Source organism: Theropithecus gelada, chromosome 12, assembly GCF_003255815.1.
Source record: "Theropithecus gelada isolate Dixy chromosome 12, Tgel_1.0, whole genome shotgun sequence".
NCBI lineage: Eukaryota > Metazoa > Chordata > Mammalia > Primates > Cercopithecidae > Theropithecus > Theropithecus gelada.
In genome coordinates, this window is record NC_037680.1 from 117,103,238 (window position 1) to 117,386,808 (window position 283,571).

Here is a 283,571-nt window from a genome sequence, read left to right on the forward strand (position 1 = left end):
CAGCCCTGCCCCGCGGTGAGGTGGTTGAGGTCTGGGGAGAATTTGAGTGCAGTGCGGGCAGGCTGGTAGTGTTGGGGGACCTGGCACACACTCCGCAACTGCTGGCCCAGGTGCTAAGCTCCTTAATTCCCTGGGACCGGCAGAGCTCTCCAGCTACGAGTGCGAGTCCAGGGGGCCTGCGCCCACCTGGAACTCGTGCTGGCTTGCAAGCACCATGCTCAGCCCCAGTTCCTGGGCACAGCCCCGGTTTCTGCCAGCCCCTCTACCTCCACACCTCCCGGCAAGTAGAGGGAGCCGGCTCCGACCTCAGCCAGCCCAGAGAGGGGCTCCCACAGTGCCATGACGGGCTGAAGGGCTCCTCAAGTGCCACCAGAGTGGATGCTGAGGCCGAGGAGGCGCCGAGAGCGAGGACTGCTAGCATGTTGTCACCTTTCAGTGGTAGTTAGGTGGGGGCTTTTGGTCACACAGCTCAACGTCCTGAGGGCTGGAGACTAAGGTCAACTATATGAGCATCAGTCAGTCAACCAGCCAATCAATCAATCATGCCTACATAGTGGAGCCCCAGTAAAAGCTCTGCACAGAGATCATCAAGTGAGCGTCCCCAGCTGACCGTGCTGCAAGTGTGTCACCACATATGCATGCCAGTAGAGGAAAACTGTCCTGACCGCACAGGGAGAGGAAAACAGAAGCCTCTTGTTCTTCTGGATTCTGCCCTGTGGGCAGCTTCCTTGGCTGACTTTAAACTGTGTCCTTCTTCTGTGATAAACTGTAACCACAAGTATAACAGCTTTCAGTGAGTTTTGTGAGTCTTTCTATCAAATTATAGAACCTGAGGGTGATGTGGGGTTCCTGGAGTTTGTAACTGGTGTCAAAAGTGGGAGTGCTCTTGAGGACTGTTTTTTTTGTCTTCATATTTGGCTAAAGCTCTTGGAATTTTGGAATTGGAAGTGAAATTCGCTAGAATGACCCCGACTCACTGAAATGTGTGGTTTGGGAAAAGGATCAATGAGAGGGCAGGGGATGAAGGACCTCTGGTTTCTGGATGGCCATGGGTCATGTGTGGTATGGAACTGCAGCCGTGCTGTGGTCAGTTACAGGAGGTAAAAGTTTCCAACAGAATTTGGAAATGATGGATCCAAATCCCCAGGAACTGGCTGGCCAGATGCATGAGGAAATACAAAGTAACAAAAATCAAGCTAGATATGCAATCTCTTGGTTATTGTGTTCTCTAAAAGCTAAAACAAAAGAAAGAGTGAAAGTAAAAGAGAGATCCTTTATCCCCTGCCCTCTCGTTGCTCCTTTTTCCAAACCACATTTTTCAGTCAGTCGGGGTCATTCTAGTGAACTCCACTTTCAGCTCCAAGGGTTTTATCAAACTGTAAAGGCAGAGAAAACAGTCCGCAAGACCACTCTCACTTCTGACAATTACAATGATAGGCTATTACCACTGAGGCACTTACAACAGTAGGCTATTGACTACTAACAGCCCACGGTTGACCAGAAGCCTTACTGACAACATCAACAGTTAACACTTATTTTGTGTGTTATAGGTATTATAAACTGTATTCTTCCAATAAAGTACACTAGAAAAAAGAAACTACTAATGAGAAAATCATAAAGAAGGGAAAATACATTTACAGTACTGTACTGTATCAATATCATTAAGTTTTCTGTCATCTGTTTACAAGATGAATCGTCTGTCTGAAATGGTGCAACCGCACCTGCAGACCTCAGTATATATCCAGAAATTCAACTTTTTTCTTGTAATGTCATGACTTTTCTCTACTTCTTGGGAGCACTTCCAGCATCACCAGTGGCACTTCATATGGGTCCACTGTAAGTTATTGTTTCTGTAAAAGCTGAAATGAAAGCAAGAGAGAGGTTCTGAGGCTGAGCCAATGGGTAATGAGGCTGAGGTGGTTGCATTGGGGCCACAACCAATGGGAAAGTTAGAGGGGAAGGGAAGGTATGGAAGATGTTGGGGTGAATCCTGACATTGCACCTATCCAGGGTTCTGGGAGGTCCGAGATATAGTCGCTGGCTGCAGGGTCAAAGGAAAAAGTTATGTTGAAACAGCAGATTGTGGGGAAATTTAGACTGCTTTGCAAAAGAATGAGGAAAGTCAGCTGGGAGAGTGAGGGAGCCCATCCTAGCAGGTGAACATCCTTCAACAGTTATTAAGAAATGGAAAGAACATGACTAAGTGTGGTAGCTCACACCTGTAATCCCAGCACTTTGGAAGGCTGAGGTGGGAGGGTTGCTTGAGGCCAGGAGTTTGAGACCAGCCTGGCTACACAGCAAGACCTCATCTCTAATTAAAAAATAATAATAATAAGGCTGGGTGCAGGGGCTCATGCCTGTGATCCCAGGTCAGGAGTTTGTGACCAGCCTGACCAATATGGTGAAACTCTGTCTCTACTACAAATACAAAAATTATCCGAGTGTGGTGGTGGGAGCCTGTAATCCCAGCTACTCAGGAGGCTGAGGCACAAGAATCACTTGAATCTGGGAGGCAGAGGTTGCAGTGAGCTGAGATCGCACCATTGCACTCCAGCCTGGGTGACAAGAGCAAAATTCCAAAAAAAAAAAAAAAAAAAAAAAAAAAAGAAGGAAAGAAAGAAGAAAGAGAAAAGAAAGAAAAGAAAGAAAGAAGGGCAGAGCACAGCAGACATTAATGGGGTTAAAACAAAGCTCTTACGACAGCACTATCAGAAATTGGAACTGCTGGGAGCTCCTGCTTGCCCCAACACTGAAGGCCTAAACCTATTTTCATCCAGTTTGGAGGAATAGAAAACATTAGAAGGCAAAGGTGACCACGAGCAAGTTGGCCTCCAGTCGCCTAGAGTGATGCTCCTGCAATCCAATCAAGATAAGAGCTTGATTGATGAGAGGGTCTGCATCCCTTGGCCTGACCCCTGGCTGGAGACCCAATGCCATACACCCGTGAGTGGGTAAAATGCTCAGGGGATGGAGAATAAATGTTTTTGGGACTCCTTCACACGAGAGCCCCATACACTGAGATTGCTCCGTGGTGAGCATGTCAGTGCAAACCTACCCCCAAAGGCCCAGGGAGAAGAGACGCTGAATAAAGAGGCTGACAAATACAGCTTCTCAGAAAGAAATGTAGAATAGGGACTTATGAACAGAAGCCACATCTCGGGTGGCTGTGAGCCACTTGCCCTCCAGAAAGCATTCTCTCTCTCTTTTTTTTATTTAGAGATGGAGTCTCCCTCTGTCACCCAGGCTGGAGTGCAGTGGTGCAATCTCAGCTCACTGTAACCTCTGTCTTATGGGTTCAAGTGATTCTTGTGCCTCAGCCTCCTGAGTAGCTGGGATTACAGGCAAGTGCCACCACACCTGACTAATTTTTGTATTTTTGGTAGACATGGGGTTTCACCATGTTGGCCAGGCTGGTCTCAAACTCCTGACCTCAAGTGATCCGCCTGCCTCGGCCTCTGAAAATTCTGGGATTACAGGTATGAGCCATCCATGTCCATCCAGAAAGTATCCTTTATCCAGCAAGCTTGTGGGTTAGAACATGTGCAGCTGGTCACATCTTCGGACATTCTTGCCAAGAGGTGTGACTGCTGGGCAGGTTAGATAAACGTCTTTATGAAGGGTTCTGTCTGCTGCAGGCAATGTCTAAAGACCTTACTGCAGAACACCTTGGTATGTGGGGGTCAAACACTGGTCACCATGGCGTTTTGCTTCGATATAAATACACAGCAATAGGCTGTTCTCCTACTGTGATTCCAAATCTGTCGGTGAAGTGTCCATAGAAGCTACGGCTGGGGTGGGAGGGTGCAGGAAGCAAAGGCTAATGGGATAAAGGTGAAAGTTCAGATGAAAATTGGAATGTTTCAGCAGATTTTATGTGACATGATTGCACCTGCTGTACCTGAATGTGTTATGAGGTTAGATACTACATCTGGCTTGGAGATGCTTCCCTTAGGTCACATGTAAAACAGAAGACAGGTGTATTAGTCCGTTCTCACACTACTGATGAGGACATACCTGAGATGGCAATTTACAAAAGAAAGAGAGGTTTAATGGACTTGCATTTCCACATGGCTGGGGAAGCCTCACAATCATGGCAGAAGGCAAGGAGGAGCAAGTCACGTTTTACATGAATGGTAGCAGGCGACGACAGAGCTTGTGCAGGGAAACTCCCATTTAAAAACCATCAGATCTTGTGAGACTCTTTCACTATCATGGAAAGACCTGCCCTCATAATTCAATCACCTCCCACCAGGTTCCTCCCATGACACGTGGGAATTGTGGGAGTTACAATTCAAGATGAGATTTGGGTGGGGACATGACATGTGGGAATTGTGGGAGTTACAATTCAAGATGAGATTTGGGTGGGGACACAGCCACACCATATCAACAGGTAAATCTACCTGCAGCCAGTATTGGCTGGGCATGCTAAATGGAGCCAATAACCTTGTCCAAGCCCACAGAGGTCATCAATTTGAAGCTATTAAACACCTGGTGGGCAGAAATATCTTGCAACTTGAATGAACGCCCTGTTAGAAGCAGGAGTGTGGGCATACGTTCTCTGTATGGTCCAGCCCTGTGTGGGGCACACCAGGACTCACAGCAAAGCCAGTGAGCACCATCCAGCAGCGAGAACTATGATTTTGGACTGGAAAATTTCTGTTTGAGAGACAATTTGCAGGTTACTGGGCTTTGATTAAGACTGTCCCTATGACTGAAGGACATAAAAGAACCCCAGAACCTGAAATACCCAGAATGTCTTAAGCAATGCCAGAGAAACACTCCCATGGAGAGGTCAGTGCCCAAAAGAATTCCAGAATAAATGGAAATTTTATTTAATTTATGTATATGGGTACAGGTACATGCTCCTGGGGGAAGGTAGAAGGAGCTCATCACCCCATGAGCAGAGCCTCTTTTCCCCAAGGACTGAACGTTGGAATCCTCTGAGGAGCTGCCAGACGCTGTCACCATGAAAACAGTACCCAACTGATTGGTGAACAGCTCTCAACTGATCAGCAAGAAGCTGCTTGGTTTATGGACAGCAGGTCCAGGCAGAATGGAGAGCATTATATTTGGAAGGCTGTCCCTCTGTTTTGTGTTGTTTTTTTCATTCGTTTGTGTTTTGAGACAGGGTCCTGCTCTGTCACCCAGGCTGGAGTGCAGTGGTGTGATCACTGCTCATTGCAGCCTCAGAATCCCAGGACTGAGCAATCCTCCTGCCTCAGCCTCCCTAGTAGCTGGGACTACAGGCACATGCCACCATACCCGGCCAATTTTTAAAATATTTTTTGTAGAGATGGGGTCTGGCTATGTTGCCCAGGTTGGTCTCAAACTCGTGAGCTCAAGTGATTCTTCCTCCTCTGCCTCCCAAAGTGCTGAGATTACAGACGTGATTGTCTGATTGAAGAAGGAGAAATCAAACCAGCTCAGTGGGCTGACTTGCATGTGATTTTCCCGTTTGGGTTTTTACTGACTCGTGAGGGGTGGCCGGCGACCTGGTCATGTTATTGCAGACAGCCGATGGAAAACTAGTCTATTAAAGAGAGGGCTCCGTGAAAATCATGGTGGGCATTTCAGGGGTGCATTAAAGTAGGACACGACAATATTCATCAGAAGAACCCCCTTCCAGGATCAGAAGGTGATCAGAACCGGCAAATGGGAGTCCTGGTGCATTCACTTGGGGTGGCCACCGGGGCCCACAGAAATCGTGGGTGTGGGGGCTGCAGCGGTGCAGGGAAGGGCTGTATCTAAACATGTTCTCCCCCTCCACACACCCTCTGAGGCATGAGATGCAACTGTCTGCTGACATAGAGACAGAGACTGCAGATGGCTACGGGCAGATTTCCCTGGAAGCAGAAGGGGCCAAGGGGGAGGCCCTGCACATAGCTGGAAAGTAGAATTGATTCTGTAGCCCCAGAAGCCTACAAGTAGGTCCTGAAAGGAACAGACATTGACTCTGGGCTGGGCTTTGCTTACCCAGTGGTAGATGCAAATGTGCAGAGTGCTATAAAAGAGTTGGAACAGAAGTTTTCATGCCAGTGTGCACTGCTGAGTTACATTTCTTCACATCAAAAAAAACACTTCAGAGCAATGGCTTGATAAAGAACTGAAACAGGCAATTGAAACATTGGTTTTCCAAAAAGGAAGAAGCTATAGGCGTGAAGGGCTGGTGTGTGCTCACACTGAACATGAGGGGCCAAGGGAGGGTGCCTGCTAGGGAGATTCCTCTGCTTTTCTGGGGAGCTGGAGAGGAGGGGGTTGGCAAGAACTCATACAATTATACAAGTCTTTCCATGAGGACAGGATAATGATACAGTTCTTCTGTTTGCTACATGCACATGAGTAATTGTCCCTGATAATTTCTTTGTGCTGAAGATTCTATCTGTATCAATAGAGCCAGGTATACTTGATTTTGTTCATGTCCTCATGGTCTATCTTTCTCCATCCTTTTACCTTCAGCCTACTTATATTACAGTTGAAATGAGTTTCTGAAACACAGCGTGTATTGGGATCATGTTTATGTATCCATTCTGCCAATATCTTTTAATTGGTATATTGGTCCACTTACATTTTATATAAGTACTAATATAATAGGGCTTAATCCTGCCATTTTATTTTTTGTTTACTGTTTGTTCCCTCTGATTTTTAACATAAACTTAATTTTTAATAGATTTTATTGTTTAGAGCCATTTTAGGTTCACAGAAAAACTGAGCAGAAGATACAGCGATTTCCCTTGTACCCCCTGCCCCCACACATGCTTAGCCTCCCCATTGTCCACATCTATCACCAGTGTGACATGTTTGTTACAATTAATGAACCTACATTGACACATCATTATCACCCAAAGCCCATGTCTCACATTAAGGGTCACTCTGTGTTGTACATTCTATGGGTTTTGGCAAATCTACAATGACATGTATTTACTATTACAGTATCATATAGAGCATCCTACCTAAAAATCCTCTATTCTCCACCTATTCATCCCTCTCCCACCTTCCCCATCCCTTAGCAACCACTGATGTCTTTACTGTTTCCATAGTTTTGCCTTTTCCAGAATGTCATATATTTGAATCACATAATACATAATAGCCTTTTCAGATTGACTTCTTTCACTTAGTAATATGCATTTAATGTTTATCCGTGTCTTTTCATGCCTTGACAGCTCATTTCTTTTTAATGCCAATAGTATTTTTTAATTTTTTTATTTCCACAGGTTATTGGGGAACAGGTGGTGTTTGGTTACATGAGTAAGTTCTTTAGTGGTGATTTGTGAGATTTCAGTGCACCCATCACCTGGGCAGTATACACTGAACCCAGTTTGTAGTCTTTTATCTCTCACCCGCTTCCTACCCTTTCCCTCTGAGTCCCCAAAGTCCTTTGAATTATTCTTATGCCTTTGCATCGTCATAGCTTAGCTCCAACTTATGAGTGAGAACCCAGAATGTTTGGTTTTCCATTCCTGAGTTACTTCACTTAGAATAATAGTCTCCAATCTTATCCAGGTCACTGCGAATGCCATTAATTCATTCCTTTTTGTGGCTAAGTAGTATTCCATTATTCCATATATTCCATATTATTTATATATAGATATATAATCTCACAGTTCCTTTAACCACTCAATTGATGGCCATTTGGATTGGTTCCACGTTTTTGCAATTGCGAATTGTGCTGCTAGAAACATGCATGTGCAAGTATCTTTTTTGCATAGTGACTTCTTTTCTTCAATGTGATACCATCTTACTCCTGCAAGAATGGCCATAACAAAAAATCCAAAAGTAATAGATGTTGGTGTGGATGTGGTGAACAGGGAACACTTCCACACCGCTGGTGGGAATGTAAACTAGGTCAACCACTATGGAAAACAGTGTGGAGATTCTTTAAAGAACTAAAAGTAGAACTACCATTTGATCCAGCAGATATCTACCCAGGTTTGTTCTTTTTGCTTAGTCTTGCTTATTAAGGTCAATAGTATTTTCATTGTCTGAATCTATCCATTCACTTGATAAGGACATGAAGGACATCTTGATTGCTTCCAAGTTTTGACATTTATGAATAAAGCTGTTATAAACATCTGTGTAGAGGTTTTTATGTGGACATGAGATTTCAAGTCCTTTGGATAAATACCAAGGTACATGACTGCTGGATCATATGGTAAGAATATATTTAGTTTCGTAAGAAAGTGCCAAGCTGTCTTCCAAAGTGGCTGTGTCGTTGTGTATTCCTACCAGCAGTGAATGAGCATTCCTGTTGCTCCGCATCCTAACCAGCGTTTGATGTTGTCAGTGTTCTGGATTCTGACCATTCTAATAGGTGTGTAGTGGCATGTTGTTGTTTTAATTTTCATTTCCCTGATGACATGACGTGGAGCATCTTTTCATATGCTTATTTACTGTCTGTTTGTCTTCTGTGCTGAGGTGTCTGTTAAGGTCTTTGGCCCATTTTTTAATTGGGTCGTGTGTTTTCTTATTTTCGAGTTTTAAAAGTTCTTTTTGCATTTTGGATGACAGTCCTTTATCAGATATATCATTTGCAAAGACATGTCATTCCCAGTCTGTGGCTTGCATTTCCATTATCTTGACAGTGTCTCTTATAGAGCAGAAATATTTAATTTCAACAAAGCCTAATTTACCTTTTCTTTCTTTCATGGCTAGTGTCTTTGGTGTTGTGTCTAAAAAGTCATCACCAAACCCAAGATCCTCTAGACTTTTTCCTATGTTAGTTTCTAAGGGTTTATAGTTTTGTGTTTTACATTTAAGGATGTCATCCATTTTGAGTTTATTTTTGTGAAGGGTGTAAAGTCTGTGTCTAGATTCTTTTTTTCACACATGGATATTTTTTACACATAGTATTACAGTTGTTCCAGTACCATTTGTTGAAGAGATTATCTTTTTGTTATTGTATTTCCTTTGCTCCTTTGTCAGAGATCCATTGACTATATTTACGTGAGTCTATTACAGGCCTCTCTTCTGTTCCATTGATCTTTTGTCTATTTGTTCACCAGGACCACACTACCTTGATTACTATAGCTTCATAGTGAGTCTTGAAGTTGAGTCAGTGCCTCAGCTTTGTTCTTTTCCTTCAATATTGTATTAATACTCTGAGTCCTTTGCCTCTCCACACAAACTTTATTTATTTATTTGTTTATTTATTTATTTTTGAGATGGAGTCTCACTCTGTCACCCAGGCTGGAGTGCACTGGTGCAATCTCAGCTCACTGCTACCTCCACCTCCCAGGTTCAAGCAATTCTCCTGCCTCAGCCTCCTGAGTATCTGGAATTATAGGTGTGCACCACCACACCTGGCTAATTTTTTTGTATTTTAGTAGAGATGCAGTTTCACCATGTTGGCCGGGCTGGTCTCAAATTCCTAACCTCAAGTGATCTGCCTACCTTGGCCTCTCAATTGCTGGGATTACAGGTGTGAGCCACCATGCCTGGCCTCCACATAAACTTTATAATTTATTTGTTAATATCCACAAAATTACTTGCTGGGATTTCAGTTGGGATTGTATGGAATCTGTACATCAAGTTGGGAAGAACTGACATCTTAATAATATTGAGTCTTCCTGTCCATGAACAAGAAATATCTCTCAATATTTTGTTTTTAAAAAATTATTTCATGAGAGTTTTGTAGTTTTCATCATATAGGTCATATACATATTTTGTTAGCTTTATACCTAAGTATTTCATTTTTGAGGGATGCTAAAGTAAATGTTAACATGTCTTTAATTTCAGATTCCATTTGTCTATTGCTGGTATATAGAAGAGCAATTGACTTTTGTATGTTAATGTTGTATCCTGCAACCTTGCAGTAATCACCTGTATTAGTCAATTCTCACACGGCTATAAAGAAATACTTGAGACTGGGTAATTTATAAAGAAGAGGTTTAATTAGCTCGCAGTTCTGCAGGCTGTATAGAAAGCATGGTGGCATCTGCTTCTGGGGAGGCCTCAGGGAACTTTTGCTCATGGCAGAAGGCAAAGTGGGAGGAGGCATCTCACACGGCAGGTGCAGGACCAAGAGGGGAGTGTGCTACACACTTTTAAACAACCAGATCTTGTGAGAAGTCACTCACTATACAGTACCAAGGCAGGGGGGATGGTGCTAAACCATTCATGAAGGATCTACCCCATGATCCAATCACCTCCCATCAGGCCCCACTGTTGTAATTCCCAACACTGGGAATTACAGTTCAACAAGAAGTTTTGTGGGGACACTACATCACCTGTTAGTTTTAGGAGGGTTTTTTTTTTGGTCTTTTTTTTTTTTTTTTAACATAAATGATCATGTCACCTGCAAATAAAGAATTTTATTTATTCCTTCCCAATCTATATACTTTTTATTTCTTTTTCTTGTCATATCACAGTAGCTAAGACTTCTAGTACAATGTAGAAAAGCAGTGTTGACAGGGAACGTTCTTGCTCCTGATCTGAGCAGGAAATCTAGTTTCTCACCATTATATATAATGTTAGTTGTTGGTTGGTTTTTGTCTTTTTGTAGATATTCTTTATTAAGTTGAGGAAGTCTCTCCTCTATTCTTAGATTACTCAGGATTTTAAATTATGAATGGGTTTTGGATTTTGTCAAATGCTTTTTCTGCACCTATTGATATGATGTCACTTTTCTTCTTTAGCCTGTTGATGTGATGGATTATATTAACTGGCTTTCTAATTTTAAACCAGTATTGCTTACTTGGAATAAATTGCACTTGGTCATAGTGTATTTCCTTCTGTTTTGTTTGTTTGTTTTATATATAATTTATTTTTTAAAAAATAGTTTTAGATTTATAGAAAAATTGAGAAGATAGTAAAAATAGTTCCCAGACTGATGTTCAGGGAGACATAAACTGGACACGGATTGAACAACAGCCACAAATCTGCCAATATAAACTGTTTGTTTATATCTTCTGCACCCAGTTTTCCCTATCATTAACATTTTACATTGATGTGGTACATTTATTACAATTGATGAACAAATATTTATTATTATCTAATGTCATAGTTTATTCAGATAGTTTAGTTTTTATCTATTTTTTTTTAGTTTATATTTATGTCTCAATTAACACACTTTTTCGGTTCCAGCAGGTCATCCAGGCTTTCACATTACATTTAGCTGTTATGACTCCTTATGCTTCTCTTGGCTGTGACAGTTTCTCAAACTTTCCTTGTTTTTGATGGCCTTGACAGTTTTGAGGAGTACTAGTGTAATGAGAATGCCACAGCAATGGTTGCTACCTAGGCATTAGAAGTAGAACATTCAAAAGATTGAAGCCAGTGGCTAGAGAGAAGAACTTAGAAGTTTGGTATGCAACAAGATCATCAAAACCAAAAACAAACAAACAAAAGTGAACTTAGAGGCATCTCCCACACCCAGCAGACTGGGCTCCCTGCTTTCCTGTGGCTTCTTTTAAATGAACCTTTCATTTGCCCATGAACTTCAAGTGGCTGGGGGATGAAGGACTTCCCTCCTAACTGTGCTCTCCCTGTCCAAGATCTATTTGTAATAAAGCTTTGAACATATTACATATCGTGGTGGTGTATTGAATTTTCACCTTCCACCAGAAGAACCAGGGGATACCCCAGATCAGGTTTCCCCTGCGATGCTGGCAAAACACAAGGTTAGGCTCCCAGCATCAGAGTGATAATCAGGCAGACACAAGTGAAGATCAGGCAGACATAAGCTGGACACGAGTCAGACAAGAACCACTAAGCTATCTGCCAGTATAAGAAGTTTTCAGTGCAAGGAACCTCCCTGGCTACGGGTCAGACACTAGGTATTAGGTTGTCTTCCAGGTGATAGAAATATCCCATGAAAGGATACCATAGGCCAGTCATGGTGGCTCACACCTGCAATCCCAACACTTTGGGAGGCTGAGGTGAGTGGATCACCTGAGGTCGGGAGTTCAAGACCAGCCTGACCAACATGGAGAAACCCTGTCTCTACTAAAAATACAAAATTAGCGAGGTGTGGCGGTGCATGCCTGTAATCCCATCTACTCAGGAAGCTGAGGCAGGAAAATTGCTTGAACCTGGGAACCTGGGAGGTGGAGGTTGCAGTGAGCCGAGATCATACCACGGCACTCCAGTCTGGGCAAGGCAAAAAGAGCAAAACTTCATCTCAAAAAAAAAAAAAAGAAAAGAAAAGAAAGGATACCATAAACACCCACGTCCAGCCCCTCTTCATTTTCTGTTAGGGCAGGGTTGCTAGCTGCTATGATACTGAAACCCCAGTTTAGCTGGGGGCTCTCAGAGCAATGGCTGAGGTATGTTGTAGAATATAATTTTATTAGAATTTATGTGACTTTTTTTCATTATAAGACTGATATGATGGATTTTGGGGAGAAGACCACAGAAGTAAAGTACCATTTTTGTCACCTTATATCAAGGGTACATACTATCGACATCGTATCAACATCATTTATCCCTGTTGATGTTGACCTTGAGGTAGTGTAGTGAGTTTTCTCCACTGTAAAGTGACTCTTTCCCCTCCCTCCTTTCCATACTGTATTCTTTAGAAGGAAGTCTTCATGTGCGCCCCACAGTTAAGGAGTGGGAAGTTATGCTTCCTTTCCTTGAGGGAAGAGTAGCATCATAAAATATTTAGAATTTTTCTACGCAGGACTTTTGTTTCTTCTACCCCATTAACTTGTTTATTCAATAATTAATTTATATCAGCATGGATTCATGGATACCTATTTTATACTTTGGGCTATGATTAAATATTATTTTATTTATTTTCTTACTCTATTCCAATCTTGGCCACTGGGGAGCTGTTTCAGTTGGCTCCTGTGTCTCTCTGACATGTTGCCACCAATGTGGATTTTTATGTCAGGCACTTCCTAACTTTCTGGAACTACAAGATGCTCTAGGCTCATCTTTTATATTTCTAGCCCCAGTCCTAGAGTCAGCCATTTCTCCAAGAAATCTTGGCTCCTTTTATTGGAGAATTTTCTTAGAAATCAAGATCTGGGCCAGGCACAATGACTCACGCCTGTAATTCCAGCACTTTGGGAGGTCGATGTGGATAGATGACCTGAGGTCGAGTGTTCAAGACCAGCCTGACCAACATGGTGAAACCCCATCTCTACTAAAAATACAAGAATTAGCCAGGTGTGGTGGCATACATCTGTAATCCCAGCTACTTAGAAGGCTGAGGCACAAGAATCACTTGATCCTGGGAGGTGGAGGCTGCGCTGAGCCGAGATCATGCCACTGCACTCCAGCCTGGGAAACAGAGCAAGACTCCATTAAAAAAAAAGAAAGAAATCAAGATCTGGGTGCCAGGTGTGTTTGTTGCTATTGAGGTGTTGATTTGTTTAGGCTCTCTCTGCTGACACAGTGAGGAAATATATGTGTGTATACTAGCCCATGTATATACATATATTTATAAATATTTAATTAAGTAATCATGACTTCATTTGATGTTTCCAAATCTATTACTATGTAGATTATTCTAGCTTCCTTCCCTTGCTTATCCCACCCAGTGAGAAACCTGGCACCCACCATCTACCATCCATTAGCCTAACTGTCCAACTTTAGCATACATGTATAGTGGCATAAGAATTGTTCACCCTCATGCCTGTGGGAAACTACATTATCAAGTAGAGTACAGTTCTTATGTGCAGCGTCCTTTCCTTCAGTCTTCCAGGCAACACTGATTTCCAAGGTTACTTAGGTTAGCACCTTTTCTTTCCACTCCCTTCAGTTAGGTTGTTTTATACACTTGTAATACAGTTAGATGTTTTTGTCATAGTCTGCATTCTTTCCTGAGAGCCTCCAACCTCCTAAATGACTTTTTAAAATTTTGCATACATTAACATTTATCTTTTATTCTATAAAGTACTTTGGGTTTTGAGAATTGCATAATGTCAAGTATCCATGATTATAGCATCATACAGAATATAGTACTTAAAAAATAGATTTATTGTCCTAAAAATTCCTTTGCTTCACCTTTTTAACTTTCTTCCTTCCCCTCAAACCCTTGACAACAACTGACATTTTCCATGTTATATAATAATTATTGATATATGCTATATAACAACTGTATAGTACACCACCTTTCAGACTAGCTTCTTTCATTTATCAATATGCACTTAAGGTGTCTCCATGTCTTTCTGTGGCTTGACAGCTAATTTATTTTTATTACTGAATAATATTCCATTGTATGGATGTACCAAAGTTTGTTTATTCATTCACCTGTTGCAGGTTATCTTTGTTGCTTCTAATTTTTGGTGATTATGAATAAAGCTGCTATGAAAATTCACATGTAGGTTTTTGTGTAGACATAAAGTTTTCAAATCAGTGGTGAAAATCATTAGGAGTGTGATAGCCTGATCATATGGTAAGACTACGTTCAGCTTTGTAAGAAACTGCCAAACTATATTCCAAAGTGGTGGTACTATGTTGCATTCCCACCATCAGTGGGTGAGAGTTCCTACTGCTCTGCATGCTCATCAGCATTTGGTATTGTCAGGTTGTTGGATTTTAGCCATTCGAATAGGTGTGTTATTGTTTTAATTTTTAATTCTCTAATGATGAATTATGCAATCATGTGTATCAAATATGCATATGGAAATGTACATTTGACAAATATGCACTTCCATATGCATATTTGATATCTGTATATCTTTTCTGATGAGTTGTCTGTTCTGGCCTTTTGTTCATTTTTAATTTGGCTTGTTTTCTTATTAAATTTTAACAACTTTTTGTATAGCTTGAATATAAGTCCTTTATCAGATACCATTTTGCAAAGATTTTTCTCCCATTCCGCGGACTGTCTTTATATTCTGTTAACAATATCTTTTGCTGGCAGAAAATTTTATCTAAATAATGTCCAAAGTTAATTTTTCTTTCATGAATCATGCTTTTGGAGTGATATCTAAGAACATCATCAAACACAGGGTTGCACAGAATTCCTCCTATGTTTTCTTCTAGACATTTTATAGTTTTGCATTTTACACTTACATCTATGATCCATTTTGGATTAATATGGGGAGAAAGTTCTAGGCTCGTGTTTAGGTTTACTTTCTTTCACATACACTTTTGTTTGTTTCAGCATTGTTAGTAAAAAAAATAACTACTCTCCTTTATTTCTTCATTTTTATTTCTTTCTGTCCAATATATATACCTTTCATTTCTTCTTCTTGTATTGTTGCGTATGCTAGGAATTCCAGTGCAATGTTGGGTGGCTGTGGTGAACAGGGACATCCTTACCTTGTTTGTGATCTTAGTGGGAAAGTGACCAGCTTCTCACCATTAAGTGATGTTTCCTTGTAGTTAAAAGTTTGCTTGTAGATGAACTTTATCAAGTTGAGAAACAGCATCTCTATTCCTAGTTTGCTAAGAATTTTTTCATGAATGGCTGTAGGATTTGGTAAATGCTTTTACTGAATCATTTGATATAATCATCTAGTTTTTTTTTCTTTAGCCTGTTGATATGGTGATTAGAGTAATTTTCAAGTATTGAAACAGCCTTGGATATCTGGGTAGCGGTTTTTAATTTATTTTTTATACAGATGGATCTGACTTGATATTTTGTTGAGGAGTTTTGTGTGTGTGTTCATAAGAGATACTGGTTTGTAGTTTTCCTTGTCTCCTTTGGTGTTAGAGTAATGCTAGCAGTGTAGAATAAGATAAAAAAGTGTTTTCTCTACTTCTCTTTATTGGAAGAGATTATGGAGAATTAATATTAATTTTTCCTTCCTTAAATGTTTGGTAGAACTCACCAGTGAAACTATCTGAAAGTAGTGGGCTTTTTTGTTGCTGTTGAAGTCATTAATTATTCATTCAACTTCTTTATTACATACATGTAGACATGGCAATTCAGATAATCTTTTTCTTTTTCTGTGATTTTTGATAGTTTCTATATTTCAAGGAATTGGTTCATTTTCTCTAGTCATCAAATTTGCAGACAGAGTAGTCATGGTATTCCCTTATTATTCTTTTAATGTCCAAAGAATCAGTAGTGATGATTCCTTCTTCATTTCTGATATTAGTAATTTGTGTCTTCTCTTTTTTTTTTTTTTTTGGTGCAGTTTGGTTTGAAGTTTGTGCCAATTTTATTGATCTCTTTTAAAAAGCTTTTGGTTTCAGTGATTTTCTCTACTTTTTTCCATTGTATATTTCATTAATTCAGATCTAGTTTTTATTATTTTTGTTATTCTGCTTGTTTTAGCCTTAAATTGTTCTCTTTTTGGTTTCCTGAAATGGAATCTTAGGTTGTTGAAATTAGATACGTCTTTCTTTATAATATGTACATTTTAATGCTATTAATAGTCCTCTAAGCTTTGCATTTCCTGCATCTCACACATTTTGATAAGTGGTATTTTCATTTAGTTCAAAATATTAATTTTCATTTATCTTGATAATTCTTCTTTGATCCATGTGCTGTTTAAAAGTACGCTGTTTAATTTTCAGATATTTGGGGAAAGCTATTTTACTGTTGTTGACTTCTAATTTTATTCCACTGTGGTCTGAAAGATCCTGTGTGTTTTTATTTTTTACGTTTGTTAATGTGTGTTTTATGGCCTAGAATGTGGTCTAATTTGATGACTGTTGCATGAGAGTTTGAGAATAATGCGTATCCTACACGTTAGATGGGTTATTCCAGTTAGATCAAGTTGACTGGTAGAGCTATTCAGGCCATCTTTGTCCTTACTGATACAGATTGGGAACACTGATATAGATATGAACTGAAAATGCTCTGTTTAAGGTACATATGCTTCACATGAAGCAATATAGTGTTATTCAAAGTTCAACTTATATTAGTTAAAATTGTATATTGTGAGCTCTAGGACAACCTAAAATTTTAAAAAATATAAACATATTGTTTTGATACCCTAGTGATAGCCTAATGGAGGAGCTAAATTGGAATTGTGTAAAATACTTCATTAAAACCAGAGAAGACAGTAAAAAGAGGTATCTGTGGTGACGAGAAGAAACAAAGAAAAGCGGAATTAATGAATGGAAACAGATACAAATGTGATATATATGAATCCAACTATATGAATGATCATGTTGAATGTGAATGGTCTAAATATGCCAATTAGAAGAAAGATGGCCAGTGAGGATAAAAAAACAAGATCCAATTATATGTTATCTGTAAGTAACTCATTTAAAAAACAAAGATTTCGATAGGTTGAAAGTCAAGTAATAGAGAATGATATACTATGCCAACACTAATCAAAAGAAAGTGAGAGTAGCTAACTTAATTATAATAGCAGCAGGATACATTACATATTCTTCTTGAGCTCTCATGGAACACTCACAAAATTAGAACACACACTGGGCCATAAACCATACATTAACAAATGTAAAAAACAAGAATACAAAGCATCTTTCAGACTGCAATGAAATAAAATTAGAAACTAACAGCAATAAGACAGCTGGAAAATCCCCAAGTATCTGGAAATTAAACAGCACACCTTAAAATGGCACACAGGTCAAAGAATTCTCAAGATAAATAAAAATTAATATTCTGAAGTAAATGAAAATGAAAATACAACTCATGAAATTTGTGGGATGCAACAAAAGCAGTGCCTGGATATGGCGATTGATAGATGACGTATGCATATGTTATACAGGAAGAAATATCTAAATTCAGTAACCTGAGTTTCCATCCCTGGAAACTGTAGAAAGATAACAATTTAAGCCTAAAGCAAGCAGAATAACAGATATAATAAAAATTAAATCAGAAATCAATAAAATTGGACACAGAAAAAAAGAGAGAAAATTATGGGATCATAACCTGGTTTTTCATAACCTTTTTCAAAAAAGCCAATAAAACTGATAAATGTCTAGCCAGGCTAACCAAGTAAAAAAGAGAGAAAACACAAATTACTAATATTGGAAATGAAAAAGAAGTCACCACTACTGACCCCATAAATATTGAAAGAATCATAAAAAATGCTATGAAAACTATGTCCACAAAATATGTGTCCACAAATTATATAACTTTAATGAAATGGATCAATTCTTTTTTTTTTTTTTTTTTTTTTTTGAGACAGAGTCTCGCTCTGTTGCCCAGGCTGGAGTGCAATGGTGCGATCTCGGCTCACTGCAAGCTCCACCTCTGGGGTTCACGCCATTCTCCTGCCTCAACCTCCCAAGTAGCTGGGACTACAGGGGCCCACCACCACGCCAGGCTATTTTTTTTGTATTTTTAGTAGAGACAGGGTTTCACTGTGTTAGCTAGGATGATCTCGATCTCCTGACCTCATGATCTGCCCGCCTCTGCCTCCCAAAGAGTTGGGATTACAGGCGTGAGCCACCGCGCCTGGCCACAAGGAGGAAAATTTTAATAGGCCTGTATTTATTATAGATGAAGGCCTATTAAATAAATGAAAAATTCATAAGTTCCCCAAACAGAAACCACCAAGCCCAAGCCCAGATGGCTTCACTGCTTAATTCCACCAAATATTTAAGGGAGGAATCATAGGAATTTTCCATAATCTCTTCCAGAATTTTCCACAATCTCTTCCAGAAAACAGGAGCAGAGGGCTCACCTCCTAACACATTCTCTGTGGCTACCGTCAACCTAATACCAAAACCAGATGAAGACATTATCAAAAAGGAAAACTACAGACCAGTGTCTCTCATGAGCACAGATATAAAAATTCTCAACAAACGATTAGAAAATGGAATCCAACAATGTTTAAACAATATTATACACTACAAAGGCTAGGCTGAATTATGTTCTCCCAAAAAGATACTTGAAAGTCCTAAACCCTGGTCCCTGTGAAGGTGAATTTATTTGAAAACAGCCATTTTAGATATAATCAAGTTAAGATGAGGTCATTAGGGTGGGCCCTAATCCAACATGTCTGGTGTCCTTATATGAACAGGAGAAGAGACTCAGAAACAGAAACACGGGGGGAAGATGGTCATGTGAAGATGGAGGCAGAGTCTCAAGTGATGTTTGTACAGGACCAGGAACACCAAGGATGGCCAGCAACACTAAAAGCCAGGAGAGAGCGCCCTGGAACAGGCTCTAGTATAGCATCATGTGACAAATAGCAGGCCCTGAAAGAAATCAACCCATTTTGCCCCAAAATATATTTCTTTGATGTATTTTTTTTTTTTTTTTTTTTGAGACGGAATCTCGCTCTGTCGCCCAGGCTGGAGTGCAGTGGCGCGATCTCAGCTCACTACAAGCTCCGCCTCCCGGGTTTACGCCATTCTCCTGCCTCAGCCTCCTGAGTAGCTGGGACTACAGGCGCCCGCCACCTCGCCCGGCTAGTTTTTTGTATTTCTTAATAGAGACGGGGTTTCACCGTGTTAGCCAGGATGGTCTCGATCTCCTGACCTCGTGATCCGCCCGTCTCGGCCTCCCAAAGTGCTGGGATTACAGGCTTGAGCCACCGTGCCCGGCCCTCTTTGATGTATTTTTAAGTGGCCCTGCAAAGCTGTCTCTTGTGGGGGAAATTTACTTTCTGTAGAGAATCTCCTTCTCTTACTAAATCTTTTCAGGTCTAGCACCTTTTAAGTACTGATAAGAAGACATTTACCATCTATGGTCTCTGAGGCCTGCTACCTGGATGCTTCATCTGCATAACAAGAACCTTGGCTTCCACAACCCCCCACTTACATTAACCCAAAGCATTTCTTTCTGTTGATTTCAACTCTTTAGGCAAAACTTAACTCTTTCAACCAATTGCCAGTCAGCAAATCTTTGAATCTACCTATGACCTGGAAGCCGTCTCACCCCACCCCTCCAGAGGTCCCACCTTTCCAGACCAAAACAGTGTAAACCTCGCTTGTATTGACCGATGTCTGCCTGTAACTTCTGCCCTCCTAAAATTTACAAAATCAAGCTGTGACGCAACCGCCTGGGCATATGTTCTCAGGACTTCCAGAGGCTGTGTCCCAGACCATGATCTTGACCCTTGGCAAAATAACTTTCCAAATTGATTGAGACTTGTCTTAGATACTTTTTGGTTTACGCTCTATGGCCCCCCACAGCTACTGTGTTACCTGTTAATCAAAATTAGTGACGGACACAGGAGTCTCAGTCGATCAAGTTTTATTAAGCCAGAGCTTGAGGGTGTTTTGGGGAAAAACACAAGTCACAGACATATCTGTGTCCAATGTTATCCAAATAGGTTTTCAGGAGGTCTTGTTCTGTACCCAGGAAGATAAGCATCCTCAGCATGGAACCTGGCAGACTAGTTTTAGGAGCTAGACATAGAGTGCAGACCTAAAGTTACAATGGACACGTCCTTGTTTTATAAGCAGATAGGCATCCTTGAAAGGTTGCAAGGTTTCAAGATGTCGGGAGTCTTTTGCTTTCTGTGGCGGTCTGGCTAATGGATAATGCTTTGGCACAAGACTGTAAAGTGATTATTTATTTGGGTAAAAGATGGCAGCGTTGTGTGATTGTCTCCATGTTTAACCTTCCCTCTGGCGTAACAAGTTTGGAGGTCCTGACATGTTTTATTTTCATCACATACTCTGTCTTGGAATTAGAATGACCGCTGGAGTGTGTCTTGCTCCCGGGGCGAGTAGCCGTGGCTCCCTTTCATACCTGAGGTTCGACTGCCACCAAACAACCCTTCCTGGTGGCCCAGCATCCCAAGCTGAGCTGTGAACAGCTGTTACACCCTTTCCCATGGGGCAAACAGTGGTGGAGTGGCTCTACCTCTCCCTCCCCCTCCCCAACACCCCCAGGGCTGAGCTGAAACTGCACACTCCCTCCTGGGGAAAGAGCGCTTAGGCAAAACCACTTGTCTGCCTCTCTCAGCTGTGGCTGGACCCTTCCCGGAGGGGTCCCTCGGCTGGAGCTGAAGCCACACACTCCCACCTGGGGCAATGACACTTTGACAGTGGCTCCATATACCTCTCTTGGTTGTGGTCGCACCCTGCCCCATAGAACTGGAACAGAAGCTGCACACTGCTTTCCAAGGATACAGGGCTCCCAGTCACTGCTGAGCCCTGCCCCTCAATACAACACCAGGCACCCCAGGGAAACAGTGCCCTGGCTACCCAGAGCAGTCACAACTCCCTAGTGCCTATGCTGAAGTAGTGCCCTGACTCCTAGGAAATGATGGTGTTGCCACCTGAGGTGGTCACACACCCTAGTACCTAAGCTGCAGTAGTGCCCTGCTTCCCAGGGAAATGGTGTCTGGGTTGCACAGAGACCTTCAGGACTCAGTTAAAATGGTACATTTCTCCCTGGGGAATCAGTGCCCTGGCCAAGAGGAACAGCTGCACATCCCTGGGGGAGCTGATGTAGTACTCCACATCCCAGGGAAACAGCAATGACTGAACTGACACACCCGCTCTACGGGCCAAACAACTCTACTACCCTGGTCCTAAAATTCATATGGAGCCACAAGCGATGCCAAATAGCCAAAGCAATCCTGAGCAAAAGGAGCAAAGTTGGAGGCATCACACTATCCAACTTCAAAATATACTACAAAGCAGTAGTAACCAAATAGCACGGTATTGGCATCAAAACACATAAACCAATGGAACAAAATACAGAACCTAGAAATAAATTCATGTATTTACAGCCAACTGATTTTATACAAAGGCTCCAAGAACACTCACTGGGGAAGAAGTCTCTTCAACAAATGACGCTGGGAAAACTGGACATCCCTCTACAGAAAAACAAAACTAGACCTCTCTAACCATATATAACAATCAAGTCAAAATGAATTAAACTCTTAAACGCAAGACTTGAAACAATGAAATAACTAGGAGAAAACAGGGAAATGTTACAGGACATTAGTCTGAGCAAGGATTTTCTGGAAAAGATCTCAAAAGCACAGGCAACAAACACAAAAGTAGACAAATTGGATTATATCAAACTAAAGAACTTCTGCACAGCAAAGGAAACAATCAACAGAGTGAAGAGACAGACTACTGAATGGAAGAAAAGATTTCCAAACTAATTATCCGCAAGGGATTAATATCTAGAATACACAAGGAACTCAAACAACTCAACAGCAAAAGACAAAAATAAAAACAATCCAATTTAAAAACGGACAAATGAGCTGAATAGAGATTGCTCAAAAGAAGACATGCAAACAGCCAACAGGAATATGAAAAAAATGCTCATCATCACCAATCATCAGAGAAATGCAAATCAAAACCACATTAAGGTATCACCCCAGTTAGAATGGCCATTATCAAAAAGGCAGAAATAACAAAGGCTGGCACAGATGCAGAGAAAGAGGAACTCATACACTGCACATGGATGCAGAGAAAGAGGAACTCATACACTAGTACAGCCATTATGGAAAAGCACCATGGAGGTTCCTCTAGAAGTACTATATCATCCAGCAATCCCACTGCTGGGTGTATACCTAATCAATGAAAATCAGTATGTCAAAGAGATGTCTACAGTCCCATGCTTATTGCAGCCTTATTTACAATATCCAAAATGTTGAATCAACCTAAGTGTTCAACAACAGATAAATGGATAAGGAAACTGTGGTACACATATACAATGGAATATTATTCAGCCATTAAATAAATGAAATTATTTCATTCATGGCAGCATGGATGAGTGTGGAGGATATTATGTTAAGTGAAATAAGCCAGGCACAGAAAGACAAATACCACATGTTCTCACTCATATGTGGAAGCTAAAAGATCTCATAGAAATAGGGTAGGAAGTGGTTACTAGAGGCTGGGAAAGGTAGGGAGGAAGATGAAATGGCCAGAAGTTGGTTAACGAAGGCAAAAGTATGGCTAGATAGGAGGAGTAAGTCCTAGTGCTCTATACCACTATAGGGTGACTAGAACTAACAGGAATTTATTGTATATTTTCAAATAGCTTAGAAGAGAGGATTATGAATGATCCCAAGACAAAGAAATGATAAATGTTTGAGGTGATAGATATGCTCATTACCCTAATTTGATAATTACACATTATATACACGTATGGAACCATCACACTGTACTGCATACATATGTAGAAGTATGATGTGGCCATTAAAAATAATAATGCAAGAAAAAAGAAAAAGACAAGAAAAGGAAATAAAAGGTATACAGATTAAGAAGAAAAAAATAAAATTGTCTGTGTTCACGAATTATGATTGCCTATGTAGAAAATCCCAAAGAATTAACCAAAACCAAAACAAAACAAAAAGCCCTGGAACTTATAAGTGAAATGACAAGGTCACAGACTACTGAGTTACTACAGAAAGGTCAATTGATTTTCTAAATATCTGCAATAATCAATTAAATTTTGATTCCAGACACAGCAGCTTCGAGAGGCTGTATGTGTTCTGGGCAGCCACCGGGGCCCCCGCCACCCACACTGGGGTTCCTGGGCCAGGCTGTGCTCCCTCAGGCAGCTCCAGGCACTCCGAGGCCTTCTACCAGCACTTTGGTGGATGAGTTGGAGTCACCGTTTGAGGCCTGCTTTGCTTGTCTGGTGAGTCAGGATTGTCGATGGCACTGATCAGGAAGAAATGCCAACTGGTGTTGATGAGGGTATCCAGAAGTTTCTGGCCGTTGTAAGACAGAACGTTTTTTCCTAGAAAAAAAGACTGTTAAATTATCTGATTAAAAAAAAAAAAAAAAAAAAGAGCAAGTTGTCAAAGAGTTCATCACGTTGACTCATTTCCTGATGTGAATACTTGAATAACAATGCAAGATGTCTCGGAATTAAGGAATGAGTTACAGCGGAAAGGCGCGCTGGCCCAGAAGCACTTGACAAAGCTGAGGCATTGGCAGCAGGAGCTGGAGGACAGCAGCGTCCAGCAGAAAAAAACCAGCCAGCACCCCTCAGGGCTCCTCAACTTACCTTCAGCAGCCATCTGCCAATACTATGGAGTCCTAATTAGGGAAAAGGAGTGGGGGAAAAGCAAAAAGAGAAGGCAGATAAGCTGTAAATCTGCCTTTCTTCATGACACAGGACACACAGCCTTCCTGCACAGATAACTCATCATCTTCCTGCACTCAACTTATCACCAGACCCTCAGCTGATAGAAAAATGCAAGTTAGCTCACCACAACGTTGGCATTACCAGCACTGCACAAAGGCCTCTCTGGCACACAGCACAAGCACCATCCTATAAAATCCCAGCAAGCCTTTGTCTCCTTGTAGTCAGCCCCTCTCTTGCTGATCTGCCCATTGCTTTCTTACAACATAGTTTCATACTTTCTCTAATAAATCTGCCTTTCTTTACCTACAACTGTTTTGGTAAATTCCTTTACCATCAGTGCCACTGGCCCCAGATACTCACTACCCATGGCCAATATCCCTGCACCTTTGAAGCTGACCTGAGTGAAAGAGCAGAGGCTGTCGGCCTGAGAATTGGCTGGTGTGTGAGGTAGCTCCACACTGGGCTGTTTTTGTCTTCCTGAGCCTTGAAGGCCCCACCCGACACATGCTGACATCCACTCCAGTTCCTGGTCTGACCTGGATGCTGCCTGGTCCCGGAAGCCTTGCCGCGCACTTTCTGCTGCATCCCTGGGCACAGGGCTTCTCTCTTCTGCTGCTCTTGCTGGCTCTCCCTTGTGGGTTGGTGCTGTGTGTCTGTCTCTGTGCCCCTCACTAATTGCACACCTATGACAGGTAGACATCATTCCTCTTAAATATACAGGGACCTTATCTTCTTTATCGCTGATACACAATGCTTATTACTCTGTGTGTGTGTGTGTGTGTGTCCGTGCGTGTGCAGTATCTGGCACATGGACCTGTGATTAACAGCCTGAGGCCAACACATCCCCTCGGTGAGAATACACAGGTTAAACAAGCTCTTAAAAAGCTCATATGAGATGACCTCAAGGTTGTTAACCTGATCATCACATGGTAATTAGAAACTCTAGCAGCTTTAGATTTTTTGATTAAAAACTTAAATAAACAGATTAAGTTTTAGGCATTCTTTCAAATGGGTTCTCAGTGAAAAGATTATTGGGAACTGTTCTACTTGGTGCTTAGTGAAAATATTTTGAATTAATGTGTGTACCAACCAGTTATTGCCATTCTTTATTAAATTCAAAGGTTTTATGTCAAATAGAAATTTTTCAAGAAAATTTCAAACTTCAAATACAAATTACCATTTGTAATGGCACCAAAAAGTGAAATATTTAGGTATTAATCAAACAAAATATGTATGGATTCTGTTGTAGAAAACTTCAGAATTCTGATTTGAAAGTCAAAGAAGTTCTGATGAGAGGAGAATCTGTCAATCCATGTTTGTGGACTGGAAGACTCTGTCGTCAAGACATGAACTCTTCCCAACTTGATCTATGGATTTAATGCAATTCCAGTCAAAATCCCAGCAAACTTCTTTGAAGATCTGAACAAACAGATTTTAAGTTTATATAGAAAGTCAAAAGACTCAGAATATCCAAGGAAATATTGAAGAAGAACAAAATAGAATCTAACACTACCTGACTTCAAGACTCAAAGTTACAGTAATCACAGCAGTGGGTCCTGTTGGAAGAACAGACATACAGATCAGTGGAAAGGAACGGAGAGCAGAGAAATAGATCTTCCCAGATATTGTCAAATGATCTTCCACAAAGGAAAAAGACAATCCAATAGACAATAGATAGTCTTTCCAACAAATGGTGCTGGCACGATGAAAAGTCCACAGGCAAAAAAAAAAAAGGAAGGAGGAAGGAAGGAAAGAAGATGAATCTAGTTACTGATCTTAAACCCTTCACAAATCATAAGTCAAAATGGAACACAGAGGGAAATGTAAAAATGCCAAACTATAAAACTCCTAGAAGAAAACAGAAAACATAGTTGAAAATCTGGGTAACTTTGCATTTGGAGATGAGTTTTGTGATCTAACACCAGAAGGACAGTCTGTGAAAGAAAATCATCATAACTGGACTTTATTAAAATTGATAATTGCTCCACAAACGACATCTAAAAGAATGTAAAAACAAGACACAGATTGGGAGAAAATCTTTGCAAAGCACGTGAGTGACAAGAACTAGCATCCAAACTATACAAAGAAGGTTGGGTGCAGTGGCTCACACCAGTAATCCCAGCACTTTGGGAGGTTGAGGTGGGAGGAACGCTTGAGCCCAGGAATTCGAGACCAGCCTGCACAACATAGTGAGACCATCTCTACAAAAAATGAAAAATTAGCTGGCTGTGATGGCTGTGCCTGCAGTCCCAGGTACTCAGGAGGCTAAGAAGCTTAGGCTTAAGCTCAGGAGGTTGAGGCTGCAGTGAGCCATAATGGCACCACTGCACTCCAGCCTGGGTGACAGAGTGAGACCCTGTCTCAAAAACAAACAAAACAGCCGGGCGTGGTGGCTCACGCCTGTAATCCCAGCACTTTGGGAGGCCGAGGCGGGCGGATCACGAGGTCAGGAGATCGAGACTATCCTGGCTAACACAGTGAAACCCCGTCTCTACTAAAAATACAAAAAATTTGCCGGGCGAGGTGGCGGGCGCCTGTAGTCCCAGCTACTCGGGAGGCTGAGGCAGAAGAATGGTGTGAACCCAGGAGGCAGAGCTTGCAGTGAGCCGAGATGGCGCCAGCGCACTCCAGCCTGGGCGACAGAGCGAGAATCCGTCTCAAAAACAAACAAACAAACAAACAAACAAACAAACAAAAACCCAACAAAACAAACAAAATACATGAAGAACACTCAGAACTCAGTAATGAACTCTTAAAACTCAGAAAACAAACAGCCCAATTAAAAAATGGGTAAAAAAAAATCTGAATACACACCTGAACAAAATGGATACACAGATGGCAAAAATACAGGAAAGATGCTCGGTACCGCGTGTTAAGAGGGAGCTGCAGACTGAAGCCGCGGTGAGAAGCCTCTGCACACCCACGGGAATGTGGGGCACCCACGTGACTGACGACATGGAGGCCTGTGTCCGGCAGGAGCGCCCGATGGCAGAGCCGCCTGGGGCAGCTCGGTGTTTCTCACAGAAGTCGCCACAGCCCCACACAGACCCCAGCGTCACAGTCCTTGGCGGACCCAGCTGATGGGAAAACTCCCCAGAAACAGGGTCTACGTGGAGAGGATCTAAAGAGGACAAGGGCCAGGTCCTGAGCCCTCACCCCCCTGGGGTGGCACCCCCGGCTCCAGGCCAGCCCAGCACCCTGGTGTTCTCCCAGGCAGGCAGCTGCAAGCCCTGGACCCACCTGTTCTTCCTGAAGGTCCACAAGAGCATCAGCAGCACCATCGTGAACATTCTGTTCCGCTTCAGGTGGAAGCACCGCCTCACCTTTGCTCTGCCTTCCCAGCAAGCCGCCCATTTCTTCTACCCGGTCTGCTTCTAGGCCAGCGTGGTGGAGGGCTTCTCCAGGAGCAGGAACCCTCATTTCGATATCAGGTGCCGGCACCTGAGGTTCCAGCCCATGCAGGTGAGTCTTGGGCCCTGAGACTGGGGTGTGGGAGGAGAAGGTGGTGGCTCACACCCTAGGTGGATGCCACCTGCACACATGCACTGCTGCACACAGGACCCCAGGAGACCCCACAGGTGTGGAAAAGCATTCCGTCTTCCAAGAATGAGAGCCCTGCGCTTCTCTCCTGCAGAACCTGGTGCCCTGAGCAGGGAGGGGAGGTGGCTGCAGGCAGAGCGCTGGGGTGGCCATTCCTGTCCTGGAGGTTCTGGGAAGTGGTCCGTGGGGGACCCCGAGTGCAGACAGAAGGGTGGGGCTCGCCTCCTCCGGGGCCTCTGGATGGACAGGCCAGAGCTCCAGAGGCCCGGGGCGATGGAACCTCTGCCTGGGTGGGGCTCAAGGCGACACCTGCGCTTGGAGCCATTGGACCGTCCCCAGAGCCAGCCGCCCTCTTGGGCACACAGGCCCTTCCCCGCCCACACGCGACACATCCTGACCTGCGACACCTTCTCCTTCACCATCCTGCGGGACCCAGCCCGGGGCCTGGAGTCCGCCTTCTACAAGACGGCCTCGCCCTTTGTCCAGGCCCGGAGCCTGCGACACTTCCTGGCCCACACCCGCGCCTTCTACGACCCCCGGCGGCCCGACCGCCACTGTGGCCGCAACCTCATGGCCTCGGACCCGGGCTTCGACCACAACGCGCCGCCGCCTTGTGGGGGTGCAAGCGGTGGCCCCGCGCTTCCCCCTGGTGCCATCGCCCAGCACCCGGACGAGTCCCCGGGGCCGCTGCGCCGCGCGGTGCTGGGGTCTGGATGACCTGGTGGCCTTCCCCGCCCACAGGCGCGGCCTTCGCCCGGAGCCGCTGGAGCCGCGCGTGGAGCGCAGGGAGCGCGCCTAGAACGCGCTGGACCTGGCGCTCTGTGCGACCTTGAACCTCACTCTGTGGGCGCGGCTGGGCGCGCTGGGGGCCGCGGGGCTGCGGCCGGAGGTGGCGGCGCTGCGGGCGCGGTGGGCGCGCACCTGCCTCCCGCATGGCGAGGCCGCGGGGCCGGGCGCCGAGTTTGACCCGCAGCTGGCGCCGCTGCAGCACGACCTGGCGCCCATCCTGGGCTACCAGCTGCGGCCAGACCTGGACCCGGCCACCCGCCGCCACGGCCGGGACCTGGCCACCCCCGAGCTGCAGTTCGCCAGGCGCCTGTACCTGACCAGTTCCCGGAGCGGGTGTGGGATCCCGGGCGCCCTGGGGGAGCAGAGCCCCGGCCAGGCGGGGTCGCGCGGCAGGCCCAGGCCCAGGGGGAAATGCGGGCCGTGTTCAGAGCAGGACGGGGGTCCTTAGGGCCCTGGAACAGAAGGCCGCGCCCTCAGCCCCTGCTACGTGGGACCCCACAGGGCGGGAGACAGTGGCCAGGAGCCGCAGCTGAACCTGCGCTGCCCCGGCTCCCTTGTCTGCGCATCCTTCCGCAGGGCGGCGAAACCTGTTTTTAGCGACTTGCTTTTCTTTCAGTCTACTTGAAAGCCATGTAGGTCGCTCATGGCAGATGCACGATTCCAAGTCATTTTGGCAGGTTTTTTTGTTTTTGTTTTTGTTTTTCCGGGAGTTTTGTTCTTGTTGCTCAGGCTCGAGTGCAGTGGCATGATCTCGGCTCACTGCAACCTCTGCCTGTCTCAGCCTCCCGAGTAGCTGGGACTACAGGCACGCGCCACCAAGCCCAGCTAATTTTTGTATGTATGTATTTATTTATTTATTTTTATTTTTATTTTTTTAGTAGAGACAGGGTTTCACCATGTTGGCCAGGATGGTCCCGATCTCTTGACCTCATGATTCGCCCACCTCGCCCTCCCAAAGTGCGGGGATTACAGGCCTGAGCCACCGCCCCCGGCATTTTGGCAGTTTTTAATGTGGAGAAGGCTCTTTCTGCTGAGCGACCGTTCCAGAGCTGTTGGGGGTGTCTCATAGGCTGTGGTGAGCTGGGAAGCTGCTCTGCTGAGCCACCTGGAGTCGCAGATTTTAGCACATCTAGAGCAGATGAGCGGCTATTCCCACAAATGTTCACGCTTCAGACAGATCACTTTTTGGATCATAAGTCTGAGTGTGGTTTTAGAGGCAAATCTATCCTGATTATGTTTCCCCTGATGTTTCCTGTACTTGTGGAGCTCATAGGAGAGACTGAAGGTGAATTCACGATTATACACAACTTAACGTCTGTTTGTGAATTCTAACAGTGTATCTTCAACTGTAAGAAAAATGAATTTCGAAACTTCTTCTGCGTTATTACCTGGATACTCCAACATCTTATATGAAAACTGTGCTCATTTCTGTCAAATGCAGTGGCGCTTGCTTCAAGGCTTGTGGATTTTGTTGAGAATTTCGAGATGTTCAGAAATTTTAAGCTGCAGTAGCTCTAACAGCCTCCTGGTTACTTCACGGAGAGGTGGCTGTGTCTGCTCCTCCCAGGCTCAGGTACTGACAGTTCCTGCCTGAGCACCGGGACCTCCCTCCTGGAGGGATCTGTGCAGGGGCTGCAGGCACTCCTGGGGGAACAGACACACCTCCGGCACCCAGGGGCTGGGTGCTGCCAGCCGAGGAGAAGCCCCTCTCCTTCCTGGGGCCGCACCCCCTGCTGCTGCTTCTGCAGCTGACATGTGACACCAGGGCACGGCCAGGCCCTCAAGCAGAACGCCTGTGAGGGGAGCTGGTTGGCCCCACCCCAGCAGCTCCCCTGTGTGCTCAGCAGTCCTTTGCCTGGCAGCATCTGGCAGCCCCATCGGGGCCTCTGGAAGACACACAGGACTGGCTCTCAGGCGTGTGCCACAGGGTTCCTGTCCCCACTCCACAGCAGGGAAGAGGAGCCCGGGGCTCCAGAAAGAGTCAGCTCTTTGCCTGGGTGGGAGGGGCTTTATGGCGGGGAGGAGGGTGTGTGTGTGAAGGGGCAGCCTCGGGGTGGGGGAGATCCTTCTTTCTCTCCCTCCACCAGACGCTCGTCCAGGAAAATGTGGCCTCACCAGCATCCCCAGGGAGAAGCCCACGCACCATGAGACGGGAATAATACAGGGTGGTTGGAGGGGAGTGGACATTCCAGGCAGCCCCTTCTCATCTCTAGGAAGAGGAAACCCTGCAGGACCCAGGGGCTGACAGGACCCCACACACCAGGGTGTGGCCGCGCTGGCTGAGACCGCCTGGACCCCACAGGGCTCTGGCTGTGCCCCGGTGTCTCCTGCGGCCTCACCATGCGCTCATTATCATACGCATCACACCCCCAGCGCGCACGACGGCTCCAGAGCACCCAGATCTGTGGGAAAATGGGCGGCCCTGCAGCTCGGAGACATCTCCACCTTTTCCAGGAATCCTGTGGGTTCTCCTCCGGCCCCAGCGCCCCTGCGTGGGACGGACTCTAGAGGGCGCCACACCCCCTTTCTCCAGTGGGAGCTTCGGCCTTCGCAGGAAATCTCTGCCTTTCACTATTTGCCGACTCGCCCCTGATTCCTTCTCGCGGTGGTGTCCAGAGCCTGGACGCTGGCCGGGTGGAGGTCTCACTGGGGCTTGGGGTGTCCCCTAGCCCACCGAATCGGGGACATCTCCCTGCTTTCTCCTCTCCTCCTTCCCCTATAGCACAGCAGCTGGGCCCAGGGGCTGCGGCCCACCAGAGGACGGGGTGCGGCCTGCGGCAGGACCACCACCACCTCACTCACTCCCTCTGGGTGGGGCAGCAGGACCCGCAGCAGAGGGGCCCTTGTCTCTTTTGGGTGGAAGTTTCCAGGCCGGCTCTGTTCTTTGGGAAGGAAATGGCTGGAGGCGCCATGTCTCCAGGTCCCAGTTCTGCCACAAGGTCCCAGTGAGTGACGTGGCTTTGGGTGACGACCAGGCCATGGTCCTGAGGGACGTGAACTCAGGGGTGGTGGGACTGGGTGCCCTGTGCCTGGTTCACAAGCCTGCATCCTCAGGCTCCAGCACCATCTTCAGCATCCCGGCGGGTCTCAGGCTTCCCTGGCTGTGGGCTCCCTCCCAGGCACGTCCAGGGCTGCAGCACCATCTTTGCAGACTCGGGACCTGGCAAACTCCCTGGGCTCTTCTCTGTCATCCTGCACTTTCCTCTCCTGCTTCTTCTGTAACAAGAGGCAGGAAGGAGCCCGTGGGAGATGGGGAGACTCAGACCAGCCTCACCGTGTTTCCACACACCCCTGCCTGCCCGTCCAGAAGCCTCTCTCAGGCCCAGGGGACACACAGGTCTTAGGAATGGTTTATTGACAAATGGCTTCTGGGGGAGTGGCTGGGTTCCCTCTTAGCAGGGTCCTCACACGGGGCTCACACAGAGCAAGGCTGCTCAGCTGGAATGTGGCCCATCAACACTGCGGCATCCAGGCTCCCGGCCACTGAACCCCTTCGCAGGGGTCTGGGTGTCCCCTGAGGCCAGGGCCGGCTTCCCTCGGGGTGCTCGGTACTTGTTCTTCTGGCTGTAGAACAGGTTCCTCTGGAAAAGGCGGGGAAGGCGGCCCTGGTGCAGCAGCACAGCCAGGACCATCCCTGCAAGAGAAGGCAGATCCTAGGTGGGCCGCAGGGCTCCTGGGCCCAAACACAGACAGGACACCCACTTCCAGGCCTGTGTCAGGACAGGGGAGCCAGGCAGCCTGGCCAGGGGCCCCAAGAACCCTGAGGCCCAGCCCCTGCCTGGTCCTGGTCTTCCCTCCCTGGTCGTGCCCCTCCCTCTAGGTAGGCCAGCCGTGGGGATGGGGGCAAGCCCGTGGGGTTCCTTGTACTTCTGAACCACCCTCTGGGATGAGTGACTGGAATTCCCCTGCCCCCACATTGTCCTGAGCCACCTGCAGAGCTTCTGTGGCCATTTTCTTCTGGGACATGATGTGGCGTCCCAGGGTGGCTGTTTGCAGGGCTGTGGCCTGGCGTAGAGGTGGGATGTAAGTGGACAAGAAAGATGTGGGTGCCCCTTGGTGGGAGGCTGGGCCCACGTTCTTCCAGAACTCCAGGAGCAGAGACTCCTAAATCCCCACCTGCCTTCCAGGTCATTGGGAAGGGCTGGTGTCCTGGGCAGAAGGGGAGAGTGGATCCTCTTCAAGTTTGATCTCAGTCCTCTAAGGATTTAACCCGCAGCGTGTTGGCTCCACTAGGGCTAGCCTGAGTGGGACCTGCCTATCACCACCTGCAGCTGCTGTGGCTCCGGACAGTGGCCCCTGTGCCTATAGCTTGCTGAGACTGGCCTTTCCCCTCACTCAGCCCTCCAAGGCCCACTCTGGTCCTATCTCTGCTCCCAGGAGGGCAGGCCCAAGGAGGCCGGATGACCTGCTCAGGGGCGCAGCCAGCAGGTGCGGGTGGCCGCTCACACCCAGGGAGCCAGCCCCATGTCCACACCTGGCTACAGGGCTCCTGCCTGCAGCCTCAGAGCTCCCCAGGGCTCATGCTGACACTGCACATGTGGATAAAGGAGGTTAATGGAGGGACACAGCCTGTTTTTCGGGTTCCTGAAGCTGCTCTAAGATGACAGGAAAGGGATGCTGTCAGAAGTGTCAAGCATCCAGATGGATGAGACGGGAAGAGACGCAGGAGCACGGCGTGGGACTGACAAGACACCGATGACATAGAGGGGCCGGATCCCCCCGCACAGGGACGAAAGCCGGGAAACAACCCACTTCTTCCGCAGATGCCCCGTGCTTTCAGAAGCTGGTGCCCGTGTCTCTGTGGGATGGGGTAGCCCTGGGACTCACCTAGGAGGAGGGACAGAAATTCCACATGGGAAGCTCCAGAGCCCCAAACCCCAAAATACAGACACAGCCAGTGCCTCCCTCCCTGGCCCTGGCAGGAGACAGGGTCCTCTCTAGAGGGGGCATGTGGACTTGAGCATCAGACCCGCCCGAGCCTGGAGTCCCGCCTGAAACAGGGATCCCAGCCTCTTCCCACTTGGCGCCTAGAAGCCGCAGATGCCCTTTGGGCTTCTCCATAGAGGTGGTTCTACAGTGAGAGGTTGTAGCGGGGTGAAGAGTATTTCCCCAGCGACATGTCCTTCCCAGAACACAGGACGTGCCCTTGTTAGAAATAGGGCCTGGGACATAACATCAGTTAAATTACAGTGATATCATACTTGAGTAGAGTGAACCTTAAATTCAATGACTGGTGTCCCTATACAAAGAGAGAGACAATGACACAGAGGAGGCAGCCAGGGGAATCGGCAGACATGGGAGCGGTGCGTCTCCAAGCCCGGGGACAACGGGGGTGCCACAGGCCCCCAGAGCAGGGAAGAGGCAGGAGGCTCCTTCCCAGCAGCCTCCAAGGAGAGCTGACCCTGTCAATGCCACGATCACAGGCTCCAGCCCCCAGAGCTGGCTGAGCATACAACCCTGTCACGTGAAGCCTCTTCGTTTGCATCCTTTGCCTTGCAGCCCATGAAGCCACCACAGGCCATGGCGTGCAGCCTGAGAAACTCAGGAGGAAACTGATCTCCCACCCGGAACTCTGCCCAGGCCTCGCCGACACTCAAGTGCAGGTCAGAACCAGGATACTGTATTTCAGACAAAGGAGGTCTGAAGCGTACCTGCCAGGTCCCCGTTCTCAGGAAGCTACTGTGAGACAGGCACCAGCAAAAAGAAGGAATAAACCAAAACAGGAGGCCATGAGGAAAGCAAGAAACAGATGCAACCAGGAGAGAGGTGAAGGGCAGCCCCAGACTGGAGATGGACACCTGTGGGTAACCCGGAGCTGTGGATCCTTGGGGGAGACGGTGCCCACGCAGAGCACTGGTGTTGAATTAACCAAAGCACCCAGAAACCTGGGCAGGAGAGAGTCCAGGACCCTTCACCTCAGGAAGCAAGGCCTGTGTAGGAAGAGAGGCGTCCTGGGCCACCACAGCTCACCCGGGTCGTGTTTCCACGCCAGGGAACTAGCGAGGGCTCTGGAGCTCATCAGGAGGAGGAGGCCGACCCACCCTGGGTGAAGGATCCGCAGAGGAGTGCGGGGGCCGCAAGGGAGGAAAGCCGGCCCCCCACATTGCAGGAGATAGCCCAGGGTTGACGCCTGAACTGAAGAGTCTCAGAGAAGCCCTGCAGGCCAGTGTGTGGGGACAGAGAGGCCAACACTCAGCTGCTTCTTAGCAGAGGGCGGTGCTGCCTCAGGGACGAGGGGCAGGAGTGGGGTCCTGATGCACTTCATGCCCTTTCTAGGGCCTTGCACATGCCTGAGATAGTGTGACCACATCAGAACCATGGCGACAGATCACAATGATGTCAGTGTCACCATTGCAGGGCCAGGGTGCCTGAGAGACCCCCAGCTCCTGTCTTCCCCCCAGGGGAGGCTGAGGCATTGACCCTGAGACCTCCCCAGTGTAGAGCCGGCAGAAGTTGAAAAAAGCTTCCAGAATTCCACAGGAACCCAAGGACCCTTCTGGTACCTCAGCGAGGTGGAGCCGAGTGTCTGAGAGCAGGTGCAGGAGAAGGTGTGGGCTCCACCTGGGCCTCTGACACCAGGAACCAGAATCCCCAGATCTAGGGCCAAGGGGGGCTGCATGACCTCCCCCTGCTGCTCCTCTGCTTGGGTCCAGGATGCAGGGAAGGAGGGGCAAGCACTGTGGGGGAGCTGAGGGGTCCCCTGTGTGCATCAGCGAGTCCCAGACCCGCCCCACCAGGAGGCAAAGGGACCGGCTGCTCCACCCCATGCTCACAGCCCTGTAAGTGCACGATGGCACCCTATATCATCTAAGTGGGGCTCCCTGTATCCTGAGGATTCAGGGACTCCAGAATGAGCCCCTCTCGGGGGAGCCTAGCTCCGGGTGTGTGGAGATGCCACCTGGGATGGGAACCCCAGGTTCATGGAGCCCCACTGCAGATACCATTCCCCATGTGCCCAGCACCCCTTGCAAGGTTGGCCTCTCCCCAGCCTGCCCCCTTCTTACCTGGCTACAGCTTGCTTGGCACCAGGACGGTGTCCACAGTGAGACATGCCGTCACAGCCTCTTCCCCACACACCGTGCCCACTGCAGAGACCTCCCTAGGAGCACTGACCCAGCACCCTCACCTCCACTCTGTAGGACCCCATGTGCCAGGACACTCTCTGGGCCCCAGCAGCCCTAGGGACCCCACCTTGCCCCTGCCCTTACCTGTCAGAGGGCCCAGCCAGTACACCTGGGCGTACTCCAGTAAGGTGTGTCCTGAGCAGCCAAAGGTCACAGAGGTGGCCAGGGCAGGGTTGAAGAAGGCGGACGTGAAAGGCCCGGCTGTGGGCAGAGCACAGTCAACCCTGGTCCCCAGCCCTGCCTGACGCCCCTCTCCAGGCCAGGACTTGACACCCACCACCGAACCCACACCGAGAACCCCACTGTGTGCAGGCCTGGGGGTTGCTCTTGGCTCCTGGAGCCCCACCTGGCCCCCCGTACTGATAGACACATAACACAGCCAGGCTGCTTCAGTCAAGCTCTGGGTCCGGGTCAGCAGCTTGGGGGCCCCAGGGCCGTCGAACACCCTCCCGACGTCTCACCCGGACTCCCGTGACCCACCCATGCTACCCTCCAACACCCCACCAACACCAGGGACCTGCCTCTGGGCAGGGAAGAGCAGGGAGTGGGCCCAGCAGAGGGCAAGGGCCACAGGGATATGGAGCCTGCGTCCGCCCACGTGGAAACCAGGACCCTGAGGATGGGCAGCTCTGTGCCTGAAACCAGGCTCCTTCGGCTTCATGGAGGCAGGACCTTTGACAGGAGCTCTCCAGTGCCACCCAGGACAGAGGCCCGGGCAATCTGCCACAGACGTGTGTCCCTGCAGAGCTCCCTGCTCACCCGTGCCTCAGTTTCCCAATCTGTACAGGGCTCTAGTGGCACCTTCCCATGGCCTTTGTGGTCCAGGTTCCGTGGTGTCTGCCCAGTGCTGGGTCGGGGGCAGTGCCATGGACCCAAGTGCTGGTCCTGTCCTGATTAGGACCTCGGACCCTGGGAAGGAGACCTGGCACCATGCTCCCTGTAGCCCTTCCTGTGGTGTCCCCAGTGCCTGGAGCACGAGGCGGCCGCCCCTGGCTCTCCCCGCAGCCCCAGCACGTGGACACCTGTCCCGGGAGCTTGCCGAACAAAGGCTTTCGTGGTGGGGGAGCCTAGCGCTCGGAGGGGAAAGCAGACATGGGGGGCTGGATCAGACAGAGGGTCTGATTGGAGGGAGCTCACAAGGGGGTGAGGGGACTATGAGAGGTGGGTCCCACGGTCAGCCTAGGTGCAGGCAGGGATCGCAGGATGCGGGTGTCATTAGGAGGCCAGGGAGACCGAGTGGGGCAGGTGGGACAGGACCTGTCACTCTGGAAGGGGTGATAGAGGGTGCAGGGACTCCCACACCAGACCAGGGCTGGGCCAGGAAGCGCCTGCCTCGGCAGTCCCAAATACCCCAGATGCAGAACTTCTGGGAGGAAGGGGAGCAGCTGGGACTGGGGAGAGGTGCAGTGGCCATGATGGCCCTGGCAGGGGACAGGCTCCTCCACAGCACCCCATGTCCAGCACAGGCCCTCGTCCACCTGCCTGGTCGCAGGAAGTCACCGCCCCTTCTTGTGGGTTTGTTGCTGCCCAGGCCAGCAGCCCGCTCTCCTGGGTGTGAACGGGCCTGAGTATGCATGGAGGCCACACAGGTGGAGGGGTCTTGAGGGGCTCAGGGGAAGGGGAATTAGTGCTCACCTGTGTAGGCCGTGACGGTGACCAGCAGAGCCACGGCGGGCACCCTGTAGGCGGGAGGACTGTGCCGCAGGTGCAGGAGGATCAGATGGAAACAAAAGGCGCAGGCGGCCTCCACAAGCGCCCCGTGGGGCACAGATGTGCGCAGGGCCGAGCTGCAGCTCTGGGCCATGAGGCTCTGTAGCAGGTGCAGGTCGCTGAGCTCCCAGGCCCAGCAGAGGTGCGTCAGGGTGCAGGCGGCCTGCATGCCCAGCCCCTGGGCCGCCAGCTTCAGCAGAGTGCCAGGCAGAGACGCCTCGGCCATGAGGAACTCCTGCAGGGACACGGTGGGGTTGGCCAAGGCCCCGTCCAAGGTGGCCCCATGCGCCAGGAAGAGCAGGAAGAGCAGGGTGAGCAGCAGGTCAGGCCCGAAGCCCCCAGCCCAGGGCCCGAGCTCAACCAGCATCCTCATCTCCAAGCAGCAGGCCCCGAGCTGCACCGCGCCCACCACCTCCCGGGCGAAGCCTTCATAGGCGCCCACTGGGAGCAGGGCCTTGGAGGCCCGCCTGGCCCCCTCACAGAGGGCGAAGGTGGCAAAGAAGAAGGAGAGGGACACGTTAAGACCTGCCATCGGCCTAGGCCCCGCCGAGGAGCTGTGCCTGCAGGACACCGGAGGGGACAGGGCAGAAGCTGGCCGGTTCCCACAACCCAGAGGGCCCAGGAGTGTGGGAGAGGGCACCTGGGCCTCTGGGAACACCACACCTGCAGCCCCAGCTCCCGCCCCACCAGCTGCCACCCAGGTGCACTGCCAGGATGGCCACAGGGGCCCTGCCCCACAGCCTGGCATCCTCCTGGCACGCGACACACCCGGACGCACTGGCCACGCTCGGCCAGCCCTGGACTCTGGAGACTGGCCCAGCTCTTCTGAGCCTCTAGCTGAGCTCCACTACTCCTACCTGCGCTCTTGGCTCCAGGACCCCAATACCTGCTCCCTGCACCTGGCCCCTCTTGAGGCAGGGTCCCCCAGATCCCTGTACCTCCTCCAGGTCCCTGCCTGAACAAGGGCCCCCATTTCTGCCTCCCTGCATGAATGCAGTGAGGGCCCCATGCTTATTGCACCTGCACTGTGTCCCCACTGGGGTGAGACCCCCCACTGAACCTGCACTGTGTCTCCACCTGGGAGGGCCCCTCATGGCCCCTGCTCCTGTTCCCTGACCCTGCCTAGGTGAAGCTCACTCCTGCCTGCACCTGTAGGTGTCTTCCCTTGAGTTAGCACCCCCTGCTCCCTGCACCTGGCTGTGTCCCCACCGAGGCCAGGCCCCCTGCACGTGGGCTGTATCCTTGCCTATGGAAAGGTCCCCTCATTCCTGGTTGCCTGCACCTCCACTGTGTCCCCACCTCATCAGGGACCCCCAAGCTTCTTGACCTGCCTAGGGTCCGGTCTGGGTGAGACCCTCCTCCACCTGCTGTGTGTCCCCTCTGGTCAAGAGTCGGCAGCAGCCCCTGCCCCAGCCCCACATTCCCTGCCCTGTGCTGCCCTCACCTGCCCCTCAGGAGAACTCAAGACCACCCCTCACATCAACCTCCCTCCCACCTTCCTGCCCAGAAAGCGCTTCCCAGAGATGAAAACCGAAAGTGCCATCGTCATTTGCTTGAAATTCCTGCAGAGGGGCCAGTTGCCCACAGCTGCATGGAGATGGTGCTGATCCTGGGTATCTGCAGGGGGAGAGAGCCGGGGCTGGGACCATCCAGAGCTCCGGACCCCGAGGGATGGGGCATGAACCCTGCGGGCCCCACGATGGGCAGTCTGTCACCCTGCAGCATGGTTCCTGTCCACTGGGTCTGCACCCAAGCACTGGGACACCAGCCACGGCCATACGGGGTACAGCATGTGGGACCTGCCCAGTGTCCCCCCCGCAGCCCTGTCCTTCTCCCCCAGGACCGACTCCAGCCCCCGAGGGCCTTCCCCCAACCTGGCCCACAGCTCCCCTTTCTCTGAGACTTAGATTTCCTTTTATTTTTGGAAACCCAGTTGGGTCCCACCTGGCGTCCCCCTGGCACAGCTGGGGAGACTGAGACCAGGAGGGAAGGGACCTACCCGAGGGCACTGCCTGTTTTCAGGGAGAGCCCTGTCCCTGAGAGTTCATGTCCCTTGAACATGTTTGAGAGTTTTGTTCCTTTTCATTACTGACTTGAACCCATGTCATGAAGAGTCACAGTCTGGCCGTTTTTCTGATGATGAACATGTGGGTGGATTTCAGTTCTTACTACTATGAATAAAGCTGGTATTAGCATTTTGGTCTATTCCTTTTGTAGATAACAGACTTTTATGTCTTTTGGGTAAATTCCTAAAATGCCCCGGGTGAGCTCTGTCCACTGAATAAATCCCAGATCTATAAAATTGGAAAGAAGACTTTATTTCCTAGAAAGGGGTAGGCCCTTCAGGGTGGCCGGCAGAGCCCGGGCCGGGCACCTGGAAGGAGGGGGTTGGGGCAGGAGCTTCTTGCTGAACAGGTCGGCTAAGCACACGCGCTCCCTGGGTTGCTGGAGGAGCCGTGAACATTCAGGAAGGGGTCGTCACTCATGCATACTGAACAAACACGCATGTGACATGCGTCTCAAGTTCCCTTGGGGGTGGACACGTGACATCTAAATGTGTTCCTATGAGACCCGTGCCTGGAAAGGTGAAGCAGCAACACAAAGGCGCTCAGTGCACAGCCTCTGGAAACCAACCAGAACCAGTCCCTGCTGGGTGGTCCCTGGTCAGAATTACAGAAATCAGCCTCTTGGCCAATCAAACTCAGGGCTTGTGGCACAGAGGAATGGAGCTGTGTGTCAGCGTCTGCAGTGGGTGAGCTGCACCTGAGTGAGTATGGCTCTCCTGGAGGCCAGTGCTGGTTTAGCTGCGAGAGCAAAAGAGAACCCTCCTGGCCGGCAGCCCCTGGTTTCTGCTTTTAAGTGTCTGTCCGGTGCGTGACTCCACCCCTGCCAGGCAGGGCTTCAGGTCTTGTTGACTGTTTGCTATCTTATCGCCACAAGGAACCTGTTTTGTCCGTCTCCTCTCCGCCTTCACCTTCATGCGGGTGAGTGTGGTGTCCCAACCACAGATGGAGGGGCTGTGACGCGGCGGGTCCCACCTCCCGCTCTGTCATGGCGGAATTTTTGGCATGTTTTTCAGATTTCTCTGGAATCCCCTTGGCCGAGAGGGGTCTGTTCAGCTTGTTGGTGCGGGGGCTCGGGATTTCATTTCTGCTTCTCTTATGGCAGGCGAGTGAAAACGTTTTAAGGGACTGTCCAAACCTTTCCCGAAGTGGTTGCGGTGTTTTAACTCTCGCCATTCATGTGTGACAGTTTTGGTGTCTTTAAAAGTCGGTGGTGTCGAGATTTAAAAACTGTCTCTCTTCCGCTGATTGTGCGGTTCTGACTCTTCCTGGCTTAAAGTTGCATTTCCCTCATGACAAAAACCTGTTAAACAATTAGTCCTGCACAGTCTGTCCATTCCAGTCTCCTCTGTTCATTTTTAAAGTGGGGTTGTGTGTCTTTTTATTGATTTGTGATCATTCTTTCTATATTCTGGATTCGAGATTTTTGTGTGAGATTTGTTTGGCAGTATCTCCGCAGACTTCCTGGTCATTTTCTGCGTAGTGTCTTTTGATAACTAGAGTATTTTCCTTTGAATAAAGCCAAATTGATTATTTTTAAATGCACTCGTCACTGCTTTCTCCTCCCTGCCCAGGAAATGTCTGTGCACTCTCAGGTCACAGCAATGTTCCCTGATGTTTTCTGCCAGACGTTTCATGATTTCCCTGTGAAGTGAGGTCAATGACACCTATTCAGATAGTCGGCGCTTCCGGCCGGGCGCGGTGGCTCACGCCTGTAATCCCAGCACTTTGGGAGGCCGAGACGGGTGGATCACGAGGTCAGGAGATCGAGACCATCCTGGCTAACACAGTGAAACCCCGTCTCTACTAAAAAAATAGCCGGGCGTGGTGGCGGGCGCCTATAGTCCCAGCTACTCGGGAGGCTGAGGCAGGAGAATGGCGTGAACCTGGGAGGCGGAGCTTGCAGTGAGCTGAGATCCAGCCACTGCACTCCAGCCTCGGCGACAGAGCGAGACTCCGTCTCAAAAAAAAAAAAAAAAAAAAACAAAGATAGTCGGCGCTTCTTGCACAACATAAGGGTGCGGTTTTGTGTGTTTCCACGTGGACGTCCAGTTGCTCTGGACGCCACACCCAGCCCTGGCTCCACTTTGTGGGTACAAGGCTCTGCCTCTCCTTAGTGATGGGCAGTCAGAGTGGAAACCCCCACTCCCGCTTTGGGAAAGTCCCCAGATGTCTCTCCTGGACAGTGTTTCCCTCTGAGAAATGCAACATACCCTGTGGAGGCGAGGCTGGCTGTGACGCTGCCTCTGCTGCCCAGACCATGGGCCAGGACCGGGCGGGCCGCACAGGCCTGGAGTGTGGCCGCTGGAGCCAGCTGGATGGAGGCCCGACTGTGGGAGGCAACTGGCCATCCCTGGCACTGGGAGGGCAACAGACAGGGGTGAAGGGGGGGTTGGGGTGCACAGGCCATGCTTTGGGGACCACAGCCTGGTTTCCAGCCCCTGGGATGCTGCCCCCACTCCCTGAGCTGCCCTCCTGGCCCTGGGCATGGGACCAGGACTGGAGGCAGAAAGCAAGGGGTGGGCTCTGTGTGGGGCAGTGCAGGCCACTCTCAGCCATCACCACCTGCCCAGAACCCCCTCAGCCTGGGCCGAGAGCCCACCTGGCCTATACCACACCCTGGAGGCCCCACACAGAGCCACCGAGCACAGAGCCCCCCAGCCCACAGCTCCGGGAGGGAGTAGCCAGAGCCACCCCCATCTCCCAGAATCCTTGCCCGGAGCCCCCATAGCCCCCTCCCATGGGCTCTGCTTAAGGACTGACCTTCCTGGACCTCTGGTGTCTGCCTGAGCAGAAGGTCAGAGAGCCCATGTCCTGAAGGGTATTAGAGTCCAGTGCCGGCCGGCCTGAGGCCCAGTTACCATCCAACAGGGTGCTGTTGGGGCTCCCTCTGTGGTTCTGAGTCAGGGCCCAGCCTCCCCCCATGACCAGGTCCTGTGCAAGCCCCCAGAGCTTGCCCTGCAGAGGACCCTGGCCAGCCCTGAGCCAGCCTCTGAAGGCCTCATGGGAGCCACTCCTGTCATCTGACCCGTGACCTGTCTAGGACACCTGCCCTCGGCCATGCAGGGCCTCACTCCTGCTCCTGAGCCAGTTCCGCCCGCCTCCCCGCATCCCCTCCAAGAAGCTGGGAGGGGCCCCTGGCAGGGGCTGCATCACTGCAGGGAGCAGGCAGCGGATGCCCAGACTCCACCCAAGGCCAGAAGAGGTCTTCCTGGAAACGGGCAGCCCCTGAGAAATGAAACTGAAGCCGCAGTCACGTGGAGGTGGCGGTGCGTCAGGGTGGGGTGCAGGAAGCTGTGGGAAGGAAGTAGATCCGTATCTTATTTCTATGGCAGGACATAGTTCAAGCCACAGGGAGGGGAGGGGACCGTTGGAGGAACAGTGGAAGTAGGGGAGGGTCCACCCTGCACTTCCTCTCCCCGGAAACAGGTGCGAGGGGTGCCTGAGGCCTCTGCCCAGGCCACCTCCTCAGTGCCTGGCGGTCAGAGGGTCCACCCCAGTGTGCATGGGAACAGGCCTCCCTTCCACATGAAGGTCACCTGGGGCCACCTCGTGGGCCTTCCCTGTCCTTCCCGATCACTGGGGATGGGGGAAACTGGCCTTGGAAGGCCTGGGGACCCCTCTTGGTCAGCCTTGCCTCTGGCTCAGAGCTTTGGGCCAGGGCCCAACCTGATCCAGGACTGGCTGAGTGTCCCCCACACGGCCACTCTGCTCCCACACCTGGAGGTGGGACTTAGTCAACATGCCCTCCCAGAAGCAGCCAGATGGGGAGGGGGCTATGGGCTCCTCTGGTGTCACCCTGTGCCCGCAGCCTAGGAAGAAGGCCCCCACCTCGGGGCCAGGGGATGTCCTGGCATAGATGGAGCTGTTTGGTGTCACCTGGACCAGAGGCCTGTGGGACCCGGAGCCTCGGTGCCGTGCCTGGGAGACCCAGGCCTGGAGATGGCTCTGCAGACTTTACTGTCACAGGGCATGACGGCCCCATACTCGCAAGACCTCCCAGGAAACACCGAACTGGAAGGTTGTGGGTCCATTTGGAGGTGGCTGTGAGGGGCTGCTGGTGAGCAGGCTTGGGGGTCTGCTCATGGCCTGGGAGGTCAGGCTACCTTCAAGTCCCCACGGTGCCCCTCACCGTGCTGGAATGGGGTCTTCCTCCACCCCTGCCAGCCACGGCCTGCTGAGCCGCCTGCTGAAAGCCGCAGTGACACAGCCTGGGCTGGAGAAGACAGCGGCTCCAAAGACCCGCGGCAGCCACAGGCCCCTGTGGAAAGGAGGGCTGCGGCTGTCAGGAGCGCTTCTGCCTGATTTTGTAGGGTTGTGTGTGTGTAGGTTTTGTATGGACATGTCCAAAGAAAACATGTTAACTCGCTTCCCTCTGCTGTCCCATCACCACGTAGCATGAGAGGCACCGACTTATGTCACACTATTAAAGCCTCGTGAATTTTACAACAGAATGTTTATGTTATGGGATATCAGGGAATAAATAACCACCTTCAAGGACTTCATCTCCCCTGTTGGGGATGGGACGAGCATGTTTTCCACTGTACCCAGGACACTTGTATCAGGTTTGGAGGAAGCGTGGCCTCAGTATGGTGTTTTTAGCCACACACTATGGTGTTTTTAGAAATTTAGTATGGCTTAAGGAGACAGGTACGGGTGCCAAGCTGACAAGGGGTGGACTCGTGATGCTTAACTTTTTGTGTCAAGTTGACTGGGCTCAGGGATGCCCAGAGAGCTGGCAAATCATGGCTTCTGGTGCGTCTGTAAGGGTGTTTCAGGAAGAGGTGAGGATTCGTCAGTCGGCTGAGGAAGGCAGATCTGCCCTCAGCTATGAGGGTGGGTAGCACCCAGCCCAGTGCAGACCCAGGCACAGGGGGCTCCTCTGTCTTCTTGGGCTGGGGCGTCTGTCTCCTCCTGCCCACAGACCAGGCATTTTTGGTTCCCAGGCCCTTGCGCTCTGGGAGTGACACCAGCGCTTCCTCGATTCTCAGGCCTTCGGGCTCGGACGGAATGATGCCACCGGCTGTTCCAGTTCACCGGCTTAGGGAACAGCAGTTTGTGGGACTTCTCAGCCTCCATGATCAAGGAGCCGATTCCCATAAAAATCTCCTACATATATGTCCCCGGACTCTTTCTCTGGAGAACCCTGACTCCTATACTGGGGCCTAGAGGTTTGGTTGTAGCAGGCTCTGGGCCCTGATCCAGCACCCGGCGGTACCCCTAGCTCACGGGCCCTAGGTGGGGAGGGACAGTCGGCCTGAGGGAGGTGCCTCCTGGGCCCCACCGTGGGCTCCTGTGCAGACAGGCAGGGTGGGGAGCAAGGACAAGGCTGTCCCCTCCTCTGGCCTCCGCCTACAGGTGTGACTTCTTTCCAGCCTTTTCTGCGGGTGGGGGGTACACAGGGGCAGGCCAGCCCCAGGCATCCTCAGGACTGCACCCTAGGCCTGCCCTGGGGGAGTGGGGATGGGGCTGGGGCCTCACCTTGCTCAGGACCCAATCCTGGGGCAGCTGCGCTCCTGGCTTTTCGCCTGCAGGACAGAGGGGCCTGGAGTGTCCTGGCCCTGCCGTGGGCAGCATGGTGTGGGCATGCAGGTGAGGCCTGCCTGAGGTGCCCAACCCCCTTTCTGCCAGCTGGGACCTCCTAGTTCAGTGATGTGTCTTCCTGTCTGGCATGTGAAGGGCTCTGCAGCTGTGGGGGCTGGACTGTGAGGACACAGGAAGCCTGGGAAAAGGGTTGGTGAAGGGTCCCTGTGGCTACAAGCCATGTGAAGAGGGGCAGGGCCAGGCTCCTATTTAAGCTATTGTGGGCCCAGGGGTCTCCTTGTCCAGGATGGAAAGCCTTGGAGCATGAGGCACAGGCCCCTCCCCCTCAGCCAGCCAAAGCCTCGAGGGCCGGTCACAGCCCGGACAAGCTCAGTCCCCTCCAAAGGTGCTGCCCGACACCGGGCCTCGCACGCCGCATCCCCCCCCAGTTCTACCCTGGGATCCTCACACACCCACACAGGCAAGGGGAGAAGCCAGGGCACCCCTAGGCTTGGCAGAGCAGGGGATCCCCACTATGTCATCTTAGTTCGGTCCCTCCTGGGGGAACCAGGGGCCTGTGGGTGAAGGAAGTTAACCCTGGAAGGGCCTGGGGACATCTCTGGACCAGCCTCACCCTGGCTTTGATCTTTGTTCCAGGGCCCAGACAGACCACTCTGTTCCCACACCTGGCTCAAGGTGGGACGGAGACCTTCCCAGCCTTCCCAGAGCTAACCCAGAGGAGTGCACAGGGTGGGTAGGCAGAGGGTTCAGGGGCCGCTTCCAATGGGGTGAGGCTGAGGAAAGGGTGCTGTGAGCTGAGCAAGGACTCCGATCCATTTCTGCTCATCTGCCCCCAGAGCCGCAGGGAATGCCGGACCCACCTGAGCTGGGGGCATATGGGGCTCAGCACTGCACTGTGGCGCCCAATGGGAAGCCCCTGCTCTCTTCCGCCTCTCCCTGACCTTGAGGATTGGAACCTTGGAGAGCCTTGAGTGAGGTCCCCTCCCAGGAAATACTGAGCTGAGACACTGCGGACCCATTTTGAGGTGGCTGTGAGGGGGTGCAGGTGAGTGTACTTGGGGTTCCTTCAAGGCCAGTCCCAGCAGGTCACCTGCGGAAGGCCCTGGGCAGGTGCTCCTCCCTGTTCTGGAACACCATTCTTCCCCATCGCCCGGAGGACCAGGCTCAGGCAAGGCTGGGGATCACGACTGTTTATTGCCCCATCCCTGTCAGTACCCAGCTGAGCCAACCCAGGACCAATGGGGCTCCACAACCAGGTGTCCCCCCGACACAGGGCCCCCGCATCCCTGGTGGCCTGGGCCCCCACCAGGAAGCTGCACCACAATGATGACGGTGGACTTGTTCCTGATCTGATAGTCCTGGAGCTTTTTCTCCGGGTCCAGGCGGTAGTTGGCAAACATCAAAAGGAAATCCATGGTGTCTGGGGCAGACAGCAGGCGCGTCAGCCTGGGCCTGGCCTCCGAATCCCCGCAGGGCCCTGGCTGGGGGAGGGATCCCAGCATATTCCCCAAGAGAGGTGAGGGGACAGTGTTTTGGGGGTCTGCACTCTCAGTTCCTTTCTTGGGGCATTTCACCTGCTGGGGTGAGCTCCGTACCCTGTCAGTTTGCTGGGCTTATACCCACATCCTGTCTGAATTTAGGGGGCAAAGGGAGCACAGAGGAGGGGCTCAGAGAAGGCAGAAATCAGGGGCAGGCCCTCCCCGGGATGGAGGAGCCCTGAGTGCAAGCGTGGGGCCTCTCCTTGTCCAGCAAGGACGCCAAGGAGGTTGGCCGCTGCTGAACCCCCAAACCTCCACATCCAGAGACGGAAATGGAGACTCCACCAGGAGTTACGGAGTGCCACCCTGCCGGGCACAGACCCCAGAGTGAGGAACCGCAGGACCCGCAGCAAAGCCCCCAGGCCTCATGTCCACCCCAAGCCCTGGATGGGGACCCAGCCATCCCCTCCCCATTCGTAGCCCTAGGGGAGACCCAGAGCCCTGCCCAGGACTCCTCACCTGGAGTCGAGCCCACCCCCCTGCTCACCTGCCTTCAGCACAGCCTTGGACACCAACTTCATCAGCCACTTCACAGTCATGGTATTGAATTCCTCCTCAGAACTGGCCACATCCAGCACCGTGTTCTTGCCCATGACACCGTGTACCACCAGCTGGTACATCATCTTCCTCCCGGAGCTGACAACGGGCAGACAGGACGGCCTGCAGCTGCAGCTGCTGCTGCTCTGGGGGCCCCTCCTGCCCCTCCCCTCCTTCCTCCCGAGGCGCCTCCTCTCTTTCCTCCTCAGGGCCCTCCCCTCCTCCCTCCCCTCCCATCCTCCTTCCCCTCCCCTGGTCCTTCCCTGCCCCTCCTCCTTCCCCGCCCCTCCTCCTCTTTTCCTTCCTCCCTAAGCCCTCCTCCCTCCCTGATCCCCTGCCCTTGGGGATTTCTACTTTTCCTGCCTTCCCCAGGCAGCTTTGGCTCCCTAAGAGTTTGGCTGAGAAAGGGCTGCGCCTGCTCAAGCTGCTAGGGCTCTCGGAGGGCGCGTGTGTCCCTGTGCACCTTTGTGTGTGTGACACGTATTGGAGGGCGTGTGTGTCCCTGTGCACCTTTGTGTGTGTGACACGTATTGGAGGGCATGTGTGTCCCTGTGCACCTTGGCGTGTGTGACACACGTCAGAGGGTCTGTGTGTCCCTGTGCACCTTTGTGTGTCCCTGTGCACCTTTGTGTGTGTGACACACGTGTTGGAGGGTGTGCATGTCCCTGTGCACCTTTGCATGTGTGACACGTGAGTGTGCATGTCCCCGTGTGGTGAGGATCTGCAGATTCTGTGTGTGTGCATTCCTGTGTGTCCTGGTGTCTTGTGTCCCTCCATGCATGTGTGGTGTGAGCGCGTGTCCCTGTGTCTCTGTCTGCATGTGTCCCTCTGCATGTGTGTGGTGTGAGCATGTGTGTCCCTGTGTCCCCGTTAATCCATGTGTTCCTCCACGTGTGTGGCATGAGTGCATGTCCATGTCTCCGTCTATCTGCCTATGTCCCTCCACATGTGTGTGGTGTGAGTGTGCGGGTCCCCATGTCTCCGTCTCTCTGTGTGTGTCCCTCCACGTCTCTGTCCTTGTGTCTCCGTCTCTCTGCATGTGTCCCTCCACGTGTGTGTGGCATGAGCGTGCGTGTCCCCATGTCTCTGTCCATATGTGTCCCTCCATGTGTGTGTGGTGTGAGCGTGTGTGTCCCCGTGTCTCCATCTGTGTGTATCCCTCGTGTGTGTGTGGCATGAGCGTGTGTGTGGCATGTGCATGCGTGTCCCCATGTCTCCATCTGTGTGTGTTCCTCCACGTGTGTGTAGCATGAGCGTGCATGTCCCTGTGTCTCCGTCTGTGTGTCCCTCCGTGTGTGTGGAGTGTGCGTGTCCCTGTGTCTCCATCTGTGTGTGTCCCTCTGCATGTGTGTGGCATGAGCATGCGGGTCCCCATGTCTCCATCTGTGTGTGTCCCTCCGTGTGTGTGGAGTGAGCGTGCGGGTCCCTGTGTCTCTGTGTGTGTCCCTCCGTGTGTGTGTGGTGTGAGCGTGCGGGTCCCTGTGTCTCTGTGTGTGTCCCTCCGTGTGTGTGTGGTGTGAGCGTGCGGGTCCCTGTGTGGTGGGGTCTGAACGCATCTGGATGTGAGCTCTCCTGTCCTAGCTGCCCCCAGTGCAGGTGACCAAGGAGGATGGTGCCGTCTACCTCCTCCACCCTCAGGAGCAGGTCATGTGAGGAAGGTTGGGGGGCTGGGGACCCCTTCCTTCCTTCCTCCTTCTCTGTAGATTCTCAGCTGTGCTGCAGAAAGCCTGTCTGGGCAGGATCCTCACCGGGGACAAAGCCCCTCCTCCCATTGCGGACTCCTCAGCCCTGCACCGCCTCTCGGTCCATCTCGGATTCTGGTTAAGCCACGGTGGACAGCTCTGTGTGGGCTTAGACACCGCACGGGAGCCTGCTCGTCCACTGACAATAGTTCCTAGGGGGAGGGTGTCGCAGCCCTGGGTCCTCAGCCCTGGAAGCTGAGTCTGCAGGACCTGCTCCGTGTTCTGGGCTCCCATGTCTGCAGATGCTCCCAGAAGCTGACCCTCCTAAAGCTCCTTCTCAAAGCCTTTGCCCCTCCCTGGTGGCACCTCAATCTTCACTCCTCCCCTTCAGCCAATGGCAGACAAAGTCAGGCCACAGAACACAGATCTGTGATGTGCAGATCTTAACACTGGTCCAAAATCTGCTTTTTCAGAAACTTTCTGCGTATAAAGTCCATAGCTGGACTGGGGCTGTGCAGCTGGATCCTTTGCTGCAGGATGCACCATGGAATCTTTTCACCAGACACCCGTGGGGTGGGCGCTCACCAGAAACAAAACCACCCCTCGTGCCTGCTGGGCCATGAGGCCAGGGGTCTGCGTCGGCGGCCAGCAGCCTCTTCTGTAAAGGGCCGGTCGGTGAACGTCCTCAGCCTCCTCCGTGAGGTGCCCACGCTGTCGGCGGAGGGTGGAGGCAGCCGCAGACACTGGAGGATGACGCGGACGAAGGCCAGGCTGAGCTCCCGTGACTCCGTTTATGGAAATAGGCAGTGCCCATCTGGCTGTGGTTTGAGACCCCGGCTCTGCACATCCCAACCCAGGAAGGGCTGCCTTGGACACTCTTCCTGGCTGCCCTGCATGGGCTGTAGTGTTTATGGAAGCGCGGCAAGAATCTCTGGCCAAAGCCCCGGCTCCCACTTGGCTAGAGGAAGAGGCAGCTGGAGTCCTGTGCGTGTCCCTGACAGCTCGGGCCCGGGAGTGGAGGAGGGAGAATGGCTGGGCTTCCAGGGCAGAAGCAGCACCCCCTGAAGAGGTGGCCCATGAGGAGCACAGGGGCCTTTGGGGTGCGTCGTTCCTCTTGGAGCCAGCGGCCCCTGGTCCCGAGCCAGCGTCCTCTGAGCAGAGGCTCTGGCTCCTGCTGTGGGCGCACTCAGTGCCCCGCCCGCTCCTATCCTGAGCAGAGCTGCTGCCCGTGGTGGCGCGGGGCCTCCTGTCACACCCTCTCTTCAAGAACCGAGTTTTATTGACAGAGCTGGAAGCTTCGCCGTAGCGGACTTTGTTCTTGCAGGACCAAGGCCAGCTTTTCTAAGCAGAGCAGAGCATGGCCATGATTCTGCTTCATGAGCTAAGGCTTCTTTCCACTGAGTGATTTTCCCCACATCAGAGTTCTTGAGCGGCCAGAATTCCGGATGGCAGCTGTGAAACTGCCATCCCAGAGGACACCCAGGAGGCCATACCGTGGGAGCACCAGCAGCACGGCCTGAAAGAGGTGCCAATTCAGATGGAGAAGACCCCGCGAGAACAGCCGGGGCGGTCAGGATGAGGCTGTGCAATCTCTTGAGATTCCTGGTAAAGCCAGGGACACCTCTGCCGAGGCAGCTTGTGACTGAGTTTCCCAGTGAAGCCACTCAAAAACAGCCACAGCCCAGTCAGCAGGGGGCCAGGAGCCTCTCCCATCCTGGGCAGAGGGAAGGCGGGGCAGTTCACAGGGACCCAAAGCCAAGACTAAGCCCTTGTAAGGATTTGGGGTGGCGGCTAGGCTGGTGGGGGCCCCTTCTGAGCTCCTCCCTATGGGACCTGCAGCCTTTTCTTCCTGGGGACACAGCTCCCAGGCACAGCATTTGTGCTGGACTAGAGATCCTGAACCTGTCCCACAACCTGGCCATGGCCCCATTTTTAGGAAAACAAAATGAACCCGTAGTGAAGGGCATCGTGAGATCTGCACAGCGCAGCCCTGGCCTTTCTGGGAGTCTCCCGGTAAGAGGGATGTGAGGTCTGGAGAAAGTGCACATGGTCGTGGCCTCCAGGGGTCTGGGCCAGGCAGGGGTCAGAGGAAGCTGTAAGTTCTTCCTTCGAGTGAAAATGTGGAAGCTCTCAATAAGGAGAGGAAAATAATCCTATGCTGAGATAAAGATTAAAGAATGAAACTTCTATCTGGGAAGCTGTGAACACTGTATTATTATTATAATGGTTCTGTTTTATTACTGTTGTCAATCTCCTACTGTATCCAATTTATAAATTAAAATTGATCATAGGTGTGTATGTATAGGAAAAAACATAGTGTCTACAGGGTTGGGTACTATCCGCAGTTTCAGGCACCCACTGTGGGTCTCGGAACGTGTCCCCTGCAGGTAAGTGGGGGCTCCTTAGTGTCTACAGGGTTCGGTACTGTCTGCAGGTTCAGGCACCCACCATGGGTCTCGGAGCGTGTCCCCTGCGGGGGCTTCTTAGTGTCTATAGGGTTTGGTACTGTCTGTAGTTTCAGGCACCCACTGTGTGTCTCCGAGCGTCTCCCCTGCAGGTAAGCGAGGGCTCCTGTATTGACATGTTGTGCCACAGTCAACCTTCCATTTCCCTGGGTTCCCTGTCCTTAGATTCAACCAGCCTCCGAGACAAAATATTCAGGAAAAAAAGCTAACAATACAATGATAAATAATAGAAGTAAAAAACAACACAGTGTAACGACCACGTATGGAGCATTTACATTGTATCGGGCATGATAAGTAATCTGGGGGATTTAAAGCAGAGGGCGTGCTTAGGTCATATGCAAACGCAACACCATTTCATAGGAAGAACCTGAGCACCTGTGGGTTTTGGTGTCCTCAGGGGGTCCTGGAACAAGTGTCCTGTGGATCCGAGGGATGACTGTATACAAAGAGTGTGTAGCACACAAGTTACAGAAAATAACAATACGTGCAACGCCCTTATGCGAAATTCCATGTGGCCATCGACCCTCTTAGGATGCTTCAGTTGGTTTTTGCCAAACTCTTGTGCCCTCGGCCAACCTGTGGTTTCGAGTGACCCAGGTCCTGACAAAATCAGACGGCCACTGGGAACCTCAGTCATGAGCTGCCCCAGCAGAGGCGTTGCTGGCTTCACTGGGAACCTCAGGCACGAGCTGCCTCCCTTCCTGAAGTCACAATCCACACAGAGACAATCCACAGAGCAGAAGGTCATGCCCTGGTCTGCAGCACCTGTGGGTTTCCAGCTGCCCAGGGGCCTCACCTGTGCCACCGGGGCGGGGAGAGGGGGGCAGTGCCTGCCTGCAGCATTTCTACCATACAGCGACAACAGATGTAAGCGACCCCCAAAAATAGTTGTAAAAAACAATTAGGAAGTCTTGAGTTTAGGTAATTATTACCTTAATAGGTATTTAAGTACCTATTTTATTAAGTACCTATTTTATTAAGATTTATTTAAGTACAAATTTCTGTGATTTGTTCACAGTGGCTGTGTTTAATGACTGGCCTTCCACATCTTTGAACGTTTAGCACCATGGCCTCTGCTCCTCCTTCTCTGGTGGCCACAGCCTCCACTCCTCCCTCTCTGGAGGCCATGGCATCCCCTTCATTTTCTCTGGCAGTCATGGCCTCCACTCCTCTGTCCTTGAGTGGGTGAGACAGGGAAGACCCTCTGCTTCCCAGAGAGGGCGAGGAGCAGATTTGCTGTGTCTTTTGTTCACTCTTGCACAGGTGTTTGCTCCCGGGGCACCTATAGGTGAGGAGTTGTAGAGTGCAGATGCCCCATGCTAGGCCACCTGTTTCCATCCCACGTGCAGGCCCAGGTCAGTTAGATGTTCCAGCCCCCAAGGGGAAGCTCTTGGGCTCACTTTGGGGTCACAGCTCTGAGGGGGAGAAGCTGCCCCGGAGGCCAGAGTAGGGTAGAAGCAGCCACCAGCATGGCACCCATGAGGGGTGATGCTCAGGACAGTGACCTGAGACCCTGGGGTCTGCCTTCAGCACGTGGAAAGTCCCTCCACTGTCAACCCGGGTGGAGTCATGCAGGAAATGGGGCTCCGCGCCTTCCTGAGTGCCCACCTGAACCTGGAGTGGGTTGGATGGTAGCGCCAGTGCTCCTCTGTCCGGGTGCGGGGTTCTGCCCCGTCCCAGTGTGTCTCTGGGCAGGGTTATCAGGGCCACCCTGTGCCCTGGAGTTCAGAGCCTTCTGAGGCTGACCTGTCCCTCCTCATGGTCCAGCCCTCGTCCTGACTATTCTCCTGGTCTGCAGAGATCTTCCTGTCCTCATGTCCACTGTCTGTCTGCAGTTGCTTGGAGAAGGTAGGTTCCATCCTCATGTGAACAGCGGACAGTGCGTGAGAGGAGAGCCCTGGGGACCCCACCCTGCTCTGCCCAGCCTCCCCACCAAGCACCCCTTGTTCCGCCTCTAGTTCTGCTGGGCTGGAGCTCCCTGGGTGGGAGTCTGGCCTGGGACTGGCCCTAGACAGCTTCAGGATAGGAAGCCTTCCGCCCTGGGGGCTGCAAGGGTCCCTGAAGGCAACGTCCAGGCTGGCAGGGTAGTGGGTGCTGAAGACAGACCTGGGGAAGTGGCTAGGGCTGGGGGTGAGCCAGTGGTGGGGGCCAGGAAACGAGGTCAGGCTCGGGCTGGAGACGTAGGTGGCAGCTGCTTCACCAAAGCAGGACGCTGTGGGGAAAGAGGGGGACCATTATTCCTAAAGAAACAACAGCTAGATTTAGAAAATCTCCACCAGGAGGGAAGCCCTAAGCTCTGTACTTTGTATAAATAAACGGTGTCTGTGAAATCCAAGATATTCTAAAACATCTTCTAAGCAGGAATAATTCCTGCATTTCATGGTGAGGGGTTCAGTGACTTTTGAGAGGTCACACAGCGGTCACCAGCAGCGCGACCTGGACTGAGGGGACCTGGACCCCCTCAGCGCCTGGCCCAGACTCCCCTATCTGAGTGTGGGCTGCTCAGCGCCCTGGGCTGAGCCTCAGTTGCTGGCCCGGGAAGCCCCACCTTGCCCCCAGCCTATGGTGGGCCGGCTCCAGGCAGGCCCGGGGGGATTCTGTGGAGACCCCCTCCCTGTCCATCTCTATCAACCACCCCCTGCTCCTCCCGGAGCTTCCCCCTCGGAATCCAGCTGGAATCCAAGCCCCAAACACCCTCCATTTTCAGGGTCGTGCTCTCCAGCTGGAAGGGCCAGGGGAGGGCTCTGGGACGGGACACACTGGGGACTCCCGAGGCAGGGGCATGAATGCCATCCTGGCACTCTAGACTGGGGACTGCCAAGGCAGGGGCGTGAATGCCATCCTGGCACTCTAGACTGGGGACTGCCAAGGCAGGGGCGTGAATGCCATCCTGGCACTCTAGACTGGGGGCTCCTGAGGCAGGGCATGAATGCCATCTGGTCACTCTTCATCTCTTTCCAGGGACCAAGGTCCCCATGGACGCTGGCTGGGCACTGAGCCTGGTGTGGTGTGGCACTGCCAGGGCTGTCTCTCCCCTGGGGCTTTCCCACCGCTGGTCTTGCTCCGAGGGAGGCAGAGGCCAGGTGGACGTCCCGCCTGAGGACGGTGGCCAGCAACCCTTCTGCTGTTGCCTTGCCTGTGGCCACATCAGGCTCTCCCCGTCTCTCAAGCCTCCAGGCCTCTGCTCTGGGGTGCACAGAAGTGGGCAGAGGCTGTCACAGCGTGCACAGGGCAAGATGGTGCAGGGGCTGTGGGTGGCAGTGAGGGCATGATTCTGGCCACCCCATGTGGAGGAGGCTGGATGTGTGGAGGTCCCAGGTCTGAGTTGACTCAGGACCCCAGAGAGGGCATCCAACTGGGCTGCTTGGGGTGTCTCTTCCTGGGGGCCTGTCATGGAGCAGGAGCTGGGGCGGCTTTCACTCCATCCACTCTTGAGCCAAGACCCACAAGCGTCTGGCTGGGGCAGGGCCAGACCTGCAGATGTGGTGGCCTTGGCCACAGGCAGTGCCCTGACTCACCTTGAAGCCTGGCACCTCCCCTCCTCCATCTCTGAGGGGCAGCCTTCTCTGGTGGCCATGGCCTCCACTCCTCCTTCTCTGGTGGCCACAGCTTCCCCTCTTCCTTCTCTGGTGGCCACGGCCTCTGCTCCTCCTTCTCTGATGGCCATGGCCTCCACTCCTCTTCTCTGGCAGCCATGGCCTCTGTGGCTGGTGGCCACAGCCTCCACTCCTCCCTCTCTGGAGGCCATGGCATCCCCTTCATTTTCTCTGGCAGTCATGGCCTCCACTCCTCTGTCTCTGAGGAGCCAGCCCCATTCTCTGGTGGCCACGGCCTCTCCTCCTCTTTCTCTGGTGGCCATGGCCTCTGCTCCTTCTCCTCTGGTGGCCACGGCCTCTCCTCCTCTTTCTCTGGTGGCCATGGCCTCTGCTCCTCCTTCTCTGGTGGCCACGGCCTTCGCTCCTCCTTCTCTGGCTGCCACGGCCTCTCCTCCTCTTTCTCTGGTGGCCACGGCCTCTGCTCCTCTTTCTCTGGCTACTATGGTCTCTGCTCCTCCTTCTCTGGCTGCCACGGCCTCCGCTCCTCCTTCTCTGGCTGACATGGTCTCTGCTGCTCCTTCTCTGGTGGCCATGTCCTCAGCTCCTCCTTCTCTGGCTGCCACAGCCTCCTCTCTTCCTTCTTTGGTGGCCATGACCTCTCCTCCTCTTTCTCTCATGGCCACAGCCTCTGCCCCTCCTTCGCTGGCTGCCATAGTCTCTCCTCCTCCTTCTCTGGCTGCCATGGCCTCACCTCTTCCTTCTCTGGTGGCCATGGCCTCTCCTCCTCTTTCTCTGGTGGCCACAGCCTTTGCTCCTCCTTCTCTGGCTGCCATGGTCTTTCCTCCTCCTTCTCTGGTGGCCATGGCCTCCGCTCCTCCTTCTCTGGCTGCCATGGTCTCTGCTGCTCCTTCTCTGGTGGCCATGACCTCTCCTCTTTCTCTGGTGGCCATGGCCTTCGCTCCTCCTTCTCTGGCTGCCATGGTCTCTACTCCTCCTTCTCTGGCTGCCATGGCCTCCCCTCTTCCTTCTCTGGCTGCCACGGCCTCTGCTCCTCCTTCTCTGGCTGCCACGGCCTCCCCTCTTCCTTCTCTGGTGGCCATGGCCTCCGCTCCTCCTTCTCTGGCTGCCACGGCCTCCACTCCTCCTTCTCTGGCTGCCATGGCCTCCACTCCTCCTTCTCTGGCTGCCACAGCCTCCACTTCTCCTTCTCTGGCTGCCATGGTCTCTCCTCCTCCTTCTCTGGCTGCCACAGCCTCCACTTCTCCTTCTCTGGCTGCCATGGCCTCCACTTCTCCTTCTCTGGCTGCCATGGCCTCCACTTCTCCTTCTCTGGCTGCCATGGTCTCTCCTCCTTCTTTGGTGGCCACAGCCTCCCCTTTTCTTTCTCTGTCAGTCCCAGCCTCCACTCCTCTGTCTCTGAAGAGCCAGCCCCCTTCTCTGGCAGCCACGGCCTCCCCTCCTCCTTCTCTGGAGGCCACTGCCTCCAATCCTTCATCTCTGAGGAGCTGGCCCCCTTCTTTGGCAACCTCCACTCCTCTTTCTCTGGTGGCCATGACTTCTGCTTCTCTGTCTCCGAGGAGCCGGACTCCTTCTCTGGCAGCCTCTGCTCCTCTATCTTTGCTCCTGAGGCCTGCAGAGCAAGGGGTGGACACCCAGGCTGAGCTGGTTGGACAGAGCCCTCGCTCATGTCCTATGGGCCCTGTGGACCCTGTGGGCAGCCCTCACCTCGCTGGCACCCCCACCTCAATCCTATACCACCTGTACACAGGGCCCCGGACACCAGGCAACACGAAAGGGCTGGGGGCCACAGAGGTCCCAGCCCTGGGTCCCTCAGACCCAACTCCCAGCCCTCAGGTCCAGCCATCCACCCCACCCTTCCAAGTCCCATCTTGGGATCAGCCCCAGCACCCCCAGTGAGCCAGGCAGAGACTGGGGCCATCTTGAGGCTGCCCCAGACCCTCACCTCAGGCCTAGCCCTGGGAAGTTTCCTCCCGAACTCAAGGGGTGGAATCGCGCCCACTTTTCTCCAGCCCCACCAGGCCCTGGGCAGGTCCCTGCCGGCTCCCAGGTGCACAGTCCCTGCTGCCCCTGGGCCCAGCCGGGGCCTCCTCTGGCCTCTCCATGAGCCCCTCCCAGCCTTGCTCCTGCTCATCTGAGGGTCTCAGCCCCTTCAGTCTTGGCTGTCACCACCATTCCTCCACCCCAACCCTCCTCCTGCTGTCGGCCTCAGGCCCAACGCCCACCTCGGGAGCCCCTTTGACCACCTGGCTCGCTGGTGTCTGAGCCTTGCATTTCCTCCAGGACAGCAGGCTGGCCTGTTGGCCGTGTGAGACATCGTGGGATCGGGTGCCACGGACCCTTAAGGTCAGCTCCATGGGGCAGGGACGGGGCCTCTCCCTCAGGGTGAGGACCCCTGTGCTGGAAGGAGTAGGGCATGGCGGTGGCTGGGACGCATCGGTGTGAGGTGGTGAGTGACCTGGAGTTGGGGCTGACCGTTCAGTCCCTGCAGAGTCAGCAGCCATCAGGGAGGGAAATGGCCCCAGTCTCAGGGCATGGGTCAGGCGTCACTTACGTGTCTTTCCAGGCTGTGCCGGGCCCTGCACAGGGTGGGACAGGGCTTGGTCTTCAGCCACCGAGCTCCTCATTCCCATGGCAGGGAGTTCCTCTTCGGGGCTACACTGGGGGCCGCAGGGCAGGCCTCGGGCCTCCCCCTGCTCCCCTGGTGGAGGTGCTTTAGGGCCCTCCTCATCCACGTGCTCTGAGGCTCTGCCCCTGTCCCCAAGGCCAGGCTCCATGTCCCTCCTGAAACACAAGCCAGGAGGTAAATGGAACAAAGTGGACTCTCGCCTGAGCAGAGGGAAGCCCCTGAGGCCCTGCTGGGGTGGGGACCCCAGAACCTCAGCTCACCAGACCGTTGGGGTGCAGGAGGGCAGAGCCCCTGGGTCTCTGCAGTGATGGGGGCAGGTGCGGGCTGCCCAGCTCAGCCCCTCCATTCCCAAGCACAGCAAGCCCCAGACGGGGGAGGCAGGGCCTGTCCCAGGTTCCTCGGAGGTTTGCAGCTCCATTGACAGGGATTCAGCAATATGTGTGCTTAAATATAATCTAACGAGCTCTGTTTTTCAACCAGCAAACTGGGTGGATTTCTGAGTGGGTGGCGGCTGACACAGTCACACTCCTCTCTTCCACCCTATCCAGTGCTGTGTCCTGGCCTTCCCTCTTGTCCCGACCTCGGCAGCTACAGCGCTTTCTGCTTCCCTCATGCCCCACTCTGTTGCTGGACGTCCAGGAGTTTATTTTTCAGCAGGTCGGCTACAAGGTGGCCTGCGGTGCTCTGTGAGGGGCCCCAGCATCACCGCAAGCTCCGGGGCAGCTGTCCTCTGCAGGTGGGGCCAGGGCAGCTGGGGGACAAGCCTGGCTCCCTAGCATCCTCCCGGAGGAAGCGTCCAGGAGAGAAAGGGCCTAATGGTGGTCACAGCCCGAATTCCCACATTGAACAGGGAGTGGGGGATGGGGGCATGGAAGGAACCCAACCCTCAGAGACAGAACCCCCCGGGCATCGGCTCAGGGACAGGGTGCTCCCGGGGGCAACCAATGTTCTGCCTAACACACATCAGAAAATGTGATCAAGGATGTAGGAGAGGCCACAGAGGTCAGTGCCCTGAGGACAGTCACAACCCCTTGCTCAGATTCAAGTCAAATCGCAGACCCAGAACCTAGAGATTGAAGGAGAGGGAGAGCACAAGTCCACTGGAGAGGGAGAATATGTATCCCACGGAGAGAGAGAACACGCGTCCTATGGAGAGAGAGAACACACATCCCATGGAGAGGGACAGCACATGTCCCACCGAGAGAGAGAACATGCATCCCATGGAGAGAGAACATGCGGCCCACGGAGAGAGAGAATACACAGCCGACGGAGAGAGAGAACATGCATCCCATGGAGACAGAGAACATGCGGCTCCCATGTGCTTCCCTCCCCCGCCATAAGCAGGGTTTGTGGGGCAGGGAACCCCTGCAGTGCCCTGAGGCAGCGTCCTGGCCCGTGTTCTCTGGGTGCCTGGACCGATACTGGACTTTCCTTCAGTTCTGGAAAGCAGCCGTGGCATGACTTCCTGAGTAGCTAGCCGGACTCTAGCTGAGGTTCCCAGGGCTGCGGGATAAGAGCTATCGTAGGAAAGGCCAAGTGGGCGCCCCTGGCCCGGTGGATCTCCTGCTAAGTCAGTGATTCGACAACAGCATCACATCTCAGGGGAACACCAGGGATTAGCTCCCCCTTCAAAGCCTTGAGGGATGCAGGCACGGAGACCCTAACCAATCCCCATTCAACGTCCTAAGCTCGCCCCTGTCTGGACTGGATCCAGCCACTGCCAATTTAACCAAGCGGGAGCCCAGTGCTAGCTGTCCTGCTAAGTGGGATGCCTTCACTGGGTCAGATGAACACGGTCTCGCATTCGTGGCTTGAAGCCACTGCCTCAGCAAACACATCCTTTTCTCTAACATCAGGGAAGGTTGTCAGAGGCAGCATACTGCACAAGGGACAGATCTCAGTGCACAGACACAGGCCTTCCCCAGGCTGAGTTGGTTCTGTTCTGTCATGAGGGAGTCTAGAACATGTGGAGTATTTGCACGTTCTGCAGAGTATCACATTGGCCCACGATCTTGATAACTCTGTGTTCATCAGACTTGCTAGTAAGAAGCAGGAAGTACTCTGGATGCATTGGAAAAGGCCCCCTAGAAGGTGAGGTGATAAACCCCACAGAGAGCCAGGGGTGGCCACGTCAGTGCAGTTGCACCCCAGGGCTCCAGTGCTTGTTGGGATATTCCCTCTGGAGTAACCAATGCCGTGACTGTGCTGTCTGCTCCCCTTCCCCTGAGAAAGGAACACAATGCTTGGTGAATCGATTTGGGCTTTGAAGGCAGCACAGGTCACACTTGGGCAGGCTTCTAGGACCTACTTGTCAAACGCTGCCAGAGGCTAGTAGCTTTAAGTGGGCCCAGTGCTAGAAAGGAGTCTGCAGCAGCTCTAGGCTGCAGTAAAAGTAACCTTGCAATTTGGGCCCTATGACCTAGAAGATCTCACGGTGGACAGTGAAGCCACCAGGAGCCTCAGGCAAGTCCCACCTGGAGAGTCACAGAGCAGCTCCCTGAGGCTCTTGAGGAAGGCTGTGTGTGGCCAGTAGCCTAGCTACATGGCCAGGGTTTGGAAGAGCAGGATTGAAAGATCTGGAAAAGAAAGCCTGGAGAAAAGAATGGACCTATGGGAGAGGGTGCAATGTGTGCCAACAGAGGTACAATCTACCAAGTTAACATGATGGCTCAGCCAACGGGGGTCTGTCCTTGGCCACTCCAGTTCCTGAGCAATGGGCTTGCAAACAGAATATCCATGACAGAAAATGAGGGCTTTGCCCGGGGGAGAAGCAGGGGTTCCCTCTCACCAAAGTGGCTCCAGCTCCTTCTGCTGCCTGTCTGCCCTGCCTGTGGGACTGGCACTGAGCCCCTGGCACAGTGCTAAGCCTGGGAAACACAGAGAAGACCAACCACCCATTGGATGGAAGTTGATGGCATCAGATCTCTTCCACCGGGAGAAGGTAAAACACATTTCATCCTGTCAGGGATTGACATAAAGTCCAGGTATGAGTTTTTCTTTCTCACCCTCAGGGCCTCTGCCAGCACCACTGAGGCCTCACAGAGTGGCAGACCAGCTGGCCAACATGGGAGCCTGTGTGTCATCATCGAGGCTTCTGGGGAGACCTCTGGGAGTGCTTATTCATGGTGGAAGGCAAAGCAGGAGCAGGTGTATCACATGGTGAGAGCAAACAAAAGGGCGGGAAGTGCCAGGCCCTTTTAAACAACCAGCCCTCCATGAGCTACCAGCACGAGAACCCACTTGTTACTGTAGGAGGCCACCAAGCCATTCATGAAGGATCTGGCCCCAAGACCCAAACACCTCCTACGAGGCCCACCTCCAATGCTGGAGATCATATTTCAACCTGAGATTTGGAGGGGACAAATATCCCAACCATATCAGGGGGCACTCATGTAAGTGGCAGAGGAAAGAGAAGAATTCTGGGTCCATCCCCAGGGATAACTGCAACAAGGTGGGTACAGTCAGAGGTTTTTATTAACGATCCTCGTATAAGTTTTTCCAGGAGGATATGAAACCATGGAATGCTGATGAAGGTGTGGCTGCATTGCTGTAGGGAGCACCTGAGCGGCCTGGGGGATGGACTGGAATGGGTGCCGTGGTGTCCTACCAGATACCTTTCTCCACGCTGGTGCCTGTGTCCTACACCTGCTGGGAGTGTTGCTGCTAAGTGCTCAGAATCAGAGCTGCTGACTTCTCCAGACCCATGCCTTTAGCCAGTAGGGGCTTCCACATCCCCAAAGCCATGCCCCATGTACTCCCATGTCTGATGGGAGTACAAATTGCTGATGCCTTTTCATCCAGGCAAGTTCACCTCTGTGGCCCAATTTGTGCTCCAGACATTTTCCATGGGGGCAGCCTCTCAAGAACTTCCCCAATCAACCACTTACATCTCCAACTCTACTTTTAAGAAATATGAGCTAAGATACCCTGACAATTTTGACATCCTTATTTTTTCAACTAAGTTGACAGTTAACCAATATCTCTACTCTCCCCACAAAGCAAAAGGATGGCTTAGAGGACTTTCACTCCAATCTCCTACTTGCTATTTAGATTTTTGAGATGTGTCATATTTTCAGTTTTGTTCTAATATTCTCCAGATTAGCCATTATCATTAGGTTTTTTATACAATCAATGTTTAATTATTGTGTTACATTTTTGCTAGTTTATTTGAAAATCACTGTTTTTGCACTTCAGCTCTTCCTCCTAGACTTGATGTACATATTTCTGGAAATCAGCCTTAAGTTGTTTTATACAAGTGCTACTAGTGGTCAACTCTCTAACCCTTTGCTTGCCTGAAACAACCTGACTATGAGAGAGTTTATCTGGGTATAGAATTAGAGTCTGCCAGTTAAGAAGACATTACATTGTCTTCTACCTTACCCTTAGGATGTCTACTTTAACATAATTGTTCCTTTCAGTGGAATATTCTTTCCTCTCTAGTTGCTTTTAGACTTTTCTCAGGTAAGTCTAGGTATAGATTTAGTGTTGTGGGAAGTCAGGGACCCTGAACAGAGGGACTGGCTGGAGCCGCAGCAGAGGAACATAAATTGTGAAGATTTCATTTTAATATGGACATTTATCAGTTCCCAAATAATACTTTTATAATTTCTTATGCCTGTCTTTACTTTAATCTCTTAATCCTGTTATCTTCATAAACTGAGGATGTATGTCAGCTCAGGACCACTGTGATAATTGTGTTAACTGTACAAATTGATTGTAAAATGTGTGTTTGAACAATATGAAATCAGTGCACCTTGAAAAAGAACAGAATAACAGCGATTTTTATGGAAGGAGGGAAGACAAACATAAGGTCTGACTGCCTGCGGGGTTGGGCAAAATGAGCCACATTTTTCTTCTTGCAGAGAGCCTATCACCAGACGTGCAAGTAGAAGAGATATTGCTAAATTCTTTTCCTAGCAAGGAATATTAATATTAAGACCCTGGGGAAGGAATGCATTCCTGGGGGAAGGTCTATAAATAAATGGCCACTCTGGGAATGTCTGTCTTACGTAGTTGAGATAAGCACTAAGATATGCCCTGGTCTCCTGCAGTACCCTCAGGCTTACTAGGGTGGGGAAAAAACTCTGCCTTGGTAAATTTGTGGTCAGACTGGTTCTCTGCTCTCAAACCCTGCTTTCTGTTGTTTAAGATGTTTATCAAGACAATACGTGCACCGCTGAACATAGACTCTTATCAGTAGTCCTGCTTTTGCCCTTTGCCCTGTGATCTTTGTTAGACCCTTGTCAGTGGTTCTGCTTTTGCCCTTTGCCTTGCGATCTTTGTTAGAACCTTATTAGTAGTTCTGCTTTTTGCCCTTTGAAGCATGTGATCTTTGTACCTACTCCCTGTTCTTACCCCCCTTCCCCTTTTGAAACCCTTAATAAAAACTTGCTGGTCTGAGACTCAGGCGGGCATCACAGTCCTACTGATACGTGATGTCACCCCTGGCGGCCCAGCTGTAAAATTCCTCTCTTTGCACTGTCTCTCTTTATTTCTCAGCCAGCCAACACTTAAGGAAAATAGAAAGAACCTACGTTGAAATATTGGGGGTGGGTTCCCCCAGTAATTTAGGTTTGGTTATCTGGCTTAAACCTTGCTGGGGGCTCATGCCTTTCATTGGTTTTGGAAAATTCTCACTTATTATCTCCTTGAGTTTTGTTTTCCCCTCGTGATCTCTGTTCTCCCTTTTTGCCAGTCCTGTTGGAAATTTCTAACTTCTTCTGGAAGGTCACTCAGACCTTTTGATTCTATTCTCCATGCCCTCTTTGAAAACCATTCTTTCACATCTTTTTATCTTCTGGTAAAATACGTGCAAAAGCTTTCCCAAGATCCATCTTCTAATCCGAGAAATATCTATTCTCTTATTTCTAAATGCTGTGTAACACAGTGAATGCAATTAAAATATCAATGACTATGTTTTTGTTTCCACAGATTCCTTTTTTTTTTTTTTTTGTGAGACAGAGTATTGCTGTGTCACCCAGACTGGAGTACAGTGGTGTGATCTCAGCTCACTGTAACCTCCACCTCCCAGGTTCAAGTGATTCTCGTGCCACAAAGGCATGCGCCACCATGCCTGGCTAATTTTTGTATTTTCAATAGAGATGGGGTTTCACCATGTTGGCCAGGCTGATCTTGAACTCCTGGCCTCAAGTGATCCACCTGCCTTGGCCTCCAAAAGTGCTGGGATTACAGGCGAGATACAGATTATTTTTCTCCTCAAATTTACCCTAAGTATGTCTCATTCTTTTTCTGTTCTCAGTCCTATATTTCATGTCTTTAAATTTTGCAACTGATTTTTATAGATTCTCTGAAACTCACAGGGGCTGACCTTCTCTTTACTTTGTCTGAGGGCCCCCCATGCATGACGAATTGTTTCCTCATTTTCAAAATGACTTTGCGGGTGGGGAGCCAGGTGACCCTCTGTTACGTGAGGACGTAACAGTCTTGAGAGGCTTCATGTTTTCCTCTACCCTGTGCCTCCCGCTGCCACGGGGGAGCTTGTTCTGTTCACATCAGTTACATGGTTCGGAGGATCCCGGGCCCTGCACATTCTCTAAATTCAAACCTGCACGACGGCAGAGTCATTCGCACAGCTTCTTAGGGGAGCATCGTTTTTCTCCCAAAGATGCATCAGATCGAGTCTCTCCAAGGCCCATGGCCAGTGACGCCCTGCACCTGAGAGCTCACGGTGGCACTGCATGCAGAAGTCTCGGGGCCGTCCCTGCTTGTTGGGCCCTGGCTCCCTCTCCTTTCCAAACGCCATCTTTAAATCATACATTCTTTACTATTAAGACTGGCTTTTTCCTTCCTGCAGACCAGGATAGCTCTGGTGTGACCTCAGTACTGGCTTAGAGGTACCCTAGGGGACACTCCTTACATTCCCACCAGCTCAGTGATGCCTCCGAGGGACACTGCCCGTGCATCCTTCCGACTCCATGGGCAAGGTGGCATGCAGCCCCTCAGGTTATACCCCTGCCTTGTGACCAGAAGAGGCCACCCCTACACTTGCCCTCAAGCGTTAGTGCATTCTTGCTGGAAATCCACACGTGTACCTCTCAGTCACATTCTGTCCAGCCATGCAGGCCCCAAGCTCCCAAAAGACCCAGACCTGCTTCTTTGGTCCCCTTTGGGTCTCTGGCCCTTGGTGGGTGCACGCACATATATTCAGTGAGACAGGGTCTGAGCCAACCCACAGGGGCTGCTGAACGTGCCCACCTCAGGGCCAAGGGCCACCTGGCTCTCTCCAGAGGACAGAGTCAGGTGGTCACATACCTGTACTTCTTGGCAGGACTCTGTCTGTGGCAGATGGGCTTGTCGTCCTGGAGAGGAGAGAGGCTCTGGCTGTGTCCTCCCCAGCAGACTGTGGCAGAGTCTGTGTTGAGGGTCTCTCCCTCCACTCCTGGACAAGGCACCTTCTCCTTTGGAACAGCTACATCTGTCATGGTTCTCATATCCCCATTGTCAGGCCCGGGTGCCTCTGGCTCCTGCCTGCAGTAAAAGAGAGCTGAAACTCTGGCTGAGAGGGGCCCACCATCCCGCCCCTCACAGGCCCCAGGGGCCTGGTATGCATCAGTCACACAGGCATGCTTGGAAGTCCCTGAAGCCTTGGCAAGGCCACAAGCAGCCCCCAGCCACAGACACCCCCTCGCCTGAGCATCTGTCTCTGGGGAAATGGGGGGTCCCTGAAGCCTTGGCAAGGCCACAAGCAGCCCCCAGCCACAGACACCCCCTCGCCTGAGCATCTGTCTCTGGGGAAATGGGGGGTCCCTGAAGCCTTGGCAAGGCCACAAGCAGCCTCCAGCCACAGACACCCCCTTGCCTGAGCATCTGTCTCTGGGGAAATGGGGGGTCTTTGTCAGAAAGCGGAAGGAGAAGGGACCAGTGGGCGGCCTGGAGGCCTGGGGCCTGGCCTAAGGTCTCAGCTCCCTCATGGACTTATGTGATCTGCCCTCCCCGGGCACCTCTGCAGTGTCCCTGAGCAGGTCTGCAGGGACAACCCAGGAGGAGGATATCACCTCCCCACAACCCCCCAGCGCCATCTCCCCCAGGGCCCTCTCCCCTCCAGGCGGTCAGCACTGACCACTGCCTGTTTTGTGGAGGGGAGTTAGACGTGGGTGCTGCAGAGAGAACAGGCTGTTTGACTAAGATCCCATCCCTCTCTCCCTGGACACGTGTTCTCAGAGACCACGGCCCCAGGGAGTGCGTGGCCACAGGGACCAGGTGCCAGGCCTCAGACCATGGCCCCAGGGAGTACGTGGCCACAGGGACCAGGTGCCAGGTCTCAGAACACGGCCCCAGGGAGTGTGTGGCCACAGGCACCAGGTGCCAGGCCGAACCACATGGGTCCCAGGGGAGGCCTCAGCCCATCGCCCTGACCTGCAAATCCAGGCCTGACCCCAGCCTTGCCCTGTGGGGAGGAGGCCCAGGGCAGAGCCCATCGCCACAGATGTGGCCCTCGGGACCCACAGCATCCATCCCCTTCTTGGCAAAATCGCCCACCCAATTAAAGCTGGCTGGGGTGGCTGTGCCTCCTCCAGGCTCCCCGAACACTCACCACCCACGAGACCAGACAGGGACGCACCTGTCTTCAGTGTCCTGACAGCGATACAGCAGTAGGTACGGGGTCTCAGACCTGTGAGAGGAGCAGGGACAGGACCCATCGTGCCTGAGTGGAGTCCTGCCCACCAGGCACGCGGCCGCGTCTGTCCCACACAGCAGCAAACCCAGGCTCAGCAGCCTTGGCTTCCCGGGTCTCTGGCCAGACTCACTGTTTCCTGGGTGGTCCTCCTATTCCTGAGCCCCGCTGTGCGGGCATCACACCTCCCCTCCCTGGACGGTGGCAGACGACACACAGGGGATGATCCCCACTCTCGCCCCTGCCCGTGGGGCCCTTGCCACACAGATAAGAGGGAGCAGAAGGCACAGACCTTCCTCCCACAGGGGTGTGGTGTGAGCTCGGGGTGGGGGTACAGCCCTGTGAGGGGTCTGGGTCCAGGTCATGGGTCAAACCTGACCCCACGACAGTAACCCTCTCAGGGAAGGGTGCCCCGCCTGTCCCACTCCCTCCCCGGGTGAAAGGTCAGCTGCCCTCAGCGGGCGCCGCCTCCACAACAGGGCCCTGGGGTCATCATGCAGGACAGGGTCCCACCCCGCCCCAGGAGGGCCCAGCAGCCTACCTGAACGTGTGGTGCAGAGGGAATTCCGGCCCCACCTAGAGTGGGAAGGTGGGGCCTTGAGGATGCTGCCCTGCCACCCATCCCCACGCCCTCCCACCTCAGCCTGGCCCTCAGCGGGGTCACCCTGAGAGTCACTGCCCTCCACTCGGACATGCCCTTCACTGGCCCGACCACCTGTACCTGCCCACTGCAATGCTCGCTAGCGTCCCTGGTGGCCACGCTGCCCTCCTGCCACAGTGGCCTGCAGCAGCCCTCCCAGCCTGCCCTCCCCAGGGCCACCACCCTCTCCGGCTTCCTTCCCCCCTCCCACCCTCCTCCTGTCTCAGCCTCCTCCCGCCTCACCCACCCCTGCACCCGCATCTCCTCTCCCCATTCTGCTCCCATTCAGCTTCACTGTGTCCAACAGCCCTCACCCATGTTCTTGTCTCTGCAATAGCTTTTTGTGTGCTGTTAAAATTCTCCTTTCTTATTATACTTTCTTTTTAAACAAAGGCACACATTACTTTCAGAAATTAAGAAACCATAACATTTTGCTACAGAAGTTAAACCTGAGGGGAGAAAAAGGTTCCCAGAACTTCCGATAACAATAGTGAAGCGACATTAAGCACCAGCTCAGGGGTCCCTTTGTTTCCTTATCACAGACAGCACACCGGAGGCCCCAGAGAACCGCTGGCTCCCTAAACATGCCGACCCCGGGGCGCAGGACGGGCGGGACTCACACAGTGCACCTGCTGGTCATTGAAGCGGAACCACGCCGCCCTGCCGGGGGGCTGGGCCAGGGCTGTGTAGTGGCCCCCGCTGCAGTCTCCCGAGTGGCAGCACATGGCGTAGAGGTGGTAGACCCTCTGCTCCTGCAGGGCAATTGGGGCTTCAGAGGGTGGGGGTGTGCGTGGGCAGGCGTGTGTGGGACTGAGTTCCAGGGCAATGGGGGAGGCCCTGCTAGCTGTGACTGTGCTCTGGGGGCGGGAGTGTGGACCCCACCCTGCCACCCCTCAGTGTCACAGCTGCAGGCCAGCCTCGGGGCCCAGAGCTCAGCTTCCAAGAGCAACGGGGCTGTACAGGACCAGAGTCTGCCTCCCAGCTGTGGTGGGCTGGGGCACAGCTCCCTCCACCACTCCCTAGCTCTGAAAACCTAAAGCTCCGGGTTTTCCCTGGAAAGTGCCATCCCACACCTGGCTTCCCATCCCCTCAGGAGGCCATGGGAATCCCCGGCCCCCATCTGAGAATGAAGCACTTCCTGGCTTGCTCACACAGCCACTCTGGGGAAAGCCCAAACATTGCGCCTCAGCCTGCACTGGCTCCGGGTCAGCTTGGAAGGAACTGAGCATCTCAAGGGGCTCATGGAGAGGAGATCCTCCATGAAGGCCTGTCCTGAAAGCCCAGCACGCAGGCCGCCCCGCCAACGGGCAGCTGCCCCGCACACCTCCTGCCCCCAGCTGCCGGGGCCCCCTCCCAAGCCCTTTGGACCCCATCACTGCCCCGCCTTCCATCACGCGATGTGGGCAGCTCTTCTTAATCACACCGGCAGACAGGTTTCCCATAGCCAGGATGGCCTCCGCCCCCCGGCGCCAGCCCACCCTGCCTGTCCTGCGGTTGTTCGTGTCATGAAGGGACAGGCAGGCAGGACACGCTGGCCGGAAATGTGACTGTCCCTGCAGGCTGCAAGCATGATGCCCCACACTGCGGCTCCCCCTCTCCAAGGCTGGGCACTCACCGGGTTGGGGGTGAGTGTGCCACTGTGGGAAGCTTTACACTTAGGCAACGTCAGTTCTCTGGGGCTGGTGTGCAGTTTCAGCACCTGGGCAATGTTGATAGGCTTCTGAATTTTGTGAAACCTCCCGTTTTCAAATGTCAGCTCCCTGACTTGCAGAATCAGTACCTTCGGGAGCCGCAGGAAGCGTGTCTCCTAAGGAAGGAGAGAGGTGGGGGCAGGGAGTTGCACACCCCACTGGCTCTGGAAGAGCCTTCCAGCCACCTGCCCCAGCTGCCTCCCACATTTCCTCAGTCAAGGTTCGTCTGCACTGCTTCTGGTTTAAAAAGCACAGAGAATATCACAAAACATGACCATCAACCTTCCAGTTCTGTGGTGCCTGCTCTAAGTGGGCAGTCTTGAAGCCCAGGGCCCTGGGAAGGCGGACGACTGTAGCCCGTGCCTGTGTGTCCAGGGACAGCCTTGTCTGCAGCACAACCCTGCCTTGAGCCTTTAGTGGGAAGGTCAAGCTGATAAGACTAGGAGTGAGCAAGGACCAGGGGGCAGCTTCCTGGTCATTGTCAAGCTCCATGGATATGAGTGGGCACTTGGCACCTGCTGAAGACTCCTGTCTGTGCTCTAAGGGAGAAGAATGTCTTTTGGGAAAGTTTGACAATTGGAACCAACCCACCTCCAGACGACCAGGACAGAAGCCGGACACCATACCCACCTCCAGACGACCAGGACAGAAGCCGGACACCACAGACCCCCCCCCCATTTACTGGAAGGATCAAGACTTAGCACCTGTGTGGAAAACAGTCTGCACCAAAGGAGGTTCTACAGGGTGAAAAGAATCCAAACAAAGATTGCAGGAAGAAAGAACAACCAAAATGGCAAATGAGCAAATAAAGATAAATGCTAGCTGTAGAAAGCAATAGAAATGCCTTGCGCATGTAAAATAAATAATTAGAGCCCACAATAAGGACATGCAATGCCATGGAAATGGAGAGAGGTGAATACAAAGTTCCTGCACCGTTGGAGAAGCGGCAAAAGAACCAGCCAACACCAGCCCACGGAGCTGAAACAGCAGGACACAAACATGCAGGTTGACACCACACAAACACGCAGGTCAACACCACACAAACACGCAGGTCGACACCGCACAAACACGCAGGTCGACACAACATAAACATGCAGATCGACACAGAGGGGTATGGTGTCCAGCTTTTGTCCTGGTCTTCTGGATAATGAAATAATCCAAACCATTCTTTGACATGGAGGATGCCAGGAAAGGAGAGAAGCTCACAAGGCAGGCAGGGCACACAGAAGGTGCTTCGTGAGACGGCAGATTTAACACAGGCATAAGGAAGGTAGAAGTCACATCGCTAACTCAGTGACACACATGGTCAGAGGTCATTTTGAAAGTCAAGGGCATGCAGTTTAGAGGAAGCGTACACTAGAATCCAATCCACTAGAATCCAGAAAGGTCAAAAGTGACAGGGTAGAAAAAGACAGACCAGGGAAACCACAACCGAAAGAAGGCCGCGGCAGGTCTGCTAAGATCAGACTAAGAAGATTTTAAGGCAAAAGCTTAGCCAAAAGTAGACATTCCAAAATATTAAATAGGTCAATTTCCTGGGAAGACAACAATTCTAAATGTCTATCCACCCAATAACATAGCTTCAAAAATGTGTACAGCAAAAATGGACAGAGCCACAAGGACCTCTGTGCTGATCCACAGTTCTCCTGGGAGGACTTCGTATAACTTTCTGCATAACTGAAGGAACAACAGAGCAAAATAAATCCATAAGGTGATGGCCACACACTGAGCAAGCTTGCCCCAAAGGATGCAGAGGACGGTACACCCCAAGACGGCAGGAGGTTTTCCTTTGCACGTGAAATGATTATGAAAGCTGACTGTAGCCGTGTGCGTGTCTCTCACGGGTCTCGACAAGTTTTTAAAAAATGGCCATCGGTCAGTTTTTTTCTGAGTACGATTTTTTCACATTTGTGCCCAAAGAGTCCAGAATTATTTTTTTCTGGCACACTGTCAGAAACCTACACCAAAAAGATAATTAGAAGATTCCCACATGTTTGGAAAGAAGCAAATATATTTCTAAATAACCCACAAGTCAAAGATAACATGTAATAGAAATATTTTGAAGTGAACAGTTATGAAAATCTTATAAATCAAACCTTGAGGGAAGCAGCTAAAGCCATGACGAGAAGAAATAAGAGGCTTGAATAGTAGTAGGACATATATATATATATATATATATATATATATATAGGCATCCTTCCATACACACACAGGTACATAGTTATTTATCAGAAAGCTGGATCTGGCACTAACTGTCAGCAAAACCTTCCCACGAAGACAACAGACAACCCCGAGACCCAGGAGGCCTCCTTTGCAAAGTTTAGCAATAACTAAAGGAAGAAATGACTCTAATTTTATACATATTATTTCAAAAAATAGAAAAGAGATATTTCTCAAGTCATTTTCTCAGGCTGGGATATGCACTTGGAAAAGCTGTTCTTGTTTTATCCTTCATCCCACAGACACATGGGTCCTTTAGGTTTTCTGCTCTCTGAGTCTGTCCCCTAACCCGGGTCCTGATGCTCTCCCTTTTTCTCCTTCTCTCCCGCCTCTCCTGCCTTCCTTCCCCACTCTCTGTCCTTTTCCCCTCACTTCCCTTTTTCCTCCTTCTCTGTTTCTGTCCCTCCGTCCCTTCCTTCTTCCTCTTTCCCTCCACTTTCCTCCCTTCTTGTCTCTTTCCCTCCTGCCTCTTTTTCTCCCTTCGTCCTTCCATCCTTCCCTCCCTCTCTCTTACCTCCTTCCCTCCCCTCTTTTCCTCTCCATTCCACAAATACTTAAGAAGCCTCGTTACCCTGTCTTAAGTTCTGTGCACCTGCTGACCCCTGCCCCTGGGAAGCTCTTTTGAGCCAGAGGGACAACAGTGTCTGCACTGTCCCCAGAGGTTCCCGTCCCTCTGATGCCCCGCTCCCACACCACAGTGAGGGAAGCAGCGCAGACTGGGCCCCTACCTCAGAGGCGGGGGTCTTGGCATTACAGGGCTCACAGAAGAACCGATTGTCTTCGTCATCAAATTTCTGGATTAGAGAGAAACTCAGCACCTCTGTGTCCTATAGAAGAAGAAATGACAGGTGCACGCCCAGGTCCCCAGACCCTTTCCTCCCTCTTCTTTTCCACTGCCTATGTCTTGCTCTAGGGTGGATTTCAGGCTACAGCCGAGGCAGGGACTTGGCAGGACCTGCCTTCCTCCCAGGCTGGTGGATGCTGGGAGGGCAGGGACACTGGGCTTGGCTCAGTGGGGGCCTCCCCAGTCCTCTCTGGAGCCCCCTCCCCAGCGATGGGTGGATCCCGGGACCCTGCCCTGCCCGTCAAATGCCTGCAACTGCATGCAGGCCTGTGCAGATCCAGAATCCAAAGTGTGGGGCTGGAACAAGGATGCCTCTGCTGTGCTGGAGGTGAGACCTGCGGCTGTGTCTGAGGTTCAGTCACCCACACCCTGAGCCACCTCCCACTGGCATTTGGTCAGAGTTTCAAAGACTGTTCCAGGGTTCTGGGACTGAGAAGAACCGTTTGAGCGTTCTGGGACTGAGAAGAAACCTGCTTAGCAGGGGGAAGGGAGGGCCTCAGCCCAGGCAGGGCCTGGGAGGTGGGGTCACCAGACCCCTGTGGGCGGCAAGCCACCCAGGTGCCGAGGCAAGAGATCGAGGGCACGAGCTGTTCCAGTGTAATAAAATATATAAAATAAGAATAGTAATACTAGATATAGATAATAGATATGATTATATGTGAATATCATTAATCATAAGTTTGCAGCAATTACTCTTTACTCCAATATTATAATAATCTTTGCTCACAATTATAACCTAGGAAAAACCAGGCCATACAGAGATAGGAGCTGAGGAACATAGTGAGAAATAACCAGAAGACAGGAGTGCGAGCCTTCTGTTATGACTGGGCAGGGCCACCAGAGCGCTCCTTGGTCTAGCGGTAACGCCAGCGTCTCGGAAGACATCCGTTGCCAAGTGGACCGTGGTCTATGGTAGCATCAGTGTCAAGGGAAAACACCCGCTGCTAAGTAAAACGGGAAAGGGAGTCTCCCTTTCCCCGGAGGAGTTCAGAGAAGACTCTACTCCTCCACCTCTTGTGGAGGGTCTGACATCAGTCAGGCCCACCTGCAGTTATCCGGAGGCCTAACCATCTCCCTGTGATGCTGTGCTTCAGTGGTCACGCTCCTAGACCGCCTTCGTGTTCCATCCTGTACGCCCAGCTCTGCCGTTGAGATAACAGTAGCAAATTAGTGAAAGCACTAAGAGTCTCTGATATGCAGAAATAATGGTGTAAGCTGTCTCTCTCTTTCTCCTCTCTTTCTCTCTGCCTCGGCTGCCAGGCAGGGAAGGGCCCCTTGTCCAGTGGACACATGACCCACGTGACCTTACCTATCCTTGGAGATGGCTCACACTCCTTACTCTGCCCCTTTGTCTTGTATCCAGTAAATATCAGAGCAGCCTCGCATTCAGGGCCACTATCGGTCTCTGCGTCTTGGTGATAGTGGTCCCCTGGGCCCAGCTGTCTTTTTTGTCTTGCGTCTTTATTCCTACAATCTCTTGTCTCCACACACGGGGAGAAAATCCCTCCAACCCTGTGGGGCTGGACCCTACAGACCCCTATCCCACTGCCCACGCCAGCCCTTCTCAGGGCAGGGAGTACAACGTGATCTTACTTTTACATTGTCAAATATATCAATTGATGCTATTGCTTTTGTTAATGCTCTTTTCCCATTCTGGGAAAAAGTATATTTTCATTGCTTCTCTCCTGTTAACTTTCTTTGTGATTTCTTCCCTTCTTTGCATATCTATCTCATACTTTAATCCAGCTGGATTTCCTTTTGATACATGGTGTGAAGTGAGCGTCTAACTTAGTTTTTCTCCAAGTAATAAATGACTGTCCCAATGTTGTTTATTGAATATGCTACCTTTTGCTAATGATTACACTTCCTCCTTTATGACAGAATGGGGAAAATGGTAACAAAGAGTTATTTTCCATGTTATAAAGAAGTATCTGATAAATCCATAAGAAAAATGGGTAACTTGATGAAATATGGGACAGGAACAATGTAGTTGTGAAATAAGAAATAAAAGCAGCTAATGAACATTGCTTGACCTGACGATGCCCTGGGAGAAATTCTAGCTCCAACACGAGTCCACACTGAGAGCTTCCGGGAGAATGGGAGAGCGGAAAGCACCCAGAGGCCAACTGCCCTCCCAGACACCTCACTGCAGAATCTGCCCTGGGTGACTGTTTGGAACTCTGGAGTCTATCAAAGGCTCGCAACTTCCAGGGGAAGGCTCAGATGGAAATTATGGTTAATTTCGAACAACTCCAGCTCTTAGCCAGTAGCACCTACCCATCCCTCATCCTCAGCCCTGGGGCAGCAAGTGTGCCTGTGCTTGCCGGACACAGGGTGGGCAGTAAGGGCCCTGTCCTCCAAACTTGAAGGATCGTCCATTGCTGTTCATTCTGATCAAGGAGGTGCAAACAGAAAAGTATGTGGCCACTGTGGTTGCACCTCTCCCCCTTCTTGCAAGCCCCTCCTCTACTGGCTGAAGTGACTTCTGGGGGATTTAAAGGGCCAGCTCTTCCCCCTTTCATTTTTCTCTTTTTCCCCTTTTGGGAGCCAGATATTAAAGATCAGGGCATTGAAAAACAACTGCATGTAAGAGGAAAACTAGAAAGTGAGTGTGCATGGGAAAGGCACAGGCTCTGGACAGACCTGAAGTTTACACCTCAGGCTGTTCCTCAGCACAGAGACAGACTGCAAAAATAAAATTAAAAAAATAAACAAAAACAATAAGAAAAACAGCAAGCCTGGTTGAAGGAGGAGAATCTAACTTCCAGAATTACTACATTATTAGATTCAAATGTCCAGTTTTCAACAACAACAAAATCACAACACATACAAATAAACAGAAAACTATGGCCTATTCAAAGCGAAAAAAATCAACAGAAGCTGTCCCTGCCAAAGACCTGATCTATCAGATAAATACTTTAAAACTCTATCTTAAAGACGCTGAAAGAACTAAAGGAAGAGTGGACACGTGACCCATGTGACCTTACCTATCATTGGAGATGGCTCACACTCCTTACCCTGCCCCCTTGTCTTGTGTCCAATAAATAACAGTGCAGCCTGGCATTCGGGGCCACTACCACATCTTGGTGGTAGTGGTCCCCTGGCCCAGCTGTCTTTTTTTCTATCCCTTTGTCTTGTATCCCTTTGTCTTATTTCTATGATCTCTCGTCTCTGCACACAGAGAGAAAAACCCACAGACCCTGTAGAGCAGGGCCCTAAAAAAGTGAACAAAGCATAAGGGATTAGTGAGACACCATCAAGTGGACAAACATGCATTGTGGGAGTTCCAGAAGGAAGGGGAAGGGAGAATATTTGAAGCACTAATGGCTGAAAACTTTCCAAATTTAATGCAAGATATGAATCTACAAATCCAAGAAGCTCAATGAACTCCAAGTAAGACAAACTCAAAGAGATCGCCCCAAGACACATTATAATTAACTTTCGAAAGACAAGGAGAGAATTTTCAATGCAGCGAGGTAATGTGACAGAATCACTTTGCCCCGTTACCGGTGACACTGTTTGATCAAATGATGCATGTGGTGTCCACCAGATATGGAATTTTCAATGCAGCAAGGTAATGTGACAGAATCACTTTGCCCCGTTACCGGTGACACTGTTTGATCGAATGATGCATGTGGTGTCCACCAGATATGTCCACCTGTAAAGGAACCTTTCCTCCTTTATAATCTTTAGGAAATCTGGAGTGACACATTGTGATCACACAAACGTCGTGTTCTGCTAAGCCTTTTACCTGGTGGTTCAGGTATCTTGTGAACACCATGGTGGGCTAACATTACATCAGGGTTTTTCCTTTTCCACTTACCACTTTATTTCTTATAGAGATGATACTTCATTCTCCTTATTTAGTAGTACTTTGGATTCACAGATAGTCTAAATTCAATGTTAAAATCCAATATTCCTTATTCTTTTTGATGCTCACTTTGTCCCAAATTTGGTTCATTTCAAGTTGCTGCCAGTGTCCTCTGATATGTCCCATCCCTCACTCTCCAGGCTCACCTTGTCTCTGGGCAGAGGAAGATGCTCAAGGCTCACCTCATCTCAGGGCTTGTCTCTGGAGTCAGCCTGTTATCTAAGGATCCCTGGTTCCCTTAAGGGACCAAGTGATAGTTCTAAACTGCAAATCTGATGTGAGGATTTCTGCAACCTTAGAAGGTTCCTGCCAGTGCATGGGGTACATTTCAAACTCTGGGTCCGATGGCCTTGCCCATTCTCTCCCCTCCACCTTTCACTCTCTGCAGACCTTTATCCACCCTCCCACCTCCAACACAAACTCACTCCCAAGGCTCCTACTCAGCACCACTGAGTAAGCCTTTACTTGGGCTGTTGTGCTCCTAGGGAAAGGCCCTTGCCCCTCCCACCTGACCCCATCTGTACCCTCAACCTCCCTGTCTGGAGAGCACCACCCATGTTCAAGACTCCAAGACTCTCTGGAGTCCCTTCCTGGGATACTTGAGGCCCCACCCCCACCCCACACCCCACATAGAGGCCATTTTCCTCTGTGACTCTTGGCTCCCCAGCACTTGCCAGCTCCCTTACCTGGCCATTGTTACCAGAGGGCAGGGGCCAGTGGCCCTCAACATCTAGATGAGCCCCATGAACGCACTCACCAGCCTAGGTATCAGTCACAACCAGACAACCAGGGCTGGCATTGCGATGTGAGAGGCCAAGATCTGGGCATCTCTACATCAATGTGCCTGGAACAGAGCCTGGCACAGACAGGGGCTCCAGACAGGTGGGTGGGCCAAAAGAATGAATGAATGATGGGCCCTTAGCCCTGGCATTTCAGGAACACTACCTTGCAGGGCGACCTTGGGACCACAGTACCTGGGAAACTCCACTAGACGGATTGGCTGGCTTGCCAGGTTTCTGCCCAGCCCCCTCCAAGCCACAGAGCTGGGTGTGGGAAGCCAGGGGCAGGATCAGCATCTTGCCTCCCGATGGGATGTGCTCCTCATGGCCGCACACCAAGCACTGGATGATTTTCTCCACCTCACTCTGGAACACCTGTGTGAGAGGATGGGGCAAGTTGGGCGGGACCACAGGTCTGGACAGGCCCTGCCAGCCAGGAGTGCTGTCCTGGAAACGCCCTCAGGCACCTGGCCCCGTTTCCAGGGTAGCAGGCCCCACAAAACCTTCCCTATCCTCAGGCCCCCTTGACACTGCCCATCTGTGCTGTCACAAGCTTTGGTCCTTCTGTCTTATGAACACACTGCTTGGTCCAATCACAAGGAGCCATGAGTTAAATGGGAACATACCACAGGAGTCCCAAGGAAGGGGTCAAAGCCTGGGCACTGCCCGTGTGCCAAGGCACAGGACTTCTGTCCCATCAGGGAGCCTAGAGGTCACATTGTCCCCAGCCCAGAGCAGGGGCTTGGGAAATGCAGCCTGGAGGCAAGGACTGGGCAAGGAGTGGGCAGGGAGAGCCCTGCCTGGGTTTGCCCCCATGGGGATGGACTAAGGTGGCTGCCTCAGGACGGGCTTCAGGGGCACGGCCCTGGGCTTGGCCATGGTTGGCGAGGAGGGCTGCTGATCCAGCTATGGTTGGTGCATGGGCTTCTGATCAGGGAGGCGATGCTACCTCCAGGGAATACACCCTCTTTGTCCCTATGGGGCCTGCTCTCTGCAGCTGCCACCTGTGTGCCTGGTCCTCAGTGTGGTGGCCTGGGGCAAGTTTTGTCCTCCCTGTGGCCACTAGAAAAAAATGGTGATGGTGGCACCTGCCTGCAGTGCTAGGATCCAGTGAGCCCAGGGCCCAGGGCCTGAGCAGCACCAGCCCCACTGAGTAAGCCTTGCGATGGGAGAGGCCCTGCTCCTGCTGATTTAATACCAGCATGCTCATGGCCTCAGCAGGGAGGGCGAGGGGCCTGAGTGAATGCTCCTGAGAGCGTCTCAGGTCTCTCCTGCCTGTCACTCTGCACTCCAAGGCAGACACCTGTGGCCCTGGTGCCCTCTTGGCTGTGATCTGGCCAGTGGCCCTCCGAATCTCTCCCTACCCTGCCCACTGCATCCCCTGGCAGGTGTCCAGCTGCCGCCCTCCCTCCCCACTGCCTACCTCCTGCAATTCATCCCGGCCCAGGCGCTGGAGCAGAAGCAGAAACACCTCAGCCACGTCCTGCTGGATGGAGCCTGCAGAGCAGAGACAGAGCCAGGTCAGCGCAGCTGCTTCCCACCACCCCAGAGCCTTCTGTGGCCCAGCCCCTCCCCTCACAGCCACCTCCTCTGCTGGCTGTACCCTGGAACCCACCCCGGACCCCATGTCCTCTCCTTTTTTGGTCCTGGTTCTATCACACGCATCTTTGCAAGCATCTGCCAGGCTGCCTGGCCAGGGGCCTATTAAGAGCAAGTGCCTCTGCTGGGATTCACCAAGCTGTCTCCTGGTCCTCCCCTCCTTCTCTGGCCCTCCCCTCCTGCTCTGACCCTCCCCTCCTTCTCTGGCCCTCCCCTCCTGCTCTGACCCTCCCCTCCTTCTCTGGCCCTCCCCTCCTGCTCTGACCCTCCCCTCCTGCTCTGGCCCTTCCCTCCTGCTCTGACCCTTCCCTCCTGACCAGGGGACCCCAGGTCAAGCTCCAGCATTTGTTCACTCCTTTGTCCATTCACTGATTCACTCATTCCTTCAGCAAATAGGCCCTGAGCCAACTTCAGGAGTGGCACTGGGCACTCAGAGAGCAACAGGGACAGCCTGGCTGGGCAGTGGAGCACCCTCAGGCCCAGCCTCTAAGTCAGCCCTGGAATGACAGGCTGACTGCCCAGCTGTCCATGGGGCCTGGGGTGGGGCCCAGCTATAGCCTGGCCACTGGCCCTTCCCTCTGACCCACCCTCTAGAGTGTGGACATTTCTTCTTGGCAGAGTCTCTAAACCCAGCCTGGCACAAGGTGGACGTCCCTCCTGCTGATGGAGCGAGTGTCCCTTAGCCCTACCCCCAGTCTCCTGACAACACCCCCCACACTTGGCGATTGCTGCCACCATCAGCTCATGGACCGCAGTGTCCCAGCCCCGGGGGACTGAGAGGGCTCCTATTCTCTGGACACTCCCAGCAGCATCTTCCTTGGGCCAGCACATGCTTGGATCACATTGGTGACTCCCCGAGGTCCCGCTTCCTCCCCTCCCAACGGTGCGAAGCCCCAGGATGCTTCTTGGGCAGGTGAGTCACAGACTCTATGCTGAGGTGTCCAGGAAAGGGGCCTGCCCCACCCATGGGTCAGCCTCTCTGCTCCTGACTCTCCCCTGGAACCCGCCCCACGCAGGCCTCTGGCCATCTTGCAACCACCTTCTCCCAACTTTCGCTGAACGCTGCTCCCCAGTGGCACCGGGTCAGGGGTGGTGCAGACCCCTCAGGGGGACACACAGCCCTTCGTGGGATCTCAGGGTCTGGGCTCCACCTCTGCCTGGTACCCTGTCCCTGTGCCTCCCAACGTCCACTCACTGTGCAGACCCAGGCAGGTGGTGAGGGCACTCGTTGGCACAGGTCCACACCGCCTCTGCAGCCCCCTGAAGATCTGGCCAAGAGCCTGCTCGGGCTCGGAGGTCCAAGGCTTCTCCTGGATCCTGTGGCCACAGAGGAAGCCTGGGTCCTTACCTCGTCCGCACAGACCTGCCGGGACTTGGCCCAGAGGCCCTCAGGCCACCCAGCCTCTCACCTGTGTCGGAATTCAGGCGTCAGAAAGAGACACTGCAGGAGGGCGTTGAGGTAGCAGGTGAGGCCTTGATTGATGAGACCCGCAAAGCAGGCTCCACCTAGGATGACCGTGGCCAAAGCCTTCTGAACTCACAGCCTCTCCCCCAAGAACTGGAGGCGCCCCCAGTCTCAGAGAGGGGGCCTCTGACTTCCTACCTTTTCACACTGGGCTGGACACAAGCCTGGGAGCTCCCCACTCACCAGGCAGAGGAGTCCAAGGGGCCTAAGGCCTTTGCCCTCTGTCCTTTCCTTTTCCACTGCCCACAGTGGCAGCAGCCTCCTTCAACACACTTCAGGGCCAGCACCATCCCAGAGGGCTCTCCCTGGGGCCCCTGCCCAGAGACCCAGGAGTCCTACCTGGAGCCTCCTGGCTGCACTCGGTCTCCGCATCTGTCCAGCCTGTGGTGACAAAATGCTTCAGTGCCCACAGGGGCCCCGAGCAGTACAGCGCAACTGCTTTCGCCTTTTGCAGAACCTGCCGCAGCGGCTCCATTCCAGGTATGCTTGCCCAGAGGGTGCTGCTGCCGCAGGCCATTGAGGGAAGTCCTGTCTGGGTGGCAGGTGCTGGGAGAGAAGCTCTGGGTTCCCTGGAGCTCAGCATCCACCCCGGGCCCATGCTGGAGGTGTGGACTTACCACGACCGTCTCTGTGGGTCACGGCATCACGGCCCCGGCGGCCACGGCGAGGCTTCCTGCCCGAGGCAGCACCTGCAGCGCGCCGGTCAGCAAATACGTTTGCCTCACGGTTTCCACACCAGCATGTCCCTGCGGCGGCCGGGGAGACAGGACTCAGGGCTCTGTGCTGACTCCAGGCTGGTGTGTCCAATGGACGGGTGTGACTGCTCTGAGCCCAGCACATGTGAAAGGCACCCCAGGAAACTGAGGAGGAACTGGGGCCAGGAGCAGCAGTGACGCTCACACCACCAGGCCACCACACAAGAGCCCCAGGCAGCTGCAGCGTCCCGGAGGCGCTGGAGCACGGGCAGCCCGGCCCTCCCCAAGGGACAGTTAATGTTCTTTTGGTTTAAGGAGAAAGTGTCAGTGGAGACCTTGCTCTCCACACAAGACCCCTCCAGGCACAGGCGGTGCCCCCTCTCCCGCCACACGCACAGTGCAGCCTCCTGTCTGCAGCCTCCCGGCCGGGCTGCACACCCCGGCCTCCCGGAGCCACTCTCTGTGCCGGCTGGGACACAGGCGCCAGAGCAGCAGAGAGGCCGGGCCGCGGGAAAGGAAGGCAGCACGCTGCAGGCCAGCGCAGCTCCCACGCTGCGAACCAAAGACACCGTAAGGGGAAAAGGGCAGGGATTCTACCCGGCGAACGAAAGCGATTCATGGCACGGAGTCCAGAGGCCCTCACCCATCTGGAGGCATGTCCCCTGTGCGGCAGGACAAAGTCTCGCCCTGGCTGCCTTCTCTGGGCCACTGGGGTGGGGGCCAAGGAAGGATGGGCGTGGGGCTCCGTGTTTGTGCTGGGGCAAGTTTCAGTTTCCTTCTCCTCTGCAGAACATTTCTGAGAACTCCCCGCCCTCTCCTTCCTGTGTGGGTGCTGGAGGGGGAAGGGGGACTGGGAAATCCTGGGGGGTGAGGAAGGGGCCCCAAAGGGGAAGCCCACTGCCCTTTCCCCTGTCCCGATCTGGGCACTGCCCCTGCCCTGCATGGCCCTGAGGGGTGGGCTCCAGCCACTGCACCCTCCTGCCCTCATGGCTGGCCTTGGGGCTGCAGGTGGGGAGACAGTCCCCCATGCAGTGCAGAGCACATGGAGACAAGCAAACAACGCCACTCCCCCAAACCGAAAATTCCTCATCTGGAGACAGGCAGGAGGAGCCTGGGAACGCCTGGCCCTGACCTTGGCTTCTGCCTGAGGGTGGGACTCCCCATGCGCTGGCCTGGAGGCGGCACTGCCTGGGGGACCCTCCCCTCCCTGGTGCCTGCAGCTCACCAAGCGTCCGCTTTGGACATCAGGGTCGATGTCCACCCCAACTTTGCCCCATTTCCCTAGCTGGAAGGCCACTGGGAGCATTGCCCTGCATCAGAGATGGGGTGCACCCCTGGGGGCCCCCTTCCTGGCAGCCCTTGGGGTGGGGTGGCCCAGGCAGCTCCCCCAGTGGGCGGGACAGGGGTGGGTAGGGGTGGGGCTGGAGCCTGAGCTGCTGGCTGCTCCTGCCAGCTGTGGAGAGTGCAAGGCCAGACCGTAGCCCCAGGGCCCCCAAGCCAGCTCCCCATGAGCCACAGCGCCCCTGAGCCCCCGCTCAAGTTCGTGCAGGGCAAAGATGAGATAACTGGTGAGTCCGGGCAGACACGGTGGTGGGGTGGGATGGGGTCGGGGAGTACTAGATTTAATTAGAGGCTTGCATTTGGACTGGAAAGGTGATGTAAAAGGAGTTCCTCCCCATCACCCCCCAAGTTCCTAAACTTGAAAACAAGCTGCTGGGGTCTGAGAGAACCTGGCTTACAGCCAGCTTCCTGGCGGCTTCCACACTGGGCAGACACAGGACTGAGGAAGGAGCCTGGGATCCCCAGAACCTGGGTTTCCCAGAACCCCAGACACCCGGGACCACAGTGACTGGAGTTGGGGGACCAGGAGAGGGTGGTGAGAGGTGAGGTCAGTGGCGGGCGGTGGCTGCAGGGGGTGGAGGGAGGGGAGGGCTGCAGGGAGTGGGGGGAGGGGAGGGCTGCAGGGAGTGGAGGGGAGGGGAGGGCTGCAGGGGGTGGAGGGGAGGGCTGCAGGGGGTGGAGGGGAGGGCTGAGAGCTCCTGCTGGGAGGGTGTGGATGTTGATCCTAGGAACTGGGTCATTCTTGTCATACTCGGCCAGAGAGCTGAGAAGCCAGCGGGGAGACAGCACTCAGAACACAAAACATCACTCCAAACACCCTTCTGGGCGAGCCTGGCAGCTGAGAACGCCACCGGCTGTAACCTGAAGTCTGTTTTATCTCCTGACCCGGGAGTCTGGCTACAATACTCAGACGAGTTTTCCACACCACGGGCAGCACTCCCTGGTCAGCGCTTGCCAGCTCCTCGGAACCTTACCAGTGCCAGCGAAATGAGCGATGCAGAAGGCACTCCTTCTCATCACACCTCTCCTTTCCATAGCGCCTCTGACCTCCCCTGCTCTTTCAGGCACAGGAGGCTGAGCCTCCAGGGTTCACAAACTGTTCACTGGAATAAAGTCCCTTTCCTCCAGATTCCTTTTCAGAGAACTTTGGTTCACAAGGGTCTTCCCTGGGCAAGGCCAGAGCAGGTGGGGACCTTGGGGGGACCTTGGGGAGGTGGGGAGGAGCCCCCAGGGTATGATACCCCTCCCCGCAGGGTCTGGGAAAAGTGGGGGGAAATAAATCCAGCGTGACTCCAGAGCTCCAGGCTGGAGCAAAGGGGCCGAGGAAGGGCCCCACTTCCAAGATGGGAGGACCCAAAGCCAGAAGCCTGGGCTGTCTTAGCCACATGTGGCTCGGTGCTGGACACAGGGCCAGGAAGAGCAGCGGGCCCCCTAGGACCACCAGGGATCCCCACAAGCCAGGCCCTCCAGGGTCCCAGCTGCCAGGCATGGGCTCAGCTTCCCCACCCTGTCTCTGCAACCAAACAGGCTCGGGGAGAAAGCAAGCCTTCCCAGGCCCAGCAGAGCCAGGGATGAACCCACAGCCTCCAGGTGCCCCTCCTCCCTCTGCGCTGGGCTCATCTCGAGTGGAAGTCCCCAGAGGCTCTGCATAGGAGCCTGGGGAGGGGTCACCCTCCATTGTGCACACATGCTGGACTTCTCCTCGTGCTCCCCGGAGCCTGGTCCTGTACACAGGACTCTGTCCTTGGCTGCTTCTAGACCACTTTCTCAGGGACCCCCATTAAATCTGGGGCACTAATGACAACAGGGGCAGGTGCTGCTCAAACCCGAAGGTCAGACTCAGTAAGTGGGAAGCTGAGCCCTCCCTACCTCCTCCACTGGCTCCTGTGCTGAAGATCTCTGTGATGGAGGTGGCACCATCCTTCCCTCTCCATCCCACGCTGTGGAGCGGCTCTCCCTGGGCTCACGGCCCCACTGTGTCCTTGACAGCCAACACCTGAGACTGCCCCTTGAGCTTCTGAAGGGCTGCTGAGGTCCCCATCCCTACCCTGTCCTGCTGCCACACCCAGTCCTGGCCTTGCTGCCCTCCCTGCAATCCGGTGACCAGCCAGGGAGGCCAGGAGAAGGGGGTGGCCATGGCAGATGAGGCCTGAGGGGTGGGGCAGGGTGGTTGGGGGCTGAAAAGGCACAGGCACCTGCTCTAGTTCCAGGAGCAGCCCAGAGAGGAACCCCACAGAGATGGCCTACCCTGCAAAGGGCCCTGGCTTCTCTGTGTGCACCAGGGACAAGGCTGTGTGCTCAGGCCAAGAGGAGAGTGGTGGAGGGAGAGGAAGGACCCTGGATGAGGAGGCTGAGGGACTGTGCTGTCCCCCGACAGCCCTGGCAGAGAATAGTGTGGACTGGGGGTGCCAAAGTCCTGCCCCACTGTGCCCTTGACGAAGACCCTTGGCCCATACAGGGGATGAGTATGACGGTGTGGACAGGGTGGAGATGAGCTGTGGGCACGCAGTGGACCCAGAGAACCTGAAGCTCTGGTGCCTCCAGCTGATAAAACAGGTAGGGGCTCGGCCACAGCCATGCCATGTGGAGTCCTCCCTGCCATATGAGGGGGCCGGAGAGCCCCTAGATTTGACCTATCTGGAGGGAGGCAGGCTCCCAGCTCCTTTGGGAGAATCCAGTTAACAGCTTCCTTGGGCTGGGAAGCAGCACCCCGGGTCCTCATCAGGAGGCTGCAGCCCCACGTGTGGGATGCGGTGTGCACGTTGGGCTCCACGAGAGGCCTGGTTTGGGGCGCAGAGCACACTCAGGACCCCTCAGGGGGGCAGGTGGATGTGGGGGCCTGAGGGGCGGTGTCCCAGGGGAGTCTGCACAGGGCCTGGCGGGCTGGCGGTGGGGACTGCAGCCACACCGGGGCCTTTGGTGTGAGGTGCACTCTGGGCCCTCCCCACTCTGTCTTTTCAGGGCAAGTACACACTCCACTGCCCCGCGGAAGTCAAGGGGAAGAAGTGTGGGGCCCAGTGGCTCTACCCGGAGGTACGCCGCTGCACCCAGCTGAGCGACTCTGAGCAGCAAGAGTTCGAGCAAGGACTTGCCCAGGCTGCAATGAGACGCTACTGCAACCTGAAAGTGGTGAGAGTCCTCAGGTCCTGTGGCCCTGCCCTACAGTGCGGGAGGTCTGAGCCCTGCCATGCTGGTCCCCAGAAAGGCACCTCAGTACCCCGCAGTCCTTCACTGCTCTGCGGTCCTTCCCTCCCACAGCCGGGCCCTCACTGTGTGCCCGTGGGGAGGTGGCGGGGGAGGCTGGGCTCCTTCCACCTGCTCTGAGAGGCCCCTCCCCACAGTGCCCAGGCTGCAGGAGCCTCGTGGAGCGGAAGGATCCAGCCGAGCTTCGGGTGCATTGCACAGTCTGTTGCACCATACGGGGTGTGCCCTACGACTTCTGCTGGCAGTGCATGCAGGCCTGGAAAGGGCCTATGTTGTCTTCGAACCGTTGTGGCAATGAGGACTGCAGGGACCCGATCCTGCACATCCTCGCCACCTGTGCCACCAAGGACCTCCCAGACAGCTCGATCCAAGGCTGCCCTTCCATCCGGGCCTGCCCCGAGTGCGGGCTGCTCATCGAGCACAAGGAGCGCTGCAAGTACGTGACGTGCTCCCGGTGCGACACGAAGTTCTGCTTCGCCTGCCTGGAGACGGCTCAGGCCTGCGAGGCTGCCAAGCCAGCCAGCTGGTTTAAGCGGTGCGCCAAGCCCCTGGCCCCACGGCAAAGCCATGTTCCTGTGTGGAGCCCGTACCAACAGAGATTGCTGTTGCAAGGCCAGCCTCTTGAGTTGGAAGCCTTTCGACCGAGAGCTGTTTTTGCCCAGCAGCCGGCGGCGAACGAGGGGAGATGTTTGATTTTATGAATAGCATAAAGCAGGCTCTACTCGGTGCTCCCACCTCCGCCTTTCCTGCCTCAGCCTGAAACGTCCTTCCCCTGCCTTGTGTCACCAGCCCTTTCAGAAACAGAGCCGCTGTGAGGAGTTCCTTGATCTGTGATTGACACCCAACCACATGACCATGGAGACACCATTCTTGAGTCAGGGGTCCGGGGCCCGCAGAGAAGGTGGTACATTCAAGGGTATCTGAGGGAACAAGGGAGGAGCCAAGTCATTGGCTGAGAGAGATGGGAAATGAAAGAACACCAGATTCACAGCCGCAAATCACTGACTGGATAGATGGATGCATGGACGGAGGAGTGAACGGGTGTGTGGATGGGTACTGTGGTGGAGAGATGGGTGGTTGGGTGGAAAGATGAATGAATTGACAGATGAATGGATGCATGGAGGGACAGGTAGATAGATATATTGATAGATGAGTGAATAGGTGGGTGGGTGGATGGATGGATGGATGGATGGGGGATAGATGTATAGATGGGAAAAGGGATACATAGACATATGCAGAAATAAAAGATAGAAAGCTAAACAGGAAAAAAGATGGAAAGGAAGAAAGGACTGCCTCCACAGACCCAGGTCTAGGTAAACACACCTACTGAAGCACAGAGCCGCCTGTTCTGCTGAGACAGGCATGAACCCACTGGGGACAGTCACCCACATGAGGCTGGGGGTCCCTGCTCACTATTATTTTGGGCTCTTTGCTCCCTGGGGCTTCTTCAGTGAGATCCAGGCTGCCCTGGGGGTGCAGTGCTGGGCCTGGGGACAAAGGGAATGTCAACTTGGATGCAGACCAGGAGCAGAGCCCTAAGAGGAGAACTTTGGGACCAGGCCCCACTGTGCTCATGAGGGCAGGGTGGAGTCTAGGTCCCTGCGCAGGCACCAGGGGCGTGGGCTTTGCCACCTCCAGCCTCCCTCAAGCTGTGTCCTGTACCCCTGCTTTGGAAGCTCCTCCTGGGTGCCTCCCAGCCCCGGCTGACCTCCGATCAAAAGTAATGACCTGTGCTTATGGGACTCTGGGCCAGGTCAAAGGTCACCATGGAACATGGGTCACCTTGGGCCCTTCTGGCCCCAGCACAGGGCCTCACAGTTCTGATGCCCCCTGAGGGGGCGGAGAGGCCTGTGGGGCCAAGCTGGACCCAGAGGAAACCGGAACCTGTCCATCGGCCTTAGCTTTAAAGAAAGGCCTCTGGTTCTCCTGGAGGGACCCAGCAAAGACAACATAGTGGGGTCCGCCGCTCTACCAATCCTAGGGGTACCCTGGCTTCTCCCCTTGCCTGTGTGTGGGTGTGAACCAGGCACAGGGCACCCAGTCCCACCACCCCTGAGTTCGCATCCCTCAGGACCATGGCCTGGTCGTCACCCAAAGCCACGTCACTCACTGGGACCTTGTGGCAGAACTGGGACCTGGAGACATGGCGCCTCCAGCCATTTCCTTCCCAAAGAACAGAGCCGGTCCGGAAACTTCCACCCAAAAGAGACAAGGGCCCCTCTGCTGCGGGTCCTGCTGCCCCACCCAGAGGGAGTGAGTGAGGTGGTGGTGGTCCTGCCGCAGGCCGCACCCCGTCCTCTGGTGGGCCGCAGCCCCTGGGCCCAGCTGCTGTGCTATGGGGGAAGGAGGAGAGGAGAAAGCAGGGAGATGTCCCCGATTCGGTGGGCTAGGGGACACCCCAAGCCCCAGTGAGACCTCCACCCGGCCAGCGTCCAGGCTCTGGACACCACCGCGAGAAGGAATCAGGGGCGAGTCGGCAAATAGTGAAAGGCAGAGATTTCCTGCGAAGGCCGAAGCTCCCACTGGAGAAAGGGGGTGTGGCGCCCTCTAGAGTCCGTCCCACGCAGGGGCGCTGGGGCCGGAGGAGAACCCACAGGATTCCTGGAAAAGGTGGAGATGTCTCCGAGCTGCAGGGCCGCCCATTTTCCCACAGATCTGGGTGCTCTGGAGCCGTCGTTCGCGCTGGGGGTGTGATGCGTATGATAATGAGCGCATGGTGAGGCCGCAGGAGACACCGGGGCACAGCCAGAGCCCTGTGGGGTCCAGGCGGTCTCAGCCAGCGCGGCCACACCCTGGTGTGTGGGGTCCTGTCAGCCCCTGGGTCCTGCAGGGTTTCCTCTTCCTAGAGATGAGAAGGGGCTGCCTGGAATGTCCACTCCCCTCCAACCACCCTGTATTATTCCCGTCTCATGGTGCGTGGGCTTCTCCCTGGGGATGCCGGTGAGGCCACATTTTCCTGGACGAGCGTCTGGTGGAGGGAGAGAAAGAAGGATCTCCCCCACCCCGAGGCTGCCCCTTCACACACACACCCTCCTCCCCGCCATAAAGCCCCTCCCACCCAGGCAAAGAGCTGACTCTTTCTGGAGCCCCGGGCTCCTCTTCCCTGCTGTGGAGTGGGGACAGGAACCCTGTGGCACACGCCTGAGAGCCAGTCCTGTGTGTCTTCCAGAGGCCCCGATGGGGCTGCCAGATGCTGCCAGGCAAAGGACTGCTGAGCACACAGGGGAGCTGCTGGGGTGGGGCCAACCAGCTCCCCTCACAGGCGTTCTGCTTGAGGGCCTGGCCGTGCCCTGGTGTCACATGTCAGCTGCAGAAGCAGCAGCAGGGGGTGCGGCCCCAGGAAGGAGAGGGGCTTCTCCTCGGCTGGCAGCACCCAGCCCCTGGGTGCCGGAGGTGTGTCTGTTCCCCCAGGAGTGCCTGCAGCCCCTGCACAGATCCCTCCAGGAGGGAGGTCCCGGTGCTCAGGCAGGAACTGTCAGTACCTGAGCCTGGGAGGAGCAGACACAGCCACCTCTCCGTGAAGTAACCAGGAGGCTGTTAGAGCTACTCCAGCTTAAAATTTCTGAACATCTCGAAATTCTCAACAAAATCCACAAGCCTTGAAGCAAGCGCCACTGCATTTGACAGAAATGAGCACAGTTTTCATATAAGATGTTGGAGTATCCAGGTAATAATGCAGAAGTTTCGAAATACATTTTCTTACAGTTGAAGATACACTGTTAGAATTCACAAACAGACGTTAAGTTGTGTATAATCGTGAATTCACCTTCAGTCTCTCCTATGAGCTCCACAAGTACAGGAAACGTCAGGGGAAACATAATCAGGATAGATTTGCCTCTAAAACCACACTCAGACTTATGATCCAAAAAGTGATCTGTCTGAAGCGTGAACATTTGTGGGAATAGCCGCTCATCTGCTCTAGATGTGCTAAAATCTGCAACTCCAGGTGGCTCAGCAGAGCAGCTTCCCAGCTCGCCACAGCCTATGAGACACTCCCAACATCTCCAGAATGTTCCCTCAGCAGAAAGAGCCTTCTCCACATTAAAAGCTGCCAAAATGCCGGGGGCGGTGGCTCAGGCCTGTAATCCCCGCACTTTGGGAGGGCGAGGTGGGCGAATCATGAGGTCAAGAGATCGGGACCATCCTGGCCAACATGGTGAAACCCTGTCTCTACTAAAAAAATAAAAATAAAAATAAATAAATAAATACATACATACAAAAATTAGCTGGGCTTGGTGGCGCGTGCCTGTAGTCCCAGCTACTCGGGAGGCTGAGACAGGCAGAGGTTGCAGTGAGCCGAGATCATGCCACTGCACTCGAGCCTGAGCAACAAGAACAAAACTCCCGGAAAAACAAAAACAAAAACAAAAAAACCTGCCAAAATGACTTGGAATCGTGCATCTGCCATGAGCGACCTACATGGCTTTCAAGTAGACTGAAAGAAAAGCAAGTCGCTAAAAACAGGTTTCGCCGCCCTGCGGAAGGATGCGCAGACAAGGGAGCCGGGGCAGCGCAGGTTCAGCTGCGGCTCCTGGCCACTGTCTCCCGCCCTGTGGGGTCCCACGTAGCAGGGGCTGAGGGCGCGGCCTTCTGTTCCAGGGCCCTAAGGACCCCCGTCCTGCTCTGAACACGGCCCGCATTTCCCCCTGGGCCTGGGCCTGCCGCGCGACCCCGCCTGGCCGGGGCTCTGCTCCCCCAGGGCGCCCGGGATCCCACACCCGCTCCGGGAACTGGTCAGGTACAGGCGCCTGGCGAACTGCAGCTCGGGGGTGGCCAGGTCCCGGCCGTGGCGGCGGGTGGCCGGGTCCAGGTCTGGCCGCAGCTGGTAGCCCAGGATGGGCGCCAGGTCGTGCTGCAGCGGCGCCAGCTGCGGGTCAAACTTGGCGCCCGGCCCCGCGGCCTCGCCATGCGGGAGGCAGGTGCGCGCCCACCGCGCCCGCAGCGCCGCCACCTCCGGCCGCAGCCCCGCGGCCCCCAGCGCGCCCAGCCGCGCCCACAGAGTGAGGTTCAAGGTCGCACAGAGCGCCAGGTCCAGCGCGTTCTAGGCGCGCTCCCTGCGCTCCACGCGCGGCTCCAGCGGCTCCGGGCGAAGGCCGCGCCTGTGGGCGGGGAAGGCCACCAGGTCATCCAGACCCCAGCACCGCGCGGCGCAGCGGCCCCGGGGACTCGTCCGGGTGCTGGGCGATGGCACCAGGGGGAAGCGCGGGGCCACCGCTTGCACCCCCACAAGGCGGCGGCGCGTTGTGGTCGAAGCCCGGGTCTGAGGCCATGAGGTTGCGGCCACAGTGGCGGTCGGGCCGCCGGGGGTCGTAGAAGGCGCGGGTGTGGGCCAGGAAGTGTCGCAGGCTCCGGGCCTGGACAAAGGGCGAGGCCGTCTTGTAGAAGGCGGACTCCAGGCCCCGGGCTGGGTCCCGCAGGATGGTGAAGGAGAAGGTGTCGCAGGTCAGGATGTGTTGCGTGTGGGCGGGGAAGGGCCTGTGTGCCCAAGAGGGCGGCTGGCTCTGGGGACGGTCCAATGGCTCCAAGGGCAGGAGTCGCCTTGAGCCCCACCCAGGCAGAGGTTCCATCGCCCCGGGCCTCTGGAGCTCTGGCCTGTCCATCCAGAGGCCCCGGAGGAGGCGAGCCCCACCCTTCTGTCTGCACTCGGGGTCCCCCACGGACCACTTCCCAGAACCTCCAGGACAGGAATGGCCACCCCAGTGCTCTGCCTGCAGCCACCTCCCCTCCCTGCTCAGGGCACCAGGTTCTGCAGGAGAGAAGCGCAGGGCTCTCATTCTTGGAAGACGGAATGCTTTTCTACACCTGTGGGGTCTCCTGGGGTCCTGTGTGCAGGTGGCATCCACCTAGGGTGTGAGCCACCACCTTCTCCTCCCACACCCCAGTCTCAGGGCCCAAGACTCACCTGTATGGGCTGGAACCTCAGGTGCCTGCACATGATATCGAAATGAGGGTTCCTGCCCCTGGAGAAGCCCTCCACCACGCTGGCCTAGAAGCAGACCGGGTAGAAGAAATGGGCGGCTTGTTGGGAAGGCAGAGCAAAGGTGAGGCGGTGCTTCCACCTGAAGCAGAACAGAATGTTCACGATGGTGCTGCTGATGCTCTTGTGGGCCTTCAGGAAGAACAGGTGGGTCCAGGGCTTGCAGCTGCCTGCCTGGGAGAACACCAGGGTGCTGGGCTGGCCTGGAGCTGGGGCTGCCACCCCAGCGGGGTGAGGGCTCAGGACCTGGCCCTGCAGTGACATGGCATCTGCCCTGGACCCCTGGGCTTCTCTTTGCCACCCCAGTGGCTGTGCCTGGGCACTGCCTGGTGGAGTCATTGGTAGCTGGCCCAGAGCCTGGCCCCGGGTCGCTTCCGACCAAGCTGTGCCTGGAAGGTAGCTCTGAAGAGATGCACTGAGTCCTGCTCCCACGAGGCTGCTTCCATGCCAGGGCTGCCCCTGTGGAATGGGCTGGGCATCCGGGGTCCACTCGAGGTTCCACCTGTCTCCGTCCATGGTGGGGTCAGTGTGCTGTGGCTAGGAGGTGGCTGACCACAGGTTCCCCGTGGCACTGGTCGGGTGCCCCTGTGCAGTGTGCAGGAGGTTCCTGAGGAGCCCAGAGGTGTGGGGCAGAGCCTCCGGGCCGCTGCTCAGAAGCCAGCCACCCTACAGTTCTGTGCCCAGCCCCGCCCATGAGCTGCTCTGCATGAGGGATGGGGGCTGGGGGAGCTGTAGCAGGCTGTGTGTTTGCTGGGGGGTGCGGCACATGGTGTCCTCTTGGGAACTGGCCAAGAGCAGTGACACCTCCTCCTCTCAGAGTACCCCCCGTGACCCTGGCTGCCCACCTCTCACCTCTCTGTTCTCCTAGACCAGTCCCTTGTGTGGACCTCCCCACTCCCTGTAGCCACAAACACGATAAATATGCACAACATACCAAGTACAAAATAATACACAGAGTTGAGGCCAAACATGCCAATCACAACAAGAAACGTGAATGTCCATAGCTCACCTACTGAAAGGTTCACATTGGCAGAGGCTCACAAAGCAAAGCCCAGCTGTATTCACTCATAGAAGACACGTTAAATAGGATAAAAATAATGGGACTGGCAAAAGGAAATAATAAGGTGGGAGCTGTGATCCTGACATATGAGTAAGTAAAACTGAGGTCCAAACATATTTAGTGAGACAAGAGGTCTCCTTGCTAATGTTGAAGTCAACCAGTGATAGTGAAGACTCCACAGTTACGAACATCTGTGCATCAGGTAGCTCAGCAGGCACCATCCTGCACCACAAACTCCAGAAGATTCCTGAAGAAGTAGAGCCAGCCTGACCAAAGGGCTTGCACAGTTCTCAGAGGAAAATTAAAAGCTTGGCATATTTGCCCCAGTAGAATAAAATAAAATAAATCAAATATCCACTTCAAGAGGTAGAAAAGAATAGCATTATAAAATTAATGGAAGCAGAGTTTTAAAAGATGAAAACAAAAATTAATAAATTAAAAAACAAGGAAGTAATCAAATGCTGGTTCTTTAACAAATTAACAAAACAGATAAAATATAAAATAGGCTAATTTCTTCAGTGAATACTAATACAAAAATGAGAATTAAAGTATTAGCAAATATAATTCAAAAACATGTAAAATAGTAATGGCCCAATACAAGTGGAATATCAAGAATGCAAGGGTGGTTTGATTGTAGGACATTTTTCTAATAATTCACCTGTCAGCAGCTCCAGGAATAAAATCATGTGAGTATTTCCATTGATACTTAAAAAGAAACTACAACATCCATTCCTTGTTCAAAATAAGTTAACAAATTGGAATTGATGGATCATTTCTTACACACACACGCCGACACACACACACACACACCAGCATCTCACTTAATGGAAAAAGACTATAGTTGCTCCTGGTAAATCAGAAAGGAAGTGAGACCTCCCGCTATGTCCATATCTACAGTGGGAAGCACTGGAGCTATTAGCTAACACCATCAGACAGGAGAAAACAGGCATAAAACAGGAAAGAAGAAATCAACCTCTATTTGCAGATGATATGGCAGATAGGATGGTAATACTGGAGAAAACACAAACACTAAGACAACTCAGCGCATAACAGAATATAAGATTAATATATACATTATATAGAATATACAAGTACTAGTCAAGCACAGCAGGCTTCATCTGTCATCAATACACAGAAAAATAACAGTAACAACCAAACTGTAAAATTCTTAGACATAAACTTAATAAGAAATGTGCAAAGCCTGTGCGATAAAACCCTAAATGCATTTCTAAAAGACACAATAATAAACCTGAGAACATGGAAAGACACTCATATCTCAACATGCTAAAGATGTCACTTCTCCCAAGTTCATAGATAAATGTTACGTGGTCCCAGTAAAACGTCATAGTGTTTCATGCTAGACACTGGGTTTTAAGACTCGTATGAAAAATAATAAACAAGAATAGGTAAGAAAACCCTAGAGAAGACAGGCAACGGGGGCATTGGCCGTGGCTCAGATCATCCAGCACAGCTGAAGTGTCGGGAGGGTGTGTGGGGCTCCCTGCCGTCCTCACACTTTGATCCTGCTCCTGCGACATCATTTGCATTCACCGGGGCTCTGGCTGTGAAGAGCAGGGTGAGGGATGAACACACACAGAGCCTGTGATGAATCACAGATGGAGAGCCTGCTCCCAGTGAATAGATGTGGCCTCAGGTGACAAACCTTCCTCCCAGCCTCCTGCCGCCCCGGTGGCCCATGGCCCCTCCAGTGCATGGGGTTCCTGACAAAATTGCCACACCCAGGGCATCTGTGAGGTGCTCTGGGCCTTACCAGGCACCCAGGGACTGCCAGCTGTGTCCACGCTCCTGCCCCAGCACCTTCTTCCTGGAGGCTGAACTTGGCCCGGACCCTCCCTGAACCCTCCCCAATCCCAAGCCCAGGCCCTGGCCTGGGGCTTCCCTGGGGCCAGGTAGCCGAGGAGCTACTGGGAGCAGGGCCTGGGGCTGATGTGGGGAAGGGACGGGCCACCTACCTCCAGCTAATGACGGTCCCCACCAGCTGCAGAGTCAGGTAGAGGAGGCTGAGGACAGACAGGAGAGCCACACTTGCCCCCGGGGGCTCTGGAGCCTCTGCCACAGCCTTCAAGGGGAGGAAACCAAATCCCTGGAGGCCCCAAGTTTGGCTTCAGCTGTCCAGGCCCCAACCAGCACTGGGGACCTCTTTCCTGCTGATCACAGAGGCTGCAGGGCCCTGGAAGCCCAGGGCTTGCATTGGGGCCTCAGCTGTTGTGCTGCTGCCCCAGGCCATGTACACAGCCCCACAATACTGTGGGGATCACCCTTGCCTTGCCCAGGTGGTCTGCCAGGCATTCAGCTCCCTGCAGGAAGGGCCTTGGCACCTGAAGGTGGATGTTAGTGGGCTGAGGAGAAGGGCTGGGCAGCACCTTGCCCAGTGCTACCGCCTCCTGCCGTGAGGCTTGGCACAGTGAGAACCACCCAGCCTGAGCTGCAGGGTGAACGTGGCAGGTGGCCTAACCAGGCCCCCGGAGTGCAGGAGCCCCCTCCCTTGGCCCCGGCCCCTCCTACCCTGGGGAGGTCCCACCCTCCCTGTCTCCCTGGCTGCTGGACAGGAGCTGCTTCTGCCTGTGGGCCACGGCCTGGGGTCACCTGCCCTCCATGCAGGCTGCACACAACTGTTTCCCTGGGACCCGGAGGTCAGGTCTGTGACTCAGCACTGGCTGCAACTCAGAGGCCTGGTGACCTTGCCATGTCCCCTAAGGAAGGAGTACTCGGTCCACAGTGGTTCCTTTTAGCCTCGGCTTCCTCAAACAGGAAGGGGAGTCCAAGGAGGGCCTGCGCTACGTGTGTGGGGAGCTGGGGTCTGGGCCCAAGCGCTGGGGAGATGCCCCAGCTCCTTCCTCCTCTGAAAGCTGATTAGCTGGGGATAGACCCTGGGATCTGCACCCAAGTGGGGTGGCCTCCCCCACCATCGTCACCTCCCCACTTTACTCTGCCGTCACCACGGTCACCTCCCCACTGCACTCCCACCTGCCATTGCGTGTCACCACTCCACTGCCTCCTTGCCATGGCTGGGGGTGTCCCGTGGGATCCCTGAACTCTACAGATCCCAACTGAACTCAGTCTCCACACCCCCACCCCAGTTACCACCAGCCCGAGTCCCTCTTATGTCCTCAGGCTCAGGACTGCCACCCATGCGGCCAGGCCAGACCTGTGGGGGTCACAATGGCCCCACCCTCCCCTGAAATCTCACCACTCCTGGGGTCCTGGGGTCCTCCCTTCTCTAGTTCCCTCTGGTGGCCCAAGCCCAGGCTGCCCCCCTTTCTCCCACATTCCTGCACGTCCTCCTAACTGGCTGCCCCTCCACTCTTGTCCCTCCTGTCCAGCCCCCTCTAAGTCACACCCAAATCTCACTGTGACCCTTTTCCTCGAGACCCTCTCTGGCTCCCCGAAACCCAAGGACTGAAGTCCAGGCTTTCAGACAGGGTCTGCAGGGTGACTGCCGGGGGACCTCAGTACATCTTTGAGTGTCCACTTATGGCTGAAATGACCTGGGTTCCATGAGGTGTCGCCAGTGAGCCCACTCAGCTGCTGCCTCAGCTGGGCAGGTTGATGGGAAGTTGCCCACTCAGAGAAGTTGGACCCAGCCTGGCTACCGAGCCTCGTATCTGCCTCACCTGGGCAGACCGTCCCTCCCATCAGGGCCCACACCTGCCCTGTGTTGGTGTCTTTAAGTGTAACCTTCTTTACGGCTTTTGGAGACACTGTGATCTAGCTAAAGGAGTGAATCCCAAATGGTGGAACTGTGCAAGAGAGAGATTTGGAAAGCAACACTTCCTAGACCTGGGCTGGCCTCCAGGAGGGCTGAGTGCCCAGGATTCATATGGAACGTCCCCAGTCTCCCCCAGCTCGGGAGATCAGCAGCACAGACTTTGGGGTGGAAAAACAGGTAGAGGGGTCAGGCGTGTGCCCGTCTGGGCAAATATTGGCTTGTGGCCTTGCTTTCCCAGGCTGGGAGCCCATGAGGCACACATGGCCCTGACAGAGGCCCTGGGGGAAGGTCCTGCTACTCCTGGGGGATCCCCACCAGGGTGGGACACATAGCCCATGAGGCACACATGGCCCTGACAGAGGCCCTGGGGGAAGGTCCTGCTACTCCTGGGGGATCCCCACCAGGGTGGGCTGCAGGATGGGGACCCTGTTCAGCACCCGCTGGGGGTGGATAGACAGGGCATCCTGGTCTCCAGGCAACAGCCGAGGGAGGAGGGGAGCCTGCTTGGAGGAGGGGGCTGGCATTAACCCTGACCTGGCCACCGCGAAGGAGGCGCAGGGCTCAGGGGCCAGGGATGGGGCCTGCCCTGTGCTGAAGCCCCAGATACAGCACCTCAGCTTTCTCTGCCCCACCCCACCCTCAGCTCCCCGGGATGGGTCTCACCTGACCACTGTGAGGCAGGAAGTGAGGCTCTGAGACGCAGAGGGTCTTCCTCCGGGTCACTCAGCAGTCAAATCGGCCGGTGCTGAGGGTTCTAGGAGGGGCTGTTTCCCCACTGTCGGCCCTCAGGACACCATCTTCCCTGTTCCTTGCATGCCTTGGTCCCAGACCTCCAGCAGCCTGTCCAGTGCAGTGAGTGGGCAGGAGGGGCTGGCCTGTGCTCATCCGGGTGCCCAGGCTGCAGCTCCCTGGGTGTCTGAGGTTTGCTCAGTGACTGCTGTGTCCACTCAGGCCACTCCAGCAGGTCCCGTCCAGCCAGAGAGCAGAGTCTTCCCGCCACAGGGGAAGCAGGGGCCCTTCTGTGAGGTTCGGACAGACCCAGACCCCATCCCACCTCCCTCCACAAGCCCTTGACTATGCCTCTCTGACGCCCTCTCCCAGCCCTCCCATCCTGACCCTTCACCCCTCCCCACTCCCTCCCACTGTGCCCCAGCCCCGGCCCTCTAGCTCACCCCTCCCTCCCTGGCACCCTCCAGGAACTCTCTGGTGCCCCCCAAACAAGCCCCTCCCCAGCCCAGCCCCCCAGTTCCTCCTCTTCAGATTCTCACCACCTAGACCCTGTTTCTGGGGCGTTTTCCCATCAGCTGGGTCTGCCAAGGACTGTGACGCTGGGGTCTGTGTGGGGCTGTGGCGACTTCTGTGAGAAACACCGAGCTGCCCCAGGCGGCTCTGCCATCGGGCGCTCCTGCCGGACACAGGCACGGGGCTCCTGCTGCTCCCAGGCCTCCATGTCGTCAGTCACGTGGGTGCCCCACGTTCCCGTGGGTGTGCAGAGGCTTCTCACCGCGGCTTCAGTCTGCAGCTCCCTCGTAACACGCGGTACGGAGCATCTTTCCTGTGCTTTCTGCTATCGGTGTATTTTCTTTGATGAGATCTGTTTAGATTTTTTACCTCCTTTTTAATTGAGCTCTTTGTTTTCTTATTGCTGAATTTTAAGCATTCTTCCTATATTTGGATGCCAGTCCTTTGTCCAGTGTGTATTTTGCAAAGATTTTCCTCCACGTCTGTGGCTTTCCTTACATTCCCTTTGCAGAGCAAACCATTTTACATTTTATACAGTCCGTCTTACTGATTTTCTCTTTTATGGATCATGCTTTTGGTGTTTTATCTAAATAATTCAGAGCCTGACTGAAGATCACCCAGATTTTTTCCAATGTTTTCTTCCAATGGTTTTCTAGTTTTGCATTTTACGTTTAGGTCTGGGATTCCTTTTGGGTTAATCTCTGTGGAAGGCAGGAGGTCTGTGACCACATCCTTCTGGTTCTTTGTGTGTGCCTGCTTCTGCCTGTGGGCATCCGTTTGTTGAAGCACCTTCTGCTGGAAAGACTCCCCATCTCCACTCACTTGCCTTTGCTCGTTTGGACCAGTTGGCACTATTCATGTGGGTCTCCTCTGGACTCTCTATTACTCTGTTTCGTGCACTGATATGACCAGTCTTATGAATCGCACCTTGTCCTGACTATGGAAGCCTCATAGTAAGTCTGGAAGTCAGGTCATGTGAGTCCTCCAACTTTGCTCCTCAGTACTGTGTGCCAGCTGAGGGATCACAGCGTTCTTAATTTGAGAGGAGAGCTTCATTTCTTACAAAGGATTGTAGCCTGCAGCCTGGCCATCGCAGGCTGGGAAGCATAGCCTCTGGCAGAAACTGGAAAAAGGCGCTTCAACAGTGAGAAGGGGGAGAGGAATCTACGCTGAACAGGTTGTCTGCGTACACATATTGAACAGATTTTAGGAGAAGCTATGAATATTCATGAAGCGGGAAGCACACGCACACATAGTAAGCACACATGCCTGCTACATGCATGTTCCCTTTGGGGCAGAGACTTCCATTTCAGTGCATTAACAGTAGGCCCCAGCCAGGTGCGGTGGCTCACGCCTATAATCCCAGCACTTTGGGAGGCTGAGGCGGGTGGATCACCTGAGGTCAGGAGTTCAAGACCAGCATGGCCAACATGATGAAACCCCATCTCTACTAAAAATACAAAAATTAGCCAAGTGTGGTGGCACACGCCTGTAATCCCAGCTACTTGGGAGGCTGAGGCAGGAGAATCACTTGAACCCAGGAGGCGGAGGTTGCAGTGAGCCGAGATTGTGCCATTGCACTCCAGCCTGGGCATCAGGAGCGAAACTCCATCTCAAAAAAAAAAAAAAAGAAAAGAAAAAAGAAAAGTAGGCCCTATATGTCAAGGGGTGACACAGAGGACAGAGGACACGCGACCAGACCAGTCCATGGTCTGTGGTCTCTTACTGGAAGAGATGCTAGTTGGTTGTGGTACTGAAACCAGAAACAGGGATCAGGGGTCTGGCAAGTCTTTCAAAAGGGCTGGTTTCTGTTCACCAATTAGGAAAGAACGTCCAGTGGCAGTTGGTGAGGAAGGGGGTATAACAGGGTGTGTCTGGCCTCCTGTCCCATCATGGCCAGGAAGTCAGCTTTCAAGGTTTCTCTTGGGTCCTCTTGGCCAAGAAGGGGTTTGTTCAGTCAGTTGGGGGCCTTAAAACATTATTTTATTTCTCATATGTAGGCTATTCTATGTCTTTCCCCTCTCCATATAAACTTTAGAATCAGTTTGTCAATATCTGATTAGCTTGCTGGGATTTTGATTGGGAATGAATTGAATCTTTAGCACCAGCTAGGAAAAACTGACACCTTAACAACACTGAATCTTCCCATCCATAAGCACAGAGTGCCTCTCCATTCATTTAGATGTGCTTTGATTCTTTGCAGAAATGTTGTAGTTTTCTACATACAGATCCTCTGTATATTTTGTTTAATTTATACCTACTTATTTCTGTTTCTTTTTTAATGCTATTGTAAATGGCATTTTTATTTAAAATTTCAATTATTTGTTGCAGGTTTATAGGAAAGCAATACACAGTAATTACAAATTATTGAACTTTTGTGTATTAATTCGTATCTTGTGACCTTGCTCTACTCACTTCCTAGTTCCGGGAGTTTTTGTTTTTGTTTTTGTTTCTTTTTTTGTCAATTCTTTGGCATTTTTTACACAGCAAACTCTATTATCTGCAAAGAAAGATACTTCCATTTCGTCCTTCCCAGCCTGTATACCTCTTATTCCTTTTCCTTGTCTGGTTGCACTTAGAATTTCTGGTAGGATGCGGAAAGGAGTGCTGAGAGGGAACACCGTCGTCCTCCCTCAGTCTAAGCGGGGGACTGGCCAGTTTAGGGCATTAAGTGTGATGTCAGCTTCAGGGTTTTGTAGCTGTTCTTCGTCAAGCTGGGGAAGCTCCAGTCTCTTTCTTGTTTTTCCTTCTCACCTCCACCCCAGTGTCCTTAACTGTGGAGGAAGTTCTGGGCATGTTTCGAGATGATTACTCTGCCCCTCCCCTTGATGGGAACATGAGGGGATTTTTCTTTGCTCTTCTCTCTGAGAACTTGGTGGGGTTCATGGTAGTACTGCCCACGAGCACATGAGCATCCCCCAGCCTGGGGCGCAGGACCCTCTCTCTCTCCAGCTGGTCCACACACAGCCTCTAGCAATTCGCCAGAACTGCCATCGAGGGCCTCCTGCCAGCGGCAGATCCAGCAGCTTCTGCGCCAGGGTGCCAGTCTCCACTGAGACTCTGTGCCGTCTCTTCAGAGTTTGGGGTGGCAGGATGCCCTGTGAGCTCAAAGCTTGGATCCGTGAAAGAAAACGGATTTTCGGGTTCGTCGGCTTTTCTTGCCGTAAGGATGAGCTTCGTGACTTCCAAGCTCTTTACGCACCAAAGGCACTCACCTAATGTTAACTTTTTAAAAATTTAGGATCCACATGAGGTCTCTTAAATTTCTTTTAATCTATTTCCCTCACCCTCTCATCTTGTAATTTTTCTGCTGAAGAGCAGAGGTCGTTTGTGAGTGAAGTCTCCCATGTCTGGGTTTCGATGCAGGCGTCCGGCAGTGTCTGTCGGCATAGCCCGTCTCTCCCCTATTTCTTACAGCCGGCTCTGGACATGTGATCAGCTTCAGCGCCAGGGTGTTGTAAACCACCCTCAGGTGGGCTTGTGCCGTTCCATCCAGAGGTGGATTTTGCCCTGCTGTGTCTTTGGTGATGCCACCGCCACATTCATTCATTCATTTGCTCATGTGTTGGGGATTATACAGCCATGGGGTTTTAGGGCGACCTTCTCTCTTCCTTTATAGGAAAAATACTTCTGCAAAGACAAACCTCTGCCCCTCAACTACCCAGCCATGCTTAGGTACAGTTTCTAAAGGAAGATAGGATAATGCTTGTTTCTTTTTCCTGATTTACTTGTTTCCGAAATGAGTTGCATCCTCTGATGGTTACCAGTGAACTGTTTTTTCGTTTTTTGTTTTTTGTTTTTTACTATTTTTAAGTTGTCATTATAAACCAATAGATATAGTCATATTACATGTTGTATTAGTTTGTTTTCATGTTGCTGATAAACACATCCTTGAGACTGACCAATTTACAAAAGAAAGAGGTTTATTGAACTTACAGCTCCACATGGCTGGGGAGGCCTCACATTCATGGCAGAAGGCGAGGAGGAGCTAGTCACATCTTACATGGATGGCAGCCGGCAAAAAGAGAGGTTGTGTAGGGCAACTCCCATTTTTTTTTTTTTTTTTTTTTTTTTTTGAGAAGGAATCTTGCTCTGTCCCCCAGGCTGTAGTGCAGTGGTGCGATCTTGGTTCACTGCAAGTTCTGCCTCCTGGGTTCATGCCATTCTCCTGCCTCAGCCTCCTGAGTAGCTGGGACTACAGGCACCCACCACCATGCCCGGCTAATTTTTTTTGTATTTTTAGTAGAGATGGGGTTTCACCATGGTCTTGATCTCCTGATCTTGTGATCCGCCTGCCTCGGTCTCCCAAAGTGCTGGGATTACAGGTGTGAGCTACCACGCCCAGCCAGCAACTCCCATTTTTTAAAACCATTAGATCGCATGAAATCCATTCACTATCATGAGAACAGCACAGGAAAGACCCACCCCCATGATTTAATCATCTCCCACTGGGTGCCTCCCATGACACTTGGGAATCATAGAAGCTACAAGATGAGATCTGGGTGGGGACACGGGGCCAAACTATATCACAGGTGTTCCCGTCATCACATCTGTTATGATGCTCAAATGGTCCCATCCGAGGCCAGTGGGAGCCTCTAAGTCGGACCCTAGGTCCTTTTGAAGCAACCCTTAAAGTCTGACAATGGCTCTGGGTCCTCTTGGCAAAACCCTTGAAGTGTGATCATGTTTTTGTTGAAAAGATTTTCATGATAATCTTGTGAAATTCTCATCCTCGCTCTGGAACTGGCAGTTTCTCCCAGTGTTAGAGAGAAGTTCTATTTAGACAATACAATCTCGGGTCTAAGAATGTGTCACTGTTAATGAGCTGGTTGTTGTTTCTAGGCGTTTTCAATAGACAGAACTAGGAAATGTGTATTTTTTTAAAGAAAAATGAAATCTATCATATCTTCATACTGACCCTTCAAATTCAAATTCAGGCTGTTCATGGTTTTCCCGTGGATTGATTCTTTTGGGATTTCCAGATATATAATTCTATCATCTGCAAAAGAGATACTTTTTACATTTCCTTCTCTATTTTTGTCCCTCTCATCACTTTCTCTTATGTAAAGGAATTAGCTAGTAATTCCAAAACGCCATTGAATAGTGGTGATGCCAGCGTGCCGTTTTGCTCTGTTTCTAGCTTTTCTACATCTGTGGTGATGACCATTTTTTCTTAGCTCTATGGATATGATGGATTTTATTAACAGATTTCCTGATATGAAGTGACCTCTTCATTCCCAGAGTAAACTCTACTTGGTCCTATCATGTCAGATAGGTTAATTATTTGATTACATAAATGAAATCACTATTAGAGATAAGTGAAATGAATGGGAAAGGAGTTTCAAAGTGTGTTCTTGTATCATGAAGCCCTCAAGGTCATCCCTGGTTCAGAGACTTTCTAGAAGGATGCACAGGGTCTAGCGTACAGTGGTGCCATGGCTGAGACTGGTTATGGCAAAAGGCTCTGAAACCACATCTGTGAATGGAAAAGGCATGGGGTAGAAAAGGCATGGGGTGTGGTGTGAAGGAAACCAGGCTCGTGCTTCCAAGGCCTCTCTCCCCACGGAGTAACACAGGATGTGTTTCATTCCCAGCAATGCTGCGTGGTCGTCCGTCTGCAGGGCTGCCCATCGGGGAGCTCAGTAGAGACTCAGTTCCTGTGGTGTTGACCGGAAGCTGGCCATGCCCTGCCTGGAACACACCAAACTCCAGACTCAGAAGGAAAGTGCATTGAGGGCCACAGTATTTGTACAGTCTGGACACAGTGAACCCTCATCATCATCCAGGGAACAGTTCCAGTGCCAAGTTCCCAGTTGCCATCTGAGGATCCACCTCGCAGCAGACGTTTAAAGAATAGCAGGCACAAATCTGCTGTGCTAATTATTTTCTGCACAATGCCAAAGATTAGAAATTTTGAAAAAGAAACTGTATTTGACTTTAAAAGATATTAAACATGATTTTATAAGGCAAAATAAAATATTATCAAAACAGGAAGACAAATTACAAAGTTAGAAAATTAAAACATGGGGGGTGCCTAAGATGGCCAAATAGGAACAGCTCCAGCCTCCAGCTCCCAGCATGAGTGACACAGAAGATGGGTGATTTGTGCATTTTCAACTGAGGTACTGGGTTCATCTCACTGGGGCATGTCGGACAGTCCATGCTGGTCAGTGGGTGCAGCCCAACCAGCGAGAGCTGAAGCAGGGCAAGGCATCACCTCACCTGGGAAGTGCAAGGGGGAAGGGAATTCCTTTTCCTAGCCAAGGGAAACTGAGACACAACACCTGGAAAATCGGGTCACTCCCACCCTAATACTGTGCTTTACCAAGGGTCTTAGCAAATGGCACACCAGGAGATTATATCCCACACCTGGCCCAGAGGGTCCCATGCCCACGGAGCCTCCCTCATTGCTAGCACAGCAGTCTGAGATCTAACTGCAAGGCGGCAGTGAGGCTGGGGGAGGGGCACCCACCATTGCTGAGGCTTAAGTAAGTAAACAAAGCAGCTGGGAAGCTCAAATTGGGTGGAGCCCACTGCAGCTCCAGGAGACCTGCCTGCCTCTGTAGACTCCACCTCTGGGGACAGGGCATAGCTAAACAAAAAGCAGCAGAAACCTCTGCAGATGTAAAAGTCCCTGTCTGACAGCTTTGAAAAGAGCCGTGGTTCTCCCAGCATGGAGGTAGAGATCTGAGAACAGACAGACTGCCTGCTCAAGTGGGTCCCTGACCCCTGAGTAGCCTAACTGGGAGACATCCCCCACTAGGTGCAGACCGACACCTCACACCTCACACGGCTGGGTACACCCTGAGACGAAGCTTCCAGAGCAAGAATCAGACAACAACACTTGCTGTTCAGCAATATTCTATCTTCTGCAGCCCCTGCTGCTGATACCCAGGCAAACAGGGTCTGGAGTGGACCTCAAGCAAACTCCAACAGACCTGCAGCTGAGGGTCCTGGCTGTTAGAAGGAAAACTAACAAACAGAAAGGACACCCACACCAAAACCCCATCAGTACGTCACCATCATCAAAGACCAAAGGCAGATAAAACCACAAAGATGGGGAAAAAGCAGTGCAGAAAAGCTGGAAATTCCAAAAATCAGAGCGCATCTCCCCCTCCAAAGGAACGCAGCTCATCGCCAGCAACAGAACAAAGCTGGATGGACAATGACTTTGACGAGTTGAGAGAAGAAGACTTCAGTCAATCAAACTTCTCAGAGCTAAAGGAGGAACTATGTAACCAGCACAAAGAAACTAAAAACCTTGAAAAAAGAATGGATGAATGGATAACTAGAATAATCAATGCAGAGAAGACCTTAAAAGAACTGATAGAGATGAAAACCATGACATGAGAACTACATGACAAATGCACAAGCTTCAGTAACCAACTCGATCAACTGGAAGAAAATCAGTGATTGAAGATCAAATGAATGAAATGAAACAAGAAGAAAAGTGTAGAGAAAAAAGAGTAAAAAGAAATGAAAAATCCTCCAAGAAATATGGGATTATGTGAAAAGACCAAATCTACATCTGATTGGTGTGCCTGAAAGTGACAGGGAAAATGGAACCAAGTTGGAAAACACTCTGCAGGATATCATCCAGGAGAACTTCCCCAGCCTAGTAAGGCAGGCCAACATTCAAATTCAGGAAATACAGAGAACTCCACAAGGTTACTCCTCGAGAAGAGCAACTCCAAGACACATAAATGTCAGATTCACCAAAGTTGAGATGAAGGAAAAAATGTTAAGGGCAGCCAGAGAGAAAGGTTGGGTTACCCACAAAGGGAAGCCCATCAGATTAACAGTGGATCTCTCGGCAGAAACTCTACAAGCCAGAAGAGAGTAGGGGCCAATATTCAACATTCTTAAAGAAAAGAATTTTCAACCCAGAATTTCATATCCAGCCAAACTAAGTTGCATAAGTGAAGGAGAAATAAAATCTTTTACAGACAAGCAAATGCTTAGAGATTTTGTCACCACCAGGCCTGCCCTACAAGAGATCCTGAAGGAAGCACTAAACATGGAAAGGAACAACTGGTACCAGCCATTGCAAAAACATGACAAAATGTAAAGTCCATCGATGCTAGGAAGAAACTGCATCAACTAATGAGCAAAATAACCAGCTAATATCATAATGACAGGATCAAGTTCACACATAACAACATTAACCTTAAATGTAAATGGACTAAATGGTCCAATTAAAAGACACAGACTGGCAAATTGGATAAAGAGTCAAGACCCATCAGTTTGCTGTATTCAGGAGACCCATCTCACATGCAGAGACTCACATAGGCTCAAAATAAAGGGATGGAGGAAGATCTACCAAGCAAATGGAAAACAAAAAAAGCAGGGGTTGCAATCCTAATCTCTGATAAAACAGACTTTAAACCATCAAAGATCAAAAGAGACAAAGAAGGCCATTACATAATGGTAAAGGGATCAATTCATCAGGAAGAGCTAACTATCCTAAATATATATGCACCTAATACAGGAGCACCCAGATTCATAAAGCAAGTCCTTAGAGACTTACAAAGAGAATTAGACTCCCACACAATAATAATGGGAGATTTTAACATCCCACTGTCAACATTAGACAGATCAATGAGACAGAAAGTTAACAAGGATATCGAGGAATTGAACTCAACTCTGCACCAAGCAGACCTAATAGACATCTACAGAACTCTCCACCCCAAATCAACAGAATATACATTCTTCTCAGCACCACATCATACTTACTCCAAAATTGACCACGTAATTGGAAGTAAAGCACTCCTCAGCAAATGTAAACGAACAGAAATTATAACAAACTGTCTCTCAGACCACAGTGCAATCAAACTAGAATTCAGGACTAAGAAACTCAATCAAAACCACTCAACTACATGGAAACTGAACAACCTGCTCCTGAATGACTACTGGGTACATAACGAAACGAAGGCAGAGATAAAGATGTTCTTTGAAACCAATGAGAACAAAGATACAACATACCAGAATCTCTGGGGCACATTTAAAGCAGCGTGTAGAGGAAATTTATAGCACTAAATGCCCACAAGAGAAAGCTGGAAAGATCTAAAATTGACACCCTAACATCACAATAAAAAGAACTAGAGAAGCAAGAGCAAACACATTCAAAAGCTAGCAGAAGGCAAGAAATAACTAAGATCAGAGCAGAACTGAAGGAGATAGAGACACAAAAAACCGTTCAAAAAATCAATGAATCCAGGAGCTGGTTTTTGAAAAGATCAACAAAATTGATAGACTGCTAGTATGACTAATAAAGAAGAAAAGAGAGAAGAATCAAATAGATGCAATAAAAAATGATAAAGGGGATATCACCACTGACCCCATAGAAATACAAACTATCATCAGAGAATACTATAAACACCTCTATGAAAATAAACTAGAAAACCTAGAAGAAATGGATAATTTCCTGGACACTTACACTCTCCCAAGACTAAACCAGGAAGAAATTGAATCCCTGAATAGACCAATAGTAGGCTCTGAAATTGAGGCAATAATTAATAGCCTACCAACCAAAAAAAGTCCAGGACCAGACAGATTCACAGCCGAATTCTACCAGAGGTGTAAGGAGGAGCTGGTACCATTCCTTCTGAAACTATTCCAATCAATAGAAAAAGAGGGAATCCTCCCTAACTCATTTTATGAGGCCAACATCATCCTGATACCAAAGCCTGGCAGAGACACAACAAAAAAAGAGGATTTTAGACCAATATCCCTGATGAACATCGATGCAAAAATCCTCAATAAAATACTGGCAAACTGAATCCAGCAGCACATCAAAAAGCTTATCCATCATGATCAAGCGGACTTCATCCCTGGGATGCAAGGCTGGTTCAACATATGCAAATCAATAAATGTAATCCAGCATATAAACAGAACCAAAGACAAAAACCACATGATTATCTCAATAGATGCAGAAAAGGCCTTTGACAAAATTCAACAGCCCTTCATGCTAAAACCTCTCAATACATTCGGTATTGAAGACCAGCTTAGGCCCTGGACACAGAAGCGGTCCCAGGTCCCAGAGCCCGGTCACACCGCTGGTGGAAGGCACCAACCACGGAAGCCCAGCGCCACTCGGCCCACACTCCTGGTTCTACTCCCTGATCTTCCAGAACCTTCGGACGATACACGTCATCCCTGGTGCCCCAAGAGCAAGGTCAGGTGGAAGCAGAGGTGGTGACAGATTTCTCCTTGACACTGGAAGGCACAGCCACTTGTTACTTAATTTTGTTAGTTTCATTCATTGTTTTAAAAAACAGAAACCTTCTACAGCACTTAGTCTGTGTCAGGCCCTGTCCTAAGCTTTTCCAACGCTAACTCCTTTATCCTCCCCAGCCGGTGAGGAGGCTGCTTCTGCCCAGTCACTGAATTCCGTTTTGATTCGCTTCCCACTCTTAATTTTTAAAAGAATTACACAGTAACACAAATTCATTGTAGAGAAACTAGAAAGTCCAATGAATAATAAGGTTTTTTCTTTATTTTTCATTTAAAAATAATGGTAGACTCACAAGAAGTTATTTAAAAAAACACACACACAGCACAGAGAGGAACCGTGCGTGCCCTTCACCCAGCTGGCAGAAAGTTCTAAGTCTATAATCTCAGGACTGGAAGACTATGACCTCTCAGACAGGAGGAGTCTGCACGGGCTGAACGAGATCTACGTCAGCCCTGACACAGCCCCTCCCACCTGTAGCCAGAGGGTGGCCCCACACAAGGCCCCGGAGCCTCCATGCCAGCCAGTGGGGTCCACCTCCCAGGCCCACTGAGAAGCGTTGTCTTCTGAGCAGGTGCCACCCTCACTCGATGTCCTGGAGATGGCTGTCACCTGTGACATAAAGCCACTCACCTCTGGAGGGCCCCTGGGGGCTCCTGAGGACTGGGGGGCCCTGCCCAGAGTCCCCCGAAGTGTACGGCTGTCACCCCATCCTCCCATCAGCCATCAGTGGGACGCTGGTCCCCAAACTGCAGCCTTGCCTTGGACAAGACCAAGGCCCTCGTGTGCGATGGCCCGGCCTTCAGAACTCCAGGAGGCTCTGAGGATCTGGGCCCAGGCGCAGACCCCATGGACTAGAGACTGAAGGGTCCAAGCCCCAGAGGCTGCCTGGGATGGGTGCAGTGGCCTGGCATGAGGGTGGTAGGTGCTGTGTCCCTGGGGAAGCACCCGGGGCTGGTTTACAGGGGTGCAGCCGGTCATGGAGGGAGGCAGGTGGAGGTTGATCTTCCAAGACCAGCACCCTGTGTACATTCAAGTCTTTGACGCCTTCCCTACCACCTCCCCGTGCCCACCTTGGGAGCCAGCCCCTCCCTGCCTCATCACTGGGGGAGGGGCACTGTCTCTGGACCACGCTGGATGCGTGCACCTGCAACCATTTTTCGGGGCCCCCCCAGCACACCTAACACGCAAATAAAGCCACAGCAGAGCCCGTGGGAGTGTCGGTAAGAGCCACGTTTATTTCTTAATTGGACAGAGCCTCAAGTGCACACACAGTACAGGAACCTAAGGCTAACACTCGGGTGTAAGACATCGGGACGAGCATCGTGACATCGGGACGGCAGCTATGATATGGGGTCTGGGGTGTGCCCACAGCAATCACATATGTACAAGCCAGGGACGCGGCCTCTGAGCCACAGGGGAACCAGGGGACGGACTAACTACAGGAAGCACAGGCCCAGGGAGAAACGTAGGTCACCACAGCTGCTGTCCATCTGGGGGACTGCACGGCCCGGCCCCAGGGGTGAGGGAGTGCGCCTTCCATGGTCCCCACACGGGGGAGGCTGGCATAGGACCAGTGCAGCAGCACAGCAAACACCCGTGACATCAGCCCCACCAGGGCCCCAGGCGCAGGGGACTGCAGGGACCAGGGTTGACAGGGAGGGCCACCTCATCACAGCCGTCCTGGGTGGGGGAGTTTGTGCCTGTGCAGCCGGTGAATGAAACATTGGCATCTTCCAAGGGCTGACTCTCAGTGGGAGGCCTTGGACTTGGCACCCCTGGGTACTTGCCGGGTCTCATCAGAGCCTGAGTGCTGGTCGGCCTGGAGCCCGGCATCCCCCTCTATCTGGAGCCGCAGCAGAAGGAGCTCCCCCTTTCTGGTGGAGAATGGCTGCCCCCAAACCAAAACAAGCCCCCAGACTCGGCAGCATAAAGCATTAAATGAAGCTGTCTGAGGGAGGCGGCTTTCCAGATCTCACCTTCCCCACTTAGCAGGAACCAGCAGCCACGCTGGGCCTGTCTCCTGATCACTGCACCCCGTGAGCACCTCCACACCAGCCCTCCACCTCACAGATGTGGAAACTGAGTCTTGGGGAGCTCAAGGAACTCAGCTAATGTGATCCCTAGGTGGTTTCTGGCAGAGAGAACTTCAAAAAGCCAGGTTTCCTGACTCAGGCGGCCTCCTCTCACCATCAGCTCTGGGTTTCTGGGCCCTGGCTCAGGCACTCCTCACTAGAGCAGGCCTGGAAGGAGGGAGTCGACGGAGGCTGCGGAGTGGCCCTGGGTCCTAGCCAAGGCCAAGACGGCACCTGGCCGAGAGGACACAGCCAGGCAGCCTCCATGGCAGTGGAGGCTTCTGAATTTAGGCAGCTCCCAGGCTCCTCCCCTCAGCCCACCCATGCCGCAAGTGCTCTGCAGGTTGGCTGGCCTCAGACACCTGCGACCTGGGGGGCACCCAGACCCTTTGGAGGCCGCAGCCTCAGGCTGGCTGACCTGAGTGGGCCGTGGCAGGGCCTGCACCTCCTCTAGCCTGCCTGGGGCCCATGGGGCTCTGACTCATCTCAGACCAGCGTGTTCTGCCCCTGCCTCTCCTTCCTGCCTCCAGGCAGCCCTGGATACCGGAGCGGGTGCTTCTGCAAGAAGCTGTTCTGCATTCTCTCCTCTCTGCGTCTTGGCCCACTGCCTCCAGAGGACACTCATGGGGAGCACAGGCCACCTGGCTTCTGAATTTTATTCTGGGATGTAAATCCTCACTCACCTGGGAGATTTGCAAAGAAAACTGCTGTGTCCTGTGTCCTGCCTTCCCAGGCATGGCTTCCTGAGCCCTGATTCTCCCTCACAGAAACCCCCCATCAGCCCCTGGGAGAGCCTCCCAGGTAGGGGATGAGGGTGGCGGTGGCCACACCGCACCTGAGCCCATGTACGAAACGGGCTGTCCCAGAGACTGCAGCCACAAAGACTGCAGCCAGCGTGGGCCCCGGCCCGCCTGCCCTGCACCGCACTCTCCGAGGTGGAACTTCAGGGGCCCGAACAACCTTCCCAGAGGAAAATCTCACACCAGAACCTTCCCATGTGGTGTAGAAGGCCCATGCTCCCCCACTCCCGAGCCGCTGTCTCTCCCCAGGCATGGGATCGGGGTCTCTGAGGCTCATGTCATCATCACGGGGACAGCCTGGGAGGGTAGGAGCCTCGGAGCCAGTGGGGTGCAGCGTGTCCCCTACTCCAGGAAGCAGATCTGGCGAAAGTGCTGGGCGGTGCCAGATCACCTGGCCCTAGGTCTGGAGTGTGAGACCCGAGGTAACTGCTCCTGTGGGCCATTGGAGCGCCAGACCCGATGTAACTGCTCCCCTGGGCCATGGCGGAGGAGGGGCTCTGTTGCTTGGCTACTGTCTTTCCTTGAGCTAAAAAGAGACCAAATTGACCTCTGGGTGTAGGTGGGGAGGGCCCTAAAACCTCCCTAGGCCTCTGGACATGACTCCTATGACCAGACTCTCAGCTTGGGACTGGCCCCCGTGCTGTCCTGGGTGGCCCTGGGACACTGGTGTCTGTAGAGGGGGTGAAATGGGACAAGAACAAAAGGACACTCCAGATGCAGAAGGGAAGAGCTCCTTAAAGACAGTAACCACTGAGCCAGCCGCCTTCCATTACCCACCGACCGGGACACCCCACCCCATGGATTTTCTGAGTGGGACTCACAGAAACTCTGCCCTGGGAACAAAGGGAGGAAAGTCTTTGTAAGAAACCTGCTAGTGGCAAAATTTCTTCCCAGAAGCTACCTTGAGCTCACTCCATTTCTTACCGCAGCCGAAGAGGCTGCACCACAGCCCTCAACACCTAGACCGTCACCCTGAATTCCGACCTTCCCTGACATCCTGGTCTCAACCCATCACCCTACCCTGATGGTCCGCGGACGGCACACAGCCCCATAGTCTGCACACTGGCGGGTGATCCCGACCCTGCTCCCTCCCGGTCCCCACCCAGGACAGATCACGGCCCGGGTGCCGTCTGCCTCATCTCAGAGCCAGAGCCGAGTGTCACCCCAAACCCTTTCCTGGGGGAAGCTGCCGGAACTCTTCTTAGAGTCACATCTCAGGTGGTTGCCCAGAAGAGATGTGTGTTCTACCTCCCACCAGAGGAACTCACACCACCCTCCATGCCGCTCAGACTTCAGGCACCAGAAGAACCCCCACCCTCCCTCACATACACCCAGGACCCATGTGGCTGTGGAGAAGCCTGGGGCCCAGGTGATGCACCCGTGTGCTAGCCCCAAGGTGCCCCACTGGTCCAGACAGCTCCTCACTGTGGCCTTCCAAGGTGTCCCTGCCCTGCCCTGCCTGTCCCTAGCAGGTTTGGGAGACACACGTGGGAACAAACGGGGTGGAGGTGTTTGGGGGTTCCATCTGAATATTACAGGGCTATGTGGAGGCATTAGAAATAAATACTTATAAATAGAACAAGTCTTATAGTTAATTTCCGAGTTGACTGTTTCAATGTCACTAACTAACGTATATTAATTATAAGTCTGTCTATGCTTAAAAAAATATTAGAACGGCAACAAGAACCCCGTGACCTGTGCCCTTGGCCCCCCCAGCCCCTCCCAGCTTGTTCCACCAGAGCACATTACGCAAGAAGAACCGACACGCGCGGCCTCTGCTGGGAGCACAGCTGGTCGTGTGGCACAGGTCCCCGGGCCTGGCATGGGTGTCCCCTGGGGGGTCGACCCGGTTGTGGGCTGTCTGGCAGGAGAGGGGCCGGGTGGCAGGTGACAGGACAGACGAGGACAAGGGTGGGGATGGGCTGGGCTTGCTGGCTGTCATGGGAGGGCTCGGGTTCAGACCCGCATCTGGGCAGACCTCCTTCTGGAGAGCTTGGACCTGCAGGAGAGTTGGGAGAGGCAGCGTGGTCAGCCCAGGAACACCTGCAGGCCATATCCACCACACCCTCCGCAGGCAGGCAGCCGTGAGGGGCAGCCACAGACCCCATGTCCCCACTGGTTCCCTCACCACCTGGGGAAGGGACTGAATCTCTGCTTCCAGTGTGTAGGACTCAGCCCACCCGTCCCCTCCTGCACCCTGCTTTTCATATCCCTGCTGTGGGAGGGACTGGCTCCTTCCACAGCCTGCCCCAGGGCACACGGTTTCCCCATGCCAAGGCCACTGGGTGAGGAAGTAATTTTGAAAGTATGGCCTGGGATGTATCACTCCACAAGAAGCCACGACTCAGGGACTGTTCACAGCCCTAAGGGTGTCCCCAGCCCACACAAGTGAGGGCAGGCCGCCCCGCCGTCCCCTGGCCGCACTGCTTCCCCAGGCGGCCTTGCGGGCAGGACCCCCGGCAGAGCAACCACACCCTGCGGCCAGCCCTACTGAATGGTCCCCGCCAGGAGGGGATTGAGGGCAGGACCCCGGGAGAGCAGTCTTGTCCCGCAGCCGGGCACTACCAAATGGTCCTGGCCAGGAGCCGGTTGAGGGCAGGACCCCCGTGGGAGCAACCTCGCCCTGCAGGCAGCCCTACCGTATGGTTCCGGCCAGGAGGGGGTTGAAGGCGTACAGCCAGTCGTGCATGTCCTTGTCACTGGCGGCCTGCAGCAGGATGCCACGGTGTTCCGTGCACACCGCGAACGTGTTGGGTGTCTGCAGAGGGAGGTTGCTGGTGAGGAGCTGCCAGGCCGTGTGGTCAGCACACCACCCTCCTGCTCCCCAGGGCCCAGGCAGGCAGGGAAGGGGCACCACCAGGAAAGTCCCAGGGAGGGGACACAGAGGGAAAGGCTGACCCAGCCAGGGCTGTGACTGCCTTCTGGACGTGTCTGCAGCCGGTGGTCCCAGGACACCCTCACCACTGCTCTGCATCCCCACGGGACGTGCCTGCCCCACATGGCCCCTGCTCCCTGGGACCCTGGCTGGGTTGCTGGTCCAGATGTGGGTCCACACCGCCCACCTCCACCACAGGGAATCAAAAAACCATCTCGTAGACACTGGGGCCACCTCCAGATGGCTCAGAGAAACTTCTCCTCCGGCCAGCCTGAAGGAGTCCGGGCTCCTGAACTTGTCCAGGGCCATTCCAGCGGGAGGGGCTGGGCAGAGTGGGGGTAGGAGGGCTCCTTTGAGCCCTGTGATTTCTGCAGGGCTGGTGCCACCACCTTGGGTGACTCCAGAGGACGGGACATGGCTGTGGCCATCACACAGGAGAATACTAATGCTTGCCCTGACCGGAGCCCATCCCCACTAGCTGTCGCCAGGAGCATGTGCCCCATGGGCAGGCAGAGGCCTGAGGCTGAGTCCCTGAGTCCGGCCTCTGTGGAACAGGATGGAGGGCTAGAGTCTGGGGTGAGCAGAAGGGCCTCCTGCTCCCACGCAGGGCTGCAGAGGGCGGCGGCTCAGCTCCCGCCCTGCTGGGGTTCCCGGTGCCCGAGCCTGAGCCGGGTCCAGCCGCACCTTGAGCATAGCCTGCTGGTCTTCGCTGTACTCCACCTGGGCGGTGGCCAGGTTGAGCACGAACCGCTCCACGGTGTCCTTGTCGCTGTTGTACATGTAGGCGTAGGGGCGCCGCACCACCACGAAGCGCCTGGCCCAGCCCGACGTGTGCGGCTCCAGGAAGTGCAAGTACCCCTTCTTGGAGACGATCGGGCTGAGGGCAGAGAGCTGCTCGCTGGGGCCCTCGGTGGGGGTGGCGGCTGACTTGGGCACTCACCGCCCACCACCCAGAGCTGGGACGCAGCAGTGCTACCCACCTCCCCAGCCAGAAAGTGGGTCGAGGCATCGAAGGGCGCCTGGCAGAACCCCGACCCAGCAGGCCGGAGACCAGACCACCCACCCAGCTCTGGGCCTCAGTTTCCCCCATAAAATGGAAAACCTTAAAGAAAAAAGCTAAAGTTGCTGCAAGGCTGCCACATGTGCCCCGTGACCACGAGTTCCCCACCTGGACCTTGGCTCTGACCCCACCCACTCCCCTATGCTCTGTGCTGGTTCCCAGCCCAGGCATGTGGGTCTCAGGGGCCTGCCTGACCTCCCAGCATGGAGCTGCCCCTGCATGTGGGTTAGGGGCAGCCTGCCTGAACCTCCAGTATGGGGGTCGGGCAACCTGCCTGTCTCCCCAAGTATGAGGGTCCCATACTTGGGACCTGCGCCCCCAGTATGGGGATCAGGGTGGCCCGCCTATCCCCTGTCAGCACAGAGCTGGTGGCGGTGCTTTCCAGGGAGGCCCTACACACCTGACTCGGATCTCCTGGATGTCAGGGACCAGCAGGCGCTGGGGCTCCTTGTCTGTCTCTGTTGCCCGGGCAGGGGAAGGGAGCTTCTTGGAGTCGGCCTCTGGCAGCAGCTCAGGCTCTGGGCTGGCTGGCCGGGAGCAGGGCTGTGGGGTCCTGGGAAGTAGAGGGTAGTGCTGCACACTGCAGGCCTCCCTGGGCCTAGGGCCATCTCCCCCCAGGCTTCACCCTCCTCAGAGCCGCAGTAGGGCGCCTTCGTGGGGTCTCCCCAGCTGTGCCCACAGTGGGAGCTCCCGGGGCCCGTCCACCAGGACAGCCAAGCTTGTGCCCGATTCCAGGAAGTGCTGGGCTTGGTGGGGAGGGTCCCCCAGGAACCTCAGGGCCCCAGCCAGGGAGCCTGTGCCCCACTCCATGCCCTTCTCCCAGTGGCTCTCCTGCCCCCACCTCCACCCTGTGAAAGCAAGTCCAGCATCTCTTTATCTCCACAGTTAGACTGAAGGTGACACGAGGTTCTAAGGAGCCACTGGAGCAGAGGGCACAGCTGGCCTCCCGTATGGGCCTCCCACATGGGCCAGGCCCCACACGACTTGACCTGGTGGTCAAAGAGGCCTGCAGAAGACAAGGCCAGCTGATGCCACTGTCTTTCTTTTTTAAGTGAAAATTTGGAACCCTTAAGGCATTTTAAAACAAGAGTGAAAACCATCTTCCGGCTTATGAATCGGACATAAGGGGTTCACATGGGGTCTCTTCCAGATGTGGACTTGCAGGGGCCAGGTGTTCCCTCCGCAATACTGACCCTAACAGCGCTCACGCCCTCTTTCATAACCTTTTCTTTTTCCATTATTTTATAAGCACTGTCTCAGGAAAAGAGAGCTTTAGCTTGTTTTCCAGGCATTTCTGGTCTTCTTCAGGGAAGAGAACACACACACTAGGATGGAGCTGGCAGGACACAGGTGCCCTCTGAGAGGGCTGCAGACTCCACTTCTCCAGGCCCTTCCCTCAGCCTGCGGCCGTCCCGAGACACTTGGCCGTTGGGGGCCCCCGTTCTGTGCTCCCCATGCCCGAGTCACGGCCATTGCCATGGGTCGGCCGTGGTGCCGGAAGCCTCTCCAGGAGCCTAGAGCTCACTCACCTCAGGTCAGTGGCACCGTACCGCCCTTCAACCAGAGAGGGGCAAGTGGAGGAGGGGGTGAGAGTGGCTGCCCCTAGAGGGGACATCGACGGGTCCCGGAGCAGGGTGACAGACATCTCAGAGAGCTGCGGAGGAGACAAGGCATTTTTCAGGGGACACAGGGAAGTGGGGTCTCCGGCCTCCGCAGGTGCTGCTCCCTGTGCCTGCGTTTACCCCGCACCTGCCGCTCAGGGCACCCCACCCCTCCTACCAGCAACCTTGGCTCAAAGTTGGCCAGCTCAAGACCCCTGGCCCCCTTCAGCCCCTGCGGCCCCTGGCCAGCCCCTCCCAGCACTTCAGGCTCCGACCTGGCCCAGGCAGCCACCCCGCCAACGCCTCGAGGAGTGGGCTGGGTAAGCTCTGCCCTGCTGCCTGCTGCTCGTGCCAGCATGAGGTGGCGCTGGGTGATGCCATGGGGGCAAGGAAGGCCGTGGGCCGGGGCTGGATGCAGCACAGTGGCAATTTCCCAGGTTATAGGGGTGGGGTCGGTCCCAGGAGGAGGAGGGACAGCCAAGTGGGGGCTTGGCCAGAGGCCACAGTGTGACGGCCAGACAGGGTGGGGGCCAGGAAAACAGCAGAAGCCTGCAAGCACGTGGGTGCGTCCCAGGTCACAGGACCCACCCGGCCCCTCACTCATGTCCCCACCTCCCATGGACTCCAGGCCGACCCAGGGAAACCAGCCACTTAGCTATGAGGTGTCTCTCTGCACTGAGATGTGTTCCTAGGAAACTCTTAACTGCCTTTTCCCACTCAGAATGGGAGTTTTCCTCAGGGACCACTGCCTATGGGGGCCCCAGCCCCTCCACACCCACCTTGCTCTCGCTGGCACTGACGCAGACGTGGCTGTGTGTGTACTCTCTGTTGAACGTGTGTGTGAGCAGGCGCAAGCACTGTGGACAGAGCACACACGTGGTCAGGGGCCAGGCCTCCTGGGATGCTGCTCAGCCAGCCTTGCAGGCTCTTCTACCCACCCTTCCCCAGACACAGGTGGGTTCCGACACCACAGCACAGTGGATCAAGGTGGACAGCACCTCCACCCTGCCCGTCATTGGGTGAGCCCAGGAAGCCTCCCAGGGTCAGGCTCAGGCTCAGGGCCTGGTGTGAGGGCCAGAGGCAGTGCTGCCTCCAGTACAGGAGGCCTTCCCAGAGGCCTGTTAAGCCACCAAAAGAGCCACTTGTGGGTGGAAGTGGTCAGCTCCCCATCAGCACAGGTATTCAAGAGAGAGCGAATCATCACTTGGGAAGGGATGCTGCAAAAGGCACCCAACTTTCAGTGTAGGTGGGGTGGAGTCAGCGGGCAAGGGGACCCTAGGGACCCTTCGAGCTCCTAGCTCCTTGTGGTGCTAACCAGAGCAGCCATGGGCAAGGCTGGGTTGCTGGAGTTGCCTAGGAATGACTCAGGGCCCTTGAGGGCCTGGGGCTACGGCTGTGCTGCCCACCAGCTGGACCCACCTTGACAGCCAGCTCCCGCTGTCTCTCGTTGGGAGCCTCCAGAGGTGATGGGCGGCCCTCAGTCGAGAGCGGAGAGGAGGCGCTGGAGGAGCCGTGGGACTCAGAGTCCTCGCTGAAGGCCGGGGACAGTGCCTCCGGGATAGGCCGCTGGGTGGTCTCCAGCTTCTCCCGCAGGAGCAGGTAGTGCCTGGTCTTCTCCACCTTCAGACAGGACACAAGGCCTTACCTGCTGCACCTCAGGGGCGACCTCTGGAGCTGGCTCAGCCTCAGCAGCAGCATGACCCTGTGGGCAGACCCCTGGAGAGCCCCCCCTTCCCCTGGGCTAAGACTGGAGACTGATGGCCCTCAGCTGTGAAATGAGGGAACAGATCCTGGCGCTCCAGGGCTGACAGCACTCAGCCCCCACCCCAGCCCTGCCGCCTTCATGGCCAGCAAGCAAGCTGCTCCCTTTCGGACACGTGCATCTCATGCGCCAGGCTGTGGGGCAGGGCTGTGCTGCCCTGCAGTGCTGGAGGCTTCGGGAGAGGGCTGAGGGGTGGGCACAGCCCTGGCCTCACGCATCTCACACGTCACGCATCACGTGTCACACACACGGCCCGAGGCAGGGCCTAGATGCTGCATGTTGGTTTCCCTGATCAAAGCCACAGAGGGCAGCCCGGCCCTGTGACTTTCCTTCTGGGTCCCTTTCTGGCCTCTGTCTATATGCCTGAGAGTCTCCCTCGGCTAACTCCAGAGCATGCCTCTGCGCTACACTGGCCGTGTTTCTGTCACGCCCACACAGCCCCGCGGTGCACACTGGAGCGTCACATGCTCCTCCTGCAGGTGGCTGTGACTCCCGACGGGCTGTGCTGCCCCCCAGTGGGCACCAGGCACTGGGCCCTCTCCCGTTTTCGCTCTGCAGACAAAGCCACGTGGACACGACCGTGCAGGCCTCATCCTCTGGGGCTGCCTCACCTCCTGCAGGAGGCTCAGCTTCTCCAGCTCCCACTGGTGGTCCAGAATGAGGCTGTCGCTCCGGGGCCTCCAGCCCGCCAGGTTCTCCTCGCCCCGGACGTAGGCCACGGATGTGTCCAGGACTCGTCGGCGCCGGCGCTGCATCCCTGGACAGAGGATGCGGACACCTCATCCCGACCTGATGGGCGGCTGCTCCTCCCACCCACCCTAGAGGTCCGCCCGCCTCTGAAACTGCCTCCCCTCTGGGGTGAAGATGAGTTTCCCCTGGTCCTTGGTCCACCCTGGGGCCCAAAGAGCCATGCAGGCCCCCTCCAGAGGAAGTTATCCAGCCCGGCGTCCCGTGGCCATCTCGGCTGTGCCTTGGGAACCCGAGGAAGCCAGCAGGCCTGACTCTCCTCCCTCACTCTCCTCCCATCTCGGAACAACTCCAGAAGCCACAAGGTGAGTGCCTGTGTTCTGTGAGGGATCCCCCTGCAAATGGCAGCTTTGCTGTGGTCACCCCGAGTGGGCAGAGGTCGAACAGGCCAGGAACCCACCCAGTGAGAGCAGGGCAGATACCTACCTGGGCTGCCCGCGTCAGCCACGTGGCACAGGCTGAGCTCGTACACGCCGGTCACACGGTTACTGCAGGGAGTAGGAGTGACACGTGGTCACCAGGCCCCGCAGTGGGGATACACAGCCCACCTGGCTGCTGACTTTCCCCACCATCAACCGCACATTCAGCCTGGCTGGGGTGGTGGGCTTCGAGGTCCCTCAGCTACAGCCCCTGTTCAGAGTCCTCATCCCAGACCCCCTCCGGCCCCCAGAGAAAAGATGTACTGACTGGTCTTGCTCAGGTGCCCATGGGGCTGTGACCTGCCCCCACAGCAGCCTCCGCTTTGTCCCAGCCCAGGGGAGACACAGGCAGCATGAGCACAGCATCTGGCATCTCCGGTCCCTCCAGGGCATCGAGAGCCCCGCAGGCCCTAAACCCCACAGAGCAGCCCCACTGTGCCCAGGACAGATTCTGAGAGTACCGCGGTCACCCTCCCACAGACAGGTTGGCAGTATTGCACAATTACTGAGTGACCTCCAGAACGACCACAGTCAGCCCTCGAGGACACTGGGTCCTGATCCCCAAGCTTTTTCCTCCCAGCTGTGCCCAGTGTGAACCTGGATACCAGGTCCATGTGGCAGACCATGGGTAGACCCACTGAAGGTAGCCATGGGTGCCCGGTAGCCTCGGCGGCCCTGCTGTCAGGGCCCTGACATTCTGGCTCATTCTCCCCCACCCCCAAGAATGCAAGGACGTGGTCAGCACGCAATGACGTGGTCAGCACGCAAGCACGGCTGGTCCTGGTGTTTGGTTTCTGGCTCCCCAAGGTGCCAACAGCCTCCAAGAAGAGCCACCCAGCACGTTCTGTGGGAAGCTGTGTCCAGAGGCCCCTTCCAGGCACCGCCCATGTATCCAGCTTCTCCTTCAGTGCCTTATGGGCAGTCCCATGGCACAGGTTCCTGTGGTCCCCAGGGAAGACGGTCACCGGCAGTGGGGCACGGTGTGGCCCCAGGATCACCACTGCGGAGGCTGCAGTGAGACTGCCTGCCCTTCCTCCCGTCCCCCGCAGGCTGGCCCTCAAGTCCCTCATACAGGTGTCGGTGTACCCTGCAGGAACCGTGGCCTCCACGGAGTCTCCATCTGGGGTGAGCAGGAGGGGACTGAGCACAGGGAGCCAGCCAGGAGTGTGGCCGGGCCTTGCACAGGGTGAGCTGCCGGGTGGCCCAAGGACCGTTGCCAGGCAGAGTCCCGCCTGGCCTGCACCGAGACCAGGGTGGGAGTCCCTGTGGCCCTCACCCCAGGGGCTTACCTCTCCGAGGCCCGAAGGCTCCCACTGCCAAAGAGGTTGCGGATGGAGCGTGAGGCTGGCAGCTTGGCGTCGCGGGAATAGAAAACCATGCAGAAGTCCTTGGTGATGACGGCTGGCTGGGTGCAGTTCTCCATCTGAGATAGACAGGGGGCGGGGCTCAGGCACAAGGACACCCCAAGTGCCCAGGTGCCCTTCCAGCCTTCTCCTGGGGCACAATGCCCAGCACCAACGGGCAGCCCCAGGGCCTTCCCAGGGTCTCAGGTGTGGCCCGGACCCAGGCAGGAGAAAGTCTCTGCTCCTGCCCTGGAGTCAAACCCCACTGGGGACAGGCAGCCACAGCCCTGTCCACGCCTGGGCGACACGAGGAACCGGTCTCCATGTGACAGGCAGCCACAGCCCTGTGCACGCCTGGGCGACACGAGGAACTGGTCTCCACGTGACAGGCAGCCACAGCCCTGTGCACGCCTGGGCTACGTGAGGGACTGGTCTCCACGTGTGGGACCCCGAGGGTCCCAGGCACAGGCTCACTGCTCGGGCCTCAGCTGCCTCACCATAAAATTGGGGCGACACAGGCCGGGTGTGGTGGCTCAAGCCTATAATCCCAGCACTTTGGGAGGCTGAGACGGGCGGATCACGATGTCAGGAGATTGAGACCATCCTGGCTAACACGGTGAAACCCCGTCTCTACTAAAAATACAAAAACCTAGCCGGGCGAGGTGGCGGGTGCCTGTAGTCCCAGCTACTTGGGAGGCTGAGGCAGGAGAATGGTGTAAACCTGGGAGGCAGAGGTTGCAGTGGAGCCAAGATCCAGCCACCGCACTCCAGCCTGGGTGACAGAGTGAGACTCCGTCTCAAAAAAAAAACCAAAAAAACAAAAAAATTGGGGCGACACCCTCCCCGACCTTGGAATGTCTGTGAGGATCAAACCGGGTCTTGTTTGAACACGCGCATTTTAACTCAAACACCACAGAAAGCGACTTCCTGGGGGGTGACACCTGACTGCTAAACAGCTGGCCCCTGTGTCTTCCTGAAGTGGGGGCAGTTGCTATGCCCAGCTGAAGAGTCCCGAGCACTCGCTGGGAAGAGCTCTGCCAACATCTCCTTAGCACAACCTCACCACCGTCTGGTGAGATGGTCATGCCATCCCCATGTGAAGCCGGAATAATTTGGCTCTAACTAAGGAGAGGGGATGTGCTTGCAGATGCCCCCACCCACTGCTCCCCATCCTCCCTCTCCCTCACTACGATGACTAGCAACAAACGCCCACACTTCCAGTTGCCTCTTGCACTTGGAAGGGAGGCCACAGCCCAGGTCTGGCCACAGCCTGTGGACTGCAGACTCCTGGGGGGCCGTGGGGATGGGACACCTCTGTTTCTGTGCTGCCCGGAACGCAGACACAATGTCTGGTGGTGCTGCAGCCATCTTGCATCCCAAGGACAACACCCACACACTAAGTTTAGCAGAGTGAGTTAACTGCCATTCAAAGCACATGGAGACCGGGCGCCGTGGCTCACGCCTGTAATCCCAGCACTTTGGGAGGCCGAGGTGGGTGGATCACCTGAGGTCAGGAGTTTGAGAACAAACTGGCCAACATGGCAAAACCCCATCTCTACTAAAAATTCAAACACTAGCCGGGAGTGGTGGTGGGCACCTGTAATCCCAGCTACTTGGGAGGCTAACGCAGGAGAATCGCTTGAACCCGGGAAGAGGAGGTTGCAGTGAAACTGCGCCATTGCACTCCAGCCTGGGCGACAAGAGTGAGACTGTCTCAAAAAAAAAAAAAAAAAATGCACATGGATTTCTGTATTCAACCTTGCAGAGTCCAGTTTTGGTTTTGTTTTTTTTTTTCCCCCAAAAAGGCACATGAATTTAACCCAGGAACTTGAGAACTTGAGAAGTCGTCTGGGTCATCTGGGGTTGTCCAGAGCTTACAAGAACCTCAAGCTTCGGGTCTGGGTGGTTTTGGTGGCGTGCCCTGGCGCAGGGGCCTTGCCTCGATATAAGCAGAGAGCGTCATGTAGATCTTCTCTCGGTAAGGGGTGACCCGGTTCAGCAGGAGAGAGTTGTGCATGGAGCTGTCCCACGCAGCCTCAAATTGGTAAAAGGTCCTGAAAGGAAGCAGAGATGAAGTAGAAGTTGATGGCATGGGGGCTGCTCTCAGCCAGGTCGGGGACATGCAGACAGACAGAGTGACAGACGTGGGGCAGCCGCAAGGGAGCGGCCGGGGGCACAGGCTGGAAGCCCGGGCAGCGGTACCAGGAAAGACGGGTCCCTCCTTACTCAGGACCCAGAGAGTAGCGTCTGTTAGACGCCCTGATGGGGGCGAGCCCAGCATTTTCCCAGCTCTACCACAAATGGTGCCCCAGCTGTCACGCTGAGGCTGGAAGGAGAGGAGGCAGCAGGGAATGAGAACAAGAAGGGCAGAGAGGGAAGGGAAGAGGGAGGCAGGACAGGGAGCTGGGACGTGGGGAACACAGGGAAGAGAGAGGGGAGGGCAGGAGGAGAGGACTCGGGCAGAGAAGAGAGGAAGGACAGAGGCAGGGAGGAAGAAGGCAGAGCTTGCACCGGGCCCACCCCAGCCTCAGTCTGAGTAAGGAGGCACCACCATCTCTCCCTGGACCTGAAGGGGACCTGCCCGGGTTTGACAAAAACCTCCATGGTCCATCTCCTCTGACAATGGACTCACCCTTGGTCCATCGGGCAGAGGAAGGCCCCGGGGGGAGGATGCTTGGCATGGAGGCAGGGCGGCTGCCACGAGGCCGTGTGCAAGAGTGTCTCTCTGTTAGCACGAGGGAGACAGTGGCGGCCTCGCTGTGTCCCTGATCTCCAACCTGGAGTTATGGTGAGCACAGCCTGAGCCAGCTGCCCGCTAACCCTGTCCCAGGGTGGCTCAGGGCCAACCCCAGGGGCCTGGGATTGTACATCCCCATGGGGTTGAACGGCGTTCCGCAAACGCCTCGGGTGCCCTCTACTCTGGAACAGGGTTTTCTGTCACGTGAGAGTTCCTGTTTGCAGCCCTCTGGATGGCGGAGTGACTGAACGCCTTCCTCAGGCCTGGTGCTCACAGGGAGGACTGATCACAGCCAAGGTAGACAATTTGCCTGAATCCAGAGCGTGGCCACTCTGCAGACCCTGAGCAGCAGGTTCAGCTCCCCCACCCACCACCCGCCCAGCCTCGCCCAGCTCCCCTCCAAGCATCCTCACAAGGACACAGTTCAGAGACATCAACACACACAGCTGGGCGGCCACGCAGGCTCCAAGGCGGCCGGGCCCCTCCAGAGACCGCGGTGGAGCCCAGGTGGCACCAGGCTGCCCTGTCTACTACACAGCATGGTCTGGGATGCAGGGCACGGGTCTCACAAGTCGGGGGTGTGGAAGGAAGCAGGGACCAGGGAGGGCTGCTGTCGGACACACGTCAGGGAGGAGCAATCCCGGGAGAGTGAGGACAGTGGGTGGTCAGAGAAAGGGCGTAGAAGCAGGCAGACGCCGAGGAGAAAGGAACTCGGAAGAGCAGAAGAGGACAGACCAAGCAAGGGCGGAAGAAAAAAGTGAGCTGTACCTAGTGTCATTTCCCAATGAAACGCTAAAGGTGGAGGCAGCCAGGACACACACGTACACACACAGAAGAAATGGAGACGTCAGAACAAGCACCAGCACAAGACCCAGGGCAGAAAACTTAGGAGCTCTGCAGGCACACGCTGGATCTCACGGCCCCCAAGCTCTCGCTGCACACAGGGCTGGGGTGTAAGCCCCACATGGGGCCCCTGGCCCTGGCCCTGCAGACACCCCCTTCCCTGGGGTCTGCAGTGAGAACCTTGCGTCTGTCCTCAGTCAGACCAGATGGATGCCTGGGAGCCAGGACAAAAGCCTGGAGGGATTTGCTCCTCTCCTGGAACATTGCGGGATCCTGTGGAGGGTCTGGGCTGCAGGCCAGGGCTGGAGCCACTGCAGCCTGGCCCAGAACAAGCGCCTCAGACCGCCTGGAACACCGCAGAGCCACTTCACAGCTGCATGGCCTCGGGATGTCACCAACAGCTCTGTGCCCCATTTCCTTGCAAGTACCATGGGGCAGTAATTGCCCCTACTTCAAGATGTCTTGCAGATTAAATGAGCTAATACTTGAGCACGATGAGAACACAACCTGGAGCTGGCACACGTCAGCATCGCTATCTTCACTATCTGGTACACGTCAGCGTCGCTCTCCGGTACACGTCAGCGTCGCTATCTGGTATACGTCAGAGTCGCTATCTGGTATACGTCACTATCTAGTACATTCTAGCATTGCTATCATCCTCGTTACCTCTATGCACTGGGTAAGGCCCAACCTGCAGTTCCCACTAGCTCTGTCTCTCCTGCTGGGCCCAAGCATTCGGTCCCGTGCTAGACCCTCTATCTTCTGCCTCCAAAGTCCCTAAAGGGCCTCAGCTTGCTTCTCTTCCCCTTCCTTCTCTTCCGTCTCTGTGTGCAGACACAGCCCACCCATCCCTCACCCCTTGGCCCCAGGATCAGAACCAGCAGGTCTTTTCCAGCATCAGCACCTACTCCCTTCTGCGCACCCTTCAGAAAGCACCAGGTCCTCCCAGCCCAGGCACTCCTCAGTCATCAGGAACCATGTCCCTGCCCCATCCTGGGGCTCCTTGGCCCCCAAGTGGGACACAGCAAAGGAACAAGCCCAGCGAGGCAGGCAGGACCCCAAGGCTCAGCCAGGGGTTGCTCCTTAGAGCAAGTGGACTCTGCTGGAGCCAGGCCTGGGGCTGTAAGTAGAACATGAACCCACTTCCACATGAGGCCCACAACAACCCCCTGAGGGTCCTAGCAGAGAATTTCTCAGTCCAGGTAGCATGTGGCTCTGCCCTGCTCAGACCCCAGTGGACTAGAATCTCTCTGAGAACCTGACTGTGGTGGAGTCTCACATGTGAGCTGGGGAGAGAATGGTGGGAGGGGGCCTTATAGGACTCTGTGCACAGCAGGGACGGGGTCTTCCCATACCACTGTCCCATCCCCCAGGTGCCAAGATGGCCAGCCGGACCAGGGTCTGACATGGGCACAGCCATGGTGCTGCCCTTAGGTCATTTCCAAACTGCTGGTCAGTCCCAGAGGCCTCCCACTCTGCCCAGGGGAGCTGCACCCAAAATGCCTCTCAACCAGCCCTTGACCCACATCCTGCCTGGCTCCACCAGGTCACGGGCAGCAGACGCTGGAATCTCAGGCCAGGAGGGTCCCTGGCAACATTCTTTACTCCCCCTACTCCCCTCAAGCCTCTACAGAAGGAGGACAGGTCTTACCCAGATCCCAAGTGAGATTAGAGGGGACAACGGCTGGTGGATGGGAGTGGAGCAGGCTGGCAGAGTAGCAGCTCACCCACACAGGACACACATGGGACCCGCACTGCCAGCTGGGGCCCCCCAAGCTTGCAGGGCACAGCATGGGAACCACTGACAGGTGCCCCGCGATCATACAGCAGGAAACCAAGATGCAGGAAGGCTGAGAGGTGGCCAAGATCACCCTGCCATGGCAAAAACTGCAGGATGTGGGCTGGGAGGGCCTTGGAGACCACTCCAGGACCCCCACTCCAGGAGCGGGCACGAGGTTGCCCCAGGCCCTGTCCCCTGAAGCCCCCCTCACTCTATGCCACGTGACAGCTGCCAAACCCTCAGAATCATCACAAGAGGAAACATGCAGCCCGGATGTGGAGGCCCAGGTTCTCCAGGGAGGTGATCCACCAGGCTGAGGCCACAGATGGCAGCCAGGGCAGACCCTCCTCACCCGTGGGGAACATGATCCCAGCAGGAGACTTGATCCAATGTGAACACACAGCTAAAAGCAGGGGATTGTGCTTGAACCCCGACCTCAGGGATACGGTTCACAGGATCTGGACGTGACACAACACAGTCATGTGGCACCACCCACCAAGCAGTCCAAGAATGGAGCAGAGAACACAGGCAGCCCAAGTCTGTCTCTGGGATGAAAGCTGGAAGCAGCATTCGCACAGGGCCCAGCCAATTGGGGCAGGCTGGGCCAGGCACCCCTGAGGGCCACAGCCTAAGCCAGCTCTGTAGCCTCTCCACCTCCAGCCTGAGTCCTGGTCAATGCTGGCCCCACTCTCCCAGCCCCCTGAGGGCAGTTGCAGGCTCCCTCCTTGCCTGACTGAGCCCTGCCCCTGGGCTCTGTCCTGTGGGGAAATGTACAACTGGGAAGCCTGACGGTGCCCTTGAGAGTTCGAAACCTGGCCTGGGGGCAAATCTGCAGTAGATCCACACAGAGACAGGAGAGATTTTATAGCTAGGCAGGCCAGAAGGAAGTGGGTGGAGTCAGGAAGCCTGCCTGGAGGAGGGTCCCTTGCAGCTGGGTTTCAAAGCCCACCAAGGACTTAGACATAGGGGCTGGGATGGTGGGCATGCCACATGCCAGGCATGCCAGATGCCAGGCACAGGCACAACAGAAGCAGGGAGGGGGTGGGGGCGCAGCTGGAGAGAGCTGCATCCTGTCCCCACAGGTTGAGGAATGCATGGACTCTGAGCATCATCGGATGCGGCTCTGGCCCCGGGCTCCATCAGCAGCACTGGGCTGCAGCCACTGACAGCCAGAGCTGGCGCCCCAAACGTGTGCCACCCCTGAAGCCGTGCCAGCTGGGAGACAACCAGCATGTCACTGCTCCCCACCACCTCCACCAGACGGCATGGCCCTGGAGGTCGCTGTCCTCAGAGAAGGAGAATCCTAGACCAGATCTGGCCTCAGAGGCAGCGCCAGGTCAGGGGCTCGGCCTCTTCCACTCTCCCCTCCACCTCTGCTTTTGTGCCCCCAGCTCAGGCAAGCTCACTCTTTCCTGGTGAGCCCTCCCCACTGGGAAGATCCCCACAGTCCCCTTGCCCTGGCTGACACCATCACTGGACTCTGGCTCCAGAACGAGGACCAGTAGTCCCCATCACTGCTGTGCCACAGGGCCAGGACACAGCCTGCTTGGTTAGTGCCTGCTATGGGGATTGGAGGGTAAGGGATGAGGGAAGGAGGGGAGGAGGGGATGAGGAGATGAGGAAGAAGGGGAGGAGGAGAGGAGGGAATGATGGATGAGGGGATGATGGATGAGGGGAGGAGGCTTAAGGGGAGGAAAGGAGGAGGGGAGGAGGGAGGAGGGATGAGGGCAGGAGGGGAGATTAGGAGAGGAGGGGATGAGGGGAGAAGGGAATGAGGGGAGAAGGGGAGGAGGGAGGGGGGAGGGAGGGAGGAGAGAATGAGGGAGAGGGTATGAGAAGAGGAGGGAATGAGGAATAACGAAAGGAGGGAAGGAGGGCATGAGGGATGAGGGATTTGGGAGGAGGGGAGGAGGGAGGAGGGCAGGAGAGGATGAAGGGAGGAGAGAATGAGGGGTGGAGGAGATGAGGCATGAGGGGAGGGGGGATGAGGCATGAAGGGAGGAGGGGATGAAGCATGAGGAGAGGAAAGACGAAGGGAGGAGGGGATCAGGGAAGGAGAGAATGAGGGGAGGAGGGGATGAGGAAATGAGGGGGTTAAGGGGTGAGGGAGTGAGGGGAGGAAAACATGAAGGGAAAAGAGGTGGAGGTAATGAAGGGAGGCATGAATTGGGGGTAAGGGGAGGAGATGGTGAGGGAATTAGGGAATGCAGGGATGAGGGGGTAAGGGGAGGAGGGAGGGATCAGGGAAGGATGAGGGAATGAGGGAGGGAGGAGATGAGGAAATGAGCGGAGGAGCTAATAAGGGGATGAGGAGATCGGGGGTGAGGGAAGAGAGGGTGAAATGAGGGGATGAGGGAGGGATGAGGGGATGAAGGAGGGATAAGGGGATGAGAGGCGATGTGGGACGGATGAGGGAGAGATGAGAGGATGAGGGAAAATGAGGGAGGGATGAGGGGATAAGCAGGAATAAGGGAGGGATAAGGGGATGGGGAAGAATAAGGGATGAGGAATGGATGAGGGGGAGATGAGAGTATGAGGAAGGGATGAGGGAGAAATGGGATGAGGGAGGAATGAGGGAGAAATGAGGGGATAAGGGGGAATGAGGGAGGGATGAGGGGATGAGGGAGGGATGAGGGAGAGATGAGGGAATAAGGGGGGATGAGGGAGGGATGAGGGGATGAGGGAGGAATGAGGGAGAGATGAGGGGATAAGGGGGAATGAGGGAGGGATGGGGGATGAGAGGGGATGAGGGAGGGATAAGGGGATGGGGAAGAATAAGGGATGAGGAATGGATGAGGGAGAGATGAGGATATGAGGAAGGGATGAGGGAGGATGAGGGGATGAGGGAGGGATGAGGGGATGAGAGAGGAATGAGGGAGAGATGAGGGGATGAGGGAGGGATGAGGGGATGAGGGAGGGATGAGGGGATGAGGGAGGGATGAAGGGATGAGGGAGGAATGAGGGAGAGATAAGGGAATAAGGGGGAATGAGGGAGGGATGAGGGGATGAGGGAGGGATGAGGGAGGGATGACAGAGGGATGAGGGAGGGATGAGGGGATGGGGAAGAGTAAGGGATGAGGAATGGATGAGGGAGAGATGAGGTTATGAGAAAGGGATGAGATGAGGGCATGAGGAAGGGATAAGGGGATGAGGGAGGGATGAGGGGATGAGGGAGAGATGAGGGGATGAGGGAGAATGAGGAAGAGATGAGGAAATGAGGGGGAATGAGGGAGGGATGAGGGGATGAGGGAGAATGAGGAAGAGATGAAGAGATGAGGGGGAATGAGGGAGGGATGAGGGGATGATGGAGGGATGAGGGGATGAGGGAGAATGAGGAAGAGACGAGGAGATGAGGGGGAATGAGGGAGGGATGAGGGTATGAGGAAGAGATGAGATGAGGGGGAATGAGGGAGGAATGAGGGAGGGATGAGGGGATGAGGGAGGGATGAGAGGGTGAATGAGCTTCCTGGCCAGGCTCTGACCCACCTGGACAGACTTTTCCTGATTTTGCCTTTAATCCCACAGGATGTGGGCTCACATGAGTGGCTGAGGCACACGTGAAAGATGAATGACTGTGTGGGTGAACGCTGCAGCCCCACCAACGGCACAGCAGGGAAGGACAGAGGGGAGACTGAGCTTGCCGCTGGACCTTCCCAACAAGGCTGGAGAAGCCTCAGGACATCAGAGCTGGACTGTTTCTCTGGAGAAACGAGCCCCATGCTGCTGGGCGGCCAGGGTGGCCACGGGTCCTGCTGCTCCCTGGCTCCTTGTCACCATCTCAGGGAGACACCCTGGCTTTGAAGGCCCCTGTTGACTCCTGCTTCAGGCAGGTCAACCCCTGTGGCCCTGGGGCAGGCAGCCTACACGACCCTGGGTAAGATGTAGGAATACAGGGTAGGAGGTTGGAGCCAATCTCTCTACAAACAAGGAGTACGTCACATACACCCCGTCTTCACCCTGCACTCCGTGTGCGCATGCGTATGAGAGACACCCACAGCTTCCCAGTGCGGCCCCCTGAGCACAATGGTAATGACTGGGATAAGAGACACGTTTGCTCAGGAACCACGGAGTTTCACAGTGACAGCCAGCTAGGCAGTGGTGACACCAACAGTGTGACTCACACGCAGAAAGTGACAGGTGCCGGCCCTCACCGAGCGCTTCCCCAGCATCCTCTCTCTCTCCTCTCACCACGGCTCAGCACAGGGGCTATCACCATCCTCACTCTTGGGGATGGAAACAAGGCTCTACCAGAGCCCCTGCTTATCCACATCCACACAGTCAGCAAATGCCTCCGCTGTAAGCCCCAGGGTCCCTGCCCACTGCAGATGTCTGGGATGAGACGTCCTGCACCACACCCACCCACCTGCTGGTCCACAGCACTGCCCATCACGGTCTGGCAGACCAGGCCTGGCAGAACAGGGCCCCAGGAAGGACGCTCAAGTCTGATTCTCAGGACTCCGACACCACCCTCTCCTTCCCTCTTCACGCCCTGAGCTTGAGGTCTACGCAGGCCAAGTCCCAAGCCTGCTGCCCATGGGGTGTGGGCCGGCAAGCTCATTCTGGAACGGGGGAACAGCCACAAGAGGGCCCAACCCCTCACTCGGGTACAGGTACATGGGCCCCCAAAGCCCAGGGGCTGGCGAGGGAGGGAAAGTTCCTCTCCTCCCACAGTGCCACCGTTTGCCTGCGTTACAGGAGCCTTCCTGGCGGTGCTAACGTTTATTTATACCTGGGGGTGTCTGGGACCAGCCTGAGCATCCCCTCAAATGTGCAGAGGGTGTGGGACCTAAACACTGCACAGCTCAAACTTGAACAAAATACAGACAAATCCCTGCCATGAGATCACACTGACGGGCCGGAAACCTCCCCGTGCCCAGAAAACAGCTCCTAAATTAGAGCCCAAGCTGATGGGCTCCCCAAACCCAGATCTTTCTGAGCATAGGGAAACTCCCAGAGGCAGGCCAGCTGACTCCAGGACCAGCTAGCCAGATGCCGTCTCCTCCTCCTGCAAGCCCGCCGGACTCACTGCAGGGAGAGGGAGGCCCCGCTCAGGCCCTGCAGGGCTGTGCTCCCTCCTCAGTGCAGCCACCATCACAGGGTCGCTTGACAGGGTCTCTGCTGCACCCAGGTCCCCAGGGAGAGCTGGTGCAGCAGCCTTCGGAAAAGATCTGTTCATGGAAAGAGGTGTGTGTGCACATGCTCAAGGGACCATGCCAATGGGGACTCTGGCCCTGCCACCCCTGGGCAGAGTCTTCTCCTGGCCACGGTCCCTTAGCCACAGTTGTCAATCATCTGTCCTGACCCATAGCAACATGAACTGACAAGGATGTGGCCTCAGAAAGTGCTGGCCAAGCCCCACTGCCCTGGGCCCCTGTGCCAGGAGCAGCCTCACACCTCCCGACTGCAGGGCTTAAAGGTCCAACATTGGTCTGAAAGGCCTTCTGCTGCTCAGTTCACTTCACAGACACCACCCCACAGGATAACTGCCGTGACGCTGGCCACAGTCATGCAGGGACACAGGAGCAGGCAGCCTTGACCTTCCACTTGGAACAGACTCGAGTTCTCACCAGTGTCTGGATTAGGGACTTGGAGGCCCTCCATCCCCAGGGTCTCGCCGACTCCCTGCCCCAGGCTGGCATGGGCGGGGGCCTCACTGCAGCCGGGGAAAAGGGAATCTGTTGGACAACCTGAGTCTGGGACTCTCTGGTCTCTTAATGAATTCACCACCCGCCACTTCCACAAAAGGATGCTTGGTGGCCACAGCCAGAGGAGCGTGGCTGGAGCCGCTGTCCCTCCTCCTGGCCTAGCCAGGCGAGGGACTCACGAGAGGCTGTGGAATGTGCCGGAGTGTGAGGGTCTCCTGGGCTGGCTCCTGTCTGCCCTTCCCCATCCCCTGTGCTCACGGCTCTGCCTGCTAAGGCCCCTTGCAGGGAGAGGGGAGTGGGGCTGGTCCTCACAGGGTGGTGCAGCCAAGGGCAGCGGGCCAGCCAGCAGCGTGCGGGATGCCACGCCCATCCACAGGGCTAGGTGTGGTGCGGGGCGGGCAAGGCTGGGGCAGGAGGAGCAGGAGGCCAGCCAGTGTCTACTGGGGAGCAGGAAACTACAAAGCAGCCAGAATCAGGAGTTGGGGAAGAAGGGACTCAGCCAAGAGGACGGGGTGGGAAAGCAATAAATAAATCAAACCAAGATTCCAAGAGAATAAAAAGAAAGAAGACGGGAGGAACAGGAGGACAGGTGAGCACGTGTGTGAGGAGTCCAGGAAGCTGGAAGTTAACTTCTCAGGGGTGTGGGGGGCGGTCAGGGGAGGAGCAGGGAGGAAAGAAGAGGCTGAAATGAAACCAAGGGACACAGATGATACCTAGGTATGTCCGAATCAAGAAACTGCCTGCAAAACACAAACAATCACACGGTTAGTGAGGGCCGGGCAGCGCAGCGGGAGCGGGGCAGGGGACAGGCAGAGGGAAGCGGCCTGTGGCCACAGGCCCACTCTGAGCCGGGGAGGCTGCAAAGCACAGGACCTGGGAGCAGGTGGGAGGCAAGGCCATGGCAAAGCGCATGGGCGGCCGAGGCCCCAGGCCAGAGCCAGAAGCCGGGGCTCCTGAGCCTCCGCACGTCGCAGAGAGAGGCCTTGAAGCAGCCCGGCCCCGCACGGGGCTGAGGACGCCAGCACCGTCCATGGCACAGGAAGGCCCACTGGCCTGGTCAGCCAAGCCACAGGATGGTGCCTGCCTGGGGGTGCCAGCAGAGGACAGTCCCCGAGACTGCTCTAGGGCAGGGCTGGGGGAGGGAGCTGCCAGCACGGGCAGGAGCCAAGCGAGGGCCAAAGCCGCTTCGGGGAGGCCACGCCCACGCAACGCGCCTTCCTCCTTTCTCAGACCCAGGGCCACGACCCCAGCACAGGACTGCACCAACCCCAGAGGCACCGTGGGACCGGCCCCATGTCTCACAGCCCTCCGGGTGTGTGGCCAAAGCCCCTTCAGTGACAGGTTCTCGGGCCTCCAGGAATAGGGGCCTGAGGTCCAGCCATGAGCTGCTCCCTCCTATGTCACCCATGGCAGCTGATCTGAGGAAGACCTCAGAAACTCAGCCCTCTGTGCAGGGAGATAGCAGGTGGGGTTGGGGGACTGGAGGCCCTGCCCACCCCACCCCAGGAGCTGCCTGGGCTGAGGGAGGGTCAGAGGTCAGGAAAATCAGGTAATGAGGTCATCTCCCGGGATCCAAAGCACATCTCACATAGCAGACCTGCCCTTCTGGGCCCCACCCCCGACTCCAGTTCCTGGTCCCCCACAGCCCAGGGACAGCAGCCCACACCCTGCAGGCAGTGCCCGTGCTGGGGCCTCCAGGCCTTCTCCACGCCTCACCAGGGAGCGTTCTCATGGTGGCAGGAGAAGCAAGGCACGAGGAAGCCCCCAAGCCCCGACCCATCCCACCTGGTCTGCCTCACCTGCCCCTGTCCCAGACGTGTTCCCCCCATCATGGCGCCACCTCCACATAGAACACCCCGAATTCTCCACCCTCCTGTGGACATGAGTGCAGGGCAAGTTCCCTCTGGAAGGCCACAGGCAGGGCTGGGACCAGAGCTGCATCCGCCCTGCCCAGGCCTCTGTCCAACCCCCACCCCCTACTATTCAGCGCTGTGCCCACCCTGACTATCCAGCTGTCCCCTGCCCTGGCTGCCCCTGCAGTGCCCTCCTTACTGCGGTGCTAAGCCCCGATAGCTCACTTTCCGGGTGTTTCTGATGAAACCAAGCTCTGTCTGGACCCAAGTCAGAAGAATAGGAGACGACGCCCCCCAGCACCCTCCTTCCTTATGACCTTGACTCTCCTTGCAGGGAGGCCCTCAAAGATGTTTTCCTACAAACACAGCCATGGAGACACCCGCGGCTCCAGCTCTGAGGGTCCCCTCTGGGTTTGTGCATCATGAGTCAGGTCGAGCCCCCAGGGATCAGCCGGGACTGGACACTGGAGCTCCCGCCCCACTTTCCCCAAGCCCCTGGAAGGCAGCATCTGGGATGCAGTGGAGCCCGAGGGACATCCCCACCCACCAGGGCTGTGCCTGGTAGTGCTGAGCCACCTGCCCAGGCCAACCGCAGGGGCTGCCTCCTTCTCCCATCCCCTAACCCCAGCAGACCCCGACAGAGCTGCCACAGACATCCCAGAGCGCCGAACCCCCAGCCCAAATGAGGTCGGACTGGGACTGCCCAGATTGTGGGGTCTTGGCCATGCAAGGGAGTGTAGAAAGGAGCAGCCTGGTGGTGAGGGGCCTGTGCCAAGCAGTGCCTGTGGGCGCCCCACCCCAGCTGCTCGACCCCTAGCCCCAGGACGCCTGCCAGAGGCCACTGACTTGCCCACAGCAGCACGGTCCTTGGATATACAGCCACTTGTCCCCACACCACCCAACAACAAAACTCCCAAGGACAGCACTCAGCTCATCCTCCAGCCCCTGAACTGGCCCCTCTGCTTGGTGATGAACAAACGGGCATGGGGATGATGCCTGAACCAGCGACGGGGTGCACAAACGAGGAGTCGGGGGCGCAGAGGCCACCAGCCCCTCACCGCGCAGCTCCTGCAGGTGCCAGGAGGGAGGGACAGGAGAGCGTTGAGCGGGTCACGTTGTGTGGCTGGACCCTGTGCCAGCTTGGCCGAGGGCCTCGCAGGCTGGGAACATGCCCTGGGCCCTGTCTCCAGGGAGTCTCCGACTCACCGGTCATCTTGGGCTGGGTGAATGTATCCGGAAGAGAGGATATTGAGAGACAAGATGTTGGGGTCGATCAGGGACTCGTCAGTCTCTGGAGTGTTTCGGATGCGGCCTGCAGAAAAGGCAACGGGGCACGGGTCACTTCCCAGGGGGCAGGTGGGACCCTGGGCCCTGCTGGCTGCCTCAGGTGAGGGTGCTGTCAGCAAGCCAGCTCCCCACGTGGTCACTAAAGCATTGGTCAGAGGCAGTGCCAGGGGGAACAGGGAGGCCCTGCAGGGTCCTCGGCGACCCAGGGGCCATGTGCAGTTACTGCTCCACGGTCTTTCTTGTCTGTCTCTCGGCCACAGTGAACACCCCCGTACACACACTGACAAATGCAGGTGCTTAGCCTGGAAACCATAGGCCTTCCCGACTGCTGGAAAAGGAAGGCTAAGCAAGACACAGAGGAGGAATGTTCCTGCTTCTTCTTACACCTAAAAATAATGATAATAACAAGGAAAGGGAGGGAGGGAGGCAGGGAAAGGAGAGCAGAGGAGGGGAGGGATGGGAGGGGAGAGGAGAGGACACTATCTGTGCCATATAACCTCTTCTTACAAGGGGCATTTCCAGGAGAGCCTGCTAAGATGTATGCACTGGGGGTGTCTGTCTGTCTCTGTGAAAGACACCAGAGCTGTTATCAGGCAGGAAAACTGCCTAGTGGCTTCACCTAGTAATTTCTTGGCCAGACAGTGACAGTTCTGCTCATTCAAAGGAGTAAACAAACATGTGCACATTTTCTTTGTTGCATCAGGAAGGAACGACAGGCTTCCCTCTCCTCCACCACGCATGGACAAGACAAAACCCAGGACATGCTAGGATTTTGTGTTGACAGGTGCACACTGGGCCTGCCTCAGCCCATTGCTGGAACTCCGACCCATGACTTTGCAGCACCTTGGTCCTGGGAGGAGGCAGGTGGATCCCAGCAAAGTGCCCTTCCCTATGCCAGGGCCCTCTGGGTCCATGCTGGGGCAGCACCCATGGCAGAGAAGCAGCTCAGCTGCAGGGATTGCTGCCTGGGCAGAGCCACTCCCAGCCCTCGGGGAGGGGATGCAGCCACTCTCAGCCCTCGGGGCCTGCACTTGAGCGGTGTTCAGCCTGCTCTGAGTCTGACCAAGTACCTGGCCCACAAAACTGACACCCATGAGCCCATTGGTCTGGGCAGAGTGCCAGGGGTTGGGCTGGGGTCCTGAGCCTCTGTTGTCCGCACCTCGACTCCCTCCCCTGCCTCCAAGGGTGCACCCACTCACTGCTCATGGACACCTGGGGTCTCTCCTTGACTTTCATCCCTTTCACTGACCCCCTGCCCACAGTCTTGTCCAACTCACAGGGCTGGAAAGTCCCATGGCCCTCTTGGGAGGGATGCTGAGCTCGGAGAAGGCTGTGAACAGTGAGATCAGGTCCCAGGTGAGGAGCAGGAGAGAGGCTAGGTACTCCCCAGAAAGTGACTTGGCTGCTCTTTGCCCTGAGTCCAATCACAGGGCTGCTCAGTCATGAAGCCCAGAGAGGCGGAGCCCAAACCCCTTAGCCTGAAGAGGGGCACTGGGGTCCATACCATATCTCCCCAAATCCCCTTAAATAGCATCCCTGATCCCCCCACCCCACATAAACAGACACTCCTGTTGGCATTTTTAGAAAGGAGGTGGGGAAAAGAATGTGGGATCTGAGCCGGCAGGGTCTGAGGGGCAACGGGCCGAGGCCCGGGGGATGCGTCCTTTCAACCATGCAGATCCAGCTTCCCCGCTTCCTTCTCTCCTGTCTGCCTTGAGGGAAGTGAGACCAGGACTCAGAATATGGGGCAGTGGTGCCCCAGGGATCGTTCCTCAACTACCATGTGGCCGGGTCCATAAGCTGTGTATTTGCTAACATTCTGCCTGTAAATCAATTCACTCTTTTAGGCTTGCCCTAAACAACCTCTGAAAGGAGGGTTCGGGTGCTTGTTCCATGACTTTCTGATTCATGTGAAATTAGACACAAAACTTGTAAAACATAAGCATGTATCCTGGTGTGCCTGGAACTTCCTGTTTACAGTCCTGCACTGGGACACAGGGTGACGGCTCCAGCCCCAGGGAAGTCACCTTGAGCGGTCACCCAGCCCGGCCATGGCAATGTCGGGCAAGGCAGGGCTGGGCTGGCCTCATGCTAGTGACACACTGAATGGATGACTATCTGCCTCCTTGAATGAAAATTGAGAAGACAAATTCTTTCCACCTTAGCAAAGGAAACATTTGGTGGACCCGAGTTCAAAACATGAGGTCATGGAAGAAAAGAGTGTAAGATCCTTGGTGATGGTTATGGGCGGAATTGTGACCCCGAAAAATATACATGGAAGTCCTGCCCTCCAGGACGTCCAAATGGGACCTTATTTGGAAGTAGGGCTTTGCAGAGGTGATCAAGCTGAGTAAAGATATGGTCAACCCTGGAGCAGGATGGGCCTCTAATCCAACCCGCCAGATGTCCTTAGGAGAAAGGGCTACAGCAAGACACAGGATAGCAGAAGCCTGTGAAAATGCAGTGATGCGTCTGCAGGCCAGGGTCGCCCAAGATGCTGGCCACCACCAGGAGCTGGAAGAGGCTGGGAAGGATTTTCCCCAACAGGTTTCAGAGAGAGTGTCTCTTGCCGGAACCTTGATTTTGGACTTCTGGCCTCCAGAAGTGTGAGATGATAAATGTCTGCTGTCTGAAGCTACCTGGTTTGTGGCATGTTGTCACGGCAGCCCCAGAAGTCCAATACACTGATTAAATAGAAATTTGCAGATCGCCACCCAGGTCCAAGGCTCTCCTTTTCAGGCGAGGAAGTGACCCACAGAGAGGTTATGTGACTTGGCCAGGGTCACGCAGCAACAGACGCAGAGGTGTGATTAGAACCCGGGCATCCAGCTCAGGGTCTGTACTCTTCCCACCAGCTCGGCCCCACCCCCCAAGGCAGCCCCCACACTGTGCTCACCTACGACCAGCTCGCGCACTTCCTTCCAGCGGATATGGCTGCCTGTCTCGTGCAGCAGTGTCACTGTTATCCGTCGCTGGATGCCCTGCCGGTGCCAGGTGAGAGGATATGATCAGACGGCTCAGGGGGCCACTTGGGGTCGGGGAGGGGTACACAGGCAGGGTAGGGACAGGGAGAGGCTCACACCTGGTGGAGGTGGGGGAGGGGACACAGGCAGGGTAGGGGCAGGGAGAGGTTCACACCTGGTAGAGGTTGGGGAGGGGACACAGGCAGGGTAGGGCTGGGAGGGGCTCACACCTGGTGGAGGAGGAAGGTCCCCATGCATGGCATGCCCCCACGGTGGTCCACCACGGCTGGGATGTAACTGGAAGAGAGAGACACATGTGAGGAGCGGCCGGCCCCTCCTCCCTGCCCTCCCTGCAGCACAGGACACAGTGGACGGGAGCAAAAACAGGGAAAAATCAGCAGCTCCCTCTGGTGAAGATCAGGCGGCCTGATCCATGGAGACCAGGGTCAGCTGAGCACAGAAACCCACCAGGCCTCCTTGGCTATTGCCTCCCAGCCCTGCCCACTGGACTGGCAGGGTGTCCAACAGGGAGACACAGTATGGCACGGCCTGGTCCCTCTGGGCTGGATCTTTGTAAGTTCCCAAGCGTCCTCTGCTTTCTCTGGTGCCCTGCAGATCCGCAACCCAAGACCAGAGGATCCAGAGGAAATCCTAGCAGATGGGCTCATCTGCTCCAACCTCTAAGGCTCCTGTCCCACTCTGGGCAAGGACCTGAGTCTCCACCAGGCCCCACCCTGAGCTGCCAGCTACAGCCCAGCTCCCAGCTGCCCCCAGGGCACCAGGCAGATCCCCACTGGCCTCAGCACTGGGGCCCTGGAACCTGCCTCCCCAGGGCCTCAGGGCTCCCCTCCCACCTCCTTCAGGTCTTTGCTCAAAAGTCCCTTGATCACTTTGTAAGTGCCTTCTACCGCCCCGTCCCCGACCCATACCCTGGTGTGCTGTCCTAGTGCTCAGGACCATGGGGCCACCAATTCAGGTGCTTATCTGTCCAGCACCTCCCTGCCCCCCATGCCAGTTCCTCCAGGACAGCAGGGAGCTTTGTCTGCTTTTACTCCCCAGGACCAAGATGAGGCTGGGCCCACAAGAGGTCTGCAGTGAACACCTGCTGGAAGGATGACTGGATGCTGGCAACCCTCAGGCAGCTCAGGTCCTCGTCCCTCTCCGCCCCATCCCCTCCACACTCACACCCTGGGGGTCCTGGCACCAGCACTCACTCGCCATTGGCCTCCAGCTCACAGATCTCGAAGTAGACCAGCAGGTCATACTTGCAGTGGCAGGGCCCCGGACAGGGCCGCGTCAGCGTGCTGAGCTTGGTGGCGGGTACTGTAGGGACAGGAAGGCAGCATGCGTGGATGGGAGACCTGACCCATCACGTGCCAAGGGAACACTCAAGGAGGAGGTGCCAGGGCCAAGGGGGCTCAGAGGCAATGAGGGCACCTCCCCCTCCTCAAGGGAAACAACCAGCCAACCCCAGTCATTCCCAAGATACACGGGGTCCTGGGCGCTCTGTGGCCTCAGCACGTCACACGGACGCTCACGTTCTCTGTGCCCTGGCTAGGAAAGCTACGTGGCCATGCACACGGGGCACAGCTCATGAGGAGAACAGTGGTCAAGACCCCAAGAACCAACAGGGCAGCCACAGATACACTTGTTCAAAAGCCCCACAACCCTCACAGGGCCCCTCTGCCATGCTGCCAGGCCCATCGCCTACACCACACCTTGGCTACAGCCTACTGTACCAGTCCAAGCACATCTCACCAGCACCCAGGCCTGGCCCAAGAGGCCCTGTCCCTCAGCTCCCACTGGCCCTCCACTCATGTCCAGCTCCTGACAAACAGCCTCTGTCCTCGCATCCTTCACCCACCTCTGTCCAGCACTCCCTTCTCTGAGACCCATCACACAGGTCCTCCTCTAGCAAGTCCCATCTGAGCCTCCTCTGCCTCCCCTACAAATATGGATCTACAGGTCTTTCTTGCAGGCTGTGGGGAAGACTGAATCTCAGGGAACCCATACTGCGGGCCACAAAACCTGTACAGACCAGGGACTGGCTCCGCAGCAGCTGGAGGGTGTCCTCCCACAGTGTCCTCAGCCTGCAAACCTTCATCTTACAGGGGTTCAAAGGACAGGGTCCTTGCAAGGCAGGCACAAGAGGCTGACACCTAGTCACCACGTGTGCAGACCCAGTGCCTCCACCCACCAGCTGCAGAGGCAGCTTCTCACACAGGCCCCTACCCTCTGGGACCACACTCCCTCCTTCAGGAGGGTTTCTGGGCTGTGAGGGACTCAGCCACACCTGCCGGGCCTCAGTCTGGCTGCCTTTAGCTCTCCCCCAACCATGTCCTCGGGTTTTGGTCTTGCAGGGAATAAACTCCACTCTTTTAACTAAAAGCCAATGAATCTCAAGTGCTATTCCACGACCCACCTGTTCCCTCAGGCAGAGGCTCCAGGCTCCGGGCAAAAGCTCTGACAAATACTCCTCCCTGACTGACCCCACGCTCTCACTCCCACCTCCAGCCTTGGACCCCCATGAAGGAGCTTCCTAGACTGCCCTTCACCCCCAAATCTCTACCTCTCTGTATTCAGCTGAGATGCCTGAAGTCCCATCAAAGCCCCCAGCCCCCTTGCTGTCTTCCTTCCTCGGCTCCCCACACCTCTGCCACCAGCTCCAGGCTACTCTCTGGGCACAGGGCAGACCCTTGCTCCATGGGGACCCCATGAGGTCTGACAGGCTCAGGGTGGCCCCAGAGTGCCTGGGAGGGCACAGCCCCGTCACAGAGGACAGCATCCACTGCGGGGGCCCAGCCCACTACAGCACCCACAGTGAGGGGAGCCCATTGCCCTGAGATGGCTCCAGAGACCCTTCCTACCTGGCTTGGACAGTGGCATGACCCGAGGGAAGTGGCGGCGCGAGGGCCTCAGGGGGCTGTGGAGAAAGAAACACCAGTGTGAGGTGTCTGTGGGACCCTGGGTGGGAGGGGTCAGAAGGAGACAGAGGGCTACTGGCCCCAGGTGCCCATCCCTGCCCCCTCTCACCCTCTCTTCTCCAAGACTGTCCAACAGCTTGGGTGGGAGGAAGAGGAGGGACCCTTGGGACCCCAGATTCCATCCCAGAGGCCACAGGAAACCAGGGCAAGGTTCAAGCTCTGGCTTCCAGTCCAGAGTCCCTCAGGCACTCCCAAGGACAGACAAGCAGCCCCAAAGCAAAGCCTTCATTGCCCTTCTCTTTCCCTGACACACTGGAGGGCCCCTGAGCTCCCAGTCCTGCCTGACAGCTGAGGGGAGTTGGAGATGGGAAGACAAGGGCCCACCCGAGGCCTCTCTGCTGTTCTCTCTGCACTCGAGGTGCCCAGAGGGGCCGGCTTGGCCCAGGGTAGACACTCCCATCCACCTTCAAGGGTCTGGGTGAGATGGCCTGAGTGGAAGTCCTGACTTCACGTCCCAGCCCCACGAGTCTCTCTGAGCCTCCATTTTCCAGGTCTCAGGAGGCTGCATGGACTGAGGGAGCTAGGCCGGGCTTCCTCAGGGTGTGGCACAGCTGGGCCCCTTTCCTGGGGTCCTTGGTCAGCAGCAGAAGTGGTCTCCCCGGGGCCACCCCAGCATCCTACAGCTGGCAGCCCCTGCACACTGCCCAGGCCAGCAGGAGGTCAAGCAATGCTCACAAGGAACCCTTTGCAGTCCTGAAGGAGAGAAGCTGTGGGAAGGCCCAGAGCTCTTAATCGCTCTCTGAGTTCTGCCAGCCTTGGGCAAAAGGCCTCCTGGATTGGCAGGGGAGGTGGGTTTCAGGGGGTGCATAGGCTCTGCAGCTTCAAGACAGCTGGATGAAAAGATCCGGGCAGGGGCTTTGAGGACTGCAACCCCGAACCCCCGACCCAGGGCACTGACCTGAGCACATCCTTGCAGAGGGGCGGGAACGGGTGCTGCTGGTAGTGGCCGAAAACCTCGAACACAATGGGCTGGCTCTTGATGTACTCAATGAAGGACTTGGTCACCTCCACTGCGATCTGGTGGGCAGGCAGGTGGGAGGACAGGAGGGCACGGCCAGGCCACATTCAAGGGGGAAGGAGAGTCACATCAGTGAGCTAAGTGCTTCAGGCCCAGATCTGGGACCCTTAGCTGGGCCCACCTCTGCCCAGGGGCAGCAGCCTCCTCTAGGCCCTTCAGCCCAGCCCCTCCTCCCACCACATGCCCCAGACGGACTCTGGAGTGTGCCCCTCGGCCTCTCTCCCCAGGATGAACAGGGGCCGCGTGGTCAGCTGCCCTTTCAGAACACAGAGCTGGGAAAGGTGACAGAGGGCAGTGCTGGTCTCTGCAGGGCGCCCCTTCTTGGGCCCTGCCCCACTCAGCAAGAGTTACGGGTTGGACCGTGTCCCCCTCACCAAATTCATATGTTGAAGTCCTAACCCCAGGACTTCAGAATGAGAGTGTGTCCTGAGATAGGGCCTTTACAGAGATAATGGAGCTAAAGAGAGGTCATCAGAGTGGGTCCCAATCCAGCATGGCTGCTGTCCCTATGAAAAGGGAAGGTTTGGGCCCAGACCTACGCAGACGGGGAGGGCCATGCGGACAGACACAAGGAAGAGGCAGCTGTTCTATAAGCCAAGGATAGAGGCCTAAGAAGGAGGCGACCCTGCCCACACCCTCATCCTGAGCTTCCAGCCTCCAGAGCCGTGGGAGGCCACATTTCTGTTGTTTGAGATGCCCCCATCTATGGTGCTTTGTGACAGAAGTCCCAGTCAACTAACTCACTGAGTCTGCAGGTTATCAGCCCTGCCAAATCTACACCTGCGGCCTGGCACTCAAAGCCTGGCTCCCTGGTAGCTTTCCTTATCACTGTTAGGCACCTCTTTCCCCTGCTGCCCCAGGAGCCCAGTTCTCCCGCCTCCAGGAGGAGCTGCTCTGCCCTAAAGGCCCCTCCTCTCCATCATCCTAGCAGCCCAGCTGCCATCACCCTCCTGCCTGGAGTTTTCCAGACCTCTCAGGACATTGCCGGCACCCTGCAGCCCCTGTGACCCTGCCTCCTTACCATTCCCAACACTCAAGCCAGGGCTGCCTTCACTGAGCACCCGCAGCCCTCAGTACAAACCCCAGGCCCCACTGCACCTGCATCCGGCTCCCCGTCGGCTCTATGCTCACCATGGGCAGCTCTCAGGGGCTCTGAGCAGCCCCCATCTCCCAGTCGTAAACCCATCAAGGGTCTCCCACTGCCCAGAAATTACTCCTACGCCCTGCCGGGCACTGGAGTTCCTGGTGCTCAGGGCAGCCCTGGCCCACAACTGGTGTTCAGAAGAGGGAGAATGAGCCATGCTCAGAGAGGCCCTGGGAGGGTTGGTCAGTGGCAGGGATGGGGAGAAGCACCCAGGGACGTACGTTCTGGACATGGTAGAAGCCGAGAGGGGGGCCTCTGCCTGTGTTCTTCAGGGGCTCCGTGGAGAAGGCCTCATCGTGGCGGTGGATGAAGCTGCAAAGCAGAAGAGGTGCTTTGGTATGGGGTGGGGGACTTGGGACGAGACCTTACCAGGTGGAATCACCTCACATGAGGGCGCTGGGGCATTCAGGGTGCTGGGGCTGGGCCGACATGGCACCAACATGGCCTGCACCCTGCTCAGTGCCCAGGCAGGGGAGCTTTGGGCACAGAGTCCCTGTACGGCATGGGGACACAAAGGCAGCAGGGGCTCACTTGAACTGGCAGAAGATGTCAGCGTATTCGGCAGAGATGCTGGACGCCTGCAGGACTGTCACACGGAAGGTGAAGGTACTGCCCAGGCGGAGGTGGTCCAGGGCAGTGTCCAGGGGCCCGTCCAGGGCGGCTTTCTCGGAGCTGTCTAGGAGGAGGCCTTCTGGGGGCACTGCTGCTGGGAGTCAAGGAGAGTCATGGACCTCCAGACCATATTGTCTTCCAGCCACAGGCCTGGGCCGGGCTCAGGAACCAGGTCTCAGCATGCCCCACGCCCTGGGCAGCTGGGTTGGGGAACTCACCTGAACAGGTGTTGTTGTTGACTTCGTCGGCTGAGGGCCCCACGTCTGCACCCTGGCCCTGGCCCTCCACGATGCGAAGCTCTTCCTGGGAGGTTCCCGAGCGGGACATCCCCACCACGGGGCAAGACTCGGACTGGAACTGATCAGACACGGACCAGAGTCACAGAGAGCCAGGAGCCGGCCGGGGAGGGGCACCGCAGACCCTGTCACAGGCCCACCGGAGGGCTGTGCCACCCAGAGCCTGGGCTGGGGCCTCCATGAACCCATGCACCAGACCTGCCCCTGCCTTGTGGGGGTCACCCACCTCCCCAGGCCTCAGTTTCCCCTGCTGTGGATGTGTGTCTTTGGATTCTATAGCCTACGGCTATGTGAAGTCTGAGCTGTCCTGGAAACAACTTACCACCCGCCTCTCTGGTCTTCAGTTCAGCCGGACCCCCGCCTGCCAGGGCCCCTTGCCCAGCAGGTTAGCTCTCTCCCCTCCCCTTCTTGGGCACCCTCAACACCGACAGCCCCTCTAAGAGAAAAGGTGTTGGGCAGACAGACCACCTCACTCAGGGAGTAGGTCACCCAGGTTCCGGGTGACGGCATGGCCAGGTGGGCACGGGTGAGAAGCGAGTCTCAGAATCTGGGGGCAGGAGCCACCTGAGCATGGCCTGGGGTGCACTTTGGGGACCTTCCTCCACCTCTCTCTCTCTCAAGAGCGGAAGAGGAGACTGAGTGGTCCAGATGCCACTGGACACAGCGCCAGCCCTTCACATGAGGACCGCAGGTAGGCAGCTTCGGGGGCCCCTCATTCTCACTGGGTGGCAGGCAGGGAGCAGGCGAAGGGGGCAGTGGGATGTGCTGTCCTGTGGGGACCCAGAGGAGAACTGCTCCAGAGAAGGGAGACAGGGTGGGGATGGCTGCACCTCAGTGTCTGTTCTGGAGGCTAGTGTTGTCCACCTGCTCTGCGCCCCGGCTTGGACCCTGGAGCGGTCTTGGTGGGAGATGGGCGGATCCAGGGGTCAGGACAAACCCGGGAAAAGGGGCGTGGTGTGCTTAGAGACAGGGCAGGCTCAGTGCTCTGGACCAGAGGGAAGAACCCCAAGAGGACTTAAGGCCCGTGGGATGAGACAGGGGCGTTAGAGGAGCAAAGTGCACAGGACTCCAGTGAGCGCCAGGCACCTCCAGGTCTGGGACTTGGGAGGGAGCTTGGTACCTTTTCAAAATGCTGGTCGTCAAAGGAGATTTTAGCAGTTCCCGACTGGCGGACGCCAGAGCCATAATCAGGGGCCTCTTCATCGGCTGCAGGAGAAATGGAGCAAATAGTTGGAGCCCAGCTTGTCCCCTGAGGCGGGTGTGGGCAGAGCAAGGCTGGGCCACCCCGCAGTCAAAGTGAGGGCACAGGAGCAAGAGCGGGCAGCAGGCCCCTGACCGAAGCTGCCACCCGTGGCTCAGTGACAACCAGGGCATGTCCCGGCACACCGACCACCCGCCTGTACTGCCCAGGGGTCCCAAAGCAGCCACGGCCTCATCACAGCCCACTTTGATAGAGGTCACAAAGTCTATATTTTCAAAACCAAATATTGCCCGAATTCCCAGGTGCTCAAGCAGAACCCGGGTAGCCCCTCCCCATCCCCATGTGCAGAGACCACCCCTCCAGCCCTGCTGGTTCCACCTCCAGAATCACGACGTGCCTCTGCCACCATCTGGGTGAAGCTACCACCTATCACCTGTCTAGACATTTGAGGGCCACCAACCGCCCCTCCACGCAACTCCCCAGGCCTGCCGGTGCATCCGCCCACACTCCCCAGCCTTCAAAGCTCTCAGTGGACCCACTGCCCGAAGCCCTGGGCTCTGTCCTGCCATGGTCTGCGACAGCCAGCGCCTGCTCATGGAGGAGTCAGTGCTGAGGAAACAGCAAACCGACCTTGCCCAGGTCACAGGCAGGGCTGGTGAGACTTCTGAGACCACCAGTGCAAGGGCCGGGGCCTTTTCTAAGTTCCCTTCTCCACCACCACAGCCATCAGACAGGGAAACAATTAGGCGTCACCCAACATAAAATGATCCAGTTGTAGGATGGCCAGCAGGAGGCCTGGTGACCCAGCCCAGGATAGGAGCACTTCCCAGGCACTGTCTCAGACTGGTTTCCCAGTATATGACCTGGGAGACCAGGGGCTGTGGACCTGGGCACACAGACCTGGGCTCAGAGCTGCCGTGCACCTTCCTAACTGGCTACCCTCATCTGAGAGGTGGGGGTACCTCTCAATCCCATAGGGTGCGGGACAGAGGTAGAGCTTTGCACTGAGATTGAACCCGGGGCCTGGGAAATGGGCAACCTCCACGTGGACCCCAGAGGCCCCCTCTGACCAGGGCAGACCAGGACGGCAGTTGCCCTCACAAGGATATGGGACAGCCCCACAGCCTCTGGTGCAGCCCCACTCTCAGGGGGTGGCTGTCAGGGTGGGGGCCAGTGGGAGGAACTGGTCAGCATGGCTCTGCTCAGCCGTCCTGACCACTTGGTGGGAGCTGCTGGCACAAGGCAGGATCGGGAGGACCTGGTGAGGTGGCGGTGGCCCCTCCTGGAGGGGAGAGGGAGGTGATAGGTGTTCCCAGCTTTCCTGAGCGTTGCAGCTCCAGTAAACACCGCACCTTGCAGCAGCAGGGCTGGGGCCCTTCCCTGGTGCTCACCCTCCCTCCCCAGCTGGGCCCCCAGCTTCTCAGCACAGTGGTATCACAGTAACTGGATGACAAGTAAAGACATGGCCAGTGGGAGGTGCTGTAAACAACATTTAAAAATCATGGGCTAGGCTGGACACGGTGGCTGGCCGGGCGTGGTGGCTCATGCCTGAAATTCCAGCCCTTTGGGAGGCCAAGATGGGCAGATCACTTGAGGTCAGGAGTTCGAGAGCAGCCTGGCCAACAGGGTGAAATCCCGTCTCTACTAAAAACACAAAAATTAGCTGGGCGTGGTGGTATGCTCCTGTAGTCCTAGCTACTCTACTCAACAAGCTGAGGCAGGCGAATCACTTGAACTGGGAGGCAGAGGTTGCACAGTGAGCCGAGATCAAGCCACTGCACTCCAGCCTGGAAAAAAAAAAAAATTAAAAAAAAAAAAAAAAAAAAAAAAAAGAAAAAGAAAAAAAAGAAAAAAGAAAAAGAAAAAGAAAAGAAAGAAATTATGGGCTAAGGAGAATTTGACATCAGAGTCAAATTAATTTCATTAATAAGGTGGGATTACAATCGCCCAAGGCAACCAGGATAGCAGGGCTGGGAGGGCCAGACATCTTGCATCTTGCGGGGAATATGAGGTATCTCAGGGTGGAGAATATGAGCCATCTCATAGTTGGGGGACTTGCCATCTGGGGAGGGGTATGGCCATCTCAGCCTGCTCCAAGTCACTCCTCTGAGCAGCCCCAGCCAGGTAGCCAGGAGCCCCCCTGCAGCCATGGATGCACGTCCTCTCTGCATCCATCTGCCTGCCTGCCTGTCTGTCTGTACTACTCCCTCCCCAGGGTGCCCAGGCAGCCAAGGCCTTTGAGAGGAAAAAGAGTGGTCCCTGGTGAGGGGAGACCTTGGTGGAGGAGCCCAGGGTGGGCTGGGAAGGGAATGGGACCTTCCCTCATGGCACAAGCCGCCTCTTGCCCTGCAGCTTCCCAGGCAGCCAAGCTCTTTCACATCTGTGTTCTCGAGTACCCTTCAACATTCCTATCCGGTGTGGAGCATTACAACGGATCCCGTTTACATGTGAGCAAACCAAGGCTCACAGGCTCTCTGGGGCTGCACTGGTGCCTCCCGCCATCAGGAGCCGACCGGGCCTGGGCCGAGCAGTGCCAGTCTCCACCTCCCCCAAGGGAGGGGCTGCATCTTCAGGCCCAGTGTGGAGGCGGACAGGCCTGTGCCTGAGAGACCAGGGAGTGCATCAGGGAACCAGAAGCACCCCAGGGAGGGCTGCCCTGAGCAGAGCCCAGGGGCCAGGGACGGCGCCTCGCAAGCCTTTCCTGGGGCTGCGGAGACAGCCGGGTGGGTGGGATGTGTTGACAGAGAGCACCTGCTCTGCAGCAGGCTGGGGGAGGGATCCAGGTGGTCTTGGGTCCATCTGGGGCTGCCTGATGGGAAGGTGGAGACCCCCAACCAGAGCAGGCTCAGATGGCACTGGGCTCAGCCTGCACGGCCCCCAAGGCACCCCCAGCTGACCCCGGGGAGTCCAGGAGGCCAGAGCCAAGAGCTGGGCAGCAGGGGTTTCCCCTCCAGGGCCCACTGGGGGGCAGCGGCCCCAGGTGCCAGCTAAGGACAGGGTGGAAAAACAGCTTCAGGTTGACCCCAGGGAGAGTGGAGGGCCAGCTGAGGCCAGCTTCCCACTGACCACTACATGAGGCCAGAGGGCCCTTCTCAGGTCCCTGCCTCTGCCTGCAAAGGTGAGAGCCAGCCCCAGAGGCTCCAACGCCACACACGGCCTTTGACCCACACGCACCTGAGATGGCCTGGACGGCCACGCGGAGGAAGCCCTTCACCTCGCCCTTCTCGCTGACGATGGCCACACGGTGCACCAGGGGAACAGGGTACAGCAGGTTGCTCAGGTACACGAAGGCCCTGGGGGGAAGTAGAGGCTGTGGTCATGGGCCACCCCTCCACACGTGTTCTGACGGCAGCGGTGGCAGCATGGCCTGGCTCACGACACAACACGGAGCTGCAAAGCAGAGGGAAGCCGCCGGACAGGACAGCCAGGGCCAGGACAGCAAGAGCGGGCGGGGACAGGCAGGGTGGGCACTCGGAGGAGACAGGAGGTGAAGGGACAGAGAGGAGGACGAGGAATGAGCCGCGGCGAGCAGAGGCACAGCCCAGTTGGGCCCGGACCTGGCTGCCTGAGAAGGGAGCACCCGAGGAGGGAGGTTTCAGCCTGCTTCAAGGAGGACGGGGGCCAGACCAGGACCCAGACCACACTGTGCTGCCCACCCTTTCACACTGGCACTGATGGCCAGCATTGCTCTGCCTCCTGCCCACCTCCCAGGGGTCCCTGGCACTCACAGACCCCACAGAACCCCTTGCCTGAACAGAAACTCAGCAGGTGGGAGCTCCGAGGTGAGTTGGCCAAGATGAGGCACCCTTAGTCTAGGGCCCAGGGAAGTGCTGAATGGAGCCCTGAGGACACCCCCAGGGCCATGGTGCAACCCAGAGCACCAAGACCCCTCCTTTCCCAGGACCAGCCTAGGCAGAGACCACGAGCAACTACGGTCGCCAGACAGCTGCTGCGTTCCCTGTGCTGACCAATATGTGGGCAGCTGGGAAGACAGAGAGGAGCCTGGAAGACCCACGCCACCCAGCCAGGGGGAAGGATACCCTCTGCTTCCTGCTCCAGGCAGGTGTGGCTCTGAGCACCGTGACCTCCGGCATGGGAAAGGGCCGTGCCTGGGGCCCTCAATTCCAGAGCAGATACTGATGAGGGGTTGAGTGAGACTCAGCGGGCTGTGAACGTCCAACACCTCTCTCAGGTGGGCTCCTGACCTTGCTCCCTCCACCCCCTAACCCCCCGCTCCGACTTCCCTGCAGCAGCAAGTCGAAACCAGCAGCACCGTGGCCTCTCCTACTCATCAAATCCATCAGTTCCACCTCAAAAGTCTTCAAGAAGCCCCCCTCAACTGTCCCATCACCACCAGCCACCCTGCCATGGCTCCACAGCAGCCAGAAAGGTCTCAAGGCACCAGTCGGACATCCTCCCATGCCTTTGGTGACACCCAAGCTCCTTGCAGGGGCATCCATGCCCCACGTGGCCCTGGTGGTCCAGGCCCTGCCTCCCCATCACAGTCAAGCTCGGCCTTGTGGCCCATGGGTCCATGGATGCCCCGGGTATTCCTGCTCCCAACGCAGAAGCCCCACCCTCCATCTCATCGGCTGCCTCAACCCTCCTCAGAGGCCCCAGCATCCCAGCAACTGTCAGGACCTTCCCCTTGGCCGTCTCGTTCATTCTGACTTTACACATCCCCATGGAATCTCCCTTGCTTTCTGAGTGGCTCTGCTAAACTGAGACCTGACCACTGCCCCCACCGCAAAATGGCCCAGGCAAGGCTTGTAGTAGGAAAAGGGTCTCGCTGCCCTCCAGGGGCCTGAAAGTCTCCTCAGTCCTCCCTCCTGGGGTAAAGGAAGCCCTGGTGGCTTCTTGGGCCCTCTCCCCAGAACAACACGCCCTCTGAAGATGCCCCCCAAGAAGCGAGTGCTCCACACTCACGGAGCCCATCAGGCAGGGACCTGTTACTCACAGGGCTGCAGGTGGCTCTGCCTGACTTAAGTGCTGGGGCTGGGGTTCCACTGCCCTGGGCCACCCACCCGGGTTATGTCCAGAAGCGCCCATGGAAACTCAGCCTGGCCCTAGTCACGAGAGGACGTTGAGGCCCACAGGGTGGGGGCCCCTCCCCACAGTCCTGCTGGGTGCCCTACAGGCAGGGACTCACCAGCACCCCCTTGGGAGGGGGACGGCAATGCCTTCCCTCCCCAGGGCACCCCGGGCTCCCGGACGAGGGTCTCTGCTTGACAGCGGGGGTGGGAAAAGGGGCTGCTACAAACTGAGCAAAGCTAAGATGTCCAGGAGTGGGGCTGGCGAGAGCCAGGACTTGGGCCACCAGACAGCATGGGCTTTTCCCAGTGGCTGTCGCACCACACTGGGGGAGACGTAAGGAGACCAGGCGGGACGGTCTACGCTGCCAGGCTCTGAGCCAGCCCCTGCCCTCCAGTCCCTACCCACCCCACCCTTTCCCAGAGCCAGTGCCCACTGCAAAAATCCCAGGGTTGGAGGGCAGAAGGGCACTGAGGATGAAGAGACTGCCCCATCCCCACCCTACTCTGCAGGGAGCCCATAGGGTGGCCCTCAGAGAGGGGGCGGGACCCGGGACCACTTCCACTGTGGGCCAGGTGAGGACACCCAGGCACGGGGTCCCTGAATCCACTGGCACAGCCTCACAGGAAGGAGGGGCTATAGCTGTCCAGGGCTACCCAGACAGGGTCAGACACTACCTCTCCTACCCCAAAGACCCCTCGCCAGAGCTGCCTTCCCAGAAGCTTAGGGCAATTCCGCAGGGGCTGCTGGCAGTGAGCAGAGCCCTGGGCTCTGGGGCCATCCACATGTGCCACTCACGGCACCACAAAGGCGACCCACAAACCTCTGAGCTCCCCAGGACCCCACCCAGAGGGAGGAGACTTCTGCCCCTGAGTGAGGGAAGGGGCCACACCCTCCCCACTCTTAGCTCTCAGGGTCTCACCTGACCCCCTCCTCACCCTCCTCCACTGCCCTGACAGGCCAGGTCCAAAGGTGTCTGAGGCCGTGCACAGACAGGTAAACTGAGGCAGGGGCCAGGCCCGTCCCAAGTCATATGGTGAGACTGCAGCAGGCAGGCCCCTTCCTGGCTGTCTGCACAGGGCCTCCCTGCTGAACAAATGCTGTGTGGAACTGACTCTGAGGGGACGCCTTCTGCCATGTTGCCAACCGTGGGCTCAGGCACCAGCAGCACAGCACAGACGCGAGTGCCTCACAAATCAGACAGGGGCTGGGCTCGAGGAGGCCCAAGTCCCTCACAGCCCCAGGCTCAGATCATCCCATTATGAAGCATCATGGCAGAAATCACAGCAGCCAGCATCTGTAGAGGCTCCCGAGGGGCCAAGCACCGTGGTGAGCACACAGGGCCTTTTGTTCTTCTGTCTCCTGGGAGGCAGCGCACCCCCATCTCCTCGCCAGGGCACGTCCTAATAAACAGCCATCTCAACTCAACCAGCGGCACCCTTCTTTCTTGGAGATGCACAACAAATCCACCCAGGGTCTCAGCACACTAGAACGATGAAATGTGGTACTTATACCCCATCGCACAGAGGAAGAGCCTGAGGCACAGAGATTAAGGAAGTGGCCACGGCCTGGCAGTGAGGGCCTGCGCGAGACTCTTCTGCTCAACTGTGTGAACACCAAGCTCCACCGCTTACTTCTAGGGCCAGGGTTGGCTTCCATGGGCACTTCCCCACCCACTCTGAGTGGGCAATTCACCTGGGCACCTGCCTAGTTCCACAGCTGATTAATTCAGCAGATTGACTGTTTCATGCTTTTTCAGATTGTCCTCATGCTGGGAGCTGGGGGGACCCAGACACTGCAGCACCACAGACTGCTGCTGCTTTCAAACAGATGGGCAAGATGCAGCCCAGATTGTGCCCCAAAGGTGGGGACTGCTGGGGGTGGGGCCCTGAGGGACATCCAGGTGGAGGTTATACAATGAAAAGGACTCCTGGGGTCTGACACCAAATGCTCCCTGATCTCTACTGCACCCTGTGAGCATCCTCATGGCACTGACCCAGGCCCCAGGCCACCAGTGAGACACGTGGATCTGGCTGTGGCTCTAGTGTCGGGTGTTCTCCTCTCCCCACTGCCCGTCCCAGTCTGCCTGGCTTGGTGATAGACTTGTTCAGCCAGAAGGGACCTCTGGGGCCCGGAATCCACTGCCCCAGTGGCAACACCAGCCTCAAGAGAGCTGTGAGCTGGGCCTGGAAGGTGCCCCCCCACTCTGTGAAGAGACCATGCCAACCAATGCACCCGAAGTGTGAGGCGATGGGGCAGAGCGCTGGTGCCTGGCATCTTGGAGCCTGGCGTCTCTGCCCAGTGGAGACACCCTCCCAGGCAACAGGCCTGGGCAGGCCATGCCCCCCACCTGCCCTTCAGGTGCCAGAAATAACCTGACATGTTGGGAGCCAGAACATAGCCCAGGCCTGTCCCTACCTGCCGCAGACACACCCAACGCACAGAGAGTGGCTCTCGGGATCTCAGGCCGAGAAACGCCATCCACAGCCATGCTGCAAATACCAAGAGAGAGGGGCCCCAGCCCACTGAGAGCACCATGTGGGACTCAAGGGAGTGGCGTGGTCTTGCCAGCCCAGGGGGCAGGCACAGAGCTGACCCTGAGTGAAGCCCTCGAGCCGCAACAACGTTTATCGACCCAGCCCTAGACACCTGCGCTCCCTTCCCAGCCCTGCTCCCCTCCCAGGGACCCTCATCCCAGGCAGTCAGCCTCTCGCCCTGCTCTCTCTGCAGCTCCTGTGCCCACCCACCCTTCCCGTGTTTCCTACCTGTGCCAGGGGAAATCAGAGCCCCAGGCCCACTCCTGTTGGAATATGGGCAGTGGTCACCAACCCAACTGCCTCCCCAGGTCACCTGGTGCCCCAGACTGCCAGAGGCAGAGGCCCCTGGGGGCCGACCCTGGCCTTGGGTGAGGAGCCCCAGTGTGGAACACAGGAGGCCAGTGCTGGATGGGCCTTCCGCAGAGGCCAGGGTACCTTGAAGCAGACTGAAACCCAGCCCGAAAGAGGCGGCAGCAGAGGCAGACAGAGCGAGGGCTGAGTGTGGCGGGAGGGAGGGAGGAGGCAGGCGCTAACCACAGATTGGTGAGGTGCAAAGACGCATGCTGGGACCCAGGGAAGCCTTTCCAGAGGGGACAAGAGTGGGTGCCCCAATTTCGCTGAAGCTTTGGAGAGAGAGCCAGCAGCTACCAGAAGGTTAAAGGAAAATCAACGAGGGGCCTTCCCAGGGCTGGGCCTGCACAGCTGCTGCGTGGGAGAAGCCAATTCTTGCCAAACCAAAAAGGTTAAGATGATTCCAAATGAAGCCCTTCACAGACCACCCCGCAATATAGGGGCCAGGTCTCTCTTTGATGACTTTTGTTTGGTTTGGTAGTTTTGTAAAATCTCAAATCCACAAAAGGGGAAAAAAATGTTGGAAGGACCCAGCTCTTTCTGGCTGAGACTGCGAGAGCCCCACCCCACTTCTCCTGATGTCCTCATCCCCCTGTGCGTCCTGATCCCTCACCTGCCTGACACCCGGAGCCACTCCTGGGGCCCAGCAGGTGCAGGGGCCTGGCCCTACAGCCCGGGGCTTTCTGAGAGAGGCCTGCATGGAACTGGCCTTAGGGTCCACTGCTCCCTCTTGGGCGCTGTAGAGTGGGAAGTACAGGCCCACAGCATGTCAGAGGGAGGGTGCCACAAGTTTTTATCTGGTGGGCCAGCTTATCTCACCTTACAGCCTAGTAACACTCAGGGAAAATTAATCAGAATAAATCCATGGCATGGGCCCATGGGGACCTGCTGTCTTCCAAGAGGGAGGGCGAGGCTTTCCTTCCACCATCTCCACCCAAGGACAGAGTAAAGCTCGTGCAAACTCTGTGATCTGGGGCCACCCTCAGCCTTCAGCTGTCAGCATGGCTGCTCCAAGCTCAAGACTTCTGAAAACTTCCACTGGCCTAGCCCAGGGAAGCAATCTTAATCTCCAAAAAAGGTTGTTACTAAGAATTATCTTATAACATTCATATATGAAAAACATATAAATTCAGCTGTTTCCTGAGCTGACTTTCTGACTACTCCAGCCAGGTTTCTAGATCTTTCCTTCACCTGACTTCCCTTCCATGATAACAGGAAGGCAGTTGGATTTGCCAAATCTGCCAGAAGAGCAGGATGCCTGCTCCCTCGGTCTGGGCTTCCCCAGCCTCCATTCTGTCTCCCAACCGTGGTCTCTCATCGATTTGGGCAACGTGGTAACTAGCTTCTCTCTGCAAAGGGCACATTCCATGAGGGCACTGGGTCACATGTCCCCATCTCTGGCCATGACAACGGAGGTCAGGAGGGATGCGGTCGTCCTCACCTTTAGACAGGCATGGTTTGCCCAGGCCCCACCGCTTCAGAGGGAGATGGGAGGGTGAGCAGTTGCCTCCCACTCCTAAAAGGAAGGCCTTCCCTGACGTCAGGATGGCTGCCTCTGGGTTCAGCTCCTTTCCCCACAGAGAGTGGAGAGCACTGAGAGCAGCTGGGAGCCTCTGTCTCTTCCGGATGACAGCTGAGCTGGGGTGAGGCTGCCTGCGCTAAGACAGTGTTGATTCCCAGGAGAATGACAGAATGGGCATTCAGCTTGGGGGTGGCTGGCCCTCACCTACCAAATGCCCCTCGGGCCCTGCACTGGGACTTTCAGGGAGGAACTCGGCCATTGGGTGCCTGAGCCACCCTGGGGTTCCTACGGCCTCTCTGCAGAAATAGTCCCACCTGCCTGGGGCCACAGCTGCAAGCTCCGGGGTGCACTACTTCTTCTGTACCTGGAACCCGGACTCTTCCCTGCTGGCCCAAAGCGACCGTCTCCAGGATGGGTGAGCAGCCCCACTGCAAGGATGCAGGGCCCGGGGGCCCTTGGGTGCTCTCCTCAGGAGGTCAGCCCCTCCACCTGCCTCGCCTGCCCTGGGAGGGCCCGGGCCAGGCCCCAGTGGTCCATCTGTGCCCGCAGCAGTGCTCCTGTGCAAAAGAGCTGGGTCCTCCCCAGCATGCTCTCCTCGACCTCACCAACCTTCCTACTAAACTGAACAGGGGGGGCCGGTCGTAAAACGGGTCCTGGCCGTCGCACAGCTCGTGCTCCGGAAAGACGTCGTCCTCCAGGTCCTCCTCCTCCTCCTCCTCCTCCTCCTCCTCCTCCTCCTCCTCCTCCCCCACGCTCTGCTCCTCGGCAGGCTCGGTGGCGTCGGAGTCGGGGCTCGAGAAGGTGGGGGAGGGGGTGAGAGCAGCCATGCGCTCGCTCATGCATGTGTTCAGAAGAGGGTAGCTGTTGCAGCCAGAGATGGCTGAACTGAGGTTAGTGCGACAAGACAGAGAGAAGTTAACACCAGCGACTCGCAGGGACGAACAGGGGCTGGGGCCGGGGCTGGGGGGAACTTCTGTTTAAAACCAAAACCAAACACACAGACCATCGAGAATGCTGCTTTAAAAGACAAGAGAACCAAAACTGTGCCCCCAGTCTTGGAAAGAAATCACATGTATGGCCAGCAGGAAGGTTCCGGAAAGTTCCGGAGGACACCTGCAGGTGGGACTGAGAACAGGGGTCTCGGCTGGGAGTGGCTGAGGCCATATGAGGACCTCGAGAGTTTGGCCACTTTGAGGCCTCAGAATGCCACAGTCCCATGGGGTGAAGGGGGCTGGGTGCAGACCCCAGACTGGGAGACCAGGGAAGGAGGCAGTCGTCTCTAAGGCTTGGGTGACACAGCCCTGCCTCCATGTTCCCACCCTCAGGGCCACCAGGTGACCCGGAGAGTTTGCTTGGGAGCCTCACATATTCACACACAGATGCATGGGTTCTGGCGGCTACAGCCCTGTAGTGGATTTGGGTGGCAGTGCCAAGACCCCATCCCACGTCCCCTGAAATAATAGGTCCTGTGGTGTGTGGAGAGGAATGGCTGGGAGGAACCTCAGGCCAGGGAGGACAGGGCTGGAAGTCTGGGGCTGGAAAAGCACCTGTCAGGGCCGCTCCTTGTGTCAGGCCAGGGCCCACTCCTACCCCCACTGCCATCTCTCTCTCTCAGTCTCTCTCTCTCTCTCTCTCTCTCAGTCTCTCTCTCTGCCAAGGAAGGGAGGAGGTGCCCACCTGCCCACCAGCCGGAACCAGGGGAAGCGGTCATAGAAGGGGTCTCCGCCGGTCACCACGTTGTCACAGTCCTCGATGACACTGGAGGGCACCTCTGCAGCGCGGTCGTACATCTCCCGCATCAGGTCCAGGCGCTGCCTGCAGGGACGGCAGGGGTCAATGTGGACCCAGGCCCAGCACTCAGTAGCTGGCACTACACACCTTTATCTCCTGGGGACAATGAACTCAGCCCAGCTCCAGCCACAACATCCAGCTCAGGGTCATCAAGGTTCAGGGGGCTTGCTAGACAGACCCCTCTGTGACCCTTGGAGCTGGTCAGCCACAGGTAACACACTCAGCTAAGCATGCAAGGTCGCCAACGGCTCCTTCCAAACTCCCACCAAGGGGTGGGCCGGGGAACCAGCAGTGGGGGGCTCGAGGTGCTGGCAGCACTGGGCTGCTGGAAAGTCAGCAGAGAGGCAAGAAGAGAAGCCAAGTGAAGCTCAGAAAGGGGGATCAGGCCACAGAGGCCCAAGAGCTCAAGGAATAAAGGGCAAACTGGAGGTAGGGACACAGAAGACAGAGAAAATAGCCTAAAAATTATTATTATTGCGGGAGCACTCCCCTCAAATGTTGTGGAAGGAAAGAAAAGCAATCATTGTGCCCCTAGGTCTCAGGTATAAGAGAAACCACATCAACAGTGGCTGCCCGTCCTTCCAAAAGCCACGTAACCTGGGAGAACAGGGGAGAAGAATGAGGAGCGTGACTGTGGGAGTGTACGCTGCATATATGTGCACGTCTTCATGAATGCTTATTAGTGTGTGTGTGTTTGCATGAATGTGTATGTGTGCATGAGTACATTAATCATATTTTTATTTTCTGTACTTGTGATGTTTTGATATCCTTGGGGGGCACTGCAGGCTGGGGAGAGCTGCCCAGGTCCTGCTACTTCCTAGAGACAGTCAGCAACTTGCCATCACCCCTGCCTTTCCTACACAAACCAACCAATCCCAAGTCTGTACCCCAGCCACCTCCCTTCTCTAACTTTTTCACACACCAGACCAATATTCCCCCTGGCCTAAATCACCCAGGGTCAGGTACCTGACAACTAGGGACAGACAGAGCTCTGCAGAATTATTCAAACTAGCCAAGCCTAAGCAGTCTCCTTGCCCTGCCTGGCCTTTCCCACAACCCCAGGCTGTCACCTGGGCCTTCTCCCACTCTTTTCTGCCTCCCGATGGGCCCTGGTGCCTCCCCGTGTAGCCCTGCAGGGCGGGGCATGTCATGCTCTGCTTTCCAGGGGCCTGTGAGTGACATTCAACTCCTCCACTGTTGATGCTGACCTCACAGGGTGACTCAGTCACCCCCATAACTTAAAGCCTGGCTGGGTGCAGTGGCTCACACCTATAATGCTAGTACTTTCGGAGGTCAAGGTGCAAGGATTGGTTGAGGCCAGGAGTTAGAGGTCAGCCTGCGCAACAGAGCGAGACCTCATTTCTACTACAAAAGAAATCAAAAATTAGCTGGGTGCCATGGTGCACTCCACACCTGTGGTCCCAGCTACTTGGGAGGCTGAGGTGGAACAATCACTTGTGCCCAGGAGTTCGAGCTGCAGCGAGCTGTGATCACACCACTGCACTCCAGCCTGAGCAACAGAGCAAGGCCTTGTCACTTAAAGAAAAAAAAAAATTAAGGCTCAAGACAAATCAGAGTGAGCATGTGGGGACAGCAGAGGCCAAGCTCTAGGAAGGACAGGAGCTCACATTGGGCACAAAGGGGCACAGCCCAGGCTTCCTCCTCGCCACCCCCACCTTAGCTCCTCCTCCACCTTCCACTGGGCTCAGCTAAGGCATCCACCTCCTGGCAGCTTCCTGAATGGAGGAGCAAGGGGACATTCCTTCCGCCCCCCACCACCTCTCCCAGCCCCTCTGGGGAGCCACCCTTCAGGCCCTGCTGTACCCGCTCTGGGTGCTCCGCCAGCCTGTTCTGTCGGTGCCACAGCCTGCCCTCCCCTCCACTGCACCATCCGGATCCCTGTGGGCCTACGGAGCATTCCCCTTATCTGTCCTTTCCTCCGAAAGAAAACGCCCAAATCTATGTTTATGTACGATTGCTGCATTGGTAGTAAGAGAATGAGGATTCTACAAGGCTGGACTCTATCCGCATTTTTCTTCTGATTTTAAAAAAATTGGAACAGGAGGAAAAGCGGTGTCTGCAGGTACTCGCCGCGAAGCCTGTGCCCACCACCGCTCCTGTGGCCTCAGCCCTGCCCAGGAGGACCCTCCCACCGTCCACCCAGCAGCCCTCCAGCCACACCTGAGCTTCTCCAGCGTCCAGTAGTGGGTGGCCCCGTTCTTCTGGTCCTGGACCTCCACGGCCACAATAGTGCGGGGGAAGGGCCGCGTCTCTCGGTCTTTGGCGGCCTCTGGGGGCAGCAGGTCGGGTGGCAGAGGGGAGTAGAGTGTGTCCGTCAGGAGGACAAACTGGAATTGTACCTGTGATGGGGGAAGATGACCACTCATCAGCTCCTTGGGGGACAGGGCGCCAGGTCCCCAGAAAGGTGTCCTTCCCACCTTCTGGAGATTTCAGCTGCCTGCCCCACAGTGGTTCACTGGAACCTTCCAGACAGCCGCCAGAGGGGACCACCTGCTTTCTGCCTGTCCACCCGGCCTCCGTTTCCCGTGAGCAGGGCAGCCAATTCCCACCGGGCCAGTCCTGGGCTCCCTCACCGCCCACCCTTCTTGGGGGCCCAGGTCAGGCAGGGCTGCTACGCCACCCCCAGGGCTGGCAGACAGCCGAGCGCTGAGTCCCAAGCAGCTGTCCCCGTCATGAGTGAGGTGACGCACTCTCTCCAACAGGAAACGGTGCAGCCAGTGGGCAGCCCACCTTCTTTTTCAGCTCCACGCTGATGGCATTGGCCTCCTTGAGGAAGATGGCGTTGCCCCACAGCAGGTCCCGCAGAGACGTGAACTGGTACCACTTCCACTTCCGGAAGGCCCAGAGTGCCAGCTCACACTCCCGCTCCGTCCACTGGACTGTGGGGAGAGGTCACAGGTGGTCATCGCAGGAAGGCCACGACCCTGCCCACCGTGTCCCGCCCTCTGGAAGGTCCGTCCGGTCAGCCACTCCACAGGGCTGCCTAAGCTGGCCCTGTGCTCCGTGTACATCACGGCCGGGTGGTCATCAGGTAAAAAGATGGAAGGCCGGAAGGTTACTCCCCCTGTAGTCACTCAGGCCGGAGGTGAACGGGCCCCTCCCTCTCTCCCCAGGCTTCCTCCCACTCTGGGCCTGGGCTGGGAGAGCTCTGTGCTTGGCCCCGCCGTTTCACACTGACAATTTGGGTACACAGAAAGAGGAAACCGGCAGAGAGCTCTGTCACGGTGGGGAACATGAAAAGCTCTGCGTGCCCCAAAGGAGAGGCCGCCATGAGCAGCCTTGTGAGTCAGGCTGAAGATGAGAGTGGCTGAGGAGCAACACTGTCAATGACAGCCACATGCCATCCGGGGCCAGCAGTGGGGAGCAGGACCCACAGGAGAGGAGGCAGGAGGGCAAGCCAGGTCCTCCCAGGTGATGCTGGCCCGTACACCCTCTCCCTGCCCATGCCCTGTCTGTCCACTGGGCCCTTGAGAGAACGACAAGCAGGGACACAAGGAGGGACTTGTCCTTGTGCTGAGGCCCCACCTCTCCTCCCAACACAGCACTACGTGCCTTTGGCTGCCCCCAATCGGGCGCGCCTGAGCTTTGCAGTGGGAGGGAGCCTCGCTGGGTAAATGAAGCCAAACAAGGGAAGAGGCCAAGGTCATGCCAGCACAAAGCTGCCGACCAGCTGGCCAGAGGCCGAGATGGGCACAAACCCCTCCCCACCTGCATGTGGGCCACCGCTGCCCACAGCTGCAGGAGGTCAGCCAGGTTGGCCCCCTGAGCGCATGCTCACTAAGGGAATCCTGAGGTGATGTGCACAGTGGACTCTTCCTCGGGGACCCCACGAGCCTTGTGGTCAGCAGGACGGGAAGAGTGGACGCCTATAAGCATGGTGAGCCCCTACCAGCCTCATTCCCCATTCCCCATCAACATCCAGACACTCCTGTCAGAGGCAACATGTGTGTGCACACGTGTGTATGTGTGTGCATGTGAATATGTGCCTGTGTGTACACACGCAAGTGTGTGAGTGTGCAGAGCTGCTTGCTAGCTGTGGCACAGTCTCTCTGCTCCCCAAATCCTGCTTCCACGGGGCTTCCAGGGCAAGGGGGTCTCCCCTAAAGAGACAGGTCCAGACCCCAGTGCAAAAGTGCTGACCAGTGACCTCCAGGGAGGGGCCCAGGGCTGCCCACCTCCATGCTGAGACCCTCCTGACACAGCAGGTGCTGGCCCAGTGACCCCTCACCTTCATCCTCAGGCTCCTCCTCCTCCTCGTTCACCTCCGGGTAGTACCTGGAGTCCATCTGCTTCTGCAGAGCCTCCAGCTTGCTCTCGTAGTCCTGCAGAAAGAAGGCCTGTGACTCCACTACGGCCCTACCTGCCTGGGCCTCTCGCACTGTGCCTGGACAGTGGGCCTCACCACATCCCACTGTTCGGATGCAAGAGATGGGGCCAGGCAAGCAGGAAGTGGGGGCATGGGAGGACAGGCATCCTCTGGCGTAGGTGGCGGCTCGCAGGGAGGGCAGGGCCCCGTCACTCACCAGCCGCTGCTGCTCCAGCAGGTAAGTGGCCTCCTCCCGCTCGCGGCGGTACTGGTCCTCCAGCTCCTGGAGCCTGCAATGGGGCGTTGGGGTGAGCGCGGGAGGGCAGGAGTGGCAGCAGGCAGACGGGGGTGTCCTCCGCCTCACCTCTGTTCCATCTCCTGCTTCATGTCGATGCCCTGCTTCTCCAGCAGCTCACGCTGGGCAAAGGCCCAGTCCACAGGCTCAGCTGGCGTCTCCGCACAGGGCGTGCGCTCACGCTCCTGCCGGGCCTGCTCGGGGTGGTTGAACCGGAACACGTGGCTCTTACCCATGATGATGCGGTTTCCTGGGGGACCAAAGGACAGGTGGCCTTGAGGGACCTTCAGGTCTCTGATAGTCTCAAGCGGGGAGACGTGAGGAGAAGGAGGAATGGGTGCAGGCACCCCACCATCCGCAGCTCCCAGCCACTCCTTCTCCAGCCCTTGCTGGGACCTGAATGTGTCTCCTCACTCTCCCCATAAATCCACCCTTGGCTGCTCTCTACTCAGCAGCCAGTGACATGTGCAAACCACAGATGTGGGGCCTCTGCTGTACTCCAGTGTCCCCGCCCCTCCCCAGGCCAGCCTTGCACTTGCCTCCTGCCCCCAAGCCCCCGTGCACACAGCCAGGACCCTCCCTCTCACATCCAGTCTCGGGCTGGTGCCCCCCAGGGCTGGGCTTGGGTCCCCCCCAGGGCACTGTTGCAGGGCGCAGGACCCTTCCCTTCTATCTGTCTTCCCCACTAGACTGGAAGCAGGGCTGGGGCAGGTCCCCTGTGCCCAGGGCCGGGGTTCAGGGTCCGGAGTCAAGAGACCACAAGAAGGAAGCAGGGGTGGCAGCTAGCAGGCACAGGTGGCTGCAGAGCCTCAGCATCAGGGCCTCCAAGGTGTGGGCATCAGTCCAGCCCCTCCTACCCCGGCACCTGACTGGACCCCACTCAGGGCTGCCTCATCTGCAGGGCCCTCCAGGGCAGCACTCACTGTCTTGGGACAGCCCTGTGTGCAGGGGCTCTCTTTGGATGGCCTAGTTTCCCTCTGACTTTCCCTGGGAGCTGTAGCTCTGTCTTGGGGCTCCACAGAGCTGGCTCTGCCCTGCTTCCCACCCAGGTGGACTGTGCCTGCAGGTCTGTCCTCCCTCAGCGCCTCCCTGTTGGCCGCTCTCAGCTGGCTACTTCCTCTGTCCTCCCTGTCCACAGGCCGTGTGCAACCCACCTTGGACACTGGGAGGGAAACACCAAGCTAAGGCCTCTCTTAGCTTAGGTCCCGCCCTGAGCCCCACAGGCACCAGGGCCAACTCCGAAATAAGTAGGGAGAATCGGCACAGCTGTCTGTCTGTCCGTCTGACCTGCTGTTGCCCAGGCTTAGCCACACCGACTCCCCATGACAAGGCTACCCCACGAATTCAGGACATTCAGCGTGTCCTGCCCTCCTGCCCAGGGACCCCAAAGGCGGGATTCCTGAGTCCCGGGGACTCCCCTGAAAGCCTTCAGGGGTGGGCAGATGGGCTAGAAGTGGGGCCCCTGGGTGTCACCTGCTCCTCCTCATCCCTCTGCTTTCCCCCAAGACAGGGTCGGGAAAGGGTCTCCCCTGTTCCAAGCCAATGGTCACTTTTATCTCAGCCTGGCCAGGCCACAGCACCCAGTGATTCAGCCACGCCCTCCCCGGGTGTTTGTGGAGGTTTCTGCACACGTGCTCCACACCTGCAAGCGGCTGATGGAAGTCAAGGAGGCGCCCAACGGTGGGGTGGGCCTCGTCCAAGCAGGTGAAGACCTAAGAGCAAACTGGGGCTTCCTCTGAGGAAGAAGAAACCCAGCGGATGGAGTCCACTCCCGCCGAGTTCCCAGCTTGCCACCTGCCCATGGATTTCAGACTTCCCTGACCAGCCCTCCTCATCTGATAAGCCAATTCCTTGAAATAAATCTCTTTATACCTAGACACAGTTGTACGTATCTCACTACATCTCAGTCTACAGCCTGTCTCACTACACCATGTCCACAGCCACGTCTGTGCGTCAGGCTGCTGCTGTTTCTCTGGTGGAACCCTAACTGCCTGGGTGATAGTCACACGCCACTCCGGAGGGCCCCCTGTCTGACTTCTCTAAAGAAGGGACTTTATACCATGTGTGCCTGCACATGTTTGAATATCACAGACACTGCAGTGTCTGGGAACAGAGCCCAACCCCACCTGGGGTGCTACATTCAGAGGCTGGAGCAGCCCCCACCCCGCTGACGCTCCACAACACCTCAGCTCTGGGAAGCCTCTGTCCAAAGCCCTGTCTCCCCCAGACCAGCCCCACAGGGCACAGTCCTGGGCCGGGAGGCAGGAGCTTCTTCCCAGGCAGGCAGACCCTGCTCCTTACTCAGCCTCCAGCATGGACTCAGTGTCTCAGGGTCCTTGTGTTGTGTGAATGGGGCCTGTAGTGCTGTGTTCCTAGAGCTGGGGGACTGGGGAGGCACGTGAGCTGGTCAGGTACCCGCAGCCCCCTCTCCTACCTGCCCCGCAGCCCTTAAGAGCTGCCATCCTGCACAGTGCACAGGAGGTGGTGGCTTGGACATGGGAACAGAGGTCTCATCTCATGCCTCTGCCTACCTGACCGGCCCCTGGAGTCCCCAGCCGTACCTGACCGCAGGATGCTGGGCTCTGTGACTTTCTTGCCATTGACGTAGGTGTCTGCCCCCTCACAGGGCTCCAAGGTCACCACAGCTACAGCAAAGGTGGGAGGGGCAGAGAAGAGGAGTATAAATGGCTGTCACCTACAGCAGCTCGGCTTACTTGGCCCCTGGGCATGGCCTCCTCCAGGCCTCTCTTCTCCCTGCTACACAGACCCTGACCATTGGCAACACTCATTTGGGCCTCAGAGGAGCCTAGGGGTCTCACCCCACCCAACAGAGGAAGAAAGTGACCCCCAGGAGGAGGATGCATGTGCCCACGTTGAAGCTGAGAGGCTGTGCTGGGCCTGATCACCCAGGGCCCTGTCCAGCTCTCCAGGTAGACAAGGATAAAAACACCAGGTAATGGGGCCTGGGCCACCCTACAGGAGATGGCAGGCAGGACCTTGCAGTCAGAGAATTCCAAGAGAGCCAACCGTCCCAACACCACTTAGAGCCATCATCCTGAGATGGTCAAGTTGGACAGTGGATGTCAGTCACAGGTCTGCAGGCCAGAGGCTGGCTGGATGCTGCCAGGAGATGCCCTTAGCCCAGGCTGTGGGCCATGTGATGGCACACCGACACCACAGGCCCATCCCCGAGTTGGGCAGCACCAGGCAATGGGGACAGCCCCACGTCATCTCCGGGAGGGAGATCACTGGGCAAGCAGGGGAAACGGACAGATGGCCGCCCACAGCCAACAGGAAATCAAGGTCTGGAAATAGTTTTCCACCCTGGATCTGGGCTCACTCCTCATGGCTCACTGTCCTCCCGCCATGAACATCCTCCACCCTGGACCCCAACACACTTCCCGGCCAGCAGCCCACCTGTGCCCCCACTTCCAGCCCTCAAGGAGGCTCAGCTCCCTAAGGCAGCAGCCACCTCTGGCCACAGAAGGCACCAGGCATTTTCTCAAGCACCAACCTAATGGAAGTTGTCTTCAAGGCTGGCCCCAAATGTGTCTCTCCAAATCTCTCTCTTTCTCCCCCCACCCCACCCCCCCCACACACAAACACACAGACACATCCTGCCTAGAAGTATGACTCGCCACCCACTTAGAGCTGGGGAGGCTGGGAGAGGGTGACCTCTTCAGGCCTGATCATCACAGCACAGGGCCGTGGGTGCGGGTGGGGACGGTAGGGTGGCCATACCTTCACTGCCTCCCCTGGAGTCGCTCCGGAAGACACAGTGCTCCTCCTTGATGAAATGCCCACTCAGAACGATGTCCTGCCGCCTCTCGCCATCCTCCCTGCCCACTCTGCGGGGTGGGGGCACCATCAGAACTGCAGCGGGGACCCAGCACACCCGGGATGCCACCCACTGGCCTCCAGGGACACCCAGTCAGGATTGTTTGGGAAACAGCCAGGGCAGACATCAGCAGTCGCTGGAGAAGTCCAAACTCAGTGGCCCCTTTGCAGCAGCAGGAATGGGGAGTCCACCCTTCCTCTGCCAGATCCCAGGGCCTGGCCAGGCTGGAGTGGCTGCTAGGTCCCCTCTCACCTGGTGATCCCATCCTTGATGTAGTAGAGGAGGCACTCGGACATCAGCGGGTCCTCGTTCAGGTTGACGAGGTGTGGTGTCTGCAGGGAGACAGGAGGATCATCTCTCCCGCAGGGGGCAGGAGCCCGACGCTGGCCGCACCCTGCTCCGACCTCTCCCCAGGCACCAGATCACCTCCAGGGCCCCTGCCCCTATACTCCTACCAGGCTGGTCACTCCAAGCCAGGAAAATGAGGAACACAGAAAGCGCAAGCCGTAGGCCCAGCCCACCAACAGCAGCAGGCTGGTGGGACCCGACCACCCGCGTACACCCAGGCTTGGCACAGCAGCCCCAGCACTGCAGCAGAAGCTGGGCTTCCAGAAAGGCAGAGAGCCCCTGCTCTCAGCATGTCAGGCCCCTGGGGCCCTCTGAGGCTGGGGTGAGCCCCCAGATGTGCAGACCACAGGCTTTGTCCCATGGGGTCCTGGGTTCTCAGCTTTGGACTGTAAAATGGGATTCCAGGACCCCATTCCAGCTCAGACAGCCCAGAAACTGTGGGCTCGCCAGTGGGAGCCAAGAACCAAGAAGGATCAGGACACTGACCATGGAAGGCTCAGCCCTGGGGTCTGGGGAGTGAAGCAGTTGTGAAAGGATCCTTGATGAGCCACCTGAGGCACCCCCACGCAGAGAGGTGGAGACCTTCACACTGGACGAAGGGGACAGACCATCCCCAGCCATCCCTGCCCCCCGAGTGGGGAAGATGTCCAGCCAGGAGGGCTGTGTCCACGGCGTTGGGGCTGAGTAAGGGCTGCAGCCTTGGGACCCCACTGGCCTGCGAACATCTCGTGACTCCCAAGAACACTGAACTTCTCAAGAACGGGGTCTCCAGTGGTCCCACTTCTGGGCAGTGCCCAGACCCAGGGCCACCAATAAAGCTGCACCCCTGGAGTTCCACCCTACCCCTCCAAGAAGGGGATGGGGCCTGAAACAGTGCGGGGAACAATCCATTCCAAACCAAACCAAAGGCCTGTCTGGAAGACGTGTGTAGTGAAGCCCCATTAGGGGACTGCCTGTCCCCGCCCTGCCCAGGACTGGAATCTCCCTACAGCTCTTCTCAGGCCCTTCCCGCCTCTGGACCTCAGCATGTGCGGGGCCCCTGGCCTGGAGCACAGCCCTGCCCAGCCCCTCCCAAGCTACGGACACACAGGTGTCTCTCCCCATGTCCTGGCCATCTTTGGGGTGGGTGTGTGGGGTTTGGGGACTAGAACCAGAAGAAAGACTTTTTCCCAAGTGTGTGTGTCATGCCCCACCTGGGCTGCTGGATGGGGGCACAAGAGTTGTATACACTCTGAAGCAGCTGCCCAGGGGTTCTGTGCCATTTGAGGGCCCCCAGCTGAAAGACTCCTTAGGCTTGGCCTGGTGGAAGAAGAGGGGTCCCCGCTGGAACAGTCAGACCTGACTCCAGCTGAGTTCCAAGAAGGCAGCTGGCGCCCAGCTGTGTGAGCAGCACAGGCTCCAGGGCAGGTCCAGGCCCCTCACGTCTCAGTCTCCAGCCTGGGCGTTGGCTTCTCAGCCTTGCCCTGACACTGGGGAGCCCAGTCCACACTCCAGGCCACTAAGAGACCCATCTGACGTCCCAAAGCCGCCAGGACGCCCCACCATGAGAATGTGGGCACTGAATTCTCCACGAAAAGCAAAGTGTGACTGTGGGTGGGCTTCACAGCCCCAGTGCCTGGGCCAGAGCCCTGCCGTGCCCCCTACTCCCAGAAGTCCCCTCTGGTTCTACCTGAGACAGCCCCTCACCTGGTCCTAGTCAGATCAGGGCAGTACCACAGAACTGAGATAGCTCCTACCTTTTTGGGAGAGAATACGCCCAAGGTGCCGCCATCCTCCCTCATGGCCACACCCATCTCGGCCAGCAGGGCTTCCCTGGGGGAACAGAGATGAGGTCAGCACAAGCTCCACAAGGCTTCCGGTACTGGCCTCAGCGCTGGCTGACCAATGTGGGCAGTGGGCCTGTGGCCACCGTGGCCTGGGTGGTGCCCATGTGTGTCCCATCTGGTCAGGTCACTGTGTTAGGGCATCTGCTGATGGGACCGGCCCCTCCGCATCATGATCAGGGATCAGGTCTATCAGGCCTCAGGTCTCTCAGGCCCCGGTGGCCAGCAGCCAGCAGTATACAAGGTGGGGGTTATTGGGCGTGAGGAAACAGGTTTGCCCTGGGCTGGGATGTGGCCACCCCAGGGTGCAGGTGCCCAGCACTGGAGGGCAGGGCTCAGTGCTCATCCTGCCCAGGCTACAGGCTTGCTGGCTGCAACCCTCCCCCTGGGCCTCAGTTTCCCCAATGCACACCTCTCCATCCGGATGGCTTCTGTCCGCCGCAGTTTCTCCTCCCAGGTCTCGTTGAGCTCAGCTATGATCTTCTCTGTTTCCTGGGGATTGAGGCAGAGCACAGTGAGCTGCCGGGGCTGGGGCCAAGGGAGAGGACCATGGAGACACGGGTGCCAGGAGAAGGGGCATCAAAGCACAAGAGCCACGTTCCTGGGCCCGTCCAGGCACAGGAGGTGTCCAGAAGACCAAGGTGAAGCTCAGAGAATGTGTGTCTTTCCCTTAGACACGCTCAAGAGAATGGGGAAAATGCAAAACAAATCTGGAAGGAAAAGAGAAGCAAATGCTCCTGGGAGATGCTGAGCCTCGGCTCCTAAAGCACAGCCATCCTCGCTGCTGCCGAGAGGCCCAGGTACTCACCCCTCTTCAGGACACTGCCCAGCATCAGCCTGGTCTCTCCTTTTTCTTCCCACCCACAGCCCAATGGGACCCCAACACCCCAGAAGGGCTCTCTGCTCCAGGGTCACAGGCCCAACCTCGCCCCCATCCCCTTCCTCACACTGGCCTTGATGGGGCCTCTGCCTTTTCCCCTCAGCCCCTCAGTCTCCAGGCGTGTGGCTCACCTGCCCCTGCACAGCCATTCACTGAGGGGCGTGTGACTGGAAACCTAAAATGATCCTGGCCCGTTGCTGGGCACCAGGGAGCACACTGTGCCTGGGAGTGGTTGGAGGTGGTGACTATTCCCAGGCAGGCGTGCAGGTGTGAACACAGGTTGGCCTGGAAGGGGCTCAGGAGCCTGCACCACGCTCACCACCCTCCTCAGGGAGTGTAACTCTACAGGACGCCAGTCAGGAAGCTGCTGTGACCTGGGGCTGTCACCAGTGGAGGGGGTGCTGTGGGGTGGGGAGGGGCGAGACTCCTCTCCACCCACAGATGCCATCCACCTCACTGGTCCTTGAACAAGCGCCCACTCACACAATTAAAGACTCGACAGGAAGAGTCTCAGTCCTGGACATTCATTCTTGGAGCTTCCCTGGTCCAGGCGTGGCATGGGTGGGGGCACAGGCCATCCAGACACCCAGGTCTAGGGTCCTGCAGGGGCATTTCCTGTCCAGCAGCTGAGTGTTGTGCAGCCCACAGCCTGGGGACCCCTGAGTGAACTGGTTGCCTTGACTGCTATGGGTGGTCTAGAGCCAGGACACAGGGCACCTGGGTGGCCACACGCCAGAGGCTCCTGCTGGTGCTCCACAATGGCCCTATGAGGATAGGCTGTGCCCAGGAGGGCAAGGTGCCTCTAATTCCTCCGAGCTCCCCACTCCCAGAGTCTGACACCCTGAAGCGAAGCCCCAAGTGGTGCCCTCACCTTCAGTCTTTCAATGGCCTCCTCGCTGCCCGGGGCAAACAAGATGCGCTCGTGGAGGCTGGACACGGAGGCTGCCCGGCTGGACAGGGCTGAGAGCGAGGATGAGGGGCTCATACCCACCAGGGCATTGGTCACTGTGGAGAGAGGGTCAGGGGCTTCATTCACCGTCCCGCCACGGTTAAGGTTATTGTTCTCAAGGTCGGACACGTCTATGGGGAGGAGGGGTAGGGCAGGCAGACAGACAGAAGGAGGGAGAGAAAAAAGATGAAGATGGGAAAAAGTAAGAGGTGGGGCCCAGAGAAGGCAAGAAACAGAAACCACCAACAAGGCACAGCAGCCCTGCCCGGCCCAGGACAAGCGCATGCAAGGCCTTCCTGCCACCCCTTGCCTATGATGGGACCGGGCTGGCAGTGGCGCCCACTTGCCCGCCTGCTCCCCAGGCCTGCCCTCCCCAGCAGCAGCGTGGCATGGCCCTGGGCACCCTGGAGCTCCCCTGCACCCCCTGCACCAGGCTTCTTGCTTTCCCTCAGTTGCACTCCAGGTCCCACTGCCAGGCCGCCCTGCAGCCCCCGCACCTGAGGGCTGGGAGCCTGTCCTCCCTGCATCTTCCCGCCCTGTCCACTGGCTTGGCATGGTCACCCAGCAGTGCCCCGTACAGACCCCCACGCTTGTCCTCCCACCCCTCGCACCCACCGTCAGCCTGGGACACCACACACCCCTGAGCTGTAGGGCCGGGCTGCACTAACTGTTCAGCCCACTAACGTGGAAATCGGCCCAGAGACCATCCTGGAGGAGGTGAACATGGGACCCTCATGAGGGAGGCCCTTCCCCTCCACCACGAGGAGTTCACCCACCAGCCTAGGCCTCATGTATCCCCAAGGCCCGGGAGGTAGGGCTGTGACATCTCTGGAGTGGGTGGTGCCAGGGGTCTCCTAGCAGAAGCAAACACACAGCAGAGCAGCAGCAAGCACAGGACCACATGGGGTGTGGGGGAAGTGGAGGGCGCCCTGCAGCCGGGCTCGGGGAGGCACTGAGCCCCATGGAGCCAGGCCCAAGGCCAGGAGGCACAAAGGCTGGGCGGGATTTGGCAGCATCCACTGTGAAAGCTAAGCTTGTGGCATTTCCAGAGTAGAGGGCCCGGGCGTGGGGGGTCAGGTCAGCTGGAGAAATGGCATTGCAGACGGAGACCTGAGCCAAGAGCTGGGGACAGGACAGTCCCTCCAGCCCTCCTGGCCCTTTGGTGCTGATATCCTGACCTTCGCAGGCCTCTGGGTGCACGGGGGGTCACAGGGCCTGACCTCGGCCACGTTTAGCCTGAGAAGGCCTCAGCCACACCCTGACTCCCCTGTTGCCTTGGTTTCTCATGTAGACCATGAGTAGGAATGAGCCAGGAGTGTGGGCTCAGAGGCAGACAGAGTCCCACATCTACCAGCAGGGCCCTGTGACTGAGCGAGAGCAGTGCTTTCTGCCCCCAAAAAGGAGAAGAAAGCAGAGCAGGTGCCCTGGGGTTCACCCCTCCCTGCCCGTGCCGCCCTAGGCCCTCATGCTGGCTGGGGCTGGAAGCAGAGATGCAGAGAGCAGCAAAGGGAATACACACATTTGGGTCCTCCAGGCACAGTGTTGGCTACGGGGGAGGGAAGTGTGGGGGAGGGGGAGAGACAAAGAAACAGAAGAACAGGTTTGTCTCCAGAGGGTCAGGCACGCCTTTCACAGGCCAGGGTGGCCAGCAGTGGGTGAGTGGCCACAAGCAGGTGGTGAAGGTCTTCAGCTCCAGAACACGGGGGGCCGCTGTGACCCCAGCACCCACAGCCTGCCTATGGGGCTTCCAGGGGAGCCGTCTGTGGCCCACTTGCATCAGCATTGAACCCAAACCATGCGGTACCATCCAGGCCAAGGCCAGGAAACTTGCCCTTGTCCAGGGCCCCCGCCCGGCCTCCCACCCAGAGGCAGTTCTGCCCAGGAACATGGAGCAGGGACAGGGATTTGGCCCAGAGGGGCTCTGGGAGCAGTGTGGAGCTGCCACAGCCCAGACTGCGGCCAGCAAAGTGGTGGCCCCAGGAGAGACGATGTGATGACCTGCAAGGCCCCTGAGCCTGAGGCCCCACAACCCTGTCCAGGACAGGCTGGTGCAGGCACTCACTGTCGGTGATGTCGCCAAGACCCTGGGCGTACAGCAGGTCCCGCAGCCGGGTCACCTCATCCTTCAGCTCACGGATCAGCTTGTTGTTGGGGTCCTCATTGATGACAGCATTGCAGCGGATCTGCTTGGCCCGGTCAGCATACCTGGGTGGCAGAGGGGTCTGTGGGCTGTGCTCAGGACAGGTCCACACCTGGCAGGTCCCAAGGGTGCCCAGAGCTCTGCCTAAGACCCAGCCTTTCAGGCTCAGCAGCCATGCCAGAGGTGGACCTGAGCCAGCACAGCCTGGCACAGAGTGAGAAATCACCCCCATAGCAAGTCTCTGGGGAGGGCATTTGGGGCCACAGAGGCCAGAGGAGACTTATAGGGGAGGTCACCCAGTTACAGCTCACCCGCTTGGGGAAACTGAGGCCCAGGGGAGAAGGGACAGCGTGGTGTCCTCTCCCCCAGTGGTCCCAGGGTAGAGGGACAAAGTCCAACGGAAAAATGTGAGAACAGCTACATGTACGTAGGCTTTTGTCCACACTGTGTATCAGCTGATGCATATGTCTACATTTCCAGCTAGTACATGAACCTCTATTGGGACACACGCCCTTTGTTTCTCTTAAGCACTGGTGGTGCACGGTCAAAAGAGAGGAGAGACCACTGACCCAAACAACCGAGCAGCCTCTAGCACGGCTAGGAGCCCAGGCTCCCCACCCCAGGTGCTCACTTGCCCATAAGACACACCTATGCCCCCTTTGCTATCTAAAAATCCCCAGTGGTTACCCCGGCCAGCAGGTGAGTGTAAACTGCTTCGCCTAGCAGGCACAGCTCTCCCAGTCCAGTGCCACAGGGCCCTGGGCTACCCGCAGCCCCAAAGCATACCCTCAAAGGCTCCATGGAGGGAATGGAACAGGGCCCATGCAGGCCCAGGAGCCCCAGAACAGTCCCTTCCAGCCTCACAGAGTCCAGGGTATACCCCTCACAAAGAGTCGTCCCTGCTCATTGACACTCTTAATTCAAGCATGGGAGGATCCATCCCCCAAGACCAGGGAGCGGGGAGCAGAGCTCCCCTGGAGAGTCCCAGGGAGCAGAGTGTCTCCCTGGAGAACTCACCTCAGCGTGCTGAGGGTCTCGTCGTAGTTGATGTCTGCAGGACTCAGGGCTGCCACCATAGCTGTCCTTGAGTTACCGCCTGTGGGAAGAAGACCAGGTTGTGCCCAGAGGGGGATCTAGGCCCCAGTGCTATGACTGCTCCCCCCATTCCCCCACATTTACAGATGGGGAGGCTGAGGCCCAGAGAGGTAAACTGAGTCACAGGCTTATCCCCATGAACACAGACAACTGCAAGGACCTGGCCTTCCTTGGCTGCCCCTTCATCTCTGCACCAGGCACTGCTATTATTTCTCTTCTACTTGTGTTTTCCTCACATTTGGGGCCATTTTACAACAATCAGGCCTTCCTTTCCCCAAAGCAGAGAGGAAAAGTTGTGGAGGGTGTTAAAGTATTTACTCCAAAATAAATACCACTTATGTTCAATAATTTTTTCAAGCACTTCTATCAGTTTCATTTGAAACACATTCCTCAGTATTCAACATCAGATTCCTGGCCCAGGTTAGTAGGATCCCAGCATCAGGTAATGCGTGGCCTGAGGAACAGACTGTGTTCTTTCTCTTCAGGGAATCCTGTCTAGGTGACCTCAGCAGTCAGAAAAGATCACCACTGACTCCACCCCAGCCCTCAGGACTGCTGCCTGGTAGTACTTCAAGTCTAGACAGATGATCTTGCCTGCTTGACCCCAGGAAACTGTGTATCCTTAGGGCCGTGTCCCCAGGGCATGGGTCCCTGATGAGTCCCTATAGGTACTGAAGAGACAGTGTGAAGGGCTGGGCACATGACACACGGGCCCTAGGAAAGGTTCCATGGGAGGACTCCCCTGCCCCCGTCCTGGGGATGAACCTGGGTGTGCCTGGAGCAGGGGGCTCCTTCCCAGCCCACATCTCAGGTGAAGGAACACACTCTCCTCCTCTCTCAGCGGGGCCCATCCATCCGTAGGCCTGCTGCGATCTGCATTACTGGTCTGAGCTGGGGAGCAGCATGGCTAGTTGTGGGGTGCAGAGGTGGTCAGCCAGGGCTCTGCACACCTCAGCCATGCAGCTGAGGGAGGCCAGGGACCCCCAGTCATCTACGGTCACTAGGTCAGTACAAGACTCAGTTTGCCTCCCTGGGCATCAGCTGTAAATGCAGTTGGGGAGGACTCTGAGGTTATTCTGGGATGGACGGGATCAGCGTTGGGTGCATTTCAATTCCCACCTCCCCATCTAACTCTCACTGCTCAGAACTCAAATGGGGAGGAGGAGGTTTATGGCAGCCCCTCAAAACCCAGCAAGCAGAGATCCCCTGTGACAGATGGGGAAACCAAGGCCCAGAGAAGGGTGAATACTTGGCCTGGGTATCACAGCCCACCTGACCCAGACCACTGACATAGGCAGGTGTGTGCTGTGCCGCCACCTGGGCCATCCTGGTTCCCACACTTGCTTCATTAACCCACTGCTGGCCATTGCCCCAGGCCCTCCAGAAGGGCCATGAAATGACTGGACCCTCCAGGTTCACCTCCCAGTCTCAGCCAAGAAAGGGTGAGAGGCCTCCTGGCAACTGGGCACCCCCTCAGTGGGGAAGAAGGGCACACCCCAGGGTGGGATCAGAGCCCTGGGGACAGGCAGACCCACAAGTTCTCACCCAGGTTTTCCCGGAGGAGCCAGGTCAACACGGAATCTCGGTACGGAATGAAATCTGTCTTCTTCTTTTTCTTGTTCTGTGGGGGAGGAACATTCAAGGTCAAGTCCAAGCCCACTAGAGAGGAAGTGAAAGGGAGGGGCCAGTGCAGGCCCTGCCAAGTGGGTCCTCAAAGCTGGAGGCTGGGCAGGGGGCGGGACCCGCTCTGCTGGACACGTTCTCAGACTGCTCAGGCCTCTCCCTGCCCAGACCCCAGGGCACCACCCCAGAAGCCTCCTCTAGGCCACAGTCAGGGATTTGCTAGCACATCCTTCAGGTTCCTCCCTCGTCCATCCCTGCTGCCCCTGGGCCACCCAGCTGGACACCAGCCAGGAGTGCTGAGGTCACCAGCAAGTGTGTCCTCCCTTTACTCTGTCTGAAGGATCCATCTGAGCCCATGGCCCCTCCTCGAACACCATCAGCGACTCTTTCTGACCCAAGGGAAAAGGCCCCACAGCTAAATGTGGCCCTCCAGGCCTCTGTGGCCTCTGCCACACTTCCCTCCCTGCCAGCTTAAATCTCCCCTTCACACAGAGTTCACCTGCCCTCTCCTCCATCAAACTCCCTATGGTCCTGCAGAAGCCAGCTCACAGGCCTTCCTCTAACAGCCTGTTCTCCCATCCCTCCCCTCAGAATGAAGCATCCTCCATGCTCTTGCTACTTCTTTGGCTCTTTAAAATATGGACTCCATCCACATAATGGCTGCCAGGAATTGCTTCTGATGGACACTCTGACTGACTTAATGATCCCACTAATTGTGGGTTTCAGTGACTTCCAATATGTAATGGTTCATGTATGCATTGGCTTACGAAGCATTTGCAGAGCGCCTGCTGGGCCGGCAGACAAGGCCTCTGGCCCTGGAGCCTGCACCCCAGGACATGCACATAGATGCCACCTCAAGGGCTGGGTGCACACACAGACATCATTGTTCTTGAAGACAACCCCAGGAGAAGCTCCACAGGGCACATAAAATTTGAAAGCTCTTGAGACTCCCTGTCAAAGAGGGTCCCGAATGCTGCACTGGCTTCTCCACGAGCAGGGTTTCAGGGTGTCCATCTTGCAGCTCAGCAGCACAACCGACTGCTTTCTTTTTTCTTTGGAAACTTGGTAGGGACTAACTCTACTCTATTTCTAGTTTTCTTTTGTTTTTGTTTTTGTTTTGAGATGGAGTCTCCCTCTGTCGCCAGGCTGGAGTACAGTGGCACAATCTCAGCTCACTGCAACCTCCACCTCCTAGGTTCAAGCAATTCTCCTGCCTCAGCCTCCTGAGTAGCTAGGATTACAGGCGCACGCCACCATGCCCGGCTAATTTTTGTATTTTTTTTTTAGTAGAGACAGGATTTCACCATGTTGGCCAGGACAGTCTCGATCTCTTGACCTCATGATCCGCCCGCCTTGGGTTTCCAAAGTGCTGGGATTACAGGCGTGAGCCACCGCGCCCGGCCTCTAGTTTGGTTTCTGATTATTTAATTCCTGAGGGTGAATTCTCTGCCATGTGTCATATTCCTTGCTTCCACATAAATGTCCTCCAGTCATGCAGCCATTTCAGCAAGGAGCCCAGCAGTCCCCTGGGTTTCCTGCTCCCTCACCACTTCTCTGTCCAGTCGTGCTCCGCCATCTCCCAGGACCACCCTGTTCTCCCTTCTCGGTGCCCCAGCCTCCACCATGTCAAGCCTGGAACGCTGACCTTCCATCCTGACTGCTGCACCAGGCCACCCTGCTCCCAACCTGTCCTTCAGGCAGCGTGCATGGCCTGAGGACCCATCCTTGGCTAAAGCAGACGCTGTGAGCCCTGCTGAAAACCCACCCGCTGCTGCCCACTGAAGCTGGACCAGGCAGCTCCTGACAAGCGGGAACGGACCTCCCATCCTCAGATCCGCCCGGCTCCTGCCGGCCTCGCCTCCCTGCTCCGGGCCCTGTTCCTCAACCAGTTCCTCGAAAACTCTCTCACTCGGCTAATTCAAAAGTCTCTGTCACTGTCCCTCGCAGGGTCCCTCACACAGCCAGTCACGCACTTCCCACGCGGTGGTTCCACATCTCAATCACGCACCCTCAAGCACTCAGTCCCTCAAGGAGCTGCCGCCATTCCCCGCGCGGTTCCCACGCGGCTGCTTGCAGCTCGCCACACAGTTCCTCAGTTCCTCCCGCCTCCCCACGCAGCTCCTCCCGTTTCTCCAAACGGTTCTTCACGCAGCTCCTCTTGCTTCCCCCTTTATTCCTCCATTATGGAAAACGGCAGTCACTCGAACGCGGACTCCACCCATGTGATGGCTGCCGGTCACACCGTTCATCATGTGTTCCCACAAGTTCCACACGCAATTCTGTCACAGTTCTCTGTGGAGTTCTTTGCACAGTTCCACCCGATCCTCACCTACATCTCCACGCAGGGCCTCGTTACACACGCGTTCTTCACCATTCTCCACACGCAAATCCTCCCCGTCCCTGACACTCTTGATCTCACAGTTCCTCACAGTTCCCCAGAAAGTTTCTCACGTTCCTCAAACATTGCATAACACGGCTCCCCACAGGACGCCTCACACAACCCTCCGTCTCTCCGAGTCCCCACAGGGGCTCGCAGCTCCCGCACAGCGTTCCACACACAGAGACAGGCTTCTCACTGTCCCACGGTCCTCACAGCAGCCACGCAGCTCCCCGAAAACCCCTTCAGCTCTGCCCCAGTCCCCACACAGCGCCCCACCCCATTCCACACACTTCCTTCCGGGTCACACAGCGCCACGCAGTGCCCAGCAGGTCCCTAGTTTCCCATCCAGCTCCTCACACTCCCGGACAACCCCTCGCACAGGTCTCTACGGCTTTCCTCACAATTCTGCACACAGTTCCACACACGGTTCCTCACCGTTCCCTACAGCTCCCCCCGCCATTCCTCATACAGCTCCTCACACGGTTCCTCACACAACCCTTCACGCCATCCCTAATGCGAGTCCACGCACACTTTCCACACAGTTCCTCAGGCCATTCTCACTGTTCACCCCGTTCCCACACATGCCATTCCACACAGCTCCTCACGGTTCCCCCACAGCACTTCACTGTTTCCACCCAGTTCCTCACAGTTCCACACAGTTCTTCACAGTTCCACACTTAGTCCCTCACAGTTTCTCACAGTCCCACACAGTTCCATACTGAGTTCCACACTCAGTTCCTCACAGTTCCACACTCAGTTCCACACAGTTCCACACTCAGTTCCTCACAGTTCCTCACAGTTCCACACTCAGTACCTCACAGTTCCACACAGTTCCACACTCAGTTCCTCACAGTTCCACACTCAGTTCCACACAGTTCCACACTTAGTCCCTCACAGTTCCTCACAGTTCCACACTCAGTTCCTCACAGTTCCACACTCAGTACCACACGCAGTTCCACACAGTTCCACACACAGTTCCTCACAGTTCCACACAGTTTCACACACAGTTCCTCACAGTTCCACACACAGTTCCTCACAGTTCCACACTCAGTTCCTCACAGTTCTGCACTCAGTACCACACTCAGTTCCTCACAGTTCTGCACTCAGTACCACACTCAGTTCCTCACAGTTCTGCACTCAGTACCACACTCAGTTCCTCACAGTTCTACACTGAGTTCCACACAGTTCCACACTCTGTTCCTCACAGTCCACACAGTTCCACACTCAGTTCCTCACAGTTCCTCACAGTTCCACACTCAGTTCCTCACAGTTCCTCACAGTTCTACATTCAGTTCCTCACAGTTCCGCACTCAGTACCACACTCAGTTCCTCACAGTTTCACACTCAGTGCCACACAGTTCCACACTCAGTTCCTTAGTTGCTCACAGTTCCACACTCAGTCCCTCACAGTTCCACGCTGAGTTCCACACAGTTCCACACTCAGTTCCTCGCAGTTCCACACTCAGTTCTTCAGTTCCACACGTAGTCCCTCATAGTTCCACACAGTTCCACACAGTTCCAGATTCAGTTCCTCACAGTTCCACATTGAGTTCCACACAGTTCCACACTCAGTTCCACACAGTTCCTCACAGTTGCACACTTAGTTCCTCACAGTTCCACACTTAGTTCCTCACAGTTTCTCACAGTTCCACACAGTTCCCACCCAGTTCCTCCCAGTTCCACACAGTTCCTCACCGTTCCACACTTAGTCCCTCACAGTTTCTCACAGTTCCACACTCAGTTCCTCACAGTTCCACACAGTTCCACACTCAGTTCCACACAGTCCCACAGTCAGTTCCTCACAGTTCCACACAGTTCCACACTCAGTTCCTCACAGTTCCACACAGTTCCACACTTAGTTCCACACAGTCCCACAGTCAGTTCCTCACAGTTGCTCACAGTTCCACACTCAGTTCCTCACAGTTCCACACAGTTCCTCACAGTTCCACACTTAGTCCCTCACAGTTTCTCACAGTTCCACACTCAGTTCCACACTCAGTTCCACACAGTCCCACAGTCAGTTCCTCACAGTTGCTCACAGTTCCACACTCAGTTCCTCACAGTTCCACACAGTTCCTCACAGTTCCTCACAGTTCCTCACAGTTCCACACTTAGTCCCTCACAGTTCCTCACAGTTCCACACAGTTCCCACCCAGTTCCTCCCAGTTCCACACAGTTCCTCATGGTTCCACATGTAGTCCCTCACAGTTTCTCACAGTTCCACACTCAGTTCCTCACAGTTCCACACTCAGTTCCACACAGTCTCACAGTCGGTTCCTCACAGTTGCTCACAGTTCCACACTCAGTTCCTCACAGTTCCACACAGTTCCACACTAAGTTCCACACAGTCCCACAGTCAGTTCCTCACAGTTCCACACTCAGTTCCACACAGTTCCACACTCAGTTCCTCAGTTCCACACTCAGTTCCTCACAGTTCCACTCAGTTCCTCACAGTTCCACACTTAGTCCCTCACAGTTTCTCACAGTTCCACACAGTTCCAAACTCAGTTCCTCATAGTTCCACACAGTTCCACACTCCGTTCCACACAGTCCCACACTCCGTTCCACACAGTCCCACAGTCAGTTCCTAAGTTGCTCACAGTTCCACACTCAGTTCCTCACAGTTCCACACTGTTCCACACTCAGTTCCTCACAGTTCCTCACAGTTCCACACTCAGTTCCTCACAATTCCACAGTCAGTTCCTCACAGTTCCACACTCAGTTCCTCACAGTTCCTCACAGTTCCACACTCAGTTCCTCACAGTTCCTCACAGTTCTACACTCAGTTCCTCACAGTTCCACACTCAGTCCCTCACAGTTCCACACTGAGTTCTACACAGTTCCACACTCAGTTCCTCGCAGTTCCACACTCAGTTCTTCAGTTCCACACTTAGTCCCTCATAGTTCCACATAGTTCCACATTCAGTTCCTCACAGTTCCACACAGTTCCACATTCAGTTCCACACAGTTCCTCAAAGTTCCACAGTCAGTTCCTCACAGTTGCTCACAGTTCCACACTCAGTTCCTCGCAGTTCCACACAGTTCCACACTCAGTTACTCACAGTTCCACACTCAGTTCCTCACAGTTCCACACTCAATTCCTCACAGTTCCTCACAGTTCCACATGGTTCCTCACAGTTCCACACAGTCCCACACAGTTCCTCACAGTTCCACACTCCATTCCTCACAGTTTCATGCAGTTCCTCACAGTTCCTCACAGTTCCTCACAGTTTCACACTTAGTTCCTTATAGTTCCACACAGTTCCTCACAGTTCCTCACAGTTCCCACAGAGTTCCTCACAGTTCCTGCACTTCCCCACACCGGCTCACACACTTCCTCACACGGTTCTGTGGCTCCTCACGTGGCCACGTGCACTGCCTCCCAGTTCTTCAGTTTCCCACACGGCTCTGCACACAGGCTGCCACGTTTCCCCTTAGGCCTCCCCATGCCCCACAGTGCTTCTGTTTTTCACACAGCTCTCCACAGCATTCCACACAGGTCCACACAGCCCCGTTTCACCCACTTTCATAGTTTCGCACAGTTCTGCACACAGTTTCTCAAGTGGGTCCTCTCACAATACCTCAGACGGGGGCTCACGCGGCTCCTCTCAGGCCCTGGCAAGTTCCTCCGTGTTCCCGCACACTTCCCCCCAGTTTCCTCCACATTTCCACAGATCCCCCAAATCCCTGACGCAGCGTTCACGTGGTTCCCCATGCCTTTCCCAGCAGCCGCCTACCTGGCTCCGCGCAGTTTCTCACAGCTCACCACTGCTCCCCGAGCAGCCACATGGCTCCTCAGCGTTCCCTCACGCAATTCCCACGCGGCCCCACACCACTCCACATACCTCTGCTCCCATTTCCACAGGTCCTCAGAGTACACGCATCTCCAGCTCCACGGAGCCCTGACGTGGGTACCCACATGAGCGTACACTTCCCCCAAGCGGTTTCCCCAAACGCTTCCCACCTGGTTCCCCGCCTTCCCTACACGATCACATTCAGCTTCTCACAAATCCTCCCACAGTTCCCCACGCAATTCCTCACACGGTTCCTCACATACTTTCCCACAGAGCTTCTCCCATAGCTCCACAGACAGCTCTGCACGGTTCCCTCACGTGATTCCACGTAGCTCCCCACCCTGTGGCACACACTTCCTCTCCCGGTGCCACGCACAGCTCCTCATGTTCCCACGCAGCTCTGCTCAGGCCCCCAGAGTTTCTCAAGTTCCCCCCATGGTTCCTGAGGCATTTCTTCCTCTGGTCCTCACACAAGTTCTTCCGGCTTCTGACATAGTTGGCCACACAGTTCTCTGCAGGCTCCCTACACAGTTCCTATGGTTCCCCACACAGCTCCCCACACAGCTCCCCACACACAGATCCACACACACAGCTACACACACACAGTTCCCCACACATAGCTCCATAAACAGCTCCCCACACAGCTCCACACACACAGATCCACACACACAGTTCCACACACAGCTCCCCACACACAGCTCCACACAGTTCCACACACACAACTCCACACACACAGCTCCACACACACAGCTCCACACACACAACTCCACACACACAGTTCCACACACACAGCTCCCCACACACAGCTCCACACACACAACTCCACACACACAGCTCCACACACACAGCTCCACACACACAACTCCACACACACAGTTCCACACACACAGCTCCCCACACACAGCTCCACACACACAACTCCACACACACAGCTCCACACACACAGCTCCACACACACAACTCCACACACACAGTTCCACACACACAGCTCCCCACACACAGCTCCACACACACAACTCCACACACACAGCTCCACACACACAGCTCCACACACACAGCTCCACACACACAGTTCCACACACACAGCTCCCCACACACAGCTCCACACACACAACTCCACACACACAGCTCCACACACACAGTTCCACACACAGTTCCACACACACAGCTCCACACACACTGTTCCACACACAGCTCCACACACACTGTTCCACACACAGTTCCACACACAACTCTACAAGCAGTTCCACACAGTTCCTCACAGTCCCGCACAATCTGCACAGCGGATCGTTCTCTCCTCCCTCCCCACGCTGCTCCACGCCACTCCACGCCATTCCCTCACAGTTCCACACGGTTATCACAGCTTCTCACAGTTCACTCCACTCTACACGCAATTCCCCACACAGGTTCTCAGTCTCACACAGTCCCACGCAGTGTCTCATGCCGTTTCCCACACGCTTCCTCTCCCGTTCCCACACAGTTCCTCACGCAGTTCCCCATACGGCCCTCAGTTCCTCACCTGGCTCCTACTCGGGTCCCCCACACCATTCTCCACAGTTCCCCACTCAGTTCCCACACCTTCTCACAGTTCTTCATACAGCCTCACATGTGTTCTTAGTCTCTTGGAACTCCTCACACAGGCCCACACAGCTCTTCACAATTCACACAGTTCTCTGTCCCCAGGGAGCCACTGCCAAGTTCCCAGTGCGTTTCCCAGTGAGCACGTCGCGACTCCTCACAGTGGCGCCCGCTAACCCTGTCTCACACATTCCCACGCTGGCTCACTCCGTTCCTGCCCGGTCCCTCGAACGGTTTCATGGCTGCCCACGCGGTTCCTCACACAGTCCCCAGCCTCGCCCCAGGCAGCTTCACACATGGCACCCTCCGTGGCACCGCCCACTCCACACATGCTTGTCTCCCCGCCCTGGCCCCGTCACACCTATGGCTGCTCAGAGTCTAGCACGCCTATCACCCTCTTCCTCTCATGGCTCCCCAGCCCCCTTCATGCCCGAGGGGCTCCTCCGCACCCCTCTCAGCTCATCCCAGGGCCCCCACGCCCCCCAGGCCACCCTTTCCCACCTCAGTGTCTCCCAGCAGTCTCTGTCCCAGGCCCTGCCATGAGGCCACCCCAGACGCCCTGTGTCCACGCAGACAAGGCACCTCATGGGGCCTCCCACACTTGTTTTCTTCCTTCCCGGGATCCACCCCCATGTCGCCCATCTCCCAGCGCACTCACTGCCCACCCCGCCCCTCACCACAGGGCGCCAATGCAGTGCAGACGCCACCACCAGCCTCCAGCCCCCGCCCCAGGGCTGAAGGAAGCCACTTACCTTGTTGGGTCCAGAGTCCTGAAAAGGAAGAGACAGAGAGAGGCTGAGGCCTGGAGCGAGGCTGGCGCAGGCTGTGGGGGTGGAAGAGCAGGTGGCCCAGCTCCCTTGCCCCGGCCGTGACTCAGGCTCTACTGCCCCGTGGTCTCCTTGACAGCAGCTCCCCCGGGGCAGGATCCCCCCAGGGCTGCCCTTCCCTAGCCCAGGCCATTGGTGGTGCTAGGGGACAGGGCTGCCTGCTGCATGGGGCCAACCGTGGCTACAGCCCCAATTTACAGGCGGGGAAACTGAGGGTCCCGGGAGAAACCAGGGCCACTACCCCTTCTCCAGCATGTGACACTCTGGCCATCTCTGGGCTCTCCCTTGAACCCAGCCACCTCCCAGACACATGGCCTGGAACTGGGTGACAGGGGCAGGATAGGGGCCCCGAAGACCCCCGGGGGTCTGGCTGCAGAAGCCAGGCTGGGCCACTCACCATTTCAGCCAGGGCGGAGATGACCTTGCCCAGGGTGGTCAGCGACTTGTTGATGTTGGCGCCCTCCTGTGGGCAGAAAAGACAGTGGGGTTGGGGCACCGGGGACCCCTGGGGACTCCTGCTCTGGAGGGACGCCTTGCGTGGACCTGTGCGGTGTGGAGTGGAGGCCACCACCGCAGCTGCTGCTCTCTGGGGCCACAGAGACATGGGGTGCCCTGGCAGAAAGCCAGCTGGAGCCTCTGGCCAGGAGCACGTCTCCCAGTGTTGCCCTCAGTGCCATGAAAACCCTGATACCATCCCGTGTCCCCCTGAAACGCTTCCGGGGCCCCTGCCCAAACATCAGGTGCTGAGGTCAGCGGGGATCGAGGAAACACACTCCTTCCTGACCCTGGCACTGCTTTCCCAGGGGTGCCCCGGCCTCTGGCGCAAAATCCTCGGGGCCCAAAAGAGGCCACCGTCCCGCCAAGCCCCTGACCTATGTGCCCAGCGCTGGTGCCCCAGACACAACCCTCAGTTGCTGGCAGCCCAAGACCCCAGCCTATGCCCACCCTCCCTGAGCAGGCTCATCCTCAGGGTGGCCCAGGCCCCCGGGACCCCAACAGAGCCCTCCTGCCGCCCACCCTGGAGCAGGCCAGGTGTGGACACGGGACCCACTGCAGTCCCTGCATGGCGGCATGGTCCCTACCTTGAGGCGTGTGCCCTTGGCTCCCGTGGAGTCGGCCCGCTCGCTCCCAGCCAGGTCCACCAGGCTGATTTTGCTCACCTGAAACAGCAGACGCGTCACATGCACGAGAGGCCGCAAGATGCACGGGGGCGTCCCAGGACCCCTGGGCAAGATCTCCATGGCTGCTGAAGGAGCCCCAGCCAAGCGTCCCCTCCACAAGGCGCCACCCCTCCCCAGGCCCAGCAGTCCTGTCCCCGCAGTTTCCACCTGCACCTCCGTCCCAGCTCTCCCCACGCCCTGCCCGAATGAGTGCAGAGCCACCTCCCCAGGGGAGCATGGGTGCTGCCACCACACGCCAGGCGCTTTTCACACAAGGGCGCACTCTCTCCCCACAGCACCCATGAGGTACGACTGTCACTGTCCTCACTTCCACAGATGGTGCTCAGTGTCCGTGGTGGGATTGGAACCCAGCTCCAGGAGGCCCTGGCCCTGCTCAGCCACCTCACGGGCCATGGCTGCACCTAGCGAAGTGGGCACCAGCCAGGCTCCCGACAGGGGCACCTGCAACCTGGGGTGGGAGGCCCTGCACCGAGAGGCCCGGCCCCTCCTGAGCCACAGCTGCAGGGCAGGACTTGCCCACAGACACCGCAGGACTCCCTCAGTGCCCACCAGCAAGGGCAGCAGGGCAGGCAGTTGGGCCGACCTCATCCAGCTTCACCCCCGTCTGTCCCCCAACCCACCTCAGCCATCCTGAGACCCCGCTCACTGTTTGATGGAGTCCCGGTCAGGAGGATGTGCCTGGCAGACCTCCAGCACCATCTGGGACTGAGCAGTCCTCCCTCCACTCAGCACCTTTGTGCTCCCCACGCGGCTGCCTGAACAAGCCCCCAACCGGGAGATGGCTGAGGTGCCCCCGGGCCTGGATGGCTGGGGCGCGAGGGCAGGGGGCAGAGTCAGAGATGGTCAGAGAGAGGCTGGGTGCCCTCCCACTGCCCCTCCTAGAAGCCTGGACTGGCTGTCCAGGCAAAAGCCCCAGAAGACGGACCCCTGGCCTGGTCCGTGGAGAACACCAAGGCACGGGAGAAGGGCCTCTGGGGCAGGGCGGGGGACGTCCGCACCTGGTGCCAGTGTAAGTGTGAGGACACTGCCCGCCCCGCACAGGCCAGCATTGGGCCCAATGTCCTTGTGCTGCCCCCACTGGCCTGACCTTCACCCCCACCCCGACCACCAGCCACTGCCCTCGGTGGCACCGCCTGTGAGGCCATTCACTCACCTTCTCCGTGGTGATGTTGGTCTCTGCATCATGGCGCTTCTGGGTGAAAATGATGTTGAAGACAGCGTGGGAGCGGCTGCTGGTCTCATTCATGTTGGTGGCCGCCACGGTCCTGAGGAGCAGAAAGCCACACACGGTTACCCCTCGTCCTGTGGCCAGGTGCAAGTTCACCGGTGGTGCCAGCCCTCCAAACCGGGTCATCGGGGGGCAGCTCCCCCAGACCCCAGGAGCCACTCTGCCGGTCCTGGCACTGATGGTCCCACCTGCCAGGACTCCAGCAAGGCCCACGGCCACCTGCCCACAGTGGCATCCTCAGCCCCAGCCCTTGCCTAGTGTATTCAGGGCAGCAGTAGCTGGGGAAGCATCCCACTCCTGGGCACAGAGAAGCCCATGCAGTGCCCAGCTGGGCAGGAGCCCTCCATGGCCATGATATGGGAGGGGAAGGGCTGTCCACTGTCCACCCCACCACGGCCCACACCCGTGGCTCTGGGAAGCCAAGGAGCCTGCCACACCCCACAGGAGATGTCATGGGTCAGCAGGGTGGTCCTCCAGAACGGGAAGCCCAAGGCTGCTGAGGGTGGCCTGGAGTTGGTCCCGATGCCACCCTGACCTGCCAGGGACCTCAGGAAAGGCTCCCAAGACTCAGCGGATGGCATGCGGCAACCCAGGGCCCGCTCCAGCAAGGAGTCACAGTGACGGCCACGGTGCGCTGTGGACCTCATCAGGAACAGCACCCCCACCCACCGGCCCTTGTGGGGCCACCGAAGGGGTGCAGGATGGCGCAGAGTGTGACTCACAACCTCAGGAACTGAGAGTGACAGGGACCATCACCTCACCCTCAGGAAGTCCTGGGTGGCGGAGGGGGTCTGTTGCCATGACAACCAGGGCATCCCAGGCAGGAGGCCCAGGGCAGCAGAGGCCAAGGAGCCGGGTTGTTTATTGCTGTAGCACTGTGCAGCCAACCACCCCCCACATGCCCCGACCCCAGCACGCTGGCCCCCACACAGAATCTGGACCCCTGGGACTGGCAGAACAGCTGCCCCACCAAGGCAGCAGCCACAGATGCTGCTAGCAGCCCCTGGGCGCCTCAGCTGGAGGACGCAGACCCCCGTGAAGGAGAAGCCCCATGAAGGTGACGGTGTCCCCTGCACAGGGGGAGCCCTCGGCCTCTCTCGGGCTGGCACAGGCCTGAACGACCTCAGGCTCAGGAGGCCACACCTCCACGGGGCACAGATGGACCCTACAGAAAAGGGCCAGGACCGAGGCAAAGGGGCTTCCTCCGGGGAGAGGCGGCAGGACAGGAGGGCAGGGAGGATCGGCGAGTCCCCCCACATACCTGGCCTTGTTCCCTGAGTCCATGAGGTCCTGGATGTCATTGTAGGAGGTGACAGCCAGCTTGGAGAGGTCCTCAACATAGGGCCCCAGCAGTGGGTGCTCCCTCACGCGAAGGTTTCCCTTGTTCTTGGGGTTCAGGAGGTCACGGACACGCTCACAGTAAATCTCCATGTAGCTGACCTGCAGGGCAGAGCCGGGCCGTCAGGACCTCTGAGACCAGGGAGTGCGGCTGCCACTGGGGGGACCCCTGAGTGAGGGGGTGGGGCCTACCATCAGGACCCCTGAGTGACGGGGCGGGGGCTGCCACTGGGGGGACCCGTGAGTGAGAAGGTGGGGGCTGCCTGCTGGGCCCCTGAGTGACGGGGATGGGGGCTGCCGTCAGGACCCCTGAGTGACAGGGTAGGGGCCAGCATCAGGACCCCTGAGTGAGGGGGTGGGGGCCGCCATCAGGACCCGTGAGTGAGAAGGTGGGCGCCACCTGCTGGGCAGCGGACTCCCAGTCTGCAGCTCCTGTGTGTATGTGCGAGGCAGGGGTGTCAATCCGGCCTCCCTCACCACGGCCATCCTGGGCTCTAGGACACACGCATGCCAGGGCCACCCCGCCACAGCAGGCATGGCCAGGCCCTGAGCTCTGAGGTGCCTGTCCCTGCCCCAGCACAGAGCAGCTGCTGGAGAAGCACCTGCTAGGTGGGGATCACCTCATCGCTCTGTGCTTTGGGGGTCTCGAGCCCTGCCCAGGCCCGTCGTCTTGCCTGCCACTTGAATGAGCGAGGGACAAGCTGGGTGCGCAGACCCGTGGTGGGCACTCACTTTGCATCAGAAAAGCACTGCCAGCCACACCGGATTCCCAGCCCTGCCCCAGGGGCCGACAGCAGGCGGGGGGACCCTACCTCCACCGAGTAGGACATGTTGTCGTTGGTCGTATCGTTGATCCGAGAGAAGAGGTCCTCGCAGAGCTGCAGGAATGGGGGGACAGTCAGCCAGGGACGGCTGGGGCTGCTCCCTGGATCCCCGCCCCTTGCGATGCTGTGGGCAGCCTGTGCCAGGCGGGATGCCACCCTCTCAGGCCCCTCTTGCACCCTCACCACACACATCATGGTAAAGGCACTGAGAAAGTCTGTAGCCGAGGAGCCAGTGTCTCCCTCTTAACTCAGGGGTCCCTGGCTGGTATCTGATCCTTTCCTGTGTGTCGTCTACCCCTCCCCCTGGCTCTGTCATCCTACAGACATCTCAGCCACGTCCCTTCCCTCAGCAGGCAAAGTACTAGTGACCAACTCAGGTCCACAGACCTGCCCAGGGGAATGGCTGGGGACTTGGTTCCTGCAGCAAATGAGGAACTGCTGTGTCTGGTGTTTGGTCACCTCTGTCCTGAGCACCTCTCTCTGCCCACACTGCCAGCCCTCACACCCTCAGAGATCAGCCGCCCCAGCCAGGGCTCTCCCAGCTGCTGTCTTAGGCACATGATCAAGGTGGACCCTGTCCAAGGCCAGGGCGCTTCCCGCACCTAGGGCCTGGGTCTGCAGCTTCACAACCACATCTGGCTCTCACCTGCCCCAATCCCACCGTTGACCCAGCTGGCCTTCCCCTCCTGACTCCCTGCTCTCTGGGGGCTGCTCTCAGGGGCGTCTGGCCTGGAGTTCTCAGCCTCAGCTTGTCCCGCCCCATCCACCGGGGCTGCCCCCGCCTGCCCCCCGCCTCGTGCCTGTGGGATGATGCCCTGCTGGTCTTTCTCCTGCTTGCCCATCATGGTGTAGGACTTGCCGGCACCCGTCTGCCCGTAGGCGAAGATGCACACGTTGTACCCCTCAAAGGCGTGCTGCAGCATCTCCTCGCCAATGTCCCGGTACACCTGCTTCTGCGATGCATAGTTGATGTCCTCGGGCTGGAGGACAAGGAAGGAATGAAGCTGCAGGAGGCTGGGTGCACCCGAGGCTCAGCCCTTCATGTCCGTGGAGCCAGGGGGTGCCCAGGGCCTCAGGGTGCCAGGGCAGCACAGCGGGGAGGGATGCCTAACCCCCATCCTACTCCTGCCTTGTGGGGTAGCTTCTTGGAGGAGGAGCCTTCTGTGTCCCAGATGAGGGATGAAGAGCGGCCGGCCAGGCAGGAGGCAGGATGGGTTCCAGCAGAGGGAACAGCATGTGAAAGGCCCAAAGGTGGGACCTCAAAATCAAAGTAAGTTCCATGTGACCGTGACAAGCAGGGGTGACAAGAGCTGGGAATGGGGACAGGGTGCGAAGACCCAGAGACCCCACAGGCTGGGCTACGGCACCTGGACACTGTCCTGAGGGCAGTGGGGCACTTTAGGCAGGGGACAGGGTGGTTGGCTGGGGGTCATCCTGGAAGGAGGACGGACTGGATGGGGAAGGCAGAAGCAGGGAACCCTGGGGCTGTTACGGGGGGCAGGTGCTGAGATATAGACATGAGGGGCTTAGATGAGGAGGCTGCACGTCTTCTAGAAGGGTCCAGGAGCTGGCAGGTGGAGGACGGGGCTCAGTGTGGACTGGATGGGGGAGGAGGGAAGGAGAAGAGTCCAGGGGTCTCCTGGGCTCCCAGAGTGCAGGGCACAGCTTCCAGGCAGGCTCAGGGTCAGCTTTGGGCATTCTGACTTCAGGACATCCGGGGAAAAGTCACCAGCAGGCGGACGGACACAGTTCTGACCCTAGAAACTACCCACAGGGAGCTGAAGCCCCTCAGTCCCTGCAGCCTCCATCACTGCCTTCGCTGGGGACCCTGCATGGGCCGCTCAGGGTGACCTTGCAGGGGAGCACGGTGGGGTCCTCGCCCCAGTTAGAGAGGAATGAGCGGCTCAGAGAGGTTGAGGGACCCTGAGGACCACATGGCCTGCACACTGCTGCCCGCCTCCCCCGACCCAGGGTCCCGGCTTACCGAGGTGTGCGACCAGTAGGAGTAGTCAAAGCTGAAGCTTTTGGGCGTCTCCTTGGGCTGTTTGGGATTAACGATGGCTGCGGGAGGGAACATAGGTGGTCAGCGTGGTGCTGAGAGGGACCCTGACTAGCTGGCATCTACAGTCCAAGGTTGGGAGGTCGTCCTCAGAGGCCTTGGGCCCCAGACAAGCCAGGTCCCCAAATTGGAGGGGACCTAGGACCCCACTCCCAGGCAGACGACCTGTCTCTACCCCCTCTTTATGGTGGGCCCTGACACATACACATGCCCGAGGGCACCACCATATCAGCCTGCAAGGCTCTGCGTCCTTCTCCCGCAAAGTCCAACTGGCTCCCCTCAAAGGCAGCCACCCAGGGAGGATCCTTCCCACCTGCAAGCCGCAGCCCCTCCATCTCTGGAGTCCACCCTGGGCTCACAGCCCTGCCCTGCCCCCTGCCCAGGCCTTTCCGCTCGGGCTCAGCATGCACGTGCCTGAGAAGCGCTGGAAGCCTGGACGTCCATCACGTTTGCGTCATGCCCGTGTGGTTCTTCTAGGCTTGCTACTCTGAACAGAGCTCTATGGGACTGTCTTCTGCCAGAGGCCCTCCTCCCCCTCCCTCCTCTACCCAACTTCAAGCCCAGTCCCAGGCACCCTGGGCTGGCTTCAGGCAGTGCTCGCAGAATGTCTGTTCATCAAACCCAGAACAAATCCATGAACACGTGATGATGTCGCTGCCCACAGCCGGCGCCTGGGGGGATTTCCCAGGAGCAGTCCCAGTGTGAGTGTCCCAGGAGCTCCTCCCACCCACACAGCCTGCAGGTGTCTCAGGGATGCAGCACGCCCACCGCCACCTTCCATCCTTGCTCCCAGCGTTTCCCTGGCCCTGGACAGGTCTGGACCCTGCAGGCTGTGGGTCCTCAGTGGCCAGAAGGACAGGACCCGCTGCCCCCTGGAACACTGTCTGAGCCCAGAATCAGTGTTGACAGGGGCCTGGAGGCCTGAGGCAGTCCCCTCCCAGGTTCTCACCCCCAGGAGGAACACTGGCCAGTCTTGGTCAGGGAGCCCCTGGAGACCATCACCATCACATCAGCAAACCCGAAGCATGAAGCCCTCATGGCACCATCCCGTGCTTGCCGATGAAGGCTGGAGATGAGGCTCTGTCTGCCCCGGATTGGTTTTTCTCAGCCAATGTGGGCTGGGGGCCAGCGGCACAGCCTCCAGGACGCCCGCACCCTCCGTGCCAGCATGCACCCTGGGGACCTGCCACCAGGACCACGGAGAACAAAATACTCCAGTTATGAGCTAAACTGCGTCCCCCTCCCCCAATTTCATATTTTGAAGTCTTTAGCCCTAGTATCTCAGAATAGGATCACATTTGGAGATAAAGTTGCTGCAGATGTAATTAGTTAAGATGAGGTCCTACTCCATGAAGATGGGCCCTAATCTAGTGCTGCCATGTCCTTATAAAAGAGGAGATTTGGAGACAGATGTGCACAGGGAGGGTGCCATGAGAGCACGAGGACAGAGATCAGGGTGATGACAAGCTAGGAATGCCAGAAGCAGCCGGCAAGCCCCAGAAACTGGAGGGCTTGGACAAGTGCCCCTCATAGCTCAGGAACAGCCACCCCTGCCACCACCTTGATCTCAGACCAGACTTCTGGCCTCCAGAATCACAAGATAGTACACTTCTGTTTGTGGTGCTTCCTTATGGCAGCTCGGGGCCCTGAGACCCCCTCTGCCTGTCCACACTCTGCTGCTGCCCCAGGCTCGGTGGTCTTGCGGGCAGGCACCTGGGCTGTGTTCTCTGGCCAAGCGTCCTGCTGACAGCACAGACATCATTGGCAGCCCTGTCCCCAGGGCAGATCCAACTTCAGGTCCCAACTGGACCCCCATCCCTGGCCTGAGGATTTCCAGGAAACACCCAGGCACCCTGGACAGCCAGCAGGAGGGAGCCGGGCACTGACCATCAGAGCCCTATCCTCGGAGGTGAGAGAGGCCACGTCCGTGCTGTGTCCAGGAGCAGAGGCAGAGAGGAGGCCGAGCTGCCCTGACTTCAACACCTTACAGGACCAAGGCAACCGCCAGGACCCAGGCAACGGCACCCGTGGTGCCACCTCCGGAACCCCAGCACGGATCAACCAGCCCTGTGGAAACAATTGCAGCGCCTTCCTGAGCGCAGCCCGGCTGGGCCTCCCCAGCTCTGACAGAGAGGCCTGGGACCCCTTGCTTAAGCCAGCAACAACCACCCTGTCCACCTCATCCCCTCACCCTGCTGCACTTGGGCCTGGCTCCCCTCACAGGCCTGGCCCCCGTTCCCACACCCCTTCTTGCCCCATCCACACCCTCGCCTCACCCCATTGCACCCAGGTTGGGCTCCCCGCACAGGCCTGGCCGCCATCCCCACACCCCTTCCTGCCCCATCCACACCCTCGCCTCACCCCGTTGCACCCAGGTCGGGCTCCCTGCATAGGCCTGGCCCCCATCCCCACACCCCTTCCTGCCCCATCCACACCCTCGCCTCACCCCCCTGCACCCAGGTCGGGCTCCCTGCACAGGCTGGGACCCCATCCCCACACCCCCACTAGCCCTTGCTCCTTGTCCAGACCTGGAGGCCAACCTTGCTCAGATGAAGCCCTGGTGCCACACCCCACATGGGCCATGAGCTCTATGAGGTGGGGGTCCCCAGGACAGGGCACAGGTGGTACCCAAGGAATGCCAGGTAGGTGGGGGACAGAGGGCAGCATGGGTGAGTGGGCAGGAGTGGGGCCCAGTCACAGCTGTAAATGGCCTGGGCCTCAACCCCTCCCAGGTCTGTGTTGTGACTGGGACCCCCACCCCACCCTGGCCCTGTCTCCACCCCCATCCCAGGCCCTGTATTGTGGCTGGGACCCCCACCCTACCCTGTCCCTAACCCCACCCCCAGGCCATGTATTGTGTCCGGGACTCCCACCCAACTCTTGCCCTGACCCATCCCCTCCCACGCTGTGTTGTGGCTGGGACCCCCACCCCACCCTGGCCCTGCCCCTACCCCTACCCCCGCCAGGCCATGTATTGTGTCCAGGACCCCCATCCCATCCTGGCCCTGACCCATCCCCTCCCATGCCTGTGTTGTGGCTGGGACCCCACCCCACCCTGGCCCTGCCACCCTCCCCACACCCCGTGCTGTGACTAGGAACCATCCTCTGTCACTACAGATGGGCCCCAAGCTCCAGAAAGGGGAGGTCCTCTCCCCAGGTCACACGACACACAGCCAGACTGGAAGGTAGGGTGCCCGCAACACTTCCCAGCCCTGAGGTCCGCCAGGCCTGTGGAGACAGGCAGCCCCTCTTTCAGTAGCCTGCTTCTCACAGAGACCTCCCCAGTTCTGCTGGAGAAAGAGCTTTTTTTTTTTTTTTTTTTTTTGCCAGGGTCTGGAATTTTTTCCTTGTGCAGGTTTGAGGAAGGAGGAGGGAGAAACAGGTCCTCCTGGGGCCTGCTGAGCTGGGCTCCTCAACCAGCCCCTTTAGGGCCCCCATCTCCTCCCGCCCCGGGCTCTGGCCAGGCCCCCAGAGCTGGGCCCCTCCGAGGCCGGCGAGGTGCCCAGTATCAGGCAGCCTTCCCAGGGCTCTGCATGGGCCTGCAAAGGGCTGGACGCTGAGACAACAGAGACAGGGGGAGGGGTAGAGGGAGGAGTGGGGGGAGCTGGAGGAAGCGGGACAGGAAAGCAATGGAACACAGCCCTTTTCTCAGAGTCTCAGCGTCCCTGCGGCCTTGAGCACCAGGTGTGAGGGCTGAGCTGAGCTGGCTCTCCCTGATGGAGCCTGCTGTGGGCCGAGCATGTCCCCAGATTCATATGCAATGCCCTGACCCCCAACCAGATGGCATTTGGAGATGGGGCCTTGTTTGGTGATGAGGGTGAGACGGAGCCACGAAGTCGGGGACCTCATGGTGGGATGAGTGACTTTAAAGAAGGGGAAGGGACCCGAGCTCCCTGGGCCAGGCAAGGACACAGCAGGAAGGCAGCGTCTGCAGGCTGGGAAGACAGCCCTCTCACAATCCAGATCTGCGGCGCCTTGATTGGACTTCCGCCTCCAGACCGCTGAGAAGGGAGCATCTGCTGTTTAAGATGCCCACTCCGCAGCGTGCCTGGACCTCGGAGTCTGGCCTCCACAACAGGGGAGACATTTCTGTCGTTTGAAACCACTCAGTACGTAACCCTTTGTAACAGCAGCCCCAGGGACCATATGGGTGCCACTGCTGCCCGTGTGGAGGGGCTTGTCCAGCTCCCCGACTGCTCAGGATTAGGGGAGCCCACAGTGGAAGCCAGGGACCTGGGGTCACGCCCACCCTGGGTCCAAGTCCCCACCTGTGGGCGAGGGCAGGGATGAGAGGCCACCCCAACCCTGGGCCTCCTCTGCATGGCCAGAAGAGTATAGAAATGATTGGGGATCTCAGGGAGTACCCAGCACCATCCCTCACTACTGCACAGGCGGGGAAACGGAGGCCCAAAGGTATGCCATCTAGCCAGTGTCACACAGTGAGTAAGTCATGAATGCAGCCAGGCCCCTCACTCCAGGCCCCTCACTCCAGGCCCCTCACTCCTGGAACTCACTTCAGCGGCCGCACATGGCTGAGGGTCCGTGTCCCCAGCCAGCCTCCAGCATCTGCAGAATGGCTGGGCAGGCTCAGGGCCCTCATGTCCTCCGGTCCTCAGCGCAGAGAATGTGACGTGAGGAGACAGGAGGAGGACACGCTCAACTTCTGACCCCAGGCCAACCCACACCAGCTCGGCCAGGCCGGACCAAAGTGCACCTAACGGACAGCTAGGCCAGCTCACAAAACTGCTAGGTTTGGTGTGTTCAAATGAAGAGGATTATTTATACAGGTGATGATTACAGGATGACAGTTAAATTTACTTTCAAATGCTTCTAATTTCTGCATCACAGCGGAGCTACAAGGCACGCTTTAGAGAGTGGGGCCTCTCCTCATGTTCTGAGATTCCAGGAACAGTCAGCAGCTACACCAGGCAGGCAGGGCAGGCTGTCCAGGTCACCTCCCCATGACATTCTCTGAGGGGCCTGGCACAACCCCCACCATCTTCCAAGGGGCCTGGCACACCAGCCAGGGCAGCTACTCCCGGTTCTATCGATCTGAGCAGCAGCTGAGAAGTCACCAGGGACAGTGCTCCTGTGAGTGCTTCTGACAGGTGGGTATCCACCCGCACCCTCCCATGCCCTGTCTGCAGGTGTCCTCCTGGGCTTGTTCTGGGGCAGGTCAACCCTCTGGAACACCCTGGTCCCTCAGCCACCAGGAGAAAAGCCCATGACCACCTTCTTCCGGCAGGCTTCCCTGCGCCAGGGCCAGGGGACATCCTTCTCTGCTGAGCTCCCTCAGCCCGTCACCCAGATTTCTGACATAGCTTCCAGCACTTTCTTCCAAAACCACCACTGGTTTGCTTTCTCCAAAATGAAAAAAGCTTTGCTAGAGATTTTTCCTGATTATTCATTCTTCTGCCACTCTTTTCCCTCACCCCACCTCGCTGTCTCCCACGCACACACACATCCAGTGCACACAGGATCTGCAGCGAGTGCCCATCTGCCCTTTACCTACATACAGTCTCACTCTTGGGCTCTGTGCTGACCTTTGCCCCCTTCCCCACAACATTGTGTGGTATTTTCCCAAGGCTGTAAGCACAAAGCTTTCAGGAGCACTCGAGTCCACTGCTGGGACAGACTTAACATCCCTTCAGCAGCTCCCAGCTGGCGGGCATTTGGGCAGTTGTCCCGGGCTTGGTAAAACAGCACCAGGGTGAACGTCTCAAATGCACACCTTTGAACACTTGCTGGATAATCTTCGTTGCATTTCACGCAAGCAGCCTGGTGAGGTCGGCATCACACGTCTGATATACATCACCAGGCCGCGCCCCCCGCCAGTGGCCTGGGTGCCTGTCCCTGCCACACTCACAACCTGCCTTTTACAAGTGGGCCGACCTGGGGCCCTGGCTGTCCTGGTGCGTCGCTGGCTACAGTGGGCAGGACACTGATCTCATGTGTTGTCTTGGCTCTGTGGCTCTTCATTTTCCCGAGGATGAAGGTGACGATGTCTGAAACATTCCAGGTGTCCTGGAGGAAACACCCTGGCGGGCTCTCCACCCTGTTCTGGGTCCACGGCCCGTCCCTCCTCCCTGGTTTCAGAACTTTGCTGCAACTCCGCAGACGTTTGATTGAGTTTGGTGATCCCCGGAAGATCAGCACCTCGGAAGAGGTTGGTGTCTTGCATGTGTTCACCTTTGAGAAGGGGCGTTTCCTTCAGGACCTAGCAGTTGCCCAAAAAAAAGTGTAGGGGCTCCTGCGTTCCCCTCCTGACCTCCCTGGCCTGCCTGGACTTCTGCTCGGAGCAGAGGCTGCTGGCACACAGGCGAAATCCCAGAACTCCAATGTCCTCAGGGCAGGACAGGATCCAAGCATCTGAAGCAGGGCGTCTCGCTTCAGGTTTCAACCTCGCTGGCCTTGCTGGCCAAAGGAAACATGGCTGCCCACAGATACAGCTCCGGCCTCTGGCTCCTAAGCCCTGGGGAAAAGCTTTGGTTCAGCCTTTGTTCTCCGGGCCAGAGGACAGGGTGGCATGAAGCAGGTAAAAACCACTGGGGCATGAGGTCTCAGGTCCAAGCCTGCACTGCTGTCTCTGAACCGGCAGCTCTGTGGGGTCTGGGCCAGCGCAGCCTCAGCCAGACAACCTTTCACCAGGCGGGCAGCGCTGCCAGTGTTGAGGTCTTGGCAATGCTGGCTCACCTCCAGGCTGCACCTTCCCATTTCTGGATCCTATGAGGGGAAATGCAAAATGGGGCGGCCGCCCACCCAGTGCACCTGGAGGCCGGGCCAGGGAGCAGGTCGGAGGCTGCAAAGGGCCCCCTCGCCCACCCTGGCCGTCACTTCTGTGACACCCATCCCAACCCGCCCAACTGCCTAACCCTGTCATTTAGGGTCTAGCCTGAGGCTGGGCCATTCCCAAGGTTCAGGGGCCGGAGGATCCCATCTCTGAGACTTTGTTTTTCCATCCACTCTGCTTCCAGTGATCTTCAGCTGCTCGACGGGTCTGATTCTTGTCACTGTGCCAACCATGGAGCTCCCCATGACCCACACGCAAGACTAAGGTGGCAACTGTGCTGCTGTCACCCAGTGGAGGATGGAAGGGGATTCACAGGGCCCTCCCTGATGTCCTGGGTCACCTTACAATGACACAGCAGAGCCCGTTGGGGCGTGGCACAGGCACCCTCTGCCCACCCAGGGCCACAGTGCTCACCAGAGGTCATGGTTCCCACCTGGAGTCGAAGTTCACACCCAGAGCCATGGTTCACACCTGAGGTCACATTTCGCACCCAGAGTCACAGCTCTGCACAGCCCGAGGCTTCCCACTTAAAGACAAGGGTCCTGCCGCCTGAACAATTTCTCCGATCACAAAAGGCCAGGGCTGCAGTCAGCTAAGGCAGCGAGCATTGTTGGAGAAGCACTCACCTTCCTGGGCAGGACAACCCGGAGGTGCGTTGTGTTCGTTCGAGGGCCCCAGCAAGGCCAGGCCCCCGGCCACGGAGGTCACCCACTTACAAATGCACCTCTGTCAGCTCCCCCCAAACTCCCCACTCTCCCACCCTGGGACCACCTCCCAAATAAACTCTTGGCGCTCAAATCCTCATCTCTGGGTTTGCTTCCAGGGACCAAGCAGACAAAACAATTCACCATAATGAACAGTCAGGATGCACCCCCGAAGTGCACTGGGGTCCCACAGCCACAGCAGCCCCCATAGCCTGGAGTTTAGCAGGGTCTCCCCAGCCTGCCCACTGCACCATGATTAGCCACAGAGCTCCACAGGCTTCTGGAAGGATCACCCCTAGGCCAGACAGAGGGTCCGAGCAGAGTCCTCACTTCCACAGGACCTGACAGAGCCCGGAACACTCCCAGTGACACCTGAATCTCCAGTCCCTGAGCAGGCCTCGGAGACCAAACCTAGGGAGGAAGCTTCCTTGGGACCTGAGTGTCCTCCCCTTGGGGCACCCCCCTCCCCACCTGGTAGATAATAGATGACGGCATGTTGGACGGGTGCACAGCACCTGTGAATGGGGAGGCTGTCATTGTCCACATCCCGAAGACCAGGTGGCTGTTCATGTCACCACTCAGCGCAGCTGACACTACTTGATCCTGTGACAGCAGCAGCAATTGCAACTGCAGCAGAGGCCCCAGCACAAACTGCCCCGTGAGCCCAGCCAGCCACAGAACGGAGAGATGACAATTGGTTCTTGCTCCAAGATGCTGATATGGTTTGGATATGTGGGGAAACATATGGGTGTCCTTATAAGAAAGCCAAACCCAGTGACGGGTGTCCTTATAAAAAAAGCCACATGAAAGCAGAGACACAGACACACAGAGGAGAAGGCCACGTGACGACGAAAGCAGAGACTAGAGCGACGCTGCTGCAAGCCAAGGTGCTGGCAACCACCAGATCCCAGAGAAGGCAGGAACGGTCCTCCCTAGGAACTCAGAGAGAGTGTGGCCCCGCTGGCACCTTGACTTTGGACTTCCAGCCTTCACAGCTGTGAGCGTAAATCTCTACTCTTATAAACCCACTACCATTGGTGGCGGTTTGTCACAGCAGCCCCAGGACACCTACACACGACATAGACAAGGAGGTGGACACTGCTCTTGGGGCCAGGTTGACCACGGAGCCTGGCCCGTAGGCACAGGACCACGGCCTCCAGCAACCCGTGGTCGACCTCGATGCCGTGCAGGCCGATACTCACTGGTGGTGCTTCCAGACATCTGAATGATGCACTTGGAGTCGCGGCTCATTTCCCGGGAATTGAAGGGGCGGACCCGCACCGCCACCTTCACCGAAGCCCCGGCCATCGCTGTGGCCTTCGTGGGTCACTCTTTGCAGTAGTGGGAGTCCCAGTATGCAGGGAAACACCTTGGAAAAAAGGGAAACATGAATTAGAAATAATATCCGAAGAGGCAGGACAGGCACTCTGGCTGCAGCTGAAGCCGCAGGTCTTCTCCACTCCACTCCAAAGCCCCCACGTGACACATGCATGGGGTGAAATCCACAAGGAGAGGGGGCAACACAGAGAATTCTAGAAAGCAGGAGCCCAGCGGGACCAGTGGAAGCCGGCTTCACGAGCCTGGGGAAGCTGGAACCCAACGAAAGAAACAGAGCGACCTGGGTGTGAACATGAAGGTGGCCTTCACACCCATGGCAAATTCCCCAAGAAGGGTCTTCCCCTGCAGACGCAGGCCCTGGTGGGCTCCATGACAGGTCCGCGCAGGCCCCAAGAGCCACTGCCGGCTCCAGATCAGCATGTCAAGGATGCTTTAAAATGGAACAGTGTTCCAGAATGCCCCATCACGCCCTCCGCACCAAGCACCAGCTGATAGCCACGTCAGCAGTAGCATGGTCTCTGGATTAGCAAGAAAGAGAACTTTACTCAGAAATGAACAGGACAGACAGCCTCAAGCAATGGAACAAAAACCAACATTTTCAGCCCAATTTCCTGCTGGTAATTCACGCAGAAGGAGGTGAGGAACGCTCCTGAGCCCCACTGAGGAGGAGCAGCCCGCGAGTCATGGCAAATTCAGTACAAGCCAGGGCTGGGGGACCAGCCTCGGCCTTGCCTTTACCCTGCCGGTGTGACTCAGCTTCCTGGGCCTCAGTTTACCGTCTGTGAAATGACAGGGTGTGGTCAGGAACTCCAAAATGATTTGGCCTCTCGGGCGCTGGGACTCTGAGGAAGGCTGAGGAAAACTCCCACAAAACAGTGACGAAGCAGCCACTGCAAAAGGTCTTTCCAGGCTGACCAGTCAGACGCTGCTGCTTCCCCCGTGGGGCTTGGGGCCTGAAGGATGGGGCTCCTGGGCACAGGGACACGGACAGGCTCGGGACAGAGCTATTGGTTACAGGAACGGCCAGAGCTCCATGAAACAGAATTAATGCAACCTGACATGAGAGGTTTTCGCCAATGGGTATCTAAACACTCTAGGGTGCCCGCTCAGTGGTGAGTCCCACATCACCAGAGGCATCCAAGTAGAGTAAAGGCTAGGTGGCCTCCTTGAAACCCTTCCACACTGACATTCCATGAAAAGGCGACCTTCTGCCTGGTCGTCCCCATCCATAAGTGCCACCCTTGGGAGAATCGGGCCAAAAGCCCCCGTCTTACACTGCCCCAGCCTCGTAGCTGTGAAGAAGGGACAAGCCCCTCTGGGCTGCCCCTGAAAGCGCCAGGATCAAGAGCAGGAGGGCTCTGTCTGCAGAAGGAAAGGGGGCACAGTGAGCCTGGGACCAAGGCAGATGCTGAACTCCTAGATTCCACCCAGGCCACTCGCCAGGATCCCCAGAACTCCTCTGCAGAACAGGCTGGATGTGGGGCAGGGCTGTCCCTCAGGCAAACAGCTCTTCCAGAGGCTACAGGGGAGGAGGAAGTGCCAGGGCACCCTATGACTAAGTGGGGACAAGTTCCTGATGTGGCTGGACTCATGCCGGCTACACCACAGCCCCTCAGAGCCACAAGGTGCAGCCACGTCTACACTCCAGAGTGCTTCTGCCAACTCTCTCTTCTCCTCACAGCCAGGAGTGGCCGCCAGCGTGGACGGAGGGATGACCTCTGAGAATCTGTGTTTCCTTGTGTTGAAAATCCCTGCACTTTCAAAACTGGAAAAAGTCTTAGGACATTCCAGCCGGATGGAGAGAGGAACAGGCAAACTCACGAGTCCCTGGTTGGAGCACAAATCCCGCAAGGTTTCTAGGCAGCCATTCTGCAGCACGGCCTGGACCTTTAGGAAGGTCTGTATCCTTTGACTCAGTAATCCCAAGTACTGAAATCGGAAATACTTCGAGATTAAGAAAATATTGATGAAAAGCAGATATTCAACAGTGCAAAATTTCCAGTTCTCCCCAAATTTAGCTATATAAATTCAGTGCAATTCCAATAAGCAAAATATTCCAACAGGACATTCAACGGAATTTGGCAGGACAAGAACATTTTGAAAAATGAGAACAAAGAGGGGAAACATCCCCTACCAGCTACCATATATCCTCTAGAGCTACAATAATTTCCAAAGTCTAGAAATGACATGTGAACAGACTAAGCGTGTCCACAAGCAGACACACACACATACACACAGATTAAAGAAAAACGCAGCAATTTAGGGAATGACGTAAGATCAGTATGGGACAACTGGCTCTCTCCATGTTGGAAAAATAAAGCTAGATATAGAACTGGATCTTTAAAATGTAAATGCATTACAAGGACACAGAGAAGCCTCTGTTCTTGGCTCTGGGGTGCGGAATATGCACACCACAAAGCATGGAAGGCGAAGGCGGCTTGGTGGGAGCAGTGGCCAGCAGCCGACCAATGCACTGCTCAAGAGGTCCGATACCACACTGCAATGTGTGTGAAGGAATCAGTGTGCAGCCGCAAGCCAAATTCCAGAGGAGGGGCTGCCAAGACGGGAGCTGGCCTCCGCAGCACAGCCTCCAAGCGTATTTGCATTCTGCGCATGGGTCAAGAGACCGGGAATCTGGAGTCTTCCCAGACAGAGAGCCGTTGCTGAGGGACGGAGGAAGCTGCAGAGCTTTTGGGCAAGAGAAAGAAACTTGAGAGGCCAAGATTCCAGAAGAGAGAGGTAAAGAACGAAAATGAACAAATGCCCCAAATGCCTCGTCCTTCCCTGAAGACATTTGCCAAATTCTGAAGGTAAGAGAGGTGGGATTTTAAAAACCCAAGCTGAAAACCAAAGAGGAGTCTTGCACAGTCTCAGATGCTAAGGAACAAAGATTTGAGTTCAGGGTCCTCCAGGAGGAGGATCCCCAGTGATCACACCAGGCTCTGGCTGAAAGCCCAGGGAGGCACAAAACCTAAGAGCAGGGCAGAGCCATAGCTCAGATGAGCCTTATGAAAACTACAACCTGCCCTCACTTGGCTTAATTCGGATTTCAGTCTGGCTGCCTGGGAGAGAAAATGGAAGCCATCTGGAGTCTCTACACTCTTTTATTTTTATTTTTTCAAACTCTGTACTCTATATTCTTTTAATAGGCAATGTGTGACATCCAATCAAAACTTAGAAGGTGTAAAATAAAAAAGGACTCTGATTAAAAACAAAGAGGAAAAATAAAATAGAAACACATGAGAGAAAAAAAAAGAGACACATACCTACACATGATCCAGATCTAGGCATTATTAAACAAGGACTTTAGAACAACCCTGACTAATATATTCAAAATAAGAGCAAAAGGACAGAGAATATAAATGGAAAATGGATAATTTTGCCAGAAGACTGGAAACTATAACAAATAATCAAATGGAAATGCTAGATCTGGAAAACAAAATAACTAAAATTAGGAACTCAAGAGATTAGACACAGTTGAAGACAGTGCTAGTAAACTGGAGGATAGGTAATAGAAATATAGAAAATTTAAAACAGATAAGAAGAATGGAAAATATAGACATGAGAGCCAGAAAAGTATAGGACACACTGAAATGGTCAAACATACCTGTAACTGGAATCTAGAAGGAGAAGAAATGGAATGGGGGTGCTATGGTCTGAATGTTTGTGTCCCCTGTCCCATCCAAATTCCTGTGTTGAAATCCTAACCCCTAAAGTGATGGCATTAGGAAGTGGGGCCTTTAGAAGGTGATTAGATCATGAGTGTGGAGCCTCACAAATGGGATCAGTGCCCTTGCGAAAGAAATGCCAGAGACACCCCTCAGCCCCTCCACCACATGAGAACAGGGCAAGAAGGCGTCTAGGAGCCAGAAAGCAGATCCTCAGCCAATGTGCCTTGCTCTTGAGCTTCCCAGCCTCCAGAACCATGAAAAATAAATTCTGTTATTCATAAGCCACCTGGAAGCAATATTTACAAAACTAATGACCACGGATTGTCCAAAGCTGCTGAAGCACATCGACCCACAGGTTCAAGAAACTCTACAAACACAAAGCAAGACAAACAAAAAAGCCACACAAGGCACAGCACTGCAACAACGTTAGGACCAAAGATAAAGAGATAAAGCTTAAAGTCAGCCAGGAAAAAACAAAAAAGGCCGGGCGTGGTTGCTCACGCTTAGAATCCCAGCACTTTGGGAGGCCAAGGCGGGCGAATCACAAGGTCAGGAGATTGAGACCACAGTGAAACCCCATCTCTACTAAAAATACAAAAAATTAGCCAGGCATGGTGCAGGAGCCTGTAGTCCCAGCTACTCAGAGAAGAAATTGACAACTGAATTCTCAACAGAAATGATAGAAACCAAAAGACAAGGTTGCAAGGTTTCAACATGACCATGAAAGAGGTCATAGTAATCATTTACATTCGATTGTCAAGCATACATGTTGTCATTGCTAGGTTAATCATTTAGAAAGTAGAAAACTAATGTATAACTAACAAGTTAATAGAAAAATACCCAAAAATTAAAATTTATTTTATGAATCCAATAGAAGGCAATGAAGGAGAAAAACAATATGAAAAGATAACATCAAGTGGAAAAGAAAGAGTTAAGATTGCAGATAAAAGGTCAACTCAGTATGAACTAAATACACCAAGTAAAACATTAAAAATTGTCAGACCAGATTTTTTAAAATTATATTCTGTTAATGAGAGACTCTACATACAAAGGCACAGAGAAGTTCAAATTAAAAGGATGAAAATTTGTGCTTGCTCTATCAGCCACTGAGGAGGAGAAAATATATATCGTACACATTATTTTGTTTATTTATTTTGAGACCAAGTCTCCTGTCTCCGAGACTAGAGTTCAGTGGCGTGATCTTAGCTCACCACAGCCTTGACATCCTAGGCATAAGCAATCCTCCTGTCTCAGTTTCTCGAGGAGCTGGGACTATAGGCGTATGCCACCACATCTGGCTAATTTTTTTATTTTTTATTTTGTAGGGATGGGGTCTCACTATATTAGCCAAGCTGGTCTTGAGTTCCTCGGCTCAAATGATCCTCCTATCTCACCTCCCCAAAGTGCTGGGTTTCTAGGTGTGAGCCACCATGCCCAGCCTCATACATATTCTTTTAAAGTGCACACAGAATGTGTGCTAAAATTTGCCATATGCTGGTCATAAAGCAAACTTCCACAAATAATCCATCTTCAATTCAAGTTATAAGGTAGATGTTCTCTGACCACAATAGAATTATGCTATACACCAATACCCTAAAAAAAAAAAATCACCTACAAAACAATCCAATTGCTTGGACCCTAAGCAATGCAATTTTTAAAAACCCATGGGTCAAAAAAATCATCACGCTGGATATTAGAAAATATTTTGAATGAGTGATAATGAAGATACATGTCAAAGCTGTGGCAAAGGTCCTGTGGAACTTAGCTAAAGCAGGACTGATGAGAAAATGCACAGCCTTAAAGGCACGGCGATGAGGAGGGCAGCCCCACGTCATCCCCAGTTTGGTTCAGACCCCAGTGTCCCCGAGGGAGCTGTGGTTGGCTTGGGAAGACTTTTGGGAGGTCACAAAGGCTTGCCTCGGGAGGGACCTGGGGTTCTGCTCTTGCGAATCTGCTAAATCGGTCACCACGTGGATCTGCTTTTCAGCATCCGGAACGTGGCTGCTAAATGTTCTCTCCTGTTTTTTCATTATTATGGGAGTGTTTAGGTCTTTTTTGAGTTTACCTTTACCTTTATTTTAGTGGCATTTCAGGAGCGAGAGATGATAAATGGATGAATACCACAAATAGGACATTGAAAACAATAAATCAAACACAAAAGGGTAAACATTTTATAATTCTATTTACATAACTGCTAAAACAGGCAAGAATCAGCAGAACAAGCACATTAATTAGTAATATACAGCTAAATTTTAAAAACGGCTAAGAGAGTTGAAAAAAATTGAGTACGAGGAACAAAGGCTGCTGATTTTCTAAACAAATTTTATAAAATTTTTGATTGTTCTACACTGTGCCCATACTTAACCTAAAAAGAATCATTTTACAAATCATAACCAAACAGTTGAGGTAACATAAATAGAAATTCCTCATTTTGGTTGTGAATTCAAAACTCAGTTTGCTCATTAAAATTAATATCTCCTGCCCAGGTTGGGCATAGTAGCTCATGCCTGTAATCCCAGCACTTTGGAAGGCCGAGGTGGGTAGATCGCAAGGTCAGGAGTTCGAGACCAGCATGACCAAGATGGTGAAACCCCCGTCTCTACTAAAAATACAAAAATTAGCTGGGCACGGTGGCAGGTGCCTATAATCCCAGCTACTTGGGAGGCTGAAGCAGGAGAATTGCTTGAACCTGGGAAGCAGAGGTTGCACTGAGCTGAGATCGCACCACTGCACTCCAGCCTGGGTGACAGAGTGAGACTCTGTCTCAAAAAATGAATAAATAAATAAATAAATAAATAAAATATCAATAATATTTCCCAACAGAGAGCAAAAGGGCTGAATGGAGGCTTCTACTTCTGCAGTATGGTGGGTAAGACACCCTCCATTATAAAGCACCTAGAAATTCAGGATAAATAACAAACATCAGAAGAAAATAAGAGGACTCCTCAGAAGGAAAGAAAAAAGAGGAAGAAGGAGAAGAAATTAAGGTGGCAACAAAGCTACTGGCATTTGGCGATACCAGAAACCCAAAGAATTTGGTTTCACCTGCTGTTGGGGGAATGGGAGGTAGGACCTCAAAGACACATAAAGTGAGAATAGAACCAAGTCACCACAAGAATTGAATGCTTCAAAGCTACAACCTCTGTGAAATGGAAGGCTGGGTAAAAAAAGGAACACAGGGGAATTAATCTGAATGACACCCAGCTCTAGGTGGCTAAAAAACAGTGTTACTGAGAATTTAAGGCCAGACGCCTGTCCTCATAAAGTTTGGGTTTCAAATTTACAACACCTGCATGATCAGTGAAATCCAAATTTGAGAAGTTAGCTCAGAGTAGTTCTCAGGAGTTAGCACCCAAAGCACCTAACAAAGCACATACAAATCCTCCCAGGAGAAGGCTTCCTTTCCCACAGCCCCAAGATTCCCGAAGATGAACATCAGTCAAATGTTAGCTCACAATGAAATATTACCAAACACTTGGAGAAGCAATTCACCATAAGCAAGAGTCGCCAAAAAAGGAGGGAAGAGAAAAAGGAAAGGGAAGGGAAGGGAGAAGGGAAGGAGAGGGGAGGGAGAGGGGAGGGAGAGCGGAGGGAGGCGGGGGGAAAGCGGAGGGAAGGGAGAAGAAAGAAAGAGGGAAGAGAGGGATTAGATCCTCAGTGACTTCAGATATTAAAATTGTCGAATACAGATTATAAAAATAAGTTGGCTTAAATGTTCTAAGAAATAAGCAGAAGTGAAAAACAATGGGGTAAAATATGGGAAAGAGCCATGCAGAACTTCTAGAAATAAAATGTGATTATTTAAAACTGAAAGCTTAGCAGACAGGCTAATCAGCAAATTAAATGGAGCTCAACACAGAATTAATGAACTGGAAAATATGTCAGAGAAAAATTACCCAAAATGACCCCAGAAAGAAAAAAAGGATGAAAATATAAAACCAAAGTTCAGAGTCATGTAATAAGGAGGAATTCATTAATTTATCATGACAGGTATTTTAACACACTTCTCACTAATTGGTAGATCAAGCAGATATATAATTAGTAAGAGCATAGCATGAGTAACACAATAATCATGAATTAATGGACATATGTGCCTCCTGCAGAAAATTAGAGCAACATTCTTTTCCACCACATATGAACATTTACAATATTCTACCATGTACTAGACCATAAAGCAACTCCCGGTGCTTTCAAAGACCTGTATCAAATAAACCATGTAATTTGAACACAATTAGACTAAAAATTAATTTAAAAATAATTAAAAACCCATATGTTTAGAAATTTAAAAAATAAACTTATAAATAACAAACCAAAGGAAAAATCATGATGAAAATATAAAAATACTTACTAAATGGAAATGAAAACACTCCTAGCAAAATGTGGAGTTTTCATGTCCAGCCATGGTGGAGACCCAGAGACCAGGCTTAACCTCTCACTGTGAACAACAACTAGCAAAGAAGACAAAATACACAGAAATAACTGTGCTCAAACGTCAGACAATAGGCAGTGCAGGACTGTGATCCCCGAGAGAACGGGCACATACTAGGTGAGCCCTATGGTCACTCCAAATCTGCCTGGAGGCAGGCACACGAGGTAGGACCCAAGCACCTTGGCAGCCTGGACAGGTTGAAAAGATGGCGGTCAGAGTTTGGGTGGGCGGAGGCAGCTGGAGGTTGTGAGTTAAGAGTTCTGGAAGAAGGGAGCTGCTCAGTAGAAGTCCAGAAATTTACACAGGGGTACCCTTGAGTCTTTTCAGAGTACTAGTCCATTCCCAGATAATCCAGACACAAAAAGACTGGGCTGTTGTAAGCTGAACGATTCCCAAAACTCACACAAAGTAAGGAGACATCTGTGATCCAATCAGCCAGAATAGGGAGTCCTCTTGAGCCTCCACTCCAGATAGTCCGTGGAGACCCTGGAGAAGGCGTGCCCTAGGTGGGGGACTAAACTATTCCTGCAAGTGGTCTACTCCAGACCAACTCTAGAAAAGTTTAAGAACAGGCCTCAACTGATCAAACTGGTCTTCAAGTAAGTTAAGCACCTGCCAAGACAAAGCTCAACATGCACTAAAGCAAGAAATATAAGTCAGACACTCTAAAATATAAAAATCATGTCTAGCATCCAATCAAAAATTACTAGATCTGCCAAGAACCAGGAAAATGTGATGCATAACTACGAGAAAAAGCAATAGAAACACGAATTTTCCTACAATTATTAAAGAAATTGATCCAATAGTTAAAAAGTCTACCCACACAAAAAGGTAGATGATTCAGACACTTCTTACAGGTGAGTTCCACCATACCTTTTTTAAAAACATAGTATCAATCCTATACAAACTCTTTATGAGAATGGAGGAAAGAGAGGGAAACACCCAAAGAATATAAAGTCATCCCTCAGTATCAGTAGGAGATTAGTTCCAGGACCCCCCACAGATACCAAAATCCACAGATGCTCAAGTCCCTCATATGAGCTAGTGTAGTATTTGCATTTGACCTACACATCCTCATATACATATATACACACACACACATATATACACACAGATATATACACATATATTAAGACACATATATACACACATATATACATATATATACACACACACACACACACAGAGAGAGAGAGAGAGAGAGAGAGAGACAGAGTTTCGCTCTTGTTGCTCAGGCTGGAGTACAATGGTGCAATCTTGGCTCACTGCAACCTCCGCCTCCCGGGTTCAAGCGATTCTCCTGCCTCAGCTTCCCTAGTATGCACCACCAGGCATGCACCACCGCACCCAACTAATTTTGTATTTTTAGTAGAGATGGGGTTTCTCCATGTTGGTCAGGCTGGTCTTGAATTCCCGACCTCAAGTGATCTGCCTGCCCTGGCCTCCCAAAGTGCTGGGATTACAGGCGTGAGCCACTGCGCCCAGCCCCTTCCATATATTTTAAATCATCTCAAGATTAGTTATAATACCAAATACAATGTGAATGCTATGTATTAATAAATAGTTACTATACTGTATTGTCCAGGTAATAGTGACAAGGGGAAAAAAAGTTTGTACATGTTCAATACAGACAAACCATTCTTTTCTTCCAAAAATTTTGATCTGGTTGAATTCACAGATGCAGAACCCACAGATATGGAGAGCCAACTGTACTCCTAGCTCATTCATTGATGTTAATAGAATTTTAGCATCAAAGTAAACAAGAAAAATTTGAGAAAGATTATAGACCAATTTTACTGATGAACATAGGTAGGAAAGTCTGAAAAATTAGCAAGAAAATACAGTAACAAATAAAAAGGGCAATGTAGGTCAGCATATGCCAGGAATACCAGTATAGCTTGACATTAGGATAGCTGTTGCTATAATTTTCAAATTAAAGAAGAAAGATTATGAGGCCCTCAATAGATACTAAAAAAGCATTCCATAATTTTCAAGACTCATTTGTGATAAAATTCTAAGCAATATTACAATAAAAGAAAACTTTTTTAACCTCATAATACCTATCTACTAAAACCTACCCAAACATCACACTTAATGGTAAAATGATTGCTTTATGACCAGCATATGGCAAATTTTAGCACACATTCTGTGTGCACTTTAAAAGATATGTATGAGGCTGGGCATGGTGGCTCACACCTGAAATCCCAGCACTTTGGGGAGGTGAGATAGGAGGATCATTTGAGCCCAGGAGCTCAAGACCAGCCTGGCTAACATAGTGAGACCCCATCCCTACAAAATAAAAAATAAAAAAATTAGCCAGGTATGGTGGCATACGCCTATAGTCCCAGGTCCTCGAGAAGCTGAGGCAGGAGGATTGCTTAAGCCTAGGATAGGAACATTTCCTTTAAATTCAGAAACAAGTCCATGATGCTCGCTATCTCTACTTCTGTTTAACATCGTAGGAGAGGTTCTAGCCAGACCAGTAAGACAGGTAAATAACAAACATAATATGAATTTGAAAGAAAGAAACCAAACTGTCATTATTTGCAGACCATCAGCTCATCTACACAGAAATCAAGAGAATCCAAAGAAAAATTATTTGAAGTAGGAAGGTTCAATAAGGTTGTAGAAATCAAGAACATTCTTATCTATCCAAGATAAAGAATTAAAACATATTTTAAGGTATCCTTTAAAATAATAACCCAATCTGGCACAGTGGCTCACACCTGTAGTCCCAGCTACCATGGAGGCTAAGGTAGAACGATCACTTGAGCCCAGGAATTCAAGACCAGCCTGAGCCCAGGAATTCAAGACCAACATAGCAAGACCCACCTCTAAAACAATTTTTTAAAAATTAGCCAGGAGTAGTGGCGACATCTGTAGTACCAGCTCCTTGGGAGACTGATGCAGGAGGATGACTTGAGCTCAGAAGTTCGAGGCTGCAGTGAGCTATGATCACACCACTGCACCCCAGGCTGGGCAACAGAGAAAGACCTTCTCTCTAAAAAATAAATAAATAAATAAATAAAATAATAACGCAAACTATAGAGTACCTAGGAATAAGTGTCACTAACTTTTTTTTTTTTTTGAGATGGAGTCTCACACTGTCACCTGGGGTTGGAGTGCAGTGGCGCAATCTCGGCTCACTGCAACCTCCGCCTCCTGGGTTCAAGTGATTCTCCTGCCTCAGCTTCCCGAGTAGTTAGGATTACAGGCATCCACCACGACCTCTGGCTAATTTTTTGTATTTTTAGTAGAGATGGGGTTTCACTATGTTGGCCAGACTGGTCTCGAACTCCTGACCTGGTCATCTGCCCACCTCGGCCTCCCAAAGTGCTAGGATTACAGGCGTGAGCCACCGTGTCCGGCTGTCACTAACTTTTTATAAAGAAAATTGTAGAACTCTACTAGAAACATTGCAGAAAATCTAAATAAATGGAGAACTATAACTTATTCATGGAAAAGAAATCTCAATATCTTGAAAACATTTAATTTTACCCAAATTGATTTGAAAACTCAATGACGTTTCATATGAAAACTCAAGTTTTTTTGTGAATCATGACAAGTTGCTTCTAAAAACGTATATGGTAGAGTAAGATGTTAAGAATATCAATAACAAGTCTGAAGAAAGAAAAAAAAAACACCAGAGGGCAGAAGGCAACATGCCCTGTGACCTTGAGCCTGAGTAGGAAGCCCTGGCATGAAGGTGGGCTGCATGAAGGTGGGACAGGAAGAGGCCACCACGAGTGCAACAGAAGGGACCCCAGGAACAGACCTGCAGAAGCACAGTCCTTTCGATCTCGGGGAAAGGTGGCTTTACAGAGCAAGCGGGAGAGGACGGACGACCGAACCAGCGATGGAAGGAACACTGGTTGGCAACATGGAAAATATACCATTAGATCCCTTTACATGTCAAATAAATTCCATGTGGATTAAAGACCTGTATGTTAACAACAAATGTTTTGGAAGAAAACAAAGAAGAGTTTTATCTTCATACTACCCCTAGGGAAGGATTTTATTTATTTATTTATTTATTTATTTTTGAGACAGTCTCACTCTCTTGCCCAGGCTGGAGTGTGGTGGTGCAATCTCGGCTCCCTGCAACCTCTGCCACCAGGATTCAAGAGAAATACCTAATGTAAATGATGAGTTGATGGGTGCAGCAAACCAACATGGCACATGTACACCTATGGAACGAACCTGCATGTTGTGCACAGTGCCCTAGAACTTAAAGTATAAAAAAAAAAAAAAAAGGTTCTTGTGTCTCAGCCATCCAAGTAACTGGGATTACAGGCATGCGCCACCACACCTATTTTTATTTTTATTTTTCATATTTTTGGTAGAGATAGGGTTTCGCCACATTGGCCAGGTTAATCTCAAGCTCCTGGCCTCAAGTGATCCACCCACCTCAGCCTCCCAAAGCGCTGGGATTACAGGTGTGAGCCACCATGCCCAGCCGAAAGGATCTCTTTACCCACAGAAAACACCAAAAGGAAGGTAGGGTATCAAAAGGTATCACTAAAACGGTGACGAGAACCCCACCCACCTGGAGAGATATCACTAAAACGGTGACGAGAACCCCACCCACCTGAAGAAGGTATCTGCGACACATACAATCCAACGAAGGATTTGTACGCAGAATATATAGAGGACAGAGAAAAATAAAAATTTTAAACATCACAAAAGAAAATGGGCAAAAAGATACGAACCGGCAATTTACATGAAAAGATACTCAACCACGGTAGTAATTCGGAAACCATATTTTCAAACTGTATCCACCAGATCACAACATTTAAAAGTGGGGCACACCAAGCGCTGTCAGGAGGAGGCCACAGGAGCTTTACAGTTCACCCTGGGAGTGAACAGGTGCCACCACTTTGAAAATAACATGGTAACATCTGGAGGGCTGCAGACCATGTGCCCCAGCAACTCTGCAAGTAGATGTTGTACATATTCACAGGAGAAATACACCCAAATATAGCATGATTTATCAATGCAAAAAGAATGGATGGAAACAGCCCAAACGCCCAGCATCCAAGATGCAGACGAATGCAGAGTCGGCTGCAGCCCTCTCAAAGCTTCAAACACACAAGCAGCACTCCATAGACTTGGGGTGGGCGATGGCACTCCAGGAGCGATCGGCACCGAATTCAGTTATGGGTGTGGAGGGGGTCTAAGGGCCTAGACGCCACCAAGCCACTCGATGTGCTCACCATGGTGACATGGAGGGACCTCCCTCCCACCAGGCCCCATCTGTCCCTCTTCTTCCCCAGGGTGAGGTGGGTCGGCCGAGATGCCGGGTGGCCGTGAGCCCTCTGCCAGTGCTGCCCTTGGGAAGCAGGTTGGAAATGCCTTGTTTTGAAAGCTGATGGGCATGTGGCCGTTGGTTGTAATATTATTCTGTATTCTTTGTTGTATATTTTTGCCACCACATGACACAATTTTTAAAGATGTAACTATTGGCTGATTGCAGTGGCTTATGCCTGTAATCCCAGCACTTTGGGAGGCCGAGGCGGGCAGATCACTTGAGGTCAGGAGTTCGTGACCACCCTGGCTAACACAGTGAAACCCCGTCTCTACTAAAAATACAAAAATTAGCTGGGCGTGGTGGCAGGCACCTGTAATCCCAGCTACTTGAGAGACTGAGGCAGGAGAATCGCTTGAACCTGGGAAGCAGAGGTTGCAGTGGGTAGAGGTTGTGCCACTGCACTCCAGCCTGGGCTACAGAGTGAGATTCCATCTCAAAAAGAAAAAAAAAAAAAGGAAAAAGAAAAGAAAAGAAAGGTAACTATCTTCAAGAAGTTGTTCTGTCAGCCAATCTGAGAGGGAACCAGGCAGCCCCAAGGGTTGTCAGAGCCTGTGGGCGTGGCTGATAGCAGAAGGTAAAGCTGAGGATGGGGGTCTGACACAGCCTGAACCCCTGAGAAGGCGGTGAGCTGCGGGTCACAGTGCCGGACACAGCACATGCCAGAGCCCAGGAGAAAGGGTGAGCTCCCCTCAAAGACAGAGAGGGGCAACCTCTGGGACAGGTGGGGCAGGAAGTCATCAGAGACAAGAAGCATGAACTGGTCCTGTGGGGTGAGGTCACACTGGCTGGAGTGGCCAGAGATGAGGGCACAGGCTCAAGGGTGGAAGGGAGGAAGCCAGAGGGGCTGGGATGACTGCCCGGAGGAAAAGAAGAGGCTGAGAAGCTGCTGGTGGCAGGGTGGTGTCTGCGCTGGGGACACAGAGGCAACACCATGGGTGTCTGAGGGTCTGACTAGACCCAGGATGCATCCACAGGAAGTGGGCAGAGAAGATGGCCCAGGGGCAGGAGAGGGAAAGAGGGCTGGGGGATGGTGGCCATTCATGAGTGTGTGGCCAGCCGGCTGTGGTGACTCCAGGAAAGGGAGACCATGAGCCCTGAGCCAGGGGCCCTGGGACAGAGGGGAGGGGAACAGAATCCATGCACTTGGTAAAAATGCGTGCAGAAGACCCACCGGGCCACACCGGGCCACACCGGGCCATGCCCCGCAAGTCACTGCAGGCACAGAGGGCAGGGTGGCCCTGGAGGAACTCCCCTGTTGCTTTGGGGACATTTCAAGTTCCCGCCTCACCCTGGGGTGGGGGCATCGGCAGAAAAAGCCAAGTCCCTGTGGAAGGGGGTATGGGGGTGGCACTAAGGCAGACAACAAAGTGTGTCTCCACTTAAGAAGCGTCCAGGAAAGACCAGGCATGGGGTGACGGTGAGGGGTGGACACAGGCCTGGCACAGGCACTCCCTGCCCAGCTGCTGGGGAAACCCACACTGCAGAGCATTGCACAGGTGTCCACCTGGAGCCCAGACGGCCTTCACCTCTGGGTCTCCCTTCACCTCAGAGGTCTGCCTTCACCTCGGGATCCGCCTTCACCTCGGGATCTGCCTTCACCTTGGGGATCCACCTTTACCTGGGGATCCACCTTCACCTCAGGGATCTGCCTTCACCTCGGGATCTGCCTTCACCTCAGGATCTGCCTTCACCTCGGGATCCACCTTCACCTGGGGATCTACCTTCATCTCGGGGATCTACCTTCACCTCAGGGATCTACCTTCACCTGGGGATCCATCTTCACCTCAGGGATCCACCTTCACTTCAGGATCCACCTTCACCTGGGGATCTACCTTCATCTCAGGGATCCACCTTCACCTCCAGGATCAGCCTTCACTTCAGGATTCACCTTCACCTCAGGGATCCACCTTCACCTGGGGATCCATCTTCACCTCAGGGATCCACCTTCACTTCAGGATCTACCTTCATCTCAGGGATCCACCTTCACCTCCAGGATCAGCCTTCACCTCAGGATTCACCTTCACCTCAGGGATCCACCTTCACCTGGGGATCTATCTTCACCTCAGGATCTACCTTTACCTCTGGATCCATCTTCACCTCAAGGATCAACCTTCACCTTGGGGATCCTCCTTCACATCAGGGATCCACCTGCTCCCAGTTAGACCAGTGGCCCTCCACGTGCACACCCAGCAGGGCCAGCCCAGAACAAAGCATCGGCATGGGCCACTTCCTGAAACACTGATCCTTCTTGAAGAGTTTGAGAAAAAAACCACAGCAAGTTTTTCTTAGAATTACAACCAATGGTCACAGAGGAGTGTCCTGTCCACCTCTGGAGAGTAAGGAGCCCCAGGTCCGATGACTGCCAGGCACACTAGTCACTCTGAGACCCCATGAGACAGGGCCAGAGCCCACCAGAGAGCTCACAACTGCAAAGGGCATCGGAGAGGCATCTCCTGGGACCTCAGCCCCAAGTGCCACTTGCAGAGGGCAGGGAAGGGGCAGGGGGCTCAGGCTCAGGAACTCAAGCACCCGGTGGAAGGCAGAGGTGAGAAGTGAGGGTAACATGGAAGCCTGCACCCCTAGTCCCGCCACCCACCCTCCGAGAGTGGTCACTGCCAGTGCCCGCAGGTGAGCAGCTGAATGGCTTTCTCCATAGCAGGAGTGAAGCCTTCAGTGAGATGAAGAAGGCGGTACCCCTCATTCTGATATGCAGGGGCAGCTTGGCAGCCAGCCCCATCCCTTCACCTAAGCCAGGGCCTGCTATGGACACCCCACCCCAGCTCTGGTCAGAACCACTCCGGGGTGAGCAGCAGCAGCCCTGCCGCTCCCACCAATAGCCTCCCTAATGCGTGATGGGCCAACGAAGGCCTTCCCTGGGCGTGAGAACAGAGTGTGAAGGGAAGGACCAGAGCTGCCAGCAGAAAACAGGCCCTGTGGGAAGGACAGGCAAAGCATGGAACAGACACGAAACAACCGAGCACAACCTCTGCCCACACACCTGGGAGATTCAAGAAGATGCTCATTTTCAAAACAAGGGCAGAAAGCTATGAGGCAGAACAGTTAGAAAAGCGAAGATTTTAGAGATGAAAAATGTAAGAGCTGACGTTCAAGATTCAAAAACAACCTCTAGAAAAGGCAGTCAAAGGACCTTAGAATGTAAACAAGGAGACAGAATATCCAAGAGAAAAGCAACCAAACAGACCAACCCATGAACTCAGGGTAAAACAAAAAAAATGAAAGGGAGGAAATTACAAACAAATAGAATAAGAGACCCTGACTTCAGTGTGAAGGGCCCACCAAGTGCCAATAAATGTGAACCCCACCCTTACACCCATCCACATGGAGTTAGAACACCAAGGAAAAGACAGGATGCTAAAAGCTTCCAGGGAGAAAAGATGAGTTGCCAACAAAGTCTGCTCATAAGTGACCTGATGCAGAAAGCCACGGTGACCCTGTCCTCAGAGTTCCCAGGAAGACGACTTAGGAACAGAAGCACCCCAGACACTACCACCCAGAGCAAGGACACAGCAAAAACACACTCACACACCAAAGACTCATGCACCCTTTCAAGGAAGTCACACAAGGATGTGTTCCAGCAAAACAAGACAGGAAACCAAGAAACAAGCAGCTCTAGGGTCCAAGAAACAGAGACTCCAATCCAGGGGACATGGCAAGCAGCTGCCAGAGGCCACTTGTGGAGGTGCCATAAAGGGGAAAAAACCCATTCAAGAAAATAAAAAGGCTGGGTGCAGTGGCTCAGGCCTACAATCCCAGCACTTTGTGGAGTCAAAGCAGGAGGATTGCTTAAGCCCAGGAGTTCAGCACTTGCCTGGGCAATATGGCAAAACCCCATCTTTACAAAAAATTAGCCAGGCATGGTGATACATGCCCATAGTCCCAGCTACTCAGGAGGCTGAGATAGGAGGATCACTTGAACCCAAGGAGGTTGAGGCTGCAGGGAGCTGTGACTGCACCACTGCACTCCAACCTGGGTGACAGAGTGAGACCCTGTCTCTAAAATAAAATAAAATAAAATAAAGATAACCAAGAGCTGGAGAAAATAAAACACCAACCAAGAACATCTTGCCTAAGTACAGAGCTGATGCAAAAGGTGTGGGGCCGTAAGCGTGCTCCTCTGGTCTGCACCTGGCCCACTGCAGCCACTGCTTGTCCTAGAGCTGCAGCCCTCCCAGGCCCCAAGGACCTGCAGCCATGGTGGGGCCCCAGCCCCGGAAGCAGGAGGAGAGTGGGGACCAGATGACACCAAGCAACTGAGTACAGCCCGCCCCAGCCCCACAGCAGCCCCTCAGGAGTCACACCGACCCAGGACCTTGAGGACTGACAGCCCAGCCCAGCCCTGTCCTGCACCGTCCTGGCTTGAGCTGATGACAGATGGAAAGGGAAACTGAGGCCCATCTGAGGATTCCTGGCAGGGCTGAGGTGGGGGCAGGAACCCCTTGAGGGTACTCCTGGCACTACTAGCCTCAGGGAAGGGGCCCTGCAGGAGCAGTCGAGGGCCATGCCTGTCCCTAGAGCTGCATTTCAGGAGCCCCATGGGATGCCCAGAGGATAGGGGATGGCTGTCATTCTTCTGCCAGGCTGGCTCAGGAATCCATAGGCCCCGAACAGGAGACCCCGAGACCCAAGGACACCTCAACCCCTGAGAGGGTGGCCAAAGCTCACCCTGGACTCCACCAGGAAATGCAATACCTGGGCTAAAACAACCAGCTCAGCCACGGAAGAGCACTGAGTCCTCACTCTGTGTGAGGCACTGTGCTGGCCCCCATGGGGGTGGGAGAAGTCAGGGACAATGGGGGTGAAGGGAAAAGTAGGGGGACGGGCAGAAAGCACTAAAGGAGCTACCGTCCTCGGAGTCCCAGGTCCTCTCTTCACAAGCCACATGGGCTTCTCAGGAACCTCAGTCTCCATACCCGGAAAATGGAACCACCACCACCTGGTCCAGTGGGGTCGGAGCCAAGTGGTGCTGTTCTCATTGTTCAGGTGTGGAGTGGCATGGGATAAAGGGAAGCACATGAGGTGCACAGTGGAGGCTACGCCCAATCAGTGTTCCCTGTCTTCTTCCCCACCCCTGGAAACCTATGGTTGTGGAGGGGGTGCCAATCTGAGGGGTAGGGGTGACAGCAGGCATCACGGCAGAGGCAGCATTTGAGGGGGGCCTAAAACCTCATGTGGAGGTTGAATAGAAAGTATTCAAGAGAAGAAACCCAGGCAAGAACAAAGACAGGGACGAGGGATGCAGAGACTCTGTGTGTGTGTGTGTGTGTGTGTGTGTGTGTGTGTGTCTATATCTGCATGCATGTATGTGTGTATACAGCCATGCATGAGCATGTGTGTATGTCTGTGTGTGTTTGTGTATGAATGCATGTGTGGGTGTGTGAGTGTGCATGTGTGCATGAACATGTGTGTACGTATGAGTGTCTCTGTGTGTGTGAATGTATGTATGGGTGTGTGTGTGCATGTGTGTGTCCGTGTGTGCAATGTGTGTGTACATGTACGTGCATGTGTATCAGTGTGTGTTGGAGTGGATCATGTGACTATGAGTGTGTGTGGCCAAGTGACTGCTCTGGCCCCCTCCAGGGCACTGTGAGGAAGGGTGAGGAATAAGCGCCAGGATGCCTGGATAGCCGGGCACTGGCCTGCCCTCCCTAGACTCCAGGGCATCCTGAAATCTGGCAGGGATGGCAAGCAGGAGGGACCCCCAAAGACCATCTGAATCCCCAGGCTCTGTGGCGGCCAGGGTTGGGCCTGCCCAGACCACAAGGCCTGGGATTAGGAGATTAAATCCAGGGTGAGGAGGCTTTAGAGAGGCAGCAGCCCCTCCTACTCAGATTCCAGCAACCCCAGCCTCTGAGTCCCACATCCAAGTCCCACATCCACACATCCGAATCAATCTCTACACTTCGCTAGGCCTGTAGGAGGCCGAAGCTGGCAGGATGGGCTGGTGAGGAGCAGGAGAGGTCAGGAGGCTCAGCCTCCACTGACTGCTGACCTTGACTGTGCCCTCTGCCCCACAGCACAACTGGAGCACATGGGCCAAGCCAAGCCGGCTGTTCCCTGGGTTCTCCAGGCCCTGGGGGTGGGGGCACTGGGGTGGCAAGAGGCCAGCCAGGCTAAGGGTGGGGATCCCAGTGGGGCTCAGGAGCTAAAAAGCAAGCTGGCTTCGTCAGGTGGGGCCACTGTGCCCCTGTCTCTGCTCAGGTGCCATGCCAAAGGACTGGGATACAAAGCTCTGGGATCCCAAACCCTCCTGTGGCAGGGATGGGCCTGTGGCCGGAGGCCACCACCTAAGGGGCAGAACCCAGCAAGGACACAGGCCCCACACTGCCTGGCTGTGTCCCTGGGTACCCTGGCCACCCATGGACAGGTTTGGGGCAGGGTGTAGCCCAGCCCCTCAGGGTTCTCAGAGATGCTCCTGGGCATGGAGTGGGTGATGGGCAGTGGGAGGTGACACCTTGAGCCCCTTTGGCCACCCATATTGGGGGTGGTGAGCCAAATCTTTTGGGCCTAAGAATGCTGAAAGTGGCAACGTCCTAGAGAGGTCCCTGGACTCTGCAGGCAGATGACCACACGCTCATCCTACCAATCACAGCCACCCGGGGACCCAGGCCCCATCACTCTCCACCCGTAGTGGCAGCTCAGGCCCCTCCCAGCTCACTGATAGAGGTGCACGGATGGTCTCAGGCCTGACAGGATTGGCCAGCTGGGCATGTGCAGGGCTCAGTCAATCCTAATAGCCTAATGCTGGTAGCCCCTCCATAGACCCCAATCCAGTAGGACCAGGGCTCTGTGGGAACATCTCCCCTCCCGCCCCCATCAAGCCAGCTCACTGGCTTTGGCTGACCCGGCTGAGTGGCCTGAAGAGATGCCCTCAGTCTCCTCCAGCACCTCCTCCTGAGGCTATGTAGCCCACATCTCCCCTTCCACCCTCCACAAATCCCACGGGAGGACTGCCCTACCTTACTCCCAAAGGATATGGTGGGCCCAAGGTCAGCAGTCATGACATCAGTGAGGACTGTGGGGCAGGTGGGCGGCCGGGCAGTGGCCGCACTTTAAATCCTAGTGCAGCCAAGCATCAGCCCTGGGCTTTGGGCAGAACTCCAGACTCCACCTGTTTGTGACTGGCCAGCCAGAGCCCCAGACGGGGCAGTCTGTGGGACATTCCAGTGGGGAAGGGGGAAAGGAGGCACCCAGGGGGGCAGCAGCTGGCTGGGAGCAGGGCTGGCACACAGCAGACATCTTGCAGGCCCTCACCACAGGGACCTCCCTGGGTCTGGGCTGGGACTTGCCTTGACACCTGATTCCAGCCTCTTTCCGCCCTGTGGACCTGCCCGGGGAGGATACCTGCAAGGCCTCAGATCCATCTGCAGCCAGAGTGAAGCTGTTCATCTGGGCCCTGCCTTGGACCCAGTGCCCTCCCGAGACTTCACCCCAGGTAAAGGCTGCCCTCCCCCGACCCCACGCTGGGCCCCTCAGCCAGCTGCCTTACAGCATCTCTGGTCCAGAGGGTTCCTGGGTCTTGATTCCAACTACCCCATCAACCAAACAAGGAACCCCTCTAAATAGACGGTGTGTGTTCAATGCAAGGGCAGACCTGAGCCCTGGCCCTGGCCCATCTCACACCCTGCACTGCAAGCGCCACACCTGCCCCACTCCTGACTGCCCCACTCCACAGCCTGACTAAGGCTGGTGGCCAACCACACCTGCAAAATGGCCGCCGCAGGTGCAGCCCCAACCCCCACGTGGACCCCAGAGCTTCCCTTCAAACCCTCTGCTGCCTTCTCAGACCACAAGGGTGCTGGCATGGCTTCCCTGGCAAAGGCCCCGCCAGCCTGAGTGCGACAGGGTGTCCCGCAGAGCCGAGCACGGTGTCGCGCTGTGCGTCCCCAGGGTGAGGCCAGTACCAGCCCTGCGCGGCAGGGGCCTCTCCGAACCGCCTCCTCTCCGCAGCCGCAAGATCCAATCCGCTTGCCCTGGCAGGCCTTTAATCCCAGCAATGCAGGCACCCCTTGGAAAGGGCCGCTGCTTGGGGAGGGGGTCCTCCAGTCTCTGGAGAAAAGTCCCCATTCCCGGGGACGTGGGCGCGCATCGGGTCCGCGCCGGGCGACGTCGCGCTCGCGCCCAGCAGGCCCCATGACTTGGCATTCCCTCCTTCCCCTCCCCCTCCCGCCCCTGCGGCCGGCAGTGCCCCCCCAACCCCACCTACCCGTGCCCAGCGCCCCGCTCCTGCGGACCCTCCCTCCCGGCGGGGATGCTGCCCGGCCCTTCCCAGCGAGAGGGCTGGGCCGCTGGTTTGCGGGGAGTCGGTGTGAGGGGCAGCTTAAAGCGGGAGTGCGAAGGTCTTCGCGGCCACTATTCCTTCGTGTCATCCGAGCCCGGGCGCCGGGGGCGCGCCACCATCCTAGACCCGGCGGCCCCGCAGCCCCTCCCTCGCCGCCGGGCCACACCTGTTACAGGGGCGCTGGCGGCTGAGACGCAGGCAGTGCTCGCCGGCAGCCCCTCCCAAGTGCTGGGTCTTTCTGGAAGGGAGCTGGGGTCTCTGGCGTGGGAGGGGGTGATGGGCAGCCGGGCGGTGCAAGGACGCGGGTGGCCAGGCCCCAGCGCCGCAGACCCCGCCCCGCCTGCCTATTTTGCTCCAGGCTCCAGCATCCGCCCTCCCCCACCCCGGGGACCCGAGCAGCTGCCCGCGCCCGGCAGCCCTGCGCGCTCTCCCCTCAGGCCGAAGCGCTGCAGCCGCGCACCCTCCCAGGTGCGGCATCCGCGTCCTCAGCCCCGCTCTCCATCCCTCCCCTCCCCCGCCGTCTGGGCGCAGCCCCTCCCGCAGCCCCGCAGGTGGCTCCTCTCCAGGAGAGCGGAATAGCCGGGGAAAGGCGGGGGTATCCTGATCCCGTCGGCCGGGTGAGCCCTCCAGAGGGCGACCCCCGTCCGCTGCAGCTGAGATCGCGGCAAAGGGACCTTCTCCAGCGGCACCTGAAGGGCGGACACCCCTGAATTTCCCCCATTGTTCTCTGCGGAGATGGAGGAAGGTCTGGAAGGGAAGGGGCCTCACAGTGCCCGCGCTTCGGGTCGCAACAAGGGCGCAGGGCCGGAGCTCCCCGCCCTGGGCGCAGTGGGTGCAGGTGCGGGCTGCGGGCGCGGGCTGCGGGGCGCAGATGCGGGGCGAGGGGCGCGGGAGGCCGGGCGGGCGCCTGCCTTACCTCTCCGGCGTCACTGGCGGCGGCCCCGCATGGGCACTGGCATGGGCGCGGGCTCCCGAGCCCGGAGCTGCTGCCGCTCGCCGGCTGCTCTGAGCTGTGACGGCGCCGCCGCGTGACGGGCTGCGCGCCCCCGGCCCGGCCCGCCCAGCGCCCCTCCCGAGGCGCTGGTTGGCTGCGCGCGGCGTCCGAGCTCCAGTCGCCAGCTGGTTTGTCGCGCGGGGAGAGGGACGGGCGACGCGGCCGCCGCGGGGACTGGGCTGGGGACGGAGGGGGCCGGGGCCGGGCTGTGACGTCACCGCTGACACCGCGGCGGGCCCCGCGGAGGGTGGGGGACGGACACCCGGCTCGGACGCGGCGTCCCCTCCCCCGGCGCGCCCCTGAGACCTCGCGGGGGAGGGACCCGGCGACGCCCCGTCCGGAAGCCCCGCGTGCACCTGAACTTGCCCGCGGACCCTTCGCCGGGCCCTCCCCCACCCTGGCCCCTTTCGAGTGAAATCGTAAAACCTCCACCTGCCCCCGCTCGGAGCCAGCGACAGACGCATCGTGGGGGGCGGGCGGGGCTGGGGAGGGAGGGCTCCTTGCGCCAGGGATGCTGGCTCTGGGTGTAACAGGTGCGCGGTGCAATCGCATCTTGCGTCGGGGCCGGGGCGCCAGGGAAGAGCAGCAGTGACCGAGGCCCTCCCCGCGGGATGATGCAACCAGCCCGTGGACCCGCCGCCTCGCCTCCGCCGCGGCTCGTGGGGACCCCCGCCCTCCTCTCGCCCCACCTCTCCAGGCCCCCATTGTCCTCACCCCAGCCTGTCCAGTTTAACTTCCTTGAACCCCCAAGTCACACGCCGCTCGCGGGCCACCCCGGCAAACCCCAGCCTGCGTCACCCGCCCCCAGCCGCGTTCCTAGTTCCAGGGGCTGACTGGTATCTCCGTGCGCGCCACCGCCCTCCCTCCACCGTCCCAGGGCTGGGCAACTTCGACAAAGCCTCTGGGCAGCTCGCCCACGGGGACCTCCCCGCATTGCGGTGCGGGGGTGCACGGACTTCGGGCCACCCTGAACCCCGGGGCTGGGTCCCCTCCAGCCCAGCCCCTGCCATCGAGCCACTGCCATGGGCATCCTGGCGTCGCCTGGCTAAGCCTCCCTGGCGCCCAGCGGGGGCCTGCGGTGCCCTAGCGGCCTGGCCGTTAACCATTTAATCCACACTCCAGGGACAGCCGGCTTCACCTCAGTCCCCACAGCTGCGTGCGAGCACCTTGCAGGTGGCAGGGAGAGATTCGCATCCACTTCTGCAAGAAACGGGCCCCCCGCTCCCAGCCCCAGCCCCGCCGAAACCAGCTAGACAGCTCCTCCTCCTTCACTGTTTCCTGGAACCACCGGCATGAAAGAGAAATCAATTGTTCTTCCCAACATCGGCAGAAACAATAAAACCATCTGGGCTTCTGGGGCTGGGGTCTTTATCACCACCGTTTTCCTCATGGTTTTTAATCTGGCAAGCTCTCTATTTCTCGAGGCAATTGACATTTTTCTAGGAATTAATCTATTTCACGTTAATATTTAAGTGACTACCATATCCTTTTTTCTTTATATTCTGGCTTTTTCCAGTTTGGTGGTGGTGGTGGTGGTGGTGTTGACAAGGTCTTGCTCTGTCTCCCAGGTTCGAGTGCAGTGGTGCCATCTTGGTTCACTGCAGCCTCAACCTCCCCAGCTCAAGCAATCCTCCCACCTCAGCCTCCCTAGTAGCTGGAACTACAGGTGTGTGCCACCACACCCAGCTAATGTTTGCATTTTTTGTAGAGAAGATTTTGCCATGTTGCCCAGGCTGGTCTCAAACTCCTGAGGTGAAGTCATCCACCCGCCTCTGCATCCCAAAGTGCTGGGATTACCAGCGTGCACTTAGCCTGTATTTTGTTTTTGACATTTTTCTCTTTTAATATTTTTAAATATTTTCAGAGCTCTAACTTTTAGTTCTGTTAAATGTCTTTCCCGTTATTTCATTTGCTTCTGTCCTTCTGTATTATTTCTTTCCCTTGTGGTTCTTTGGATTCGATCTGTTCCTCTGTCTTGAACTAAATGCTTAGCTCCTTTTTAAGCCTTCTAATTTTCCAATAGATCTACTGTATTAAAAGCTACAAAATTCCTTCTACAAGACTGCCTTGGCTGAGTCTCACAAATTTGGACATAAAATGTTTTCATTATCATTAAGATCTAATATTTTCTACTGTCCCTGATGATCTCCTTTTAAACGCAGGGTTATTTAATAACATTATTTACTTTTCAATAGCATTTCTTTAATTATAACCTTTTGTTACCAGGTTCTAATTTAATCGCATTATTGTCAGAGAACAAGTCTGTATTCAGTCAAGATCCTGGCAGGAAGCAGATGGCACACTCAAATTGGGTAATTTGAGAAGTGTTTGATAAAGAGACTATTGACAAAAAGGTGTGGGCAGGAGGTTGGAGAGCCCCAAGGGCTTGGTGGCACTGCAGCCTTACTGCTTGCAGGGAGGGGGGCAGGCAGAAGCAGAGGCTCAGGTGGAGGGGTGCAGCCAGCCAGAATTTCCCAGGAAGGGAGCCAGGGCAGCAAACCCTGGACCTCACTCTCCCTCCTCCCCTGATCTGGTAGTGCTTTGGCTGAACCCAAGGGGAAGCTGGAGGTCAGGGGCACCCAAGGAGTATGGTCCATTTCAGATGGTCTCCTGAGTAATGGGCAAAGGGAACTTAGAAGCACAAACAGAAGCTAGCAGCCCAGTCTGCATGGCCCTGTGCCTCTGGGATTCATTGAGCCTTCTTTAGGTCCTAACACATAGTCTATTTCACACATGTTCTACATGTGTTCAAAATGGTTGTGTTCTCTGCTTGATGGGCAGAGAGTTCTGTATATTGTGTAACAGTTCAAAATTATGAATTGTTGACTCAGTAAGGTAAGATCCCAGAAAGAAAAGTTTTTTAAGGTTATTAATTGTATTGATCAGGATTTGGAGATTTCTGCTAATTTTTGTCAATGTGAACTATGATTATTATTTTTAAAAATCTCCAGTTAGAATTGTTAAAATATCTGCTTCTCCCAGCAGTTCTGGCACATGCTGCTTGCTGTGTATTGAGGCCATATTTTTAGATATTAGAATGATTTTGATAGACGTGCATTATCATTCTGTGGTTCCTTGCACCCGTGTACATGTGTGCCCTTCTTTGTCTGGTGTTTGCAGGTTTTTAAATTTTTTGCCTTAAATTTGAATATCATTAACATGTCAATCCAGTTTTCTTTGGTTCATATTTGCCTGCTATGTCTTTTGCCAAATTTTTTATTTTAAGCTTTTTGTATCTTTTTAAAACATATCTCTTTTAGGCAACCCATTGCTGAAATTTTAAAATCATATCTGTTTCTGCCTTTTAATTGGAATTTAACCCACTTACATTTATAGCAATTACTGTTATATCAAGACTAAGCTTTGCCACCTGTTCTCTGACTGCTCCTCATCAAAGACAGAGTCTGAGATACCAGTGCTGGCCCCTCCGTCCCACTCAAGACCCTCCAAAGGGCAGCTTTATCAGGGACACCCATCAGCTTGATCGAAAGCTTCTGGGAAGGGGACTGCAGTCTGAGACTCTTCCTACCCAAGCCCCTTCTTTCCCGGTCTCTTTCGCTGGACTCAGACCTGCATCAGGATCTGAAGCTCTTCTGCCTGCACCTGCCCCCTCCCCTCCATCCTGCATGGGCTTACTCCCAGTCACCCCTTGCCCCTCCTCTAATGCCACAGAGACATGGACTGACATGGATCCCCAGGAAGCATGTTTTTCTCTCCAGCTGGACATATTCCTTGGGCGTCGAGTGACTCTGGCCTGTGAGCGCCCAATGGTGTGGGGACAGCAGCTGCTCTACTGGCAGCCTGCAGTGGGGAGACACAGAAACCAAGCCCATGCAGGGAAGGCCCGGAGTGCGGGCTCCTTCCTGAAACCGATCACCACTCCTTGCTCCCCAGAGCCCACAGAGGAGGAGCCGCTTCCCTACCTTGTGCTGCATCATCCTGTGGCATCCGCGAGGAGGCTCTCCAGATAGCTCTTCATTGTCTCCAGTGCTGTCCCACCCAGGAGGACCTCGCAGGTCCCTAACAGTCCCCGTGATGACTTCCCGTGGTCCAGGCCATCCCAAGACGGGCAGGAGACAGGACTAAACTGTGTCTCTCCTGCCGGTCCCCCTTACCCTGGCTGCAGCCTCCACCCACTTCACAGACCTCATCTGTTTTTCCACTGGGAAAAGGCCCAGTGACAGAACATGCAGGGCCCCATGCGAAATGAAATAAAGGTGCCTTGTTCAAAAGCCCAGCAAAGTGCAGTTAAAGGTGCTAAAAATACAAACCTCTTCCTCCATTCCCCAGGCTCTCTTGATTAAGCATGGTGTTTTCTTGCTATTTAATGCCATTCTCAGTAAAGAAAAATTAAAATTTTAAATTGCTAGCATGAATTTTACTCTTCGTCTTTCTATCGTAGAATGCCAGTTTTAAATGCAGATAGAAGAGCTTTCAACTCATACACCGAATCACTGAAATTACACAGCTCGTATTTCCTAGTTCATCTGTGTGTGTTTTCTGTTCTTACCAGAACAATGAAAACCATGCACATTACTCACTTGCCTGCTTCTATTTCACTTCTCGATGCTGGCACCAACACTCACTGCCTCCTGCTTACTGATAAGGAAGGAGGGATGAAAGGAGAACTCTGGGTCTTCCTGTCTTTCCCTTGCCTTCCATGCCACCATTCCAGTGAAAGTGCTCGGCTAATACAGGGAAGTAAAATGAGTAAGAAAAGATACAATGGGGTCCCACGTCCTTTGTGTTCCTTAGAATACCATTGTCCCCTTTCTGTATTTGGAACAAGTTCTGGTTCAAATGGAAAGCATGGCCTTTCTGGGCTGCCTCACACCATGCCCACTGGGCTGCAGGCATGACCTGCTCTACCTGGCACTGGAGTGAGTCTTGCTGAACCCCATGCCATGGCACTGTGAACACGAGATCTGGATGGGGCTGCAGAAGTGGGCAGAGATTTGTGCGTCTCCTCTGCACCTGCCTCAATATGCCGTCGGCACCACAAAGCACAAAAGATGAAATTATTAAGGATCTTTGGCCAGCAGCAGCAGAGCATTAAGCCAAGAATGCGGGGCCACCTGCTCTGACGCAGCTCACAGACCCCGTGGTAGAGGCTGTTAATTTCATCCCTTTCTTTTCCCTTCCTCTCTCTCTCTCTCTCCCACCTTCTCCTTCATCTCCCCTCCTCCTCTTCCTCCTTTCCCTTCTTTCAATCTCATTGTTTTTCTTTGAACACCTGATCATTTCTCAACTTCTAAACAGAAAAATGAAAGGCAGATCCGCGTGTGACAAGCTCTGGGGCTTGCCTCTGCTATCCCTGCTCAGTTCCCACTCCCTGAGGTCAGAGTTTAGGGATGCAGGACAGGACCAACACTCTGAATCCCACCCTCCAATAGAAGAGATCAAGACTTTCTCACATGAGTGCCCCCACAACTGCACTGAGGACCCATCCCCCACTGCCCTCTCCACGCACACTCAGAGGCTACACGCTGTCCAAGTGGCCAAGGGCAGGAGTGGCATTGTCCAGGAATGCTGGTCACCCTGGGGCCCTGCCTGCTGGCCTCTTGTTGAGGAACAGGCTTTGCCCACCCCCAAATAAATCGCTAACATGGAAGAAGTTTTCAAAAAGCAGCCACCTTGCAGGCCTGGGCCCAGATAATTTCAGTCTTTTAAACTTAAAAAATCTAGACTGCTCTCATATTACTTAAAGTGACCCATAGCTACGAAAAGGAGGAGATTGATAAAATTTTTGTCGTGAAGCCAGCATAACACTGATGCCAAAACCTGGTGGAGAGATCCCAAAATGGAAGACCACAGACCAATTTCACAGCAATACGAATACAAAAATTACATAGCACAACCAGATAGAATTCAGTAGTACATCAGAATGATCCCGTAACATGGCTAAATTCTTCTCGAAAATACAAGTGTGGTACAGTATTAGGGATGGCATGAATATAATCATTCATTTTAGGAAGTTACAGGATAAAAATAGCCGGGCGCGGTGGCTCACGCCTGTAATCCCAGCACTTTGGGAGGCCGAGACGGGCGGATCACGAGGTCAGGAGATCGAGACCATCCTGGCTAACACGGTGAAACTCCGTCTCTACTAAAAATACAAAAAAAGTAGCCGGGCGTGGCGGGCGCCTGTAGTCCCAACTACTTGGTAGGCTGAGGCAGGAGAAAGGCGTGAACCCAGGAGGCGGAGCTTGCAGCGAGCCGAGGTGGCGCCCCTGCACTCCAGCCTGGGCGTCAGAGTGAGACTCTGTCTCAAAAATAAATAAATAAATAATAAATAAATATAAATGGGGTGATTTTAGTAGAGCTGAAAAGGCATTTGACCAAGAAGCCATCTATTTCTAGTTAAAAAGAAAACAACCACACTCTTCGGAGAAACGTGGCTTATTCCTTCACCTGAGGAGGGAGCAGCCCTGCAGGGTCTCGGTGGATGAGTCCAGCCAAGGGGCAGCCCAGGGCAGCAGGCAGCTTCACGCCCATCAGTTGCATGACTATGGACAAGTTCATTAGCCCCCTGTGCCCGTGACCTCTTCTGCAGCTGGAATAAGAGCTGCACCAACCTCATACAGCAGTGGCGAGGATTTGATGAATTAATGTGTAAAATGCTGAAACAAGGGCTGGACACACCATAAGCCCTATATAAACGATAGCTGACCTGGTGAAATAACAGAGAAATACAATGAAGGTGAAATACAAGGATGTGCATTCTCATCCCCGTTTCATTTAGAAGTATCCACCTATGCAATTTAAAAAGAGAAGAAAATACGTGACATAAATATATATTTGGTCTCTGCCCTCAGTTTCTGACACTGCGTTCCTAAAATGCTTGTAATTTCCTAAGTGATGGGGTACTAGGACCATCCTTTGTTCTAATATTGGCTTCCTAGACCAAATATTTGGTTTCAGGACCTCAGGTCATGACAGAGAGCTCCTAAATCCCTCAGGCTTTCCTGGAGGATAGGAACATCTTTTGCTCTAATTAAGTAACTCTTGGTGGGTTCCTGGATAGTTTCAGGATGGGGGCTGCTCACCAGAAAGATTAAGCCATAATTAAAAGCTTGTAACTTTCAGCCTCACCCCCTCACCCTCTGGGGAGAGGAGAGAGGCTGGCGACTGAGCAGCAGGTCAAGCTGTGTTATGAAGGGCCATGGTCCGAATGCTGGTGTCCTCCCTCAGTTCACGTGTTGGAGGTTAATCCCCACTGTGACAGTAGTAAGAGGTAGGACCCTCAGGAGATGACTCAGTCATGAGGATGGAGCTGTCACACACAGAATTAGTGCTCTCGTTAAAGAGTTTGAGGAGCCCCTTCTGCCCTCCACCAGGGGAGGACCCATAGAAGGCACCAACCACGAGGAACAGGCACTCATCAGACGCCATAGCTGCTGGTGCCTTGATCTTGGACTTCCCAGCCTCAAGAACGATAAGCAATAAATTTCTGTTGTTTATCAATTATCCAGTCTGAGGTGTTCTGTTTCAGTAGCCGGAACAGACCAGCACAGGAAGTCTTCATAAACATCCCTGAAGGATAGGGTTTGCAGAGCTTCTGGGCTGGTGAACACACGCACATGCCGGGAAGGTGGTGCCCTCCACTCCACAGGAACAGAGGCTCCTGCACTCGGAGCCTTTCTAGACCCTGCCTGTGTCCCTCTTCATGTGGCCATTCATCTGTGTCCCTGGCAGGTCCTCTATAATAATCCAGTACATGCGGATGTTTCTCTGAATTCTGTGAGCTGTCAGCAAATTATTGAGCTTGAGGAGAGGGTCCTGGAAACCTCTGATTTGTAGCCAAGTTGAACGTAAGTGTGGGTAACCTGGGACTCACCACTTACGACTGTCATCTGAAGTAGGGGCAGTCTTGAGAGGCCAAGTCCCTAACCGGTGGGATCTGCACTAATTCCAGGTAATTAGTGTCATCACTAAATTGTAGAACACCCAGTTGGTGTCAGAAGAGTTGGATAATTGGATGATGTGGAGAAAATAACCCTCACATTTGGTATCAAGTGTTCAGTACAGGGAAGAAACAGATTTTTTTTTTTTCTATTTAAATAGCAGGTTAAAATATTAGAATGGAAGAAACAAAGTTATTATTTGTAGATGATATAATCATCTATCTAGAAAATTTCAGGGATGAGTGACAAGCTATAGGGAACAATAAGTTTAAGTTAGGTGCTGGCTTTATTAAAAAGTAAAAAAAAAAAAAAAAAAAATAGATGTTGGCACGAATGTGGTGAGAAGGGAATGCTTTACCCACGGCTGATGGGAATGTAAATTAGTACAACTGCTGTGGAAGACAGTATGGAGATTTCTCAAAGGACGAAAAGTAGAACTACCATTTAGTCCAGCAATCCCAGTACAGGGTATCTACTCAAAAGAAAGTCATTATATATATATATATATATTTTTAAACTACCAACATGCATATTTATTGCAGCACAAATCACAATTCCAAAGATAAGAACTCAACCTAAGTGCCCATCAACTGATGAGGGAACAAAGAAAGTATGGTATATATACACCACGGAATAGTACTCAACCACAACATCAAGGAAATAATGCCTTTTGCAGAAACTTGGATGGAACTGGAGGCCATTATCCTAAGGGAAGTAACTCAGGAACAGAAAACCAAATAATGTATGTCTCACTTATAAGTGGAAACTAAGCATACCAAGTGGTATAATGGGCACTGGAGACTCCGAAGCAGGAAGGATGAGAGTGGGGAATGGGATGAAAAACTACATATTGGATACAATGTACACTTTTCAGGTAAGGAGTTCACTAAAAGCCCAGACTTCACCACTGTACAATTCATCCATGTAACCAAAAACCAACTGTAGGCCAGGCACCGTGGCTCACATCCGTAATCCCAGCACTTTGGGAAGCCGAGGCAGGTGGATTACCTGAGGTCAGGAGTTCAAGACCAGCCTGGACAACATGGTGAAACCCCATCTCTACAAAAATACAAAACTTAGCCGGGCATGATGGTGGATGCCTGTAATCCCAGCTACTCGGGAGAGTAGCTGAACCCAGTCGGGAGACTCACTTGAATCCAGGAGGCAGAGGTTGCAGTGAGCCAAGATCGCACCACTGCACTCCAGCCTGGGCGGCAGAGTGAGACTCCATCTCAAACAAAACAAAACAAAAACTACCTGTACCCCTAAAGTTATAAAAATATTTTTTAAGTTTTTTTAAAGTTAGGAGCTGGTAAGAAAAATTATCACCAAGAAGACAACAGTTTCCACAAAGCAATGACCAGTTAGAACCTATAATGGAGAAGTCCAATCATAAATAGCAATCAAAAATTGCTAGAATGCATATGTAAATAAAGAATACATAAAATAAAAATAAGAATAAATGCAATGCCAGGAAATAACAAGAAATGTACAGCTTTCTCATTCATACGGAAATTATATAGAAAACTTTGAAAATCCACTGGGAAGAGGTAAATTAGTGGAAAAGCATAGCATATTTTTGGAAGAGGCGATATTGTAAAAGAGCTAGTTTTCTCTAAATGAAAACTACACATTCCATGCAATTAAAATAGCAACAGAAGTTCACATGGAAACACAAACATGCAAGACTAATCAGGAAATGTGTTAAAAAGAAGAATGAGGAGAATCTGCCCTATAAGACACTACAACATACTATGAAATTCTCATAAGTAAAAAGATGCCAGTGTTGAAGAAGAAACAGATCAAAATTTTATGATCAAAGGTGTCCTTTCAAATAATTTTGGGGAAATAGGTCATTTAATAACTGGTGTCAGATACTGTGGGAAAATGTAGAGCTGGATCCCCACCTGACACGTGAGTGACGTCAAGACAAATTCCCAAGGGAATCAACATGAATTTGTGAAAATGAAACCTCAGGGGACTGGGATGAAACGTGGTGGCCGTGTGCGGTATCTTGGAATGGAGAAAAAGTGACACATCACCTGAGCCCTCTAAAAAGATGGTGACTCCACAAAAACCCCAGCATCTCTATGGCCCAACACCATAAGCCAAATTGAAATCCCAGCCCCACACGGGGAAAATGATTCCCACACTTACGAAGACGCAGGGATTTCCGACAGTGTAAGGAGCTCTGCAAACCAACAGCAAACAATCAGAGTGATGACCCCAGAGATGGGCAGAGACTACAAAGGGGCAGTTTGCAGAAGGAAAAGCAGAAAGAGAATGGGCCAATAGCAGGGAAAAATATGGTCACAGTTACAGAAGTGCACATCAAAGCAGTGGGGTTGCTGGCTGGGCACAGTGCCTCACACCTGTAATGCGAGCACTTTGGGAGGCCAAGGCGGGTGGATCACCTGAGGTCGGGAGTTTGAGACCAGCCTGACCAACACAGTGAAACTCCGTCTCTACTAAAAATACAAAATTAGTCAGGCGTGGTGGCGCATGCCTGTAATCCCAGCTACTCGGGAGGCTGAGAAAGGAGAATCTCTTGAACGTGGGAGGCGGAGGTTGCGGTGAGGCAAGATCACAACTTTGCACTCTAGCCTGGGAAACAAGAGAGAACCTCTGTCTCAGAAAACAAAACAAAACGAAAACAGTGGGGTTGTGTTTTGACCTATCAAACTTCCTACAGTTAAAATGTCTGGTAATTCCAGTGTGGCCAGTCCATGGGAAAATGTGTCCCTCTGTGCCATGGCGGTGTCCAGGGCAAGGAGTGCAGTGTTTCTGGACAGCAGTTTGTCAAAATGCACCTGCGTTAACGTGCTCCTACCCTCAATTCAGTAATTCCATGGCTAGCAATTTGTCTGTGATACACACACACACAAATCTGCCAACATAAATAGGCAAGAATATTGATCACAATATGGATTTAAAAACGACATAGTCAACCGGGTGTGGTGGCTCACGCTTGTAATCCCAGCACTTTGGGAGGCCGAGGTGGGCAGATCACCTGAGGTCAGCAGTTCAAGACCAGCCTGGCCAACAAGGTGAAACCCTGTCTCTACTAAAAATACAAACAAATTAGCCAGGTGTGGTGGCATGTGCCTGTAATCTCAGCTACTTGGGAGGCTGAGGCAAGAGAATCGCTTGAACCCAGGAGGCGGAGGTTGCAGTGAGGCAAGATGGGTCACTGCCTTCCAGCCTGGGTGACAGAGAGAGACTCTGTTTCAAAAAATAAATAAATAAATAAAAAATAATCAAGTTGTTTGCCTACAGGCACTGGCTAAATGGACTGGGGCATATACCGGAGTGATTTCTCCAAAGCTTCTAAAATGAAGGCGTCTCAAAAGTATGTGCTGATGGGTGACGATGACTGGGATTTGTTGTAAATTGTTTAGAAGGGACACAGAAGAGTGTGCACAATGTAACCCCCTCATCCCTTTTTTTTTTTTTTTTTTTGGTGACTCTTGGTGGGAGTTGTTGAGAAGGCATTCACTTCTTTCTTTTTAAATATATCCTCTTTCTGTGTATATTATTTGAATTTTTTAATCTTAGGTGTAACTTTTGATGCCAATGGAGTTAGAGAGTAAGATGCCTTCATGTTTTACTTTCTTTTGTATCATTCTGAATCTACACTACTAATAAATACCACATTAGGGAAAACGTTTTTAAAATTCTATCAGAGCTGTAGACTTCTAGGTAAACCAATGTGGGAAGAATATTAGGTTAAACCATATCAAATTACTGATGTCTACTTTTGACCTATAAAAGTGGTAATTTTAAATGGTTCCACCTAATAAAAATGAAGTGTAGAAAATATATATCACAAAATGTAAAATACAGAAACCAGTTTTTTACACAGAAAAGAATGACCCGCAAGTGCCACAATGAGAGGCAGCTGCAGCCAGTCTGAGCGCTGGGGACGGATGGGGCTGTGAGGTCCAGGCAGCAATCAGGCGGGGACGTGCGGATGGCGGGGGTGCTGAGGTGGGCGAAGGGGTCACCTGGGGTCAGTCCGGGGGGCTCTGTGGACACCAGGATGGCAGGTCAGGAAGACGCTGCCCGCCACGGTCCCCCTCGGACCTGGGAAGCCTGGAAGGGCAGGGCCTGGAGGGGAGCTGGGTCCAGGCAGGGAGCCCACAGCAGAGACGCCAGGAGGGTGGGGTCGGACCAAGAGCCAGAGCCAGGGGATGCCTTGACCTGCGCTGGAGAACCATTCGCAGAATTCCAGAAGGGACGGAGAGGCACTGAAACAACATTCAAAGAAATATTGGCTTAGAATTTTCCAGAATTGTCTACAGACAGAAACGCTCAGATAAGGAATCAATATGGGCCCCAATAGCAAATAAAAGCAAGTCTGCAGAACACCAGAGACAAAACAGTGCAAAGACAGGTATCTTAAAAGAGGTGAATTATGAAGTCCCAGGCCAAGGCGTTGGGCGGAACCCCAGGGCGTGGAATTGCAAGAGCCCAGCAGTCTGGAAAGAAGCAAGCCCCGCCGCGCGGTTCCCTGGGGCCGCGTCCCCGCCCCTGCCCCGCTGTAGGCCCCGCCCCGCTGGAGACCCCGCCCCGCAGGAGACCACGCCCCGCAGGAGACCTCGCCCTGCTGGTGGCGCGCCCTGGTTGCCGCGGCAACCTCCTCCCTCTGCCGCCCGGTAGCCGGCTTCGCTCGCCGCTCACTAGCACCGTTGCCATAGCAACGGGGGCGGGGCGTGCATCCTGTGGTGCTAGACGATGGCGGCTGGGCGCGTGCGGCCTGTGCGGTGCCTCCCCGGTTGCGGTGAAAGCAGCTCCGTGGGGTCCTGCGCCCGGACCCTGAAGTGCGGCCAAGCCGTGGGGGCCTCCGTGGGCTCGTGCTGCACCGCGTTGGAGTTGGGGTCCAGCCACATAGAGTTGGAAGGCCCTTTGGGACCGGAAACTGCATGTTACAAATGGGGAAACTGAGGCCAAGATAGAAAAACGCCGGGAGGGACTAGCTCCAAGCTGATGCACTAGTGCCCAGGCATAATCCTGCTGGCCTAGGCAAGACCCTTTGCATTCCAGCTTTGCTCAGATGGCTCCCAAGCTGCCCTGTGGACGACATTCCTGGCATAGACTCTGGATCCCGTTCCCACAGAGCTCCCTGTCAGGCTGAGGCCCCGTTACCCACCTGTTCCTCACAGATCCCTTCCAGACGCCTGCTCAGGGGCACCATGACAGGCCTTGCCCACCCCATAGTCACATCTTCATTGCAGCTTTTGCAACCTTTCCCTAAAACCAAAGAATCCCCATCCCCCAAAGCCCTGTTGGGATGCCTCTTCCCCCTTCTCCTCCTCCATGAAGCCTTTCTGCCTTACAGGGCCGACTGGGGGCCGAGGTGGGCAAAGGGGTCACCTGGAGTCAGCCGGGGGGCTCTGTGAACACCAGGATGGCAGGTCAGAAAGACGCTGCCCCCCACCCCACGGCCCCCCTCGGGCCTGGGAAGCCTGGAAAGGCAGGCCCTGGAGGGGAGCTGGGTCCAGGCAGGGCGCACACAGCAGAGACACCCCAAGGGTGGGGTCGGGATTTCATTTGTTTTGCTCTGTGCACCCAGTCTCTGAGAGTCTCGGGGTCAGGTGTACAGTGGGGACGCTGCAGTCCTCAGGTTTGGGGAAGAGAATGTCAATGAGACAATAACAGTGAAGTTGTCTGAGAACCGGCTGCTGGAGTGAAATCCTGGCTCTACCCCTCACTGACTTTTGAGCCTGGGTGGTCATTCATCTCTTTGAGCCCCAGCTTCTCCGTTTGTGGAATGTGAAGTGATTACCCAACAATTTCATGGCGGGTAAATTGTGTCCAATAAACAATGGCTGTTAGGGCATGGTGAATGCTTGACCAGGCTGTGTCCACCCCTCCACAATGAGTGGGAGCTGGCCTAGCTCATGGCCTGGGGTGCAGCGCAGACTCCCCAGAGGTCCAGGAACCTCAGCAGTGGTGTCAGCAGGTTTGCCGCATGCTCTGGGACTGTGGTGATGGGGCGGAGACAGGACATCAGCCACTGGCCTGGGTCCAGGGAAAGGAGGCCCAGCAGAGCCCCAGTCATGGCCCAGCTCTTGCTGTGGAGCCGGGGACCTGGGTGAGGAGCAGGCAAACCACACTGCAGCACAGGGGCAGCCAGGCAGAAGCGCAGGCCCAGCCCACAGACACCTGCCCTGGCTCTCCCCAGTAACCCTGACCCTCCCTGCCATCCACATCCGTGCTGTGGAATTTGTCAAATGCTTACTTTTGGCTTTTTGGTTTTTTGGTTTTGGGTTTTGGGAGTTTTTTTGAGATGGAGTCTCGCTTATCGCCCAGACTGGAGTACAGTGACACAATCCTGACTCGCTGCAACCTCCACCTCCCGGGTTCAAGCGATTCTCCTGCCTCAGCCTCCTGAGTAGCTGGGATTACACGTGCCCAGCTAATTTTTCTATTTTAGTAGAGACAGGGTTTCACCATGTTGTCCAGGCTGGTCTTGACTCCTGACCTCAAGCGATCCACCTGCCTCGGCCTTCCAAAGTGCTAGTATTACAGGTGTGAGCCACCATGCCTGGCCAAAATGCTTACTTTTTGAATAGCTGAACTGAGTTTACTTGCACCCACAGAGGGCACAAGGAGGCACAATTGTCGTCCCCATCTTGCAAATGAAGACACCAAGGCTGAGACACTTGAAAAGGCCCCTGAGGGTCAGCGGATGCTCTAGATTGACTTGAGCCAGGTCTTTGGCTGAATACCCTTCCCCCAACTCCGGTAGCTTCTCTGGGGCCAGAGCCAAGCGCAAGGCAGTGCTTGGAGGATGGGAGGAAGCAGTTCCCTGGTAGGAAGCCCCCAGCCTGGGCTTTCACCAGTGGAGGCGTGATGTCAGCCTCTTTCTGCACTAATGTTAAGCCTCGGCGATGACCTCTTTCCCCACGCAAGCCCACCCCTCCCAAATCCTCGTCATTCATAAACAGCTTCCACCCAGCTCGGTCATGGAGGCTGGTAGTACCTTCTAACCCAGGGTTCTCACCCTGGCTGCAGATCAGAATCATCCTGCTGTATCCCTCAGAGATCCTGACTCCATTGTTCTCCGTGAGTTATGGGGGCTCCCAGTTAAGCACGCCAAGTGGTTGTGTGTGTGACTGGGCCCTGGGACCCCTGGTGTGGGCAGCCATCAATCAGGAGAAGTCCTGGCTATGATCACCTCTTGCCTGCCAGAGAATCAGATGGGCAGAGAGAAGATGCAAAGCAGCATCTCCTCCTTGCACACTTCCAAATGCTCGCTCACAGCGACTGTGTTCTTGTTCCATCCTGTTTTAGTGGACACGTGTTCTCAAAATCATTACTCTGTGCTTGGGACTGCGGTCCAGGCCTCCTCCCCATTTTACAGATGGAGAAATTGAGGCTCAGAAGGGAGTCAGGACCAGGACACGGGACAGAGGATGCCAAATGAACTGCCCTTCCCATTCCTCTGCTGGAAGAACAAGTGTCCACTCCCTAGTTCTTGTTTTTCTCCTGAAAATCCAAATGTTTATAGAAGTCATAAAGAGAAATAAACAACCAAGTCTTCGCCCCAGGAAACAGGTCTGGTGAAGATGTTTATTGGAGATTCTTGAGGACCAGACCCAAAACTGGGTCATCCTGAGGGGATGAGAGTGAGGAGGAGCCATGATGAATTGCACCAACTTGGGATTTCTGAAGATAGTTGCGCCAGTTTCTGACCCTGGGGCTGCTGAGGGTGACCCCGTGTCCAGGCCCAGCAGGACAGTCCTGCCTTGTGCTTCTGTGCTCATGCCCCCTTTCACTCTCACAGTGCCCGGCTTGGGCAGCAAATGACACAGGTGCCCGTCACACCACAGGGAACTCCCAGACCTGGAGGTCTCAGTGCAGTGGACAGGCAAGGAGGCCGAGGCTTGTTGCATTTTTGGAGACACTTTACACCACATTCTGTATTTATCCACATTAGGTTTGGGACAGTTTGTTGGGAAGGGGTGTGTGTGTGTGTGCCTGTGTGTGTCTGTGTGTGTCTGTGTGTGTGTGTCTGTGTGTCTGTGTGTGTGTGTGTGTCTGTGTGTGTGTATACACGCACGAGTGGGAAAGAAAGATGTCAAGTGGAGAGGCTGAGACCCTCGGAGCTCCGGTGGGTGGGAAGAGGCCAGGATGTGAAGTCACGAGAGCCAGGAGGCCCCAGATGCTCAGGACCCTCAGGAGTCCTGGGCTCTGTTAGCCTCGCCCTCCTCAGCCCCTGCCTTGGGGATTTGGACTCTGCAGGGCTGGGAGGAGGCCCAGGAGTCCATCACTGCAGGATCACAGCCCCATCCCTGCACAGTCCCTAATCTCACATCAGAATCACTCAGAAGTAGGACCAGGGTCATGATCCCATTTCAGGAAGGAGTGAAATAACCGGCAGGAGAGGGACTTTGCTGGGCCCCAGACTCAGAAACTGGAGCCCTGGGTGGGTGGGGGCCAGACTGGGCAGCCCTCAGCCAACCAACGGTGGAGACTGGTAGGGCCCCAAGTGAATGGGTCCCCGGGCTCTGGCCCAGGAGGCCCACCGGGGATCCGCACAGTGTGGGCAGCTCTGCCAGGATCTGCTCGTGGCGCACTGGACAGCTGGGTGCTGACTCAGTGTCTGGCCAGCAGCAACTGGGCTGGGGCCAGATCCCATCGCAGCACAGCTGTGTCAGCAGGCAGCTGCTCCCGGTAGATTTCTGGGGACCAGGACCAGAAGGAAGTGTTGGCTGTTGACACGTCAGTCAAAGTCCCCTACCCCTCTTTCCCTCTTTCTGTTTTCTGTTCGTCCACAAAGACCCTGGAAGCCCTGAGCTTCCTCTGTGTCTGGAACTGCAGCGTGGTGGTGGAAAGGGCTGCCCCTCTGTATAGTCGCTGTGCTGTTTGTTAGATGGGGCTAATAGCTGGGGTCACCCCTGCTGCTCACCCTTAGCTGAGGAGGAGAGGAAGCAAATTGGGTGCTCCCCGGTGACTTGGGCCTGGATTCTGCTGTCAGCCTACACACAGAGCAGGAGGTTGGGGACTAGAGGTTCTCTGGGGACCGCATGTAGAGGACTTGACCACAGTGCTAGATGCTGGCAGGGATGGAACTGAGTAAGACACAGTCCTGATGGAACTCACTCAGTAAGACGCAGTCCTGATGGAACTCAGTAAGATGCGGTCCTGATGGAACTGAATAAGACACAGTCCTGCCCAGAGCGGCCTGCCGTCTTTCTGATGACAGACACTTACACAAGTACTTACAGGGAAGCCAGGGACCTCACGCCATGGAGGTGCCCAGGGTGTGCTGGGCGTACTTCTCCCCTGTGCGGACCTACTCCTACCTCCTCAGCCTGTCCCTGCCCCTTTGTCCTGGGAGGGTGGCATCTCCAGATTCTGTTCTGGCTTCAGCCAGTAGGAGAGACTGCCAGGGCTGGAGGGCAGGAGGAGAGGGTAAGGAGGGAGGGGGCTGATCCTCCTGGCCACCCCTTTTCAGATCACCCCAGACAGGCTGCCTTCTTGCTGGGGGCTTTAGTTTCTGAATGACACTATCCAGTTCCACCACTGGCTCCCTCCTCATGCCCTCTAGCACTGGCAAAGACCCCAATGCCACCCGCACCTCCCTGGGTGGGTCCCCAGGCCTATCCACACCTGTGTAAGCAGCCTGTCACCAAGCTCTCTGCAGCTGTGTCCTTGGAGCATAGCAACAAGTTTCCTGCCGAAACCCTCACACATGTGGGTACATGTGGGTCTTTCTCAAAAGCCCATGATCTTTGACATAACCAGGGAGAGAGCCCCTCAAAATACCAATAAATTATTCAAAGAAGAAATTGTACAAGCTTTTGTTCTCTGAACCTAAAGTGATAAAACAAAAAGTAAACAAGAAAAGTATAGTCAAGAAAAAAGAGTCTAATGCCTTGGAAGTTTAAAAACGTACTAGGTTAAATGAAGAAATATAACTGAAGTTGCACTCTTTCTAGAAATGAATGAAAATGAGAATATGCTCTCTATCAAAACCAAGGGGATGCAGCCACTGTGCTGTGAGAGGGAAGTTCAAGCTTAAAGTCACTGGTAAGAATTCAGGAAAGGTTGGAAATGATTGGCCTCTATGTTCAACCTCAGAATCCAGATGATGAACAACAAGAACACGATTCAACAGGGCGGGATAAAGGGCAAAACCCCAAGTCATGAAATAGAAAATAAACAAAAATTAGACTTAGAAAAAAAAAAAAGGATTGGTTCTTTGAAAATGACAAGAGGATATAACTATAGAAACAAAATATTTAAAATTAAATACATATATAAAAAGTGAAAATCTAGGTAACATTGATATGGCTGGGTGTGGTGGCTCACACCTGTAATCCTAACACTTCGGGAGGCCAAGGCGGGCAGATTACCTGAGGTCAAGAGTTCGAGACCAGCCTGGTCAACATGGCAAAACACCGTCTCTACTAAAAATATAAAAATTAGCTGCGTGTGGTGGCGCATGCCTGTAATCCCAGCTACTCGGGAGGCTGAGGCAGAGAATCGCTTGAACTTGGGAGGCGGAGTTTGCAGCGAGCTGAGATTGTGCCACTGCACTCCAGCCTGGGCAACGGAGCAAGATTCTGTCAAAAAGAAAAAAAAAAAGAAAAGGTGGATAATGAGAAGAAAGTTGAAGCAAGTCAAAGAGAAATTACTAGAGGAGTCTTACCTATCCTATGGCAAATCAGCCTATCAACTTTAAGGCCATAATAGTCCAAACAACTCAGTATTGGCGAGGGAACCAACAAAAAGAGAAATGATGGAGGTAGCACATGCTAAGGCGCCATTTCAGACCAATAGGGGAAAGGCTCAACCTTCTCAGCTGCACTTGGGTGAAGGATCTCGGGGGAGGGAAAGTCAGGAACCCTCCCTGCTCCATGCACAAGCCCAGTGGACTAAAACCTAACCTAAGAAGAGAAACTGCGGAGCAGGCGAGTGAGTGGGTAAATCAGCGAGAACCAGCTCTTTCCTGATGCCTCACCCACGTGGAGGCCCGCAGCCAGGGTTGGCTGTGTCTGATGGATGCGGGACACCCTCGGCCAGCAGGGGCCCAGGTGCGGCTGGAGACTGGAGGCCAGCTGAGCGGAAAAACCAGGCCCTGCAGTGAAGCCTGATCAGAGGCAGCTCCCTGCTCCCCGAGCCTGCGTGCTGCATATGGATGCTGGTTGGTGACGCCATCCCTGACCGTGCAGGGCAGCCGTCAGTGGGGATAGCCCATGTGCGCACACGGTTGGACGACTCAGAGTCAGTCCTGAGCCAGAGGCCTCTCGCCCACAGCCAAAGCTTGATGTTGGGTCTGCGCCTCACCACAGTGTGGCCTGGAGTTCCAGGATGCTAACATTCACAAGCCTCTGCAGTGCCCCCATGGCACTTTCAGAGGAAGGCACTGAGGGTTGAGCTGGACACATCTCCTGATCCCAGGGCCTCTGCCTCGTCGTCTCCATCAGAGGTTCTCAGAGGTGGCTGGGCACCTGCTGCGCTGGGCCTGACCACCGTGTTATTAAATGCATCCCAGAGTTCCTGAGGCTCGGCCTGAATTGGAGCCACTGGTCAGAATTACCTCCAGTGCCCTGCACTGTGAAGGGGATTGTGGCTCCTGGGGAAAAGGAGGTGCCACCTGCACAGAGCTGCCCTCTCTCCCTCTCCCCTCATCCCCTTCTGTGGCCCCAGCTCCTGGTGCAGGTTGCCAGAGAGTGACTTTCCCTGAAGTCCACACTGACGGCTCCTGTCCTGGTCAGGAGGGGGCACACCTGGGTCCAGGTGCCAGGTAGTATCTACCCCATGCTAGCTATGTGGCTCCTGGCAGGGATCCCTCGGTCCAGCCTCGGTTTCCCCATCTGTAAACTGGAGAGTCTTTTAGAGGCCACAACCTCTGATGACCCTTCTGCCACTCAGGCTCTGTCTTAAAGGGTCTGCAGTTCTGCTTCCACCCAGGGGAGCACAGTACGCAAGGGACTTAACTCGGCCAAGGTCAGAAGATGACCTGCAGAAACAGAACCAGCAACAGGAGCAGCTGAGATGGAAGCTTTCCTTAGATCTTGGCAGAAGAGAAGTTGACCTTGGAGGAAGGAGTCTGGGGATCAATTCCCTTTTCATCTGTTATTCAAGAGGATGTGTGGGGAGCTAGGAGGCCAGTCCGGATGCTGCCAATGCTGCTGTGTGCAAAGCTGTCTCTGAGAGCAAACGTGGGGCTCAGTGGCCGTGAGCTGGCTACACTGAGCAGCTCTTCCAGGCAAATTCTGTCTCCCCCAACCCCAGGTGCAATCACTGGGCCATGACTGGAGAAATTGAAGGGGGGAGGTGTGGAGGAGGCATTCTGGCAACAGCAGGGGCAGTCGTGACCCACGGAGGACACCCTCTGTGGACCCTGACGGGGAGCTGCAGACACCCTGGACAGCGAGTTCCCTGGGCTGGTCAGCGTGGGGCAAGGATCCCAGCAATCCATGGCCTGAGCTCACAGGCCTGGAGGGCTCCAAACAGCCTCCCCAGTGCCACCTGCTGGGAAAAAGAATGAGAACCAGGGATGCATCTAAAAATGATGGGAAAGGTTAGACAGGCGCTCCCAACAGGGCGAGTGTGCCTCAGGAGCCGCAGCCCAGGCCCCCTCCACATGGGGGAACCCGTCCCTGCCCAGGCCCAGGTGCCCACAGAAGTGTGGACTCCCCAGGAAGATCCAGCTGTGGCCAGGTGGCCAACGTGCCTCTTCTCAGGGTGCCTGGACACACGCTCCCAAGGCATGCTCCCCCCTGGGCTGAGCGCAGGGAGCCCCACCTCCATGCTGAAGCCCCATCAGTGAAGCCACATAGGTGCCTGGGTCCATGTGGCCCCATCTCCTCCAGGCCAGCCTTCCTGGCTGCTCTTCTCCATTTATAGGAGGGACCCTTGGGTAGGTCACTCCCTGTTCCATGCCTCTGTTTCCTCATCTGTAAACGGGAAATAACAGAATTTCCTCAAGGGGCTGCAAAGACTGACTGAGTTCTGTAAAATGTGGAGGACTGGGCACGCTGCTGGCTCATTCACATGACTCCTGGGCTTCAGGGATGGACAGAAATCCAGCTTCCCAGCTGGGCTTCTGGTTTCAGTCCTTCCCTGATGGATCTGGCATGGGAGGGCCTACTTCCTTCCAGGATCTGCCTGTGGCCTGTGCTTCTGGTCGGGCCAGCAAGAACGAACTTACGCTCAGGGTCTCCCCATCTCCCGGCCTCCTTGCAGCTTCCTGGTCCACGTCTGCAGTCTCAGGGACTCAAAGCCCTGCGGGGAGAGGTCAGCAGGAGGCCTGTGACCTCAGAACACCTCTCCACCCACAGGCACCAGATCTGGGGGCAGCCCAGGAGGGGATGGGACATTCCCAGGGCCCTGAAGGATGAGGGCTGGGAGCTGGCCCTCAAGGCTACCAGGTGAAGGTCTGGGCTGGACTTTGGGGAGAGGAACCTGGGGGTCTGTTCTGAGGAAGAGAGGTCTCTTGCCTGGGGTGACCCTTCATAGAACACTCTCTCCTGTCCCATCAGGAATTAGGTGAGGCCTTTGGCTTCAAGCCTACTGGGGTTGTAAGGGAGAAGGAAAATCTTTCCTTTCACCTCTGAAGTTTCCCTGAAAAAAATGAACTGACAGAAAGCAGATTAACAGGGGAAAAGGCATACAAATTTATTAATGTGCACAGGAGTCAGGGAAATATAAGAACTGAAAGAGGCCGGGCATGGTGGCTCATGCCTGTAATCCTAGCACTTTGGGAGGCTGAGGTAGGCGGATGGCTTAAGCTCAGGAGTTTGAGACCTGCCTGGGTGAGACCCTGTCTCTACCAAAATACAAAAAGAAAAAAAAAATTAGCCGGGCTTGGTGGCACATGCTGTGGTCCCGGTTACTTGGGAGGCTGAGGTGGGAGGATCACTTGAGCCTGGGGGATGATGGCTGCAGTGAGCTTAGATGGTGCCACTGAACTCCAGCCTGGGTGACAGAGCAAGACCCCATCTCAAAAAAAAAAAAAAAAAAAAAAAAAAAGAACTCAAAGAAAGGCAGGATAGTTGCTGTTTTTATACCACCTTGAGATTTGTAAACCAAAAATAAAGTCCTAAGCCCATTCAGCCAACTGACTAGACCTTGTTATATATATAGTTTGGTGCCACAAAAGGAATAGCACTCGAATATAAAATTTTCTTTTTAATTCTCAGCAAGGCAAGTTACTTCTATAGAAGGGTGCATACTTGGAGATGGAGCAATGGTGAGCGCACACTTGGACAAGGGAGGGGAAGGGGTTCTTATCCCTGAAGCACGTGGCCCCTGCTGCTGTGTAATTTCACTATTGGCTAAGGTTAGACCACACAGGCTAAACTAATTCCGATTGGCTGATTTAAAGGGACTGACAGGGTGAGTGTTTTGGTGGGGAAAAATGGTTATGACAGAGCAGGTAATCGGAATGAGTCAGGGTGGAGCAGGTAATCAGAATGAGTCAGGGTGGAGCAGGTAATCGAAAAAGGTTGCTTTACAAGGAAGTTAAGTTTAACAGTAGAAGACAAATAATTGAACATACTGACATATTGATTCTTTGAAGAGAAATTTAGAACTTATATCTAACAACTGCCTCTTGACCAAGGAGACTCCACTGAAACCTGAAAAGCTGAATTCCCAGCCATGATAGCAAGTAGAGTCAGAAATACCTTATTCCCCTCCCTGTTGGGATTTAGGCACAGCTGGGTAGCATTAACCTTAAAGTGGAGATCATGAGAGTGACAGAGTAGACTCCTTGTGGCAATAAGACACCAAATTCCAGCCTGACTCTGGTGTAGCCTCACATGACAGATGGCAGACCCTGAAGGAAATCAAAATGTTTTACTCCAGACTATATTTCTTTGACATATTTTGAGATGGCCCTGCAAAGCCATCTTTTGTAGGGGAAATTTGCGTCTGTAGAGAATCTCCATTAATGCAGCCAGGCCTTTCTTTCTAGGCCTTTCCCGGATCTAAGGGAGATTAAATGAGAGTCTGACACTTTCAAAGTCAGAAAAGAGACATTCACCTTCTATTTTCTCTGAAGATTGTGACCTAGGAGGCTTCATCTGCATAACAAGAACCATCGTCTCCACAACCCCCTTATCTTAACCCAAGCCTTTCTTTCTACTGACTTCTAGTCTTTAAACAAAGCTTAGCTCTTTCAACCAATTGTCAATCAGAAAATCTTTGAATCCACCTGTGGCCTGTAAGCACCCCAACTTGGAGATGTCCTACCTCTTTAGGCAGAACCAATGTACACCTTCCATCTATTGATTTATGTCTTTCGCTGTAACTTCTGTCTCCCTAAAATGTATAAAACCAAGCAGTGACCCAACTGCCTGGGCACACTTTCTCAGGACCTCTTGAGACCGTTCCTTGGGCCATGGTCACTCATATTGGCTCAGAAGAAACTTCTTTAAATATTTTAGAGTTCAGTTTTTCTTTGGACAGGTTACAGAAAGAATGGAGGCTCAAGCACAGCCAAAAACAGTGGCATGGCAGGTTATGGGAGGGGGAGAAGAGGAGGCCAGTCTCACCAGGTTATGGGACCTCACAGCTAGCAAATGGTAAATGCTTCTTCTAGCCTTTAAGGGTGACAGACTGATATGGTTTGGCTCTGTGTCCCCACTCAAATCTTACCTTGAATTTTAATACCCCCCACATGTCAAGGGTGGAACCAGGTGGAGATAATTGAATCATGGGAGTGGTTTCTGCAATGCTGTTCTCCTGATAGTGAGTGGGTTCTTGTGAGATCTGATGATTTTATAAGGGGCTTTGCTTGGCATTCCTTCTCCTTCCTGCCATCATGTGAAGAAGGGCATGTCTGCTTCCCCTTCCACCGTGATTGTAAGTTTCCTGAGGCCTTCCCATCCTGTGGAACTGTAAATCAATTAAACATCCTTCCTTCATAAATTACCCAGTCTCAGGCAGTTCTTTAAAGCAGCATGGGAGTGGAGTAATACCATAAATTCTTACCACCGAGAGTGGGGTGCTTCTTTTTTTTTTTTTTTTTTTTTTGAGACTGAGTCTGGCTCTGTCGCCCAGGCTGGAGTGCGGTGGCCGGATCTCAGCTCACTGCAAGCTCCGCCTCCCGGGTTCACGCCATTCTCCTGCCTCAGCCTCCCGAGTAGCTGGGACCACAGGTGCCCGCCACTTCGCCTGGCTAGTTTTTTGTATTTTTTAGTAGAGACGGGGTTTCACCGTGTTAGCCAGGATGGTCTCGATCTCCTGACCTCGTGATCCGCCCGTCTCGGCCTCCCAAAGTGCTGGGATTACAGGCTTGAGCCACCGCGCCCGGCCGGGGTGCTTCTACAAAGATACCCAAAACTGTGAAAGCAACTTTGGAACTTGGTAACAGGCAGAGGTTGGAACAGTTTGGAGGGCTCAGAAGAAGACAGGAAAATATGGGAAAGTTTGGAACTTCCTAGAGACTTGGAGGGTTCAGAAGACAGAAAGATGTGGGAAAGTTTGGAACTTCCTAGAGACTTATTGAATGGCTTTGATCAAAATGCTGATAGTGATATGGACAATGAAGTCCAGGTTGAAGTGACCTCAGATGGAGATGGGGTACTTGTTGGGAATGGGAATAAAGGTTACTCTTGCTATGCAAAGAGACTGGTGGTATTTTGACCCTACCCTAGAGATCTATGGAACGCTGAACTTGAGAGAGATGATTTAGGGTATCCGGTGGAAAAAATTTATAAGTGGAAAACTGTTCAAGAGGAAGCAAAGCATAAAAGTTTGAAAATTTTGCAGCCTGATGATGCAATAGAAAAAAAAAAAAAACATTTTCTGGGGAGAAATTCAAGCCAGCTGCAGAAATTTGCATAAGTAACGAGGAGCTGAGCGTTAATCACCAAGACAATGAGGAAAATGTCTCCAGGGCATGTCAGAGACCTTCACAACAGTCCTTTCCGTCACAGGCCCAAAGGCCTAGAAGGGAAAAAGGGTTTCCTGGGCTGGGTCCAGGGGCCCCCTGCTGTGTGCAGCCTTGGGACTTAGTGCCCTTTGTCCCAGCCACTCCAGCCATGGCTAAAAGGGGCCAACATACAGCTCAGACCATTGCTTCAGAGGGTGCAAACCCCAAACCTTGGTAGCTTCCATGTGGTAATGGGCTTGTGGGTGCCCAGAAGTCAAGAATTGAGATTTGGAGAGCTCCACCTAGATTTCAGAGGATGTATGGAATTTCCAGGATGTCCAGGTAGAAGTTTGCTGCAGGGGCAGAGCTTTCATGGAGAACATCTACTAGGGCAGTACAGAAGGGACTGTGGGATCAGACCCCCCACATAAGAATCCCCAGTGGGGCACTGCCTAGTGGAGCTGTGAGAATAAGGCCACCATCTTCCAAATCCCAGAATGGTAGATCCACCAACACCTTGCACTGTACATCTGGAAAAGCTGCAGACACTCCATAGCCAGCCCATGAGGGCAGCTGGGCAGAGTGGGGGGTGTGCGGTGCTGTACCCTGAAAAGCCACAGGGGCAGAGTTGCCTAAGGTCATGGGCAATGGGCAACCACCTCTTGCATCAGCATGACCTGGATGTGAAACATGGAGTCAAAGGAGATCATTCTGGAACTTTAAAGTTTAATGACTGCCCTGTTGGATTTCAGACTTGCATGGGGCCTGTAGCCCCTTTGTTTTGGCCAATTTCTCCCTTTTGGAATGGGTGTATTTACCCAGCACCTGTAACCTCATTGTATCTGGGAAGTAACAAACATGCTTTTGATTTTACAGGCTCATAGGCAGAAGGGAATTGCCTTGTCTCACATGAGACTTTGGACTTACACTTTTGGGTTAAGGCTGGAATGAGCTAAGACTTTAGGGGACTGTTGGAAGGGCCTGATTGTGTTTTGAAATGTAAGGACATGAGATTTGGGAGGGGCCAGGGTGAAATGATATGGTTTGGCTCTGTGTCCCCACCCAAATCTCACCTTGAATTATAATAATCCCCATGTGTCAAGGGCAGAACTTGACACATGAATTGAATAATGGGGGCAATTACTGCCATGCTTTTCTCATGGTAGTGAGTGAGTTCTCATGAGATCTGATGGTTTTATAAGGGGCTTCCTCCTTTGCTTGGCACTCTTTCTCCTTCCTGCCTTCATGTGAAGAAGGATGTGTTTACTTCCCCTTCTGCCATGATTGTAAGTTCCCTGCGGCCTCCCCACCCCTGCAGAACTGTGAGTCAATTAAACCTCCTTCCTTTAATAAATTACCCAGTCTCAGGCAATTCTTTATGGTAGCGTGAGAACAGGCTAATACACAGACTCTCAGCTTATCTTTCCTAAATGCAGACAAATGAGGGCCTCAGCAAAAGCCTGGCTGCATCAATGCAGGTTTTCTATACAGATGCAAATTTCCCCACAAAAGAAAGCTTTGCAGGGCTGCTTCTGTTTTCAGGCCCTCTGAACAGTCATCTCAAAATATGGCAAAGAAGTCTATTTGCGGGGGATATATTTTGGTTTCCTTCCTGGTGGAAGCTCAGATCCTGGGGGAACATGAGCCTCCAGGCCTGCCTCCTCTTCTCCCTCTCCGCTGCCCAGAAACTCCTGGGACAGGAAGTCTGGACCCTGGTGAGACAGTCTGAAAGAGTGAGCTGGCCAGGCAGCCCAGGCAGTGGGCAGCCACACAGCCCTGCAGAGAGCACTGGCCAGACTTGTGGCACAGTTGGCCTCCAGCCAGGAGCTGCCTGTGTGCCAGGTGCCATGGCCAATCCTTTCCCTGTCAACCCTAAATAAAGAGATTCAGAAAACAGGATGAAATGGACACAACTTGAGCACAAAGCATGAGGACAGCCACTTGGGAGCACAGACTCCAAAGAATGGGAATCAGCACTCCAAAGTTCTGGGGGCTATTCGTATAGATAAGGTTTGGAAAGCTTACCAGGTGATATGGTTTGACTGTGTCCCCCAAATCTCATCTTGAATTGTAGTTCCCATAATTCCCAGATGTCATGAGAGGAACCTGGTGGGAGGTAATTGAATCATGGGGACAGTTTCCCCTATCCTGTTCTCATGATAGTGAGTTCTCACGAGATCTGATGGTTTTATAAGGGGCTCTTCCCCCTTCACTCTGCACTTCTCTCTCCTGCTACCATGTGAAGAAGGATGTGTTTGCTTCCCCTTCCACCGTGATTGTAAGTTTCCTGAGGCGTTTGCAGCCATCTGGAACCGTGAGTCAATTAAACCTCTTTCCTTTATAAATTACCTAGTCTCAGGTATTTCTTCATAGTCGCATAAGAAGGAACTAATACAACAGGGCTTTGATACATTCCACACAAGTTTAGCACGTAGTTATGTCAGAGGTATTTGAACCAGAGCAACTCCATCTTAGATAGGGGCTGGGTAAAATAAGCCTGAGACCTACTGGACTGCATTCCCAGACAGTTAGGTATTCTATCTCACAGGATGAGACAGGAGGTAGGCACAAGACGGAGATCATAAAGTGAGACATGAGATAGGTATAAGATACAGAACATAAAGACCTTGCTGATAAAACAAGTGGTGGTAAAGAAGCCGACCGAATCCCACTAAAACCAAGATGGTGATGAGAGTGACCTCTGGTCATCCTCACTGCTACACTCCCGCCATCACCATGACAGTTTACAAATGCCATGGCAATATCAGAAAGTTACCCTACATGGTCTAAAAAGGGGAGGCATGAATAATCGACACTTTGTTTAGCATGCAATCAAGAAATACCCATAAAAATGGGCATTTTGATGCAGTGCCCCATGGACATTTGCTCCCATTAAAGTATGAGGACTGCAGCTGTACATTAGAGGTGAGGAACACCATTGGGCATTAGAGGGAGAGGAGCACCACTGTACTTTAGAGGGTGAGGTGCACCATTAGGCATTAGAGGGTGAGGAGCATGGTTGTGCATTAGAGTGTGACAAGCACCATTGTAATTAGAGGGTGAGGAGCATCGCTGTGCATTAGAGAGTGGGGAGCACCACTGTATGTTAGAGGGTGAGGAGCACCACTGTATGTTAGAGGGTGAGGAGCACCACTGTGCGTTAGAGGGTGGAGAGCATTACTGTGAGTTAGAGGGTGGGGGGCACTGCTGTGCATTAGAGGGTGGGGAGCACTGCTGTGTGCTAGAGAGTGGGGAGCACTGCTGTGCTTTAGAGGGTGGGGAACACCGTTGTGTGTTAGAGGGTGGGGAGCACTGCTGTGCTTTAGAGGGTGGGGAGCACCGTTGTGTGTTAGAGGGTGGGGAGCACTGCTGTGCATTAGAGGGTGGGGAGCACTGCTGTGTGCTAGAGGGTGGGGAGCACTGCTGTGCTTTAGAGGGTGGGGAACACCGTTGTGTGTTAGAGGGTGGGGAGCACCATTGTACATTACAGTGTGAGGAGCACTGTTGTGCGTTAGAGGGTGGGGAGAACCATTATATGTTAGCGGGTGGGGCTCACCACTGTGCGTTAGAGGGTGGGGAGCACTCTTGTGCGTTAGAGGGTGGGGAACTAGAGGGTGGGGAGCACTGCTGTCCATTAAAGGGTGGGGAGCACCACTGTGTATTAGAGGGTGGGGAACATTGTTGTGCGTTAAAAGGTGGGGAGCACCGCTGTGTGTTAGAGGCTAAGCGGCACTGTTGCACGTTAAAGGGTGTATTAGTCATTCTCAATGCTATGAAGGAATACTCAAGACTGGATAATTTACAAAGGAAAAGAGATTTAATTGACTCACAGTTATGTATGGGTGGGGAGGCTTCAGGAAACTTATAATCATGGCAGAAGGAGAAGCAAACTTGTCCTTCACTAGGCGGCAGGAGATAGAAGAGAGAGGAACGAAGGGTGATGAGCCCCTTATAAAACCATCAGATCGCGTGAGCACTCACTCACTATCACGAGAACAGCATGGGGAAACTGCCCCCATGATCCAATCACCTCCTGCCCGGTCTCTCCCTATATATATAAAATGGAGATTAAGGGGATTACAATTCAAGATGGGATTTGGGTGGGGACACAACCAAGCCGCATCAGAGGGTGAGGAGCACTACTGACACGAAAGCTTGAGTCCTGGGCCCCACAGCATGTGATACGGGACCTTGTTTACATCTCAATTCTTTAAAAAGATGTGTTTTAGATGACTGGGCAAGCATGTCTATGGCCAGGCTCCCAGACGATAGGAAGGAATTGTGGTTAGTTTTTTTAAGTGTGACGATGGCATTGAGGCTGTGTGAAAAAGGTCCATCTGTTTAGGTGTGCACTGGAAGATCTGGGTGGAAGAACACATTGTCGGGGTTTGCTTTAAATCTTCAGCAAAATTAAACGAGTAATATGGAGGGGGTCCTGAGAAAAGAAGCTGGACAGCAGGACGCTGCCGGCTGTTGAGACCGGTGCTGGCGCCGACAGTTTCGCTGTCCTCACATCTGTGCCACTGGAGAACATCCTCGTTACTTAGAAGAGATTTTAAAATGGGACTGCTGGGACGTGTGCTTCAGTGGGAGACTCCCTCCTCCCTCACAAGGAGGTTCGGCTTCCTGCCCCACAGAAGATTCACCCCATTACCCTAGGGCTAAGCTGAGAGAGGAACAAGAGGGCTCACCCCACAGACCTTACAGAGCTTCAGTTCAACCCACTGTCCTGAGGAGAAGTGGAGGCTGGGCCAGGGATGGGGTTTGCCCAGGGACATGCCGCAGGTTGAGGGCAGAGCCAGGCACTGAGCTTGTCAAGAAGGCCGAGAAGCAGCCCTGCTGGGGCCCATGGCAAGTGCCATCAGGAACCGGGCTGTGGAAGCCCCTGGGGATGACCAGAAGGCCCAACCTAGGGGCCTTCAGAGCAGCGCACTCACAGCGGGGAAGACACAGTGCAGGAGCAGTGGAGGGCGGTGGGCGCCACCCAGGGCAGGCCCAGCCAGGGAGGGTGGTCAGGCTGGTCTGGGGGCCTGAGCCCCGCGTGAGAAAGCCCCATCCGCTGCTTGTTGATGATGAATGGTGGCAGACGGGGGTCAGAGGGCACTGGGAGCACCAAGGCTGGATGGGGAGATGAAGACAGGCTGGCTGGGCTACAGAAGGCAAGAGGCACATAGACCCCACAGGCATTTCCACTGGAGCCCTCGTCAGAGCCACCTGGGCACCCTCTGAGTCATTCAGGAGGAAAAACAAACCCACAAACATTCCCTGCCTGCTTAAACCTGACTGCCTCCTGACCGTCCTCTGGTTGCGTCTGAACTCCTGGCCCCCTGCTGCCGTTCCCCGCTGCATCCACCCCACGTGCAGGCTGCTTCCACCCCAGAGGCCTCGGAGGCCAGGGACCGGGGTCCCTCCGTGACTGGGCATCCTTCCCCTCGCTGTCCCCTGAGTTTCCTGCAAATCGAGAAGCCCCCACCGGCCCTGGCCCGCTGGGTCCCTCCCCGAGAGCCAGGTCACCCGTCACTGTCTCTCACCATCCTCAGCCCCATGGACTGCGCTGCGAGAGGCCACTGCCGCGTCACCGAGGCTGAGCTCGCCCGTTGGGAGTCCCAAGGCAGGGTCAGTGTCCAGCGGCTTCCCTGAGGCTGCAGGCCCAGGCGGGCTGCAGAGTCTGTGCCCACATACCGCAGGCAGAGCTTGCTCCGGGCAGGGACGGGGTGGGAGACGCAGGTCCTCTTTGGGCCTTTCTGCAGTTCCTCCTGCCCCACGTGGACATCCCAGCTGTCACTCTCGCCATCAGGAAGAACAAGAACCCTGCGTGCCCTGCGGTGGGGCCGCAGTCGGCCACTGGGTGTCACTGTTTCCTTGGAGACCGGCACATTGTCCCTATGCTTTCTCTCTGCAGTCCCTGGCTGGCAGCTCCCTGGGCAGGGTGGTGACCTCTGACCCCAGACCCGTCCCCCCTGCGTTGGTTCTTGCTCCACTGAGAGCTCTGTCCCCTGGGCTTCCTGCTGATGTGTGTGTCAAGCCTGAGCTGCTACGTCAGGGCCGCTAATCTGGGCAGAGCCTCGTGGGGTCTCCCAGGGGCTCAGACGTTGGCCAGGACCCCACAGGGAGGATGCTCAGCTCAAAAAGATGCCCGTGCTCCGGGCACTGCCCAGAGCTCTTAACTCTCATGCCGAACACGGCTTTGTGTGCTGAATGCTTTGCACACCCGCAGGCCCCGCACGTTCTGCCTGCTGTGCCCTGTAATCCTCACCTCACCCGCCCGGGAGTGGCAGGGCCACCCGCTTCTGCAGCAGCAGAGGATCGGACTGTTTAGAGCACAGACGCTGGGAAACGAGGGGCAGAGTTGTGAAGGGGTTAAGCAGATGGGCTTGTAGATGGCCATCTTCTCCCTGTGTCTCCCCGTGGCTATCCCCCCTGTGTTTGTGTCCTAATCTCCTCTACTTATTAGGACACAGTCGGGTTGGATTAGGGTCCATCCTAACAGCCTCATTTAACCTTAATTACCTCTTTAAAGACCTTATCTCCAAATACGGTCACATCCTGAGGGACTGGAGGGAAGGACTTCAACACACACATTTTGGATGTCACAATTCAGTACAAAACACCTCCCAGCCCCAGCTGGCGCCTGCCTTCCCGAGTAGACCCTCCAGGCTCTCTGTGCTGTGATCTGCCATTGCTGTAGGTACAGTCCATCCTCCCACGATTCCGTGGGGCTCTCAGCATAAACCCAAATCCTTCCTGTGGCCCCCACACACCCTCTGGCCACCCTACAGCCTGCCCCTGGCCACACTGTCCTTCCTCTGATCCTGGCTGCACCTGCCCCTGCCCCCAGGGGTCTTGCAGGTGCTGTCTGGCAGGCCTGGCTGCTCTGGGCCCCACCTTCATGCCCAGATTAACCCTTCTCCCCAGGCAGATCTTGGCTCAGACGTGGCTTCCACCAGAAAGTCTTCCTTTCCCTCCTGCTCACTCCCTGCCGTGGCCACCTCTCCTCTGAGGTCGTACCACGTGGTTGCCCAGGTCCCGCTTCTGGGCCGGCACTTTGGAGCAGTGAGCCTGTGCGTTTTCTCACTGTTTTATTCATGATCGTTTATTCTCTTATGATTGATCCAGGGAACATTATCAATAAATGATGGTGAACAAACAAAAACATGAATTAATGAATCAAACCTCAAAACTCTCCCGGGACGGGAGAACAAGGTTGTCAGCACAGAGGACGGTGACTGTGGCTCTAACGAGAATCAACCGTGTGGAGGGAAACCACACCACTGCCTGAGGTGGAAACAGGTGGCTGTGCAGGTTTGCCATGGCTCCAGGCTGACAGTTCTCCAGGAGGACTTGCTGACCTTTGATTTTTTACCAGGAAAGGACACACACACACAGTCAGCACAGGGCAGGGCGCGGGGCAGAGCATGGAGGAAACCGGTGCAAGCTTCCAGCGTCCTCTCCAGGTGCAGCCCACAGGATGTGCGTCATTCCCCAGCACCACGTTAGGGTGACACGTGTGACATGTTCCAACCATGGAAGCCCTTCAGTGCCTCACAGCCTCAGCACCAGGGCTGTTCTGGGGCTGGTCATGCCGCACCCTCTGCCTGGCATGCCTGCAGATCCCGGATCCCCGGGAGGAAAGCAGGTGCCCAGCGGAACCGCTTGTCTGCACAGACAGCTTAGGCACAGTGGCCCCTCTGATCCACCAGGGTGGTGAGGACCCCCGAAATCCAGTGCCGAGGGAGCACCCCAGCCTGCTTGTCACCCTTCCCTACACGAGGGTGATAAACCACTCTCCTGGCATCCAGCAGATCCAAAGAAAGGAGATTCATCCTTGGTAGAACGTTCGATTTAAGCTGTGGCCAAATCACCCTGATGCACACGGGTAGCGACGCTGCCTCTTTAAGTGCTATCAGATGACTTCAGTTGCTTCTTTCAAAAATTTTGTGGGATAGTAGACACTGATAAATCCACTGGGGCCACACAGTGCACAGCACCAATCTGTCCTTTCTGTTACCTTCCACTGGGGCCCAAGAATCTTCTGGTGTTTACTCCATTCGAATACCAGTGCGTGTTGAATGATTTCAGATATATGGACCAAAATGCGGCAAAATAAATATGAGAAACTGACACGCACCCCCACCGTTGTAAAAGTGGGCTTTGGCTGGGAGTGGTGGCTTGCGCCTGTAACCCCAGCACATTGGGAGGCCAAGGCAGGTGGATCACGAGGTCAGAAGTTCGAGACCAGCCTGGCCAACATGGTGAAACCTCATTTCTACTAAAAGTACAAAATTAGCCAGGCATTGTGGTGCACACCTGTAGTCCCAGCTACCTGGGAGGCTGAGGCAGGAGAATCGCTGGAACCTGCGAGGTGGAGGTTGCAGTGAGCTGAGATCGTACCACTGCACTCCAGCCGGGGCAACAGAGCGAGACTCCATCTCAAAAAAAAAAAAAAGTGGGCTCATCTAAATAGAAGGTATTAAGGCATTTTTAAGGCATTTAATTTTTTAAGCAACGTATTTTGATGTTTTAAAAGTATTTACAATGAGCATACAATACTTTTATTGTAAAAAAAAAATCGATTTAAAAAGTGCATCTCAAGTAGGCATCAAATTGATTTTCCTGGGAAAACCCTTGAGAAGGGCAAAGCCACCAGCTTCTCATCGGCATCGAGGCTGAGCTGATTCGCGACTGTAGTTTCCCGAGTGTCCTCTTGTTACCGAAACACCAGGAGTCTGGTCTCGGTCCTGCTGCTCACCACACAGAAAGCCAATAAGGAGGCTTTAATGGGGAGCAGCAGCCAAGGAGGTGGGAGATGCATCTCAAATCCATCACCCTGATCAACTAAAATTAGAGGTTTGCAGAGCAGAAATGTAACTACCTGCAGGAAAACAGGAACGAGGGAGAGTGAGGAAGAGGAGTTGGTCAGGAGGAAGCAGGTGGCCGGACAGGCAACCATGAGCGGGGAAGGGTCTGGCATCTCTTTGTCTAGATGCCATGATCTGGTGAGTCTCCATTCCTTCAGACTCCCTGGGAGGGCTGAGGGCCAGTTTCCTGAGAAAGGAACTCAGATAAGACAAATGTAGCTTTCTCAAGTTTTAAGACTGGGAGGGCCAATTTCTATATTTATTTAAAAGAAATCATCAACATCCGTTCTATGGCACAATTGGGCAGGTTTCACTGTGGCATGTTATGCCCGCTGATGCTCATAAAATCCCTGAGATGCAGGCCAGGGTGGGTGTGGACATCCCCCCTCCACAGGGCAGAATTCCAGGTGGAGAGGCTCGTAAGTGAGTGTGGGCCACGCACGAAGGAGAACCCAGCTTGCTCAGACACCCTTCTCCTCAACGGCATCCGTGCCGGCCTCTGTGGAACAACCATGTCCCAGCTGGGGCTAGAGCCCTCACTGAGGGTCAGGCTCGGGAGGCCAGAACCGGCAGGAGTTCCCAGGGCTGGTGCCTTCCCTGCCACGTGGGGCTGTTTCTACATTTTTCCATGAAGAGCGGGGTGTTTTAAAGGTTTTTACAGGCACATGCTGGGGCTGCACATGGGCAGCTGCCTGCCTTGCTCCATGGCCACTCAGCTCCTGCCACCCAACGGGCGGCCATGATGCACGCCCGTTCCTGCCACGGTCTGAGCTCCGCACAGCGCCCGGTTGTTTCTCAGAACCGTGTCTTTCTGTGGGTTGGGGTGGCCAAAGAATCGTTCCCACATGTGTGCATGTGCTGGATCAAATCTCAAAAGTCTTAGTAAGGAAGGAGACCACTCCTACTCCTGCTACCCTCCTCCCCCACACCTTGCCTTGTTCACAAGACAGGAAGAAAGAGAGAAAGAAACAAAAGTAAGATAAATAGCCAGACAACCTTGGCACCACCACCCAGCCCTAGGAGTTAAAAAATATATATATATATTAATAATAACATCAACCTCTGACCTAAACTACTTGTGTTATCTGTAAATCCCAGACACTGTATGAAAAAAGCATTGTAAAACTTTCTGTTCTGTTAGCTGATGCATGTAGCCCCCAGTCACGTTTCCCACGCTAGCTCGATTTATCACGACCCTTTCACGTGGACCCCTTAAAGTTGTAAGCCTTTAAAAAGGCCAAGTATTTCTTTTCCGGAGAGCTCGGCTCTTAAGACGCAAGTCTGCCGACGCTCCCGGCAGAATAAAAAACCTCTTCCTTCTTTAATCTGGTGTCTGAGGAGTTTTGTCTGCAGCTCGTCCTGCTACATTAGGAGGCTTAAGAATGGAAAGAACAGGGAAAGGGTGTGAATGAGACTCTGGCGACCCTTCGAGGAGCTGGGCACAGGCCACGTGACCAACATGAAGCTGGAGGGCCCTGGAGAGACGGGAGTTGGTGGGGACGGTGGCCAGCGCTCTGTGGCAGACAGCTCTTACAGATGATGACAAAGGCCATCGGTGAATTCAGGCATTAGGAGTTCATGGATGTGCTGTTCAGCTTCCCGACACTGCAACACAAACGACCTCAGGCTGGGTGATGTAAAACAACAAAAACCTTTTCTCTCTCATTTCTGGAAGCCGGAAGTCCAAAATTAAGCTGCTGTCAGGGCCACACTCTCTGAAGCCTCCCGGAGTTGGGGGGTCCTTCCTGGCCTCCTCTAGGTTCTGGTGGTTGCCGGCAGCCCCGGGGCTCCTTGTTGCAGCCGCACCGCCCCGCTCTGTCTCTGGCTGCATGGCTTTCTCCCTGTGTGTCTGTCTCTGTGCCTGAATCCAGCTTTCTCCTTTCTCAGAGGGACACCAGTCACTGTGATGCAGGGGAGATTCCTGGCTTTGCTCAGGAAAGAGCCAGTGGTGAAAGAAAGCAGCTTCGGGGAGGCAGTGGCAGTGCCGCAGCTCCGTGCCTGCTCCGGTGGAGCGGGGCTACCTGTGGACAGGGAGCTGCATGGGTGACTGGCAGCTGTATTTATACCCACTTTTAATGGCATGCAAATGAAGGGGCAGGTTATTCAGAAATTGCTAGAAAATGGGCGGTAACTTCCAGTTGTTGCCATGGAAATGGGCCGTGACTTCCGGGCATGGCCGTGCCGTTGTAAACTGTCCTGGTGCTGGTGCGGGTGTTTTGGCTGATGGGCAGTGAGGGTGGCCAGAGGATGTCCTCCGTGCTGCTTGCTGCTTTTGGCCTGTCTTCAGTCCAGTCCGGAGAATGAGTGCTGCTGGCCTCCTACCTCATCCGGGCTAGGGCCCACCCTCATCCAGCGTGCCCTTTACCTGATCACATCAGCAAAGGCCCTGGTACAAGGCCACTTTCACAGGGGTTAGGACTAGGACAGGATATTCCGGGAGCTGCAATGCACCCCACACCCACTGCTCACCACTGAGATGTGTGAGGGGTGCTGTTTCCCCAGCGGAGCTCCCCCGTATCCAGAACACTGGCCTCATGAAGGCAGGGCAGGGGTGGCAGGTGGGGCCAGTCCCTCACACTCTGAGGCCACACCTGCCCGGGCAGCCACTTCATCAGCTGTTCCACTTTCTGGTTCGGACTCTACGGTCAGTTGGGAGAAGAGGGTGATGGGCTGTCCTGGCATTGGGGTGCTAGGTTGTTGGGGGCCAGGTGGCAGGCCCAGGAGCAAAGTCCAGAGACTGCGGCAGTGGGCAGCTGCCCTCTCCCCACAAGTCACCATGGCCCTCGCTGCCCGAGTGCGTGTCTCCGCCGTGCAGATGAGGACGTGGGGTCCCAGTGGGACAAACAGCTGCCAGGGTCACACGGCTGAGGTGGCCCTACCTGTCCTGCCCCCTGCAGCCACCTCTAGGAAGGGGGCCGGGCCTGTCCTGTCCAATCCCACGCAGGGTCTCTGCTCACATCTCTGTGGCATGGGCTTGGGAAGGTCTTGAGGGGCCAAGGCTTCCCCTCCTCTAGGAACCCAGAGTGAACGCCAGGAAGGCAGTGCCGGATTCTACACCCACCTCCTGCCCCCACCCCACCCACCAATGCCAAGAACTCGCCACAGTCAGAGGCTGGGAAAGGAGCCCTGGAGGCCGCCTGGAAATCCCTGATGTCCTGGCTCCTGAGTCCTTCAGCGTTTAGGGGGCTGTGCTGACTCCCAGGGAGGTGCGCCACATGCCCCCCACCCCTGTCTGGGAGGACCATCAGTCTGGCCAGGGTCGCATGGGGAGGGGGCAGCGCATCAGGGCGGCCTTGGCCCAGGTGGGAGAGGCAGAGCTGGATTTGTCCACCACAACCCTCATTACTGTGACCACCCGTGGCCCCTGACATCTGCCCTGTCACCCCAGGTGAGAACTGTACTCCACTTCACAGACAAGAGGTCCAGGGACAGCCCTGCCTCCACACGGCTGGACTCTCGGCCTAGCATGGGCAGGCTGTCCACACAGGGCTTGGTTTTACGCCCAGTCCTGGGCACAGGCACCTGTGCCGAGCAGGGACGCAGCAGCAGGCTCAGCATGGGAGGGGTTGTTCCAGGGATGGGGTCACAGCATAGGCATGTGTGGCAGCCCTCATGGCACACCAGACCCGGGTACAGCACCCAAACAGGTACCCCAGGACATGGCGTATCATCAGGAGCCACTGGGTGGCATCCGTTCGGCAGGACCCTCACGTGCCAGAACCAACTCCTGCCATTCAGGCCGTGACCTGGAGGGGGCAACTTGTGCTGGACACCCCCGAGGCACCGCTGCATTACATGCACAGGCCCCGTGGCCCAGGGGTCCCACCCTCCAGTTGAGGCAGTGGGTTTTACACCAATCCTCCCTTTTCTTGGAACCCAGCTGCCGCCTGTGAAAGGGCAAATGCCCCTGATGGCCACCTGCAGCCTGGATGTCCTGACAGGCTGGTGTAGCCGGGGTTCAATTAAAATGGTGCACGGCGGGGACGCCTGGCAGCAGCGGCGAGAGCACCGCGAGACTGGCAGGCCGCACATCATCTCCCTAGAGCACCTAAGGGCGACAGGCTTGCCTGCCTCAGTGAGACAGGCATCAGACCCAAAGAAATTGTTTGCATTATTTTATATCAATTATAACAAAACGAGTTAAATTTTTAAAAGAGACTCAGTTCTTGGCCTTGTGTGTCAGGTAGCAGGCCGGCTGGTTCCGCTGGTGACTTCATCCGGGGAAGTAAGACAACCCCAGGTCAGTCCAGCCCAGGAGGGCAAGGAGGCCAGTCCCGGCTCCTGACCCGGACTTCACACCCCATCCTGCCAGCCCAGGCCCACCCCAGGGCCCAGAAAGGCAGGTGAGCTGAGCAGCTGGTGCCCTCAGCTCCCATTTCACAGCTCCGAGAGGCCACGCCCAGGGCACTGCTGCTGCCGGCCTTGGCTGGAACGGCCTGGCCACCTGTCCAGGTGGCCTTTATCCCCTGGACTCCTGGGAGACGGAGGTCGGTTACCTGCCCTGCAGCTTGCTGTCGTCAGTAGCTCCGAAGCTCCCAATAAGCTCTCGGCCTGAGGAAACACCCTCCCTTGGTGGTTGTAACAGCTTCTCCTGGTTACCTTGACGGAGGACGAGCGAATACCTTGCGTCCTGTAACAAAGCACACACACTTCCCTGGCTTTCCGAGGGCTGCCCACCCACCCTCCAGGACCAGTCAGCCAACTCTGTGACCAGACCTTCTATGCCCTCGCACATGCCATGCCGGGCACACAGAGCTGCATACAGGGGGTCCTGCCCCAGGGAGGACAGGCAGTCAACAGATGATGTGACAGGTGGGGCAAGTGACCTGTGAGCTGGCTGAGGACAGCAAAGACCACCTGGTGACCATCAGGCAGGCCATCCAGGGGCAAAGCTCCTCATTTGAGGAATTTAGAAGTAATTAAACTTCCCCATCGTCTAAAGTTGGCACCTGGTTCCAGGCCTCCTTTCAACCTAACATTTATAAGTAACTAGAATTTCTATACATCTCTGGAATGCATGGCTGATGAAACTCGGTGTGCACCCCCTGCCGTCACTAAGGCACCAGAATGTCTACAAATGTAGCACTTATCGTGCAAATCACCCTTCGGCTCCCACCGTGAGGTCCAGAAATGCTCCTAAGGAAAATCCCCGGTGCTGCCGAGTCCCCCGGCAGAGGCACCCACTGCCCTCCTCTGCAGCATTCTTTCTTCCTAATAAACCTTTCCTCTTCCAAACCCATACTGTCATTGGTAAATTCTTCTTACCAGCCCGCGAGTCGGCCACTTCCCGATGCTGGGGCTCCAACACCTCGCCCGGCTCCTTGGTTGTGCTTGCGGGACTTTACTGGGATCTCTCCCTTCTTTTCCCTCCCTGCTTCCCTTGATGGTCTGGTTCTTTACTCGGGAACTGAGGGCCCTGGCCAAGACCACTCTTCAGTGGGATCCTGAAGCCCTAGAGAAGAGATTTTTCCATCATTGCCCTTCGGGGTGAGGAATTAGCCAGGGTTCTTTTCTATTTTCAAACCGCCAGGGAACCAGCTTGAGTACTCTTTGGAAATTGAGGGTTTCTGGCCACGGGCGCTACCTGGTGTTACCCCAAGGCCAAGACAAAAGAGCGAATTTACTATTGCCCTTTGGGGTGGCAAGTCCACTGTCACTTAATGCCCTGTAAACCATGCCTTGGAAACGAGCGGCAGTGACCCCGACTCTGCGCAGACACACCCCACTGGTTGCAGACCCACTTTTGGATTCCACTTCAAGCGGAAATCGCATCCCAAGTTACGGGTGAGTTCTCCTTCCCCTTAGGTCTGAGCTGACCACTCAAACACGGGCATACCTGGAGTGGTCATCCAGGCAAGGGCAGGCCCTCCATCTGTGGTGGATGCCCCCAAACAGAGTGAGCCAAAGAGGCGAAGTCCAAGTCCCTCAGGGACACCTCGGGGATCTTACAGTACCTGATCTGAACCCAGCATGGATCCAATTCATTGTTCAATTCCGTCTACTTGTCCTTGGATTGCATTCTTCAAAACTGGTCTCATTTTGACCCACAAACCCTGAAAAAGAAGCATATGGTTTTCTTTTGTAATATATCTGGGGTTCAATATATGCTCCCCAATAATTTATATTGGCCTCTTAATGGGGCCCTGGATTGGAATATTATTTTACAACTAGATTCATTTTGCTGGAATCTCAGAAAGGTTGCAGAGGTCCCATGTGGTCCAGTCTTTTTGGCTTTATCCCAGAACTCAAAATTACACAAAAATTGTCACATGTGCTTCTAAGGAACTTCCTCCCCCCCCGATTCTGATGTCTTAGATGGCCCTTCCTTTTGCCCATCACACTCTCTGCAGCCTGCTCCTGCTTCACCTGCACCCTCTCCATCTGCTCCATCCCCCAGTCAACCCTCCCGCCCCCATACCCAGATACTCTATCCCCCTCACATACTCACACATCCTTTCACATATGCCACTAGCAAAGAGTCCTCAGAAGATCCCACAAGGGTTTTACCTCTCCACGAGGTGGCAAACGGAGATTTGGGAACAATTCGAGTTCATGTCCCTTTTCCAATGTCTGATCTTTCTCAAATCCACACTGGGTTCACTTAGCTAGGATCCCACTAAGTTCATTCAAGAATTTCGAGCTTTAGTTATTGTCTTTGATTTAATCTGGTAAGACATATTCGTGGTGTTAACTACTTGCTGTTCCCATGAAGAAAAATCACACATGTGGTCTTTAGCTCAAGCTGGGGCAGATAAAGCTCATGCTCATAACCCTAATGATAAGAGAGCTGGGAAAAATCTGTCCCCAACACAGAACCCACTGGCAATACCAGGCTGCTGAGGTGGTCCAGACAGAGGCAGGGGCAGATGAGATTATAACTTACTTGTTGGAAGGAATGAAAAAAGATCTAATAAACCCTGTTAATTTTTCTAAATTACGAGAAATCACTCAGGAGCCACCTGAGAACCCCTGCCCTTTTCCAAACTAGACTGGTGTAGGCCATGCATAAAACACCAATTTAGACCCCAGAACCCCTGAGGGCCAAGGCTCAGTTGGAGGAGGAAAAATGGCAGGGTCAAGCTACTGACACGGCAACAGCATTGGCACATTCTTTTCATTTGCTACTGACCCCAAGGCTTGTCCCTATAACACTAGCAGAACAGGGGCCTGTCATTATTTCAGGAATCCAGGACACTGGAGTACAGAGTATCCCAAACCTCTGGGTTACAAGCTGCCCCCAGGACCCTGTCCTCGCTGCAAACAAGAGGGTCGTTGGAAGAGTGCATTTCCCTCTCTCCCCCATGACAGGGCGTGGGACACCTCTTCCTTCTGGGCCATCACAGCCACAGCCTTGCCAACCTACCCAACAAGGGAGTCCTGCGGAACAAGGATTAGGATGAGGGCAAGGACGGGCACCCTCACTCTCTCCAAGCCTCTGAAAGTCATTCTCCAGATGACTGATGGGACTGTGTGGCCCTAACCTCTCTCTCTATGGAGGAGCCCTGGGGAAATCTGATTGAGGCTGAACAAGAGGCAGCGTTCCTCGGAGATACAGGGGCCAGTTATCCAGCTTCAAACATTTACTGTGGCCCAACGTGCTAGTCCTTCATTTTCCTCACAGGTGTGGATGGAAAACCCCAATGAGGCTGTTTCACACCACCACTCCCTTGTAAAATGGAGGGCTATTCCTTTACCCACTCCTTTTCAGTCCTGCCGAACTGCCCTGTTCCATTATTAGGGCATGACTTACTCACAAAATTACAAGCTAATTTGTAGCTAAGGCTTCACCTTCTAGCTGTTTTCACTAACACATCACCGACAGAGCTGCCACAATCTATAGAACCTCACATTCTAAAACAAGTGCCATTTGAGGTTTGGAAAGCTTCTATTCCTGGCTGTTCAATATCAGCTGCTCCTGTTGTCATTCAGCTTAAAAATCCCAGTAAGTTCCCCAGAACCCCCCAATACTCCTTGAAACCAGAAGCATGAAAAGGGCTAAAACCTCTAATAGCGAAAATGCCTGACCCGTGGATGAGTGTACCCATGCAGCTCGCCTTGCAACACTCCTGTTTTAGCTGTAAAGAAACCAGATGGCTCTTACCTTAGCGTCATTACCAAAGCTGTTATTCCTATTCATCCTGTTGTCCCAAACCCTTGCACCCGTGTTGGACAGATTCCCTCCACCACGGCTTGTTTTACGGTTCTTGATCTTACGAATGTGTTTTTCTGCATTCCTGTATGCTTAGACAGCAAATATTTGTTTGTTTTTGAACGGCAAGACCCAGATACTCAAATAACTCAAGAGCTGACTTGGACAGTTCTGCCCCAGGGATTCAGAGATAGCTCCCGCCTTTTTAGACAGGCCCTAGTTAAAGACCTGTCCACACTGCAACTTCACCCAGATGGCAATCTACTCCAGTATGTAGATGACCTATCATCTGTAGTCCTAGCAAAGCTGCTCCAGACCAAAACACAGTATTAGTACTAAACAAACTTGCTGATTATAGGTACAAAGTTTTGGGGTCTTATCTTAACTCCCAGCACAAAGAGCCTCTCTAGCACTTATAAAGATCTTATCTTAGGCCCGACACAGTGGGTCACACCTATAATCCCAGCACTTTGGGAGGCCGAGGCAGACGGATCACTTGAGGTCAAGAGTTCGAGACCAGCCTGGGCAACATGGTGAAACCCTTTTCCAGCTTCGGCCCTATCCCACCTTGATCATTCTCTTCACTGTGGTGATTGGAGTCTGGGAACAACAGCTCCCACCCAAATCACTGCCTTGAACATCACTTCCAATTCAGAATTCTATTCAGAAGGAAAAGGGCCCTGGGACTTATTGTGACGGGAGTTGTGGGAACTATCACAACTCTCACCCCTTGGGGAGGTTTTACTTACCAGGAAATCACAACTACGAGAACCTACTGCCTCCCTTGAAGTAGCAAACGCTGGCACCCGCCTGTCAGCTCTACAAGTCGTTAGACTCGCCAGCAGGAGTTTGGGGCTTGGTAACAGGTGAGTTCTGGATCACCTCCTGGCTGAACAAGGAGGGGTCTGTGCCGTCATCAACAGGACCTGTTGCACCTACATTAATGTGTCTGGAGAAGTGGAAACCGATGCCCGAGAAATCTTCAAACAAGCCAAATGGCTACACACACTTTCCCAAAGTAACCAAGACTGGGCCCAAACTTTTCCTGACTGGTTTTCAAAAAACCCCTTGGCTTCTCCCGTTCCTCAGACCTTTATCTTCGGCGATTTTTCTTTTAATATTTGGTCCCTGCCTTTTTTAATGCTCTCGTTAAGTCTCTATGTTCCAGATGACAACAATTCCACCTGCAGACGGCTATGCAGTCCCAATACCGGCCTGCAACGGCAGCTCGATTTACATGGGGCTTCTTGATGGAATCCCGTCATGCGCCTCCGTGCACAAGCTCTCATGACCCTTTATTCCCTTCACGACCGAGAGCAAGAAAGGGAAAACCGCGACCTGTCCCCCGAACTCCCTTTCAGCAGGAAGTAGCCAGGCGCACTGGACACCCCTCTTCACTGTGCCAGTTCCCCTTTCTCGAGACCCCAACAGGAAGCAGGTGGACATGAGCATGGCGGAAAAGGAAGGGTCAGAGATTTCACCAAGATAGTTGTCAGAGGGAAATTGAGGACAGCAAAGATCACCTGGTGGCCATCAGGCAGGCCCCGGGGGCTGTGGGGGGAACCTCTGTATTTGGGAAAGGTAGAAGTAATTAGACTTCCCTATTATCTAAAGTCGGCACCTGGTTCCAGGCCTCCTTTCAACCTAAAACGTATACATAACAAGAATTTCTATACATCTCTGGAATGCGGCATGCCGAAACTCACTGTGCAACTCCTGCCTTGTGTGTGTCTGTGTACTGTGCAGGTTTGTTTGCTAAATTGAGCCTGTAAACCAAAAAGTACCTGAAACGGGTCTCAATTAGTTTAGAAAGTTTTTGTTGCCAAGGCTAAGGACGCACCCGCGCCACAGCCTCAGGAGGGAGGACGTCCTTGCCAAGCTCAAGGGTGCACCCCTGACCACAAGTGCCCAAGGTGATGGGGGCACAGCTTGCTTTTATACATTTTAGGAAGACATGAGCATCGATCGAACGTTGGTTCCATCTGGAAGGCTGGGACAGCTCGAATTGGGGGCTTCCAGGTCATAGGGAGATTTAAACATGTTCTGATTGTCAACTGATTGAAGAGTTCGTATCAGCAGAAAGGAGTGTCTGGGTTATGAAATAGAGGCTGTGGAGAGCAGATGGCGCCTCCAGGTAGCGGACTTTAGAGAGAAAATAGATGGTAAACGCTTCCTATCAGACTTAAGGCCTGCGTCGATGTTAATGCTGGCGGGGGATGCTGTGGCATGGCCCGAACGTCTTCCAGGTTAAAGTTTAGAGCGCCGTGGCGGACAGGGAAGCCCATTCAGATGGTTGCCGGGAGGTCTTCGAATTTTATTTTTGGTTTACAAGCCTTCCCATCAGCTGCGCCAGGGTCAGCAAACTGCAGTCCATGGGCCCAGTCTGGCCTGCCACCTGGTTTTTGTAAATAAAGTTTTATGGGAACACGCCCACACCGCTGGCAGCTGCTTTGCAAGCACAAGGCAGGGTTGAGTTGTTGCAACATAGGCCACAGGGCCTGCCAAGCCTCGATGATCTGTGCTCCCATCCTCTAAGAAACACTTCTCTGACCCCTGAGCTAAGCAGGATCAGGCTGGACGTGCAGGACTCAGAGGGGGAGCGAGGAGGGCTGGGGTGAGGACACCTTTGTCACATGTTGCTTTTCTGTCACTCAGCCCTGGAGGCTCCCTCTGCCTGAGGGCTCAGTCCCCTGCTGCCTGGCCCTGACCCACAGGACAAGCACAGATAAGGCTCAGGGAACAAAAGCAAAAGGCAGGGCTGCCGCGGAAGCCTGTCCACCAATCCTCACCTCTCACCTCTGTGTCCAGCCTACCGGGAAATGTTCCAGGCTCTGGCCAAGTCCAGTGCAGCCCCAGGTCCCCAAGCGGCAGGTTGGGTGCAGACCATGGCCTCTCACAAGCTGCTGGTGCCCCCGCCCAAGGCCCTGCTCAAGCCCCTCTCCATCCCCAAGCGGCTCCTGCTGGGGCCTGGTCCCTCCAACCTGCCTCCTCGCATCATGTCGGCCGGAGGAATGCAGATCATCGGGCCAATGGACAAGGAGATGTACCAGGTAGGAGCGGGGGGCCACTCGGGGGCCTGGGTCTCACCTGTGTTCCCACCCGCAGATCACAGACGAGGGGAGGGGTCACTGTCTCCTCACTCGCGGGGGCCTGGGTCTGACCCTATATCCACCCACAGATCACGGACGAGGGGGGACCGGAAACCTGGGTCTCACACTGTTCCCACCCGCAGATCACGGACGGCGGGGACAAGGAGCCTGGGTCTCACCCTCTACCCAGCCACACGCAGATCACGGATGGGGGGGGCAAGGAGCCTGGGTCTCACCCTGTTCCCACACTCACGCAGATCATGGACGAGATCAAGGAAGGCATCCAGTACGTGTTCCAGACCAGGAACCCGCTCACACTGGTCATCACTGGCTCCGGACACTGTGCCCTGGAGGCCGCCCTGGTCAATGTGCTGGAGCCTGGGGACTCCTTCCTGGTCGGGGTCAATGGCATTTGGGGGCAGCGAGCCATGGACATCGGGGAGCGCATGGGTAAGGGAAAGAGCCAGGTGGGGATGGCCCTGGCTCCATCCTTCAAGGCCTCCCTGGTCTCCCTCTGTTTGAAGCTGGCGGCCCTGTCCCCGGGTGAGCGCTTACCCACGCTGTGCCCTGCACACACGTTCCTCCTCTCAGCCCGCTGCCTCCTCCAGGTGGTGTCAGGGCACTCGTGGGGCCTGACTCTGATAGGGCTGGGAGCAGCACAGGTGCCCCGATCCCTCCAGTCTCCTCGAGCTGTTTCTGGAGCGCATGGGGGATGGCACTGCAGGGAAGCCTCTGGTCCCAGCACACACTCCTGAGAACCCCAGCCACCGTCCAGGGCCCCAGGCACAGAGCTCTGCTCTGTGACAGGGTGGGGTTTCAGAAGCTGAAGCCTCCCCTCAAATCTCAGCAGCCCCCTTTCTGGAACCTTGATGTGATCCACAAAATACGGAGGTATGGACAGAGCATGTGCCTCCGGAGTACACTTTTCTGGGAGAGAGACAGGAGCAGGAGTGTGCCCTGGGTTTAGTGCTTGATTGTGGCATTGAGGGACATCAGCTTGGCCAGCTCCACAGTGGCCACGCTGGTTAATACTCAACCAACCGCCACAGCCAAGATGGTCCCAATCCAAAGTCCACAAACTTTTCAAGGGGACCCAGGGTCAGGAGAGGCCAGGACCCCAGGTGGTCATCAGGGCACTCAGGCTCAGATGCCTGCGGTATATGGCCTCCCCTGTCCCCATTCTGTACCCTCGGCTGCAGATTCTTCCCCTCCCACAACCCTGGCCATAAGCAGCACGCAGGATAGGGGCAGAGAGAAGGAGGGGACGAGGGCCTGATTCCTGGAGTCCCAGCTCCAACAGAGGGCCAGACTGCTGCCTCACTCACCCCTCATCCTTCACTCTGTCATCCACCACACCAGTGGTGTGCCAGCCCTGGGCCAGGTGCACTCCTTGTGCCAGCCCTGGGCCAGGTGCGGCCCCGACCCACAGGAGCTCACTCTGCTTGGGGAGATGCTGGCCAGTGTGGCCTGAGAAAGGGTGTTTGAGCTGAGCTCTGTCAAGGGCACTCCAGGAGCCTTGGCTCCAACAGTCGGGGGGTCAAGATGGCCCTGGCTCTACACACAGAGAGGCTCTCACTGGGCAGAGTACACCCTCCTCTTCAGGCAGCCAGGGTGGGGTCCAGCCCTCACAGGGCCCCCCTGCTCAGCAGGGCCACGGGTGCCCAACGCTGGCTTCTGCAGTGTGTGCGGGACACTCACGGCCCACTCTGTCCTGCACCCAGGAGCCCGAGTGCACCCAATGACCAAGGATCCTGGAGGCCACTACACACTGCAGGAGGTGGAGGAGGTAGGGGGACCCAGGGTGGGGGTCAGGTCTGGAAGGAGGTTGGGGGGCATGCTGGCTCATGGGCTGCCTGGAAGTGACCAGCCAGTGGGGTGGGATCAGAGCCGGGGGGCTGGGGCCCATGACTGGGCCTCAGCCCATCCTAGCATCTCCTGAGTGGCCACAGGGGAGGGTTCCATTACCTGGGAATGGTGGGAAGACTGGTAGGGAGGCTTCTGTCTGGCAGGGAAACTGAGTCAGGAGCTTGGTCCTGTGGGCAGGGTCAGAGGGGCTGGAGGCAGGAGACAGGGTTGTGGTCAGGGCTGCAGAGCATGTCCCTGACACTCAGGATACTCCACCCTGTGGGCTGAAGTCAGCCTCAACCTACCTGGAGTGTGGGGACTCCGTCCATCTAGCAACAGCCTTCACAGGCCAGGCAGCAGGCTGGGGCCACCCGTCCTCCACCTCTGCGCAAAAGTCCTGTTCTTGGAAAAGCCCTCCTCCCAAATCGGAGATGCCCTAGCCTCCTCCTCGCATGCACACCGTCAGGGAGGGGTTGAGGCACACCCAGCCCCTGCTGCCTGGAGCTGGGCCACCCATGGGGAGTTTGTTGGGGGGTTCCTGGCCCCTGCCCCTCTGAGCTTCGCCTGCAGCCATCCCTGCCTCCCCAGGGCCTGGCCCAGCACAAGCCGGTGCTGCTGTTCTTGACCCACGGGGAGTCGTCCACCGGCGTGCTGCAGCCCCTTGATGGTTTCGGGGAACTCTGCCACAGGTGAACCTGGCCCCAGGGCGGTGGGCCGGAGCACAGCTCAGAGCCAGGCTGTGGGGAGGGGTGGGTACTGGTCCCTCTGGCACTTCTGCCCCTGGTCCCCACCTTGGCCTCTATCACATGGTGTGGGGTGCAAGCACCTCCCAGGTCCTCTTTGCTCTGGGCTGAGTCTAAAGAAAACCCCAGGCCCCGGGGCAGGCTCAGGTGCTCCCTGGCCAAGCGCCCCCACGATGCCCACTGACCTCTGTCCCCATGACTGAAGAGGGCTTGGCGCAGACCTCCATATCTTGCCAGGGCCTGTCCCCACCTCGCTCCGAGATTGCAAGGGCACTAAAGCTCCCTGATGCTCTCCACTTCCCTCCTCCAGCCTCCCTTACCCCCGCATGGGGGTGCACAGGGCAGGGCCTTGAATGGAGTCAGACAGGATTCCTGAGAAATGGGGACAGAGCCCCTTGGGACCTAGCAGTCCCATCGGCAGGTCTGAGCACAGGACAGAGGAGAGAAACTCCACGGCCAGGGAGGATCCTTCAGCAGGGCCCCCAGCCCGGACAGCTTGCCACATGGACCGTGGCCATGAATAAAGCTCACAAACATAACCTGGCCAACTTCAGCAACACCCAGGCCGTCCCCACCTGCAGCCAGCACAAGATACTTTCTGTATCTTTTTTTTCTTTACAAGAAAATATGGAGGTGGAGGAGGGTGAGAGTTCAGAGGGCGAGAGTTCGGAGGGTGAGAGTTCGGAGGGTGAGAGTTCAGAGGGTGAGAGTTCAAGGTGCTGCTGTTGTGCTGTTCCGGGACTCTGTCCCCTCTGGCCCTGGACTCTGGCCAGTGGCTGGGCCGAGCAGCTGTTGGCAGACGGAGGCCCAGCCTGGTGCCACCGTGGTCCCTGGGGTCCACACAGGCCCTCATGTACCTGCTGTCCCTGGGGAACCACAGACTGCCCGGCTGACCCTCTTCGGCACCGCTGCAGGGCCCTGCAGCTGGGTCCCACCAGGGCCATGATGCTCCCTCACTCTCCCAGCTCCTTCTGCTCCAAGATCAGGGCTGGAAAAGAAAGAGCCACAGGTCCTGACGGATCCTGACAGGCAGGAGAAGGCAACTGGCCAACTCCTGCGGCACAGGTGGGAGGCACCCCCCCTTCCTTGCCAGCCTGAGGCTCAGAAACCCCATCCAGGCTGGGGCCCAAGCCCTCCAGCGGCCCCCTGCCTCACCTGCGGCCCTCCGTTCCATCCCCCATCTCTCTAGGTACAACTGCCTGCTCCTGGTGGATTCGGTGGTATCCCTGGGTGGGACCCCTCTTTACATGGACCAGCAAGGTAAGGGTGTGCTCTGAGGGCCCTACCCAGCCCGAGCAGCCAGGGGCTCCGGGTGCAGGAAGCCCTGCTGGAAGCGCGCGTCCGGCAGCCAACACTGCGGATTCGGCCTCATCTCCACCCGGCCCAGGGAAACACTCACTCCTTACCGGGGCAAGAGCAGCTCCATGAACTACCCGGCACCCCAGTGTTTCCACTGAGCTTTCAGATCCAGGCATGGGGACTGGCAGGAGGGACAGCTGGTGGGGGACATTTGAGAGGCCCCAGAGCTGTAGTAGAAGCAGTGACCAGGGCTCCAGTCGATCAGGTGTAGGGGACCCTTCTGCAGAACCCCCAGAGGCTCAGTTTCACATCCGCCCTGCACCCCGCCAGGCTGCCCACAGCAGTGAGCACCACTGCACAGGGTCACCTTGCAGGGAAGCTCAGCCAGGCCAGCCGAGGGGACCAAGGCGCCTCCTGTGCCCATCGTTTACGGGGGAGAGCCTGCACCCTGCGCCCACTGCGGTGCCTGCCCACCCACTCCATGGGAGCCTCTCTGTTTCTGCAGAGCCCCTCCTGATTTGGGAGATCTCAGGCAGGAAGGGAGGGATTTCTGGGCTGATCCTCAAACTACTACTGAAAGCAGGGACCTGGGGAGGAACATGGTGCCAGGGGCGGCAGGGCTGTCCCTGGGGACCAGCACATCGGAGGGAGAAGCTGCACTAAAAGCCTCAGGCCTGAGGTCATGGCTGCCACACAGCAGTGCTGAGATTCGAACCCAGGACTCCCTTCCATGTCTCCCCTCCCATCGTGTACGGATTCTTGGTGGGGTCATAGCCCACCAGCCCATTAGCTAGGCAGGCACCCCGCTGGACCGGCCTGCCCTGTGGTGGGGCTCACTCATCCCAAACAAACCACCCATCTACAGGCATCGACATCCTGTACTCGGGCTCCCAGAAGGTCCTGAACGCCCCTCCAGGGACCTCGTTCATCTCCTTCAGTGACAAGGCCAAGTGAGTGACCCACAGACCCTCACCTCTGTGCAGGGCTGGGCTTGCAGGGAGCTCAGGTGGCCCAAGGCAGGAGGGGCGGGAGCCAGGCTGGAAGGGCTCCCCAGGCTTCTCCAGCACCTGGCGCTCTCCTGGCCACCCTCCGGGAGGCCAAAGGCACTGCGTTCACGGGGAGTGGGGAGGCCAGGCGAGGGGAGGGCCGTGGGCATGTGCAGGGTGCAGAGTCCGCTGCTCTGGAAGTTCCCAGCTTCACACCAAGGAGTGGCCAGGAAAGAACTGAGGGCCTGGGGCCCAGCACCCCGACCCACCCTGGCTTGGCTTCCAGGGGCTGCCCCAAGGCACAATGTGGACCACACATGGTGCCCCCTGCAGTCCCAATCTCACCTCCTGCTCCTGGTGTCCAGATTCCGAGCCAGGCCAGGCAGGGGTGGGGGAAGAGGGCCAGGCCTCACAGGCGGTTCACATCCAGCTGCAGCCTGGCAACGGGAGGTGCCGTTCCCCAGAACAGAGAGGACTTTGGGGTGAAGTCAGGAATTCGGTGTTGGACGTGGGAGGTCTGAGATGCCCATTGGATCACAGGGGAGGGTGAAGGAGGCGGCTGGGTGTGAGTCAGGAGCCTGGGGAGAGACCGGGGCTGGCCCACCAACTTGGAGTTGTAGAGACGGACACATTTAAAGTTTCAAGCCTGGCCAGTGTGCCCTGGGGCCCGAAAGCAGTCACCTTTGGATGATGTGAGAAATGAAGGCTGACCCTGTAGGAAGGGCTGGGGGAGAGAAAGGGGCACACAGAATGGAGGGAGCTGGCCTTGGTGCCCCCATGGCAGGGTCACACCCACATGGGCAGAGGTGCAGGCTGGGCCCAAGGGCCAGCGGTACTGGACAGCTGAGGGACCCAGGACCTGCCTGGTCCCACACTGGCCCCTGAGTATAAATGCAGCTGGGGCAGGCCCTCCTGGGGGCCCCACCCCATCAGGACAGCCAGCAAGACTGCTCCTGCCTTCAGCCCAAACTGAGGGGCCGGTGCTCAGGCTGCTTTTCCTCCCCAGAAAGAAGATGTACTCCCGCAAGACGAAGCCCTTCTCCTTCTACCTGGACATCAAGTGGCTGGCCAACTTCTGGGGTTGTGACGACCAGCCCAGGATGTGAGGCCCAGCAGGGACGGGAAGGTGTGGGGGGTGCTGGGCATGACTGGCTGGGGGGATGCTGACCTTTCACTGCACTCAGGGATTCTCCGAGCCCCCCACCTTCATGCCGCAAGAACCCCAATCAGAGTCCCAGAACTCACCTGCCTCGGGCAGTCGCATGCCCCCCCCGGGTTTCCCCATCCCTCGACTGGCCCAAGGCTCTGGGCAGGGGCATGGCCCCCACTGCCCCTTCCACAAACTCTGTCCCCCCGCTCAGAGGTCCCAGCACATCCTCGGGCACTTTGGACCTGGCCCTGCCATATCTCCCCACTCCTGGGCCTCAGTTTATCCCCTCTCAAAAGACAATCTTGGCCATAAACCCAAGGCCCCTTATGTTACACACAGGGACAAGGCTCCAGGAATGCTGGCCTAGCCCAGGGGGCACAGAGGGCCAGTGCTGGCTTCGTGGGCACGCTGGGGCTGAGGGGCTCAGCAGGGTGGTGGTGGTGCGTGTCTCTGCTCCTGTACCACCCACCGCATCCTGGCCAGGCCCCACATGGAGCCATGCTCTCCCCGGCAGACGAAGCTGCCTTCCCGGTCCAAAGTTCTGAACCCAGACAAGACTCCTGTGGCGGATACTGGCCTGTGCTCAGACAGCCTGTGCTGTTGGGGCTGAGGCAGACAGAGCTAATGCCCCATCTGCCCCCAAACCTGCCCGTGGTGCTGGACCAAGCCACCTCGTATCTTCCAGGTACCATCACACGATCCCCGTCATCAGCCTGTACAGCCTGAGAGAGAGCCTGGCCCTCATTGCGGAACAGGTGCGTGGGCTGCACTCCACAGGAGGAGACAGGGCCACTGGCTGGATTGTCGAGGGCACGGCCTGCAGAGAAGGAACCATTCCTGGTGCACAGAGAGAAGGGAGCCTGCCAGAGAGAGGCCCTCAGTGGGGGTGGGGGAGAGAGGACGGGCCCTGGGCACACTGGCTGTGGGCAGGGCCGGGAGGACACAGCCCCAGGGACAGATGCAGCAATGGGGCAAGTGTGGACGCTCCCAACCGTTCCACTGCCGTGTGAAGCAGTAAGTGAGGCCCGGTGAGTGGAGGGCTGGGAGAAGAGGAGGCCGCCGAAGGGGCCAGAGACATGCAGCCTGCAGATAGGTGGGCGTGGATGTAAAGTGAGGGACTGGAAGCTCCTGCAGGTTTGGCCTGTGTCCCACAGGGCCCATTGCCAGCCACCAGTCCGGAGTCCAGGAAGGGTCCCCAGGCTGCAGCCAGCTTCCCGTGAGGTTGCAAGGCCGTGCCTGCCATGTTTGTTCTCCTGGGTCCACTCATAAAGCCACTGCCTAGGGCTGGGTTAGTGCCAGGGTACCCCCGTAAGTTGGATGCCACCCGCACCCCTGGGGGAAGGCGAAGGGTCAGGCGCTCACACAGGGAGAGGCTCTAGGGTCGTAAAGGTGGGTGGGGGTTGTGAGTCGTAGGGGGAAGGGAGGGAACAGGACCAGGGCACAGTCAAGGGTGGAGGCGTGGGGACCTGGCAGAGTGAGGATTGCAGGGGCACGTGTACAGGGAAGACAGGCCAGGGCCAGAGTAGAGAGCAGCTGCTGCCCCGGGGCACCCACCTGGGGTGGCCATAGGAGCTGGTGGCTGGAGACCGGGAGGACCCGAGGTGATGACACTGAGAGGCCCAGGGCTGGGAAGACCGCCCCTCAACTGTCCAGAGCTGAGGCAAGAGCAGTTCTTGGGAGGACGCCAGGTTGGGGAGCCGGCCATGAGAGGACAGGGGGCCCGGAAGCCAGCAGCCTGAGCCCTGGCCCTGATCCACCCCAGCCCTGTGTGGCCCAACAACCCTTCCCCTCCCTGCTCAACCCCCTCCCCTCTGCAAGGCGTTCTCCCCTCCTTTCCTCCGGGGCCACAGGCAGACCCCCCACCCCGTCTCTCGCAGACCCCTCCTCTGTCTCTCCCAGGCCCAGATGTTTCCTCCTGCCTGGGATAGTCCTGGGCCCTGCTCCTGGGCAAAGCCAAACTGGGAGCTCCAGGGGCTCCCCTGCACCAAGGCCCGCAGTCAGGTTTTTCCTCCTGCACCATCGAGGGCGGGGCTTCCTGCCCACCCCACCCAAGCCACTGCCCACCGGTGCCATCTCCCACTCAGGGCCTGGAGAACAGCTGGCGCCAGCACCGCGAGACCACAGCGTATCTGCATGGGCGCCTGCAGGCACTGGGGCTGCAGCTCTTCGTGAAGGACCCGGTAAGGAGGCCCCTGGCAGTGGGCAGCCCTGCACCCATGGGGAAGGATGAGGGGCTCCTGCCCAGCTCCCTCAGGAGGGACACTGGCTCCTGAGAAGAGCGGGCGGCTGCCAGGTGGTGTGGCCCTGGGTCCAGGGAGCAGTATCGGCAGGAGCCATGAAGTCACAGCTCCCGGCCTCTGATGCCAGATCTCAGGACGGCCTGTGATCTCCCAGTAGGAAGTTGCCCATCCACTGCCTCCTGAAGGGTGGGGACCCTGCTCTCCCCCAGCCCTTTCTCCCCCAGCTCCTCTGTAACCTGAAACCAGGGCAGATGGCCCCAGCCAAGAGCTGTCACGAAGGCCCGTGTAGGGCCTCTCACCCACTCACTGAGCCAGGTCCCTCCTGCAGGCGCTCCGGCTGCCCATGGTCACTACCGTAGTTGTGCCCGCTGGCTATGACTGGAGAGACATCGTCAGCTACGTCTTGGACCATTTCGACATTGAGATCATGGGCGGCCTCGGGCCCTCCGCGGGGAAGGTGAGAGGCAGCGCCTCGAGGGTCTTTTGCAGGACCAAACCCACCACCCCTCCTTGAGCAGGACTGTGCACCAGGTCCGGGGGAGGCCGGGGTCATCCAAGAGCCCAGACCGCAGGAGTGTCCAGAAGGGTCCGCTCTCCGAGGGGTATCCAGTAAAGTGTGTGCTGTCTCCCCTGCTCCCACCCCAGCCTGCTGAGGTCACCGGGTGCAGCCTTTACGATTCCACTCGGGACGTCCTTCCTTCCCTCTGAGCAGACCCTGGCACCAGGCGGGAAGCCCCATGCCTGGGCCCAGCTGTGTCTCTGAGCGGCAGTGGGAGGGGCCTTCACTGCACCACCCTGCCCTCCCGTATGGCTGCGGGTGCAGAGGGAGGAGAGCCTGCCCTGGCCTGGGTGTTTGGGGGCCTCCTCTGCAACCTGTACGGGGCTCTCAGCTCCCCTCGTGGACACTGGGTGGGTGGTCCTCGCTCAGGAGAGCCCATCCTGGCTCTGGCCGGCCGTTGGTCAGGGTCAGGTGGGTCCCAGGCGGGAGGCTGACATTGGCCTGGCCCGTGCCCCCCAGGTGCTGCGGATTGGCCTGCTGGGCTGCAATGCCACCCGCGAGAATGTGGACCGCGTGATGGAGGCCCTGGGGGCGGCCTTGCAGCACTGCCCCAAGAACAAGCTGTGACCTGCCTGCTGGCACACACCCGGCCCATGCCCACCCCGAGGGATCAGGAGGATCAGGAGCAAGCAGACCCTGCAAGGTCCCCCAGGCCTGGGGACAGGAAAGCCACGGACCCAGCCCGGGAGGCAGAACCAGGCAGCCCTTTTCCCTCCAGTGGCACCTCCTGGAAACAGTCCACTTGGGCGCAGGACCCAGTGCCTTCCAAATGAGCGGCAGTTCCCCGGCCGTGAGCCTCCCGGGAATGTTTAATAAAAGGCCTGGCCACCTTTCCTCACTGTGTGGGATGGTCTGTGAAAGAGTCTGACAGGAGAGCATCTCTGCTCTTTGAGCTGCCTGATTGTGGACTTTAGGGGGACACTCCTCATCCGAGCCCACAGGGCAGGTCCTCTCCCGGAGGGGGTGCTGCCACCACACTCTAGCCCCAGATGTCACACCCCCAAACGTCCTCACGCACCACCTCCAGGCGAACCCACACGGCCCACAGGCCTGGTTGGAGACCCCTCTCACGGACAAGGGCACCTGCGTGCTCGAGAGCACACAGCCAGGACCTGAGCCCATGACACGTGGAAGCCTCCAATGGAAGGTCCCCTATGCTCCCATCCAGCCAGTGCCCACCCCTGGACTGCCTGGCCTCTGTGGCCATAGATCAGCCTGGCACATTTGAATTTATTTATTTATTTATTTATTTACTTACTTACTTATGTATTTGCTTTGAGACAGAGTTTCACTCTTGTGGCCCAGGCTGGAGTGCAGTGGCACGATCTCAGCTCACTACAACCTCCGCCTCCCAGATTCAAGCGATTCTCCTACCTCAGCCTCTGGATTAGCTGGGACGACAGGCGCGCACCACCATGCCCAGCTAATTTTTGTATCATTTAGTACAGATGGGGTTTCACCATGTTGGCCAGGCTGGTCTCCATCGAACTCCTGACCTCAAGTGATCCACCTGCCTCGGCCTCCCAAAGTGCTGGGATTACATGCGTGAGCTGCCGTGCCTGGCCATAGTTAAATTTCGTGGTCAGGGGAACACATGGCAGGTCCTCCACTGTGCCAGCTTCTTTCACTTACAGTTTTTGACACTCACATGTGCCGTTGTGGGTGCCGGTGTGTCTGTTGCTGAGTGTCGTCCCCTCATATGGACGTGCCATTGTGGGTGCTGGTGTGTCTGTTGCTGAGTGTCCTCCCCCGGTATGGACGTGCCGTTGTGGGTGCCGGTGTGTCTGTTGCTGAGTGCCGTCCCATGGTGTGGACACATCACGATTTGTTGGTTCATCGCCATAGCTGAGCATTTGGGTTATTTCTATTTTGGGGTTGTTATGAATACGGCGGTAGTGAAACTCTTACTCAGGTCTTCACGTGGCCGTATATTTTCATTTTTCTTGGATAAATAACTAGGAGTGGAATTGCAGGGTCGTACGATGGGCTTAACCTTACACGAGACTGCCACGAAATTCTCCGAAGTGGCTCTTCCGTGCTTCATTCCGGCAGCTGCGCACGAGCATGCGGGGTGCTCCTCATCCTCACCCACACCGGCGTTGTCCTTGTTTGCTGGGGGGTGTAAAATCGGGTCTGATTTGGTTTTACTTTGCATTTCCCTGATGCCTATTGATGTATTGATGTTGAGCAACTTCTCATGTGCTATCGGCCGTTTGTATATCTTCTGAAAAGTGTCAGTTCAGATATTTTGTTCATATTTAGATTTTTATCTTTTTATTGTCAATGTGTGATCATTTTGAAACATATTCTAGATACTATCAGATATGTGTGGCATGTGCATTTTCTCCTACTCTGTGGCTTACCTGTTCATTTTTTGGTGTTTTTGTTTTTTGTTTTTTGTTTTTTTGAGACAGAGCCTCACTCTGTCCAGGCTGAAGGGCAGTGGCATGATCTCGGTTCGCTGCAACCTCCACCTCCCAGGTTCAAGAGATTCTCCTGCCTCAGCCTCCCTTGTAGCTGGGATAACAGGCACACACCACCACACCCGGCTAATTTTTGTATTTTTTTGTAGAGACGAGGTTTTGCCATGTTGGCCAGGCTGGTCTCAAACTCCTGACTTCAAGTGATCCACTCACCTCAGCCTCCCAAAGTGCTGGAATTACAGGCGTGAGCCCCCATACCCAGCTTACCTATTCATTTTCTTAATTGTGCCTTTCAAAGAGCAGGTATTTTCAATTTTGGAGAAGTCGTATTTATGAATGAGTTTTCTTCTGTGGTCTGAGCTGTCTGTATCTTGTCTAAAAACCTTTGCCTACTTTGAGGTCATGACGATATCTTCCTATTTTTCTTCTAGAAACTTTACAGTGTCAGCTTTTGTGTTTAGGTCTATGATACGCCTCATATTAATTTTGCGCACAGGATAGAAAGGGGGTCAAGGTTCATTTTTATCCACACTGATATCCCAGTTCCAGTAACATTTGTTAAACAGACTTTTCCTTTCCCCATTGAGCTGACTTGACAGCTTTGTTAAAAATCAGTTGACTGGCCGGGCGCGGTGGCTCATGCCTGTAATCCCAGCACTTTGGGAGGCCGAGACGGGTGGATCATGAGGTCAGGAGATCGAGACCATCCTGGCTAACACGGTGAAACCCCGTCTCTACTAAAAAATACAAAAAACTAGCCGGGCGAGGTGGCGGGCGCCTGTAGTCCCAGCTACTCGGGAGGCTGAGGCAGGAGAATGGCGGGAACCCGGGAGGTGGAGCTTGCAGTGAGCTGAGATCCGGCCACTGCATTCCAGCCTGGGGACAGAGCGAGACTCCGTCTCAAAAAAAAAAAAAAAAAAAAAAATCAGTTGACTACACATTCATGGGTCTATTTGCAGCCTCTCTCTTCTGTTTCATTGCATCCTGTGTCAATCCCATGCTGTTGCAAATATTGTAGCTTTATAGTAAGTCTTGAAATTAAGAGCAAGTCCTCCAATGTTTTTCTCCCTTGTAAAGGTTTTTCGTGTTCGACATCCTTTGAATTTCTGTGTACGTTTTAGACTCATGTTGTCTATCTCTTCAGAAAAGCTTGCTGAAATTTTGGTAGGAACTGCACCAAATCTATGTATCAAGTTAAGGAAAATGGAAATAAAGTATAAATTCCATTTCATAAACATAAGTTTAAGTCTTTTTAAATCACTCTCAGCCATGTTTCTAGTTTTCAATGTACAGCAAAGTGGGAGGGGGTTGTTCAAGGAAAGCCAGTAACCCAGGAACAGGAAAGCCACTGACCCAGCCCGGGAGGCAGGAGCGGGCAGCGTCCCTGGCCCCCAGTGGCCCTTCTCCCTCCAAGTGGACCCTCCTAGAAACAGTGCACTTGGGCACATGTCTTTGGTTAGATTTATTCCAAGGTGTTTGATATTTTTTATGCTGTTATAAATGGCATTTGAAAAATTTCATTTCCAGTTGTTTATTTTTAAATATATACTATCATTTTTTTCTATATTAGTCTTGTGTCTTCTGACCTTCCTAAATTCACAAGGTCTAGTAGCTTCTTTGTAGATTCCTTTGAATTATCTAAGTAGATAGTCAAACTCTCTGTGACTAATAGGGTTTTACATCTTCTGCCTTTTATGTATTTGTTCTTGCTTCATTGCGCAGCGTAGGCCACAATACAGTGCTGAATCCCGGCGGTGAGTGTGCACCTTCTCGCCTTATAGACGTGTTTAATGTCCCAACGTCAGGCTGACGTCAGCAGTCAGGCTTCTGCAGCTGCCCTGCTATCAGAGGCAGGAAGTCCCCACCTGTCCTAGTTTACGGACAGTATTTATTGCCAATAGCTGTTGTATTTTGTCAAATACCTTTTCTGCCTATAGTGAGATGATCATAAAGTTATGTTTCCTTATTCTACGGATGTGCTGTTTCGTTGACTGACCTCTTATTTTCTCGTAATATATTTGTCAGGTTTTGATAGCAAGGTTACATTGATCTTGTAAAGTGGCTTGGACAGTATTTTCCTTTATTTATCAATTAAATTTGTCTAGAATAGGGACTATTTTTTCCCGCTTATATTTTGGTACAATTATCCAGTGAAGCCGTGTGGAACAGGAACTCTATGGCAAGGATTTTTTTAAATGACATCTAATTTTTTAAAAGACATAGAGTTCTTTAGATTTTTGTCTCTCTCTTTGTGCCCGTTTTGGTAATTTGCGTTACCCAGGGCATGCTTGATTCCATCTAAGTTATTGAATGTGTTGGCATAAAATCATCCATCATATCCCTTTATTATCCTTTAATGCTTACAGGCTCTTTAATAAAATCATCCATAATATTCCTTTATTAGCCTTCAATGCTTACGGGTTCGCTAGTGATTTCCCTGTTTCATTCCTGATATTGGTAATTTATATTTTCTCTTTTTTTTCCATTATCAGTCTTGCTAGGGGGTTACTGATTTTATTCATCTCTTCAAAAAAGCAACATTTACCATCATTTTCTCAATTGTTCGCCTTCTATTGATTTCCACTCTTAGTTTTATTGTTCCTTTTATTTTACTTCCCTTGGTTTTAATTTGCTCCTCTTTTTCTAGTTTCCTATGGTAGAAGCTTAATTGATTTTAAACATTTATTTGTTTTCTAGTATGAACATTTAAAGCTAAAATTTCCCTCTGAGTGCTTTCTTCACTACAACTCCCAAATTTTGACACATGATGTTTTAGTTATCACTCAGATCAAATTTTTATTTTTATTTTTTTTTTTGAGACAGAGTCTCGCTCTGTCGCCCAGGCTGGAGTGCAGTGGCCGGATCTCAGCTCACTGCAAGCTCCACCTCCCGGGTTTACGCCATTCTCCTGCCTCAGCCTCCCGAGTGGCTGGGACTACAGGCGCCCGCCACCTCGCCGGCTAGTTTTTTGTATTTTTTAGTAGAGACGGGGTTTCACCGTGTTAGCCAGGATGGTCTCGATCTCCTGACCTCATGATCCGCCCATCTCAGCCTCCCAAAGTGCTGGGATTACAGGCTTGAGCCACTATGCCTAGCCAGATCAAAATATTTTGTAATATCCTTGTGATTTCTTCTTTGAACCACAGACTATTTAGACTTATATTGTGTAATTTCCAGATACTTGGTGGATATCCTAAATGTCTTTTTGTTTTTTATTTCAAATTTATGTCTGCTGCAGTCAGAGCTCATACTGTATATGGATTTCAGTATTTTGAAAATGTATTGAGAGTCTGTTTCATAAACTAGCGGCAGTCTTGGTGACTATCCCACGGACACTTGAGATGAACGTGTCTTCGCCATTGTCAGGGGTGAGTTTCTACAGAGATCCTTAGGTCTGCCTGGATGACAGTGTTGCTCAAGTCTTCTTTGTATCACTGTGGTTTTGTTGTTGTGTTGTTTTGTTTTGTTTGCCTGCTTTTCCTATGAAGAACTGAGAGTGAGGTGTTCAGTTCTCCCAGTGTGAATGTGGTCTTGTCTCCTTCTCCCTTTAACTCTGTGCATTCATCTTCATGATTTTGAAGGTCTGTTGTTAGGATTGTTACACCTTCTTGATGAATTGACTATTTTTATCATTGTGAAATATCGCCCCTTACCTCGGGTAATACTCTTTGTCTTAATGTTTGTGTGTTTCCTTTCCTTGGGCCACTTGTCTCTCCATACAAAAGAGACAAGCAATTTCTATTTCTTTTTAAAATTATTTTATTTTATTTATTTATTTGTTTTGACATGGAGTGTCGCTCTTGTTGCCCAGGCTGCAGGGCTTTGGTGGGATCTCGGCTCACTGCAACCTCCACCTCCCGGGTTCACGCAATTCTCCTGCCTCAGCCTCCTGAGTAGCTGGGACTACAGGCACCCACCACCACGCCCGGCTAATTTTTTGTATCCTTAGTAGAGACGGGGTTTCAAAATGTTGGCCAGGCTGGTCTCGAACTCCTGACCTCAAGTGATCCACCCACCTTGGCCTCCCAAAGTGCTGGGATTACAGACGTGAGCCACCGCGCCCGGCTCAGTTTCTATTTCTTGATGCTCTGCCCATGCGGAGGATTTTCCCTCACCACTGTCTTCTAGGAACCCTGAGCTGGGAAAGTCCATTTTGGTTTGCACTGAAAGACCAAGCCATCATATCCATGAACCAGGCTCAAGATTTTCTTCCTCGGTCATCTAGTCCCAGGGAACCCTCTCAAGGCCATATGTGTGAGGTTAAAGGAGAGTCACAGGTGCACCTAGGTGATGATAGGGTGACCCAAGCCATTGTCCATCGAACTGACTTGTTTCCACCCACACTGCTTGGCCTGGCCCTGAGGGGCCATGTCCATGTACAATGGATTGCTTTTGCACCACCACTGCCACCCTCACTTAGGACCCCATAACATTCAGCTCATGGTGGGTAACTCAGGTCGCACAGTTACTTGGTGTCCCCTGGCCAGGGGCCCAATATCACACCAAATGCTGCTTTCCAACAGTGAATACTTCTCTGCTGCAGACAATATGCTGTCATTCCAGGACTTCTCCTCCTATTTTGGGGCTTGCCAGAGATGCCACATGGTGCCCCTTTCTACTGCAGACACCATTTGCACCATGGTGGCATCGCAGTGTGAATCTGCTCAAGAACCTGCCTGTGCCCCGGCCCCACTCAGAACCAACAGCCTTCTGAGTCCCCCAGCAAATGGACATTCCCAAGTGAGGTGCATGCAGCCTCCAAAATCCAGTGAGGCCCACTGAGCCCCATGCTTGTTCTTCACAGTAGGTGGGGCAAGGTACAAAAACTTCCCCTTTACCTTGGAAGCAACGTCTCAGCACGCCCCACACCACTGAGCCTCTAAAGTCTGAATCTGTGGGCCAGACCTTGAGACTCTAAGGTTTGTCTCCCACCCTCTGGAATGAATGTGTCTCAGAAGGCATCCAAAGAACTTTGCAGTCAATCCTCTCCAGTTCTAATTAGCATGATGTCATGCTAATTAGAATACAACACAGTGAACCAGCATGATATTCTACAGACCATCCAGGTGATGAAGGCCCATTAGGCTACATCGTGACACAGAAGAGAGGGTTAACATCTGTCTGGGCCAGACCATGAACTTATAATGTTATCTCTTCCAGGTGAATGCAAACCGTGTCTGAGCCTCCCCTCCAATGCGGATTGGAAAGAATGCCTTTCTTCCAGGCCAGTGGCCACATACGAGTTCCAGAGGCCCTGCTGTCCTGTTATACTAAAGATACCACGTCTAGCACAGCACGTGGACTACAGGTTACAACTTGGTTAAGTTTGTGTAATCCACTACCATTCACCATAATCCATCTGGCTTCTACTGGGGCCATGTTGGTGAATTAAAGCTCTGAAAGTAGAACTAAATTAGTATACCCAGGAGGTGGCATGTTTTGCTGGGTTGTCTTGGCCATGAGAATAGGGATGATTTCGAAACAACCTTCCCCTTGGCCCTTCCTGCTATTACAGCTCTTACCCCTGCTATGTACAGCCACCCTGCTTCACAATCAAATGCCAAGGGAATGGCCACAGGGTGGGCCTGGCCCTTCCATTCCATTATGAATCAGGTGGGAACCATGATTCTGCCTTCCACCAGCCCCCATTCTACCGGGGGAGGAGCGATGGCATTTTGTGTCTCCTTGCGTGGGTGTCGGCTCAGGCCCTGGATCTCGCAGCCTTCAAGGGGCCTGGGCATCTCCTGCTGTGAGTGTGTGCGTCCTCTGGCAGATGGCCGGAGGTCCCTTTCAAGGAGGCTCCAGGGAGCTGCTGCTGCATGAATTGCAGGTTCCCTCCAAGAGCCTAGGGCGTGAGCTGCGGCTCAGGCACTGAGGGGTAAATGCCCCTGAGAGGTCAGAGGTGGAGAATAGGAAATGTCCAACGGGCAGGACCCATGCAGGTCATGGGCTACAGGCAGGCAGTGCTCGGTTGATGAGAGATTGTGAGGTGCGGGGGACACAGAATGGTAAGGACAGAGTGGAGGTGGCATCAGATGCCAGGAGAGGACACCTTACATCAGAGAGGGGGGATGTATTAGGAGGTTCTTGTACTGCTGTAAACAACTACCTCAACTACCTGAGACTGAGTAATGAATAAAGAGGTTTAACTGACTCGCAGTCCTGCAGGCTGTGCAGGAAACATGACTGGGAGGCCTCAGGAAACTGACAGTCAAGGTGGAAGGTGAAGGAGAAGGAGGCACATCTGACATGGCCGGAGAAGGAGGAAGAGAGCAAAAGGGGAGGGGGAGGAGCCACACACTCAAACAACCAGATCTCATGAGAACTCACTCACTATCACGAGAACAGCAAGGGAGAAATCCAGCCCCATGATCCAGTCACCTCCCACCAGGCCCCTCCTCCAACACTGGGGATTACAATTTGACATGAGATCTGTGTGGGACACAGATCCAAACCATATCAGGGGCCACTTCCACGGGGACGGGAAGAAGCAGATGGGACTAGTCCTTGGCAGGTGGGCTCATGGCTGTGTGTGCACCCTCAGTTGCCTTTAGTTTGCTCTAAGAACGAGGTAGGAGTGGGGGATGGCTGGGGAAGGGGGGTCTTTCACAGAGAATGGAGAAGACTCAAAATTATCCGTCTGCACACGAGCCTCTTCTACTTCTAGGGGAAATACTTTCCACACAGATATACAAAAAGTAGAGAGTCCCCTTTCTGCTGGGTATACCCAGCACATTCATTTTTTCAAGATCAAATATACAGCATTTCTTCTCCAAGGAATGGCACACAGTGCAGGCAGGGCCAAGCCCTCAGCTCCAGGTCTCGTGCCGAGGCTGTTTGCTTAACACCACCACATGGCTGGGTCAACATGCACTACGTGGGGTTTGGCACCTGCATCCAGGCCCTGACCCAGGGAGGAGGTGCTCCAAGAGGGCTGCCTTGCCCCACCAGGCACTGAAAGACTCTGAAAGCCCACTCCTGGGGACAAAATCCCTCCACTGTCCCCCTCAATGAGAAGCCCATTCCTTCTTCCAAATGTCCCAGGAGCCTCCCATGGTGCAGTGCAGAGTCTGTCAGGCAGCCGAGAACAGGTGGCCAAGACCAGGTGGCCCAGCTCAGCTCTCCTCGCCGCCCAGAGTCCTGGCCTTCTGGAAGATGCTCTGCATGGCAGAGATCCGGTCCTTATCCTGGATGTTGAGGACCTGGAACTACAGGCAGGGTTGCAGGGGAGAAGGGTTACAAGGACGCCTGGAGCCCACGATAAGCTTTCAGGGCCAAGAGCACAGCATGGAACAACCGGCCCTCTCTGGGCCATGCCAGGCCTGCCTGCCCCGGGTATCTGCCTGGATGGGCATCCCAGAGGCAGAGCAGGCCCAGCCTCTGCTCCTCCCTGAGCCCCTTCTCACACACGGCGTCCCTGGTGTGGGCCTACACACAGGAGGCCCCACGGGGTGCTGCTTGAAGGCTGCCTCTGGCGACCACCCCACCCTCACCCCACCCTGCCCACACAGGTCTGCTGAGAGCAGAGCATGGCCCTTGCCCCCTAATCTGCAGGCTCTGGGGTAAAAATTCTTAAGTGCTGGGCATGAGGGGAGACCCCAGGAGGCCATCAGCATCTCAACAGGCAAAGGTTTGCTAAAATAGGATAGGAGATGCCCAGCAGAGGGCAGCTACCCTGTGGCCTCACTGTGACGAGGACATGGGAGAGGGTGGCTGAGAAACCCCCAGTGTGCCCTGGAAGGAGACCGTGTTTGTTCCTGGGATGAGGGTGAGGGCCTGGCCCTGGGGGAGGAGCAGGGTGGACTCTGGGCAGGCTCAGCAGAGGCGGCAGAGCCTGGGGCACAGGGAGGGACAGTTGGTGGAGCCTCCAGGCACCTACGAGAAGTGGCCCAAGGGACACAGGGTCCCAAGGAGCATGGCTGTGGATTCTCGAGTCCAGGGAGAAAAAAACATGGTCCCTGTGGGGCCCAGGTAAGGCCACAGCCCTTCACGAGGAATGGAACTCCAGGGTGGGCAGCTGGGGCTCTGAGCATTTACCAAGTGTGAGCTGGGGGGGCAATTCTGGTGGGAAACGGAAGCAGGGTCAGACCCACTGCCCTGGTTCCAGGGAGCAGCCCCAGGCCCTGAGGGGACCCCGCATGGCCCGTGTGACCCCCAGACATCACATGTCCCCACAGATGCTCTCCATCCGAGCCCTGACCTGGCCTCAGCATTCCTGGGGCCACTGACCTGGGAGAGAGTGGGCAGGGAGCTGGGCCAGGGCTCCGCCCCCACCCTCCCACACCCCTGGGCCTGCCCAAGGCTCCCACGGCCAGCACCCACCTTGTCCAGGAGGACGTCGAAGTAGGCAGTGGCCCAGTAAGTGGGGTCACTGGCCGGCAGCTGCAGGAGTGCCTTGAGCCCGGAGCCGATGCGCGGCGGGGGGCTGCGGCCCAGGTGGGTGGCGTGGATGCGCAGGGCCGCCTCGGGCTGGCTGGCGAAGTCCTCCACACGCTCGTAGATGGCGCCGAGGTCCAGGCCGCTGCCCTGCAGCAGGTTGCGCTGAGGGTGGAGGAAGTGGGGCAGCTTCCGCGTGGCCAGGCAACAGAGCAGCACCACCAGCAGGCGGTACACGGCGCCCTGCAGCTCTGCCCAGTCCTCGGGCACTGGGAAGAGCACGGAGGCCCACAGCAGCACCGTCTGCAGGACAGCGGGGTCATCCCTGGCCTCCTGTCCCACCTGGCCTACGCTGCACTCCCACCACCCTCACCCTGGCTGCCCCTCCCTGCTCCCACCCGCACCTCTCCCTACCCTGCGCCCTCCCCTCCATGTCCCAGTCGTCTCAGTCGGAGTCCCAGGCCCCTCCCACCCGCTGCCCCCAGCCTGCTGGCTCCCGAAGGCATGAACCCCCTCTCTCTCCTCCCTTGCCTGGCTCTGGCCCTGG

General features: G+C 54.8%; 4 protein-coding genes across 6 annotated transcripts in view; 1 reads left to right on the forward strand and 3 right to left on the reverse strand.

Moving 5' to 3' along the window:
* Positions 1 to 31,554: 31,554 nt before the first annotated feature.
* LOC112636533 (aquaporin-12B) lies at positions 31,555 to 37,525 on the reverse strand. Of its 2 annotated transcripts, XM_025405266.1 has the most exons (4): positions 37,403 to 37,525; positions 36,919 to 37,366; positions 35,368 to 35,484; positions 31,555 to 31,793 (listed from the first exon to the last, which is right to left on the reverse strand). In XM_025405266.1, the coding sequence occupies exons 1-4, from the start codon at positions 37,523 to 37,525 to the stop codon at positions 31,594 to 31,596; spliced, it is 888 nt and encodes a 295-aa protein (XP_025261051.1). In that variant the 3' UTR covers positions 31,555 to 31,593. The 2 variants fall into 2 exon arrangements, with proteins under 2 accessions (XP_025261051.1, XP_025261049.1); XM_025405264.1 differs by having other exon boundaries at positions 36,919 to 37,525.
* Positions 37,526 to 110,678: 73,153 nt separating this feature from the next.
* Positions 110,679 to 217,370, reverse strand: KIF1A (kinesin family member 1A). The gene is made up of 50 exons (XM_025404211.1): positions 217,060 to 217,370; positions 196,018 to 196,116; positions 195,730 to 195,896; positions 186,959 to 187,035; positions 185,775 to 185,954; positions 184,963 to 185,028; positions 184,074 to 184,252; positions 182,738 to 182,849; positions 181,486 to 181,563; positions 180,801 to 180,866; positions 180,329 to 180,346; positions 171,747 to 171,822; positions 170,124 to 170,202; positions 169,029 to 169,171; positions 168,486 to 168,512; positions 166,889 to 167,022; positions 165,550 to 165,629; positions 165,051 to 165,126; positions 163,219 to 163,298; positions 162,870 to 162,976; positions 161,690 to 161,773; positions 159,198 to 159,378; positions 159,051 to 159,123; positions 158,756 to 158,849; positions 157,258 to 157,406; positions 156,688 to 156,866; positions 154,393 to 154,530; positions 153,325 to 153,600; positions 146,449 to 146,567; positions 143,194 to 143,279; positions 141,996 to 142,134; positions 141,697 to 141,868; positions 141,387 to 141,477; positions 139,902 to 140,020; positions 138,887 to 138,942; positions 137,234 to 137,342; positions 136,250 to 136,316; positions 135,953 to 136,037; positions 132,976 to 133,081; positions 120,851 to 120,965; positions 118,858 to 118,991; positions 117,576 to 117,637; positions 117,014 to 117,159; positions 116,060 to 116,260; positions 115,420 to 115,497; positions 114,569 to 114,693; positions 113,440 to 113,592; positions 112,664 to 112,856; positions 111,744 to 111,862; positions 110,679 to 111,103 (listed from the first exon to the last, which is right to left on the reverse strand). The coding sequence occupies exons 3-50, from the start codon at positions 195,833 to 195,835 to the stop codon at positions 111,061 to 111,063; spliced, it is 5,376 nt and encodes a 1,791-aa protein (XP_025259996.1). The 5' UTR covers positions 195,836 to 195,896; positions 196,018 to 196,116; positions 217,060 to 217,370; the 3' UTR covers positions 110,679 to 111,060.
* A 45,440-nt stretch (positions 217,371 to 262,810) lies between these two features.
* Positions 262,811 to 273,063, forward strand: AGXT (alanine--glyoxylate and serine--pyruvate aminotransferase). Its single transcript, XM_025404802.1, has 11 exons — positions 262,811 to 263,364; positions 263,661 to 263,853; positions 265,125 to 265,189; positions 265,837 to 265,937; positions 267,181 to 267,251; positions 268,156 to 268,240; positions 269,283 to 269,378; positions 270,112 to 270,181; positions 271,511 to 271,606; positions 271,995 to 272,123; positions 272,685 to 273,063. Exons 1-11 carry the CDS (start codon positions 263,134 to 263,136, stop codon positions 272,790 to 272,792), a joined length of 1,245 nt encoding a protein of 414 aa, XP_025260587.1. The 5' UTR covers positions 262,811 to 263,133; the 3' UTR covers positions 272,793 to 273,063.
* An 8,293-nt stretch (positions 273,064 to 281,356) lies between these two features.
* C12H2orf54 (chromosome 12 C2orf54 homolog) overlaps positions 281,357 to 283,571 on the reverse strand; it is a 10,195-nt gene continuing 7,980 nt past the window's right edge. For both annotated transcript variants that reach the window (XM_025405063.1, XM_025405062.1), the window contains 2 exons: positions 282,971 to 283,327; positions 281,357 to 281,856 (listed from right to left, as the gene is read on the reverse strand). In XM_025405063.1, the coding sequence (XP_025260848.1) occupies positions 281,764 to 281,856; positions 282,971 to 283,327 (450 nt within the window). In that variant the 3' untranslated portion in view covers positions 281,357 to 281,763. The remainder of the gene's footprint in view (positions 281,857 to 282,970; positions 283,328 to 283,571) is intronic.

Bases quoted from the DNA above. Each gene is read 5' to 3' on its own strand.
- LOC112636533 (XM_025405264.1), bottom strand. From the start codon at position 37,525: ATGGCAGGTCTTAACGTGTCCCTCTCCTTCTTCTTTGCCACCTTCGCC. The intron at 35,485-36,918 runs GTGAGCACTAAT...CTCTGCCCACAG, and splicing joins CACCGTCACGGCCTACACAG to CCGGGCCTTTCACGTCCGCC. The intron at 31,794-35,367 runs GTAAGGGCAGGG...CTTCTCTTGCAG, and splicing joins CTGGCTGGGCCCTCTGACAG to GGATGGTCCTGGCTGTGCTG.
- KIF1A (XM_025404211.1), bottom strand. From the start codon at position 195,835: ATGGCCGGGGCTTCGGTGAAGGTGGCGGTGCGGGTCCGCCCCTTCAAT. The intron at 165,630-166,888 runs GTGAGGGCACCA...CTCAATCCCCAG, and splicing joins AGGCCATTGAAAGACTGAAG to GAAACAGAGAAGATCATAGC. The intron at 158,850-159,050 runs GTGAGTGACGGG...TTCTTTCTGCAG, and splicing joins TGCTGGAGCAGCAGCGGCTG to GACTACGAGAGCAAGCTGGA.
- AGXT (XM_025404802.1), top strand. From the start codon at position 263,134: ATGTTCCAGGCTCTGGCCAAGTCCAGTGCAGCCCCAGGTCCCCAAGCG. The intron at 268,241-269,282 runs GTGAGTGACCCA...TTTCCTCCCCAG, and splicing joins TCCTTCAGTGACAAGGCCAA to AAAGAAGATGTACTCCCGCA. The intron at 270,182-271,510 runs GTGCGTGGGCTG...TCTCCCACTCAG, and splicing joins TGGCCCTCATTGCGGAACAG to GGCCTGGAGAACAGCTGGCG.